The sequence below is a fragment of the Panthera tigris genome, chromosome B4 (genome assembly GCF_018350195.1).
Source record: "Panthera tigris isolate Pti1 chromosome B4, P.tigris_Pti1_mat1.1, whole genome shotgun sequence".
Classification (NCBI taxonomy): domain Eukaryota; kingdom Metazoa; phylum Chordata; class Mammalia; order Carnivora; family Felidae; genus Panthera; species Panthera tigris.
Genome location: NC_056666.1, coordinates 24,325,259 through 24,553,220, shown reverse-complemented (window position 1 = coordinate 24,553,220; position 227,962 = coordinate 24,325,259). Strand labels below are relative to the sequence as shown.

The following is a 227,962-nucleotide window of genomic DNA, read 5'->3' as shown; positions in this document are numbered from 1 at the left end:
TTTTTAAATTTATTTTTCATTTTATTTTATTAAAATTTTTTTTATTTTTTAATTTTTAAAATTTTTTATAAAGCAAATGATAACCAAGGAAATTTCAGTATTTCTTTTTTTTTTTTTTAATGTTTGTTTATTTTTGACAGAGAGAGAGAGAGAGGGAGAGAGCGCGCATGGGCAGGGGAGGGGCAGAGAGCGAGAGGGAGACACAGAAACAGACACAGGCTCCAGGCTCTGAGCTGTATGCACAGAGCCCGACGAGGGGCTGGAACTCACAGACTGTGAGATCACGACTTGAGCTGAAGTCGGGCGCTCAACCTACTGAGCCACCCAGGCGTCCCTGTTAAAATCTCTTCACCTTTGTAAGCTGAAATTTCCGTATTTGGGGGGTGCCTGTGTGGCTTAGTTGGTTAAGTGCCAGACTCTTGATTTAAGCTCAAGTCATGATCTCACTGATTGTGAGTTCGAGGTTCACATCGGGCCCTGCACTGACAGTGCCAGCCTGCTTGAGATTCTTTCTTTCTCTCTCTGCCCCTCTCCCCTTCAAAAATAAATAAGCATTAAAAAAAAGAATATATCACCTTTCAGTAGCTTGTATAAAATATCTGGATTAATGAAATTATTAAAGAAAGACTATTATGTCTATTCCAGATAATTATGGAGAGTAAGCCATTTATTGATTTATCGACCTGGGAATCTTCTATTGGGAATCTGGTGGCTGGGAGTAGTTCTCTCTTTCACGTAGGAGACTTAAGTTTTTCCTTTTACAGGTTGGACATTTTATGGCCCTTAGTAAAGATAATATTCAATAAATACCTATTGATGGGCCAATTTTTAAAAATTTAATGGAGTCATGTTATTATTCCTATAGTTGTTGTGATTGGGAATGACCTAGTGGAGAGCTGAAAATTGGAGTTTTGTATGATCTTTAAATTAGTTTCCTCTTTGGCCTTTGGACAACACTTTGGACACCTCGTTTAAATCAAAAGCATATTCTTGTTGAAATGAAAAGCTTGAAATACAGGGCCTTTTACACTATTACAAAGCAGTTGATAAAGATAACAAAATGATTTTACCCAACGTAGAAACGCTTCCATAACTTCAAAAATGTAGGGAGATACTTGCAATGAAGAGGCAGAGAAAAAGCGATTGGCACAGGATACCGTTGAAATTATGTGTATTTATTTATTTAAAAAAATTTTTCATGTTTATTTGTTTTTGACAGAGAGGGAGACAGACAGAGCATGAGCGGGGGAGGGGCAGAGAAAAGGAGACACGGAATCTGAAATAGGCTCCAGGCTCTGAGCTGCCAGCACAGCCCCCCCCCCCCCCCCCCGACGTGGGGCTCAGATTCACAGACCTCGAGATCATGACCTGAGCCGAAGTCGGACGCTCAACCGACTGAGTCACCCAGGCGCCCCACGTGTATTTATTTTTAAATTGTGAGTCTTTACGGTACGGAGTATACTTGTTTAACTCATACCCCCAATGTTTAGTACATTGCTTGGTGCAGCGCTGTCGATTAATAAATGTTTGCTAAATTTTGGAGGAAGGTTAGAAAGTAAAGCCAGAGTCGCCTTATATCTGAAAAATAAAAAAAAAATAAAAAAAAAAAAGGAAGTAAAGATTTGGCTTTCTTCATATTCTAACCCTTTTTAATCCTACATCAGAACTGGTATCTCTGGTTCACTAACATTTCTTAATCAACAAAATTCTGCCAACTTTCGCAGCTTTCTTGAGGAAAGGATTTTATTTTCTAGAATCACCCTGTGGCGCCCTCTGCCGGAGTTGTCAGGAAACTTCGCACTTAAGTCCCTTCCCTGGGTTTTCATTTACGTTCCTCCCCGTTCTTGTTTCGGAGGCTCCCCTACACGCATGCGCTTTTGATGAAGCGCTTAGGCTGTGACAGACTACAATTCCCAGAAGACCATGCCAAAGAAAAACAAATCTCGTGGTCGCGGGGAGGAGGAGGGAAAGACAGGAAGGCTCGCGAGAGAACGTGTTTGAGGCGGCTGCGCGAAGTGGGTGGAGCGGGGTGGAGAGAGTGAGGAGGAAGAGGAGGAGGTGCCGTCCCACAATACCAGGCGGGAGGGCGGTAGGCGGTTTGTATCCGGGCTGTGAGGTGCTCGGCGCCTCCGCGGACCTTGCTGCCTCTGTCTCTTTAACGCGAGAGGAAGCGATGCAGAGGGGTGGAAAATGGCAGAGCTGCAGATGTTACTAGAGGAGGAGATCCCGTCTGGCAAGAGGGCGCTGATAGAGAGTTACCAGAATCTGACCCGGGTGGCGGACTACTGTGAAAACAACTACATACAGGTGAGGAGCGCGGGCGGGCGGACGGGCGCTGGCCCGCCGGGCCGAGGATCCGCCGCCTGTCGCCCGAGTGACCAGCCCACTGGGCGGGGTGGGGAACTGCCCTAACCTCAGCGGCTGCCTCAGCCTCACCCTCAACCCCAACCCCAGCCCCAGCCCCCAGCCGGGGAGAGCCAGTGGCCAGGCTGTGGGAGTCGGGCTGAGATACAGGAAGTGGCTGTGGTGGTTGAAACCGATAGAAGGGGAGAGAGAAAATGGGCGAGGGAGCCCGGAGCTCGCCGCCGCCGCAGCCCGGCGTCCCCCTGCTGTCCGCCTCCTTTCGGGCTGGGCCCCCCGGGTCGCGCTGCCCCCCCCCCCCCCCCTTCGGCAGCCTTCTATTCGCCGGGCTTCTGTCCGGGAGAGCCAGCTGCCTCTCCGTCCGAGAGGGGTCTAGGACGGAGAGAGAGGAGAGGAAAGGGCAGGGACGAGGCGCGGGGAGGAGCAGCAGAAGGGGGAGGAAAAGCGGGGTGTGTGTCGGGGGAGGGCGGGGTGGGGGCGATTATGTCAGTTTAACCCAGAGGGTGTGTCTTTTATTTATTTATTTTTTAAAAAATTTGTCATGAGTCACATTACACAGACCTCCCCGAGGAGAGGAGGAAACGGGTGGGAAGTGAGGGAAGGCGTATAAGAGAAGTTAATCTCAAAATTCCTTTAATTGAAGGTTTGTGAATTTGCCTGGCTGTCCGTTTTCAAGTCGGGTTTTTCCACCCTCTCCTCATTTTCACTTCCATCCCACTATAAGGTATTCTAGAGGTTGTTATGATTGTCGTTATTATAAAACGTAAATTATTCTTAACTACTTGGAAAAATGTCTTACTCTCTCTTCCCCAAAAGTTCTTGAACTGTTGGCTTTATAAGTAACTTAAAATAGAATGGTGTAACCGCCGGTTGCGTTTTCTGAGGTTTCTCTTTTTCCGACCAAAGTAAATGCATAGAATATGAATCCAAGTAGATTGCCGAATATATTTAGTCTTAGAATCGTAATGTAAAGTGTTATTGTAAATTTATTAGGAGATTCTTGGGGTCTTATTTATGACAGATTGAAAGTGATTTATGTTGTAGTTTGGTTTGTAGATCTTTAAGTGGGTAAACCAACAGTTTGCTATAGAAGCAGATAACCAGCAGAGTCCTTTGTATCAATATAATGGCATCAGAAATTCGCTTGCTAGTTTAAGGCATAACCCAAACGTACTTTGAAAGATTAGGGTTATTGTAATTCAGAACCAAAGTATTTATAGAAATGCCTCCCATGTGATTATCATTTTTAAGAACCAACAGTTTCTGGGTTGGCAAATGCTTTTCTTTATTTTTAGAAGGAGATACTGTTTTCAGGATATTTTGAATAATTCTCAATTTCGGTATTAGTAACATTGTATCCTCAGCAGCACCAGTAGGAATTTGTCTCATAAACTTTTTCAAGCTTTTACTTTAGGAGTTGTAAATAAACTTGTTGAATGCCCACCATGTCTACTGTATTGCTTGCTTTTGTAAACTTTGTAGTTAGTCTTTTAAAAAAACTCTAAAATCAAAAGAAATGTGGATATAGTTTTGAAATAGAAAAGTTATAGTTTATCGATATTAAAATATACAACTTTTATTCAGCTTAACCCGAAAAGCCTAAAAATTGAGGTGAATCTCAGTTTGCTGAAGGTTCTAAAGATTTTGAAAGTCAAACGCAAAGCACAGGAAGTTAATTTGCCCCGAATCCAGAGAAGTCATTTCTTTGTAGAAGTCGGTAAATAAGTACTTCATAAAGGGGTGGCTACTTTTGTTTTGCGTGTTGGGAAATCTGACAAATATATGGTGTGGTAACTGCTATGTGTTGGCAAATACAAACGTGTTTTAACTTGTCTGTTGACTGCTGTTTTTTCAGGTAGTTGTGTGCCGTAGGCTTTTATTTTTTTGTTTATTTTTCCTCTGTGACCCCTTTCTTCTTCCCCTTCTGTCACCATCACGTAACTCTGAAGCACTTTTTAAACTTCGTTGGTAGTATTGCTAGTTAGATAAGTCATTATTTCTTCTGCAGTCTTTTTTAAACTTGCTAGTTCCATGCTGCCAAGAGCCACTGCTAGTGGCCCCAAGTTGTTTTTGGTGGTCCTAAACTTGATACCAGTGAGGTACCAGTGGGGCTGGGGGGGGGGAGGGGAAGAAATTCACACGTAGTCTTAGCAGCCTTGAAACTTTGGGCAGCATGTTGCAGGCTACTAGCTAGCTGCCTTCCTGAGATGCTCAGACAGGGTCAGGCTCGGACAGGCTGAGAAGATGGTGAAGACTGTGAAAGTTGATGTAGTAGCTGTCTTTGTGACATGCTGTGCTGCTAACTTTGGTGCTGTGAATAGGGTACAAATAGTGCTAGACATCCATTTAGGTGTCTTTGGAGATCTTTCCCTTTCTGTGACCCTGATTGGGTTATAACCAGCATCTTATGTAAACATACCACCTCCCAGGGAAAGTATACACGCTCACTTGTGTTTCGAGAATTTTTTTATACCCAAGGTGAGTTAATTGATTGCCTGAGTGTTTTTTATCCTGAGAGTTCAATTTTCATTTTGTTGTCCTGCAGTTCGGAAGTACAGTTCAGTTCAGGTGAGTGGTTTAGCTGACGAGTTCTTTTGGCTGTAGTGCAGTTGAGCCTAGAGTACTTTATTAGCTCTTTGGGTCCTGTTGACTTTAATTATTAAATTGTTTTATTAATAGCATAACTTCTCAAGAGAGTCCATTATTGTAAAAAGGATGGGCCTTTTGAAATTGCTGTTGGGAAATGATACTCAAAATAGAAAGTGGTTTTTATATAGGTATGAAGAAAACTCTTTGCGTTTTTCTGTCTTTGAATTTTTCTGGTGGGTTGTGTCAAGGACAGTCGCTCGTCAACTTGAACACACTTAATTCATCTGGCCATTTCCCTTTGCTCTATGTTAGGGTCCGTATTGCCTTTGTCATGGGCACTATTATGGGGAATAGGAAGGTAATAAGCTAAGTGAAAAGCAGTAGAAGCTGCTTAAGGTTTCTCGGCATGCAGATTGCTAGGTTGGGTAAGGCCGTAAAAGTCTTCCATACAACTTAATTTGTTAATTTAATTTTTCCGCCTGGAATTCCCCCAACAAGAGCTACATTTGGATTAACAAGTATATTCTAAAGTCTGTGAGTATGAAGGGGATATGATTAGTGAGCTACTTAGTTTTTACCTTGTTTTCCTTTCCACGTGATGTTAACTTATGCTCATTGCTCATGCACATTTGATCTTGGAAGGCAGGTAATTTTGAGCAGGAATACTTTGGAGTAGGTAAAAGCTAACATTTCTGATACTGCACACTGTATGCTAGTTTAAAAATAATGTCAGTTCCAATAATTCTATGATTCTTTCTTTCTCAAACAGATGATCAATCTGCAGTTCAGAATCAAATACCTAGCCTAAAGTTCTGTTCTTGTGTTACATAGTGTCTGGAATCAAACCCAGATTTTCTGATTCTGTATCCTAAGTTCCTTTTAATGAATACTGACTGAATGGGGTGCTTACCTCAGCAGAGAGGATAAAAAGCTGGTGTGAAGAGGGTAATATAATTGTTTCTATTTATTGAGTACTTATTGTGTCACAGCCTTTACTGGTTGATATAATCTTTTTAAAAAAATTTTTAAAATTTATTTTAAAAGTTTATTTATTTCGAGAGAGTGAGTACATGAGCGGGGCAGGGCAGAGAGAGAGAGAGAGAGAGAGAGAAAGAGAGAAAAAGAATCTCCAGCAGGTTCCTCACTGTCAGCATGGAGCCTGATGCGGAGCTCAAACTCACGAACCGTGAGATCATGACCTGAGTGGAAACCATGAGTCGGACGCTTAACCTACTGAACCACCCTGGTACCCTGATTTGTATTATCTTTAATCCTTATAAAAGCTCTCCATGATAGGCAGTATTCTCTTATAGACGAGGAAATTAGGAGTCAGGAAAGTTAAGTGAGTTTTGTTTGATCATACAGTTAGTAATTGGCTGTCAGGGTTTCTGCCTAACTCAGAGACTTCATAGGCTGGGTTCTTTCCATATCACACTGTCTCTAGACTTGAGTGAGTCTAGAACTCAGAGACTAATTCAGAAATGTCATGGGATAAATAGACTCTTGTTGGGCAAACTAGGAACCTAACAACTATTTTCCATTGTTCCTTTTGAGCTCCACGTTGCAAATATAAGACAGGTGGTGTGTTAATAATTTGGAGGCTTGATTTCATCACCAAAGGATGGTAGCTTTGACACCTGAAGTGTTGAATTATAGGAATCATAGGCTCGCTTTTCATTGAGCTTAGTGGATCCTTTTCCTTTCTATGCATCCTTGCCTGTTATTTAAATTCTGGTTCAGCTTTGCAATTGTGATAAGAAAATTTGTAGAATAATTAGTAGAAATTAACAAGTCTTGAAAGATTGTGGTTTTTAATGATTTACACACAAACTAGTTTCAGGAGATTGAGATTAGGATTGATTGGAAATGATGGAATTCTTAGAATTTCACTTCGCATTTTGAGTACAGCAGTGGCTAGCAACATTAGAGATACAGGTTGGAAATCTATATGAATTAAACAGGGTTTTAGTAATAACGTACAGTGTGGTGACTGTAGTTGATAATACAGTATTTTGCATTTGAAAGTTGCTGAGAGAATAGCTCTTAAAAATTCTCACCACAAGAAAAAAAATTACAGCTTGTGGTGATGGATGTTGCCTAGATTTATTGTGGTGATCATTTCGCAGTATATACAAATATTGAATGATGTACATGTGAAACTGATGTTAGGACATTTATATTTAAAGTAAAACAGAACAGGGCTTTTCATAATTTTATGCAAGATCCTCAGTTAATTGTTAGATTGATCTATATCATGCCACAACATGTTTATTTATTTATTAAAAAAATTTTTTTACCACATGTTTATTAATGCTGCTATGAAACAGACAGGATCTGACCTTCTGTATTAGGTCTTAAGAAAGTCCAGTCATAAAGATAGAATATTGTATCAGTTTTTAATTAATACTCTCAAGAATATGGACTATTTTTTATGGTTGTGTGATATTTAAAAGTTTGTATTAGTGGCGTCTGGGTGGCTTAGTCAGTTGAGTTTCTGACTCGATCTCAGTTCAGGTATTGTTCTTAGAGTCATGAGTTCAACCCCTGTGATGGGCTCTGTGCTGGGTGTGGAGCCTACTTTAAAAAAAAAAAAAAAAAAAAAAGGTTTGTATTAAAACAAGTGTCCCCTCTCCTTTTTCCTTTTGTAACTTTAATGCTAATAAGAACTTTACCTGTGGTGCTTTGATCTAGACCTGTTCTGTTTAGAATCCTGAGTTTTACCATGGTTATGTCTTTTGGACATGGTTTTTTAGAAAATTGTTAAAATAATCCCTTAGGATGAGGGTACTTCTCTAATTCCTCCTGTGTGCTTCTGCTTCCTCTGGTTGGTTCTGATAGCCAAAGAATGCTATTACTCCTTGTAGTAGAAGAAAGGTATTTGGGCATATGGGGGTCTGATCAGGGGTTGTCGTTGTTTAGATAAACCCTATTTATCTTGAGTGAAATTTGTCCTAGGAATTTTGTCCTACGACATTTGTGAGTTAACAGACAGGAAATATATTAGCCAGAAAGGAAGAGCACTAAAATTGGGAGAAGAGGTTGAATCAAACATTAGGAGTTTATGTAGATGTAATTCCATAAAAATTTCATGTTGGTATGAAAAGTAAGGTTAAAATAGTAGTTAAATGCTAATTTAAGGGCATTAAAAAAGTTTGAGGGGTGCAAGGCTGGCTCATTTGGAATAGCATGTGACTCATGATGTTAGTCTTCATCTCAGAGTTGTGGGTTTGAGCCCTACATTGAGTGTAGAGACTACTAAAAAAAAGTAAATTTAAAAAGTTTGAATTTGGGGGGAGCTGTATATTTTTTCTAATGTCTTTGTGTTGATCGTGATCTCTATTGAAATTATGGTTTGATTTTAGAAGAAATAGTAGTCAAACCCCAGAACCAGAAACTTTTTAGTTGTTAATGTTTAGTAAGACACTATACTACAAAATAAGGGATTTTGAAAAAATGACAGCATTGAGAAGATATTTGGAAAATAGCAATTATTGGGTTTTATTTCTATGTATTTATAGTTTATTTATCGGGGTGCTTGGGTGGCTCGGTTGAGTGTCCGACTCTTGATTTCAGCTCAGGTTGTGATCCCAGGGTCATGGGTTTGAGCCCTGAGTAGGGCTCTGCACTGAGCATGGAGCCTGCTTAAGATTCTCTCTCTTTCTCTTTCTGCCCGTCTCTCCTCCCTTATGTGCATGCTCTCTCGCTCTCTCAAAAGAAATATTTTTTTAAATTAAAATAATTAAAAGCCGTTAAAATTTGTTTGTTTATAGTCTCTACACCCAACGTGGGGCTCAAACTCATGACCATGAGATCAAGAGTAGCATGCTCTGTGGACTGAGCCAGGCAAGAGCCCCTGGATTTTATTTTATATTTTATTTATTTTAATTTTATTTTTTAAATTTACATCCAAATTAGTTAGCATATAGTGCAACAATGATTTCAGGAGTAGATTCCTTAATGCCCCTTACCCGTTTAGACCATCCCCCCTCCCCCCCTGGATTTTATTTTTAAAGGAAATAACTGATCTGATCATGTTAACAGTAAACATTAATTCCTTAGAAAGGAGACTTGAAGTTTTCTAGGGTCATTGCTCTGTGTCAACTGAAATAGATACGTTAACCTTGGATCTACTAATTTTCTTTATATACAAAATGAAATTTTCTTGGAAATGGTTTGTAGTGAACTGATGTTTGTGAAGAAAATCTGAAAGCAAAACAAAACATCCTAAGGAAGATAATGTGTATTTGTTATCAGATAGATTGTAATTTTTTGATATGTATCTATGTTTTAGCAACTTGAGCAAATGTTGGCAGAATTGTGATTTATGTTAAAGAATATTGGTAGGGCTATTTCAAATATAGCTTAAAGTGTAAATAAACTAATTTTAAGTCTTATTTTACTAATAACACAGTAATTAAAAATTCATTATGGAAAATTTCAAACATACTAAAAAAATGGAGAGAATAGTATTATAAATCCTCCTATGTTTATCACCCACCCTTAACAATTACTAACTCATGGCCAGTCTCCTTTCATCTGTGTTCCTCTTAAATTTCCCTACCATTATTTTAAAGCCTATCTTTTGCATATCATTTCATCCATAAATATTTTAGTATATGTACCCCTAGAAGATAAAGGCTTATTATTAAATCCATTGCATAACTTTTATATGTGGAGAACAAAGATAATGTCGGTTATTAAAATTTATTGGTGACAGAAAGGAGTAGAGGGTTTTAAGATAGCTAATTATACATATGTATACATATATATATATATATATATATAATTAAAAAAATTTTTTTTAATGTTTCTTTCTTTATTTTTGAAGGAGAGAGAGAGACAGACATGAGCTGGGGAGGAGCAGAGAGAGAGGGAGACACAGAATTTGAAGTAGGCTCCAGGCTCTAAGCTGTCAGCACAGAGCCTGATGCGGGGCTTGAACCCACAAACTGTGAGATCATGACCTTAGCCGAAGCCGGACGCTCAACCGACTGAGCCACCCAGGCACCCCAACATAGATATTTTTGTAGTTAATATATTTTTAATTTATAGCTAATTTTGTTAGTGATTCCTGCCGTAAGTTAATTAGATACAGCTATATTATTTGCTTCATGATGGATTTTTTTCTTTTTTGAGAATTTAATTGGCTTTATTAAGCAATTCATATATCAAGGATCATCCCACATAACAAGTAGAGGGGAGCTCCCAAGCAAGAATCTTTTTATTGAGGTATAATCCATATAATAGAAAACTAATCATTTTATTTATTTATTTAAAAAAATTTTTTTTAATGTTTATTTTCGAGAGAGAAAGAGAGAGTACGTGGGGGAGGGCAGAGAGAGAGAGGGAGACATTGAATCCAAAGCAGGCTCCAGGCTCTGAGCTGTCAACACAGAGCCAGATGCGGGGCTCAAACACACAAACTGAGATCATGAGCTGAAGTCAGATGCCTAGCCGACTGAGCCACCCAGGGGCCCCGAAAACCAATCATTTTAAAGTATACAGTTCAGTAGTGTTTAGTACATTCACAGTGTTGTGCATTCATTACCTTGATCTAGTTCCAAAACGTTTTCATCACCCCTCAAAGTAACCCTGTACTCATTAAACAGTTTGTCTCTATCCCTACCCACCTCATACCTGACATCCACCAATTTGCTTTCTGTGTCTTTGAATTTACCTAGTCTATATAGTTCATATAAGTGGAATTATGCAATATATGGTCTTTTGTTTCTGGCTTCATTCACTTATATTAAACATGATGTATATTTAAAATATTAAAAAAACTTTTAAAACATTTTATTAATTTTTAGAGAAAGAGAGAGACACAGAGTACAAGTTGGGGTGGGGCAGAGAGTGAGGGAGACACAGAATCCGAAGGAGGCTCCAGGCTCTGAGCTGTCAGCACAGAGCCTCATGCTGGGCTGCTCAAACCTGTGAACCACAAGATCATGACCTGAGCTGAATTCAGATGCTTAACCACCTGAGCCACCCACACCCCCCTATTCTTAAAATACTCACTTATTTTGAGAGAGCCTGCATGTGCTCACGGGAGCATGAGTAGGGGAGGAGCAGAGAGAGAAGGAAAGGGAGAATCCCAAGCCGACTCCACATTCAGCAAGGAGCCCAACGTGGGGATCGATCCCACAACCATGAGATCATGACCTGAGTGGAAATCAACAGATGCTTAAATGATTGACCCACCCAGGTGCCCCAAGCATCGTATTTTTGAGGTTCATTCATTTTACAGCATGTATTAGTACTTAATCCCATCCCTTTTTATGGCCAAGTAATATTCTGTATATACCACATTTTGTTTATCCATTCATCTATTGATGGACATTTGAGTTGTTTTTAACTTTTGGCTATTGTGAATGATATTGCTATGAATATTCATGTATGGTACTTGTTTGAGTGCCTCTCTTCAATTTTTGCATACACACACACACACACACACATATACTTAGTGGTTCATAATGTTTTTGTTGTGAAATATATAACTATATAAATTTGCACTGTAGTACCATTATATTGTGGTATAATGAGGCAATTCCAGGCATCAACATATACTGAGAATTTCAGTGTAAATTGATAGAAATTAAGGCTGAGAGCCTAATTTTTCACTTCTGTATCATCATAATTTCCCCCCTGATTACTAAAGTTATATTAAATATGGTAATTGTGCAATTTTAAACTTTTTAGAAACATATGGCTTAGACAGTTACAAGTTGGTGGAGCATATGACTCTTGATCTCAAGGTTGTGAGTTTGAACCCCATGTTGGGTATAGAGATTACTTAAAAATAAAATCTTAAAATCACTTCTGTGCACAGCCTTTAATTTTTTTTAATTTGCTTTATTTTTTAGAGAGTGTGTGTGTGGGGGGAGGTTGGGGCAGAGGGAGAGTGAGAGAGAGAATAGTAAACAGGCTCCATGACCAGTGCGGAGTCCAACATGGGGCTTGATTCCACGACCCTGAGATTATGACCAAAACTGAAATCAAGAGTCAGACGTCCAACCAACTGAGCCACCCATGCGCCCCTCTGTACAGCCTTTAAAAAAATGTATCTAAAGTTTATTCTGTGTAGTTGGTAAATTTATATTGTTTATTGCCAAGGCAGAAAATATTTCATTTTAAAAACAAAAATTCTGAAAGTTCTGTGAGATTATGTAATTATTAAATCAAACATCAATTCCTACTGAGCTTAAATGAAGCATAGTATGCAAGATGTGCGTCTGGATAGTCTCAGCTGCTTTTAATTAGAGCAAATATTTATTTTTTATCTCCTTGAAACTTAAAGGGAACAAAAATACCGTACTAATGAAAGTGTATATTATTATTTTTTAAATGTTTATTCATTTATTTCAGAGAGAGAGAGAGAGAGAGAAATGAATGTGCATGCATGCAAGTGGGGCAGAGGCATAGAGAGGAGAGAATCCTAAGCAGAGAACCCTGATGTGGGGCTCAATCTCATGAACTGTGAGATCATGATCTAAGCCGAAATCAAGAGTTGGACGTTCAACCGACTGAGCCACCCAGGCACCCCCAACAAATACTTATTTTTTTTTTTTAATTTTTTTTAACATTTATTTTTATTTATCTATTTATTTATTTATTTTAAACATTTTTGTTTTTTTAACGTTTATTTATTTTTGAGACAGAGAGAGACAGAGCATGAATGGGGGAGGGTCAGAGAGAGGGAGACACAGAATTGAAACAGGCTCCAGGCTCTGAGCTGTCAGCACAGAGCCTGACGCAGGGCTCGAACTCACGGACCGCGAGATCGTGACCTGAGCCGAAGTCGGCGCTCAACCGACTGAGCCACCCAGGCGCCCCAACATTTATTTATTTTTGAGACAGAGAGAGACAGAGCATGAATGGGGGAGGGGCAGAGAGAGAGGGAGACACAGAATCAGAAGCAAGACACAGAATCTGAGCCATCAGCCCAGAGCCCGACGCAGGGCTCGAACTCGCGGACCGTGTGATCGTGACCTGAGCTGAAGTCGGATGCTTAACCAACTGAGCCACCCAGGTGCCCCCCAACGAATACTTATTTTAAAAAGCAATGTGATGGAAAGGGATTATGAGTTCCATTTTAAAATTACGGATACTACTCAAAAGTGGGCCTTTAAAACCCAGCAATCTCCCTATATTTTTCACATCAGTATATTCTTCCACTCACTGTAAATGGTTTTAAATTTTCTCTTCCCTTTTAAAATCTCTTTCCTTTCTCATCTTTTATTCCATAGAGAAAGTAGTCCTCATTATAGAAAACATATCATTTCTTACCACTGTATCTCCAAGCCTACTAGCATCCTTATCCATCCTATTTCCTTCATACTGTAATGAAGGAGAGTTGTCCTGCTTTCTTGCTAAAGTCCATCCTTATCTTTGCTCTGAGTCCCATTCTCTCTTACTTTTTCAGAAAATTTACACTCTTCTATCTTTCCTTCTCTTTACTGAATTTGTGCAGTTGGAATCAAAACATCTTAAGTCTCTCCTGTATGAGAAAATTATACTTTGACTTCATAGATCCATGTAGTAATTGGTCTCATTTTATGTTGCTTAGAGTTTTATTAAACTGTTTTCTACACCTTCCTCCATTCCTCACTTTGCATTCACTCTTTAACATGTTTTGCTTTGTTGTCATCACTGCTCCACTGAAATTATGTTCAGCAACCTACATGCCGCAAAATTCATTGAACACTGGTTATTTCTCATTTTGCTTGTCTTCTCAGCATCATTTTATACAAGTGGCTATTTTTTATTTTGAAAAGCTAATCCTTTGGCTTTCTTTCCTACTTTTGATATTCTTTCCTACTTTTCCTGTTAGTCTCCGGCCCCTTGTTCTCCTTTAAGTATTTACTTAAATTAAATTTTAATATATTTTTTTAAGGTACTGGGTGTTCTTTTTTTTTTTTTTTAATTTTTTTTTAACGTTTACTTATTTTTGAGACAGAGAGAGACAGAGCATGAACGGGGGAGGGTCAGAGAGAGGGAGACACAGAATCCGAAACAGGCTCCAGGCTCCGAGCTGTCAGCACAGAGCCCGACGCGGGGCTGGAACTCACGGACCGCGAGATCGTGACCTGAGCCGAAGTCGGCCGCTCAACCGACTGAGCCACCCAGGCGCCCCTGTTCTTTTTTTTTTAATTGGAGTATAGTTGATACACAATGTTAAATTAGCTTCAGGTGTATGATGTAATGATTAGAAAGGAGTCTATACATTATGCTATGCTAAGTACAAGTATAGCTACCATCTGTCACCATATAATGCCATTACAATATCATTGACTATATTCCCTATGCTGTACCTTTTATTCCTGTGACATTCATTCCATAACTGGAAGCCTATAGCTCCTGCTCCTTTTCAACCATTTTGTCCAACTCCCCACCCAACCTTTAAGTATCATAGTGGCTTTGTGTGAGCTCCTTTATATACATACCACTTTAGGCTGTTTTATTTATTCCCATCTGAACGATCTATGTTCCGCTGAAGTTTAGATCCGTATATCTAATTGCCTAGTTGATATCTCTGCTTGTTTGAATCCCACGTGCTTCAGACTTAACGTGCTAGAAAATGAATTCATTACCTTTCCCCAATCTACTACTGTCTACTCACTCATTTATTAGAAACGTAGGCATCATTTATTTTATTTTAGTTTACTTTTATTTTTAGAGAGTGGCAGAGGGGGGGAGAGAAGAGAATCCTAAGCAGGCTTCATAGAGGGCCCCATCCCATGACTCTGGGATCATGACCTAAGCCAAAACCAAGAGTTGGATGCTCAGCTGCCACCCAGGCTCCCCTAGAACCTAGGCATCATTCTTGACTCCATTATTCCTCTTTGTCCCCTCCTCCCAATTCATCTGTAAGCGGTCCTGTTGATTCTTAAGTATCTCTTAAATTTGCCTATTCCATCTCTACCACCCCAGGGTAAAGCTTAGACAACTGCTGTGGCTTCTAATTGTCTTTATATTATTTTTTCCCCCTTTTTTCTTTTAGACAGCGTAAGCAGAGGAGAGGGGCACAGGGAAAGAGAGGACGTGGAACCTGTCACTCCCTGCTTAAAAATCTTTCACTGATTCCCTATAAGTATACAATCTCACAATAAGACCTAAGAGGCCCCTGTGTAATAGCATAGCTCCCATCTTTCTAGTCTTGCTGCATTCATCCCATTGCCCTCATCTTACCAGTCATATTTGGTTTTCAGGTTTTGAAATTTTATTCTTTTCTGCCTTTGCAAATGTCATTCTCTCTCTGTTTTCTTTTTTCTTAGTTTTCGAGAGAGAGCACAGGTGAGGGAGAGGCAGAGGGGGAGAGAGAGAGAATCTCAAGCAGGCTCCATGCTCAGCACAGGGCTCGATCCTACAATCCTTGGATCATGACCCGAGCCAAAATCAAGAGTTGATGCTCAACCAACTGAGCCACAGAGACACCCCTAATGTCATTCTCTTTGACTAGAAAACTAGTTCTTCTCAGTCTGAATACTATCATTTGTCAGGTCTTGTAGTTCAGAAAAAATTACTGTATTTATTCATTCATTCTTCACTTGATGAAAATCCTTTGCATACCTACTATGTGTCAGGTATATTCTTAGGTCCCAGAGATACTATAGTGAGTAAAGCAAGTTATCTACCCTTATGAAGTTTTCATTATAGAGATGAGACAGACAGTAAACACCAAAAAATAAGACTGTTTCAGATAACAAAGAGTGTTGTTTGGAAAATTAAATGGGAAAACAAACAAAGTGATGTAAAAAATTGGCAGAGGACCTGAATAGGTATTTTCCCAAAGAAGGCATAATGATAGATGGCCAGCAGACACATGAAAAGATGCTCAACGTTACTAATCATCAGGGAAATGCAAATCAAAACCGCAATGAGATAATCACCTTATACCCGTCAGAATGGTTTAAATCACAAAACACACACAAAAAATAACAAATGTTGATGAGGATATGGAGAAGAAGGAACCCTGTGCACTGTTGGTGGGAATGTAAATTGGTACAGCCACTGTGGAAAACAGTTATGGAGGTTCCTCAAAAAATTTAAAATATAAATACCACGTGATCCAATAATTTGACTACTGGGTAGCAAATTTGAAATGATATATGCACTCCTGTGTTTATTTTAGCATTATTTACAACAACCAAGATACAAAAGCAACTTAAGTGTTCATCAATAGACATGTGCATAAGGAAGATGTGGTATGTGTGTACAATGGAATATGACTCAGCCATGAAAGAGGGTGAGAATTTGCCATTTGTGGCAACGTGGATGGACCTAGAGGGTGTGATGCTAAGTGAAATAATTTGGACCAAAAAGGACAAATACCATAGGATTTAGCTCATATGTGGAATCTAAAAAACTAAAATGAATGAACAAAAAGTGACATCAGACTTAAAAACACATAGAACAAACTATGGTTGTCAGAGGGAAGAGGGGGTAGGCAAAATGGATGAAGGGGAGTGGGAGATACAGATTTCCAGTTATGGGATTAATAAGTCATGGGAATAAAAGGCACAGCATAGGAAATATAGTCAGTGAAACTGTAATAGCACTGTATGGTGACAGATGGTAGCTATACCTGTGGTGAACATAGCATGATGTATAGACTTGAATCACTGTGTTGTATACTTGAAACTAACACTGTATGTCAACTATATTAAAAAAAAAATTAAATGCAACAAAGCAAATAAACCCAATATTACTCTGACCTGGCTAGAAAAAGAAAAAAAAAAGACAAATGGGGTGACAAGATACAAAAAATTTGAATTGGGAAGAAGGACTTCTTTAAGGAAGTTAGAAGTGGTACTCTGTGAGGGTGATATTGGAGCTGAGACCTGGAGGGTAGATATGGCATCTTCCATGTGAAGATCTGAGGAAAAGGAAAAATCTTTCTAAGGGTAATGTGGCTAGGGGGTAGTTAGGGAGAGGGAAACTGGTAGGAGAAAGGTCAGAGAGATTGTCAGGATATAGGGTGTTGAAAGCCTTGAAAAGAGGTTTGATTTTATTCTAAGTGATGGGTTATCATTAGAGTACTTGATTTACTTTTTTTTTTTTATTTTAACATTTATTAAGTTTTGAGTAAGAGCTCTAGCAGGGAAGGGGCAGAGAGAGAGGGAGACAGAAGATCTGAAGCATCACACAGTCGATGCAGGGCTCTAACTCACAAACCATGAAGTCATGACCTGAGCCAAAGTTGGATGCTTAACCAACCAAGCCACCCAGGCGCCCCTTGATTTACTTTTTAAACGAATCAGACTACTGAGTGTAAAATGTACTGAAGGGAATGCAAGAGCAGAATCAGCCAGCAGGGATGGTATTGTCGTAGTCCAGGCAGGAAGTGAGAATTGCTTGTACTTTAGTGGTGGGGTGGGAATTGAGGGGAGAGCTTGGATATATTAAAAAAAAAAAAAAAGTTTATTTATTTTGAGAGAGCGAGAGAGAGCGTGTGCAAGCAGGGAAGGGGCAGAGAGAGAGTGAGAGAGAGAAAATCCCAAGCAGGAGCTTGATGCGGGCTGAGACTCACGAACCGTTGAGATCATGACCTGAGCTGAAATCAAGAGTCAGAAGCTTAACCGACTGAGCCATCCTGGCGCCCCAAACAGCTTGGATACTTTTAAGGCAGAGCCGAACAGGACTTACTGGTGGATTGGATGTGGGGTGTGAGGGAAAGAGAGGAATCTGGGGTGCCTGGGTGGCTCAGTCAGTTACGTGTCCAACTTTGGCTCAGGTCGTGATCTTACGGTTCGTGGGTTGGAGTCCCGCGTTGGGCTCTGTGCTGAACGCTTGCTCAGAGCCTGGAGGCTGCTTCGGATTCTGTGTCTCCCTCTCTCTGACCCTCCCCTGTTCATGCTCTGTCTCTCTCTGTCTCAAAAATAAATGTAATAAAAAAATTAAAAAAAAAAAGGAATCTAAGGATGACTCCTAGTTTAAATTTTTTTTCTAAGTATGCCAGTAGAAGATCATAGTACACGTGTGGGAGTATATCAAGAGTACTGGTTGTTAAGTATGAGACACTAATTAGACAACCAAATAGGCCAGATGGTCATTCTGGAGCTTAGGAAAGAGTCAGAGTTTGGAGATCAACGTTTAGGAGTCATCACAGAAGAGATTAGCACGATCTCACAGAAATACAATGTGAGGGACATACGTGATTTAAAAATTTTCTAATAGCCACATTAGAAAAACTATGAAGAAACAGTTTGAAATTGGTTTTGATAACCCAGTGCATCCAAAATATAATTATTATAATAAACAACCAGCATAGTTAATTAAAGGGATATTTTACCTTTTTTTTTTTTTTTGTACTAAGTCTTTGGAATCTGACATATTTTATACTTAACAGCATGTCTTAGTTGGGACATGGATAGTGAAAAATGCGCAAATTAATGGGTATGAAATCCTCTGGTGTGAAAGGAGGTTGAAATTGAGATCCTAGAGTAAGTAAACTGTAGAGATGTGTGTTTAGAATGTGGGATTTTTGAAATTGGTGTAATTACTAGTGATGACCATGGGAGTTTTTGACTGTGATGAAGAAAAAATGGAAGAAAAAATTGTTTCAGTTCAGGAGGTCAAGTGAGAGGCAAGGGTTTTTGGTGGATTATCTGAGTGTTATGTTGACATCACTAAGAATAAGAATAGGAATAGTGATGAATTAGTGAGCTAGGTGTTAAGAGTCCCTCCAGTGATGTGGATGTTGGTAGATGACAGTTATAAGGAGATTACTTCCTTAGAGACCTCTTCCCTGTCCCTCCAGGTCATTTTATACCCTGTTAGATGCTCCCATAGAATCCTATGTATTTCCTCTGTAACACTCATTACACCTGTTTGACACTTGATGCCAGTCTCCGAGACGGCAGGACTAGGTTTGTCTTGTTTATTTCTGTATTTCTAGAGCCTGCTCAATACCTGGCACATAAGTTCTTAGAAGTTTACATAAAGTGTAAAAGAGTCATTCCATCCTGAATTAGTTTTATCGTCACCAGCCTTTAACTCTCTTTTATCTTCTGTAAAAGGACCAGTTTGAAGTATGCAGTGTCCAGAGTGACAACTCTTAATTTTTACTTAAAATTTTTTTAAAGTTTTTATTTTAATTCTAGTTAATATACAGTGTTAAAGTAGTTTTAGGTGTACAATATAGTGATTCAGTAATTCCATGCATCACCTGGTGCCCATCATAAGTACACTCCTTAATCCCCAGATTGACAATTTTAATGGTTTTTAGTAAAATTTGTTCCTCTGTGTGTGATTTCTAGCCCTACAGTTCCGGTGCTTTTCATTAGTTTTTCTGAGTTCTTCAGTTTTCTCCAAAAAAAAAAAAACAACCAAAAAACAAAAAAACAAACAAACAAAAGATCTCTGATTTACTTACACCTGTTCCTTCCATTTCCTTGTTAGCAGATGTTTAAATGTTTACTTTGTTATAATTAAGCTGTCAAGAAACCTTAATACATAGGTTTTTCAGGAAATGATTCAATTCCAGTTGTTATGAACTATGATTCCCCTTAAACATTCTTAAAACCTTTTTGTTAAAATTAGTTTTTCCAAGTCTTATTGAGAGAGGAAATGTAGGTGAGGATATGTTAGAATCTTTATCTCTTGAGCAGTTTTCTGCTGATCCATAGTAGTGAAACGTATAGTCTCAGGACTCCTTTAACTCTTCAAGTATTGAAGACCTCAGAGAACTTTTTTTTTTTTGGTGGGTTATATCTTTCAATATTTACTGCATTAATAATTAGATAAAGTTTAAAGCATGTTATTAATTCTGTAAACATAACATGTAATGGATTTGTTGCTGCTAACGTAAATGATATATTTTTTGAAAAATGATAGTCTTCCAAAACAAAACAAAAAAACGTTTAATGGGAAGAATGGCACTGTTTTTACATTGTTGCAAATCTGTTTAGTGACTGGCTAATAGCTAAATTTTCATCTATTTCTGCATTCAACCTGTTATTTTATTTTGGTTGAAGTGTATGAGAAAATCTATCTTCATGCACTTGTGTAGTTGGAAGGAGGAGTTGGATTTGGGAGGAGTATTTTGATTATATAATTGTGGATAATTTTTCTTTGTACTTCAAGAAAACTCGTTGCATAATAGTTTCTTAAAGGTTGGTTGCAGTGTGGACTCTGAAACCATTATCAGTGAACATTTTATACTCCATTACATTAGAAATTGTTGCATAGGTCATTTGGAAAAGTAGTGAAAAGCTTTCAGGCTCAGGTTGATGGATACAGATTTTCAACAATTATAATTTTTGCTTGAGAGCTTGAATTTTGCATTGGCAACAGATATTAACAATTATTTTCCTTGAAGTGATAGGCTCATCTTAATCATAGTCTGTCAGTTGTTTTTTGAAGTAGCAGTGAGCTTGTTTTTAAAGTCGTTTTTTGAAGTTCCACTGAAAAGTGGCTTTTTTCAGCTTGAAGATAAATTCCATGAGTACTTTTTCCTAAAGGTAGCCATCATACTTAGAATGCAGTAGAAGTATTTTTTGTTTACTTCCATTTTGTCACATAAAAGTCATCTTAAGGATCAAGATTTAATAAAATTAGTGTTTTTTCCTATTTTTCAAGAACATTTTTAAATGAGGCCCCCCCCCCCCCCCTTAGCAGTATAGACCACAACAGCTGTTAGTAGAGTTGGTGAAACTGACGTGATTCATGCTAGGAGGCTCGTGGTTTCTCACCTTTGCTTTTTCACCATCATTGCAAATGTAAACACAGAAAAGAAGGCAAATAGCGTTAGTATCGTGAAAATAGTTTTGACATTGTGAACCTCCTGAAAGAGTTTTAGGTACTTTCAGAGGTCTGCAGACCACATTTCGAGAAACTTGGTATAGATGATTGGTTTAGTATAATAGACTTAATGTCTTCCTTCTGTGGTAATAATGGACATCTGAATTTTAGGTATGACTGTATAGCACTACATATATATTGGGCATCTCTGACTAAAGTAGCTTGGGTAATACCTCATAAAAAACTTAAAGTTCCTTATGTAGGAATTCTCTTAACATATACTATGTTAATTATTTGGATAGTTTTTATATTCTGGGTCTTATTTGTGTTTATTTTACCTCTCAGTGGCATTAATTTTGAAATACTTAAAGTTTCATATATCTGTTTTCTCCAAATTTCAACAATGCTAAAAATTTTGGAATATGTATGTAATAGGAACTTGTTCAAATTATATGATTTTTATGAAAGAGTATGAAATACTAATTTTAAAATGATAAAAAGATGCTCCCACCCAGCCTGGTGTATCAAAGAAATAATGTTAGAGTTGAGATCTAAAGAGTGAATGTATGTTAGCCAAAAAGTTTTGAGAGAAGGAAAAACAATGTGCTTACCAGAGGGAACAGAAATATAAATATATATATATATATATATATATATATATATATATATATACATACACACACACATACACACACACACATTTATATTTTTATATATGTGCCAAAAGGTGAGTGAGCACAGAGTGATTTTGAACGATACAGACCTGTGTTTGCTTTAGAGTATAGTGAGCAAAGAGTTGGTCTTTTTTATTTTTATTTTATTTTTTTAAACATTTTTTAATGTTTATTTATTATTGAGAGACAGAGAGAGACAGAGCACTAGAGGGGGAGGGGCAGAGAGAGAGGGAGACACAGAATCTGAAGCAGGCTCCAGGCTCTGAGCTGTCAGCACAGAGCCTGACACGGGGCTCGAACTCACAAACTGTGAGATCATGACCTGAGCTGAAGTCGGATGCTTAACCGACTGAGCCACCCAGGTGCCCCGAGTTGGTCTTTTTTATGAGGCTGATGAGAAGGTATTGAAAGTTTTAAGCAATGGGATGATGTTATCATTTTTACTTTTAAAAACGATTACTCATGTTAAGAGTGGAGAACAGATTGGAAGGAGGCTTGTGTATGGATTGGAAGGAGCCCAAGAAGAGACTGGGGGGAGGCTAGTTTAGAGTTGATGGTATTAAGTGGTAGTGAATTAATCTAAAATCTCTAGTGCCTAGAATCAGTGTGGTAGGCTTGACTACTTATTTTTCTTTTCTAGAAAAAGGAGTGTTTGAGGCTATAGGGATGTGCTAGAAGTAGTTCAACAAATAGTTATTTGATATTCAACAGATACTTACTGTCTTTATGAAAGGCTATGGTAAGTACTGTGATGTCATGTTGTGATGTCTATTATATGTGATATAGTTATGTAAAAATCATTGAGTAATAGAAGATTAAATAGATTAAACAGAAGCCTTAAATTTAGAGAGGATAAAATTGATCTTTAGTACTTAAATTTAAATGAGGAAATATTCTGTATGGAAGAAAATAATTGTTATTTTGGAAGAGTTTTCAATTTTAATTTTGGCAATCAATCAGAATTTTGCTTGTGGTTAGAAAAAATGTCAAGCAGTGTTTTTCTTTTTTAAGTATTGAATACGTTCTTATAAAAGATGCAAATAATACTGTTGTATTAAAGGCAAAACCTATAAATCCCCTTTCTTATTCTACCCATGTTCCTACTCATTCCTTCTCCAAACTGTTGTCAAGTTTGTTTTGTATCCTTCCAAAGGATGAGGTAGTTGAGGAAGATTCATCTGGCATTGATGCAGGATGGGTTAGTGAAGAGACAGACTGGATGCCACAAGACTAGTTAGAGGACTTGTATTTGTCTAGATGCAAAGAATATTTCTTGAATTGAGATAGCTGCAGTTGAGATTGAAAAGGAAGAAATAAATGCAAGCATCAGGAAGCCTTGATTAAGGAGAGATATGGGTAGATAGGGAAAGGGAGAACTCAAAGATGACTTATTTTTACCTGTAGCCATTCTCCTCCAGTATAAAGCGAATACGCCTACAGAAGGTAATTTGCAGACATAGAAGTGAATCTATAGACCTTCTCTTTTCAACCGTTAGTACACAGTTGGTTCAGACACTTCCCAAGTTTTACTCCTCCACAGCTAAATTGATTGACAGAGCAGTGGGTTGGAGAATAGGAATAAGGCTTGACTGTTAGCTGTCTGTGTGGGCAGAAGCTAGGAGAGGGAGGAAAGGGAGGAAAGAGAGGAAAGGGACTCCAAGGTCTCTGGCTGTATAGAATGATAGCAGGAGGTTGTGGTGCAGATTTTTCCTTCTGATGTTAATTTTGATGTTCTGTCATAATCTTCTGTATTATAGATGTTGACATTTTTAGACACTTAGAATCTTTTTATAAGCACTTTCAAAACATGTGTGGACTTACATGTTGATTGAGAATTGTCCCTTTAAAAAAGAAAATTTTGAGAGAGACTTCTGAGGAACAGTGCAGTGTTTAGGGGTTTTAGGGAAGACTTCTCATAAAGACTAAGTTTAACTGAGTCATGAGTTTAAAGAGTTAAGGGGCAGGGGAGGTTGGGAGGCAAGGGAGGTGTAGGTAGTAGGAACAGCGTGTGTACAAGGCATGTTTGAGAGAGCTACAAGTAGTTTGCAAAATTTTGATGGTGTCTGATGTGTAGGGGAGGGTAGTTGAGGAGATGAGATCTCAGTCAAAAAACAGCCAGACCACTGTCATTAAACTGTAGATAACCAGTTCAGTGTTTCCCACATTTGAAAACAGAGAAACTATGTTTTAAATTTAATACTGATAAGATGAAATTGTGCTTTTGCTATGTCCTGATATGTGTTCTGTTCCTTTGTGTAGACACCTTTGACATAGTCAACAGAAACCAATGAATAAGTAAGTAAATGCAGGAAAATTGATTGATAGGTCTAAATAAATCATTTTTGTATGAACTGCTTGCATTAGTGGATTTATTATGTTAGTGTTTATTAATATCTTGTGGAATATAGAGCCAGTTATCTCCAGTTCAGTTGTGCTTTTCTTCCACTTATCCTTGTTCCTCCCTCCCCCCTGCCCCCAACCACCCAAAGCAAACACACCAAAAAAGAAAAGGAAGAAAGGCAGCATGGTGCTATCTGTACCATGGTGAAAATCCTGGTACTCTCTGGGTTTTTGTTTTGTTTTGCTTGGTTTTATTTTTATTTTTATTTTTTAATGCTTATTTATTTTTGAGAGAGAGACAGAGTGTGAATGGGGGAGGGGCAGAGAGAGGGAGATAGAGAATCTGAAACAGGCTCCAGGCTCTGAGCTGTCAGCAGAGAGCCCAATGCAGGGCTTGAACTTGGCACTGGCAAGATCATGACCTGAGCTGAAGTTGGTTGCTTAACTGACTGAGCCACCCAGGTGGCCCTGCTTTGATTTTTAAAAAATGTTTATTTATTTTGAGAGAGAGCATGCAAGCAGGGGAGGGAAAGAGAGAGAGGGAGAGGGAGAGAGAGAGAGAGAGAGAAAATCCCAGGCAGGCTCTGTGCTGCCAGCGCAGAGCCTTTCATGGGCCTCAATCCCACGAAGTGAGATCACAACCTTAGCTGAAATCGAGTGGCACCCTCAACCAGCTGAGCCATCCAGGTGCCCCTGTTTTGCTTTGATTTTTTTTTTTTTAATTTTTTAACGTTTATTTATTTTTGAGACAGAGAGAGACAGAGCATGAACGGGGGAGGGTCAGAGAGAGGGAGACACAGAATCTGAAACAGGCTCCAGGCTCTGAGCTGTCAGCACAGAGCCCGACGTGGGGCTGGAACTCACGGACCGCGAGATCGTGACCTGAGCCGAAGTCGGCCGCTTAACCGACTGAGCCACCCAGGCGCCCCTGTTTTGCTTTGATTTTGAGTGAAGAGGTGAGATGACTTAAGGTGAGAGGAGGAGTAAATATTTACATCACTGAGAAGAATTGCAATAAAACATTACTTTTACAGTTAGAAGTCCTAGAAAAAATTTGCTTCCACCAAGATGTTTTGACTTCATGAACAGTATAAATCGTATAATGATCTTGTTTTTTTAATCTTTGTGGCTTCATGGTGATCAAAGCCAAACTATGGTTCCAATTTATTAATTAGTACTGTGTGGTCTCTGTGATCTGTGTATTAATGTCCTTCCTTTATATTAGTGGATATCCTGACTTTTTTCTGTGTATTTTGCTGTTTTATACACATTTTTTGTATTGATACAATAATAGCTAATGACTTTTCCCCAGACCAATGAAATTATAATCTTTTTTTTTTTTTTTTAGTTTAAATGCATTTTATTTTTAAACAACCTACATGAATGTTTTCTTAAAAAAATATGAAATGCTTCACGAATTTGTGTGTCATCCTTGTTCAGGGCCATGCTAATCTCTGTATCGTTCTGATTTTAGTATATGTGCTGCTGAAGCAAGCATGAAATTATAATCTTTTAAGGGGGGAAATGAGGATGATCAAGTTCAGGCCTCAGGATTAAAAAAAAACTCATCAGGAGGTGTTGCTATCCTCCTGGGGTTGAGAATCACTCATTCTAGAGCAGGATGTTTTCAGCAAAGGGCAGGATAGTAATTATTTTAGGCATTGCAGGCTGTATTATCTGTCATAACTATTCAACTTTGCCTTTGTAGTAAGAAAGCCATAGATATGTAAATTAATAGATATGACTGTGTTCTAATAAAACTTTGCAAAAACAGGAGCAAGTATCTATTTATTAAAAAAATTTTTTTAAAATTTATTTATTTTGAGAGAGAGAGTGAGCAGGGGAGGGACAGAAAGGGAGAGAGAGAATCCCAAGTAGGCTCCACACTGTCAGCACGTAGCCTGACGCGGAGCTCAAACTCACAAACTATGAGATCATGACCTGAGCCGAAACCAAAAGTTGGACACTTAATTGACTGAGCCACCCAGGCGCCCCCAGGAGCAAGTATTTAGCCTGAGGGTCATAGTTTATAGAGGTCTCTTCTACAGCCTGAACTTTAGTTGCTGTGCTATACTGCTGATGGACCAAAACTGTTTGAAGTAACATACTGACAGAAATGGATTTCTTTATTTCTTTTTTAAATAAACTTCTTTAGAGTAGTTTTAAGTTCACAGCAAAACTGAGTGGAAGGTACAGAGATTTCCCATATGCTTTCTACCCCTACACATGCATAACCTCCCGCATTATCAACATCCCTCACCAGGATGGTTTGTTTGTTACAGTTGATGAAACTGCATTGATTCATCATTATCACCCAGAGTCTGTAATTTACTAGTTTCCATAGTTTAGGGTTAACTCTTGGTGTTGTACTTTCTCTAGGTTTTGACAAATAACATGATGACAGCTGTCCACCATTATAGCATCATACACAGTAGTTCCATTGCCTTAAAAATCCTCTGTGCTTCACCTATTCATGCTCTATTCTAACCCCAGGCAGTCAGTGATCCTTTTTACTGTCACCATAGGTCTGCTTTTTCAAGAAGATCATATAGTGGTTAGAATCATACGGTATATAGCCTCTTCAGATTGGCTTCTTTCACACAGTAATATGCGTTTAAAGTGTCTCCATGTCCTTTCCTATCTTGATAGCTCATTTGTTTTTAGCTCTGAATAATATTGCGTTGTTTGAATGTACTGCTTTACTTATCCATTCACCCACTGAAGGACGTCTTGGTTGCTTCCAAGTTTTGGAAGTTATGAGTAAAAGTTGCTATAAACATTTTTGTGCAGGTTTTTATGTGTACATAAGTTTTCAGTTCGAAAGTGGCTGTACCATTTTGCATTCCCACCATTGATGAATGAAATTTCAAGTTGCTCCATATCTTTATCAGTATTCGATGTTGTCAGTGTTCTGGATTTTGGCCATTCTAATATTTAGTCATAGCTTGTTTTAATTTGCATTCCCCGTGAGATGTGATGTGGAACATATTTTCATAGGCTTATTTTCTGTGTGTCTTCTTTGATGATGGTGGTAAGGTCTTTAGCCCATTTTTAATTGGATTGTTTGTTTTCTTATTGTTGAATTTTAAGAGTTCTTTGTACTCTGTGGATAATAATTGTTATCAAGTATGTTTTGCAAGTATTTTCTTCCATTCTGTGTCTTGTCTTGACAGTGTCTTGTGGGCAGAAATATTTAATTTAATTTTTAAGAAATTTTTAATTTTAATGAAGTCTAGCTTGTTAATTCTTTTAGAGATTATGTCTTTAATGTTGTATCTAAAAAGTCATTGCTGTTGGACACCTGGGTGGCTCAGTCAGTTAAGCATCTGACTCTTGGTTTCAGCTCAGGTCATGATCTCATGGTTTGTGAGATCAGGCCCTGCTTGGGGCTTTGCACTCACAGCACAGCACGGAGCCTGCTTGGGATTTGTTCTTTGCCTCTCTCCCACTCCCCTCTCTTTTCTCAAAATAAATAAGTAAAACTTGAAAAAAAAAAAAGTCATTTCCAAACCCAGGGTCATTTAGATTTTCTTCTCTGTTATCTTCTAGGAATTTTTACAGTTTTGGATTTTACATTTAAGTAGGACTGTGATACATTTATTTTTAAGTTTATTAATTTTTGAGAGAGAGCACATGAGTGGGAGAGGGGTGGGGGGAGTTACAGAGAATCCAAAGTGGGCTCACGCTGTTAGCACAGAGTCCTGCGTGGGGCTTGAACCCACAAACTGTGAGATTGTGACCCAAGCTGAAGTCGGAGGCTTAACCTGCTGAACCACTCAGGCGATCCAGGAGTGTGATAAATTGTTGTGAAGGGTATCAGGTCTTTGTTTAGATTCATTTTTTTGTGCATGGATGTCCATCTGTTCCAGTACCATTTTTTGAAAAGATTTTCTTGCTTCGTTGTATTGTCTTTGCTCCCTTATCAAAGATCAATTGACTAATTATATGGGCCTATTTATGGACTCTGTTTTGTTCTTTTGATCTGTATTTTTGTTCTGCCAGTGTCATACTGTTTTGACTACTGTAGCTTTATAGTAAGTCTTGAAGTTGGATAGCATCAGTTCTTCAATTTTGTTCTCAAAATTATGTGTTGACTATTCTGAGTCTTTTGTCTCTCCATCTAAAATTTATTAAAAATTTTCCAGGTTCATTGAGATATAAGTGACATGCAACATTGTGTAAATTTGAGGTGTACAACATGGGGAGTTGATACAAGTATACATTACAAAGTGATTACCGTAATAGGGTTAGTTAACACCTCCATCATCTCACATATTTACTACTTTGTTTTGTGGTAAGAGCCTTTATGATCTACTCTCAGCAACTTTTCAGGTATATGGTACAGTATTGTTAAATCACTGTTGTTACCATGCTGTACCTTAGATTCCCAGGACTTACTCATCTCATAACTGGAAGTTTGTACCCTTCATCAGCATCTCCCCATTTCTCCCATCACCACCCTTGGCAACTGCCATAAACTCTCTGTTTCTTTGAGTTTGGCTTTTTTTGATTCTACTTTGTCACAAATGGCAGGATTTCCTATTTTTCATGGCTGAAAATATTTCTCTGTGGGTGTTTGTGTATGTGCTACATCTTTATTCATCTGTAGATGGACACTTTAGTTTGTTTCTATACCTTGGCTATTAGGAATAATACTGCAGTGAATATAGGAGTGCAAGTATCTCTTCAAGATCCTGGTTTCATTTCCTTTGGAAATGTATCTAAAAATGGGGTTTCTGGATCATATAGTAGTTCTGTTTTTATTTTTTTCAGGAAACTCCTTACTGTCTTCCATGTGACTGCACCAGTTTACATCCCACCCACTAAGCACAAGGTTTCCCTTTCCTCCACATCCTCACCAACACTTGTTATGTCTTTTCTTTTTGATGATAGCCATCCTGACAGATGTGAAGTGATATCTCATTATAGTTTTGATTTGCATTTTTATTTCTTAAGGTATTCCCTGCCTTTTTTGTTCTTTTTTTTTTTTTTAAAGAAAATTTTGTTTTAAGCAAGCTCTATGCCTGGTGTGGGACTTGAACTCATGACCAATAAAATGTCACAAACAGACTCTGAGATCAAGTCTCATGCTCTTCTGACTGAGGTAGCCAGGCACCCCTGACTTGCATTTTTCTGGTGATTAGTGATGTTGAGCATCTTTTCATGTACCTGTTGGCCATTTGTATGTCTTCTTTGGGAAGCTCTTCAGGTCCTCTCTGTTATTTATTCATTTATTTGCTTGCATGCTTGCTTGCTGTTGAGTTGTAGGAGTTCCATATATATATATATATATATATATATATATATATATGTATTAAAAATTTTTTTTAATGTTTATTTATTTTTGAGAGAGAGAGAGAGAGAGAGCGCGCGAACATAAGCAGGGGAGTGGTAAAACAGACAGAGAGACAGAATCCGAAGCAGGCTCCAGGCTCTGAGCTATCAGCACGGAGCCTGGTGAGGGTGGGGAGGAGGCTTGAAATCATGACCTGAGCTGAGGCCTGACGCTTAACCACCTGAGCCACCCAGGTGCCCCACAGGGCCGACTCTTGATTTTAGCTCAGTTCATGATCTCATGGTTTGTGAGTTCAACCCCCACATTTGGCTGTGTGCTGACAGTGCAGAGCCTGCTTGAAATTCTCTCTCCTGCCTCTCACTGCTCCTTTCCTACCTGCATGTGCTCTCTCTCTCAAAATAAATAAGTAAATTAAAAAAAAAAGATTAAAAAAAAGATTATCTCCTTCAGCCCCTCTCCTCTGCTCACACATGCTCTCTCTCAAAATTTAAAAAAAAAAAAAAAGTTTTCTGCTTTCCTAATTTAGGACATCTCTTCTTGTAGAACTACAGTAGTCACAAATTGTTTCTTTTTATGCTATCCTAGAGTTACATTGGCTTTTTCTCTGTTCTCCAGTGACTGGATTCCTGTTTTCTACTTCACAGATTCTTTCTTCTGATTGATCCATGTTTCTGTTGATTGTTTCCACTGCATTTTCTATTTTATTCATTGTATTCTTTAGCTTTGGAATTTCTGTTTCTTTGTTTTGATTTGTCTCCGCTAAACTTCTCATTTTGTTTGTATATTTTTGCTGATTTTGTTAAATTATCTTTGTTGTAGCTCATTGAACTTCCTGGAACAGCTATTTTGAATTCTTTTCTTTTTTTTTTTTTTAAAGTTTATTTCTTTACCTTGAGAGAGAAAGAGAGTGAGCATGAGTTGGGGGTGGTGCATTGAGGAAGGGAGAGAGAGAGAATCCCAAGCAGGCTCCTCACTATCAGTACAGAGCCCATCATGGGGCTCGAACCCACGAACTGCAAGATCATGATCTGAGCTGAACAGTCGGAAGCTTAACTGACTGAGTCACCCAGGTGTCCCTATTTTGAATTCTTTATCTGGTAAATCATAGAACTTAATATCTTGGGGGTTGTTTACTGGAAAATTATTGTGAGCCTTTGATGGTATCTTTTCCTTGAATTTTCATGTTCCTTGAATTCTTGTGTTGTCTTCACATTTCAAATAGCAGTCACCCCCTCTTGTTTTTACTGATTGACTTCAGGACAGAACTGTCTTCTGTCAGCTCTGCTAGGAATTCTGAGACCTTTACCAATCTGCTGTGGCTATGCCTGCTCTAAATTTGCCTCTCTTTGTGGCAGAATTCTTAAGCTTCTGTGTTCGTTTTTGATTCTACAAAGTGCCATGCTAGGTACTGAAGGCCTACTTGGCTTTCCCATAGGTGGTGCTTACATGCTCATGTTAATGATGTATTGCAGGCCTGGTGATTTGGGCTGACTTTCTGTGTGTGCTCACCAGCCTTCTGGAAAAGCTCACTTTCACCATTGTTAGGTATGCTGACAGAGAGCCAGTTATGAGGTGGGGGTGTGTGTGGGTCAGGCATGTGGGGCACCAGTGATGCCTGTGGGCTAGTTTGGCAGTGTGTCCCCAGCAGCTCAAGGTTGGGCCTTCTGTTCTGAGATCTGGCTGCTGGTCTGCTAGCTGCCCACTACCCCCCTAGTTATGCAGCTCATGGCTTAGTTTTCTGGGTGGGGCAAGAAAGAAATGGGCTTCTTTGGCAGTGTCACACATCTGGGGAAGTCAGGTACTCGCTTATACACTCTCAAGTTGACTTTAGAGGAGAAATCATTGCCTGAGAAGGGCTCTCTTGGCACTGAGCTGTGCTGGAACTGTCTTGGAGAAAGGGTAACATGGGTAAAGTCAAACTGTTCCTCTTCTCTCAGATTTTTTTTTTTTTTTTTTTCCCCAGTGGTGTACAGGATCTTTTCTAATGGACTCTTGGACTTCCACAAAGGTTCTCTCATCTGTGAGCGATTGTCTAAATTCGTGCTCTTCAAGGGCTCATAGACTGCAGTTCTGAGAAGCTGGAGCTGGCATCGGCCACTTTAGGGTCCACATCCAGGACCATTTGTCTGTATGTCTGTTACCTGATGCCTGGGTGGGTGAGGGTCCTTCCAGGTCTCTTGGCATATGGCGCTAGTGTCTGAACCAGAGCCAGATGGGGCTGTAACTAAGTCACTCCTCTGTTAAGGAGCTGCTTCTGAGTCTGTAGCCAAGACATTCAAGTCAGCTGCCTGGGTGCTGGCCTGTCTTCTTAGAACAGCTCTCCTCACTCTTGGACTGCACTAGGGTTTTACAGTCTCTTCTCTGGATCTCATAGCTCCCACAAAGGCACTTTTGTTTGTAGATGGATGCTAGATTGTTGTGACTGAAGGTGGATATGTTGGGGGATATCTTTTTTGGCTGTCTTGCTGATATCACCTTTCCATGTAAACTTTAGAATCTGTCAGTAGTCACAAAATAACTTGCTAAGATTTTGATTGGTATTGCATTGAATAGGTCAAGTTGGGAATAAATGACATCTTGGCAATACTGAGTCTCCTTCTTCGTGATCATGAAATATCTCCATTTTTTAGTTCTTTGATTTTTTACATCAGAGTTTTATAGTTTTCTCCATATTAGATCTTGAACATATTTTGTTACGTAGCTTTCCTTTTAATGCTATTGTATCCTCTTAATTGGCATTTAGAGTTCTAATTGGTTAAATTATTTGGTTTGGATTCAGCATGTGGTAATTTATTAATAAAGTATTTCTTCCTCTTTTGTCTTTTTCTATTTTATAATGGCCTTTTTCTATTTTATAATGTTGAATAGAACATCCCTCTGTTCATATCTCAGATTTTTTGGAATAGCTACATGAATGATTCTACATCTGTTTTTTTTTGGCATGGCTGTAACTTAGAAAATTTAGTTGATTTCAGTAAAGATTTATTAATTGATTCTTATACTTGTATAGATCTCATACTTTTATATTACAGATTAAGAAATCCCAGTAAATATAGGTTGTTAGATAGTGTCATACTGGTCCTGATTTTTGGTTTGGAAAATGTGGTTAATGAATCACTAGGATGGAGACGGGCAAGACTGATTCTGTGAGACTATTGTAAGCTGGTACAAGTGAGCAAATAGGCAGAGTCAATGGTAGGACAAGGTACTTTTGTTGGTATTTATAGAACCTTGTTTTTGTTTTTTTTTTTTTTTTTTTTAAAGCAGAAGTACTTTGTTAAGTACGAGTCAGTTAATTAAGGGTGGTACTGATTGTGACAGTATTAACTACCACCTTACCTAGTAGTTGGCAAAACGATGCATTATAGTCCTGAAGTAATTTCCTAACAGAGTCACATTTGAGTATGAATTGAAGATGTGAATTTGTTCCTTTAGCCCAGTGAGGAATAACTTAGAAAAGTGTAAAATGTTTAATTTTTGTTTCTCTCATTTATAGAACCTCTATACACAGCATTGTTTTGTAGATCAAAAACATTCTCAGCTACCCTAAGAAAGTCAACTTTCTCACTGTATTCTCTTTCAGTTAATTAGAATTCATTTGGTATATAAATTAGTTAATGATGACTTGGAGTGGTTTATCTTAGAGGAACTACGTTAGTAGTTTCACTCTGACACATTAGAATTGTATTTTATTCACTGTTAGAATTACAGAATTATAGACTGGGAGGCAGATGGTATAGTGGAAGACCATGACTTTTGGAGATATAGTGGTTCTGTTCCTTCCTAGCAGTGGTACTTTGGGCAGATTACTTAACATCACTAAGTTTCTTTTTCCTCATTGTAAGTTACTGTAAGTGGGATATTTAACATAAAAATTCCTTTCTTGCATGTGGTACAGAGTATTAATACAATAGAATTCCGGTCTCGATTCTTGTCTTCTCTTCATTTTCCCAATCTGCTTTATAAAACTGCAGCTGAAGTGCTCTTTCTAAAACCAAAAACTAGTTCATGCCTTTTCTTCTTGAAAATCCTTCAGTGGATCCCTTAGCCTCAGGATGAATTCCAAATTCCTCAAGGGCCTGTAGGTTTTTTCTAGTCTTGTGGTTTATTTCCCCATTGGGCCTGCATTATAGTCCTTAAGTAATTTCCTAACAGAGTCACATTTATTTGAGTATGAATACTGAAGCTTGCTCACTTCCAAGCTAATGTTCTTGTTGCTTGTTACATTCTGCTTTGAACTCTGTCTTTTGCTCTTTGCCCTTCTTTCTGACCCTCAAGCTGCTTCGCTTGTTCCGAACATTAGGCTAAATAAAATTTCAGTCCCTTAAGTACATATGAGAAGAGTGAGAGATGTGTAAAGACCATTGGACTAAGATGCAGACCTGGGTTCTAGTCCTAGCTCCTCCATTTACTAGTTAGAGGATCTTTGGACAAATTAATATCTCTGAGCTTTATATAGTGTCCTTGTCTTTGAAACCAGGGAGTCTGCTTAGTTGATTGTGTGAAAATGCTTTGGAGCATAAATATATAGCTGCTAATAGTATTATTATCAAGAGTATATGTTGGGAGCTCCTGGGGTGGCTCATTTGGTTAAGTGTCCAACTCATGATTTTGGCTCAGGTTATGATCTCACAGTTCATGGGTTTGTGCCCAGTGTCCGGCTCTGTGCTGATAGTGTGGAGCCTGCTTGGGATTCTCTCTCTCCCCCTTCTCTCTCTGCCTCTCTCCAGCTTTTGCACGTGCTCTCCCCTTCTTTCTCTCAAAATAAATAAACTTAAAAAAAGTCTATTTTGGGTATTTGTAAGTTAGCTCTGTTTTCTGATATTTGAGGAATTGGATTATGGGCCCTTACCCCAAATTTATATGTTGAAGCCCCAACCCTCACCCCGCTTGTGACTGTATTGGAGATAGGGCCTTCAAGGAGGTGATTAGGATTAAATGAGATCATAGGGTGTAGCTCTGATAGAACTGGGTTCCTTTTATTTTTATTTTTATTAAAAAAAAATTTTTTTTTAACGTTTATTTATTTTTGAGACAGAGACAGAGCATGAACGGGGGAGGGTCAGAGAGAGGGAGACACAGAATCTGAAGCAGGCTCCAGGCTCTGAGCTGTCAGCACAGAGCCTGACACGGGGCTCAAACTCACAAACCGTGAGATCATGACCTGAGCTGAAGTCGACCGCTTAACCGACTGAGCCACCCAGGCGCCCCTGAACTGGGTTCCTTTTAAAAGAGGAAGAGACACCAGAGATCAGTCTCTTTCCACCATGTGAGGACATAATGAAAAATTGGTCCTCTGTAAGCCAGGAAGAATGCTCTCACCAGAAACAGAAGGCTGATCTTGGATTTTCTAGCCTCTAGAGCTGTAAGAAAATAAATTTCTGTTGTTGAAGCCATTCAACATTTTGTTATGGCAGCCTGAGCAGACTGATACATATTAAAATATGATTGCCTTGTGGGAAGGGCAAGCTAGACTGATTTCTCAGATAACATTTAATGAGTAACACAATCAGCCATAAATTAGTGGACTAGTTTAGAAAATGGCTTTGGTAATTTGGGAGTTACCCTAATAGATTTTTTGTCTATATGACTAGGAGTATTAAAGTTGTTACTTTCAAGTTTAACCAAAACCTGTTTTGGGAACTTACTCTGCCCCTCTCCCATATAAAAATTTAATCTTTAAGGATGCATTTGGCTGTAGGTAATGAACAACTCAGGCTTAAACAATGTGGAATATTTATTATTTTATATCACAAGAAATTCCAAGGTAGGATTGTCCCAGGGTTGGTTAATTCTTTAACTTAGTAGTATCAAGGATTCAAGTTCTTTCTGTTCTCCTATTTGGTGGGGTGGTAGTGAGGTATTATTAGCATTAGTTTTAGTTTCCTGCTGTTTGCAAGCTGGTTGCAGTAAAAATGTTACATGGCTATTATAGAACATTTGGAAATTCCACAAAAGAATAAAGATGAAAGCACAAATCGTTTATAATCTAACTGTTAACATGATGATGTATCCCCTCTCAATATCTGGTGGGTTAGTTTGTATATTTAATTATACCAAACAAAATTAGGTCACACTATATACACAGATACATATTCTGGTTTTTTTCCCATTAAGATTATATAAGAAAAATTCTCTAAGTAAAAATAATAATTTCTTTCTGATTATTGAAGTAATGATCATTGAAAAAATTGGATACAGAAAAAAATACAAAGAATATTAAAAATCACCCATATCTCCTTACTGAAGGATAACTACTAACATATTGATATATTAATATATTGGTATATTGTTGAGTGTGTATAAATATACACATTTCTTTAAAAAAAAAAACAGGTACATAATTATTTGTTACTAGCTTTTTACCAAATATACACCTTTTCTTGTGGTTCATACCCCAGCATCTTTGCTTCTTCACTCTTAACCTGTACCTGTGGTCTCAGGAGGAGTTTCAGTTGATTGAAGAAGAAAAATCTTTTTTTTTTTTTTTTTTTGCAAAATAATAAATTTATTACATATGACTGGCAGATAGCTGTTGCTGATATATTATTCTCCCAATGTTCATGAAACATTTCAAAGTAAAATATAATTAAAAAAATTTTTTTTAACGTTTATTTATTATTGAGAGACAGAGAGAGACAGAGCATGAGCATGGAGGGACAGAGAGAGGGGAGAACAGGCTCCAGGCTCTGAACTATCAGCATGGAGCCCGACGTGGGGCTCGAACTCACAAACCGTGAGATCATGACCTGAGCCAAAGTTGGATGCTTAACTGACTGAGTCACCCAGGCGCCCCTCAAAGTAAAAAATAATTTTATACACCACACAATCACAGGGGTCCTTGAGGATCTCCAAACATTTTTTGAACTAGTTGACTTTCAATTGCGAGATCTGGTCCCAGCCGTGAAGCTTTAGGAGGTTAAGTGTGCCACCCAAGGTGGCTGGAATTTTCCCAGCTATAAGGACAAGATTCTACTTCAGAGATGAAGGGAGGGGAGTTCCCAAAAGGGACCAATAAAACCCCTGAAGCAGAAACAAGAGGAGACAAGGGTAGAGGGGGACTGCGGTTGAATCAGAGGACCTCTGGGGTGAAGGTGAAGAGCCCTCTCCAGGACCAGCATTCCTGGGTGCTCACCTGTGTCATCCCCCCTGCCCCAACAGGGGAAGGACTGCCCTACAACAGCAGTGGGTAGATCTGAAGGACTGCCCTACCAACAGCAGTAGGTAGATCTGATGCCCTACAACAGCAGTAGGTAGATCTGATGGTCGATCTAGTAGTTTGCAGAACCTGAAGAGGGGGCCCAGCAGGACCCTCAAATGGATTCTGGAGTATCCAGGATGTCAGGATGTACATGCCCTTGGTTAATGAGAAGTCCTTGCCAATAGTCCCAGGTCCTGGAAGGCATCAGTCAGGTTGTTGCAAGGATAGCCCTTGACTGAGACCAGTGGGCCTGCACAACCATACTGGAGTTGGTCACGTGAGCTCCATAGTGACCAGCCCAGAACTGCGTGTCCTGGCCCCAGTGTTCGAAGGACACAAAGTGGATGCCCATCTTGATGTTAGAGAACATGTGGGTGACCTGAAAGCAGACATTGTTGTTCCACTGCTGGATGGGAACAGTCATAGCAGAGAATTTATGTAGGACAGTCTGGTTGGCATTTAGAAGTTGGACACGGAGTCGGTACATACAGCCACTGTCGTGTCAGGCTCCCCACCTGAAGGAAGACGTGAAGCAGGTCTGTGAGGGAGTCCCAGGCACCGTTGACCTGTTTACCTCCACCACCCAGCTGTTCCCACTGTGCTGCACCATCCATTTCCAGAGGCCTTCTGTTCTGAAGAAGAAAAATCTTGAGCTGAATTTGCAGATGGTTTTACATCATATGCTGGTACCACCTGAAGATGGATATTTATGACACTGTAGCCACACTCAGGGGTGACCCAGAAGGGGAGTGGTGAAGGGAAATTCTCCTGATGAATGGAACTTTGAGCAATGCAATGGAACTTTTTGCTTGGAAAGAGATGGTTAGAGATGTAGATCCACTCTGACTCATGGCAGTAGCAGTTGTTGGGCTTATTCATTATGGACCTGGAAAGAACATAATTGGAAGTATGCGGAATAGGTATATAGATGTGCTTCTCAGTGGGTATCAGGTAATATTTGTGTTCATTGTGAATGCCCATCAAAGAGTAACCTCAACAGAGAAGGGTCTCTGTAATCAAGTGGACCAGGTGTAACCTCTGGATTCTAGTCTCTTTCCCCAGCCACCTTTATCCTTGCTCAGTGGGCTCATGAAAATGATGTCAGGGTGGCAGGCTGGAGGTTGTGTATATGCTTAGCAATATGGACTTCCATTCACCAGGACCAACCTGGCTGCCACTGCTGCTGAATGACTAGCTTGCCAGTTGGAGAGAGCTGACACTGAATCCCTGAGATAGCATCATTCCTCTGGTATTTCTTATCACTTACTTTTGACCAGTCAACTCATTTTATAGCAGGTGAAATGTGGCATTGGGCTCATGCTCATGGATTTATGATCTTACCATGTTCTCCACTACCTTGAAACAGCTGAATTGATACAACAGTGCAGTGTTCTTTGAAAACTCACTTCACCAGCTGGTGGCAGTTCTTTGCAGTTCTGGGGTAATGTTTTCTAAGATGTGGTTCCAGTCTCTGAATCAGCCACCAGTGTGTGGTGGTATTTCTTTGGTAGCCAGAGTTCATAGTTAGAGAATCAAGAGGTTGACAAAAAGTGAATGAAGTCCTTTCACTATTACATCCCTAGCAAAATTTTTGCTTCCTTTCTCAGAACTCTGGGGTATACTAGTTTAGAGTTCTTATTCCCAAAGAGAGGAATGCTTTTACTGGGAAAAGCAGTATTGGTCCTGTTGAACTAGAAGTTGAACACCTGGCCACTTCAGCTTTTTCATGCCAGTGAATTGATAGGCAAAGCAAAAGATTACTGGATTGGTTAGGGTGATTGAGCCTGACTCCCAAGTGGAAATTGAGTTGCTGCTACACAGTGAGGGTGAAGAGGACTATGTGAGGAATGCAGTAGATCATCTGGAGTGCCTTAGTACTTCCATGACCTATGATAAAAGTTAACAGAATATGAAAGCAATTGAATACAGGCAGGGCTGTTAATGGCAATGGTTTGAGTCACCAGCCAAGGAGCAACAACCAGATGAGATGATTGCTGAGGATAAATGGAATATGTAGTAGACAGTAGAAGAAAATTATAAATGCCAGCTATGACCTCATGATCAGTTATAGAATGAAAACTCTAGTATTTATGAATATTTGTTCTATCTATACCTTAATATTTGTGTATATATAGTCAATTCTTTTTCTCCTCTCTCCCCAGTTCTCCTGTATTTAACTTAAGGTGTGTTAGCCTAAGTTAATACTAGGTTATACTTACTTAATGCGAAGTTAAATACTAAGTTAATACTAGGTTCTTAGTTAATGCTAAGTTAAATACTAGGTTAAGTGGTTAACCTAGTATTTGAGTATTTAAGTTATAAGATATCAAAGGGGAAATACGACGAAGCCAGTTACAAAAGGAATCAACATTACTCAAAGAGAAAGTAGACTTTGTATTCTCTTTTAGGAAGATAGCATCTTTTTGGTTGTATGCGGATGGTTGTATTATGTTAGACTGAAGCATGTTTTTGCTATTGTCTTTATTTAGGATTTAAATACAGTGAAAGAGGTTGGTACACATACCATATTGATAGAGGGTACTGTGGTGGTTTGTGCTATGTCAGTTTACTTAAGCTGGTTCTATAGTATGATTCCTTCCCTGTATGGTTGTGGGTTAGAATTGGCCAGAAGAGAATTTATGTAAACAGCATTCATTAACTTCTAAAGGTTTCTCTGGTTAGATGTATTTAAGAGGCACAGAGGTGTTGGTGGGTTCCAGCTTGACCTTGGTCTCCTTTGTTCCGCATCTAGCTCTTTTTCCTGGTTACTGACAGTTTGGTCAACAGTGGCTTCAGGCCCCTCACCCGATACGAGACCTACAGAAGCATAGGTTCCCAGATCTCCCCAGGAGCATTTCTTTTGCAGTCCCATTTCTGCAGCTGGGTGTGGTTGGCTTCTCAAATTGATGACTCTCTGATCCTCCCACTTGCCTTGTGGACTATCTCAGCCTCCCCAACTATCCCTATAAATTGTATAACATAAAATTCTATAATTAATTTCTTTTTTTAAGTTTATTTATTTATTTTGAGAGAGAGAGAGAGCGAGCGAGCACGTGCGTGAGAGCGCACAAGCAGGGGAGGGGAAAAGAGAGAATCCCAAGCCAGCTCCATCCTGAACAGCATGAACTTGTGAGATCTTGACCCAAGCTGAAATCAAGAGTTGTATGCGTACCCAACTGAGCCACCCAAGGCACCCCTGTAATTAATTTCTTATTCTCTAAGTCTTAGTGGCCCTGCTTCCCAATTTGAATCCTGTCTTAATACACACTACTTGTTGGTAAGCATCTATCACATTTATTGACTACATGGCATTCTAGTATATGAATTTTTTTTTTATCACTTGTCATTGGGCATTTAGATTATTTCTATTTTTTCTTTTTTCACTGTTATAAACAAAGGTGGTGTGGACATCCTTGAACATATGGTTTTTTGTTTTGGCACTTGACCTTGTTTTAAATTTCTTTTATGTTTATTTTTGAGAGACAGAGCACGAGTGGGGGAAGGGCAGAGAGAGGGAGACAGGGGATCCAAAGTGGGCAGCAGAGACCTCAGTGTGGGGCCTGAACCCATGAACTGTGAGATCATGACCTGAGCTGAAGTCAAACAGTTCACTAAGCCACACAGGAGTCTCATTGGCACTTGACCTTTTATTTCTTTTGGGTAAATTTCTGGAAGTGAAGAATATATGCATTTTATTTATATTTTTATTTTATTTTTAAATTAGGCTTCACGCCCAGTGAGGACCCCAACGTAGGGCTTGAACTCACAACCCCGAGATTAAGGCCTGAGTTGAGATCAAGAGTCTTGAGCCACCTAGGCGCCCCAAGAATATATGCATTTTAGAGAAATGTTATACTTGTCTAATTGCACCCTCTAGCAGTATGTGAAAGTACTTGCCCAGCCTACACTCTTGATCATGATGGCTCTTTGAGTTTCTTTTTTTTTTAAGTTTTTATTTAAATGTAAATTTTATTTAAATTCCAGTTAGCAGTTGGATGGGATTTTGCTTGGGATTCTCTCTCTCCTCTCTCTCTGCCCCTCCCCCATGCACCCTTGCTGTCTCTCTCTCAAAATTAATAAACATTGAAAACAATTCCAGAGGTGCCTGAGTGGCTCAGTCAGTTAAGCATTCGACTTTGGCTCAGGTCGTGATCTCACGGTTTGTGAGTTAAAGCCTCGTGTTGGGCTCTTTGCTGACAGCTCGGGGCCTGGGGCCTGCTTCTGATTCTGTGTCTCTCTCTCTTCTCCTCCCCCACCTCCGCACTCTGTCTTTCTCTCAAAAAATAAACATTAAAAAAAAATCTGGTTGGTTAACGTACAATGTAATCTTAGTTTCAGGTGTACAAAATAGTGATTCAGCACTTCATACAACACCCGGTGCTCATCACAAATTCACTCCTTAATCTCCATCACCTATTTAACCCATCCCCCCCACTCACCTCCCCTCTGATTTCAGTTCTTTTAAGAAGAAAGAAGATCATGTGAGAAGATAATTAGTTAACATGGAAGGAGTTAGTGGAAGGAGGCTAGTGTCTCAGACTAAGTATGAAATATATTCTGTCAATAATACTTAAACTAATTATGTGTAACTAATTCTGTGTTTAAATGTAGTTGCTCTTTTAGGGGCGCCTGGGTGGCTCAGTCGGCTAAGTGTCCCAACTTCAGCTCAGGTCATGATCTCACGGCTTGTGAGTTAAGCCCCATGTTGGGTTCTGTGCTGACAGCAGAGAGCCTGGAGCCTGCTTCGGATTCTGTGTGTGTTTCTCTCTCTGTCCTTCCCTCGTTTGTGCTCTCTCTCTTGGTCTCTCAAAACTAAATAAATGTTAAAAAAAAGTTTTTTTTAAATGTAGTTGCTTTTTTGCAAGCTGGGTTTTTACAGGTTTTGCATTAAGTCTGTTTTTTACAATACAAGTTTTGTAGTATATATAGGAATTAGTCTGGGATAAATGTCACTGACTTAGGCTGTCATTACGGCAAAACTTAAAATTTCAGAGTCTGAATATTTAGTTATTGGAAATGCCCTGGGGATATAAATTAACTTGTGAAGGTTTAAAAACAATCTTTTTTTTTTTTTTCCTCTAAGTTTGTTTATTTTGAGAGAAGGAGAGGGAGATAGTGCACCAGTGCATGTGGGAGAGAGGCAGAGAGAGAGGGAGGATAGAGAATCTTAAGCAGGTTCTACGCTCAGTGGGGAGCCCCATGTCGGGCTCGATCTCACAAACTGTGAGATCATGACCTGAGCCAAAATCAGAAGTCAAACTCTCAAATGATTAAGCCACCCAAGCGCCCCTAAAAATATATTCTATATTATTAGGGTTGAATTTTGAATTTTATATAGAGTATACTAGCTGTTGATTGTATTACCTCTTCTATTAAAGATGAGTGTGCCACAACTTTCATTCCTTGACCATCAGAACTGTGTGATAGGCACAGAGACTTCCTCTAGATTTTGCTGGAAGCTCATAGGTCTCTTAGCAGTTGCTTCAGTGGGAGGTGGTAGGAGGATCTGTGCTAAGGCTTACAATAGCTAGATTTCAACCTGAATTGTTAGGCAAACAATTTGTTCTTTCTGCTGGATATTTGCCATAACCTGGTAGAGTTTGTTTTATGTAGTTTTCACTTTTGTTAGAATGGGAACTGTGTTGGAGAAAATTATATCCTTTCAACGCTAGCTGGGTATTGAATATATGCATACCTTAATCCCCATGACTCCATGCTTACGAGGTTTGTTTGTCAGTGGTGAACCAACATTTAGTCCATGTGCTCTTTTTCCCCCTCATCCTTTCCACAAAATGATTATAAAATTTACTGGAAAGTTTCTTAGGTCTCAAACCAATCAAACCTTAGGTTGGCCTTCAGCAAAATAGATGTTTTGTTTTGTGTACTTTGTGATATATAAAGCTCACGTCTTAAGTTTTTCCTATTAGTATTACCATACTTGTGTTTTTTTTTTTTTTTTGGAGGGCCCTTAGACCAAGAAGTGTTCCTTATATACTGTATTTGATCAATTCTAAGAAACTTCCTCCTCACCCCCACATTTTAACCTTTTCTGAAATTGGGATGCATTTTACAGTTAAAAAGCTGGTAGAGCACTAGTCATTGTCTGTACTTGTGTGAACTTGGTTGTTTTTGCTGGTGGTTTAACCAGTTTATTGAAACCTGTTAAATCATTAAGGACCATTTGAGGAAAGAGTCGAGTCCTGGGTTTTGCTTTAAGAAAGTTTTGGCAGGGGGGCAACAGCTTCTGGTAGGATTAAGATAGCACTAGTATCAAAATTTGCAGAATTAGTGTCAGCAGCTTGGAAGAAAATTCTGGAAATAATGGTAGAGCCTTATCTTAAAATATATTGTGTTACCCGCAGTGGGAAGTTCACAGCATCACCTATATAGTATTCTTGCCACTTTGCTTAATCAGAATATAGTTATAAGGAAATAATCAGACAAATCCAGTTTGTCGGACTTTCTTAAGACACCTGGTCTGGATTTTTTTGTTTTCAAGTTTGTTTGTTTGTTTATTTAGAGAGTGGGAGAGAGGGAATCCTGAGCAGGCTCTGCATTGTCAGCATGGAGCCGCATGCAGGGCTCAAACCTATGAGCTGTGAGATCACGACTTGAGCCAAAGTCAAGAGTTGGATGCTTAACCTATTGAGCCACCCAGGCACTCCTGGATTTTTAAAATATCTATGTCTTTAACATGAAAAACGATCAGGGTCGAAGGGTTAAGGTTGTTTGAGTTTTAAGGAAACTAAATAGACATGACAATAGTTGTAAAATCTGGTTAGATCTTGGATCATACAAAAGATAAGAGGTTTTTTTTGTTCTTGGGATTTGGATAACTTTGAACATGAATTTTCTAGCAGATTTTATTACTTTCTTTATGATTAAGAGAGACCATCTAAATAAATCTGAAAAAGCATTTTCTATAAATATAATTCTTCTAAAGAAAGCACTCTGACACAATTTAATTGGCATTTTTTTTCTCAGTCATTAGGTAAAAATGGTGCATCTAACACTATCTGGTTTGTTGGAATCATTGAAATAGAGTATTTTTTTATGTAGATTTAGGTTATTTTTTAATGGATTGTCATGAAATTGCTTCCATTAACTAATTGGGAAAAACCTTATTTAAACCATTTAAAATATTCTGTGGGGAAAAATACAGACTTTGGAAAAGTTTCTGGGAGGTTTGGATTAGAAGAGAGTTGGGGCACCTGGGTGGCTCAGTCGGTTGAGCGACCGACTTTGGCTCAGGTCATGATCTCACAGTTTGTGAGTTCAAGCCCCACGTCGGGCTCTTCGCTGACGGCTCAGAGCCTGGAGTCTGCTTCAGATTCTATGTCTCATTCTCTCTCTGCCCCTCCCCCACCTGTGCTGTGTCTCTCTCTGTCTCTTAAAAATAAATAAATGAAAAAAAATTAAAAAAAAAAGAAGAGAGTTAAAAGTTTTTAAAAGAAAAAAAGAAAAAGAAAAGTTATTAAAAGAAATGACGTGATTACATTTCTAGAAAGGGGGGAGAAAAGGTATAGACACAAAAGCAAGATGGCAGAAAACTTTTGATGCACATGAGACCTCCCCTGTTTGTTACCTAATAAGTAGGTCATTAAGCCACTTGCAGTTAGGGCAGAGAGAAATTATTGCTTTTCAGAGAAAGCAAATTATTTTCAAGTCCTCTTGGCAGACTTTCAGGAAGGTTTCAAAGTGAGAAAGGGAATGTTTTAATTCAAGTCATATTATTATTTTGAAATGTTATTTATAGCATTCTATAGCATATGTGCTTAGGTATATAGGCTCTGTTTTCCATATAAGATTTATTTTATTTAACATTTATTTATTATTATTTTTAATTTTTTTAATGTTTATTCATTTTTGAGAGAGACAATGTAAGCGGGGCAGGGGCAGTGATAGAGGGAGACACAGAATCTGAAGCAGGCTCCAGACTCTGAGCTGTCAGCACAGAGCCTGACATGGAGCTTAAACTCACAAACTGTGAGATCATGACCTGAGCTGAAGTGGGATGCTTAACTGACTGAGCCACCTAGGCACCCCCGTACAGTACATCTTTTAATGAAGTAGGGCCCTACCTCAGAATGGCACTTTTTTTTTTTTTTAAATGTTTATTTATTTTGAGAGCATGAGCCAGGGGAGGGGCAGAGAGAGGGAGAGAGAGAATGAATCCCAAGCAGGCTCACCTCCCAGGACAGAGCCTGACATGGGGCTCGAACTCACAAACTGTGAGATAATGACCAGAGCCAAAATCAAGAGTCTGATGCTTACCTGACTGAGGCACCCAGGTGCCCCTAGAATGGTACTTAAAAAAATTTTTTTTTACGTGTTTATTTAATTTGAGACAGAGAGAGAGGGAGAACAAACCAGCAGGAAAGGGGCAGAGAGAGAAGGTGAGAGAGAGAATCCCAAGCAGGTTCTGCACCATCATTGTAGAGCCCAATACAGGGCTCAAACCCACGAACCAGGAGATCATGACCTGAACCAAAGTTAAGAGATGCTTAACCAACTGAGTTGCCCAGGTGCCCCTAGAATGGCACTTTGAACGTTAGCTTACTGGTTTGTATTTGGAACTTAATTGTACAGCTAATATGTTACTATGAAGAGTTGGAAGAAAATGATTAGTTTTATTAAAATTGTAAAATAAATATGTAATTAATAAATGAGTGGTGCCTAGTGTGTGAAGTAAACAGATTTAAGGGCAGAGCTAGAACAAAATGACAGTATTGGTGTTTTGGTGCTTATTTCATATGATTAAAAATGTCTATTTAATAGATACTTAATTTTTAAGATACTTTCTTTAAATTTTGTTTTTTTAACGTTTATTTTTGAGAGAGAGGGAGAGAGAGACAGAGCGCAAGCAGGGGAGGGGCAGAGAGAGGGGGAGACACAGAATTCGAAGCAGGCTCCAGGCTCTGAGCTGTTAGCACATAGCTTGACGTGGGGCTTGAACCCGTGAACTGTGAGATCATGACCGAGCCTAAGTCAGACACCTGACTGAGCCACCCAGGCTCCCCAATTTTTAAGATTCTTTCTAAGAAAAGAGTTCTGAGTTCATTTAAAAAATAAGTAAACATTAATTTTTCATGTATTTCAGATATAAATTTTTGCGGGCATTATAAAACCATGTAAAATGTGAATTTATAAAACTAAATATGATACTGAAATTGAAGGGCAGGCATATGGGGTTATCATTGTTCTTTCTACTTGTATGTATATTAACTATTACTCGGGAGCAGTAGGAGGTATTCATAATTAACTGTACATGTTTTCCTCTGAATGCCTACAACTACTAAATGATGCTATCTCTTGTTTGATCATTTAGAAGAAATTGGATTCAAATTTGTTTTTTTCACAGGGCTCAATATGTTGATGCTCTGATTAAAATCAGCTTAATATTAGAGGATTTAAAATGAGGCAAGTAGGCAACAAACAGGCTACTGCCATAACCATGAAGCAGTTGCACATTTTTTTTTTTTTTTTGAAAAGATGCTCAGGAAGAATAGGCCATGGAGAAATGTCCACAGTACATCATTTAACGAAAAAGCAGGACTGAAGGGTATAATGTCAGATTTTACATTCTTGCATACAAACACATACTGAGAGACTTGGAAAAAAAATACACTAAAATGTTAACATGGTCTATTTGAATGATGGGACCATGATACAATTTTTCATTCATATTTTTCTCTCTTTTTTAGTATTTTTCTGATAAAAACAGGCAAAAATTCAAAAACTATACAGCATTTTTCATTTAGAGTGCACTTGTTTTAAGCATAGTCATGACAACGTTCTGTGCCTTTTAGGATTCAAGTATTTACTTGAGATAAAGAGAGGGAGAAAGATTTTTGTTGTGGTACTAGATGAAGGTTGAGAAAATGAGGGAGAGGAAATATGGTTAAAGGTAAACTTATGGATATGAGAGAGTTTGCTTATAGATGGTAATTTCCACTTTAGGGAGTGAAAAAAAGAAATTACTTTGCCTATGTGGTCACCTTGCGGGACTTACAGGTATAGATATCACTTGAAAATGTTCTTTGCTCCAACTAGCAGATCCTGACTCACTAAAGCTTGGTTTCCACAGGTAGACAAGGAAGGAAGAAGAGAGCTAGTTTTATGTATGGGCTGGTCATAAAATTCAGTTATCTAAGGAATTTCCTGTTTAGTTCTTAGCTACATTGTTTATTTTGAGTTTAGCTCTTTTAAGTAATTAACTTTTTCTTTTAAAGCTGAACATGTTTATTTCCATTTTAAGCAGACTTCATCAGTGGCATAAGACAGGGATGGCAAAATGGGTTTCATATCACATGTCAACTTCTAGAGTGATTAGTTAAGAGTTTTTAGATTTTGCAGAGAAGACAGCTATATATAATTAACAATGTCTGTTTTAGTTCTTTGGAGAAATTCTGGCTGTTTGTCTTCTAGTTTATAATCCATTTTGTTTTGATACTTGGAATGTACTAAAGCTGTTGGTAGTGATGCAGGTAAAGTATAATAAAAGAACAGCAGAGACCAGCTTATTGGATACTAAACTTACAAGCCTGAAATAAGCAACAACAACAAATCTGGTGCAGATATTGCTTTTAAATTCAGTGGTCTATAGAGGAAATTAACTAACTTGACCTGTGTCTTCAATGAAGTCGTGGCAACCCACATGTAGGTATTGAGCACTTTAAAGTGTGGCTAGTTGGAAAAAATGAATTTTTAAATTTCCCTTAATTTTAATTATTTTAAATTTATTTATTTATTTATTTTTAACGTTTATTTATTTTTGAGACAGAGAGAGACAGAGTGTGAACAGGGGAGGGGCAGAGAGAGAGGGAGACACAGAATCTGAAACAGGCTCCAGGCTCTGAGCTGTCAGCACAGAGCCCGATGCGGGGCTTGAACTCATAGACCGCGAGATCATGACCGGAGCCGGAGTCGGACGCTTAACCGACTGAGCCACCCAGGCGCCCCTAATTATTTTAAATTTAAAGATGGAAGCAGTATAAAATAGTTTCCATTAAACACAACTCTGTTGTTTTGATAGGGACTACATTTTACTTTTAACAGTTGCATTGGAACGTGCATGAGAGGTTTCTCTGTGTAGGCCTGGAAGAAACACCCATTTCTGTTACCACTGCATTGCAATATTTAGTTTTATGACTATGCAATTAGGGAAGCTGGGAAATGAAGTATAATTATGTGCTCTGGAGGAAGGGAGGATAGTGCAAAGCTAGTAGTCTCTTTGATGCTTGTGAAAGAAAAGTGTGCAGCTTGTATACTAAAAACAAAACAAAAGGCACATGAAACTCTAGAATTCAGTGGATAACTGAAAAGTATCATTCAAGATGAAATCTGCCTAGTTTTAAACATACTAAACTAAGAATTGAAAGTACTTCCTTAGATTCATAAAGGGCATATATCTTTATAAAGGTCAGTTGCCCCAAAAGCCAGTGCAATAGAGCAAAAAAAAAAAGAAGATATACAGATTGGGAAGTAAGAAGTAAAATCACCTTTTGTGATTGTCTATGTACAATAGCCTAAGAAATCTACAGAAAAGCAACCGCAGCAAATAAATGAATTTAGCAATGTTGCAGGATTACAATACAAGGTCAATATTAAAAAATCAATTGTATTTCCATAAGCTTGCAATGAATAATTGGCAATTGAAATGATAAAAACAGTATCATTCATGATAGCATCAAAAAGTATGAAATACATGGGGTGCCTCGGTGGCTCAGTTGGTTCGGTGTCTGACTCTTGATTTTGACTCAGGTCATAATCTCACAGTTTGTGGGTTTGAGCCCCATGTTGGGCTCCACAGTGTGTGTGGAGCTTGTTTGGGATTCTCTCTCCCTCTCTCTGTGCCCCTCCCCAGCTTTCTCTCTCAAAATAAATAAACATTAAAAAAAAAAGTATGAAGTACATAAGGATAAATTTAACAAAATGTTTGCAGTTAGTATACAAACACTTTAAATTCTCCCTGTGATGTTTTTTTTTTTTTAGAAGACCTATATAGTAGGGGAGGGTTATTGTGTTTACAGCTGGAAGATGCAGTGTTGTTAAGATGGCAGTTTTCTCCAAGTTGATTTCTAGATTCAGTATAATCCCTGTCAAATTTTTAGTGGACTCTTTTGTGGAAATTGATAAAGTGATTCTAAAATTGACATGAAAGTGCAAAAGACTTAGAAATATCCAAAACATGGGGTGCCTGGGTGGCTCAGTTGGTTAAGCATCCGACTTCGGCTCAGGTCATGATCTCCCCGTTTGTGAGTTCGAGGCCCGCGTCGGGCTCTGTGCTGATAGCTTGGAGCCTGGAGCCTGCTTTGGATTCTGTGTCTCCTTCTCTCTCTGCCCCTCTCTTGCTCATGCTCTGTCTCTCTCTGTCTCTCAATAATAAATAAATGTTAAAAAAATTTCCTAAAAAAAAGAAGTATCCACAACAGTCTTGAAAAAGGAAAACAGATGTGGGGGACTTTAGTACCTGTCTTCTAGAGTTATTAAAATTCTAGTAATCAATACAGTATAGTACTAGATGAGGATCAACAGGTATTACAGTGGAACCCAAAAGAGAGCCCAGAAGTAGACCCACATATATGTAGTAGTCAGTTGATTTTTGAGTAAGTGCCAAGACAATTCATTGAAGAAAAGGGTGATCTTTTCAACAAATGATGCTGGAGCAATTGGGATATCTATATATAAGAAAATGATTTTGATTATTACCCTAATTTACACCTCATGCAGAAAGTTAATATGAAATAGACCATAGCTCTATCAAATGTAAGGGCAAAAATTATAAAACTTCTTTCCTCCATTTCTGGAGGAAAATATGGGGAAAATCTCAGTGACCTTGGGGTTGGCAGAGATTTTTAAAAATAGGACATAAAAATCATGAAATATAAGAGAAAAAATTGGTAAATTAGGCTTCATCAAAAGAAAAACATTTTTTTTTCTTTGAAAGACTATTAAAATAATGAAAAGGCAGGCTACGTGTCTAGAAGAAATATTTGTAAAATATATCTGATAAAAGACTTGTATTCAGTATATATATATTGCCACACACACGCATATATCTATATACATATGCAACTCAGTAATAATAAAAAACCAGTTAAAAGTGGCAAAGATTTGAACACTTTATCAAAGAAATGGATAGTATACAAGTATTTGATAAGATGCTCATCATCATCACTTAATAGGGAAGTTGAAATTAAAACCCCTAGTAAAATTAAAAAAGACTGACCATACCAAGTGTTGTCAAGGATGTGGAGAAACTAGAACTCACATATATTGCTGGTGGGAATACGAAATAGTACTGCTACTTTGGAAAATAGCTTAGCAGTTTCTCATAATGTTAAACAGAAACTTCATTTACTGTGGACTTAGCAGTTCTACTCTTAGGTATTGCCTAGGTATTACCCAGGAGGAATGAAAACATGTCCACAACAAAGACTTGGACTCAAATATTAATAGCGGTTTTAGTCATAGTACCCCCAAACTAGAAACAAACCATCATCAGCTGATGTATAAACACATCAGCTGATGAGTAAACACATCATGGTAAATCTGTACAATGGAATACTGCTTAGCAGTACCAAGGATGCATTTCAAGAAGCCACACACAAAAGACTATATATACTTTTGATTCCATTTATATGAAACTCTAGAACAGGCAAACACTCTAGAACAGGCAAAAACTGTGTACACATTTGTCAAAACACACTGAAGTGTATACTTAAAAATTTATAAAGCTGACGCGTTCCTCCCCTCCTAGGATGGTCCCTAACATCCTCCCAAACTGGGCAATGACCTTTTTAAAAAAAATTTTTAGGGGCACCTGGCAGGCTCAATTTGTCCTTGAGGAACATGAGACTCTTGATCTGGGGTTGTGATTTCGAGCTCCATGTTAGACATAGAGATTACTTAAAAAAATTTAAAAATAAAAATTTTAATATTGTTAAAAACTCATATTTAAGCATTTCATGTGTTTCATTCCATCGAAGTTATTATCTTCATTGATGTTTACATTGTATCATCTGTGGCCTATGGCAGCTTATTCCACCTGATTCTTTTTTTTTTTTTTTCTCAATGTTTTTATTTATTTTTGAGACAGAGAGAGACAGAGCATGAGCAGGGGAGGGGCACAGAGAGAGGGAGACACAGAATCTGAAGCAGGCTCCAGGCTCTGAGCTGTCAGCACAGAGCCTGATGCAGGGCTTGAACTTACGGACTGTGAGATCATGACCTGAGCTGAAGTCGGATGCTTAACTGACTGAGCCACCGAGGCACCCCTATTCCACCTGATTTTTGAGTCCTTTTGTCATGACCCTAGAGCCTTGGTGGCTTTCACATGCCTTGCAATACACATAGTGCATCTTGTACATTTCATGTCCTAGACTTGTTGTTGGCTAAGAGTCTAGATTCCTTGCAGTGGGAACTGGTATTAGAGATCATAATCTGAGTAATAAGTAGTGTTCCATGGCTGTTAGACAGTTATTTTTAGGCCTTTTCTTATCCCCCCCCCACTTTTATTTAGGTATAATTGACATATAAAATTGTAATATATTTAAAGTGTATATCATGATAGTTTGATGTACATATGCATTGAGGAGGATTCTTCATATCTAATGAACATATCTGTCACCTAACATATTTGTCTTTGTGTGTGTGTGTGTATGTGTGTGTGTGTGTGTGAGAACATTTAAGTTCTACTTTCTTAGCAAATTTCAGTCATATAATACGGTGTTACCAACTATAGTCACCATGTTTTACAATTAGGCCATTTCTTTGGACAGAGGTAGGATATTGATATGTGATATGATAAAATACAAATTCAGTTTGGACTGATGGTTTCAATTTAAATCCAGAACCTTGTTTTTTTTTTTTTTTTTAATTTTTTTTCTTAAACCTTGTTCTTCTTACATCAAGAGTCTTGTGAACCATGCCAAAATCTCACTTCTCAATGACATAAACATGTAATGACTTGCTTCATCTCACACTACACAAATAACAGTCTCAGGTTAATAATTCCCACACTATCATCAGCAATAAAATGATTGAAAACAGTTTCAGGGTTTCTTTTCTCTTTCAGTTATTTTTGTCTTAAGGATAAATCTCATTTTAAGAATGATTGGGGCACTTGGGTGGCTCAGTCAGTTAAGCGTGTGACTCTTGATTTGAGCTTAGGTCATGATCTCACAGTTTGTGAGTTAGTCTTTTACTATTACAGATAGTGCCAATATGAATAACTGTATAATATATTTTTGCCAGTGATTCTTTGAGATGGATTCCTAAAATGAGTTTACTGGGGTAGAAAAAAGAAAATTGATACGTAATTTTGCTCTGTATCAGAATCTTTCTGCACAACTTTGCAGAGTACCTTGTCAGACCTTTGCATGTTCGACAGATGAGTAGGTGAGAAATAGTATATCACATTGGTTTGCATTTGCATTACTTTTTTATAGTGAATGCAGTTGAATGTCTTTTCAAATGGTTAAAAGTGGTTATATTGCCTTTTTGGTGAACTGTTAGATTTGTTTTTTAAATTGATTCTTGGCCTTTTTATAATATTTAGAGTATATATTAATGATATTTATGTTTTGTTTGTGATCTAAGTTGCTGCCCCCACCTTGCTACAAAGAGTTTATCATCACTTGTCTTTGAACTTAGCTCTGTGAACTTTGTCTCTGAACTTTTCTCACCACCAGACTCTGAGTTATGTACAGGAGTTTGGGAAGAACAGGTGGGTAAAGGATTGTGTTATAAGATTCACAGTGGTTTTTGTGGAGAGAAGAGACATGGTCATAATGGATAACAGGGAGGTTGGAATTCTGATGTTGGTTAATGGATTTAGTTTGTATCATTGTTGGTAGGTGTTTGGATTTTTTGTTAACATTTGTTTTTTTTTTTTTTTTTCAATATATGAAATTTGTTGTCAAATTGGTTTCCATACATCACCCATCCCAAAATGTTAACATTTGTTAAGTAGAGACCCTGGTTGGTGAGCTAAGGTTCAACAAAGGACTGCAAGGGAAAGTGAAATAGAGTAGTTTATTATTCACAAGTCCTGGGTGTACACAGTATGATGCCTCCAGGAGACACAGGGAGAAGTTCAGTGCAGGGTATATACAGCGAGTGAGCAGCAGGACTTGAGGCACATCCCGTTATTAGGGTCCTCGGCAGAATGCATTGGGGTTTCCAGGCTAAGTCTGGATTGGTTAATTAAAACCCAAAACAGCAGGATTTTGATAAGTTCCGAGGCGGTCTTATCGAAAGGCACAAAAGGGGAAGAAGTAGGAGACAGGAGAGATTGTTTATCCCAAGGTGGGTTTGGGGAATTATATCAGGAACTTAAATTCACTTTTGACCCTGAGGGCTGTTGTCTGGGGCATCCACTTGTGGAGGAGCTAGTGTCAATTCAAGGCCCCTGTAGGCCACTTTAGCCACACAAAATGGATGCTGAGGCAACAAGCATTATTCTAGTTTAGCCAAACTGTCAACAGTGAGTTGGGAGCTTGGGGCTGGCAGAAGGTTCTGAAGATGTAATGTGATAAATTGGTGGTTGAGGGGCTGTAATGTGTACCTCTGATGACAGTCACTTGGTGACTCCTTAAAAAAAATTTTTTTTTAATGTTTATTTTTGAGAGTGTGTGCACGTGAGTGGGGTTGAGGGCAGAGAGAGGGAGACAGAGGATCCCAAGCGGGCTCCATGCTGACAGCAGCGAGCCCAAAGTGCGGCTCAAATTTGGACCCTGCCTTGAGCCGAAGTTGGATGCTTAACCGACTGTGCCACCCAGGTGCCTCAGTGGATTGGCTGCTCAGGAGACAGTGGGTCCCACCTGACAGGGATTTCTGCCATGGCCTTGCCAGTGTTCTGCAACTATCATCAGACTGCTCTGATAAGTTTTTTGATTCAATTGAGCCTTTCTATTAAAAAATATAATTATAACTCTCTTTTTCTATAGCATATATGTTTAATGAATATAAACCTTAAATAAGTATCGATTGTTTTTGTTCTTATTTTCAGGCTGCAGATAAGAGAAAAGCTTTAGAAGAGACCAAAGCCTACACAACCCAATCCCTAGCTAGTGTTGCTTATCAAATAAATGCATTGGCCAACAATGTACTCCAGTTGCTGGATATCCAAGCCTCTCAGCTTCGGAGAATGGAGTCTTCCATCAATCATATCTCACAGGTAAGAACTTATAAAAGGCTTTAAATTCACATTTAATCAGCTGGCAGAATAGAAGCAGCATAGTCAAAGAAGTAGATAGCCTGGAAATACGAATTCCTTACTTATCTTACTAACTGTAGTTATTATCACTTCTGGCTTCAGCTTTGAATTCAGTAAACCCACTTTTTTTTTGTGATAACATATACATAATATAAAATTTACCATTTTGACCATTTTTTAGTGTAGAGTTCAGTGGCATTAAGTGTATTCACATTGTTGTGTGACCATTGCCAGTTAACCTACTGTAAAAGCCTTTTTTTTGAAGTAAAATAAATTGTACATAATTAAAGCATACAATTTTATAAATTTTCGTATACATATTACCCAAGAGACCATCAACACATTCAAGGTAATGAACACCTCCCACCCCCTTTTTTTCATACTTCTTTGTTATCCCACCTTTCTGTCCCCTGTCCTCAGGCTTTCTGTCACTGTGGATTAGTTTACATTTTCTAGAATTTTATATAAATGGAATTATATGATACATACTGTTTTTTTGTCTGGAGTCGTTCAGCATAATTATTTTGAGATTCATCCATGTTGTATGTAAAAATAGTTCACTTCTTTTTTTTTGCTGGGTACTGCTTCATTGTTTCACATTTTGTTTTATCCATTCACGTGTTGATTAATATCTGGATTGTTTTTGGGTTTGCCTATTACAAGTAAAACTTTTGTGAACATTTGTGTACAAGTCTTTATATGGCCATATATTTTTATTTCTTTTGAGTAAATTAAATATGTCTTGAGTGGAATGGCTAGGTAACATGGTAGTAGATGTTTAACTTTATAACCAAATTTATACCTGAATTGTTTCCAAAATTATTATACCATTTCATCTTTCTACCAACACTGTAGGTGAGTTTCAGTAGTTGCCTCATATCCTCACCAGCACTTGCTATGGTCAGTCTTTTTAGTTTTAGTTATTCTCATAGGTGTTTTAGCCATTCTAATACTGAGGTTTTAGTTTCCATTTCCCTAGTGATTATTAATGATGTTAAACATCTCTTTGTGTGGTTTCTGTAGACTTTAGTATTTTAAGCCTTGTTCATCTTTGGTCACATTTATTCCAAAGTGTATCATATTTTTATGCTATTGTAGGTGGTATTATTTTTATACTCTTAGCTTGATCATTTTTTCGCTCGTATGTACAGAAGTACATTTGACATTTGTATATTTACTTTGTATCCTTGTTAAAGTCACTTAATAGTTACAGTAGCGATTGTATAGATCCGTTATAGTTTCTTTACAGAGGATTATGTTATCTGTAAATACAGTTTTAGTTTTACGTCTTCCCTTTAATTTCTCCCATCCTCTCCTCTCCTCTCCTCTCCTCTCCTCTCCTCTCCTCTCCTCTCCTCTCCTCTCCTCCCCTCCCCTCCCCTCCCCTCCCCTCCCCTCCCCTCCCCAACCCTCCCCCCCCATTTTTTTTTTTTTTTTTTTTTTTTACCTTACTGCTCTAGTTTGAAGCTTCAAGAAAATGTTGGATAGGAGTAGTGAAAGTGGACACTGTTGTCTTGTTTTTATCTTAGTGGAAATCATTCATTTTTTTACTTTTATGATTATAGTCTGTAGCTATTCCAGAAATGTGCTTTATGAGATTGAAGAAGTTGCCTTCTCAAGGCACTTTGCTGAGAGTTCTTATTAGGAGTGGATGATGGATTTTGTCAAATGCTTTTTCTGTGTTGGTTGAAATGATCTTTTTTTTTTTTTTTTTTTTTTTTTTGAATGTTAAACTGGCCTGGCTTTCTCGAGATAAACTTCACTTGACCATGCTATATTCTCCATTACATAGATTGTTAGACTTCATTTACTAAAATTTTGTTAAGAACTTCTGCTTCCATACTCTTGAGAGTTATTGGTCCGTAGTTTTCTTGTAATGTCTTTGTCTAGTTTTGGTGTCAGTATGGTAGTCTTACAAATATATTGGACAGTGTTCCCTCCTCTTCACTTTTATGGAAAAGTGTATATAGGATTGATTCTTGCTCTCTTTTAAATGTTTGGTAGAATTTACCAGTGAAGCCATTGGACCTGGAGTTTTTCTTGGCAGGGAGCTTGTAACTATATATTTAATACCTTTAAAAAAATTAAAATAAAAAAAGTTTAATGTTTATTTTTGAGAGACAGAGAGCACAAGTCGGGGAGGGGCAGAAGGAGAGGGAGACACAGAATCGGAAGCAGGCTCCAGGCTCTGAGCTGTCAGCACAGAGCCTGACATGGGGCTCCAACTCACAAACTGCAAGATCATGACTTGAGCTGAAGTCGGATGCTTAACTGACTGAGCCACGCAGGCGCCCCTATTTAATATCTTTAGTAGATACAGGGCTGTTCTCTTTATCTGTTTCTTCTTCTTGAGTAAGCTTTGTCTTTTTCCAGGAATTTGGCCATTTCACCTAAGTTGTCATTCATTTGCATAAAGGTGTTAACAACATTCCCTTATCCTTTTAATATTTGTAGACCCTGTGGTGACGTCACATGTCTCATTCTTGATGTTCTTAATTGGTTTCTTTTCTCTTTTTAAACTGATTAGTATGGCTAGTTTATCAATTTTATTGATCTTCTAAAGTCCTCAGCGTTTGGTTTCATTAATATTCTGTACTGTTCTGGTTTCTGTTGTGTTTTTATTTTGTACTTGATTTTTTCTTCTCCTTTTCTATTCCTTGGAATTAATTTACTCTTATTTTATACTTTTTAGAAGTAAAAGCTGAGGTTATTGAGAGCCTTTTGTCTTTTCTAATATAGGTGTATAAGTTTCCCTTGAAATAGAGTGTTATCTGTATCTCATAAATGTAGATGCGTTGTGCCGTCATCATTTTCATTCAGTTCAAAATAATTTACAATTCTTGTTTTTTGTTTCTTTCTGGCCTGTGGCTATTTGGAAATATTTCAAGATTTTCAAAGGATCTTTCTGCTCTTGACTTCTAATTTAATTCTACAGTAGTAAGAAAATATAATATGATATGAATCTTTTCACATATATTAAGAATTGTTTCATAATCCAGAATATAGTCTCTCTTGGTAAATGTTTTATGTGCACTTGAGAAGAATATATATTTTGTTGTAGTTGGATGGAATGTTCTGTAAATCTCCTCAAGTTAGATTGGTTGATAATATTGTTCAATTCTCTATCCATGACTGACTTTTTGTCCACTTGTTTTATTGTTGAGGAAGGTAGTTGTAACCTCTGACTCTAATTTTTTGAGTATTCTATTTTTCTTTGAATTTTTACCATTTTTAAATGTATTTTGCAGCTATGTTGTTAACATAATAAGGTAAATGCTTAGGTTTGTAATGTGCTTTTGATGAACTTACATTATGAAAAGTTCTTTTTTTTTTGGTCATTGATAAACCTAGGTTTGACTAGGCAAATGCAGTGTGTATAGGCACTGGGGAGATGGGAGTGAGTTCCTGCAGTAGAGGTGCTAGCTGGATCAGTGCTCTGAGTTCTCACACTGTCTATTCTCAGGCTCCCTTAACATCTTCAATTATTGAGAATCCAAAAGGCTTTGGTTTATATGGGTACATCTTCTGTATTTATCCTATCAAAAATTAAAATTGATAAATATTCAAGTATTTACCAACTTATTTAACAATAAAGTAAATCCATTACACATTAATACAAATAACGTTTTAATGAAAAGCAACTGTTATCCAAAACAAAAACAATTTGTGAGAAGAGTGGCATTGTTTTTAAATTTCTGCAAATCCTTTTATTTACTTATTAAAAAATTAAAAAAATGTTTATTTATTTTTGGGAGAGAGAAAGAGACCGCATGAACCCGGGAGGGGCAGAGAGGGGGAGGTACAGAATCTGAAGCAGGCTCCAGGCCCTGAGCTGTCAGCACAGAGCCCGATGTGGGGCTTGAATCCATGAACCGCGAGATCATGACTGAGCCAAGGTCAGACTTTTAACCAACTGAGCCACCCAGGTGCCTCTCTGCAAATCCTTTTAATGTGTTTTTTTTTTTCTTTTTTTTTTTCTTAAGAGGGAGAGAGAGAGAGAGAGAATCCTGTGAGGGGCAGAGAGAGAGAGAGAGAGAGAGAGAGAGAGAGGGAGGGAGGGAGAAGCGGGGCTCACATTCACCAGAAGCAGGGCTCGTGCTCACTGATGTGGGAGTCGAAATCACAAACCGTGAGATCATGACGTGAGCTGAAGTCAGATGCTTAACTGACTGAGCCTCCAGACACCCTCATGTTTTGTTTAATAAATAGTAACCGGATACTCCTATCTTTTTACATTTAATCTGTTGTGATTTATTGTTTTGGTTAAGTATATGAAGAAAGTCTGGCTTCCTTCAGATACATAGTTAGAAAAGGCAGGAGGTTGGGGACCCTGGGAGTCTTTGGACCATAGTTGGAGAACCATTGCATTATGGGGTCATTACAGTTTAGTTTATGTATTCTCAGTATCCATATACTGGCCATCTGCTTCTGTTTAAAAAATATCTCCCAAATTTGTAATATAACTCCACCTATAGTTTTTCCTGGCTCTTTGTTGTACAAATCTTGGTTCATCCGTATTGACTTTGGTGATGTTTTTGGTGAATTTATCCATAATATTGTAGGATTTCTCCTAATCCCTAATGTCTTGTTGGTGTTTATTTTCAGTTTCTTTAACCAGTTTGAAATGAGTTTTAAGATTAAGCAGCTTCTTTTCTTTGGGGTGGATTGTGTTCCCCTGGAATTCTTATGTATGAAGTCCTAATTTCTAGTACCTTTGAATGTGACTGTATTTGGAGATAGGATCTTTAAAGAGGTAATTAAGTTAGAATGGGATCACTGGGTGGGCCCTAATCTGCTATGATGGGCATCCTTACAAGAGGAGAAGATTAGGACATAGACACACACAGAAGAAAGACCATGTGAAGACACAGAAGAGGGCCTTTTACCAGCCTTTTTATAAGCCAGAAAGAAAGTCTCTGAAAACCCTGTGGACATATTGATCTTGGGCTCCTAACCTGCAGAATCGAGAGAATTAATTTCTGTTGTTTAAACCTTCCAGTCTGTAGTCCTTTCTGGTGGTAGCCTGTTGTGACGTTCTTGGCTAGGAATGCTGTAGGCTTTTACCAGGCTTGTATTTATTCATAGCAAGCCTCATAGAGGTTCCCCAATTGCCACTGGGGCCATTGTTTTGGCTGGACCAGCTTTCATGGTCCTTTTTTTTTTTTTTTAAGTATTTTTTAATGTTTATTTATTTTTGAGAAAGAGAGAGGTGGTGTGAGTGGCAGAGGGGCAGAGACAGAGGGAGACACAGAATCGGAAGCAAGCTCCAGGCTCCAAGCTGTCAGCAAAGAGCCTGATGCGGGGCTTGAACTCACGAGCTGTGAGATCATGACCTGGGCCGAAGTTAGATGCTTAACCGACTGAGCCACCCAGGCTCCCCAGCTTTCATGGTTCTTGATGATTCAGAACCACCTCCTAAAACCAGTAGGGAACCTTGAAGGACAAGATTTATTACTTACAGGTCTTGAAGAATAAATGGCACTCCCCAGGGCCATGTGAAGACCAAACATTGAGGTTGCAGGTAGAGAGAGGGGGAGGGAACATGAGCCTGAGGTGGGGTCCGGGGGTGGGGTGTACTAGGATTTTGTGGATTGTCTTTACTGGTGAATTTAAAATGTAAGAACAGGAATTAGGGTGCAGAAGGAAAAAGTGGAGTCACTCAAGCAGTCAGGTACCTAGGTTACCCAAACTTTTTGGAAGGAGAACTTCATGGATAGGAGTAGCCTGGTTTCTTATCTAGTTGTTTTGCTAGTAGTATGTAATATTACTAGCTAGTAATTGGAGATGGATGTGTTTGGAATGGATGTCTCACCAATCAAAAGCTTAATGTTCTACACTTAACACTGTATGTAGTTCAAGCAAACTAGTCTAGCACTGGTTGTCATCTTCAGCACTATCACTTCTATACTTTTTGTTGGCTATTATGGATTATAAACTGTTCATCAGAATCTGAACTAATAGGCGGAAAGATATAATGCAGATTGTTGAGTGTCATTTAAAATGAGAAATCATGAAAATAAAAAAAATAAAAAATAAATGAAAAAGCATATGTTGAGTTAGTTCCCAATGGCTGGGAGCATTCAGTAGCACTCATTTGATTGGCTGATTTACCATGAGAAAAATATATTAACTGCCCTATTCAGTATTCTAATTGATTTATATATGCATCTGGTATTTCTAAGATGGGATGGAGTACCATATGGTACTAGGCTGAGTTATGGTCCCTGAAAGTATCCAAGTCTTAATTCCTGGAAATGTATTATTTTATATGACAGAAGGACTTTGAGGATGTAAATTAAAGATATTGAGGTGGGGAGATTATCCTGGACTATCCATGTATGCTGTAAATGTAATCACAGTGGTCCTTATAAGAGTGAGGCAGGGGTGTTTGGGTGGCTTGGTTGGTTAAGTGTCCAACTTCAGCTCAGGTCATGATCTCATGGTTCATGAGTTCAAGCCCCACATTGGGCTTTCTGCTGTCAGTGCAGAGCCTGCTTCGGCTCCTGGGTCCACCCCCCTCTCTGCCCCTACCCCCTCTCTGCCCCTACCCCACTCATGCTCTCTCTCTCAAAAATAAAATAAACATTAAAAAAAGGGGGGGGGGGGAGGCAAAAGAGAATTTGATGCAGAAGAGCAGAAATCAAAATGGTTATATGAGAACAGAGATTAGAATGCTATGGTGGCAAGCCCAGGAATGCCAGAAGCTGGAAGAAGCAAGGAAAAAGGTTTCCCTTGAGACCTTCCAAGGGAATGTGGTCCTTTTAACCTTGATTTAGTTCCATAAAATTCAGTTTGGATTTCTGGCCTGTAGAACTGTAATAGAATAAATTTCTGTTTTTCTAAGCTAAGTTTGTAGTAATTTGTTACAGCAGCATTAGGAAACTAATACACATGATAGAACAAATCAGTTCTTTTTTCTTTTTAATGTTTATTTATTTTTGAGAGAGAGAGAGAGAGAAACAGAGCATGAATGGGAGAAGGGCAGAGAGAGAGGGAGATGCAGAATCAGGCTCCAGGCTCTGAGGTGTCAGCACAGAGCCCAGTGTGGGGCTCAAACTCACAAACTGTCAGATCATTACCTGAGCTGAAGTTGGATGCTTAACTGACTGAGCCACCCAGGTGCCCCACAACAAATCAGTTCCACCTGTGGTATAACTTTGTATTTGTGTAAATCTTCAGTAGAGATTGGTTCTTGTCATCTTCATGATATGGATTAAAGTTGTATTTAAAATTAAAAAAAAAAATTGTTTATTTTGAGAGAGGGCACACACAAGCAGGGGAGGGGGCAGAGAGAAGGAACGACAGAATCCCAAGTAGGCTCCACACCCATCAGCGCAGAGCCTGATGAGGGGCTTGAACTCTCCCAAACTGGGAGATCATGACCTGATCTGAGATGAAGAGTCAGATGCTTAAGTGACTGTACTACCCAGGGGCTCTTTATTAAAGTTGTATTTTTTAGAGGATGTTATAAGATTGTATAATATCTTAAAATCATGAGTAAAACATAAAATTCCTCATGTTTCCTACCAAAGTTCTGTTATGATAGTATTTTTATTTTTCACCTTTGTTATGTTATGATTGACATGTAATCTAAACAGTTGCTAACTTTCCTTTATTTTTCCTGTACATATGAAGAGTCAACAATCAAATGATTTAGGATAAATTTCTTTACCTCCTTTTTGGACGGAGGACACCTTTCATTGAGATGAATGAATCATTCTTGCTTTAATTATAGTTATTAACAAGGCAGATTTATAGGGGAACAAGCTATAGTAAAGGTGTCCTAACATAGAATATAGATTCTTCTCTGAATATAAGTACATGGTGCAGAACATATAAATATTTATTTGTAGGAGTTGAGGGACTAAACCTTGTCTTGGCACTAAGCTTTATTTTACTGTTATGTAAGATAAAATACTTTTAATTACTGTATGAATAAACATTTGTTTCAAAATTAGGTATTCTGCCAGGGACTCTCATGGAGAGTACCAGTGCCTGGTACTTAATATGTGCTTTCATGCTACTTGAGGGAATTTTTGAATTTTAGTATATTTTAGATATTGTCTGAAAATTTTGAGGTTAAATAAAAGTACATACTTTAGAGTGTAACAGATTTCTGGTATAGCTTTGGTCTTCTCCTTCCCAGTATATTATTTCTCTCTATATATTTGATTTGTATCATATGATTTGTAACATCATTTGATTTGTAACATATGACTTATTAACACGCAAGAGTGTATGTATGTATTTTACTATAAATTGAGGTTTTGTTTTGTTTTTTAAGAAAATGTACTAGTCTTGTCTCTCGGGTTGTTAGTTGTTCGTTTAATACTAGAGCTTCATGCCATCAGATGACTTACACGAATTTGAATGTTTATTTGAATAAATAATTTAGTACAGGGATCATTAAACAGTGATCTATGTCTGGGAGATCCAGTCCTCTCCCCATTTTTGTAAAATAAAGCTTTATTGGAACATAGCAGTGTTTTTTTGTTTATATGTTGCTATGGCTGTTTTCACTATTATAATAACATAGTTGAGTAGCTATGACAGACACCATGTAGCCTGTAAAGCCTAAAATGTTTACTTTCTGGCTCTGTTCAGAATAAGTGTGCTAACCCTTTGTGTAGTGTTATACAAACTTCTGTTTCAAAAATTTTTTCTTGCGATTTGATACCACTCTCTCCCAACTACTTATGGTAATTTTTTTTTTTAAGATAATTTTTCTGGGGGCACCTGGGTGGCTTAGTCGGCTAAGCATCTGACTCTTAATGTTTGCTCGGGTCCTGATAACACTGTTGTGGGATTGAGCCCTGTGTTGGCTCCATGCTGAGCTTGGAGTCTGCTTGGGATTCTCTCTCTCCCTTTCTCTCTGTCCCTCCCTCACTCGCTGTCTCAAATAAACTTTAAAAAAAATAACCATAATTTTTCTGGAGGTTGATACGCTGAGCTAGAAATCGTAAGGAATGAGGCTTGCATGATGTGGATTGCATTAAAATTCTACAAGTTTATGGCTTTAGTCCTTCTGTATCCTCAGCATATAGAAGTTAGCTTGTATAAGAAATGATGGAAGAAGCTCCATTAGAGGTTTGGTATTCTGACATCACCTGGTATACTGCATTACTGTTATGACATTAACCACCCAGAGTCAAGACTGCTCCCATTTCAGATGGCCAGTGGCAAGTTGGATCCCCGTTCTACCCACACATTTGACCAGTTGTCCTAGATCTTAGAAGGGGAGGGTGTCTCACAAGCTCCCTCAGGTATGATAATTTATTAGTATGACTCAGAGAATTCAGGAAGAAACTATCCTTATGATTACAGTTTTTTTAAAGTATATGTATTTATTTTGAGAGAGAGAGAAAATCCTAAGCAGGTTCCATGATGTTAGCTTGAAGCCTCATGAAAGGATCGAAGATCAAACTCATGCACTGTAAGATCTTGCTTGAGCTGAAACTAAGAGTTGGACTCTTAACTGACTGAGCACCCTGATTACAGTTTTATTTAAAAAAAAAAAATTTAATGTTTATTCATTTTTGAGAGAGAGAGAGAGAGAGACAGAGTGTGAGCAGGGGACTGTCAGAGAGAGAGGGAGACACAGAATCTGAAGCAGGCTCCAGGCTGTGTGTTGTCAGCACAGCTCAGATCATGACCTGAGCCAAAGTTGGGCACTTAATTGACTGAGCCACCCAGGCGCCCTGACAGTTTTATTTTAAAGCAAACAGATCAGGGCCAGCCAAATGAAGAGAGACCCGTAGGGTGAAGTCTGGGATGGTCCTGAACATAGAACTTCTGTGGAAGTTCCTCTTTCTGTAGAATCAGGGTGCATCACCCTCCTGGCATATCCATGTGTTATTCATCAGTGAGGAAGCTCCACTGAGCTTTGGTGTCCAGAGTTTGTTTCACATGGAGGCACAATTGATTGAATCATTGGCCATGTGACTGAACTTTTATCTCCAGCCCTCCTTCCCTATTCAGAAGTTGGGCTGACTCAAAGCCTCAACACTCTAATCGCATGGTTGGTCTTTCTGGTGACCAACCCTCACCCTCAGCTATCTTGTTAGCATAAACAAAGACACCCCTATCACTGGGGAAATTCCAAGGATTATAAGCTCCTTCCCAGGAACAGGGACAAAGGCCAGTCAGATTTTTTTTTTTTTTTATTATATAGTAGATATCAAATTTGAGGGTTTAGGGCCTGAAATAAATTTATAAGAACCAAGGGTTAATAATATATTTGTTTCATGGTTGAGTCTGTGATTTAATTCTGTTCATATTGAAGTTTATACAAAACTCACGTTAGGAGGATTGCTTTGTCAATTTGTTTTATAAATGGTTTTTGCCAACATAGAACACTAGATCAAAGGTATAATTTGTAGAGAGTTTCTTAAAACTACTTTTCATATACTGATACTTAAAGTGTAGTGTATTTATAGAAGTAGATTACTCAAATTGGTAATTCTATAGAAGAATATTTAACATTTTAGATAACTGAAATTTCCTAGCATTTTAGATAACTGAAATTTCCTATTTTAATCATACTAGTAGAAATTTTTCTAATATATGTGCCTTCTTTTATATTTGCAGGTAAGCTATAGGCAATCCCACTCTTTCTTGCCCCCCATGACAGAATATGCAGGGTTTCTACACATAAAAGAATCTCTGGGAACTGTAGATTTGGGTGAATAATCTCAAAACATATTTCTTTTCTTTTCTTTTTTTTTTAATGTTTATTTATTTTTGAGAAAGAGAGCATGAGCCGGCAAGGGGCAGAGAGAGAGAGGGAGACACAGAATCCAAAGCAGGCTCTAGGCCCTGAACTGTCAGCACAGAGTCCGACGCGGGGCTTGCATCCGTGAACTGCGAGATCATGACCTGAGCCGAAGTTGGACACCCGACTGACTGAGCCACCCAGGCACCCCTCTTTTTTTTTTAAATAAGTTTTTAAAAGTTTATTTATTTTGAGAGAGACAGCACGAGCAGTGAAGGGACAGAGGGAGAGAGAGAAAGGGAATCCCAAGTAGGCTCTGCACAGAGCCCAATGTGGGGCTTAAATGAACAAAATTGTGACCTGAGTGCAAATGAGGAGTCAGATGCTTAACCAGCTGAGCCACCCAGGTGCCCCACAAAACTTGTTTTCTTCTCATGATTCTCACTTTCTAGGGCAGATCTGATTGGGGTTGGTAATAATTAGATTGGGAGAGATGAGGTATTAACTCTTTGAATTTTCTATATTCCCCTTTCCTTCCTTTCTGCATCTTCATGTAGCACTACAACTACCCCAGAATGGTCTTTCTTGTAGATTATTTGTTCCTAGATGCAATTTTGGGACTAGTACGGTTTTTTTTCACAGTTGTTTCTGGTTTGTGAAGGAAGAAAAGGAAGGTAGATCTAGTGTTCGTGTATATTCTAAGTTGGTGAAATGTCAAATAAGGTTTCTAAGATTAAAAAAAAATATTTTTAATGTTTATTTTTGAGAGAGGGAGAGAGCGAGCACAAGCAGGGAAGGGACAGAGAGCGAGAGGGAGACATAGAATTGAAGCAGGCTCCAGGATCTGAGCTGTCAGCACAGAGCATGACGTGGGGCTTGAACTCACAAACCGCAAGATCATGACCTGAGCTGAAGTTGCATGTTTAACTCACTGAGTCACCTAGGTGCCCCAGGTTTCTAAGATTTTTAAAAATTTTATATATGATAGTTGATGGTAGTAATTTTGTTTGTTGTTTTTAAAATGTTGTTCCTGGCTGATAAAATTGGTAACAGTACTTTTTCTTCTTCCCTTTCTCTTCCATTTTGTAAGTTTTTTGTCTCCTTTTTCCTTTCTTTTTAAAACAATTAACTGATCTATGAAATTCTCAGTTACACTAACCCAAGCATTCCATATTCTTGTCACCTTCTAACACATGCATATACACCAACCCACCATCCACTTCTGAATGAATGAAGATTGAAAGAGACTTGGATCATCAACCTTAGAGGACCAGAAAAATTAATATATATATTTTAGGCTAATGAGAATAGAGGCAAAGCTATGTATTTAGTTTCTATTCCAGAACTCCCAATTACCCATGTCGTAGGCTGACCCTAAAGTATGCATGTGTGGAACAAAATGCAAGCAGCCTAGCCAGTGCTGTCCATCTTAGAGGAGACACTTTGGAGTTTAAGTTCAGCTAAGTTTACTATCAGTACTTTTCAGGGAACTGTAACAGGATTTTGAGTTTCTAGAAGGTATCAGTTACTATGTACAGGATATCTGTCATTATGGACCTATGAAGAAATGGGAAACATGACCAGTACTCAAGATAAAAGGCAATCAGTAGAGGTCAACTTTTACATGGTATATGTCGTTGGACAAATAACTGTCTTAATTATTTGACCAATTCTGAATGCCAGGGACTTGAAACTTTTTATAGTTAAAGGGAATTTTAAGATACTGACTCTAGTTTCATTCTGCAGTATTTGTTCTCATGTGTTCTAAGGTCTGACCTACACTTAACAGTTTGCTAGTCTCTTGCCCTGTAAGATTAGGTCTCCATGAATGACTCCAAAAATTCTAAGAACTGACCTACTAGTGAAGCACCATCTCTGATTGTGCCATGGTAATTACTGACTTAAGAATTTTGGGGCACTTAGGTGGCTCAGTTAGTTGAGCGTCTGACTTCGGCTCAGGTCATGGTCTCATAGTTCATGGGTTTGAGCCCTGCATCAGGCCCTGTGCTGTCAGTGCGTAGCCTGTTTTTGATCCTCTGACCCCCTCTGTGTGCCCTTCCTCCACTTTTGCTCTCTCTCTGGAAAATAAAATAAACATTAAAAAACAAAAAAAAATTGATTCATGGGGATGCCTGGGTGGTTCAGTTGGTTAAGCATCCTGTGTTGGCTCAGATCATGATCTCATGGTTTGTGAGTTCAAGCCCTGCATCAGGCTCTGTGCTGACAGCTCAGAGCCTGGAGCCTGCTTCTCTTCTGTGTCTCCTCCCTTTCTGCCCTCCCCTGCTTACGCTCTGTCTCTCTCTCTCTCTCTCTCTCTCTCTCTCTCAAAAATAAATAAACATTAAAAATAAAATAAAATTAAAATAAAACCAGATCTTCCTGCGTGGAAAAAAAAAAAAAGAATTTGATTTCTGGATTCTAATCTCAAGCATTAGAAAGCTTTTGCTTTCTAATTTGTTGCTGCCTCAGCTACCTCTCAACACATAATTATGCAGCTGGTGACTGGGTATTGGAACTTGGGAGTCCAACTCTTACTCACTGCAGTTGCTTCTCAACATTTAAAGAATTAGAGAATGTGTACTGGAGCACCACTATGAAAAAAATCTCATTTTTCAACTTGCTTGCCAATAGAAAGTAATGTAAAGGGGTAGTAAGAGATAGCCACTTTTAATTTCCATATCCCACGAAAGTATATCATATTGACAGGTCTGAAATTATATCCAGAAGTCTAGCTCTGAGAATAATTGAACAGTGTTGGTTTTGGCTTTGTAGCTTCTGCAGAGCAAGAGGGTACTCTTGGGGTGGGGTGGAGAGGGTAGAATGAACATTGAGTATGCTAGTTTTATAGCATGCATTGATGTTATCTGTGCTCCCCAGGCACTTTAAACACGTATCAGTTGCCACACTGACTGTTGGCATTGTGTTTTCATTGTAGTTGGGGAGCTTTTGAAAGGTAGAAGATTGTATTACTCAGTTTTTAAAATTTTAGAACCTAGCACTAAACCTGTCATTGAGCATTTAGTGAATGTTTGTTTAAAAATTTCACTTGGGAGGAGTTGGTATGTATATTGTCTGTCTGTCTATCTATCTATTAGAGAGAGAGAGAGAGAGCATGCTCATGCACAAGCATGCATGAGCAAGGGAGGGACAGAGGGAGAGGGAGAGAGAGAGAGAATCTTAAGCAGGCTCCACGCCCATTGTGGAGCCAGACGCAGGGCTCTATCTCATGACTGTGAGATCATGATCTGAGCCCATATCAAGAGTTGGATGCTTGACTGAGCCACCCAGGATCTCTCCTAATAAACATTTTAATAAGTTAAAAAGTCCTGTGGGCATATTGTTTGGGTGGCATTGAGGGAGTGACCTTTAAGTTGGGCTTTGAAGATAGTCTGTGCATTTATCATGTTGGCACGGGGCGCAAGTGCACTCTAGCTTGAGGTAACAGCATTAGATAAAGACATGGATGACTTGCTCAGGGTGATCAGGATGAGCACTGGGATGTTTGGAGTGGGGGTGCACTTGGAGGTCAGCCCTGGAAAAATAAATCTGAAGTTCTAAATTATAATTCATTTCCCTTTGATATGGTTTCATTGAGGAGACTGAATAATGGCTTGTATTGTGTTAGGAGCATAGATAGTATCCTTTCGCTTCCTTTTGCTTCTCATATTTCTTGGTGCTGGAACTGTACAGCTCCTGAATTGAGCAACATGCTTAGTAGAAAAAGAGAGTCATCAGTCTTCCTGAACCATTGTCAGATGGCTGATTGATGTGATTAAGCCCCTGAAGCAAAAGGAAGACAGTGGTTTTTTGGAAATTGGAAACTCTTGTTCTTTGCTTTCAAGGTAAACAGCAGGCTATCTTGTTTGATATGCTTTTTGGCGAAAAGAATCATCGAAGCCCAACACTCTGTGGTGTTGAGGAAGCAAACCTCCAGTCCCCTCCCTATTGATCACACAGTTTGGGCTAAACCACTTTTTCGTTCTGTCCTAATGAATGATATAACAAGGGACTGTTCTCATCTCACTTAGAGTAAGAACTACTTTTTTCAAAAAGAGACTTTTTCTAAAAGAGAATGCTCCTTCTTCTAGCTTGATTATATATAGCTAGTTTGGGAGTTTCCTTCCAGATCTTACGTTCTTTGGTTGTCTGTAAGCCGTTTGTCAGGCTGCAGCTCGAACTTCCTAAATAGTTTCTGAGTCTTCACAGTAGACTAATCTTGTTTCAAAGCCTGGAAATGTTTTTTTACTTCCTGTAGTTTCAACTTTAGGTTCCTCAGCATGGCATAAAAGGCTCTTCAACCCCATTTCTTCTAGTCTTGGTGCATTCCTGCCATGCTCAACTTCTTAAAGTGTTCTAAACACAACATGTAAATTTGTGCCTCTTTGCTTTTCCATAATCTGTTTGTCTTGGAATTAACTTTGTCTTAACTTTGTTTCGTCTCTTCTGCTTAACAAGCACCATCTGAAGTCTTTATTGATTAGCTCTGGGTAGAGTTACCACCTCTTTCTTTGTGCTACATTATCTAACTCGTTCCTACTTTTGTCAATGATTTGAGAGGTATATATGTTTGTCTCCCCCTTTTCACTCTCTAAAGAGCATGTTTAAGTCATCTCTGTTCCTCATTATGTAGTAATTGACTATGGGGTGCTTGGCTGGCTCAGTCAGTAGAGCATGTGACTGTTGATCTTGGGGTCAAGAGTTCAAGCCCCACATTGGGTGTAGAGATTACTTTAAAAAAAAAAGTGATTTAAAAAGTATTTGTTGAGTGGATAAGGCCATGTGGTATCGTGTGCTTTGGAGTCATAAAGACCTGGGTTTGAATCCTAATTCTGCCACTGTGATGTTTTCAGATTACTTCTTTGACTTTAGTTTTCTCATTTTTCAAAATTGGGACAATCGTGCTGACCTTAGAGATTAAATAAAGAATTGCAAATAAAACATTTAGCCTTAACACTTGGATATATAATATATTGGTATTATTTGTCATCATATCTATGATCCATTCTTTCTCTTATATGCAACCACTCTTGCACTCCCCCTTCTAATCAACATGCAAGCATGTTTGTTTTTTCCCATCATAACAAAGTTTTCCTTACTGTATTCTCAAGATACTGTCTTTTCTCTTGACAGTTTCCAGCCCAAGATCCTGAATCTGTCATGGTGTCTTTTTCCTCTAAACATATATGTCTCAGTCCACTGTGATTTGATTTTGTCTCAACATCAAGCATGTTGCTTTTGCAAAAAGCAGCAATAATTGTTCTAAATCTAATGACCTATGTCTTTTCTTTTTAAAGTTTATTTATTTATTTTGAGAGAGAGCATGAGTGCGGGAGGGGGAGAGAGAGAATTCCAGGTAGGCTTCGAGTTCTTAGTGCAGAGCCCAACACCGGGCTCAAAGTCATGAACCATGAGATCATGACCTGAGCCAAAATTAAGAGTTGGATGCTTAACTGACTGAGCCACCCAGGTGCCACTAAATCTAATAGCATATTTCTTTTACACCTCATCCTTGTTGCTGTTATTTGTAGCATATAACAAGATTGTAATTATGTTTATTTGTATATTCACATACTAAATGCTGTCTCGTTCTATTACAGGTAAGTTAAATGATGACAGGAACCGTATCTGTTTTGTGCATCACTGTATCCCTAGTGTCTCCCATAGGGCTGGCAAGGAGTAGATCCTCAAATCTTTGTATTATCGCTGTTACACTTCTGAAAATGTATAGTCCTTTGCAAATAGGGTGGAGGTGTCAGTGTTGTTTTTAGAAAGTTCTCCATTTGAAAGCAACATGAATATGCCCTAGTGTAAATTTTGAATTACCAATTGTTTGGTTGAGAATCTTAAATTATGTAGTGTGGTCACTAACGATGTTTCTGTCTTCCTGTTCCCTGAAAAAGTCAAAGCGTGGAGAATTAAAAAAAAAAAAAGGCTGAAGTTATTTAGAACATGTAATTAGGGATTACTAGTGTTTGCATTCTTCTCCACGCTCCCACTCTGCCTTGCAGTTCTTGTGAAGTAACCAGGCAAGAGCTATTCAACTAAGAAATAAGAGAATTCACTTCCACCGTTTAAAAAAAAAATTATGTTTGTTACTTTTGTTAAAACCCATACCCACCTCTGTCAGATGATATCATGTCAATCCTTAAACTTTGCCTTCAGGATAAAGGCTAGTTTGTTAGCATGGTGTTGATGCAAGCATGATCTCGTCTCTCCTTGCCTCTCTAGCTTCACTCCTTTCCCTTGCCTCTTTGTGCTTCAGTCATCCTAATTGATTGACTCTTGTAGCAGCATACCTTTATAGTGGCTAGTCCCTTTGCTTGGAATGTCTGTCTCCCCTACTTCCTCTGGCTGTTAACTCCTGCTCATTCATTAAGCTTCAGCTTAATTGTTCCTGCTCAGGGAAACCTTTTTTTTTTTTTTTTTTTTTTTTTGGTTCCAGAATGCTAGGTTTGATCTTTCCTCATTCTTATGTGCATAGTTCTACATGACAGATAACTTCTGTTTGATCTTCCTGTTCACTTCTGTTTGATCTTCCTAATCTACTCTCTTCCCGCTGTGGTCTTTGCTCTGGGAGGTTTACCTGTATGGATTATGTCAATGGGCATCTGTGACTTCTGGCTTCAGAGTGGGTACAGCCATTGTGGAACACAGGAACATAGGAAGCTGTAAGGAAGGTAAGCTCAGAATATTTATTTCACTGGTTTCTTCCATGTGGGTTGGCCTTGTCCTAAGACAAATCATTACTTCCTTCAAGGTGGCTTTCTCTATGTGACTTTCTCTTCCAAATTCTGGTAATCTCTCCTGCCCCTTATCTTTTTGGATTTGGGGTACTGCTCCTGCTGCTACTAGGTCCTGTCTGTCCTGTCTGTACCTTCTGTTGTGTTCCCTTGTTCCTCATGATTCCTTGTGTTTAGTTCCTTTGTATATAAATGCTTTCTGAATTATTCTAATAGGGTTATTTCATCTGATTCTGACTGAAAAACTGTCTAATGCAGCATATATTATTTTGATACTGTTTTTTTTTCAGCAGTTGCTTGTTTCTGCCTTTGCCCTGAGGTAAATAGGCTCATTTGTATAGTTCTAAAGTACCTTATTTCTTCTTTAAAAAAAAATTTTTTTTTAATGTTTTTTATTTTTGAGACAGAGAAATGGAGCATGAGTAGGGGAAGGGCAGAGAGAGAGGGAGACAAAATCTGAAGCAGGATCCAGGCTCTGAGCTATCGCACAGAGCCCAACATGGGGCTTGAACTCACGAACTCCCAAGATCATGACATGAGCCAAAGTTGGACACTCAACTGACTGAGCCACCCAGGCGCCTTCTTTTTTTTTTTTTTTAAGAGAGAGAGTGTAAGCATGATCTCGAGTGAGTGAGCGTGTGGGGGAGGGGCAAAGGGAGAGGGAGAGAAAAATCACAAGCAGGCTCCATGCCCAGTACAAAGCCTGACATGGGGTTTGATCCCACGATTGTGAGATCATGACCTGAGTCAAAATCAAGAGTCGGACGCTTAACGGACAGACCCAGGTACCTTCCCTCTCCCCCCATTTCCTCTTTTAGATAAGACATTGCTACTCTTGGTATTATATACAGTATACATTAGGATTAAACAACAGAAAAGGTTTGACAGCCCGTGACTGCAGGGAAAAGATTCTTAAAATCTTTTTTTTTTAAATATTATTTTGAGAGAGTGCAAGCGGGGGGGGGGGGGGAGAGAGAGAGAGAGAATGAGAGAGAATGAGAATCCCAAGCAGGCTCTGCACGGTCAGCTCAGAGCCTGATGTGGGGCTTGAACTCATGAAATGTGAGATCATGACCTGAGCTGAAATCAAGAGTCAAATGCTTAACCAACTGAGCCACTCAGACACTCCGATTCTTAAAATCTTTGTAATGGTATTGAAGGATCTTTAAAGGCCTGGCACCTGCCTTTTTTTTCAGCCTCCTCCCTTACTACTAACCCTTCATGGACTTAAATTCCAGGCATACTAAATGCTCGCTGCCATGTCAGTGTCCCGGCATGCATTGTTACAGACGTATTTCACCTAGCTAACTCCCACTCATCCTTGAAGTCTTATTTTAAATTTTATTAAGGGGCAGTTTTTCCCTAGTGCTCCTTTCTGCCCTCTGCCCTCTAATAATATATGTGCCTCCACCTGCACATATATTATTAGAGTTCTTTGTTAATTTTTTGTATAGCATCCTATACTTTCCTTTCATAGCATTTATCATTAGGATTATATAGTTATTTGTCCTGTTAATATCTGTCTTCCATAGGGGTCTGTTGTAATCATTACTGTATTCTCAGTGCCTAGCATGTATGTATCCATTTATTAACAAATAAAAGGGAAGGAAATTAGAATGGAAGGTTATAGAATTAAAAAAAAATTTTTTTTAAAGCAATAACATTTATTATTTCACAGTTTCATTTCATCTCCAAAAACCAGCACAGGGCATAGAGTACGTGTTCAGCAAATTTTTTTGCTTTTTAAAAGTAGGTTCTACACCCAATGTGGGGCTCGAACTCATGACCCCCGAGATTAAGAGTCACATGCTCCACTGACTGAGCGAGCCAGGCACCCCTGGGTGAAAGTTTTGAACGAATTCTATAACATATTTCTGTTTGAATGGCAAGAATTCTTGTCTCCTCTGTATATTCTAGGCTCCTAGCTTAGGATCTAGTATAGAATTAAAACGTCTATAGATGTGTATAAACATTGGCTGAAATGGGCTGAGGACAAAGGGGCTTAGAGAACTGAGGGCGTCTGGCTCCCGCTTCCCCAGGGCTCTCGCTTGGGATCAAACCCCTTTAATTTTTTTTTTTTTTTTAATGTTTATTTATGAGAGACTGAGTGTGAGCAGGGGAGGGGCAAAGAGAGAGGGAGACACAGAATCTGAAGCAGGCTCCAGGCTCTGAGCAACATGTTACCACAGAGCCTGACACGGGGCTTGAACTCATGAACCATGAGATCATGACCTGAGCAGAAGTCAAATGCTCAACCAACTGAGCCACCCAGGTGCTCCAAGGTCATAGAATTTCTTTAGAGGAGTGTGATGAAGAAAATTTAGGGCCGTTAGAATTTGTCAGTTTTTTTTTTAATTTTTTTTAAAGTTTATTTATTTTTGAGACAGAGAGAGACAGAGCATGAACGGGGGAGGGGCAGAGAGAGAGGGAGACACAGAATTGGAAGCAGGCTCCAGGCTCTGAGCCATCAGCCCAGAGCCTGACCCGGGGCTCGAACTCACGGACTGCGAGATCGTGACGTGAGCGGAAGTCGGACGCTTAACTGACTGAGCCACCCAGGCGCCCCAGGATTTGTCAGTTTTGAATGGGGTCATCTGCTTTTAAGTTTAGTTGATGAAAAAAAAATCAGTATATCTTCTTTTTAGAGAAATCTTGTTTGCCTCTATTCCTTCATAGATTAATAGGACATTGATCACTAAATACCTCTGAATCAGTGAACTTAAAAAAAAAAATCGTATAACTAGCAATAAAGATGACTTAAAACATTTCTGTGGGGGTTCCCTGGCTGACGCAGTTGGTGGAGCATGCAACTCTTGATTTCAGGGTTGTGAGTTTGAGTCCCATGTTGGAGGTAGATTTTACTTAAACAAATTAAACAAAGATTTTGGGGGGAAGAATTTTCAACCTAATAGAGAAGTTGCAAGTACAGGACAAAGAACTTTTTGTTTTGAACTGTTTGAGAATAGCTTGCTGGTATGTTGGCCTGTCACCCCTGAATACCTTGGTATGTATTTTCTAGACACAGGTATATTCTGCGTAGTCACAACATAATCATCAAAATCAGATGATAAACATTGATACATGCTAACATCTAATCCTCGAATTCCATTTAAATTTTCCAATTGTTCCAATGGCTTTGTAAGAAAAAGATCCACTTCAGAAGCATTTATGTTATCATGTCTCCTTAGCCTTCTTTAATCTGGAATAGTTCCTCAGTCCTTCCTTACTTTCCCTGACCTTGGTATTTTTGGCAGTTATAGGCCAGTTAATTTGTAGAATGTATAATGTCAATTATGGAGAATGTATAATGTCAATTAGCGGCATGTTTAATATTTCCTGACAGATTCAGGTGATAAATTAGAGATGACTTTTTGGACTCAGTAGCTTCCTATTTAAAAACTACTCCCATTGTCTTAATTTTTTCAAGAAACTTTTGTTTACATTTTAAGTTGTTTAGGTTTTGGGGCTTGTTAATCCATAGTACTCTTCAAAGCTAGAAGAAACATACAAAGAAACTCACATATGCATCAAATATAACATCTCTAAAAATATTTTGTAAGAGACCAATAAAATTTATTGTCATAGGAATTTTTATTTCAGCTAGTCAGGAATAATATATTTTGCTGTATTTTGTCATTAAGATCATTTTGTATTTAAGAATTCCTTGGCTTCTGAATTGCTAGGGGTACTTGAGAACTTCTAAGACATAAATAAGTGTACTTAATTATGGCAGAACTTATTTCTGAAATAACCCTCTGGGTTAAAAACAAATTGTACATATTTTAGCTCTCTGTTTCATCTCTGAAATGATTTGAAAATCAAAATGAAAGCAGTTAGAATCACTGTTCTAAGCCTACTTTTAGATTTTTTTTCCTTTCAGTTGGTTTCCTTTCTAGCCACCTGCAGTATTATGTGCAGTTGCATGTGTTCATTTTTTCTAAAACTGTCCCCTCACCAGGGTTGGCATGTAAGCAACCTCTTTGATGCATTTGGTATATTCTTTTTGAAGAGCAAAGTGTAAATTATAAAACCTTCACTGAGTATTTCATTAAAATATTTTACATACAATATATCAGTATTATGGAATAAAGGGCTTTCTCTAGGAATCCGTTTTGATTATAGCTTATTTTGTCTTGATATTATTAATATAGTACATATTAATATATAGAATATATCTTTTCTGTTTGCTTTTTCCTTTTTCTAAAATTTTTTTTTAATGTTTATTTTTTTATTTTTGAGAGAGAGAGAGAGATGCAGAGTACAACTAGAGGAGGAGGGGCAGAGAGAGAAAGGGAGACACAGAATCCAAAGCAGGCTGCAGGTTCTGAGCTCTCAGCACAGAGCCTGATGTGGGGCTTGAACCCACGAGCTACAAGATTATGACCTGAGCCAAAGTTGGATGCTCAACTGACTGAGCCACCCAGGTGCCCCAAAGCATAACTGATTAAAAAAAATATGCTGTGATATTTCTTTTAAGTAGGGCATTTATTGCATTTACGCTTAATGTAGTTAGTGATATATTTGGATTCAAATGAATCACTGTTATTTTGTATTTTTTATTTATGTAATCTGTTCTATATTTTTTTTTTCCCTCTCTCTTTTCTTTTTCTGGATTAACATTCTCTTTGGATTAAAATTCTTAGGATGCCTTATTGTGTGTGCATGTGCCTGTATTTGCATTTTGTTTCTTGGTGATGGTGAATTATTTCCTTACGTGTTTTATAAATTTTGCTTGTGAGCACATCTTAAGATCTCATCTTTGAGATCTCTGTCTAGTCTAAGAGGAATAGACTGATAAGATAAACTGAAGATAATATTCCTGGTTTTATTGGGGGTAACAGGAGCCCACCTCAGAAATATCAGGTAATCTTTCTATCTCAAGACCTTTAACTTAATCATACCTGATAAGTCCATCAATCCAGGACTGTTTAAAATTTTGAACCTGAAGACTTCATAGGAACATGTTACACTCTATGGGACGACTGCCCTCTGTCCCCATTACCCACGTGTGTATTTTCTATAGCTGCTGTGACAAATTACCACAAACTTAGTGGTTTAAAACCACACAACTTTCTTATCTTTTTTTTTTTTTTAATGTTTATTTATTTTTGAGAGAGAAAGAGAGAGAGAGACAGACCTTGAGTGAGAGACGGGTAGAGAGAGAGGGAGACACAGAAACAGGCTCCAGGCTCCATGCCATCAGCACAGAGCCTGATGTTGGGCTCAAACCCAAGAACCGCGGGGTCATGACCTGAGCCAAAGTCAGACGCTTAACTGACTGAGCCACCCAGATGCCCCACAACTTTACTGTCTTATACTCACTAAGGTCAGAAGTCTGAAATGGGTTTCACTGATCCAAAATGGAGATGTGGGCCGGTGCTGTGTTCCTTCTGGACCTTCTATGAGAGAATCTGCTCTCATCTTTTTTTCAGCTTCTAGAGACCTGCATTTCTTGGCTGGTGGCCTCTTCCTCTATCTTCAAGCCAGAAATGGCCAGTTGAGTCATTTCACATGGCAGTCACTCTGATCAGCATTAACTCCTGCCTCCCTCTTTCCCTTGTAAAGACTCTTCTGATTATAGGCGACCACAGATAATCTTTCTGTCTTAAGACCCTGAACTTAATCTTATCTACTAAGTTCCTTTTGTCATGTCAGTTCTGCCTTCCCACCTTCAGCAAACTGAGGCCTTAGGTTTTGTTCCCATTGGGCACAAACATCTTACCTCCTTTTCTAATGGCTAGCAAGTCTCTGTAGAGTAGTTATTTCATGTTTCTGCTCTGGGTTTTAGTCCTACCTTCTTCTCCCTGGATTTCTTTACTGTCTTTAGCATTGGGCAATGAATTTTTAAAAGATGCTGTCACAGTCTGTTAAGGATGTTTAGATTGTTTGTAGTGGGACAGCCTTCAGGTTATCTAATCCCCCAGTTGGCATTCCTTATTTTAGCAAGGTATTAATGAGGTTTTTTTTTTTTCCTTTAAGTTTATTTATTTTGAGAGAGAGAGAGAGAGAGAGAGAAAGAGAGAACAAGCTGGGGAGGAACAGAGAGAGAGGGAGAGAGAGCGAATCCCAAGCAGGCTCTGCACTGTCAGTGCAGAACCTGAGTGGGGGCTCAGACTCACAAACTGTGAGATCATGACCCGAGCTGAAATCAAGAGTCAGATGCCCAACCAACTGAGAGCCACCCAGACACCTTGTTGAGTTTCAATTAGCTGTAAGTTCTGTCACTTTTATTTTCCTATTAGTTTTGAATTTAAGATGATTTTAATTTAGCCTCACTCAAAAAAAACCCAAAAACCAAAAAACAAAAACAGAAAAAACCCCTCAATGAATCTCATCATTGAAAAAGCTCGTCTGTTAAGTCTGATTAAAATCATGAACACACTGTCTTATTAATTTTAATCTGACCCACTCTGTCCTGGTATACTATGATTCTTTTAACTTACCCAGACCAAGAATCTCTCTCAACACATTCTGCCTCCCTTCTTGACTGCCTGTCTGATCAGGTGGTTCTCTTTCAACAAAAAGTTTTATTTTCTGTGTTTCTGTCTGTCTCATCTGAGCTAAAGGCATATTGATATTACTCTGTACCGAGCTTTTACCATTAGGCTTCATTTCACAGTTTCCTACCTCCCTTCAATAATATGTGAATGTGGTTAAAAACCATTTAGATATTATGTAAAGGATTATCATGATAAGCCAGACTCTGTCTGTATTACCCCTTTCTATACTCAGTCTTGCTCTTTAGAGCATTTACATAGTGAATATGTGTATCAGGCTTTTGATACCTGTGAACACCTACAAATGAATTCATCCCCACAAAAGTCGCATCTTACAGATGAAACTGATACACAGAGAGTTATGTGACTTATTCAGTATAATAAACTATTAAAGGGCGTTATTTGAACTAGGCAGTCTGGTTTTAGAATCTGCTTTTCACTGGGGCTCAGGGCTGGCTCACTCGGGAACATGGGACTCTCGATCTTGGGATTGTCAGTTCGAGGCCCACGTTGGGTGTAAAGATTATTTAAAAAAATAAAATCTGAAAAGAAAAAAAGGATCTGCTTATCACTATGCTGTACTGCTCTTAGTTTTAGACTGAAAATTATTTTCCCTCAGACGTTTAAAGGCGATAATCTATATCCTCTACTTTCCAGTATTTTCATTTTCATTGAACTGTCTGATGTGTCTCTGATTTTAGATCCTTTGTATGTAACTTGTCTTTTCCTCTCTGGAAACCTTTGGAATATTTATTGTTTTTAGCTGTGGTGTTTTGAAATTTCATAGGGATATAACTTAATATTGGGCTTTTAGGAGAACAGATGGTCCTTTATTTACAGTTGTTTGACTTAATATTTTTTGACTTTATGACTGCAAGAATGATATGCATTCAGTTGGAACTGTATTTTGAATTTTGATCATTTCCTGCACTAGTAATGTGCTGTACGATATTCTTTCATGGTGCTGGGCAGCGGCAGCGACCACAACCCTTAGCTCTGTCAGCCATGTGATCACAAAGGTGAACAACTGATGCACTTAACACCATTCTGCACCTGTACAGCCTTTCTGTTTTGTACTTTCAGTACAGTATTCAATAAACTACATGAGATATTTAACATTTTGTTAAAAAATGGCTTTGTTCCAAATGAAGGCTAATGTCAGTGTCCTGAGTATGTTTACGGTTGGCTAGGCGAAGCTAACCTTCAGTAGGTTAGGTGTATTAAATACATTTTTGGCTTTGCTCTGCTGTGGTGGTGTGTATGATTGACTGTTCCTTGCCATGTCTTCAGTATTCAGTGATTCCTGCCCCAGAAACAAAAGCAAAATCCTCCCATTCCCCAGTGGATTTGGATGAAAACTGATAATAAAATCAGGTACAGCTTTAAGGGGAGACATTGGAGAAGAACCAAACTGGGTCTATAAGGAGGCACACATGACATGGCACACATTTATCCTGTGTTGAAGTTACTTCCTCGTAACATACCACTCTGTAAACACTACTATCTGAGCAATAGGCATGTTTTATTGGGTAAAATTTTTTTTTTCCTGTTTCTATGCTTCTGCACTTGTAGGTTGGTTCAGTAATATATGAGACCTTTTGTTTGAAAAAAATGTACTTTTGACTTAAAATCAACTTTTAGGTTTAACAGGTTGTAACTCCCTTGTCAGTTGAGGAAGATCTGTATGTTGTGTTGGCACTTGGTGGGCCCTTTCAGTCTGAAGAGATGCTATTCTGTTTTTGGGATACTGTGTTATTTCTTTGCTAATTTTTTTTCCATTATATTCTCTGTTCTTTTTTCTAGATGTTCTATTCAGATATTAGACCTTTTGTATTAATATTTTAGTACTGTTTTTCTTTTTAGTTTCCATCTCTTTGGGAGACGTCCTCAACTATACATTCCAGTGTATTTATTTTAGTTTTTACTATTCTTTTTAATTTTAAGAGTTTTCTTATTCTTTCTTTTTCACAAACTAAATTTTTACTTATTAATGGATTATCTTTAATTTTTATGCATATAATCCTTGTTTTTAAGTATTGCTCTGGTCTCTGAAAAATCTTTTTTTTTTTTTTTTTTGGTTTTCCCCTCCCCCTCATGAACTATTGCCTTAGATACTCTAGTGATTCTTGGTTGTTTCTATTTAAGAATGGGGAACTAAAATGCTTAAGTAGAAACTATAACTTATGTGACAGATTGTTACTTGATGGGGTGATTGGTATTAGAGCAGGGACACACCAGATTTTCGATACATAGAAATCTGTTCTTGTGCTATTATATTTCTGTCGTGGAGAATTTTCTAATTTTTGTCATGTGTGTTACATTCACGAGGGAATGCTGGCATTCTGAGAACATGGTGAGTGGAAGAGCTGGGAGGGAACTCCACTACTTAGTATGTAGACACACAGTTATCCAACTTTGAGCTTTGTTCCTCACTTTTATAGAGTTTTGGGATATAATGCACATGCTGTGTAACTCACATACTTTAAATGTACAATTGAGTGGCTTTTGATATATTCAGTTATGCATCTGTCAACATAAGCTATTTTGGAACACTGTCATTACCCTATAAAGAAACCCTCTGTACTCCCTAGCTGCCACTCCCCAGTCCCTGTATCCTTTCTCCACCCAGCCCTGAACAACTAGTAATCTACTTGTTATCTCTATAGATTTGCCTGTTCTGAATATTTCATATAAATGGAGTCATGTAATATGTATTTCTTTGTGATGGTTTCTTTCATTTAGCATGATTGTTTTCAAGGTTCATTGATGTAGCATGTATTAGAACTTATTCCATGTTATTGCCAAATAATAGTCTATTCTATGGATCTGTCACATTTTATTTATCCATTTAGCAGTTAATGGATATTTGAATTGTTTCCTGTTTGGAAATTGTTTGGCTGTTATGATTAATGATGGGACCTGAACATTTATATACAGGTTTCTGTGTGGACATAGGTTTTTAGATATATTGGTTATATACCCAGGAGTGGGATTGTGGGATCATAAGGTAACTCTGTGTTTAACTATTCAAGGAACAGCCAGTTGTTTTCCACACTGGCTGCAGCGTTCTATGCTTTCACCAGCAGTATGTGAGAGTTTCAATTTCTCTACATCCTTGCAAACGCTGTTTTGTCTATATATTTTTTTATTATAGCCATCCTAGTGGATGTCAAGTGGTATCTCGTTGTAGTTTTGATTCTGTTTCTCACTTTTGTTGTCTGTGGAACCTGTCACTTCCAAATCCTGAGCCTGTCAAGGGTTATTCTTTTTTTCTTTTAGGATAACTTGTCTTGCTGTCTGCAGGCATTTTGGATTCTAACTTCTTCTGTCTGTTCTGATCAGTTACTTGGACTCCATTTGCTTTCTGATATCCAGAGATTTATTGGAAGTTCTTGTCCACTGATTTTTTCCCTTTTATTTACCCTTGTCCTTAAAGGGAGGAAAAACATTGTGTGTGTGTGTGTATGTGTGTGTATAGTGAATTACTTCTATATAAAATATTTATGTAGTTTTTAAAAACTTTTTAAATGTTTATTTTGAGAGAGAAAGAGACAGAGCATGAGTGGGGTAAGGGCAGAGAGAGAGGGAGACACAGAATCTGAAGCAGGCTCTAGGCTCTGAGCTGTCAGCACAGAGTCCCATGTGGGGCTTGGACTCACGGACTGTGAAATCATGACCTGAGCCAAAGTCGGATGCTTAACGACTGAGCCACCCAGGCGCCCCTAAAATGTTTATGTATTAGTTATTATATATAAATTTATTTTTTGGCAGTCATTTTTGTGAAGTCTCAGAAGAGCCATTAATGGGTAATCAGTGGGTCCTCTGAATTTAATATGAAGTACCAAATTGTACCTTTAAATATCTTCTCTGCAGATATCCCCAAATTTTGTTGTTACTTGTAAGAATTATTATATAGGACGAAAAATACTTTTATGATGAATATGAAAGAAATGAATAGGCTCAGAAAGAGCTACTATTGAGTATAATTCAAATGTTTTCAAAGTGCTGGATTTTCTTTTATTCTAGTAATACTGATTTGCACTGCTTATATGTTTAATGTAGCTGGGCATCTTAAATGAACTAAGTAACAATTTTTAATTTCTAAGATTGCTTATAAAGAGTTGTATTTGTTGGGGCACCTGGGTGGCTCAGGTTAAGTGTCCAACTCTTGAATTTGGCTCTAGTCACCATCTCACAGTTCATGAGTTCACTGTGTCTGGCTCTATGCTGATAGTGCAGATGATAACAGTATATATAGTGTATGTATGTATATGTGTGTGTATATATATATATGGTGTATATAATAACAGTATAATAATAATTATGATTAAAAGCTAATATTTATTTCATTCTTTCTGCATGCCAGACACTGCTGAAAATCCTTTATATAAATATTAACTCATTTAATCCTCACAATGACGGTGTTAGGTTGATATAGCTTTTTGTTTGTTTTTATATATCATCTGTATGGTAAGAAACTGAGGGCTGGAGAGATTAAGCCACTTGCCCAAGGCCACACAGCTAGTAAATGGTAGGGTCTACTTTTAAATCAGCGCAGTCTAGTTCTTGAGCTTGTGCTCTTAGTCATTAGACTATACTGCTTGACATTTCTACAGAATTTTATGTACATATATTTTTAACAGGGGAGAGACACTCATGAAATATTAAAACAAATGATACTTATTAGTAAGGAGTAATAGGTTGGGGAATAAGTACAAATTCATGACCTGGTATTTGTAAGATAAACTGTGATCTAAAGGTACTTTGTCTTTTTTTTTTTTTTTTTTTTTTAATTAATTTAATTGAGAGGAGTAGGGGCAGAGAGAGGGAGAGAGACGGGGAGAGAGTATCCCAGGCAGGCTCCACACTGTCAGTGCAGAGCCTGACTTGGGTCTCAATCTGAAGAACTGTGAAATCATGATCTGTGCTGAAATCAAGAGTCAGGCGCCTAACCAACTGAGCCACCCAGGTGCCCCTAATGTTCTCTTGAAAATTCATATTTGCTTTAGATCCTAGTTTGGATCAAAGATGGTTATTACTGAATTAAGCACAAAGCATTATTTTTATATTTATTTTATGTTTATTTATTTATTTTAAGTAATCTCTACATCCAATATGGGGTTTGAACTCACAACCCTGAAACCAAGAGTTGCATGCTCTTTTGACTGAGCCAGTCAGGTGACCCACAAAAAAATCTTTTTTGAGGTAGATGTATAATTACCATGTATAGTCTTCTTCATTGTGTCTTATATTCTTAAGCAGGAAAAGAGGAGACAGAAAATGTCATTGGATGGTACTAAAAAATTGGGTATGGGCCAAAGTGTCAGTGACAAATCCAGTTTTTCACTGTTTAAAATATTTCAGAACAATTCTGATCCAAGTGTTTTATATTATGCTTTTCCACCAGAGTCTTATTTTGCAGCTCATCTTTTCTAAATAGGTCTATTTTATAGTGTGTATATATAGGTCATTCTGAATCAAGTTAACTTTGCAGTTGATTGGGACCTTGTTTTAAGCTTATTGAACAAAGCTCTGTAACACAGAATTTTGGGCATAGGGCCATTTCCAGAGTCTGGTCCAAATAAACAGCAACAAACAAAGATTGTCTCTTTCTTGGCTGAAGGCTCTCTCTGTGTGGCTTGTCTCAGGACTCTCTTACACTTTTTCTACCCCTTTTATACTCCTCTCCTTTTTCTATTCAGGGCAAAAGTGTTTAGATTTTCATTCTGTAGTTATTCTTTCAGCAAACATTTATTGTGCTTTTACTTATATACAAGATTCTTTGCTTGAAACCTATAATGTCCTCCCTGTATTGGTGTAGTGGCAGTTGTGAGGATAGTAGGCCTTCCAACATGATATTGTAGAAAATATATGAAATACTGAGTAGTTTTGCAATGTCATACTTCCTTTCTGCTCTGCCTTTTTGTCTTTCGATAATTAGAAAGGATTTTGTTTTGGAGGATCTGTAAAAGAAGCATGTTTTCCTTCCCCTACCCCCAATTGGTAAGGGAAAGAAAAGAGAATATAATAAAAATAACATTTTTCAGTATAATAGTTTAAAATAATCATATCTTAAAAGGTAACTTAAAAATCTCATGTACTTAACAAAATTTGTCATTTCAACATTTGTCTTAAAAAATATTTCCCTTTCTAAATAGAATCACTTGTGAAATATTTTAATGAGAACCTTTACTTTCCACAAAATGTATTTTACCCATTAAATTCTTGATCTGCTTATATTATAAATGGCCTGCTTGACCCTTTAAAAAGAAATCATCAAATATGATTTTCTAATTTCCTTAGTCTTTGTTTAATATCTTTTAGTCAGAGCAGAGTTTAACTTATTTTTATTCATGCTGTTTAAAATTTTCTCTAACCTCTGAGCAGGTATTGTATTTTCATGTCTGTTCGCCTTTTGCTTATGCTATTCCCTCAACTTGGATTTTCCTCTGCTCCCCATCCTTTCTTCTTTTTGATCTGCTCAATATGGCTGGCTAAATGAGATTTCTTTTATGGATTTCTTGATGGTGCTTGAGGAATATTTTAATCATTTTATTCACACTGTACTTTGTGTGATTAAAGACTTTTGAAAAATTATACTTAATACATTCAACAGAATACATGTAAGGTATGTTACAACATTTGTAATAATAAAACAACCATCTGGGAATCCAGCACCAAAGTAGAAAAAGATCAATTCTGTTTCTTCTACTTTGGTGCTTCAGTCCATACTCCCAAGAAAATATTTATTTCCTTTCTCTTCAGAAAAGCTTATCACATAAATATGTATTCCTAAGTAATTGTTGTTTAATTGTGTTTGTATTTGGATTTAGTAAAAATAGATTCATGCTGCATATAGTCTAGTGTCACTTGCTTTTTTTTTTTTTTTAATTGAGCGTTATGTTTCTGAGATTTATCTATACTTCATGCATAGTTCATTCATAGTAATGTATAATATTTCAGATATAGCTATGCCCAACTTAATTTTACATTTAATGGATCTGGAATTGTTTTTTTCCCTGTAGTGTGAGGTAGGGATGCATTTTTAGTTTCTTTCTCTGTGGAAACTAGTTGCCCCATTTGAATAATGCATTCTTTCCTTTGTGTCATCACTGTGTAAGATTCAAGTTTCCTTGTAAGTGTGAGCTTGTTTTGAGTTCTCTCTTCTGTTGAATTTGTCTATACTCTTTTACTTAGTATGGCTTTATAATAAATCTTAATGTGCAGGTCCCTCCTCCCTACCTGAACTTTGAAAAAGTTTTATTTATTTAAGTAATCTCTACACTCGATGTAGGGCTCAAACTTAAGACCCTGAGATCAAGAATTATATGTATTCTCTTCTGACTGAACCAGCCAGACGCCCTCCCACTTCCCCCTTTCTAATTTTTTTAAAACCATATCTTGGTCATTCTTTCCCCTTTGCCCATCTATATATATTTTGAAACTATGAAAGACCCTGTTGGGGTTTTTATTGAGAGGCACATTGAAGTTGTAGATGAGTTTGGAAGGTTTGGCATCAGTACTTCATTGGCTGGGAGTGGGGGAATGAGAGAGATGTCTGGTTGTGAGTAAGTGGGTGTGGGTTATACCTGGCTTTGAAGGCCACATAAGTTTTGTTTTCAGGTTAATTTTTCAAACTCCCATTTCACTGTTTCCTTATTTCTTCCCTTATTTATATAACTGGTTAGGGAGAGAGTTTGTTGTAGTTTTATTCAGGATGTTCTGATCATTTCTATTGATTATCTTATTTGCCCCATTTTCATTATTCCCTCTCACAACTCTTGATCTTATTTGTGCTTGTCATATTGAGTCTGTCAAAAGAGTTTCCTATTTGTGTTATCTTAGCTCTAGATTTTGCCTTTTACATTACCAAATTCAGAGGCCTTGTTTGCTTTGTATTAGACTGTTGCAACTTATGTTTTTGTTACCAGCCCATTGCGGTACAAGTTCATTTTGTGTACTGGAAATGCAACATAAAATATTAACAAAATTCAAAAAGTTATTTTTAAAATGTGAAGACTTCCTTCAAATTAAAAACTTCTTCAGACCATTGCAGAAGTCCAAAACTGGACAAGGAATAAACTGTTTTATTGTCATTTGATATTTAGGCAGCAAACAGAATCACCGTACTATGTTTAACTTACTTCTCTGACTTTATTTGAGCTTTGAATTACGTGTAAGTTCTTCAGGAATGTACTCATGCCTTAAAAGGTGATCTTCTGAACATGTACATTCTGTCTTTTACTTCCAAATTTCTCATGTATATTGTTTCGACTTTATCACTTCATTAGGTGCTGAATCATCAAACATGACTTGATTTATTAGAACTTGTCTTTGGGTTTCTAGCTTTTCTCTAGTTTGTCCTGCTGATAGCCACATCTGTAACATGTGCTTTCTTCTTTTAAATGAATTGTAGTCTTTAGGGCTTGGAATCATTGAGTTTTAAGCGTCCAGAGTCTTAATGACCATTAGACTGGGTCTGAGGAGTCCTCTAAGATCCTAATATTGCTAATGGCAAAACTAGAGATTTGAACATAATTTGTGTTCATCATTTAGTTATTTTATTTAATTATTTTTTTATTATCTATTATCTATCTATCTATCTGTTAAAGTTTTATTTATTTAAGCAGTCTCTGCACCCAGCATGGGGCTTGAACTCATGACTTGGAAATGAAGAATCACATGCTCTTCCAACTGAGCCAGCCAGGTTCCCCTATTTTACTTTTTAAAATAAAAGTTGTATATATTTTAGGTGTACAACATACACATATACAGGGGGAAATGATTACTATAGTCAAGCTAATTAACATATCTTCTCACAAAGTTACTGTGTGTGTGTGTGTGTGTGTGTGTGTAAAGAGAACACCTGAAATTTACTCTTTGTAAATTTCTAGTATTCAGTATGGTATTATTAACTGTAGTCATCACGCTGTACATTACATTGCTAGACTTAACTCATTCTTTATAACTGCAGCTTTGTTTGTAGCCTTTGACCGATCTCTCTCCATTTCCCGCACTCCCAGAGTCTGGTAATCATCCTCTGTTCTGCTTTTTGTGCTTTCAGCTTTTTAGATTGTTCATTTCCTCCACCTCCCCACCCAATCTCCTTCTGTGTGTTTGACTTTTGTTAGAGTCTACATATAAGTGAGATGATGCAGCTTTTTTCTTTCTGTATTTGACTTAGTTCACTTAGCACTTAGTTCACTCCAGATTCAACACTCCTTATATTTCTAATACATAATGTGATATGTCCATGTTTTCACATTAATATTTTAGAAATACTTTACCTTAACTGCAAGGTTGTAGATTGGATAGTTCGATAAATAAGACTCAGATGTGTTTATTTTTTTTTAGTACTTTTTTGTATCAAGCAGTATTATTGTTATCCCCATTTAATATAAGCAAAATGGAATCTTAGCTAAAAAGCTTGTATAAGATGTCACAACTAGTACGTGAAGGAGCCAGTGTTCAAAACTAGATTCGTGTGTGTGTTTTCTTTAAACCAGTGGTTTTCATCTGTGCTTCTTAGGTCTAGGAATTGCTGCAAGGTGATCACGTGAGCAACCAGGGTAACTCATAAATTTGATCCCCAGTATATTAGAATTGAAAACTAATTTTCTTTATATCAAACTGCTATTTTGCTATCTAAAGATGAAAAAAGAGCGAAAGTAAGGAATTCAAGTATGAGTAGGAATTAGTCTCCCTGAAAAAGCTAACTTTGGCTCGGTGAGCATATGCATGCTGTTGTTATACAAATGTTCCAAGTCTGTTCCCCTCCTCCTACCTGCTGTATTCACTCACTGTGCCATATGGAGGGTTGTGCATTGCTGGAGGGGTTGTATTCCTACTGGGGAGATTGGGGAGAGAGTGGACTCAGAGAAAAAAACCTTCAAGTAATTTGAAATAGTGTCCTAAATACATCTGCAATGTGTAAGGGAAGTAGGATGGGTGAAAAAGACGATTTTAAGGCGAGTTGTGCACACGATGCTGTTTGAGAGGATAGAGGAAGAACTTGAGCCATTTTGAATTTCTTTTTCCCATGAAGACTGGGAATTGAGTGGGGTGTTCTTTAATAGGATTTAAGCAGGTGAGATGTCTTCAAAGTTTTTCATTTTGTTTCTCAAGTTGACTGTTTTTGTAAAGATCACATGGTTACACCATATATAAAGAACAGATTGGAAAGGGAATAGATTGGATGCAAGTGGACTAGTTAGAAGGCTGTTGCAATAACCAAGGTGAGAGATGGTACAGTAGATTGACTATGATTAAGGTGTTGGAAACAGAAGGAAACACATTAAAAAAATTTTTTTTAATGTCTTTTTATTTATATTTGAGAGAGAGACAGAGCGCAAGTGGGGAAGAGGCAGAGAGAGAGAGATGGAGACAGAATCTGAAGCGGGCTCCAGGCTCTGAGCTGTCAGCACAGGTCCCAGCACAGGGCTCAGACTCATGAACCGTGAGATCATGACCTGAGCTGAAGTTGGATGCTTAACTGACTGAGCCAACCAGGTGCCCCAAAGGAAACACGTTTCAAGTTTGTATATAAATTCAGGTGTAATTGACGTATTAGTTTCAGCTGTACAACATAATGATTCAATATTTGTATATGTTCCAAAGTGATCACCAGAGTAAGTCTAGTTAACATCTGTCCCTGTACATAGTTATAAAAATTATTTTCTTGTGATGAAGACTTTCAAGATTTACTCTTAGCTTTCAGATATGCAATATGGTATTATTAATGATAGCATGCTGCATATTACATCCCTATAACTTATTTATTTTGTAAGTTTATTTCATAAGATAAGTTTGTACCTTTTGACTCCCTTAACCCATTTTGCCCAGTCCGTGTCTCTGGCAACCACCAGTGTGTTCTCTGTATCCGTAGGCTTGTTTTTTGTTTGTTTTTTAGATTCCACATACAAGTGAGATCCTATGGTATATGTCTTTTTCTGTCTTAATTCACTTAGCATAATACATAATACCCTCAATGTCCTCCATTATGTTGCAAATGGAAATATTTCATACCTTTTTAAATGGCTGAATAGTACTCTATTGTATGGTATACCATTGTGGTAATATATATACCACAGCTTCTTTACCCATTCATCTATTGATCGGTACTTAGTTTTTTTTTCCCCCCTATTTCTTGGCAATTGTAAACAGTGCTGCAGTGAACATGGAAGTGCATATATCTTTTGGGGTTAGTGTTTTCATTTTCTTCAGATAAATACTCAGAGGTGGAATTGCTGCATCATGTGGTAGTTCTGTTTTTAATTTTTTGAGGAACCTCCATACCTTTTTACATAGTGGCTACACCCATTTGCATTCCCACTAATAGTGCACAGGAGTTCCCTTTTCTCCACATGCTCACTAGCACTTGTTAAAGGTAAATGTGACAAGATTTAGTGATATTGGATATTAAGTAAATGCTAGATACCTGACTTAAATAATTGCAGGCTCTGCCATCATTGCGGAGCCTGACGTGGGGCTTGATCTCATGAACCATGAGATCATGACCTGAGCTGAAATCTAGAGTCAGATATTTAACTGACTGAGCCACCCAGGTGTCCCTGACTTAAATAACTTGAGAGAGAACTGAAATAGGAATGTTGAAATAGAGTTGAGTAGACTGTGTTTGATTTTGGGCAGCTCCATTTTGAGGTGCAAGTGACGTTAACAGAGTAATGTCACACTTTTTTTTTTTTGTATAATTCAGCAGCCTTGAGGAGAGGTCTAGAATAAAGTTTATGTGTGTGTAAATGGCAGTTTTTATACCTGCATGTGGGTGAGTTTGCCAGGGAGAGATTATAAAGCCTAGAGAGCCTAGGACTGACCATGGAGGCATTGCATCTGTAAAGTGACTTTGCAAAGGACACAGAGATGAGTGTTCAGGGAGTTAGAACAAACCAGGTGAATGTTAGTCCATGTATTTTACTCTCCAAAATCTCCAAAATACCGAAGTCTCAGTATTTACTTTTCTATGGAATTATGAACCCCCAAACTTAACTTCGTGTCAGAATTTAGCTAAAATTTGTACTAAACTCGTGCTATTACAAAAGCAAGAGTTTAAAAGATAAGTAGAAGCATTAAACATGTAGCTCTTTACAATTTGTAACATCAATGACTAACTATATCAGATAATCTCCAAAATTGCTGAGGGGAAGGGAACTGAACTGGCCTGAGTTGTGAATTGTTTTACTATAAAAACTGGTTTGCTTTGTTTCAAGAACTGTGAAGGGTCTGAGTTTTTGCCATCTATGCAAGCTAGCAAGTTAGACTGCCACAGTTTCATAGATGCTGGTAGAAGATACAAGACTTCTGGGTTAGAGACATAGGACTTCTTCTTCATGACAATGGCAGGAGCCAGTGTTGGCATTTGTGCCAGTTTTCCAAGCCCAAGCTCCATAGAGAAATGTGAAGAGGGCTGAGTGATGCCTGTGGTTCTACCTTGCCTGTATTGCAGCCTAGTCTGTTTTATAGGAGAGGAACCTCCAGGTTAGGGAACCCATACTTTTACAATGGGAAGTAGCCTGTCCAGTGTTAATCCTAGAGGGAGATGACATCTTTGTTGTTTGAGACAGTAAGTGAACCTGCTCTTTGCTCCTGAGGGAGACATTTTTATCCTTCATGTTTATCATATGTTTATCCTTACAAACATATTTAACAAGATATTATGGAACAAAGAGAGGCAATGGCTGTACTCACAAGATACACAGAAATGTTATGGAACCATGGACAATTTACCTTCAACAATATTTGCCCCTAATTTCTTAAAAAAAATTTTTTTAATGTTTATTTATTTTTGAGAGAGAAAGAGAGACAGAGTGCAAGTGGGGGAGGGGCAGAGAGAGAGGGAGACAGTCCGAAGCAGACTCCAGGCTCTGAGCTGTCAGCACAGAGCCCAGTGTGGGGCTCGAAACCACAAACAGATCATGACCTGAGCTGGAGTCAGACGCCTAACCTAGTGAGCCACCCGAGTATTCCAATATTTGCCCCTAATTTCTATACATTTCTTGGATTCTGGTAAAATTTCTCATGACGATACTTTTTACTGGTCACTCATTAATTTGTCTGACAAAGGCTGGGACTAGAGCTATTCAGTTTATCTCATAAGACATTTAATTAAAGTTATTCATTGTCAGTAGGGTAGCAGGATGAGGTCAAACTGCAATATTGACCTCAACTGTGCTCCCTAGGGTCCTAGACCCAGGCATTTGAACAAGTGCCAAGGTCTGCCTTAGAGAGCCAAGTGGCTTTCTCTATAAGTTTCTTCACCGATTTTCTACTTGATCCAGGGCATTAATCTAAGAATTACAGGATGTATTAAGGAATGCACAGATTTGGCCTTGTCCTGCAAGGAGGAAGTCTAGGACAATTCTGTCATCCATCATAATCCTGGTCAGTGAATTGAGACTGACCTGAGTGGCCCCAGGACTGAGGTGATATCACTGATCACCTTAGCTGAAATCAGGGACAAGTTTCCAACCACATTTCGTTTGTTTCTTTTTCTTTCTTTTTTTTTTTTAAGTTTTATTTATTTATTTTGAGAGAGACAGAGGTGGTGTGAGTGGAAGGGGCAGAGAGACAGGAAGAGAGAGAATCCCAAGCAGGCTCCATGCTGCCTGCGCAGAGCCTGATGTAGGGTCCGAACTCACGAAACTATGAGATCATGACCTGAGCTGAAATCAAGAGATGGATGCTTAACCGACTGAACCACCCAGGCTCATTTTCCAATGGGATGACTCCCATTTTAGGGATAACTGCCTCAGACTGCATGTAATTAACAAGTTATCCTTCTGAGAGGTCCATCCACCCCCATCCCCCCACCAAATAATTAAGAATACCCTTACTTTGGAAAGGGCAAAGTTGATGTTTGCTGCACCAGTATTCCTGTGAAGAATGTGGTGTTTACAGTTGTTGTCCCCTTCTTCCCCAGATATGTCCTAAAGTCAAGGAGCACAGGCTGAGTTTCTGCAGTGTTGCCTCCTGGAGAGCTGCTAGGCTTTAGAGGTTCCAGAGAGTCTAATGCTAAAACAAGTTGAGAGTCTAATGCTAAAAAAGTAATGTTTTTGGAGGGATTACCTGAAGGCAGTCAGTCCAGTCTGTCCTATTTATGCCATCAGCCAGGTAGCATTCATCTGCCCTTTGGAATGACTAAATGATAGCTATAGGAAAGACACCTGGAGGTATTGACAGGTATTATATATGGGAAGTATAGGAACTGGGGCCCTCGGCTGCTTCCTGAAGACTTCTCTGTGACATTAAAGAGAATGGTGATCCAGTTGTGATCATAGCTGTTCAGCAGGGTATGGCAGACTTAGCAGTCTAATTTCAGGCACTTCCACTGTTTAGGAGAGCTGCACTAGGGAATTTTCCTTTGTGAGAAAGACTCCAGGGGTGATTTTGGAAGACCGAGAGTACTAAAGCCCCTCTTTCTTCCCTCTTGAGATCTAAAGTGTTTACTCCATGGGTGCCAGAGTTCTTCTAGTTCCACAAGATCGGTGTGTCCTGTACCAGTACAGAACTTCTCCCTTTCCCCCAGTCATCCCTGACTCTCACCCAAATCTTTTGTCTGGAAGGGTCAGATGCAAGAGGGACAAGGGCATTTTTATTAAATGTAATTACAGAGACCCTGCTGTGTCTTCTGTTTTGGTCCACATGATTCACTGTAAGGGGACTTCATGAGCAGTATACTTTCTTAACCAAATGGTCACTATCTGTATTGTCTAAGACCACAGAAATCCAACAAGAAAATTCAGGTGACTGAACCAGAATTATGTTAGAAATCCCAAGGCCCTCTTTTGTCTAGGCTGCTATCCAGAGGGTACAGATCAGGCCAGCTTGGGGTTTCCATTAGGGGAAAGAAAGAAGCATCACCTTTGGGAATGGTCAGGACAGATCTCAAGTGGCAAGGAGGAGATGGTCTCTTCCTGGGGTCATCCACATTCAGTAACCAAACTGCTGTACTGATATGTGTGAACCAGGAAGAATTAAGGGAGGTATAGTCAGAAATCTTTCTGAGTTGATTAAAAAAAACTTTTTAATTATGGTAAAATACACATGACATAAAATTTCCCATCTTAACCTTTTTTTTTTTTTAATTTTTATTTTTTAAGTAATCTCTACATCCAGCATGGGCCTCGAACTCAAAACCCCAAGATCAGGAGTCGCATGTTCTACTGACTGAGCCAGGCAGTCGGTACCTAACCATTTTAAGTGTTCGGTTCTTTAGTGTTAAGTATGTTCATAGTGTTGTGCAACCAATTTTCAGAACTCTCTTCATCTTACAGAACTGAAAGTCTGTATACATTAAATAACACCTCCCATTGCCCTCTCCCTTCAGACCCTAGCAACTGTAATCCTGTTTTGTCTCTATGAATCTGACTACTCTAGATACTTCATATCAGTAGAATCATATAATATTTTTCCTTTTGTGACTGGCTTATTTTAGTTGGCATAATGGCCTCAAAATTCATATTGTAGTATGTGTCAGAATTTCTTTACTGAAAAAAAATTTTTTTTCTTTAATGTTTATTTTTGAGAGAGAGACCACAAGTGGGGAAAGGGCAGAGAGAGGGAGAAATAGAATCGGAAGCAGGCTCCAGGCTCTGTGCTGACAGCTCAGCACAGATGTGGGGCTCGAACTCACCGAACCACGAAATCATGACCTGAGCTGATGTCGGACCCTCAACTGACTGAGCCACCCAGGTGCCCCAGAATTTCTTTACTTTTTAAGGCTGAGTAATATTTCACACTTTGTTTATTCATCCTTCCATTAATGACACTTGGGTTATTCTACCTTTTGCCTCTTGTAAATAAAGCCACTATGGACATGAGTGTACAAATATCTCCTGAAGACCCTACTTTCAGTTCTTTTGGGTATATACCCAGCAGTGGAATTGTTGAGTCCTATGATAATTTTATTTTTAATCTTTTGAGGGACCACTACACTGTTTTCCACAGAAGTTGTATCATTTTACATTCTCACCAGCAATGCCCAGGTGTTCCATATTCTCCAGGTCCTCCTCAACACTTGTTATTTTCTGTTTGTTCTTTGGGGATAGTAGCCATCCTGATGGGTATGTTATCTCATTGTGGTTTTGATTTGAATTTCCCTAGTGATTTAGTAATGTTGAGCATCTTTTCATGTACTTATTGGCCATTTGTATATCTTCTTATCTATCTATCTATCTATCTATCTATCTTTGGAGAAATATCTAATCAAGTCCTTTGTCCATTTTTGAATCCAGTTTGTTTTTTGTTTTTGAATGTTTTGAGTTGATTTTTGAGGAGGTTGTTCCAGCATCCAGCAATACAGGATGCCTGTGGATGGTAGGGAGTGTGGAAGGCCATCAAATGCCTTCACTAACAGCCCATTGTTAGTGACCTTTGGAATAAAAACATCATTATCAGACTGCATATGGTTTGGAAAGTGAAAAACATGACAGATTAGTGTCAAGGGTAACAGTAGTGTGTCTGGAGTCACCTGGAGTGGAATAGCAATAGCATAACCTGAAAAAGTGTCATCAATGGTAAGGCACCACTAATAGTGTGAAGGGTGGGGGGTAAGGTCTGATGTAGCCAATCTGTCCGTAGCAAGTGATGTGACCTCCTTCACCATGAGACAAATGGATCTTCTGGGAATTACACGTGTCGGATGCAGTGGCTGCCTCTGCATCAGGAACACAGAGTCCTTTACCATGATTCTATTCTGTGATTGTACATGTGTTGCTGTATGATGATAGAACCTGCAGCGGTAATGGCAATCTGGGCAGTACAGTCTTAATCAGCTTCATTCCATTTGATCTCTTCAGACACTGGCCCCTTACCGTGGGCATCTGTGGTTGTGACCTCGATGATCTGATCAGCCACTGCAATATGTCCCCACAGTTTATGACCAGTTTTTAATATGTCAGTCTGTAGTTTTCCAAGTGGTAGACCAAACAGGTAGGTCATTGGTAACAGACTCAGAGTCAGTAAAAATGTAACAAGGTTTATGAGGGGGAGTATTGGTCAGATCTATGAGAGCATTCTTGAATTCTGCCCACAGAGTAAAGCAACCACACCCATTTTCAGCTCTGTGTGGCTGGCCCTGAAATTGAACAGCACAGCAGCCCACCAGGCACTCTTGGGTTTCATTGTAGTTGAATCGTTGGTGAGCCAGGTGCAGATGTTCATGGGATCCTCTGTGAGTCAGGTGCTTCAATGAGCCAGCGACTTTGGTTCAGGTGGCAGAGTGAAGGATAAAATTTCCCCACAGGGATAATTGCCATTTTTTTCATATGAAACTGAAATACCATAGGGGCCAGGCTGGTTGCATTCTTGAATATCCCACTTCAGTGTGAGAAAAGAGGCTTGATAGGCTCTTCCCACCTTACTAGTCATTGAGTTTGTGTTAACCCATCCTAAATAGGAAACTCCAAAAGGAGTGTACCTGGTGGCCGTGTCAGGGAGGCATTGAATCCAAAAATTAAGGGATACCTTTGGTGGAGGCTGCTCCTCTTGCCAGAGGCTCCAGTCAGTAAACTCATCTGTGCATGGAGACTTGTACTGAAAGGGATCATAAGGATTGTGGAACGCCTAAGCTACCAGTGCTTTCTACATGGGCTCTTCCCAGTTGTCATAATCCCCTTCGGCACTTAGGAGCATTCACGGTGCAGATGTGTAAAATCAGTACCAGTTATACATTCAGTGATAGAAGCCACAACAGTAATACACTGAATTGGTCCAAAGATACCAGCTGTAAAGTATGAGTTAGTTACTCTTTCTCACTGTGAATCCTGTCCAAACCTCAATAGCTGAAAGCAAGTACCCTCTCCCTTCACAGAATGGCTATGAAGGTGACATGGGCTTCTGTATCTAACAGCCATGAAATTTTGGGTTCTTCCCCTCCTTCATGATCTGGCATACTTGGGTATGTTTGATCTTCAGTTCCCCTTAGGGACTAGGAAAACTCCACCCCCAATCATCTTTCTCTGTAAAGCAGCTGAGGCTGGGCTAGAGGGGAGGTGGGGAGAGAGCAGCTCTGCACCAGTAAACAAGGTGCATTTCCTTTCAGTTTTGAGCAGTGCTGTAGCTACAAGCTGATCAATCAAATAAATCTGTAGTGTAGTGTTTTTGATCCACCCAAGGTCCCATGGTCTGTGGCAGGGTCATCATTACTGACATTCAGCAACTACAGCCAGATAGCTTTCTGACAGAGAGATGAGCTTGTGCCCTTTGGATGACTTGTGACAGCATTATTTTTAAGAATCCCCCTACTGTAGGCTATGTGCTGCTCCATTGTTGTGATAACCTCTCTTAAATTCTTGCTTGATTTCAACATAAGAATTAGAGGAGTTTTCCAAGTTTGGAAGGTCTGAGAGTAGGAATTTATCTAGATTTCTTGGGCGAGTTTCTCATTCTCCAGTGATCCCCTTCATCATCATTTTAATCCTAAATCAGTACAGTAAGAACCTGAAGACTACTCAGTGCCTGTAGTAGTTTCTCTCAGTAAAATTTCAGGGGTGGGGGTGGAGTTGAGCAAACCTCCCTCATAGCAGACAGGACCTACTGCCAAAAAATGCTGAGGTCTTTTACTCATCTTGTATGGACTGAATGTTGACAGGATAGACTATAGAAGGGACTGAGCAGTAACATAGTCAGCTGTTGCCATGTGTACTAAGCATTATGTGGGGCGTCTGGGTGGCTCAGTTAAGCATCTGACTCTTCATTTTGGCTCAGATTATGACCTAGCAGTTCATGAGTTTGAGCCCTGCTTCGGGCTGTGCCCTGACAGCACAGAGCCTGCTTGGGATTCTCCCCCCAACCTCTGCCCCTGCTTTCTCACTCTCTGTCAAAATAAATAAGTAAAAGCTTAAAAAAATTTCTTAAAACATTATGTGCCCCGTCCCCATATCTTCTAAGCAAACTAGCTGAAGTTCTAAAGATTCTTCTGGTTCTCACCACAGTGGTTGCAGTTTTTCTCCTTTGGCACCCAGTGAAACATTGGGTGTAAAATTGTCTGAAAGGGAACAGAACTTTGTGTTCCCTGCTCCCTCTGCCAGGTAAATCTTAGTACCAGTTGTTTATAGGGCATACCTTCTGAAGCTGACTGTCAGGTTGATGGAAAGTTAACAGTAACTGGGGCATCATTCAGACTGCTATCTTTGAACCTACAAAATGGTCCTCACCCTGAAACTATCACCTCAGCTTAGCCTTATTAATAGGCAGTAGAGGACAGTTCATTGCTTGGTTGACCATCCCATTTGGTCAGCACGTTCGCTCACGATTCCCATGGACTTCTTTTGATTCCTGTTTGCTGGTCTTTCGTTCCATTTCTAGAAAACTCTGTCAGCATTCCATTCTCATTGCTGAAACTGTCAAAAATTCTGAAGAGTTTTAAGATTATTTTACATTTCCTGCAAGCTAAGAAGTTAGCCTGCCAGAATAGATACTGTTAAGAGACATGAGACTCTTGGGTCAGACCCAGGATGTCATTGCTCATGGCAATGGCAGTAGCCAATGTCAGTATTTGTGCTAGATAACTAGCCCCAATTTCCATAGGATCCTGCAAAGAGAGCCAAGTGATACTTGTACACACAGTTGGTTTCATTACAAGAAAGGAACTCCAGTTTATGGGACCAGATTTTTTACAACAGGCAAAAAGCCTTCCTGACCTTTGCCCCAGGGATGACATTATTTTTATTACACTGGGAAGAAACAACTCTGCCATCTGCTCTCCAAGAAGACACTATATGAAGGCTGTTTACTATATAAATATCCAGGACAGAGGGAGTAGTGCTTTTTCTTATAAAATGTGGAAAATTGCTAGACACTTAGGGTAGTTGTCTCCCTAATTTTGGAGTCGGGACAACATTTTTAATTACAGGTTCTTTCCCAATCAATTTTTTAAAATTTGGAAATAGAGGGGCACATGAGTGGCTTAGTCTGATCCTTGGTTTCAGCTCAGTTCATGATCTCATGATCATGGGATCAAGCCCCGCATGGGGCTCTGCACTGAACGTGGAGCCTGCTTGAAATATCTCTGTCTCTTTCTCTCTGCCTCTTCTTCTCCCTTTCTCCACTCCGCATGCGTGTTCTCTCTCTAAAGTAAATAAAATTTGGAAATAGAATCTTCAACAGGCATTAACATGAAACTTTTTCTTTCTTTCTTTTTTTTTTTTTTAAATGTTTATTTATTTTTGAGACAGAGCGAGACAGAGCATGAGCAAGGGAGAGGCAGAGAGAGAGGGAGACACAAAATCCGAAGCAGGTTCCAGGCTCTGAGCTGTCAGCACAGAGCCAGACGTGGGGCTCAAACTCGTCAATGGCGAGATCGTGACCTGAGCTGAAGTTGGATGCTCAACCGACTGAGCCACACAGGCGCCCCTTCTTGTTTTATTTTTCTGACAATACTCCCCTGCCCCTTGCTGCTTTTCTACCTAGACTATTGTAATTGCTTCCTACCTGGTCTCACTGCCAGTACTCTTGTTCTGTCTGTCCTCAACACTTCTACCAGAGGTATTTTTTAAAATGCAGATCTGATGATGTCACTCAGTTCAGATTTGTCATTGGTTCCTCACTACCATTAGGGCAAAGTTTAAATTGTCGAGTAGTTGTGTAATTATTTCTTATGTGCTGACTACTGTCCAATTTTAAATGTTGGCAACTAAACAACAGCAAATTTTTTTTTAAGCCATAAAGGCCAGAATTAGCTAGGCTTCATGTTGCCAATGTATAACCTCTGCTGTAACTTACCATCTTTTCTAATAATTGCCTTGAATAATTTCCCTATCTGCGTCTTCTTTTATTCATACTTAAAAACCTACATGCTGTATAGTCTTTAAGTGAGCCCTTCTGAACCTAGTTAGGTATCTTGGCTCTGACATTGTGCATGTGTCACTACAGCACTAACCTCATTGTGTTGTAGTTATTTTATTTTATTTTGTTTTTCCAGGTCTGCCTCCCCAGTAAATAAAGTGTAAGCTGCTCAGAGCAAGACCCCTCCACTTTCCATACACACTGAGTTTTTAGGAATGAAAATTGCTTTCCTGGAAATTGTTTTGGAATCAAATCCATTAAATCTGTTGGTGCTTTTAATCACCTTTAGATAGTACCTGTTTTGAGCCTCAAGGATGTTAATTTCCTTAATTTTGAAGGGAAAGATATAGTATTCACTGGAGATCAGACATGTAATTCAGTCCTGTGGTCCAACGTGTATGTAGTCTGGTATGATGGACATAATATAATTTACTGTGCCTAATAATATTTTTTTGCTTTTTTCACATTTAAAATACAGACTGTGGACATTCATAAAGAAAAAGTGGCTCGAAGAGAGATTGGCATTTTGACAACAAATAAGAATACATCAAGAACTCACAAAATAATAGCACCTGCAAATATGGAGCGCCCTGTAAGGTATATTCGGAAACCTATTGACTATACAGTTCTGGATGATGTGGGCCATGGTGTCAAGGTAAGCATTTTTATATTACATTAACTTGAAATAATTTATCCAGTAAATATTTTGAGTAGGAAATAGGAAGATAAAAATATTTTTCTTTTTAAAAAAATATTTATTTTGAGAGAGAGAGCCTGTGAGGGAGGGGTAGAAAGAGAGAGAATCCCAAGCAGTCTGCACACTGTTAGTTCAGAGCCCAAAGTGGGGCTTAATCCCATGAACTGTGAGATCATGACCTGAGCCCAAATCAAGAGTCACACACTCAACCAGGTGAGCCACCCAAGTGCTCCTAATTTTCTTAATTAATAGATTCTATTAGCTAGTAGCTAGCATTACAGTTTTCAAAGAACATTTAATATTAATTGTGTATTCTATATACTAAGCTTAAGGCAGAATTTTACCTGTGGAACAGGCTTTATTTAAGAAGATAATAAAACTTAAAATGGCTGTTCATCAGTTAAGCCATTTGAATCCTAAACTAATACTTCAAATTTGTGAGTACCATGAATGAATGGATATTTAAAAATAAAACTTGTAGGCTTTACAGTGTTGGTTTAGAAAATAATTTATAAGAACTTTCACCCTTTGATTTCTAAATATGTTTATATATTAGTGCATATGTGTAGATGTGGCTGTAATTCCAGCAACTTATGAAAAATAAAAGATTGTATGTAGTTTTGTTTTGTGCCCCACCCCCATCTCTTCCTCCTCACCCCTGCCCCTAGGGGCTTTTAGGAGAGATTATTTGTTGCCCATGTTTATTTCTTAGCACGGCAGAATTAACTCCTTTTGAAGGATACCTGTGACTTGTCAACTTCATAGGTGTTCGTGGGTCATTTTGTAAACATACTGAATGGCCTGAATTCTTCCGTCTTCTCTCTTCAGGATAAATGATTCCTCTCAAATTCAGTAGTCCTTTTCCTAGAGGACCTTTATTTTGATTTTGTATCTAGTTTTCAGAATTTTTATAATAGAATTTTAGGAGTCAGCTAGAATCTGGAAGCTTTCCCTAGCTGATCTGACAGATGCTATTGCTGGATCTGTTGCATTCTGAATTATTTGGGGTTCTTGATCAAGAGTGGGGAAATAGCTGACTGATAACACTGACCTTTATTCTTCTCTGAGATTATGGAATCTGCTCTTTACTGTGATGCTTGGAAGTTATATGTAAAATTTGAACACTTTGCACATGTAAAGGATGCTACTTGTTTGTTTCTTATATTTTTACCCAGAGGATGTGGCTAGGGCTGTGTAAGAGCTTAAATTCAATTTTAATTTAAGATATTTTAGACTAGATTGAACTTTAGGATTTGAATATTGAGAGTCTAGAAGAACTCTTTGTATGATTAACTGCCTTGGGATTAAAACTTACATATATACATATATACATATGCACGCATGTACACACACAAACCCACTCTCACTCACTTCTCCTTTTTATTTCTTTCAGAACAGTATACATGCATTAAGAAAGTTCTGTCACCAGCTTAGAAGTGAATATCCTATATTATCCCTCTACTAATAAATATATTTAATAGTTTAATACATAGTCCTTAGCAGATTAGAAGACGAAAGCAAATTTTACAAGGAAATTTTGGGTGAGAAAATGAAGCTGTTTCATCATAAATGTATAAATGGGAAGTGTAAATGCCACATTACATATATATATATACTGTATATATATATATATATGAAGTATATATATACATATATATATGAAGTATATATATATATGAAGTATATATATACATATATATATATGAAGTATATATATATATATGAAGTATATATATACATATATATATGAAGTATATATATATATATATGAAGTATGAAGATGTAAATTTAGGCAGTCTACTTTTTGTAATGGATGTTGACACTTTTTTTTTAGTATTGTGGCAAAATATAAAATTTACCATTTAACATTTTCAGTGTACAGCTTTGTGGCACTAAGTACATTTATATAGTTGTACAGGTTATTGTTTTGACTAGGGGTGGGAGGGTGGGTGGTCCATGAGAACATTATGTCTTAGAAGCTGCTATGTGGCATATTTGTCTATATTTTGTTTCTGTGACATACAAATATACACATAATTATTTTTTCCCCAGTTGTCTCATTGCCACTTTATTTCTCCTGTTTTCTGATTTTTCTGAGAGATCATTGCCAAATTAAATAAATACTTCTAGAGTATAGAGGTATAGGAAGCTTAGAAATTTGTAGTAGTTAATTTAACAAATGCTAGGGCCAATATTATGAGAAATAAAAGAGAGAAGCTGTACTTAGTTATAGATCTAGAATTACTTTATCTTTTGTCCCATTTACTGTTTAGAAATTTTTTTTCCTATTGATTGTTAAGGGTTCTTTTTTCTGTTAAGGAAATGAGCTCTTTATATATTGGCAAATATTTCTTCATACTGCTGTTTGACTTTTGCCTCTGTTGTTTTGGTATTTTAAAAAATATATACAGATTAAAAAAATTGCTTCCAAATATATTAATATTCTTACAGCTGCTAAGTTTTATGTTAAGGTTTCCATGCTCCAAAATTAATATTCCATCATATTTTATTTTGTGATATAAATTTAAGGGGTTTGGTATTTGTATTATTTAAATATTTACTGTGCTAAAGCGTTTTATGCTGTGAAGTAGATGGTTACACAGAAATTTGGTATGAATTAAAAATATGGACAAAATGGGGTGCCTGGGAAGCTCAGTCGGTTGAACATCCGACTCTTGATCTCAGCTCAGGTCTTGATCTCAGGGTAATGATTCAAGTCCCTCATTGGGCTCCATGCTGTTTGTGGGCCCTACTTTAAAAAAAAAAAAAAAAAAAAAAAATATATATATATATATATATATATATATATATATATATATATGGAAAAAAATGTATTTTTTTAACATTTTATTTTATTCTTGAGAGAGAGAGTATGAACGGGGAGGGACAGAGGGAAGGGAAGACACAGAACCTGAAGCAGGCTCCAGGCTCTGATCTGTCAGCACAGAGCCTGATGCGGGGCTTGAACCTGCAAACAGTGAGATCATGACCTGAGCTGAAGTTGGGTGCCCAACCGACTGAGCCGCCCAAGCACCCCGTATATATGGAAAAAATATCTTAAGATAAGTCTGGCTTGACTTTTGTAAACAGTATAAGATATGGATAAGAGAATCCTAGCACAGGGAAACTACTAGAATATATATACATAAAGGAGAACGCAAAGAAGATAAACCTTATAGGGAGCATAAGTTTTCAGGGTAAGTTAGACTAGACAAGACCTGAGTACTTAGTAGAGACATTTATTTTTAATAAACCATAATAATAATTAACAGCTTTATGGACTTGTTCCTAATTTACAAAGGACTTTCAATGTATGTGTTTGTTTTTAAGCCTTGAAAAGAACATGTGATCTAGGAGTTGTTACATTTTATTTGTGGAGACACTAAAGATTTAGGATAGGGGTAAATTTTTTTTTAAATTTTTAATGTTTATTTTTGAGAGAGAGAGAGACTGAGTACGAGTGGGGAAGGGGCAGAGAGAGAGAGGGAGACACAGAATTCGAAGCAGGCTCCCGAGCTGTCAGCACAGAGCCTGACAGGGGGCTCGAACCTACAAAGTCTGAGATCATGACCTGAGCCAAAGTCAGATGCTTAGCCGATGGAACCACCCAGGTGCCCCAGGAATGATGTTTTTTAAAGGTTGTATTAGACAAAGGAGTAAACTAATGAATCATATAAAAGAAAGGATTGGCTGGCCTTACAGAGTTTTAGCACCTATAGTACATAAAGCTTTACTTAGACCAAAAGATAGGGAGGAATCAGAAAGAATTCTATTGTTTTCAACTCAAGATTCCAGGGAAATGGTAAATGTAAATGTTAAAGAAATGAAGTGAGATCTTAAGAAAATAAAAGTCTAGTTTGGATGTGTTTTGGGGACATTTAAGTGGAAAATCTTGTAGGTTGCTAACAATTAGAGTATTTTAAGCAGTAAGATATAGAGATTATTTCCTTCTAACACTCTCAAACTCAAACACTTCTGTATATACTTGGTAGAGAGGGCTGGGCTCCATACAAGGTTAAAGGTTATACCATTGCACAGTAGCAGAGTTCAGCTAGAATTTTTATTCCCAAATTCTCCATTCATTCTTTCATTTGGGATCAGTTTATACTTGAACGCTAACTTTTTTTTCTTACTCACTTGAAACCACAAATGGGGGCAGATGTGTGGCTATATTTAGAATACTTCTGGGGCACCTGGGTGGCCCAGTCGGTTAAGCGTCTGACTTTGGCTCAGGTTCACGGTTTGTGAGTTTGAGCCCTGTGTCAGGCTCTGTGCTCATGGCTCAGAGCCTGGAACCTGCTTCAGATTCTGTGTCTGCTTCTCTCTGCCCCTTCCCCACTTTTGCTCTGTCTCTCTCAAAATAAATAAATGTAAAAAAAATTTTTTTAAGAATACTTCTAAGTTACCTTAGAATAGTATAATATTTAGTGTATTGTAATGCTGTCACATTAGTTTATCTTGTTATTCAAGTTTACAGTTTCTAAATCCTCCTGTGGTATTTAGCAGCTAGGTAGGATTCTAGACATTGATAAAAATGAGCAATATCATTCTAAACAAACATTAAATAACACCAAAATTCTGGCGTAATTTCTAGAAATGAGACTGAATCTAAAAAACAAAGTACATTCCTCTTTTGGATGACTTTTTTTTTTTTTAATGTTTATTTGTTTTTGAGAGAGAGAGAGGGCGCAGGTGTGCCCAAACGGGACGGGCAGAGAGAGACGGAGACATAGCATCTGAAGCAGGCTCCAGGCTCCAAGGTGTCAGCACAGAGCCCCGTGTGGGGCTTAAACTCATGAACTGTGAGATCATGACCTGAGCCGAAGTTGGATTCTTAACCAACTGAACCACCTAGGTGCCCCTGGATGACTTTCTTAATGTTGCCTTTATGGTCACCTGAAAAATGGTAGCTACATATTTAAAAGGGAACATGTTAAAGAAAGAACTTGAGACCCCAGAATATACAAACTTAGAGTCTACAACGTAAAGATACTTTTTCTTAAGTGGCATCGTACAAGTAGTGATGCTTTAGTACTATATCATTATTTCATGTTATTCATAAGCCATATTAGCTCATATATAGGCTAATCATCTTTCATAGAAGTAGCCTTTAGGACCAAAGCAATTTTTCTTCCAATTTTGAATTTTGGCTAAACTGGTTCAGAAGAAAACTTAGAACCAAAGCAACATGTAACTTCCTACTACTGTTGGCTTGCTCAGATTTAGATTCATAAGTTACAAATGAGGTTTCCGGACCCTGTTTGTGCCTTAGTTAGAATCTGACTAAGGAACTATTGTGCATAGTGATTTTTTTAAATTTAACTTTGTTATTTTTTAAAATAAATTAAAACAATAATTTTATTTATTTTTGAGAGTGTGTGTGCACATACGCTTGAGCAGGGGAAGGGCATAGAGAGAAGGGGACAGTGGATCTGAAGCAGGCTCTGACAGCAGATTGCCTGATGCAGGGCTCAAACTCACAAACTGTGAGATCATGACCTGAGCTGAAGTCAGGCACTTAACCCACACTGAGACATCCAGGCACCACTGGTTTTTTTTTTTTAAACATCAAGGTGCTAGGCCCTTTTCTGAATTTGGAAGCAACATGTGATTTTGAATGTTAACATTTATAATTTATCAATTTTTAAAATACTATATTACCATTCAAATAATGAATACTTGGGCATTGACTTTTTTAGGAAAGCCTGAGGCCTTGTACACTTCTGTGTTAAAGTGGACTTAGATTTAATGTGATAAGGTGTTTGTGTTTAAATCAGTGTTTATCACCTGTGATTCAGTTGAGTTAGTTTCATAGGATAAAATACTAACCTAAGACATTGGACCTGTATAAGATTGGCATAATTAAGTGGTGGTTTTCTTATGAATATATTCTTTTGAAAAATATTTGATACACACGAATATTTCCCTATTGCTTATGGATATTTTTTCTTTATAAAATATTTGAAATATGGCTGGGTAAAAGCTTATTAACATGAATTGAATAATTGTAAATATAAACGTGTCCTATCAGATATAATTTATTTCGAATTAATTTCTACTTTTTCCCCCCTTTTTTTGCCAACGTAAAGTGGCTAAAAGCCAAGGTAAGAGATACTACTTATCATTTGATCCACAGTATTCCCTCTATATTGATAGAGGCTGCAGAGCCACTAAAATTTGAAAACTCTTCCTATGTCTGTCTGCTTTTTTCCCCTAGGATTTATGTAGATTAAATATACTGAAACTCAGTTCAAATCAGCAACATTTAGCTTGGATGTGTTAATATATCAAAGATATATTGACATCTGCATTTATATAGGAACATTAATTTTGCTAACATTTATTGCTTTGCTCATTTTTTTGATAGTTGCCTTGCTTTTATTGACTTAACAATTTGGAGGTTTTCCAGACATATATGACTTTGTTACTGAATTGTTAAGATAACGATTTTTCAGATGTATGTTTTAGCAAGTTGACACTGAGATCTGTAGTTTTTATTCATGCACATATCTAAAAAAATTTGGAGAAATCCAGTATTTGAATGCAGATAAGTTTGATCTCAGTGAACATGTTTCACAACAATAAAATAATATATAAAATCCAATATTCACACCTGTATTTTGCCATAAATTAGTATGAATAACAGAAAGATAATAGGAAAAGCCAAGTGCAGGTGGTTTCTTGACTTATTAAAATGTGGTACCAAAGTCTGTTATTAAAATTGTCTGGGAATCCTTACTTCACATTCTGATATTAAAAAAATAATATATGGTGTCAAAACACCAACAGAACAATTTGATATAAAAATAAAAGCTTTTCTTTCCACATTTTAGCATGGAAATAACCAGCCTGCAAGAACTGGCACACTGTCGAGAACAAATCCTCCTACTCAGAAACCACCAAGCCCTCCCATGTCAGGCCGGGGAACACTGGGGTAAGAATTCAACTTCATTTTACAAGAAAATCCATAGGCTGAAGAAAAAGATATTTCTGTGACTTAAGTAAATGTATGGGTTCTTGCTGTGGGACCCTCTCAGTGTGAACTACCTTTTACAAATTTCATTTTGGCTCTTATTTCCTTCAACAGAATCCATGGTGAATCCGCTTGTTTTATAATATTCTCTATGGAAGTCTGTACTAGAAAACTTCTTTTGTATATATGTCAATAAACATCATTAATTTTTTTTCTAATTCATTTTTTTGGGGAAAAAAAAATTAGTGTAGCCTAAGTTTATGTCTAGTGAAATTACCAGAGGATTCCATATGGTGCTTTCACATGTGTTTATAGTATGCATATTGCAGGACTTTAAATAAGTGGTATATTTTATGTAGTTTGATTTCATAGCCTGCATCTCTTCTTGGCACCTGAAATTAGGGACTCTTTATCTTTAACTGTGCTTCTGCTGGTAATCTGAGGGCCCTTCATACTTGAGCTTTGGGGGAAGGCTAGTTGGAGAAATAGAAAAGGTAACAATTTGTGGCTTCTTCCTTCTCAGTTCTCAGTGCAATAAAAATATTGAATAATTGGTAAGATATTTCTGAAAGATTATTCACCTTAAAATAGGAAGTAATGTAGTAGAGTTCTTGGTTTTGGTAGAAAGGTGAGGAACCATTATTTTATAGTAACAAGGATTAACAATCAACAGTTTCATAGAATCTTAGTTCCCATTTTCGTTCTGTAAACCCCTGTCCCCTGAAAAAAAAAACATGAAATTATTAAATCGAAAAGTTAAAATCATTTATTAAGAAATGTGTGGCATTATATAGGATTGGAAATGTACTTGTTCATATTATTTCCACACTGAAGTACGAATAAAATGCAGAGGAGATAGTTTTCATACAATGTACAAGGACAGTGGCTTGTGGGTGACTGAGCTGGGAATAACGTATATTTCAAAGATTAATATTACTGAGCATTAAAAAAAATTAGAATCATTATTTTCAGAAATAAGGTTAGAACTTTTAAATTACCCTTTCCTAGGGTTTTTATAACAAAAAGTAACAAATTTTAGTTTTTGTGTAAAGTAACAAAGTTTATATACCCCAATTAAGAGTTTTATTTATTTTGTTTTATTTTATTTTATTTTATTTTATTTTATTTTATTTTATTTTATTTTATTTTATTTTATTTTATTTTATTTTATTTTAGAACACTTCTTTAAAAAATTTTTTTTGAAACTTTTATTTGTTTTTGAGAGAGAGAGAGACAGAGTGCAAGTGGGGGAGGGGCAGAGAAGGTGGGAGTCATAGAATCTGAAGCAGCCTCCAGGCTCCAAGCTGTCAGCACAGAGCCTGAGGTGGGGCTTAAGCCCATGAAACATGAGATCATGACCTGAGCTGAAGTTGGACGCTTAACTGACTGAGCCACCCAGGCACCCAAAGAATTTTTTTTTAAACAAAACTTTATTATTACAAGTTAAAGAAAAAAACTTGTACTTGGTTATCAAGAGACAATCACAGATTTGGGGGGGGGGGGACTACCACTTAATCTTTCTTATTCATTATTCCTTCTCTGTTATGCTTCTTTAGACGAAATACTCCTTACAAAACCCTGGAACCTGTTAAACCCCCAACAGTTCCTAATGACTACATGACAAGTCCTGCTAGGCTCGGAAGTCAACATAGTCCAGGCAGGACAGCTTCTTTAAACCAGAGACCGAGGACACACAGGTAAACCTTCAGTTGAGCCTTTGAATATCCATGAGTGGGGGTTATTGACTGGTGACAAACTCCTGTAAAGTTGCTGAAGAAAGGTAAAGTACTTCTCTAATCATAATATAGAATATAAAAGATGAGGTTAATAACATTGTAGATGTTTCTAGAAATTTGTATGGTAATTCCTCTGTTTTGGGGGGATTTTAAATATCTGTTCATACAATTGCAAATTGCTACTATGTTTTTTTTTTTTGATGGAGGTATAAATGCATATTTGGATCAGGGCCTAAAGAATGTTTTTTAAAACAGTTATTTAAAGATCAAGGCAACCACTCTTAAGTATTTTTGGATAAAAGGTGAAATATCAGAAATTATACAACATATAAACTTTATGAGGTTGGAAGTAAAAGGACACCTGAAATATGAGGAAGAATTTGTTAAGAGAGTTGGTATACTACAATATGTAAGTTGCTAAAAAAAAAAAAAGTTCTAGAAGTCACCTCCCCAGTGGATTTTTGAAAAACTGGGTTATGAAGCATGACGTACATTCAGAGAAGTATACAATGTGTAAAGTATACAACTTGATGGTTTAATACAAATTGAATACACCCACATAACCATCCCCAGATCAGAAAATGGAATATGACCAGCAGCCCTAAAGTCCTGCTTAGGCCCTTCCCCCGAAAAGTAGCAACACCATGTTTGGATATTTTTATACAGCCAGACAGATTTATTGTATGGTTTAATTTATTTTTTTCTTTAGTTTTATCAGTCACTTAAGAACTTGGGCAAGGAACCTCTCTATACCTTGACTTTTAGGTTGGTATATTAGAGAAATTTCGCAAAATCATTTTGAGGGGACTCGGGGAAGTCAAGCCTCTCAGGTGCTGTGTAATGGAAATTTATTGTTATTGTTACTGTTAGTAAAGAAATGATTATATTGATACCTGCAGTTACTATATCAGGTCAAGATCAGTGAGGACCAATTTTTTTTTTTTTGATATATTTTATCAAAAAAATATATTTGAATTTGAATTGAATTATATTTGAAAAAAATACATTTGAATAATAATTCAAAGCATGATTTTTCTTTATAATGGAATAATAGTTTAATCATATTCAACAACTAGTCACTAAAAGTTACTTCATTAGATACTAAGGATATACCAGGAAAATAAGTTTAATTTTCCAGAAGCTCATTTTGTTAGAACAAGCATCAACAAACTTTAAAAAAAAATTTTTTTTTTTTAAAGTTTATTTATTTTGAGAGAGAGAGTGTGTGCGCTCAGGCAAGCAAGCACAAGCAGAGAAGGGGCAGAGAGAGAGAATTCCCAGCAGGCTCTGTGCTGACAGTGCAGAGCCCGACCTCACAAACGGTGAGGTTGTGACTTGAGCCAAAATCAAAAGTTGGATGTTCAACCGACTAAGCCATCCAGGTGCCCCAAGAAACTTTTTAATGAAAGGCCAGATTGTTAATATTTTAGGGTTTGTGGGCCATATGGTCTCTGTTGAAGTTACTCAGCTCTGTCATTGCACATGAAAGCAGCCATGGACAACACCTAAATGAATGAGCATGTGGCCGTGTTCCAATAAAACTTTGTATGCAGAACTGAAATTTGAATTTCGTATAATTTTAATGTGTCATTAAATAATACTCCTCCTTCAATTTTTAAAAAAAACTTTTAAAAATGAAAAGAATGTTCTTAGCACACAGGTCATAAAAATGAACCATGGGCCAAATTTGGCCCATTGGCTGTAATTTTCCAACCCCTATGTGAGAAAAAAGACACATAAGCTAGTAATTGTAGAAGAGCATAATAAATACAAAAACTTCATATGATTGTGATGCAGTGGTGGCACAAAGCAGAATATTGATCACCTGGCTTGAGGGAGTAGGGAGGCCTTCACTTTGAAGCTATTTATTTTATATAAACAGCTTGCTCTTTTTTTCTTTTTCTTGCATTAACATATGATAATGTAATTATAGAATAATCACATTGGAGAAGAAAATCAATTTTATCTAAGCAGTGCTGTCTTGAGTTTCTGGGCCTATTGAGCCAGTGATGTTGATTTTAAACCATACTGTGGAGCCTAAGGTTACATGTGCACATATATACATTAGTATACATGTGCATGCACAGATTACTAAAAACAACTGGATAGTGTGAGGTCCTATGCCTAAAGACACAGTGAATCCATAGGAATTAGAATAGTAAGGGATTGTTTAGCGTTAACAGTATCAACTCTTCTAGAATGCGCCATGCTGAAACTTCACTACTGTTTGTTTTTTGTTTTGTTTGTTTTTGCCGGTTTGCTTGTTTTCCAAAAAATTTCCCTGTTTTATCACCATTCTTTGAGATAGATGGAGATTTTCATATTAATTCCAAAATAAAACTGGTTACACTTTTTATTAACTTACTAACTTTCATAACATCTTGTACATTTTCTTTTGTGGCATGCATCATGCTATTTTTTTTTTAATGTCTATTTAATTTTGATAGAGACAGAGTGTGAGTGGGAGAGAGGAGGGGACACACACACACACACACACACACACACACACACACACACAATCTGAAGCAGGCTCCAGGCTCTGAGCTGTTAGCACAAGGTCCTGACACGGAGCTTGAACTCATGAGCCGTGAGATTGTGACCTGAGCTGAAGTTGAACACTTAACTGACTGAGCCACCCAAGCTCCCACATTGTGCTGTTTTTTAATGTCTATTTTCCCATTCTCAACTGTGAGCTCCATGGCAGCCTAGTTCATGTCTGCTTTGGTACTGCTGTTCATAATAGGTGTTAAGTAAACTTTTTGGGGGGCATCAGTCAGTTAAGTGTCTCAGTCAGTTAAGCGTCTGACTGTTGGTGTCAGTTCAGGTCATGATTTCACGGTTCGTAGCATTGAGCCCTGCATCAGGTTCTGTGCTGGCAGCACAGAGCCTGCTTGGGATTCTTTCTCTCTCTGTCTCTCTCTCTCTCTCTGTCTCTCCCCCCCCCCCCCCCCCCCGTCTCTCTCGGCCCCTCCCTTGCTATCTCTCAAAATAAATAAACTTAAAAAAAAAAATCAACTTTTGATGACTCATTGTATAAGAATTTAATAGTGATTCATTTATCAATAGGATGACCTCTTCTGATAGTTCTTTGTACTGTGTTAGGACTGTACTGATTTCCAGTAGATTGAGAAGTAGTGCAAAACACAAAAACCGCCTTAACTATTAAGGTTAAAATTGTATTGAACAGTTTTAAAAATTTTGATGTACATACGTATACACATTATAAAAGGAGTAATTAGTGGCTTTGAATTGATTGTTTCATTGTTTTTGGGTAAATCTCTAGAGTGGCTTTTTTCACATTTTTTACTTTTCAGTGGAAGTAGTGGAGGGAGTGGAAGTCGAGAAAACAGTGGAAGCAGCAGTATTGGCATTCCCATTGCCGTGCCTACACCTTCACCACCCACTATTGGACCAGGTATTTTTTTATTAATCTGTTTTAATATGTGGTAGTATTTATGAGCTTTATTATAAAGTCTGAAATAGTTTAGTTATTTTAGATAAAATTGCTTATTAAATTTATGTGATTGTTGCTAGAAGAAATGCTAACATTTAAAAACATTTTTAGGGAGACCTTCATGGAAACTTTAGGGTTTTCCTAGCTGTTTCTTACATACAGAACTTATTAAATAGCTTTACTAAGTAGTGTTTTGGCCATTTTGCTTAGAAATAGTTGCCTTGGGCACTAGTCAAGAATGACATTTATTATTTCAAGAGCAGGAGTGTCTTTAATGTAAATTATATACCAGTGAGTTTTGATGTTACCTTGTAGGCTAGTGCCTCACCTCTCGTGTTCGCTTGTTTTATGACTACTACATTTATGTATAATATTCCATGCCATGAATAAAATGCCATGAATATAAAATAGGATTAAAATAAGAAAAGTCCTTTTGCTCTTTAGATTATAGAAAAAATTTAAGAAATCATCATAGAGCATTAAATTAATCCCTTGATTTTTTAGTAAATGAAAACTTCATAATGTTAAAAATATATATTTAAAAAGTAAGTATGATAATCAAAACTGTTAGGGAAAAATTCTTAGCTTCTCAAGGAGATTACTGAAAAAGGAGAAAAAGCTACTTATAAAAACAGGCATATTTTATAGTTAATGCAAGTATGATCTCTGTGTCCTCTTTACCTAGTAAAATTCATATTCATTTAGACATGCTTTACATGGGGGTGTCTCTTTGTTTTTTTTCCTTTCCACAACTTTGTGCTTTCTTGCTGTTTCAGAATGTTTAGTTCTCTTTCTTGTATTCTGACCTAAATTATAAACTATTTTATTAGAAAACATTTCTGTCCCTCCTCCTTCTGGAGCTCCACCAGTATCACCTCCTCCACCACTTCTCCCAGTGAACACTGTGATAGGTGAGATTGCGTAACCACTGTAGTGACGTACCTTACTTTGCACAATTCATAGTAAACTCCTCTGTTAGACTGCTAGCTTTCATATTTATTAGGTTGTAGGTGGTAACACAAAGGTTAAAGTGTTAAATCTAATTACACTAATTTCTTCTGGTGAAAGGCCTCTGAAGTTACACAGTTAAATGTAAAATCATGTCCTCTGAAATGTGCAATGTTTCTATGCTTAATTTTTAATGTGGTTTGTATTTCTTGCTTGTTTGGATTTTCTAAGGAAAATTATAGCAGTGATTGTTCAAAAAGATATTTTTAAATTAGTAATATAATATTTTTTAAAGTGAAACTTGATTTGGAACTCCCTGCTATACAGTCAAAGAATTGGGGTGAGAATGAGTGATAGGAGAAACAAAAAATGGAGAAGAAAACGATATATGGTTATGGGGTGCTCTGAGGCTTTCCTGTGGATCGTAGTGTGAAAAACTCTGATATAGTTCAGTACTTTTGGCATCTGGGATGCCAAGAAATACATATTTTTTAATCGAATACATTTACATTGTTCCTAAATTAGAGGTGACTGGATTGAGCATATAAGGAATTCCAAATATAGACACAGTATGAAGCCATTCAACTTAGAAATATACAGTAGCAATAATCTGAGTAGAAATGGGTAATGAAATGTTTCAAATGACAGTGGAGTTTCAGCTTGGGTAAAATGAAGCTGTCCTGCTACATCTTTTCAAAACCATGGTACTTGTACTCAAAAGGGACGAAAGGAGGCAATAAAAAGAAGACCCTAATAATAAAAATGATCGTTAGAAAGTCCATGTGAGAAAAAATGCCCTCAGTGTAGGCAATAATCAGGAAAATGAAAGATAAAATCACGATGAGATACTATTTTATATTCACTAGATAGGTGGAAATATAGAAGTCTACTAGTTCTAAATGTTGATGAGGATGTGTAGTAACAGGAAAGGACATTGCTGGTGGGAGTTTATTAGAGTTTATTAGTTGATACATGCACTTTGGGAAGTAATTTGCTGTTACCTGGTCAAGTTGAATGGGTTTCTACCTTAGATTTAATAATTTCATTTCTAGATATTTACCCTAGAGTACTGGTTCTTAGAATATGGCTACAGGACCCCTGGGGGCTGCTAAGATCCTTTTATGGAGTGTTTAAAAAAAAATTTTTTTTTTTAATATTTATTATTTTTGAGAGAGAGAGAGAGAGAGCAAGCGGGGAAGGGGCACAGAGAGAGGGAGACACAGAATCGGAAGCAGGCTCCAGGCTCTGAGCTGTCAGCACAGAGCCTGATGCGGGGCTCGAACTCATAGACTGCAAGATCATGACCTGAGCTGTAGTCGGCTGCCCAACTGACTGAGCCACCCAGGCGCCACTGGAGTTTTTGAGGTCAGAACTATATTCATAATAATACTAAGACCTATTTGCCTTTTTCATTTCTCATTCTGGTACCAGTATACAGTGGGAGTTTCCAGAGCCTCTGTGACTTATGATAAAATCATTGCTGTGACAGCTAACAGAATGGTTTTTTTGTATATTCATGTGTTGTTTTTTTTTTAATTTTTTTTAACGTTTATTCATTTTTTGAGAGGCAGAGAGAGAGCACAAGCAGGGGTGGGCCAGAGAGAGAGGGAGACACAGAATCCAAAGCCGGCTCCAGGCTCTTAGCTGCCAGCACAGAGCCTGATGCGGGGCTCGAACTCCCGAACTGTGAGATCATGTCCTGAGCCCAAGTCAGACCCCCCCAACTGACTGAACCACCCAGGTGCCCCAGTAATATTCATGTGTTTTAATTCAGTTTTAATTTCTATTATAGTAATTACTGTAATTACTCTAGTGCTGTCATCCACCTCTGCAAAAGCTTTTTGAGGTTCTCTAATTTTAAAGAGTGGACACTAAGATGATACAATTTACCACTGGCCTAGAACAGTGGCTTTCAGAGTGTGATCCCCAGACCAGCTGCATCATCACCACAGGGAAACTAGTTAGAAATGTAAATTCTCAGATCCCACTGTACACCTACTTACTCAGGAACTTTGAGGACTGGGCCCAGCAATCTGTATTATAAGAAGCCCTCAAGGTGAAATTCTCATCAGTGCTAAGTTTGAGAATCAGTGTTGTAGAGAAACTCAGGAAAAATATTTAGGCATGTTCATAGTAGTAGCATTAATATCAGCAAAAATCTGGATGCAACCCAAATGTTTAATAACAATAGAATGGATAAATATATTGTGCAATGTTCACATGCAAACAAAGCAACAAAAATGATACAATATTGATATACTTACCAACATGGACGAATCTTAAGAATATCAAAGGAAAAGAGAAAGCCAGCAGCATGCATAATTATTGCATTATGAAAGCTTATAAATTATGACTTCTCTGTATATATCTGTGCTTTAAAAAAAGAAACTGTAAAGAAAGAATGTTTAATACCTTTCGGTTTTGGGATCTAGAAGGCTCAAACAGGAAGCTTTGGTGATACTGGTAATATTCTGTTTCTTGGAGCTGAGTATCTTATTTTTCTTTAATTTACATATAAAAATATATTTATGTAAATTACAACCATTACATATAATTATATATATTAGTATACATATGTTATATTTTAATATATATTTTATTATGTATTATATATATTTAATGTATTATATTTTAATATATATTATATATTAGTATATATAATTATGTATAAGTCAGAGAAATATAAAAATCATTTTACAGAGGTCTCTATTAAAAAGTTAAAGATTTACTTCTTAGAGCTCTCTGGAAACCCTGGCTACCCAAAATTAGTTATTCATGAGATCTTTTGATTAGGGTATTATTTTTAAAATGTGTTTCTATTCAGAAGAGGACCATGTAGGTGATTCGAATATTTAGTTACTGCCTATGGCTTGGGAGCTCCAAAATGTTAAATATTACCACTTTTTAAAATGAACAACCTCTGCTGTATGGTTTTATGGTAATAACTTGTATGACTCTAGGAGAGGTTAATTACACAACTGAATGAAAATAAACTAGTTTTACTTACTTAGTCATGGTTAGATGTTTGGGTGGGGCAAAGAAGGCTGACATTAATCCTGAAGTTACCTTTGAAAAGTGTGGTTAACTTTAGAGGCTTTGAACTTTATTAACCTTTTAAATATTAAACTTTTGAAATGTTGGTAAAGATGACTTTGAATAAAATTAAGTATTGATAGTTTTTAGTCATTTTAGATATGTATGATAAAGAAGATTTGTTTTGGGTAAAGAATGGAAAAAGCCCTCCAAGTATGGAGAAAGGTAATGGATATTCTACATAAAACTGCTTTTGAAATTTTGAAATTGTAAAATGATTTTACAAAGTCTAAAATTATTTCCAGTTTCTCAGTGAAAGGGGAAGTATGTTATTCTTAAAACTTTGGAGATACATAAGAAATCTGATTCTAGATATGAGTACTTTGAAACTAGAAATTTTGCTTCCCATAAAAATTCTGTCATATGTTGTATTTGATAATAATTGCTAACACAATAAACATTCACTAAATATAGTACTAAAATATAGTAGCATAGGTAGAAAGTATGCTTACTTGTTTAAATTTTATAATTTAACCTGTGCTTCTGAAGATTTGGCAATGGAAAGGAAGAAGTTTACCAACTATTAATACATTCACATCTAAAAACCGATGCTTTTCATCTCAGATTATTTTCTGGTACTTATTTTGTTGGAGAGACATAGTTTACATATAAAAGCTATATATTCTAAACTGATACAGAAAAATTTATATATAATATTAGCAAACTACCATTTGGGATTCTGCCAAATTAAAAAGTTTAAGAATGTTACTTACTTACTTTTTCAGCTTTCCATACAGTATCTGTTTTTCCTTCTGTTTTTAACTTCAGAGGAGCTATTTGTGTTTTATCTTTACTTTTCTCTTAATTTTGTGCTGTGGGCTTTAAAAAGTAAATATTTCTTACTGTGAGTCCCCTTCCCTTTGTTCTGCCATTGGAGGTGACATACGTGCTCAAGTTCTTTGTTGGTTGCCTTTGACTAATGCTTTGCAGCAGCGCCGGGCTCAGCTCCTGGTTCCCAGTATGGCACAATGACCAGGCAGATTTCCCGACACAACTCGACCACCTCCTCGACATCTTCTGGTGGATACAGACGAGCTCCCTCTGTGACTGCTCAATTTTCTGCTCAGCCTCATGTTAATGGAGGTCCACTTTATTCTCAGAATTCAAGTAAGCTTGTGCTTTGCAGGCATACAACAGTGGAGTTCCTTTTGAACAAAAGTATTTGAAGCTGATTTTCTTGCCAGTGATAGACAACAATTGAAACCAGGCTATTTCATGTTTATTTTTGCTTTAGGAAGTTGGTCCTTGAATTGTGCTATTTTAAGAATAATTGCTTATCATTTTCTCTCAAAAAATTCAGACTTAGTATATTTATGTACTAAAATTTAACTAATGATTTTTATTACTATAAATAGAACTAGAAGAAAAAATACTGAAATTAGTTAAGCTGAATTTATTTTTATTGGCATGTTTGAGACCATTCAATAACACTGAAAGTAAGAACATTGAAAAATTGTTCTTTAATATAATGAAATTGCTGGCTATCACTTTTAAGCTTGTTAACCTGTACTGAAATGAGTTCTGAACCATTGAAAACATTTGTGATGCCTGCTTATTCTGTTTCTAATCACTGTAACAGTTGGGGTGGGGACTTTCTTCTGATTTCTTTCTCTTCACATCAAATTGCACATCTCAACACTAACTGCAATTTAAAGGCTTAAAGATATTTAAAGATTAGAAAATAGTTTTGGCATCTAAAGACAGGAAGTATGAATTGCTTAGGATAATCATTAATTTCAGTTTCATATTAAACTCATATTGAAAATCATTAATTTCGTTTCATATTAAAATGCTTAATTCAAAAAGAAAAAAAAATCTGAAATGAGCCTGTTGTCCAGTATTTATTATTGGCTTGAAGAGGTGAATACTGGGCATAGACTGGAACACACTTTCCCATGTGGCTTTTGTAACTGCTTTCTAGAGCTGCATGTTGTATTAGTAAAAAACACTGAATACTCCTTGTTTACCTAGGAAGGTGGTTTTAAGTTTATTTATAATGCATATTCTGAACATGTATTTTAAAGCAGAGCTAGAGGAAAGTTCTCTTATTTGTTCCCAGTGTAAATTTTAGAGTTAAAGATTGTGTTATAGCAAGAAACTTCTAAGAATTGAAAAACACTTTAGCAGAAATGTCAAAATTCACAGATAATCCTCAAGTTTATACAGTCCTTTTCCAGACTAAAATTTTCTTCCAGGCTACCAAGAAATTTTGCCAGCTAGAATTTTACCTCACATTTTCCTTGATTTCCGTTTGGTAATGAAAGGTAGTTAGAGTCTTAATATTCCCTGGATTATTGGATTATTATTAGCCTCAGTGGTTTCATGATCTTTTAATTTTTTTTTATAATATGTTGTGTTTTTAGATCCCATCTTTATGTTCTTTTTTTTCTTTTCCTCACTTAGACATTTAGTTCATTCTGCAAATAGAATTTTTGGTGACACTTCACCTAATATATGTTTGTGCAGTTTTATTTTAACAGTGCTTGGTGGGTTACTTATTCTTAAATAAGACATTTTCGTTACTGAATGACTATATCTTTTTGAAACTATAAAGGAAATTTGGACTCGAATTTAAAAAATAAATTATGTGTCAAAATAATTTTCCTTCAGTCTAGTTACTGTTGGTGTTGTAATAATTGCAGTAGTAGTAGCGGTTGTTATCGTATTTTTAGTACGTAAATGTTTTTAGTGTTTTGATGTGCATATTTCCCCTTCTGTCCCAAGTGTGGCGATAACGACTAGTATCTTCCTAACATAGCTTTTCTTTTTCTCTACATCCTAACCAGCATGTCTAGCTACTAAGGGTTGTTTCTAAACAATTTTTTTTAGGTTTGTGGGAGGGTTTTTGTTTTTTAAATCAGAACTGTAATATTTTACTTCTTAACAAGCCTTCTGTATACAAAGTATCAAAATCAATGAGGACCAATATCCTAGTGAATTGATGTCAATTTTAGCCATACAATGAATATTAATGAACTTACATTGCTTTGTTATTGTTGCTTTGAATACCTAACCTCTTTCAAATTTTTATGCTTACCAACAAAATTCTACGTTGTGTTAACTGAAACAACCCTTTGGTTACATGATCCTTGGGAATGAATAAATTGTTTTTCTCTGTCAATTTAGTGTCACATTTTGGTGACTGCCAGTAAATTGAATTTTGCAGTTCAGTCCTGTTGACTTTTCTGAGCAATCTTTGGCATTTACTGCCTAGTTAAAATGAGACAAAGTGGTAAACTTCTGAATGTTTACTTCTAGTTTGTTACAGTTTTTAATATATTTGCTGCCCACGTGAACATTTGATATCAATTTCCTACAAATTATGTCCTCTCCAGAAAACAGTTGGAATGATTACAACTACTCAGTGATTTGTTAGAAAGTACTTTAATGCAAATAATTGTATATTTTAACCTGTTGTGAGATCAGATTCCCTATATAGGCTCAGAACAGTGATAAAATGAAGAAGGCCACTTTGAAATACTTATCCTATGAAACTCAATGAACAGTTAACATGGTATGTAGAGCAGTGTTATTCCCTGGTAAATTTAGGAGTGATATCTTTGAAAATAAAATTGTCAACTTAGAAAATAATAATGACCTTGTTTTACAAATAAGGGTTTTTCCTGGAGAGCTATGTACAAATTTAGATACATAATAAGAACTGGTTTTTAAAGGAAACCTGTGATTAATGTATTTATTTACATATGGAAGAAACCGCTATTCCATAACGTACTTATTTGGGTTCTCATTTACAGCATTACCTTAAAGCTAGACATACATACCTGTTAGGTTACAGAGATAGGCAAAGACAGTATCCTGGAATTATTCCAGACAGTATCCTGGAAACCTCCATCTGTATTTTGCTGTTACTCATTTTTTTAAAGTCTTTCCTTAGAATTTGAAAATTCGTTGCATGAAAATGAATGTGATGGTAAATTTAAGTCCTTCCCCAAACAGTTTAATATTAGGATTAAATCAAATGTGTTTTTTTTTTTTTAAACATAAAATTAACCAGTGGGCTATAAACACAGTTCAGGTTTGCTGGTGGGAAGTGAACGTGAAGGTTCTGCAGGTTTTTGTTTTGTTTTTTGTTTGTTTTGTTTCATTTGCAAACTGTTCTTTGCATACTTATGTTTGTGGTCCTTGTAACTGACTTCTGCTTTTTGTTTGTTTCCTTTTCTTTCCTTTATCTGTTTTACTCCCCCATACTGTATTGTTGCTACCAGTTTCTGTTGCTCCACCCCCTCCCCCTATGCCTCAGTTGACTCCACAGATACCTCTCACAGGCTTCGTGGCCAGGGTGCAGGAAAACAGTAAGTTTGGAAAAACTGAGCTGTCAAAGAGTAGAGGCTGTCTCCTTATAGCATGCATGGCTGATGAGTCATCATTTCCTTTTATTGAGACGCTAATCTTACCTTGAAAATAGGTGCAGATACGTTTTTAAAACTGAAGAGCACGGTCTTCAGTTTTTTCTCTTGTATGCATGATTACTGACCCATATAAATTTCAAAACTTCAACTTTCTTATGTATTTACATGATCTAAAACTTGAAATCTGATCTTTGCAGATTCTTAAGGAAAGTGTAATCAAACAAAAATTCAAATTGTGTGGAAACTGCCAGCTTCCAATAGCTATTAGGGGAATTAGAAAACATTTTTTTATTCTGTTGCCAACAAATTCATATATAGATAATTATAGTATGAGATTAAATTTATTACGCATTTGGGGCAGTTCCCCCCCCCCCTTTAGTTACATAAAAATTTTAGAGAAAGCTTTGTATTATCAGATTTTTATACATAAATAATTTTGAATCTATATAGCAATTTGTTGTTAGCTTGAGAATGAATCTGCAAGAATAACTAATTTACATCCAAGTTATCCATCTAGGAGTGATAATCAGTGTTGAGCCCTCTTCATGATCTGGCCATATGCAGGCCCATGTCAATTTTTAGGTCTTTTCTCAGGAAGGTCAGGTTTACAATTTTTGGAAATTCTTTAGGATACATGAATTTAATTAGGATAGAGTAGTTTATATTGCTGCCTGATTACTTTGAGGTTCCAGAAGATATATAATCCTAACTACACGATCAGAGTGCATGTTGACAAAATGAAAAAAACCACTATTACTGAATTATACTATGCCGAAATAGCTGTTGAGATTAAGATGGTAAACTGGTCTAGTAGTGATTTACTTCATTTGGGAGCCATCACCATGCAAATAAATTTTAGAATGATTTGAACAAATATGTAGCCCACATGACCGATCACCTCATCTTCCAGGAAAATACATTGTGGCAAATGCCATTGTTCAGCCTTTGCTGACCCTGTTGTGTAATCTCCATATTTCCTCCCTTCCTCTAGTCAAATAATTGTTTACGCAGTGTTATGTGCTAGACTCTGGGAAGAGTTCAAATTTCGACCTTTAAGAAACATATAGGATTGAATGGGCTCTTCATAAAACATTGTGGTTCCAAAATGTTGAAATTTCTGAGTGTAAACCACCCTTATTCTTAGCAGTTGTTCGAAAACTTCCATATGTTTAAACTTAAGTGAATCTTATTTTTAAAAAGAAGGGAATGAGGATAAATTGCTGGTCCTTAATGCTATAAGAGTTTAAAAACTTGAGCTGCCTTACAGCCAAAATTAGGAGGAAATATTTTAAAATAGCCATAATAAACATCCATTTAATGGAGCCAAAGCATATTGACTAGCATTTTTGGTAATTCTTTTTTATAGAAATTCAGTATTAATGTACATAATTCTAGGTATGCATTTTTTTTCCTAAGGAGGACCATGGTACTTAACTACTATTTTATTTTAGTTCCTTTTCCCAAACTTATGAACTGGAGTCAGTATTTTCCTTGGGCTGCAGAATGCCCAACTTTGTTTGGCATCTGTTTTCTTTGAAAGCATGTAAGGAGAATTATGAACTTTGTGTCAATATCTTACATGTTTTATGGAGTACATATTTTCTGTGTTCTTTTAAATATGAAGTTTCCTGTGACACTAAAAATTGATGATGATAATGCATGTGGTAGTTAACCTGTTAAATGTGTTTCGGTTTAAGACATAAGCCCCTAAAAAAGTCAGCAGTGTCTTTACATCTGTATATGATTAACATCAGGAAGCATTTTTGAACTAATTATGCATGGTGCTAGACAAAGTATTATGCATAGAGAATTAGACTGACCAGACTTCTGCCCCTGTGTATATATAATTTGGAGATAAGCCAGTGTAGATTCACAGAGTTTGGATATGAAGACAATGGAGTGAAAACATTAAACTAGTAAGTTATATATAAGTCAAGAGTAAATGCAATTTAGGGACAGCAAATGTGTAATTTATGCAGTAAGCCAAATTAAGGATATGAGCTATGGCTCTGATGTTAGAAAATGGATTCATACCCATTTTCTTCTCCTCTCAATAATATTAGAAAGCTTTGTGTAGAAAGTAAGGGCAAAAATAAAACGGAATCAAGCATTTGGTGGAAAAATAAATTATAGACCTGTTAGATAGCTATCAGAATGAGCATCATTGCACAGGATGTGTTTTCTAGTAAGTCTTTCTTGTACCATCAGGATAAAATAAAAATCACAGAATTGAAGTGGTTATGGAAGTAGGGCTTTTATCCACAGATGTTTTAAATTTGGATTCCTTTGTTACATTCTCAGCACGTTATTCCAAATAGGGTAGAATAAACTTTAAAATCTGTATTAACAAGTAGATTATGACTGCTTTCTTTGATCACATAAATGGCCCCAGATATTGGCATTCGAGTTAGTATTTTAGTATTCTGTATTTCTCCTCTGCAGATATTATATAATTCTTATGTCAATTTGTGTCAAAGAATTTTTGTCTTTAGCTTTCAAAGAAATGTATGGATCAGAAATTTGAATTAAGAATTAGTTGTGTGTTTTGGCTTTGAACTCTTGGGAGCATTGTTACCTGGAATCATCATAGTTCAGAGAGCCTAGTTCTAGCCTGATACTTCCTCATCTCACTGTTGACACCCTTGATTATTTAAGTAACACACACATGTACCACACCCATCTACAGCTTGAGGTATGAGTCGTTTTTATTGTTTTGCACGATATAAGTTCATTTTTGTTTGTTTGTTTGTTTTTAATTATATCTTCCCGTAATACTTTATTAAAAAAATATTGTGGATGTATTCTGAGACAATTGGAACATTAGGATCTAGTCTTTCCCTCATCCCATGCTTAAGTTTTACCAGCAATAATGCAAGAATCTTAGCTCCTTTCTGCATTTAAAAAGTTGATTCTGAATACAAACAGTTTTGAAAATACTCAACACAATTTTGTATTAGTTTGGAATTATTTAATTTCTAATTTAATTTTCTCTTGTAAATAATAGAAAACCTACACATAGAAGCAGACCTGGTACCACAAACCTTTTTCTCGATTAAAACAGACAAAAATAAATATCCCACCCACTGGAGGCTTATTTCTGGGGAACTAAAAGATAACTGAAAGCCAAATCAGGGACCTGAATGTGCACAGTGAATGGTTATCAAACCATATATGAAATGGTATTCCTAACATTTACAGTAGCCCGAATGGGAAATGTGACATATGGCTTATTTACAAGGAGGTAGGCTAACTAAAGGGTAATGTTTGTTCCGATCTCAGTGTTGGAGTAAGGAAACTTTTTTACTCCTATAATTTTTATAAAAAGAGACATTGTTTCCTAACCTCCTGCATTCATTGATTTGTAGCACTTCCTAATACCTTTATTTTTAACTCATTTTATTATTGTTCATATTATTATTAAGAGTAGTAGAAGCTCTAACACACCAAGCTTTTATTTCTAATCACTGCATGTCTTACTATAGTGCATGCTGTATACAAATTAGAGCTTTCTTAAATTCTTCTTTTAACTTCAGAGTTTTCATTTACTCTAATTTCTGATTCAAATTAATTATCTGAATTCTTTCAGTTGCTGATAGTCCAACCCCACCACCGCCACCTCCCCCAGATGACATTCCTATGTTTGATGACTCTCCACCTCCGCCACCACCACCCCCAGTGGATTATGAGGATGAAGAGGCTGCAGTAGTTCAGTATAATGATCCATATGCAGATGGGGATCCTGCTTGGGCCCCCAAGAATTATATTGAGAAAGGTAAGGTACAGTCATCACTGAATTGAGGTGAAGGAAAATAACCTAATTATAGAATTTTTAGAGCTATAAAGAACATCTGATAGTCTGGTGTTTGCAGCCCTTTGAATAAGCATTTTTGAGAGAGAGAGAGAGAGAGAGAGAGAGAGAGAGAGAGAGAGAACGAACCCGGGGGAGGGGAGAGAGAGGAGGAGACAGCAGATACTAAAATTGGCTCCATGCTGACAGCAGAGAGCCTGACATGGGGCTCAAACCCACGAACCTGCAGATCATGACCTGAGCCAGAAGTCAGGCACTTAACCAGCTGAGCCACCCGGGCACCCCAACCCTTTGAATAGCCTTATCCAGCTAAGATAATTTAGTCAAACCTTATTTTCTATACATTTCCATTATAAAGGGATGGTCTTTATTTTTCAAATTAAAAGTGTATTATGTTAGATGTGCTTTTTCAAATGACGTAGGTTGGAGATGAACTTGCCCGTTTGCATTTTACAGATGAAACCAGTAAGGCACAAAATAGCAGTTAACTGACTTACTAAAGATACAGAATTAGTAAAGATTTAAAGCAAGATTTCTACTCTTACAATTAAAAGGGAAACCTTTAGAGTTCTGAAAAATGTTTACAATGTGGTTAATCAGTTTGATTGCCTTTGAAATATATTCCCTTCCATTGGCTTTCCTCGATTAAATGCCTTTAAGCAAGTAGCTCTATAGCTCTGGAGACCTGCAGCATTCTCTTGTGCCCAAGTTTTGAATACTAGGCTAAAAGGGAATTTGCTGTATTCCTTTTATATGTACGTGTGTGTATTTAAATTTTTTTAGTTGATACAAAGTTACATTAGTTTCAGGTTTACAGCACAGTGATTCAGCATCTCTGTAGGTTATACTATGCTCACTACAAGTGTAGCTTCCATCTGTCTCTGTGCTGTATTGTACCTTTCTAAATATTTTTAAACAGGTACTCTACACACTGTTCAGGAAATCTCAAATATTCTACTTTATGTTTAGATTCTCTTGTACCTTCAAATAGAGATATGTTATGGTTATTATGAAGGTGATAAACTTAAATAGTCTTGAATTGTGTACCGGTAGTTCCTGGGTTGGAAAAGCAAATTTAACTTTAAATTGGGACTACTATGGAACTAATAAAAAGTTGATAAATTTGAAATATTATGGTTAATATTAATAATAATAATATATTTGGCAATAGAGCAGAATTTAAAAAATGTCTTTGCAAATTAAAATAATGGTCTTATATTAGTGGTCATCACACATGTTCTATAAAACACCAGATAATAAATACATATTTTTAAAGTTTATGTATATATTTTGAAAGGGAGAGGGAGAATCCTAAGCAGGCTCCACACTGCCAGTGCAGAGCCTGATGCAGGGCTTGAACTCAAAAGCTATGAGGTCGTGACCTGACCTGAGCCAAAATCAAGAGTTGGATGCTGCTTAACTGAACCACCCAGGTGCCTCGAAAACATTTTTAACTTAAAAAAAAAAAAAACAAAAAACTGGAGGTATAATTACGCAACAGCATTCTGTTAGTTTCAGGTATACAATGTAATGATTTGATATTTGTCTTGCAAATGAAATATTTTTAAGTTTGCCAGCTCTACAGTCTGTTTTGTTACAACTAGTAAGCCCCACTGTTGTAGCACAAAAGCAGCCATAGATGCTACATAGTGAGTGGATATGTCTGTCCATGTTCCAATAAAACTTTATTTTTTATGTTTTATTTATTTTTGAGAGAGGGTGGTTGGGGAGAGGAAGAGTTGCGGGGTGGGGGGGAGTTGGGGGAAGGGGGGGGCAGAGGATCCGAGGTGGGCTCTGTGCTGACAGCAGTGAGCCCAGTGTGGGGCTCAAACTCTCGAACTGTGAGATCATGACCTGAGCCAAAGTCAGATGCTTAACTGACTGAGCCACTCAGGTGCCCCCAATAAAACTTTATTTACAGAAAAGGTAGTGGCTTGGATTTGGCCATGGGCCATTGTTTGCTGACCCATAGTCTAAATCAGAGAGTTGAGATTTAGTAGGATTGTATTTAAAGCCTTTTTTTTTTTTTTTTAACTTTATAATTTTGAGAGAGAGAGCACACACATGAGCAGAGAAGGGACAGAGAGAGAGGGAGAGAGAATCCTAAGCAGGCTTCATGCTGTCAGCATGGACCCCGATGTGGGGCTCAGTCCCATGAACCACGAGGTCATGACCTGAGCCAAAATCAAGAGTTGGGTGCTTAACCGACAGAGCCACCCAGGCACCCCTCTATTTAAAGTCTTTTTAGGGGCGCCTGGGTGGCTCAGTCGTTTAAGTGGCCGACTTCGGCTCAGGTCATGATCTCGCGGTCCGTGAGTTCGAGCCCCGTGTCGGGCTCTGTGCTGCTAGCTCAGAGCCTGGACCCTGTTTCAGATTCTGTGTCTCCCTCTCTCTGACCCTCCCCCATTCATGCTCTGTCTCTCTCTGTCTCAAAAATAAATAAACATTAAAAAAAATTAAAAAAAATAAAATAAAGTCTTTTTAAATACTTTTATAATCACAAGATGAATAAGGCCTGGTTTAATAGGATTTTAGTTGAATGTATTGATAGTATGTTATGACTGTTTAGAATCTAAAAGCCAAATTCTTAGGGTACATTAGCTGAACTTTAACCTACTGTGTGCCGTTCTTATCATATCCATTTATATTATACTAGCATTATGTTCAGTTTTGAGTATCACACTTTAAGATCCTGCAGACAGGAATGCCTTCAAGAGGAGAATATTCAGGAGGCAAAATATCTGGGAAGTGTACCTATAATGTGAAACAGTTGAAAGCAGTATTTCTAAGTTGAGGAAAGGGTGGCAGAGGAACTAGATAGCTGTCTTCAAATTTTTGTCATGTAGGATTAGAGTATTAGACTGAGTTTTAAAAAAATCTGACAGTACATACAGAAGAAGGGGGAGTTTAGCTATTTATATGAATCAGATTCTGGAGAGTGGAATGGACATTGAATTTTCATGATTAAATTCTTAGTAGTAAGCCTTATTATATGAGAGTATATGCATTGGAAGGAGGGGAGGTTGGCTGTGATCAGGATTGATTTACAAAAGGACTTGGAAAATAGAAACCATTAATTTGATTCAGTACTCTTATCAGCTGTTTGTCTAAGTGGAACTAAAAATTCTGAATAACTTTGAGGATATGAGGCTTTTGTCACGATCAGTTCAAAAATCATCTACACTACACAAACTAACCCATTTTTACTCTCAGTACAGAGAAATTAGTGTTACCAACGCTAATAAATAATAAATAATTGACACATTAGTAAGTATTACGTTGGCTATTTAAAATATTACAGTGTTTTCCTTACTAATGGTTTTCTAGTAATCACTCATTTTCTTGAGTGGTTATTTAGCCAAAAACAATACCAGGATAATAATTTATTCTGTATGTTGGATAGGTTGGTGAGCTTGTAATCACAGTACTGATCTGATGCAGGATTAAAATAGAGACAAATGGACTTGTTGAGTTTACTTAATACAGTTTTGTAAAGGGAAAAAAAAGGTTGCCTGTTTTAATTTAGTAAATGGTGCTATGGATCAGTGCTTCAGGTCTGTTCTTTATTATAATTCACTAATTCAGAATAATTATGAGGAGAAGCTATCTTTCTTAGGGGAAAAGTGAGTTCCAGAATATCTTAAGTATCTTAAGAACTGTTTTAAGAAAAAGATAACATGAGGTAATCAATGAAAATATGACCTACCATTTCACATACACTAGAAAATTGCATGTAACTTCAGAACTATCAGGCTATAAAGGCAGAATGAAGGAACAATAAAATTCATAAACCAGTTGTTTGGAAAACTTGTGATTTTTTTGGTGACTGTCCTTTCCATAGTACTGTTAAAAAGGAAATGAATATTTGAACTCAAAATAATCAAATACCACAGAATTGCAAACAGTTCTCAAAGTCTTTTTTTTTATTTTTTAACGTTTATTCATTTTTGAGAGAGTGCAAGTGGGGGAAGGGCAGAGAGAGAGGGAGACACAGAATCTGAAGCAGGCTCCAGGCTCTGGGCGTCAGCACAGAGCCCCATGTGGGACTCGAACCCATAGACCGCGAGATTGTGACCTGAGCTGAAGTCGGCCGCTTAACTGAGTGAGCCACCCACGCGCCCCTACCGTTCTCTAAGTCTTAATTAATGGGTCTTTTCTCACCTATTTACCACTTCAACAACAACAACAACAAAAAACTCATCCTGTTGGGGCACCTGGGTGGCTCAGTTGATTAAGCGTCTGACTTCGGCCCAAGTCATGATCTCGTGGTTTGTGGGTTTGAACCCCACGTTGGGCTCTGGTGACAGCTCAGAGCCTGGAGCCAGCTTCAGGTTCTGTCTCCCTCTCACTCTACCCCCGCTCATACTCAGTCTCTGAAAAATAAATGAACCTTAAAAAAAAAAAGTTAAAAATCCTGTTGACCTTTAAAATGTGTAAGTTTTTTTGTTTTTTGTTTTTTGTTTTTTTAAATCTAGGGCTAGTCCCGTAAATTACATGTATATTTTCTGTGGATGAGTAGGATGAGATTTACCTCCCAGGAGATGTGTATTTTCAAATTAGATAGCTTGGGTTGTTACCTGATTTACTGATTGACTCTGTAGCTTTGCCCAGTACTTTGGGGAAATGTTGCTTTGCGGTGGCTGCACTTAGTAGATATTTGTACAAATGAAACATCCAATACTAAAATAGGAAGATCTTTCCTGGATGGATTGGTTGAATACTATTGATTTCTAGCTAGTCAAATTGTCAGTTTTATCCTAAGACCAAGCCAGTGATTTAGGCACATTGTTTGGCCACTGACTTACCTGTATTTATTAATGTAAGAATTCACAATTTTCATACAAATGGTTTTTGCTATACTATAGATTTAATTGGCATTACATTTTAAAATTCAGTTAATGCTGGAAATGGTGCGCTTATACTTACATGGTATTTCAACTCTTTTTTCCATAGTTGTGGCAATATATGATTATACGAAAGACAAGGATGATGAGCTATCATTTATGGAGGGTGCAATCATTTATGTAATAAAGAAGAATGACGATGGCTGGTATGAAGGAGTCTGCAATCGAGTGACTGGTCTGTTCCCTGGGAACTATGTTGAATCAATCATGCACTATGCTGATTAAATTTTTTGCTTTTAAAGTAGGTTCTTATTATTCAGTCATACTGTGGGACTATTATGGTTAACAGAATTGTCTTAAAATGTTTTCAAACGTGCCCATATTTTCAGGACATGCTGTTTTATTGGTATAATTGAATGTCTACGTGTAAGCATAAGTCTTTGAGGCAGTTTGTGTATTGCTAAACAGCAATTAATACAGGAGGCTGTCCATACCTGATTATGCTTATGTACTTACTTACACAGTTAACTTTATGACCAGCCTAAGTATTCTGGGGGTGTGGGGTAGAATATTTAACAAATCATGATTCAGACTGTACCATTACATGTTTCCGTGCAGCATGGTTACTAACGCTATGTCAGACTAATATTAAAATCAGAAAACTTCAATCCTGGTGCTGGTCATACTTTTTGTTTAGACTTTCTCATTCTTGAAATATAATATTTGTTTAAAGCATGCATACAAATTTATGTATTGAAATATACTTAAAAAATCCAAGATGCTTCCAATTTGTGTAATATTTACTTGGAGTACTCGTACTTAGGTCTCTTGAAATGAATTGAGTCTCTAAGGTCTCCATGTGAAACAAAACAAAGGGTTATCTGTAATGTTGTAATTTGTACCTAAGTTTTTTAATGAGTGAATTTGCATTATAAATTTTTTCCATTCATAAATAAGTGAACCAAAGGTTTTTGTCCTTTCCTTCACTGGTTTGCTTTTAAAATGAATAAATAAATAAATAAAGTATACTGATTTATTGCAGAATTATGGTTCTATTTTCTCAATATAGTAACTGAAAAAAAAAAAAATACTAGCCTTATCTCAACCTGTCCCAACGGCAGTGATGGATTTTTGCAGATTTAAAATCTGAGATGGGTATTTACAAGTCAATCTGCTGAGTTCCTTTTCTAACGTAATTTTTTCAAAGCTAAGAAAATGTGTCTAAGTGTGCACATTCTGTTAAGTCAAATTCTTAGGGACTGCTGTTACGTCCTTCAGTTTTCCAGTGGGCTGTTGTATAGTGGTTCAATAAAAGGAAACTAAAAGTCTCTTTTACGTATTGTTTTTGTAGAAGTGGGTGCAATGGACTTTTCAATAGGCACTATTAATCCATTACCTGGCACTAGCAACATAAAACGGTTTTAAAAGGAAAATAATTCAAAAAATGGTGGATCATGTATTAATCAGTGAACAGGGATATATACCTGACCAACAGACTTATATTGTCTTTTGAAATAACTGAAATGCAACACATGCACTTTGTGTGTCTCCTCTTAATTTAAGGGAAGGTTGGCGGGATGTTTTTTCTTATCTTGTGTGTAATTCTGTATTGCCTAGGATATTAAAGTAGAGCACTCAAGTGTGGGTTTCTGTGTATTGAGGCTTTGTTTGGATTTCAAATTGCAGTTATGTACTGGGCGTTACAGACTTGTAACAGCATAGTAAATGGTAAGACTAGTGCAAAACATTTATTTCTGAAAATTAAAGGCCATTATTGCTACCAAATCAATGTGACTGTTGTATATGCATTTGCCTTTGTTAATTTTAAACATGATTTCAGTATCACTAGTGATCAGCTAGCTACCTTTTTCATTTTTTCAAGTGGAATGTTCTCTTAATTTTGTATATAACCTGTTGTCTAAATTTTATGTACAGTCTTTTATAATAAACCATTCTCCTATATGAACTTTGGATACTGTTAAAATCTTAATGTGGATTGAGATGTAGACTTCACAACTTTGTGACCTTGACTCCTATGGTGAAACAAGATAAACCATTTGAATTTTAACATTATTTATTTGTGTAATGGCTTTACATGTGGATCTTAACAGTGTAAACAATACCACATATAACCATCAAGATACCTCTATTAGGATTTACAGGACTAGAGTGACAGATTCAGGTGGCTTAATTACATTTAAAAAGTTTTCTGAAAAACTTTGCCAATAAAAAAATTGCCCATCAATAAGGTTGAAATGATTTTCTTTAAATGATTTTTGGTTATCTGCACGTGAAGCAAAGTATATTTCACAAAACTCCTTAGGCACAGTCTGGTAAAATAGCTGCCAGAAATAACAGAAAGAGTTGTCATTTATCCCTCGTGAGTACAATTTCTGAAAGCTGTATGAGGGCGTCTCTCTCAGGGGACGGTCGAAGTTTACTGATCTCTCTCACTGCTTCGTGGCAGTACTGCTGGGCGAGGTAGGTTGTCTGTTGCACACCGTCACTCTGCGGGGGCGGGTACAGAACAAGAGAACAGATGCATCACTCACTGGATCAGCTCCGAATTCCCTGCTATAGTAGAGATTAAGATGTACTTTTGAGATCAGGTTGATCAACACTAAACTATGTTTCAAGTGTCCTCCAACTCCTCGGTTCAGCTGCTTTAGGCATTTTTCTCAGAATGAGGCTAACAAAGCAGCGAACTCGTATCAAATAGCCATCGCCTTTCCCTGGTTTTTAAGTATTAGTTTTGAAAAAGTTCTACATGTATACAGTATCAGTTTTTAAGTGAAAAGAATCTAAAGTTAAAACACAATATATAACAAAAGTACAGAGCCCTTATGATGAAAATCAATACTTTCCTCCCTCCAAAGGCACAGTCATCTGTTGGTTTTGAGGTCTTAATTAGCAACTTTAGTTACTAGCTATTGCCTTCCTGCTGAGGAGGAGGATTTAGCCCACCCACCCTAGGCCTCTTATTTTGATAATTCTATTGCCATCTTTTCTTAATTACTTTTGTCATCATGTAGCATCAACTTTTCACTTTATCTCCAGGATATCCTATCCTACCAAGTGCTCCTATTCTTTATACTTTTACACTATAGAGATTTGCATTCTCCTCTCTAACCATGTTTTTATGTTGGTTCTAAAAGCTGAACACTAATAAAATACTATTTCCGTAATGTAAAAATACATTTACTGCAGAATCAAGTCATGTACTATAATTTCATCTCCCTCTCCATGGTTCCAAGCTCACAAGGCCCCTATTCAGAATAGAATATTAGTAACATTGGTCTGAAAGGTTCTGGTTTTCTGTACTTTACCAACTGACACAAAACAGGACACGTTTCAGTTTGCCCTGCCTTAGTGTACAGGAGCCCACTTATGAATGTAAATGCTTCCTTTTCTTCCTCTTTGGGAAAAAACTCCTGATCCCCAATCTTTCCACTGCCTTCATCATTCTGTTCACTGTTTAGACGGACTGCCTTAGCTCTAACAGACAGTTGTCTTCATCAAACTGTAGTTCATTCCACTGGTTTGAGTGCCTGCATCTTTCTCTTTCCTGATGTTTCCATGTTGTTCCTGAAATACATCCAGAGATAACTCAGAGAATGGGTACTGAAAGTCAACCTTATAGTTTTTTTAAGTTTATTTTGAAAAAGAAAGGAAATACACGAGTGAGGGAGGGTAAGAGAGAGAGAGAGAGAGAGAGAGAGAATCCCAAGCAGGTGCTGCGTGGACATCATGGAGCTGGATGCAGGGCTCAAACCCATGAACTGTGAGATCATGACCTGAGCCAAAGTCGGACGCTTACCCGAATGAGCTACCCAGGCGCCTCAACTTCATAGTTTTTGAGTGATGGCTTCCGCCTTCACATTTAATGGATGGTTTGGATATAAAACTCTTGTTTTGAAATGTTTCCTCATCAGGGTGCCTGAGTGGCTCAGTTGGTCAAGTGTCTGACTTAGTCTAGGTTCAGGTCATGATCTGTGGTTTGTGAGTTTGAGCCCCGCATTGGGCTTTGTGCTGCCAGTGCAGAGCCTGTTTGGGATTCCCTCTCTCCCTCTCCTGCTCATGCTTGCTCTCGCTCAAAAATAAAAATAACCTTAAAAAAAAAAGTTTGTCATTTTGAAGGCTTTGCTTTCTGCCTTCTATCATCTAGTGGTTTTGCAATACACTGAGCCAGTTTTGGTCTCTTCTCCTTTTGTAGGGGCCACTCTTTTCTTTGATTTTGTTTTTTTTCTCTTCCTGAATATATGTTACCTCATTGATCCTCTAAAAGCTCTCATTTTCTTCCCTTGCTGTTTACGTTTTTGAAGATCTGCTCAATTTCACGTTCTAACCCTTCTTTGGAGTTTTTCACAATCAAACTTTCTTAGAGCTTGTTCTTTTTTTTTTTTTTTTAATATCCTGTTCTTGTTTTATGGATACAGTATTTTTCAACCCCCCCCCCCCCCCCCCCCACTGATATTTTTCTCTGTTTCTGTCCATCTTGGTCTCAGCAAGCATTACTCAACTATTTAGTAATCCTACCAAGTAAGTCCTACTTGTCCATCTTTCATGAAGAAATAGGGACTAGGAGCTCGGGGTGAAAGGAGTTAGAGTTCAGAGGTCTTTGGAGAATTTGTTAAGTGAACATTCTTGTACTTTTCTAAATGCATTTCTGCCTGGGCTCGTTGGAACTTCATGGTTTTGCTAAGAGCAACAATTCATTTTCCCTCTTCAGTCCCACTTTTCACTTCAGTGGTTGGTGGTACTATTCTGACACCAGAACCTCTCCCAGGCACATCGACTTCTTTATTAGCTAAAACCCCTTCTCACACTCAGTTTTTTAGCAGTACTGCCAAACTACCCTCCACAAAGGTGGTAGCAAATTATGATGCTTAACAGTTTAGAGAGTTAAGAGAAATCTATCCTTAAGAGGGGCCTTGCTTTTTGGAAATCTTAAAAGTTATTATTTGGAAGTCTTTCAAGTACTGCACTAATCACAGATCTCAGACCACACACTGGCTCACTAAAAATTGCTTGCTCCGTCTCATTCATTGATCTGTTGGCCCCAAATGACTCTGGATTTGGAATTTGGAAACAGGTCATTCTCAAAAGACAGTTATCGAAACTATGTAAAAAGATCTGGCTTCTCCAGAAAAGTTGAGGATATGCGGCACTAGATGTGAAATAAGCTCAGACCCTGAAGGTTAAACAGTCTGCCTATGTAGGTTGTTTTTTTTTTTTTTTAAAGTTACCATTGATCACAGTTGTAAGAGGGAGGAGGAGAGACCATGCTGGGTAGGCAACTGCAAGAGCCTGACAACCTGGCTGTGGCCGAGACAAGAGCTTACACCAGGAGGCACAGCTGGGCAACAGGGAAAACAGCAGTGCTACCAGTGGATTTGGGGAAGGCTGGTTTCAAACTAGTGAAATCCTAATATCCAAGCCTTACCCAAGGCCAATTAGTCTTCAGAAAGACTTCTAGAAGGAAAAAGAATTATACAAGTTTCTCCCTCTGTTTTTGCCAAATCAACAACTGAACACACTTGGTTTTGCATCTAAAATTTGTTACATTATTTGGCTAAAGAACTTTGCCATGTTGTAAAATAATCTTACCTGTAATACGTATTGTTGAGCTCTGTCCACATCTCCTGGTAAACTGAACCGTCTCATTATCATAGCATTCATTTCTGGGAACTAATCATAAAGAAAGAAAATCTATTTACTGCTCTTGTGAGAATCAAATGTTCTACCACTTAAGTTTGTAACAATAGGAAAAAACAAAAAGGTGGTTACATGTTTAGATGATGTTGGATGGGGGGGCCAGTAAATTGTAGCAATTAAAGCAGCAGAGCTAAGAGAGAGACGCCCATTTCCAAGCCCAGGGACTGGCTGATGCTCAGAGGAGAGGCAGCTGTTGATGTTTGTTCATTCTGGGGTTCTTTCTATTCTATCCTTGGGTCCAACACGGAGTAAAAGAGAGTGAGGGAACAAAGTACATCCCTAAAATCTCCTTATTGGCTGCTCTTCTGGTCCTCAAACTTTAGATTGAACCATAATCATCAGAGGCCTGTTGGACCACTCCCTCAAAGTTTGCCACTCAATAGGGTTGGGACCCAGGCACGCATTTCTAACAGGTTCCAGATGATGTGGGTTTTGCTGGTCTCTGCTAACATTTTGAAAAACACTCGCTTAGGATGAGGCTGGGAATTAGGCATTCTACTTTTAGTGCTAAACTGAGTGACACTGAAAGCTGCTGCAGGATCTGAGCAGAGCCCTGCCTTAGCAGCTCGAGTGGAACAGAGCAACGGATGCTCGATGTTGACTGCGCCCTGGAGTCACGTGGGAAGTTTGTGGCTGCTTGGATCTGCTCCCAAAGACTGTGACTGTATTGGGTGGGGGTCTGTCCTGGGCATCAGGATTTGAAAAGTTCACCAGGTGTTTTTAATGTGCAGCCAAGGTTGAGAACCACTGAGTTACAGGAGACAGGTAGAGACAGGTTGCTGTAGTTGATTATAAAGAAGACCAAAGTTAAACTGTGGCACTAAGAGAAAAAAAGAAAATGCATACCTTGAAGATAAAAATCTATATTCTGTGTTACTTAGCAATAATTCAGGAGAATTACCACCATTAACAAAACCAGGAAGTTAGGGCTCTGAGTCACTGCATTTTCTAGATGGGAAGCTCTAGTTCTGGTGCCGACATAGCTGAGTGGGCTTCAACCTGTGTGTCCTGGCCTCCTCCTCAGTGTCCCGAGGGAGTTCAACTATGGGAGCTAAAATCCATTAGCTCTAACAGCTTCTGGTTCCATGAAATAAGAGGGAAGATATATTTAGTTTTGGACACATCAGTGCTTACAGCAGTTGCCAGTTTTTCCCTGGCAGTGAGCCTGAAGTTGTTGTCCTGTAACCACCACCACGGTATTAGTAATCCTAGAAGAAAAAATAGGGCACACATAGAAAAACCTCAACCGGATGATGACAGAGGAAGAATTAAGAATGTTCCTTTCAGAGTCAAGTATGTGTCAGAACAAAGTTCTAAACACGTAGAGGTTGCTCACATGCTTAGAAAATGTAAAGGCCAGCAACCAGTTAGCACTTAAATGAAAACCAGTAATTTGTTTTAGTTAGTGACCTTTTAAAAGAATAAATTTTACACGAAACAAAATCAGGAAAGCTCAAATCAGTCAATTTTAGTGGTAAAAAGCTAAATTAAATAGGCATTTGTCTTAATACCACACTCTAAAACTGATTTCTGGAAGGCTATGCCCCCAAAGCTGATAATGATATTGTCCTGGGCATCTGGTAAATTACCTTGTTTATGGTATATGAGCTTTTCCTGCAACACCAACAAATATGGTAAAATGTGCTGCTTGGGTGGCTTCTCTGATTCCTTTTACTATAAAAAACATCGAGAAAGCAAAGTTTGAAGCAAATATTTGCATGGAGTGTGACTACATCCTTTAAACAAGTAGTGTGTACAATTTTAATATGCAAATACCAAACTCTTCCCTAGGCACTGCCCTGTTCCCTTACTGTGTAGGTGGAGAAATGAGAAACCTAACAGGAACCACAGTTGCCTGCTCGCAGATTTAGTGAGCAATAAGAAAATTTTTGTTTGTCCAGGCTGTTTTACGGGGAAAACCTTTTAAGAGTATGACAACTCCTATTCCGTGAAATATGTCCATAAACCAAACTACGAAGGTGATCGATAAATGTAGTGAGCTTGCTCAGACGAAACCTGTCTAACTCTTAAGGGACCAGCTAGTCACAACACCAACAGAAGCCTGTGCAGCTGGTGCAGGGGCTGGGGATGGTGACGGCAGTTGGAAGTACAGCTACAGGCTGACATTTAGGTCTGGTGACTTATCAAATAAGGGAAACAGAAGAAAGGAAAAGAGCTTTATTTGAGAACTAATGTAATCTCTCTCTCTCTCTCTCTCTCTCTCTCTCTCACACACACACACACAAACCACCAAAAACCACTTCCATTTTGTTTCTGAAGATCTCAAAATCCAACTTCTATACTTTTTAAAGATTCAACATGATGTTTTTGTTCTTACAGAAAATACGTATACAGGTATACATGGAAGGACACTGTCATCATGGGGACCTCTGAGAAATGCCGAAACTTTCCTTAAATCCCCTGTACCAAGGTTATCAAGAAACCTTCAGGAGATGTCAAAAATAGTGAATTCCAGAGAGAGGGAGTTTCTACTAAGTTGCTGGGTCCAACAAATTCCAATTACAAGACAACCCACTGTGTGAAGTTAAAAAGGAAAAATGGCTTCCCAAGGTTGTTTGTCTTGGTGGAGCCTCAGTGTTCGCAAATGGGAAAATGCAAGGGCTAATTAATTGGCAAACAAAATTCCCCTACCTGTGGAAAAGATTACAAACATCTCACAACGAGTCCACTGAATGGGTTAGGTTAACGACAAATCATGGAAGCCGACACAGAAGCTCTTCGTTGAGCATCGCCAGTGCAGAGAATGCCAGTTACCTGCTCTGCGGGAAGCCCCACTGGGGATCGGACAAGCTCCGCAGGCGCCAGCTTGCATCAGCGTCAGCACTGGCACTGGTAATACATTGGGTAGTGATAGGAACACTGGTCTGAGAGGAGTTGGCGTCTAATTGTCTGCTGTGCCATTTACCAGATGTTTAATTTTGGCCAAGTTTGCACATCACTTTCTTACTTGTAGAATGGGCATAATACCTACCACAAAGAGGAGTTGTGAGATTAGAGGTAACGTATGAAAGAATCCTTTGCAGACCACAAAAACAATGCATTTTCATTAAATGAAGATACTGCACAGTCTTCTGTTATTTTGGAACTTGTTTTACCCTAAATCACTTTGAGCCCCATAAATATTTGACACATTTCTGGCCAAGAACCCCTTTTTTGCTGATATAATCTGTAGTGGAGACTAAACCTGATATTTTCTTTTAAAACGACAACGCTTTTTTGTACTAACTTTTGCCGATAAGCCACAGGACAGAAACAGCTGATCTACTTAGGAAGCAGGTTCTTTCCAGAATCACTTCCCTCTTGGCCTCACTCTGTGTTCCCCTTTCTAGGCGGCCATGTGCCTTTTAGCTCCCTTTTCCTACTGCCTTGTGGGCAGATGGGAACAGCACTGTCTGGTGAGGGTGAATGGGTACCTCGTGATGCTGCATTTCCCAGTGAGACACCCGTAGCACTGTGGTTAAGGACGCGGTAAGCTTCTGTGTGTTCCTTTTCCTTGCCCCCGCCCCCCTTTTTTAAACCAGTATTTTTAAATCTCTTATGTATTACTGACCACTTATAGGTTGGGGTGATACAGGAATGATCCATTTTTCCCCAACTTTGTCCCAGTGTATCTGAAAGGAGAACAATTCACAACTCCTTTGTGTAGAAGAAAGTTAATTAGTTTCTGTTGAAATAGGTTCATAGTGAAACAATCAGAAGAGGCATCCATTCTCCATCCATCATCTTAAAAGGTTCAGCGGAGTCAGCTGTTAGTGTCCTGGGGCTCATGACAATTATTTGTCATTGTTAAGATTCCTAGAAGTATGGCACACCAAGCTTTTTAGTAGACTACAAGCTTCTTTAGGAAAAGGCTTGTTCCTTAGTCATCTTGATAACCTCAGGGCCTCACTGAAAGAATCCTCACTGAGCTGGCAGTCTCCATTCCCTCCATTCCTCCTGTTCCTGACTCAACATTTACTAACCAGCGTCTGAATAGACTAACGTTTGGAGTCTGTACAGACAGCAGCCGGTGACTGATCTCTCTGGCCTCAGGCATGCCTTTACGTTTACATGGTTTATGACTCCTCCGTTTTGTGGGTTAATAGTAAAAAAGAAAATGTTCCTTGCTCATGCTTTAATGTATACAAGAGGATTTTATAAATTTTGTCGCAACTTAGCACATGTATTAATATTACTGAGTTTTGGGCTGGCAAGTTAGTCTCATGAGGAGAAAGAACCCATCTATAACACGTCGTTCTCTTCTCACCTCTGCCTCAAAATTCTGAGAGGACAGAGCCTGGTATTGAGGACTGCTATTTCCACAAAGGGCTTCAACATCTCCTTTTGGGTGGGTGAGTGGGTACTTCATTCCTCAGTTGACTGATGTCCACTAGCGTTGGCCAAGATCACCTGGTCCACCCCGCCCCTTCACCCCCGCCAGCTGCTAGATTCCCCTAAAGGAGAGTTACCCTGGTTATGGGTCTGCTAGACAGTGGATAAAAGATGATCTCTCCTTCCCTGGGTGGGAAATTGATCAAAAGCAAGGTCACTGGTTTCAATAATGTCAAAACAGAATCCCTGAGTTCTACGGAAGACATAGTTTATCTTTGTAAATTGTGAGAAAGAATACAGGCAAATCTCTCAAAAACTAAAAGTTACTAAAATTTTAGACCAAAGAGCTAATAATTCTTCATTTCATGGATTGGTGATGAACATCTTATTGCTTTGCTAAATACCGGATTAAATATGCTGCAAAGTTACAATCTATTAAAAAGATGTCCAAATGCCAGCCAATGTCCCACTCACTTCAAACCACACTTGGCCCAGCCACAGCCATGTGGCCGGCCTCCAGAGCAGGCTCTGGAAATAAATGTCTGCCTCGCCAGTCCCTGCAGCATCTCTGAAGCTTCCTAAGCTTTTTCATCCACGTGAAGGAGAACATAAAGGCAGCTTTTACTTACTTCCTTAATTGACAGTCCCTCAATCTGGAGAAAGAAAGAACTATGTGGTTCTAGTTGCCCTTGTAAATGTTCTTGACATTTTGAGGCAATGGCCAAGGCCCTCTGAGAGCAGCACACATTCCCATTAAACTTCTAGAACGGCAGAATTTCTTATGCTGGGAGGCCCTTCCAGTGCCTTTTTAAGGGGCTCTGAGGCACATCCCAAATCCAGTCCTATAATCAAGATGCGGAAACCATTCACCTTGTCAGTGCCTAAAATATATGGAAATAATCGTAATGCTACCTTAAATACATACAGCATTTAATTTACGAGGTACTTTCTCAGTTAATCCTCAGTACGACCCTGAGGGGAAAGTTGTAATCTCTTCCGTTTCAAGTTTTATTCACAGATAAAGCTTAGAAGTAAAATGGCTGGTCCCAACATCTCAGCCCCAGGGCCAGGATCAAATCTAGATCCAGGTCTCTTACCTGAATGCTTTCCCATATCTCCCCTATCAGCTTACCTAAATGCTTACCCCATACCTTCCCATCAGCTGTGCCTGGAACAGACAAAGCAGTGTGTCCAAGGGAGTTTGGAAAACCTACCTGTTGGCAAGCGAACAGGACAGGGCCGGTGGCTAACCCAAGCTTCAGATCTGCTGACGTTGGTTTGCCCATCCGGTCAGAACACGAGGTGAAGTCCAACACGTCGTCTATTAGCTGGTGGAAGGGAAAGAGGGGCATCTAGAGCACCACATCCCGCATCGCGGCTGCCCCTCCCGCTGTGCCAACAGGCCACGTTCTTAAAAAGCAGCAGACCGACCTGAAAGGCTATTCCCACGTTTTTCCCGTATTGATAGGCAATCTCATGCACCGCTGGATCAGGGCATCCGAGGACAGAGACCTGAAGCAGAGAGAGAATTCTGAAATAAGCTGCTGGCAGGCCCGAGCCAGGGAGCCCCAGTCTGTGTGCACAGATGCATCCATCCGGTCCCTCAAATGAGAGGCAGTGAGGCTGGTCCGAAGATACTGCAGCAGAGGGAGATCAAACATGCATACGCCACTGGTGCTTTTAATGAAAGGATGTCAGCCTCAGACGGCTTTTTCAAATTTTAAGGAAACCACCTTCCACCCCTTTCCCAGGAGAAGTCATCTTCCCCACTGCTTCCGGCACTCGGTGCTAAACCTGGCCTAAATGTTGGCTTTATTTTTATTTTTCTATTGATGTAGACCTTATTTTAGGGCTAGCTAGTCTGATCTAATCACACATGATGTTGCTATATATGTATTTCCTCATTTGTAGTTTCTTTTAATACTAAATTTTTGGTGATTTCACTTATTTCTCAAATGCAGCCATTTCCTCACGTGTGAAACAGCCTCAGACCTCGCGCTTCTGACATCCTGTTTTCTCATCCTCAAGGGTCTTCATGGTCCTACTGCTCCTGTATTTCTCTTGCAAGAAGTAATTAACTACATGGAAACTTTTTTTTTTCCTTTCTTTTTCAGTGGAGGAGAAGTAAGACTTCTAAGCACTTTTTAAAACTCAAAAAAAAAACTAGCTGGCTCCGGTCACTTGAGTGCCTTTCCCACTGCTCTGCTAAGCAGACCCTGACACACTTCAGAAAACAAAGACTGGGTAAAAACCGAAAGGAGGGAACAGGAATGAGGTCTACTCCACCGGAGAGGAAATGTCTATGCTGACTCCATGAGAAAGGCAGACAAGGTGCGGTCTCCTTCCTGAGGTGGGTCACTGATGATGAAGGATCCTGTCCTTCGTGACCCTCTGGTCGGCACCCTCTTTGCTCAGGCATCTGTGTAGCCCAGTGGTGCGGACTCTGCGGTTAGCCTGCCAGGGGCGTGTAAATACGCTACGTATTACCACGCGAACTTAGCGTATTACTTGGTATTTCTGGGCTTCAGTTTCCTCATCTGTAAAACGCAGGATCAAAAGCACTTAGCTCATAGGGCTGCTGTGAGGAATACACGCGATGCTGCTTTTAAACCTCAGCTGAGTGCTGGGCATCTGGCCATAACACTAGATGTTTGCTGTTGTTGTTAATTATCCTCCTCCTCCCCTTCTCCTAGGTGCAGGAACAGGAGCTGGGTAGTGTCCATGCTCTGTGGCTAATTCAAGCCAGCTCATACAATCTGGGCAACATTCTCTTAGCCCTGAGAATGTTTTTGATGACTTAATGAAGTCTGTGACCGCGTTAATGTTTGGCTGCAGGTCCTTGATACAAATTTGCCTGTCATGAAAGGTCAGGTGGCCACTTGAATGAATAACAAACTCACAACCGCTTTCAACGGCACAGACCTGACCACTGACAGGCACGGATCCACGTACAGGAAGAGATTCCTCTTTTCAACCATACTAAAGAATCTATGACACCAGCTGGGAGACGATTTAGAAATTTTGACAAGAGTCAAGAAAGCCATCAACTTGGCCAAAAGAATAAATGTGGTAAGATCTGGGCAGCTGAGGATGTGCTGAGCTCAGAACACAATGACACCCCCTTTCCAGGCAGAAATAACTCAGAGAGCGAGCCTGTTCATGCTGTTACTTCAACACAAAACAGCACAGAAATGCCAGCTTTCTTCCTGAAAAGTAAGAGATATTTAAAAACTCTCTTCTATTTCTAAACTCACTGGATTAAAATTTATGGAGTACATATGATGAGCACTTTACATTATCTTAGTTAAGCTGCACAGTGTCCCAGAAGCATTTCTTTTGTGGTTGATGATGATAAGAGCAAACAATTACCAAGCCCTCATCATATGCCAGGAGCTATTCTGAGATTTCTCGTGTATTAACTCACTTACGGGCCAGGCCTGGAGGCACAGAGAGCACCAGATGTTATAGGGCTGGGAAACGGTGGAATGAGAATTTGAACCCAAGAGTCGGACTCCAGAGACCATTCTCTTAATCACTTTATTACACTGCTTCCAAGGGGCGCAAAACAGAAGCCCAAAGAAGTCAAATCATGTGCCCGAGGAAGCAGAAAGCTGTGTGGTCTGGGCGCACCGCCCGCAGCTCACACGCTACCACAGAAACGAGTGACACTTAGTGGGCAGCTTCCGCTTCATAGGCGGGGAAGGGACGTTTCTGCCCAGATTTCCGCGCCTGGGGTGCAAAGACCGTTCCTCAGTGCCCAGAGAATCCCGCTCCCCCACGCCGGGTAAGGATCGCCTGGATCCGTCCCGTGCAGGTGGAGAAGTCACAAGCAGTGCAACACAAAAGGCACAGAGGACGTGTGCGGACAGGACACAAGCGCTTCTTGTGCTCAGCGCCAGGGGACAGGTGCCTCTTATCTTTCCAGATGTGGGTGGAGGATGAGGAATGACAGGGTAAAAGAAAGCGGAGCCCGGCTAACCTTTCTGTTGGAAGCAGGCCCACAGCAGGTCCTGCTGTACGCGTGTGGCTCTTCTGGGGGAAGAGGAGGAAGGTCTCAGAACGTTCTCATGAGCCTGGTCTCAGAAAGGCTGGGGAGCACAGGCTGCCTTGCAGGGACCAGCACTTGGTGTTCATCAAGCATCTCTGTGTCACCAAGGAAGTTAAGACATCTATCCTGAAGACACACAGATGCATCGTGTCTTCTTTATTAAAAAAATGGTGGAGATTATTGGAGCTCCATTCTTACATACAAAATATCGAAATGGGTGTTGTCAAAAACCAACTAAAAATACTGGGGGAGAATATATGCAACATAATATCATAGATAAAGTGCTGATATTCTTATTATATAAAGAGCTCTTTTTTGTTTTGTTTTAAAGTATATTTATTTTGAGAGAGAGAGACAGCGAGGGAGGGGCAGAGAGGGAGGAAGAGAGAGAGAATCCCAAGCAGGCTCTAGGCTGCTAGCGCAGAGATCATGACCTGAACGGAAATCAAGAGGTGGATGCTCAACGCACTGGGCTGCCCAGACGCCCCTGTAAAGAGCTCTTTAAAACTAGGGGCGTGGGGGGACCAAACACGTTAGAAGATGGGCAAAAGACACTGGCAAATAACAAAAACTGAAGATATAAAAATGGCCCTTAAGCACCTGAAATGTTCAAGTTCACTTAGAAGGGAGAAATGCAAATTAAAACCCCACTGCAATAACATTTTCTCATCTATCAAACTGGCAGAAACTGAAAAGCCTTACAACACATTCAGTGAGCGAGGCTGTGGGGAAACAGGCAGGAAGCTCACATACCCTGGTGGTGAGAACATCTCAGAGTACAGTCCTTATGGAGGGAAACGTGGTGGGGCAAGAACCACACACACGACTACCTTCAAATACACCCTGAAGGTACACTGCTAACAATTCAAAAACACACTGGAGCGCCTGAGTGGCTCAGTTGGTTAAGCGTCCAAATTCAGCTCAGGTCATGATCTCGCAGTTCACGAGTTGGAGCCCTGCATTGGGCTCTGTGCTGACAGCTTGGAGCCTGGAGCCTGCTTCAGATTCTGTGTCTCCCCCCACCTCTGCACCTCCCCCTAAAATATGCTCTTGGGCTTGCGCGGGCTCTCGCGCAATATGCCCTTGGGCTTGCGCGGGCTCTCGTCTCTCTCTCAAGAATAAAGAAACGTTAAAAAATAAAAATAAAAAACACACTTGCATAAGGTTAGGCACTATAGTATTATTTGTAACTGTAAACTAACTACTAGAAGCCTAAACACCCATATATAGGAGTGGCTGAGAAAACCACGGTATATCCACTCGATAGGATACGAAGCAGCTATTTAAAAAATGAGGAAGAGGGGCTCCTGGGTGGCTCAGCTGGTTGAGAGTCTAACTCTTGATTTTGGTTCAGGCCATGATCTTATGGTCATGAGATGGAGCCCGCCTCAGGCTCTGTGCCGCGTGTGCAGCCTGCTTAAAATTCTCTCTCCCTCTCTCTCTCTCAATACAATACAATACAATACAATACAATACAATACAATACAATACAGAGGAAGATTCTACAGAGCAGCATGGGATGATATCCCTGATACACTGTTAATTGAAGAAAACAAGGTGCAAAGGTCAGACACACACAGAAAAGGTAGCACAGCATCCTACTTTTCCTTGCAAGAAAGAAGGGGAAACAACATGCATGTGGGGCTGTTCATCTGTGTAAAAAGAAACACAGGAAGGAGGAAGCAGAAGCAAAGAGACTGGTCACTTACAGGGTGGGTGGAAAGGATGAGGAGGGGGACGGGACACATGGGAATGGTGGGCAAGTACCAGTCTGTATACACTTCTGACTTAAGGAGCTAGGTTAACATTTCATACACTCAAAACCACACCAACAGCCTCCAACCCCCGCAAAAACAAAATTGGTTAAGAATGGAAGGGGACCTCTAAAATGGAGTAAAAAATAACCTAGCTTATATTTCAAATAATAATATAACCACACTGAAAAGAGTAACTTCGAACACAGATTTTTGATTATATTATCCTCAGGCTAAAGACAAAAAGGAACTATAAACAAATACTGAACTACTAGGTTTTTGTTTTTTACAGAGATGGGAGTTACCAATTTTTAAACCCCTTTGGTATATTCTAGGGGACTGAGCAAGTAAATATATTGTGGAGAATGGGAGTCTAGCTTCTCATTCTTGGGGAAAGGAGCTACAAATACAGTCGACCTCTGAGCAACATGGGGGTGAGGGGTGCTGACACCCCTCCACCTCCTGTGCAGGTGACAATCTGCATATAATTTTTGACTCCCCCGAAACTTAACTATTAATAGCCCACTGTTGACCAGAAACCTCACTGATGACACATTTGATTAACACATACTCTGTATACGTATTATATACTACATTCTTACAATAAAGCTTACAAAAAATCATAAGGAGAAACTACTTTCATAGTACTATACTGTATTTATTAAAAAGAAAAAAGATAACCCGCATATAAGGATCTGTGCTGTTCTAACCTATGTTGTTCAAAGGTCAACTGTATGGAAGGACAGAATGCTAGATAAATCATGAATTCTGTGGAATGAGCCAACAATATGATACATCACTGTTTGGATACACATAGATGGGAAATAAAAAGATCAAGACATAAACATACCCATATATACACATTTGCAAACTTAGATACCGGTTATGCAATATATATATAAATTTCCTATTTCTGTCTACTATCATTGGAGGGCCCAATGATACCTAGTGGAGAGATCTTGGTTTCCAAATACCATTCTCCAACAAAAGAACAGGGCTCGTTGGAGAAATTATGAATCCTAGTGTTGGGAAGGGCAAGATGAACCTGGAACGTCTTCTGCCAGAAATTAATGAAGTGTTGGGGCACCTGGGTAACTCAGTCAGTTGAGCGTCTGACTCATGATTTTAGCTCAGGTCGCGATTGCAAGTTGTGGGCTCGAGCCCCGTGTCTGGCTCCACACTGAGAATGGAGCCTGCTTGGGATTCTCATTCATTCTCTCTCTCTCCCCACCTCCCCCACCCCCCCCCCCCACTTGCAATCTCTCTAAAAAATAAAGAAATTAAATAAGTGCTAAAAGAATGATGGGGGTAGATTAAAAGGACACAGAAGCCAGGTTAAAAGGCCTTCCCCACTGGCCAAATATGGGATAATTCAGCATTCAGATAAATAACAGTAAAGGGTTATAATCCATAGAATAAGAATCCAAGAGTTCACAGAGATAAGATCGTCCTTAAATCAAATACCCTTCTATCGTAGAAGCAAGATGTTGAAGGAATGACAGAATTCACAAAACAGTGACTTGGCAGCCATTGTGGTAATAAGTATCTGAAGAAAGAATCATAAATAGATGCGAAAACCAGAGAGAGTTTGATAAGCAGATTTACATAATCTCATAATCCCTCCCCGGATAGGGAAAAATAGTAACCTGAAAATGAAGTAACCTAGCAGTTACTACCGAAATCAAGTGATCAAAGTGAACATCACCAGTAACAGCACAAAAGGGTGTCACGTGGCCCCTGACGTGACGAACTGAGCAGGTGGCATCCTTTTTGTTGTTTTCCTGTGCAAAATGCATAACCGGTATCTAAGTTTGCAAAGCAGCAGACAGATCCAACTTGAAAGGCTCAATGACACATTAAAAAATCAAGGTAGGGGCGCCCGGGTGGCTCCGTCGGTTGAACATCCAACTTCCGCTCAGGTCACGATCTCACGGTTCGTGAGTTCGAGCCCCGTGTCGGGCTCTGGGCTGATGGCTCAGAGCCTGGAGCCTGCTTCCGATTCTGTGTCTCCCTCCCTCTCTGCCCCTCCCCCATTCATGCTCTGTCTCTCTCTCTCTCAAAAATAAATAAACATTAAAAAAAAAAAAATTAAAAAAAAATCAAGGTAATGGGGGCGTCTCGGTGGCTCAGTTAAGTGTCCAACTCTTGGTCTCAGCTTAGGTCATGATCTTGTGGTTTATGAGATTGAGCACTGTGTTGGCCTCTAGGCTGACACAGTGCAGCCTGCTTGAGATTCTCTCTCTCCCCCTCTCTGCCCCTCCCCTGCGTATGCTCACTTGAGCTATCTCTTTCTCTCTCTCCCTCTCAAAATACATAAATAAACTTAAAAAAAAAATCAAGGTAATATAAGAGCAAAGATGGACTGAGGAACTTGTTGCACACTGAGACATCGAAGACTTATGACAGTTAAATGCAACAAGAGATCCTGGACTGGATCCTGGACGAGAAAAAGTTTTCCCCTTTTCTTTTTAAAAAAAAATTTTTTTTTTTTTTTACATTTATTCATTTTTGAGAGACACAGACAGAGGGAGACACAGAATCTGAAGCAGGCTCCACTCTCAGCTGTCAGCACAGAGCCCGACACGGGGCTCAAACTCACGAACTGTGAGATCATGACCTGAGCCGAAGTCGGAGGCTTAACCGACTGAGCCACCCAGGCGCCCCTCCCCTTTCCTTATTACAATATTATGACAGCTGGTAAAATAGGAATAAGGTCTATGTGTAGATTAGATAAGAATTTTGTACCAAAAGACACTGTTCTGCAAATACAACCCACAAAACAAAATCCTGTGGTAGCATACTGTGGCTTTGGAAATAAAGTAACAGGAAGGCAGCCCATTGATTCCAGGCCTCATGCAGCACTGGAGAGTATACAAATTTGGAAAAAAAGAAAAGAAAAGAAAAACAAACGAATGCAGGATTATCATACCAGTTCTGGGTTCCAATCCCAGCTCAGCCATGTCTGACTGAGTAACACTGGATGGGCCACTGGACCTCTCAGATCTCATTCCTGTGAGATTTTTCTGGGGAAGAAATCATGGCCTCCACTGGTAAGCTCGAGTGTATTCTATATGACTAGGACACAAATAAGTAACCTTTCATTTAAACATATTACTTCCATTTTCCTATCAATCAGTGTCATAAAATAATCCTAGAGGGGGTCCTGGCTGGTTCAGTCGATGGAGCATGGGACTCTTGATCTAGGGGTCAAAGCCTAGATCATGACCCTTGATCATGAGTTCAAGCCCCACAATGAACGGAGAGTCTACAAGAAAGACAGACATAGAAAGACAGGACAGGACAAGAGAGGAAAGGAAGAAAGGAAAATACAATCCTTATTTAAAACAAAACAAAACACATCAATCTTAGACAACCCTCTCTTAGTTTTTATACTATTTCTACTAAAAAATAACAATGAGTGATTAAAGTTAACAGGATAAGTTATAAGCTGCTAAATTTCCTTCAAATTCCCATAACATCTTAGAATTCTATTAATTATTCCACAATAATTCTGATGTTTAAATTCTCTGTATTTCCTCTTTTTGGCACTTCTGGTTTGCTTTGCATGAACTTTTGGAGCCCAAATGTCTTTGCATTTTAAATACCAGGAGTACATAAAAATAGCCATTTTGAATATGCAACACCTCTGGAATATTTCTACCCATAGGCACTTAAATATAGAACCTTTTATTTAGAGCGCTCACACTATGATTTTGCCTTATTATTCTAACAGCTCTGGAGTATAGAAATAAATCATATAAAAAGTGAGTAGTTGTGGGATGATGCCGGAATGCCTCCTAGTGGACAGCACGAAGCATTTCATTTTAAAAAAGGGTCGAGCCATGTTAATACACATGTCCACTGTTTACTTGCTAATCTGTGAAGAACGAAGTGCAATTTATAAATGAGTATGTGTGCTATAACGTCTCTGGCTTCCTAAGCAGAGCATTGTGACCACACCACGATCAAAGCTTTCCTTGGTGCCTTGGGTCCATGTCCTTGGCCCTTCGTAGGGTTTGATCATCTGCAAGCTTCACTTAACGCCCTAGTGTGCCTTATGAAGTTGGCTCTCCATCTTCATGGAGATTTTGACCATCAAAGGTATGATGATCAATGAAGGGTTTATGTAGCAACTTTATGGCACCCTTTTAAAATGAGTGATTCTTTTATTTGGCATTCTAACGTCTGCCATATTTTCAGCCAACTCTCTTTTTATTTAAAAAAAAAAAAATTATTTATTCATTTGAGAAAGTGAGAGAGTGCATGAGCTGGGGAGGGTCAGAGAGAGAGAATCCTAAGCAGGCTCCATGCTGCCAGCGCAGAGCCTGATGCAGGACTCAAACTCACAAACTGTGAGATCATGACCTGAGCTGAAATCAAGAGCCAGATACTCAACCAACTGAGCCACCCAGATGCCCCAGCCATCTCTCTTTTTAAAAAACCACACAGGCAATTCTTTGCAAAAAAATATTGGCCCTTTTCACTAAAGACAAAAATGGCTGAAGTCATGGCCAGCATGTTCTACATAATTCACATTTCTTAGTGTTTCAATTTTGTGTTTTTAGGAAGAAAATGTCTGCATTCTTTTAGGATTCACAATTATCCATTTCTTGACGCTTTTCAGAATGGAGACACTATTGGCAAGGGGCCTTTTTCACTGAAGAGACCTGAGGAAAAGTGCTCTTTAACTGCAGGAATGCTGAGAGAGCATCATGGCAGCAATGTCCATCTGTCCCCTGAAGGTCTCCCTCTGTTGCTGCTTTGATCGCAACCTACTTGCCAGGTTTCATCTCTGCCACATTGATTATGCGGAGGTATGGTCAGATGAGTAATCCTATGGAGAGAACTGGCTCTCATTTAGGGGCTAGAACCAAATACCACATGTTGTATAAGGACAATACTGACTTTTTTTTTGAGAGAGTGTGAGCAGGGGAGGGACAGAGAGGGGGAGGACAGAGGATCCGAAGTGGGTTCTGCGCTGACAGCAGCAAGGCCCAATGCAGGGCTTGAACTCATGAACTGTGAGACCATGCCCTGAGTCGCACTTGGATGCTCAATCGCCTGAGCCACCCAGGTGCCCCAAGAATACTGGCTTTAAAAAAAAGAAGAGTGCTCTTCAGCAAATGGTGCTGGGAAAACTGGACAGCAACATGCAGAAGAATGAACCTGGACCACTTTCTTACACCATACACAAAAATAAACTCTAAATGGATGAAAGACCTAAATGTAAGTCAGGAAGCCATCAAAATCCTTGAGGAGAAAGCAGGCAAAAATCTCTTTGACCATACCCGCAGCAACTTCTTACTCAACATGGTCTCTGGAAGCAAGGGAAACAAAAGCAAAAACTAACTACTGGGACCTCATCAAAATAAAAAGCTTCTGCACAGAGAAGGAAACAATCAGCAAAACTAAAAGGCAATCAACAGAATAGGAGAAGATATTTGCAAATGACATATCAGATAAAGGGTTAGTATCCAAAATCTATAAAGAACTTGTCAAACTCAACACCCAAAAAACAAATAATCCAGTGAAGAAAAGGGTAAAAGATATGAATAGCTACTTCTCCAAAGAAGACATCCAGATGGAAAACAGACACATGAAAAAATGCCCAACATAACTCATCATCAGGGAAATGCAAATTAAAACCACAATGAGATACCACCTCACACCTGTCAGAATGGCTAAAAATAAATAACTCAGGCAACAAAAGATGTTGGCGAGGATGCAGAGAGGAGGAACCCTTTTACACTGCTGGTGGGAAGGCAAACTGGTGCAGCCACTCTGGAAAACAGTATGGAGGTTCCTCAAAAAATTAAAAATAGAACTACCCTACGACCCAGCAATTGCACTACTAGGCATTTACCCAAGGGATACAGGTGTGCTGATTCAAAGGGGCACATGCACCGTGATGTTTATAGCAGTGATATCGATCATAGCCAAAGTATGGAAAGAGCCCAAATGTCCACTGATAGATGAATGGATAAAGAAGATGTGACTGACATACATACATACATACATACATACATACATACATACAGTGGAATACTACTCAGCGATGAAAAAGAAATGAAATCTTGCCATTTGCAACTACGTGGATAGAACTGGAGGTATTCTGCTAAGCGAAATTAGTCAGAGAAAGACAAATATATGACTTTACTCACATGAGGAATTTAAGATGCAAAACAGATCAACATAAGGGAAGGGAAGCAAAACTAAAATAAAAACTGGGAGGGGGAAAAACATAAGAAACTTTTAAATACACAGAACAAACTCAGGGTTGCTGGAGGGATAGTGGGTGGGGGGGATGGGTTAAATGGGTAAGGTATTAAGGAAGACACTTGTTGGGGATGGATCACTGGAATCTACTCCTGAAATCATTATTGTTGTACATATGCTAACTTGGATGTAAATTAAAAAATAAAAATAAATAAAAATAAAAGTGGCAGTAAATCCAAGAAAATGAAAAGCTGGACCCATGCCTCTCAGAATGGGAAAAATAAAAAATAAAAACAAGAAGACCAGAGGGAAGGCCAGGGAGGGAAATCAAGGGAGAGAAAAGTTATGGTGCACACTCGATTTACAGCCCAAAGAAAAATGGCTTGTTTATAAATAAAGAACAAAGAAAACTAGGACAACCTAACAGGTATTTTTTCTTGGGCAGAAGTGCCCAATTCTTGATTTTGGCTCGGTCACAATTCCAGGGTCGTGAGACCGAACCCTGTGTCGGGCTTCGAGCTAGGAGCCTGCTTGAGATTCTCTCTCTCTTCCTCTGCACACCACGCTGCCCTCCCCCCCCCCCCCAAAAACACAGCACTTTGTAACTTTTTAACGCTAACATGTCAGAAATGGTATATGGGACAACAACCATGAAAGACATTATTCCACTAATCATGACAAGTTTTTCAAAATGTTAAACAGTCTGGAGAGTAAACTGGGTGCAGATAGCTTATTCTGATTCTGTTCTTGGGGGGGAAGGATGAAGAGTGAATGCATGCACAGCAAAAGAAGACCGTGAACATGAAACCCACAGCAGAAGATCCCACTGTTTGGGGATGTAATTCTCTCAATGACCTCTTGGGATTCTGGTTACTATTTTAAGGTTCTCCAGTGAAATGTTTCCCAGGAAATTAGCTCCCAAGAAAGAGCTATGAGGCATTTTTTTTTTTTTTTTTAACGTGAACAAAGACAGAACGTACATACTGCTTTACAACTGTTGGCTATCAGACTGGCAGTCTTCTTGAAGGTCTTTTCAAGGTAGTGTGCGAATCTCTCGTTCTCATTTTCTTTTGACCCTAGCTGAAGAAACTCGCCTATAAAGAAAGAAAGGGGTAATTTGCGATACGGTTTGATTGCCTGGATAACTCTACTGAGACTGAATTAAAAAAGCAGCAGCGTCAGAATTAACCTACCACGCACCAAATCTTCAATAACTTGGGTTAAAATAGATATGACAGTTGTATTTCCAATCCGTGCCAGAGCTATAGATGCTGCAGAAAGAATTAGATCACCAGCGAGAACAGCCTAGAAAAGAAAAAAGAAAACAACTCAGAGAAAAGGATCGGAGCAGTGGAGCCAACAATGAAGCTGGCTCCTCAGAAGATAAATACAGAAAGGGAGGGAGGGTTCATCTTGGCCGTGAGTCTTCCCCTACCTCTTCCTCAGTAGGACTCTGTAATCGTCAGTTACAGATTCGGCACATAGTGGGCATGGGATCAGTTCCCAGATCTCTCCAATCGGAGCTGAGGAAGTGGATGTGTGGAGATGGACAGGGTCAAACTCTCTCGCTTCATCCCTGGGCCCCACCAGGGTACAGCTGCCCTCAGACTGGCCGTGCTGGACACTTGCTCTTTGCTCACAGCGTGCTGTTGTGTCTGTGCACCTATCATTCTACTCGGAAAGTCCTTCCCCTTCTTCACTGAGCTGACTCCTCTGCACAATTAGCACAGAGGACACTTCTAGGAAGTCCACTTGGATCTGCATGAGAACAGCACCCCGTGCATACTGCAGTCTTCTCATTTTTCTTCAACTACTGATTCCCTATCTACCAACTCCTTGAGGGCACGGGCTGGGAATGATCTCAGCCAGCACTTGGCACACCCCAGCGCCTGGCATTTTTCTCAATGAAAACCAAACCAGGGAATCCTGGCTCCAAGTTCAAAGCTCTTTGCACTGTATTACACTGCTCCTCATTCTCAGATAAAATTTTTTGTAGTGAACACTAGATAATCAATATTTTTTCCAATCTTCTTTAGAGTGGGAGTAGATGCCCATACTGTATTTGTAGCTTATTAAAAATTATATATAAATGAATTACAGACTGTAATTAAACATACTCATTTTCATATTTAAAAATATGCCTACATTTTATGTTATAGTTATAAATGGTTGATCTCATAGACATTTTAATTCATAGAATTTTCAACATAACCACATTTTAAGTTTTTATTGTCTTTTCTCTGGTACCTAAAATTATGTTCAGTATGTTTACCTATTTATCATTTTATAGAACATACTGTACAAGTGATCTCAACATACACATATACATTAACAAAGTCATCGTATACATTATGACATATACGTGCACATATATGTCTATCCTTCAGCCACCCGTACATCATTTGCAGCTGGAGGGCTCAGGATCTCTAGGCTTTTACGTCTTTCCTCTCCTGGCCCTGGGGATCCCAGAGGCCAGAAGGTTCCAGCCTGTGAAAGTAAAGTCTCCAGACTGGGCACTGGGGAATGCTGGCTGAGGGGTTAAAGGAAAGAAGGGCTGGAACCCAGGCAGGGTACTGCGGGCTCCTGGAGCAGGTGCTGTGTGAATGGACTTTCAATGGACACACAGTACTTTTGGCTAAGAGGTGGTAAAGGGGAGGAGGCTTGCAGGCAGGCCTGTGTAAGGCAGACCAGTCACAGGCTGAAAGAGGCCCCCAACAGCAGAGATGATCACAGCGGGGACTAACTAGGCAGGGAGAAGGCCCGAATTTGTTGTTGGTGGTGGTTTTTTTTTTTTTTAATTTTTATGTTTATTTTTGAGAGAGAGAGACACTGAGTGCAAATGGGAGAAGGGGAGAGGAAGAGGGAGACATAGAATCTGAAGCAGGCTCCAGGCTCCGAGCTGTTAGCACAGAGCCCGACGTTGGGCTTGAACTCACAAGCCGTGAGATCATGACGTGAGCCAAAGTCAGCTGTGTAACCTACTGAACCACCCAGGTGCCCCCAGGATTTGTTCTCTTAACTAAGGCTTTAGGGACAGGCCCTGAGAACAGCTGACTCAGGGACATGTCATAAAGGTACCCATGACCTCTCCAGAATGAAACTGCACTCCCCCCCACCCTTTTTTTTAAAAACAACATTCTGATGTATGGAATTCCGCCCATAGGACACAAGACCTTTCAATTTAAAATTTGAAATAAAAGATTTATAAGTGAGATCTCAGGACTCGATTACACAGCAAAGTCATGTACAAGAAAGCAAAACCGGCACGTGAAGATAACAATTAATATATATTTCTTCTTTTTCATAGGGCAATTAGAAAATAGAAGGTAACCAGGTACTACAAATATGTGAGGGGAAGAAAAATAAATGTGTGAGGGAGGGGAAGGCGAGCCAAGGGAAACCTCGTTCACACTAATGTTTCATGTGTGCTTCAAACAGGCAGGGCGGCCACGGGAGGTGCGTGTGGAGGGAGCTGCCCGCATCACACGAAAGGCCTATATGTCTTCATATTCATTTGTGCAGCTTCATTCCCGTTCTTCAAACATGATTTAAATACCTTTAAGCAGAAGTCCCCATCTTATATACCCCTTCAAGAGATGCTGATAAAATACTATGGAAATATCCTTTAAAATATACATGTATGAACCAAACTCAATTATACAGCCTCTACAAAAGGTAGAATTTTCACAGTGTGTGTATATATCTTTCTGTGTACCTATATTTAAAACAATATAATATTCACACACATATATTTTAGCTTTACTTAGTTACTTGTCATGACACTCTTGTACATGGCAGTCAATAGATAAAGAATCAAACTGAATCTGGGTACTCTGAGCCCAGAAGTAAAATGTATGAGTCCTCATGAAACATGCTTTTTGGATAACAACAAAAATCTCTTTCTCAATAACCAAAAGGAATTCTATGTAAAACTATGAATAACCAGAAATACTAAGTTCAGCTTTCTATGGTTTTCTCTATTAGCAAATGTCCGTACGCAGACAAGACATGAATTCTATTTTGAAATTTGGAAGGCCGCATGTGAGGAAGCATACTTTACTTTTTAATGAGACAAATCTAAAAAATAAATGCAACCCAAAGAGTGTGTAGTTGGGTAAGAAGATTGAAAGGAAACTAAAACACCGTACCTTCTTTTCACCCCAGATCTTATTGACCGTGTGTTTTCCTCTCCGAGAACTTGCATCGTCGATGACATCGTCGTGTACCAGACTAGCAGTGTGGATCATTTCTGCAATTAAGGCTATGGAGCGCTGGTCTGCTTGCACGTCTCTAATTAACAGAAAGCAATGCTTTTTAACAGAGCCGCTGTCTATAACCTTCTCAGCAATCATCTTGTCAAAACTGGACATCCGATCTAGGATAAAGAACTTTATTTCTCTAAGAGAAACTGTATAAACACTTTGGCTTCCCTACAAAGCCATTTCTACCATTTGGAGAACATTTTAAAAATGTGTGAGCTACCCTGCCGAGGCTATATTTTGTAGACAGCACATTCAGAAGTAGAATTTGTATGATTAACAACAAAAAAGTTTAAACATCTCAGAAGTCTGGCCATGAGGCTGAAGAATCAGCTGTAGGCCCTAGAATCGTGGTCTTGGGCGTCTGGGGAAGCTCGTCAATTGTGATTAGGTTATAAGGAGATTTTGGGGCTTGGGGGGGAGGGGAGACAGGTTAAGAAGCACTCTGAAAAAGTATTCTAAAGAACCAACGATCAGTATGTTTAAAGCTTTTAATATTGTCTTAAATGAAATGTTTAGGAAGAAGACCTCAAGCACCCAGATAGAACTTTTGTTGCAACGGTCTTCCAATTCATACTTCACCCTGGCATTAGAAATGGAAACTTTTCTTTCCCAGCTTTAACACAATATACAGGATAAGCATTGTCAAGAAGGTACATGGCTATGAGTTTTAGAGTTCAAAGGGAATGTGCCCCTTTTTAATCATCATCATTATCACAATCATCATCTATGGGAATTTTTAAAAGCTGAATTTTGAGAAAATCAAATTGGGGAAATAACCAACTGAATTATCTGAAACCGAAAACATATGCCTGACTTAAACGCATGGTAACGAAATGTTTCACTTATTCAATAGCTTCTTACTTTTCAAAATATCATCACGTTATCTCTTCAGGGGGGAAAAGAGAGAAGGATGTTGAAACAGAACTTTTTCTTTAAAAAAAATAACCTAGGCTGAACATCTGCAAAAGATAGTGCCTATTCTAGAGCCTCACATTTAGCAGAAAGCTATGGAAAATGAGGCCCAAGTACATTAAAGATGCTGGTATTTAACTACAGACACTAAGTCAGCCTGAAGAGTACCTTCTGATCTTGCTTTAAATATAATTTTAAAATAGGGTGCTTTGCCGGCAACTCTTAGCTAAGATTTCAGAATTAAGCCTCAGACCCTTCCAACTGCTTAGCCCAGAAATCGATTGCCAAGTGCAGCGCATTATTTATTAACCTGTCACAATCATAACAGTTCTAAATACTTCCAGATCACACCATGGTCTTTCAAGGCGGGAGAAGTAAAGCAACACGGGGTGGAGACCAGTTCTAACAACAGGACCGTAAATAGGAAAACGAAGGTTCCAATGGCTTCAAAGAGCTTGTTGTGAGACCCTTGATGAGACACTGCTCACAGGCCCTACGGTAGGAGGCTTGGACCTTAAATATCTTTTAGGTGAATGTACTGGACCCTACCTTGAGTTCAAATGCACAGGAAAAGAGGTAGACATTCACAGGTGTTTTGTATAAAGGCCATCTTTCAGATATTTTCACCATGGCATTTTGGTCTAATACACACTTCCTACTAGTTGGTAGCAGAACTTACCTTGAAAAACAACTGTGAGGGCCTCTAGCCTTCCTTATGCTTTCCTAAGCTGGGCACCGCCTCCATTATCATAAACTCTGTCGGCAGACAGGTGTTCCTGCTGGGGAGTTGTGATGAAATGGCAGTGCTCACTGACACACTGGAGTTTTGTAATTTCAAGATATTAAAGACAAAGATGTCTTAAAATATTTTGAAATGTCAACGACTACACGTATACAGAAAGGCCATTTTACGTGGCTAAATTACTGACTGCAATCAGGATTCTTTGTTAGAATGTTGTCTGGTATTGTGACACAGCCCATATGCAGAATAGACATTTCAGATGTTTTAAAAAAAATGTTTATTTTTGAGACAGTGAGCTAGCAGGGGAGGGGCAGAGAGAGGGAGACAGAGAATCCCAAGCAGGCTCTGCACTCTGAGTGCAGAGCCTGAAGCTTGAAATCAAGAGTCAGACACATAAACAACAGCCACCCTCAGGTACCCCTGAGATGTTTTCTAATTGTATTTGATGTCCTTTTTCCTACACAACTAAGTTTTAATGTGTGCCAGCTTATATCCAGAAAATACTGCCACTGCTTGTCCATAGCACAGCATAATGGCTGGAACCAAAATTTACAGATTACAGAAAACTCTCACACTATCTTTAAGATGAAAGCTCCAAAGTGCCAAACTGAGTCATGCCTTCAGAAAGCTGGGCACCATTTTCACTTCCTACCGTGACAGCTGACACACTCTCCTGGCTTCTGGGAGAGGTGCTGAGAAAAGCCAGACTGGAAAGACAGCCTGAGAAAAGGAGCCCCTTGGTCTGAAAGTTGGCTGTGTCCCCCATACTTCACACATGGCGGAGTATGAGATGATTCAGCAAGCCCGTTGGGGTATTTGTTTTTTTCCCCTTCATTAGATTTAAAGCAACATTTTTTATAACGGAATAGTTCAAGTGCAGACAAAAATAGATGGAGTCATAAAATGACATGCCCCACCCCATGTACACTTGACTCAGTTTACAAGTGATTTAAATAAAATGGTTTTTTCCTATTCACACTAATACATAATGTGAAATCTTAAACAAATTATAAGTAAACCCTCAGTGTGGGAAAATTGTCTCTAAACAGAAATTCAAACGTTGCCAATTGATTACCTTGGTTCAGAATGAATGAGGGTAGCAAATTTAAATAGTAAATGTGATTCCACTTTAAAAGCAGATATACAGAAGTTTCTACTCCCAACTCTACAGAGGCTGTATCAAAACCAGAACTCTCAAGTGGTATTTTATACAGAAGGCTCTATTTCTATTATAAAATGTTCTTTTTGTCTAACAATTCTAAAAGTAAGTGTTTCCCTTTGCTTGTTAGAACTCTGCCAAGCTTAGTGTTTCTTAAATATATAACCCTTGTCCACCATGTCAGAATCCATACTCTTGAAAATGCAGACTGAGGAGTCAAAATCTGACAATGGGGCTCAGGAATCTGTATTTGGAAAAAGCATGTCAGGAGATTCTGATGCGCAAAGTTTGAAAAATGCTGTTCTATCAGGTATTCATTTGATTTACCACAAGCCACAAATGGAAGCTTTCCTAGAGAAAGGGTTTTGTTTTTCGTAAAAACTCTGCCTTTGCTGGCCCACTGCTGCACTGCCTCTGAAACAAGAGGCCACTCTCCTAAACATGACCTGGAACTTGGCAGGGGGGCAGGGGGACAGGGAGCAGCTAATGACTCCTCAAGTCCCTTCAGAGAGCAGAATGGCTCACCGGCTCACATGCAAAATCACGGAGGATGACCTCTCTTCCCTCTTATACTCTGCATCATTATGAATTTGAAAGGACATGACTGGATGCTTTTTTAGTTTGGTCTGAAAAAACTCACTACTTAAAATGCAAGCAGAGTCCTTTGCTATCAAATTCTTCAGGAGGCAAACTGCATTTCCTAGTTACCTGATGAAAACACACATATTCAAGTTTTCAGCATGCTGAACAATATATCCATATAGACTCAGGTAAGATTTTCTCTTTCTCTGTCACTGAACTGACTTGCTATAAGCTGGAGTCCTTTGCCTATGAAGACTGTGGGATGTGTCCTGCTTTACCTCTGGTCTGCTCGTGTCAGAACTGGTGGACACAGAAGAGGCACCTCCAGAAGGAGAGGGAAGCCCGTCTGGGCCCCTCCCTGCGCTGATGTGACGTGATGTAATGATGGGGCCTGTGTTAGTTTCCTGTGGCTGCTGTGACACATTACCACAAACTTGGGTGTGGTTTTTTTTTTAAGTTTATTTATTTTGAGAGAGAGCGTGCGCACGGGAGGGGCAGAGAGCGCGAGAGAGAATCCCAAGCAGGCTCTGCACTGCCAGCACAGAGCCTGATGCGGGGCTGGAACTCACGAACTGTGAAATCGTGACCTGAGCCGAAACCAAGAGTAGGACACTTAACCGAGTCAGCTAGGCACCCCCAAACTTGGTGGTTTAAATCAACAGAAACTCTCTCATAGTACTGGAGGCCAGAACACAGTTCCACGGAGCACCCTTCCAGCCCTTCCAGCCACGGGCAGCTGTCTGCAGACTTTGGCTTATGGCCCTGGGACTTCAATCTTCAAAATCTCTCTGCTCCACCTTCACACGGCCCTCCCTTCTGTGTGCATCGACCTCCCTCTGCTTTCCTCTTATAGGGAGACACGTGACTGCACGTAAGACTCATCAGATAATCCTGGATAATGTCCCCATTTCAAGATTCTTAACTAAATCCCTTCTGCAAAGACCCTTTCTTGCTACATGACGTAACACAGGCTCCAAGGATGAGGATGTGTATACCTTCGGTGCGGCCATTTTTCAGCCTAACAGTTTATTTTTTATTAAAAAAATTTTTTAATGTTTATTTTATTTTTGAGGGACAGACAGAGCACGAGCAGGAGAGGGGCAGAGAGAGAGGGAGACACAGAATCTGAAACAGGCTCCAGGCTCTGAGCTGTCAGCACAGAGCCCGTGACAGGGCTTGAACCCACAAATCGTGAAATCATGACCTGAGCAGAAGCCAGAAGCTTAACTAACTAGGCCACCCAGGCACCCCCAGCCTAACAGTTTCTTACTTTCACTAGCCTCTTTTGCTGGTGCTCAAACATTTCCTTGTCAGGGATCAAATTCTTCAAATTACCTTTCACTGCACCTGTCTAAAATCTCCTTTTGTCCTCCTAAGTGATACTACACTGAAGTGTCTCATCTTCCACAGAGACATTCAGGTAGAATGAGCAGGACCGCAGGGTTTCTGACCATCTCTCACTCTCTGCTTTTCATGCTTGGTGTCATCTTTCTGTTTCCTGGCCTCTGTCTCTGGCCTCTGCAATCTTGTTTCCTTTTCCTGTATTCCTTACAGGCATGTTGAGGATGCTATTGGCATGAACGCCAAAGGTACTTTCCATCTGAAGAACAGCAGAGTGCAGGAGGGATACCTGAATTAGGAGCTCACTGGCTATCCACCTTCATAAACCCAAACAAGCACACCAGACTCAGTGGAGTCTATTTCTCTTGGTTGAGAACACAGTTTTAAGCTTGATCAGGAGTCATGAAGTCAGTAGTTCTGACATCAAGAGAACAGAACTGACATCCAAGAGCAGCTGCTCCTGATATTTACCTCCAGAGAGAACAGATGCCTGCAAAGCTGCATCACAGGTGATGCAGGGTTCGTGCTGTTTATTTTCTTGCCACCGAAGAAGCACTGCAGAAGTTTCGGGATCTTTGGAGCAACCCACCATGATGATGTCTTAGACCAACCACTTATCTAGGCAACAGATTCTGGGTGCTACTGAATTAACTCAGCACTTGGTTTTTTTTTCAGACTGGGCACAGCGAATCCAAGCATAGTTGATTCCTTCAGTGATGAAATCATCCTGGTGTAGTAGGCGCCAGAAGAGGGTGCACATGTGTTTAAAAGCCCTATAGGCCTCTTGCTCTCACTAATGTTCTCCTTATACTTGAGCTTGACCTAACCAACGAAATGGATGACCGTCTGGTTATCAAAATCTTCTCCCTCTCAGTAGGTGTCCTTTATTAGAGACTCTACTTTCAGATCGTTTTCGTTTTATCTTTTTTTTTTTTTTTTAATTGTAGAGAGAGCGGGGAAGAGGGACAGAGGGAGAGAGAGAATCTTAAGCAGGCTTCACGCTCAGCAAGGAGCCTGATGCCGGGCTGAATCCCACGACCCTGGGATCATGATCTGAGCTGAAATCAAGAGTCAGATGCTCAACCGACTGAGCCACCCAGGGGCCCCTTAAGATCCTTTAAAAAAAAAAAAAAATGTGTAACGGACGCCTTGGTGCTTCAGTTGGTTGAGCATCTGACTTTGGCTCAGGTCATGATCTCATGGTTCGTTGAGTTCGAGCCCCACACCGGGTTTGCTGCTGTCAGCACAGAGCCCACTTGGGATCCTCTGTCCTCTTCTCTCTGCCCCTACCTCTTCCCCACTGGCACGTGCGCATGCTCTCTCTCTCTCTCAATAATAATAAACATTAAAAAAATTTCTGTTGCTTTTTATTAATTCTTGTTAACAGTCCATTTTATAACTGAACATTTTCTTTTATTTATTTATTTATTTATTTATTTAAAAAAAAATTTTTTTTTTAACGTTTTTTATTTATTTTTGGGACAGAGAGAGACAGAGCATGAACGGGGGAGGGGCAGAGAGAGAGGGAGACACAGAATCGGAAACAGGCTCCAGGCTCCGAGCCGTCAGCCCAGAGCCTGACGCGGGGCTCGAACTCAGGGACCGCGAGATTGTGACCTGGCTGAAGTCGGACGCTTAACCAACTGCGCCACCCAGGCGCCCCAATAACTGAACATTTTCAATACTTCTGAGCACCTCATGCGCTGCTGCTTCCATATATTTATCTTTTAAAGCAGTATTTTTAAATGTCAGAAATTCCCTACCATATATAATTGAAAGCTGGCTAGATGACACACACTACGGACACAAACCTTTAAACAGTTGGTATTTTTTTTTTTTAAGCTGAAGAGACAGTATTTTGCAAAGACTGTTTTGTAAAGACTAAATCGAACCCCGATTCGGAATCTGAACAACCAGCAAGTACAACTACAAATTTTTCACAATACGATGCCACAACTTGCAGTTATCTCCTTAAGCCAACAGACATCTACACGCTAATCAGTATCTTTAAAACCCTCATTAAAAATGAAAGTGAACTGGGGTGCCTGGATGACTCAGTTGTTTGAGTGCCCAATTTGCACAATCAAGACAGATACACACATGCCCAAGGCAGATACACACATGGCCAATATAATGTGGGCAGTCCTGTCACCCCAATCACTAGCAGCAATAGCCACTTCCAGTGCCGGAAGACTTCCACACAGGAACGGATGGTGCCAAGATCAATGACAAGAATAGATCCCTTCAATGAGGCAGCCGAGCAGAGGGTTTGGCTTGAGGAAGATGAGACACCACAGTTGTGCTGCAGCATTTAGCGAGTGGAGCGATTTTACAGAAATCATTTTTGATCTAATTTCTTTAATAAAGTAAGTCCTGACCTACAGTTAGTTTGCTGAGCTCTGTGGCAGGTTGGGTTCTCTGGGAAGCAGACTCTGAAGTTTAGAATACAGGATGCCTGTCTATCCAGGAGTGCCCTGGGTGTCAACAGCTGGGAGGGGGAGAGGAGGAAACAGGCCTGGGTAGAGCGAGAAGTTTCTGCAGTGCAGGCCCATCCATAGCGTGCTCTGGAGCCACAATGGCCCCTCACCTCCCTCAATCCCTGAATGTGGGCTGGCTTGAGAAGTTCATGGCCTCCAGCAAGAGGATTTTCTGCAGCTAACATATTCTTGAAGAGGCTGAGAATTGAATGTTCTCTGTCAAGGAGACCTGGTCAGCACGGAGTCCTTCACTGAAGCGAGAGTTCTTCAATAAGAAGGATCTAGGTGGCACATTTCAGAAGCAGCCCAGCTGTTTTCTGGACCTTTCAGTCTGAATCATCTGTTGTGTGCACTCCTACTTTACCAGCCCAGGTACTGTAGTTATTAGGATACAGGCAAGAAATGTAAAGATTGAGACTTAAGCTCTTCAGGACCGTATTACCTTTTGAGAATGTATTATAAGTTTCAGAGACCCTTCCCCCGAAAAATAGAAATACACAAAAAATTTTGTGTACAATTCTAAGGACTCACAGACCCCCATAACACCCACAGACCTCAGGTTAAGAAGTCTCAGTAATCTAGCAAAGAATATTTAATGGACAGCTGAAAAGCTTAATAAAGGAAAAAGAAAAATCAATTAAAATCCCCATTGCTATTTTTTTTTTATTATCTATTTTGAGAGACAGAGAGTGCATGTATGAGCAGGGGAGGGGCAGAGAGCGAGAGCGAGCGAGAGAGAATCCCAAGCAGGTTCTGCACTGTCAGTGCAGAGCCCAATTCGGGGCTCAATCCAACAAACCATATGATTAGGACCTGAGCAAAAATCAAGAGTTGGAGGCATAACAGACTGAGCCACCCAGGCATCCCTCCCCCTCGCTATTTCTTAGGTATCTGCTCTATTCGGTTTTCTAAAACCCTCACCAGGATTATTACTTACCTATGTAATACATATTTCACAGACAAGAAGATAACATCTGATAAGCCACAGAGAAGCCATTAAACTTGGGTTGTCAAACAACAAAGCAGGGATCTCTCAATTGAAGTACTGGAATGGGTTCTAGTGCTACTGGGGCTTGGGAACGTCTCTGGCAGTGCTGGCTGCAAACAAGCTCTGTGGCTCCTGCCCCTGAATCTACAGCTACCTTTTGTCAATGTTGTTCTAGGTCTTTCTCAGCAAGCAGAGCCAGAAATGGCCCAGGTCTCCAGAAGCTCCCCGACTCCCACACGTCTGTTTGCTGTAAGAGGCACAGCTGGATATTTAGCTAATGATGAGCCCGATTCAAAAGGGTTTTATGAAGCAAATATTCTCAAGATGCTGGATACTGTGGTATATGACTTGAATGCATGCCACCACTGTGACTCCCACTCCAATGCGGGACACTGCCTCTGCACTGTGTCTTTGGTGAGCCCTGCTCCAATCGCTTACAGGAGAATGAGGACCCAGCTAGAACACCCCAGAGAGGGCAGTGTTGAACTTACTTTTTATTTTACTTAAGTCAACACTACCCACAACGTGGTGCTCCAACTCACAGTCCTAAAATCAAGAGTCACCTGCTCCACCAACCGAGCCAGCCAGGTGCCCCTCAAACTTAACTTTTTTTTTTTTTTTTAAATTTTTTTTTTCAACGTTTTTTATTTATTTTTGGGACAGAGAGAGACAGAGCATGAACGGGGGAGGGGCAGAGAGAGAGGGAGACACAGAATCGGAAACAGGCTCCAGGCTCCGAGCCATCAGCCCAGAGCCTGACGCGGGGCTCGAACTCACGGACCGCGAGATCGTGACCTGGCTGAAGTCGGACGCTTAACCGACTGCACCACCCAGGCGCCCCGAACTTAACTTTTTAAACTAGCAATGCCTTTGTTGTGTTATATCCTCCCATGTTTTCTATAACTAATGGTTTATAGTTTCAGTAAGGGAAACTGAAAAAACTTGCAACCATGGGGAGAGCCGGAGAGGATTTGGAGTGATGCAGAATGTTTTCCTTCCCATGTCATCTCTGAGGGTAACAGACTGTATTACGCATAAATCTGAGAAATAAAAATATAAACACACACTCTCTCTAGTCCAGTGGTTCTCGACAGGGATGATTTTGCTCCCTGGGGACATGTGGCAATGTCTGGAGACATTTTTGGTGCTCATCAACTTGGCAGGGGGTGCAACTGGCATCTCAGGGGGGGAGGCAAGGGATGCTGCTAAACATCTATAATACACATGACAGCCCCCACACAAAGAATTATTTGGTCCAAAACATCAGTCACGTCAAGGCCAAGAAACCCTGCTCTAGGTCACATGAGATGTATTCAAATGTGGCTCATTTCTGCTGCTCTGCCTCCCCGGTGAAGTGGAAGCGGACCTGAGGACAGTGAAAGGCCCACTGCCAGAGAGCTCTGTCTGTTGAAGCTGCACTGTGAGCACTCAGTGAGTCTCCGAGGGTGGGTGGGAGGCACTCTGAGGTGGCGTACTGTGCTGGAGCTGGAGGCCCAGCAGCGGGGAACAAAAGGCCGACACAGGCTGAGGAGAGCAGCTGCTGAGAGGCAACACCTGACCCTCTTGAGGCATTCCTCAAAGTACCATCTACTGGGAGGAGGGGATATCACAGAGATGTCCAGCCCTAGGGAAATGGATGAGTACATTACGGTGTACTGGAATTTCCATTGGTACATCACACGATGTAAAAATAACAACCACGAAGACACTCCAGCATCGTGATAAACAGTGAAAACACAGTTGGGAGTAAACAAAGCAGAATGCAATCCTATATACACAGTATGACTGACTGGGTACAAGAGTAGAGGGGATGAGGGAACTGCAAAGATGGCTGGCTACAGTAAGAGGTCAATCCTTTTTCCTTTTAAGATTTCCTTTGATACCATGGTTTCAATGTTTAACGATTTTATGTATGTTCAAAACACAAAAGTTGAGGGCCAACAGTCAAAACGCCTTCTTTTAAGATTTTTCTTTGGCAGATTTCCAAAGGTCATGGGAAGGCAGGCTCTCGGGGGTGTGGTGCCCAGACTTGAAGCACAGTGGGCGTAGCTCATGACTTTTAATGATAACCTTTGGACTAACTGCTCTGTATTATGATTACATGTATGCATACACCCTGCTATTCTACACTTCGGAGTGAGAAAACCAAATCTGGCTTTTAAAATTCTTTTCGAAATGCTTATTTGCAGCTGAAGTTGTTCTTTGAGGACATTAAAGTGTGGAAAAGGAAGATGCCTATACCAGTGGACTCTGGTGACTCAAAGTCAGAAACTACTCACCACAAAGTGGATTCTTAGATAAATGCTACCTCTTCAACAGGGAACTAAGTGGCAAGCTTGGGGAGGAAGATTTGGCAAATATAAAAAAAAACGCCAGAGGAGTGAAAGTCAGTAACTCACCGGGAGTTATTATGATGGATATTACACGCCCGGGCCATTAGCACCACAATAATTGGTCGAAAGGCTTTTCCTTTACCATCGAAGTAGTATTCAGACATTTCCTTAAGTTCGGTTGTAGATATGACTAGTTCCTGGAATAAAGTTTCTCTGTGTCAATATGGCATCACAATGGCACAAAAGTCAACAGGATTTCTTTTACAAAACCCTGATTTGGTTTCAGTGGACTCAGTTGTATTCAGTGTACTCATTTCACTTGAGAGATTCAACACTCAGCTGGAAAAGGTGCTAACACTGTATTGTCACAAAACTGGCTGTCCTGCAGCTGGGCCACAAGCAATGCCTGGCCCGCCTGAGTGGCCTAAGGGCAAGGGTGAGCAGTGCCGCCTGCCCCTGTGACTCCAGCAGACTCCAGGGATGAGCAGGAAAGTACCAGGTGGCCCAGGGACTCTGGGCCAGTAACAGCTGGATACAGTGACAGCTGGATAGGGGCAGGTAGCAGCTTGGAAGATGGAGGGGAGAGGACAAAGACAGGGAGTGTGGGAGCCAATGAAGCAGGTGTTAAGGGAGTGTCTGGGGTGGGGAGGCAAAGCTGTGTATCAGGGGCAGGAAGACAAGGGGACAGCCAGGGAGAAGCAGGGATCAGTAAGCCTGACTCGGCCAGACAGGTGAAAGGTTCACAGAGGAAGTTTCAGACACAGTTTGCCAGACTGTGAGGAGCTTACAATTGAGTTGGGAAGATAAAATTTCTTAAAAATATAAAATGTTCAGAATGGTAACTTGGGCGATGACATAATTAAATTAAATGTAGTAAGGGGTGCCTGGGTAGCTCAGTCGATTAATCGTCCGACTTCGGCTCAAGTCATGAACTTGCAGTTTGTGAGTTCAAGCCCACATCAGGCTCTGTGCTGACAGCTCAGAGCCTGGAGCCTGCTTCAGATTCTGTATTTCTCTCTCTCTCTCTCTGCCCCTCCCCTGCTCACACTCTGACTCTGTCTTCTCTCTCTCTCTCTCTCAAAAGTGAGATTAAAAAAAATTAAAACAAATAAATGTAAATTAAATCAAATGCAGTAAAAGTTCAGAGAAGGGAAAAATCAGCATGGGCTAGAGAACCAACTATTTATAAGCTTTGATCTGGGATTAAAGAATAAGAAGGATTTTGATTCATGAAGAGAAGGGAGAGACTTCCAGCCGAAGGACATGTGTTTACTGTACCTGCCTCTCACGGACTTGCTATGATGAACCACAGCTTATGTACCCAAAGAAATGGGAGCTAAGAATGGACCCAGAGGACCATCAGCCAGGCTCAGGTGAACACAGTACAGTGGGACAGGTTAACTAAGATAGCGACTTTAGTACCAGACACAGTAATAAACGCAGAGATTGCAAAGTAAAATGAGTCCTATAAGGAGCTCAGTCTAGAGGGTGAGAGGTACAACAATAATACACAGTGTGATGGGTGCTGCTCTGAGATAAGCACAGCTCCTCTGGGAGCACAAAGGGGGCACTGCTGCCCCCTTTGGAGGGGGAGGCAGGAGAGCAACAGTGACAGGGCCACAGAAGCAGCAGTGGCCTGGCCTAGACTGTGGGGATGGAAGGCAAGAAACAGACAAGGAGGACATGAAAGGAGAAGAGGAACAATTCCAGGATCCTGCCTGGGGTTCTCAGGCGGCACCTTCAATGAACAGGAAAAACAAGAAAAAACAATTAGGAAGGGAAAGCAGAGTTTCAGATAGGTTACATTTGAGACAGTCATGGACATTCCATGGAGCTGACCAGGGAGTAGTTAGATGTGTGGTTTTAAGAGAGACAATTCAACCTGGAACAGACATATTATTTGGGAAGTGTTCCACATTGTTGGGAGTGGTCAACAGTGTCCAGTGTTCAATAAAGTCACAGGAGATAAAAACCAAGTGTCCAATGGATTTAGCGGAAGGTGCTATGGAAGCTATGGGCTGGCAAAGGCAGTTTTAGAGGGGAGCCTGGAAAGGAAGCTGCAGAGGGACGCTGGAGGAAACTTGAAAGGGCCAAAAGAAAGAGGCAGGGAATACCGTACTGGAAGGGAAGGGGGAACAAGGCTCAAGGGATGGCGCTTTAAAGGATGAACAAACGGGAACATCAACATTGGCTGTGAGAGAGGTGAAGAGGGAGAGCCTGCAGAGAAAGGAGAGGGAACAGGCAATGGCAGGACTAATTCCTAAGGCACTGAGGAGGCAAAGGGCACGGGACTAAGCTGGAGGCAAAGGGAGGCCTGGAAAGGCCTTTCCTCCTGGAAAGGGAGGGAACATTTACTTCACTGAGGTGGGAGGAAAGCATGCAGATGGGTACGTAAATGGTAACAAAGCAGGTGTCCAGAGAGTGACTCCTAAAGGCCTCCCCTCAGTCTATTAAATAGGAAGTGGCCGTTGCTATGAGAACAGGAGAGTAAGGTAAGGGTTTGAGGAGGAAAGTGGAGGACCCTGAAAGGGAAGGAAGCTGATGAGGGGCACATGAATATTTCTGGGCAGCATCTGAGAATCCACCAAAAGTTTTGTGGATAAAAGCATTTAATACATAAAGCCCCATTTGGGGGCAGTCTGGCACTGATCTTCAAGCACTTCAATATGCCTGGAGCAGGTGAAGGAATAAGGGAGGGTAAGTACCGGTTTTTTCAGTTCCCCAGCTCTGTGATAATGCCACTCTGGATGGGGACATGTACTGTACCCTCCAAACCGCCCCCCTATGTTGCCCAAGAAACATTTGAAACTTGACACTCGTGAATCAAGTTTGCAATGACAGTGTACACAATTCTAAGAAATCAACATTACTGACAGTACTATCAAAGCTCTCTTACCTTTCTAATGTCTTCATACAGATCTTTCAAGTCTCTCCAACCGAGTTTGAAAGGATCGGTGTATTTCTCACCACTCCGTGTTTTACTACAACAGCACGCTGCTGACGTTGTGTGATGGAACCTGGGACAAGCACGAAGCACACAACGTAAGACTGAGTGCCATTCTATTAAGTGAGATAATTTCATTTTTAAGTAAGAATTATATACACATATTCATATACATATACTTGCTGGAAATTAAGCATGAATGGTCATTACAATTTAGAACACACAGAATTCTGTTCTTGCTCAACAATACATAAATAGCTTATTTTTATAATCAGGAACTCGAGAACCCACAAAATCAAATACTAAACTAGTTTATTGTGTTCTGAGTTTAAATTTTATTATACTCCCATTTTTTTGAAAAGGCAGAGGTCACACAGAGCGATACCGTGGCACGTAGTGAGACAAAATATTCAATTTGTTGGAGTAGCCCCCCACAGTTTAGAACAGAAATTCACTGGCAATATGGCTAACAACTTTAGTGGTTGTAATACAGATTATAAACTTACCGTGACATACTATACCTATTTGAAAAAGCAGATGTTAAACTCTTCACAAGATTAGAGTAGGATATCTACAAAATAAAAGCATTAAGAAACCTATAAGAATATTCATGCAAAAATTGTTTATAATGCCAGATAAATAAAACCTCCATAGCTCATAATAAATACAGTCTTTAGTTGTCCCTTGTAGGTAGATTGCAAACTTCAGAAAAATGATAATAAAATTACCTTATTACAAAAGCAGTATTTGTCATTACGGAATATATAAGAAAAGAACACATCTATAATCTATCCCTTTCTCCAAAGAAAGCTAGTTTCTATATTCCTATCTATCCTTTCAGATTTGAAAAGTAGTTTTAAAACAATTTCCTTCCATTTAACTAAGATTGATCAGAGAATAGTAAAGATTTATATTCTTCAACCAGTTTAAAACAAAGAATAATCAAGCTCCCCCAAGCATCAGCCTGGATGGTGAAAGGGAAAAAGATTTCAATGTTGAGGAAGGAAATTTCCATTGCTAAACGAACACTGCCTATTTTATTTTATTATTATTTTTTAAAAATATGAAACGCTTCATGAATTTGCGTGTCACCCTTGTGCAGGGGCCGTGCTAGTGGTAATCTTCTCTGCATCCTTCCAATTTTAGTGTATGTGCTGCCGAAGTGAGCACGAACACTGGGAAACATGCTGGGAAATAGTACTGCCTGATCAGTAATGTTAAAAAACGAGTTCAGTGGCACATTTTGAAAATATTAACTTAGAGATCAAGAACAGAAGACTACAAAGAGATTTAGAGGTGGTGACAACAAATGTTAGTTCCAATGATTACTGAGCACTATTATGGGCCAGGAAATATGACAGGCATGGGGGACCCAAAGATACAAACTGACGACCTTAAAGAATTCAGGGACACAGTCATTTCAAAAATTACTAATATACTGGGGTACATGGCTGGCTCAGCCAATAGACCATGTGACTCTTGATCTCAGGATCCTGAGATCAAGAGTCCTGAGAGTGAGTTGGAGCCACACCTTGGGTGCGGAGTTTATTTAAAAAAAAAAAAAATTACTGATTTACCGATTTAATGTGGTAAGGGCTCTGTATTTAAAGTACCTATTTTGACAAAAAGGACAAATTTAGCGCAAAAAAAATAAAACTAATCCACTCTACTTGCAATAAAGTCTTACAAAGTGCTTTTACACTATGACCCTAATAAGTACTTGCTTTTATAGAGCTAGGGAATTTGAAGTTCAGAAAAGTCAAGCCTGAAAAACTGATATACAGATGTTAACAATATATCAAAAGGAAAAAGCATCTACAAAACCGTATGTATTATGTGATCGCAACAAAAATTTTTACATACGTGCACGCACAAATAAGATACACAATGGGGTTTAAAAGTGTATAAACCAGGGTATTAAACATAGTAATTTCTGAATAAATAGGATTGTGGGAGTTTTTTGTTTTATTCCTTTTTTGCTTTTATATTTTCTGACTTTTTCCTAGTGAACACATACTGCTTTACACATATTAAAATGACAATAAAGGCTGACTTTGCCAGGCAGGCAGTCGCCAAGGAAGACTGGCTGAGTTCTAGTCGTTCCACAATAACATTATACATTCATTAGACCAATAAGAACATTTATGATGTCCCAAGAAAGCGAGGTGATCTTTTGATTTTACCATTATATGACATTTAACCTACTTGTTTCAGCCTTTGTAATTAATTCATACAAATTCAGTATTTCATTATAATACTCAGTTTGAGACCTAATCTAACCTGGGGCGAAGAGTTAAAATTACACAGCTAATATGGAGTGCTCTGAACCACTAGGCAGCCTAATAGTTATTAAAACCATGGTCTTTGGAAGATGGATCTTGGTTCAAATCCCAACATTTCCGGGCCATGTTACCTTGTGACATCTTTCTGCTAATACCTACTCACAGAGAGATGCTGCAATTAATTCGGAGAAGTTGTGTAAAGGTCTTAGCTCAGAGCCTAACACACTGTACACATTTAATACAGTCTTTGCATATCTATAGTATCTGCAGTATTTAATGTCTACTCAGTCAAGGTATCTTCTGCTTTAAGATGGAGCCATGTTTTCCAAAGGAAAGCTTGTGCACTGTTGGTGGGAATTCAAACTGGTGCAGCCACCATGGAAGACAGCACAGAGGTCCCCCTAAAAATTACACAGAATTCCCATATGATCCAGTAATTCCATCACTGGGTATTTACCCAAAAAATATGGAAATAAATGCTAATTCGAAATGGTATATGCACCCCGGTGTTTATTGCAGTATTATTCACAATAGCCAAAATATGGAAGGACCTCAAGTGTTCATTGATGGATGAATGGATAAAAATGGTGTGGTACATATACAATGGAATATTATCCATTAAAAAGAATGAAATCTTGCCGTTTATAACAACATGGATGGAGCTAGAGAGGGTAATGCTGACTTTCTAACCAAAACAAGTCAGTCAAAGACAAATAGCAAAGGATTGCACGTGGAATTTAAGAAACAAAACAAATGAGGGGCGCCTGGGTGGCACAGTTGGTTAAGCGTCCGACTTCAGCCAGGTCACGATCTTGCGGTCCGTTGAGTTCGAGCCCCGTGTCAGGCTCTGGGCTGATGGCTTGGAGCCTGGAGCCTGTTTCCGATTCTGTGTCTCCCTCTCCTCTGCCCCTCCCCCGTTCATGCTCTGTCTCTCTCTGTCCCAAAAATAAATAAAAAACGTTGAAAAAAAAATTAAAAAAAAAAATAAATAAATAAAAAAAAAGAAACAAATGAACAAAGAAAAAAAAGAGACAAACCAAAAAACAGGCTCTTAACTACAGAGAACAAACTGCTGGTTACCAGAAGGCAGGCGGGTGGGGGAATGGGTGAGATAGGTGAAGGGTGATGATCAACAGTAACATTTCTCTTGATGAGCACTGAGTAATGTATAGAACAGTCAAATCACTACATTGCACATCTGAAACCAATATAACACTGTTAATTATACTAGAGTGTAAATAAATCAATAAAAAGGAGTGTCCAAGAAAACAAGTATCCAGTGCCATCAGATGGTGGGTGCCAACATCTCTCCCAATAATGCCTTCCTCTGTGACACTGTAAGTATTTGAAGTCTGGCTAGGACTGTACTGAAATGGGTCCCAGCAAAGCCCGGAGACTTTCATTTCCCATATTCTCTTTTTAATGTCGGTCTGCGGGCCCAGTTACTATTCTGTCCCCAAATGTCCATTCTGGATAAGTTGTGACATGTATCCACCTTGTTACAAAGCAGACATTTATAAATGCTACATATTTTATACAGGTACATGGTGTCTGAAGGGTACATGGGAATATGAAGTGTCCCAAAGCCAACCAAAACAGAAAAGTCCTAAATTCAATAAACTTTTTAAAAACGAGCCTTGTGGATGAAAGGAAAACATAATAATTACTGTGTGACTGGAGAAGTCTCTAAAAAGGACAGTGAGTAGATAGATTTTGCTCAGTTTCTCTAAACAATATGGGCCTACCCATGGCACGTGGAGAGTCAATCAGTGCAGGAAAGACTCATGAAGCCACAGAACATGTCAATTTACAGCGGCTAAACTGGCCGGAAAGGGAGAAAACTGACTGGGCCCAAGGGCTGCAGGGCGGAGAGTCAAGCAGTCATGGTTAGTGCTGAGATTCTTACTCTACTTCAAGAGGTCACATGAAATCAAAGTTCAACGTTTCTCTACTTGTGACATCCTCAGGCCTCTTCTCCTTGCTGTGACCTTCTACCCCGTCCAGGTAGGCTCTCCCCGGCCGGGGAAGCAACTACCGTAGGACTGAAATCCGGTCCACTCTGAGCATCAGCCCTACACGAAGCCTCTTCCGCCTATTCCGAGCCCACCTGGATCCGCTGGATCCCAGAGCGCTCAGAGCACCTTTTGCTCTTAAGTCCTAATTAACAGCGCTCCTCCAGAAGCCCTGGGTGTAAATCGAAAGGAAACAGCTGCATTCGGTCTCCAGGCTGCACTAGGTCCACAGGCCAGGAGACAACCTGGCTGCCCTCCCTCCACTTTCCCTGAGACCCGGCTCCTCATCCACCGCTATTTCCCCAAACCCCAAAGCGCCTGGGTCCCCAGGACCGCGCTTTGCAGACTCGCGCAGGGCGCCCCAACATCAGGCATACGCCCGGCGGGGCTCGGGCCCATCCCGGGGCCCATCCAGCCCCGGGTCCCATTGCAGCGCAGCCTCGCGGCCCCCTGCCCCGGCGCACTTGCCGCGCGTTCCCATTCATATTCATCCGTGCCGCCGTCACTGGCGCGGTGACCTCTGCGCCCCGCCGCCGCGCCCGCCTCAGGGCCTCCTCACCTGCACGCCGCCGTCGGCAGCGGCGGGCGGCCCGGGGGGCCCCGTGCGGCCCGGGGAGCCGGGCCCGGGGCTCCGGGCAGCCGGCCTCCAGGAGTAGCAGCGCCGCCAGGGCCACCGGCACGAAGCCATAGGGTTCGAGTCTGAAAGCCGCGGCGGAGCGCTGGCTCCGCCTGTGGCCGGGCGGTCTTCCCCGCGGGACCCGGAGCCGGAAACTTGGCACAGGAAGTGCTTCGACCTCGCCCCGGGCTGCGGTAGCTCGTTCCAGAGCGGGGCTAGCGCCACCGGCGCTTCCCCGGAAGGGCCTCGCGGAACCTTAGGCGCCACCGCTGCCCTAAACTTGCGGGGGTGGCCCCTTGCCGGTCCCCGTAACTAAGCGGGACATTTCACTTGGACGAGCAGTTTCTCCCGAACTCCTGCCCACCCTCCGGGAAGCTAGGAGCTCCCATCAGACATAGCCAAAAAAAAAAAAAAAAAAAAAAAAAAAAAAAGGATCTTTGGGGAACCGGCTGTTAACAATTGCCACCGTGCGCCAGACTCTTGTTCCGCGTATTTAGACAGAGCTATGACTCAAAGAATCAGATTCCCGTTTTGCTGTCTGATCCGGGGTCTCGCGTTTCCACGGCTGCTTCTCTTTGGCGTGACCTGCCCCAGCGTTGTCTGCTGCCTATTGCTACCTGACCTCAAGGGAAGTGCCCACCTCTTGCTTCTTTCCAGAAACAAGTCGAAACACGAGCTGGGCTATTGTGAGGCAGAAGCTAAGTTAGCCTTGTCTCTCGACTTTTGGACTCTGTCCTCTGAGAACCTTTTAGGTATATGGTGGCATAGTTTGGCGGTGTTGCTCATAACTGGGTAGGAGTCCCACCCGTGGGTGTACTGAGCTGTGTGAAATTGCTTAGTATTTGGTAATGCTGGATGTAACTTGCCAGTGTGGGAGATACCAGAGAATGTACAGGATTAGTACCTGATGTGAGTTAGAAAGACCTTTCCTTAATTCTATAGCCAGATCTACTTCTCTCATGATAATGAGAGAGCGCACTTACATCAAATCCGTGCTGCAGTCATTCAACATGACACAAATAGGGCCAATGAGAGAAAGTGTAGGCATTTTGGATACAGAATGAAAGAAACATCTGTCTTCAAAAAGTCACCGTTATGGGGAAACAGACCAGCAAAATAGGCAACTGCAATTCTCTGATTTTTTTTTCCTGTTCTTTTGAACCATGCGTTTTGCATTTAAAAAGTGAAAGTGCCCGTGGTATAGCTGAGCACATTATTTTTATATTTATATTCAAAGTGTTATTTTTTACTGAATAAAAGCATAAAATAAGGCTTATTTAAATAAGCCAATTTTATGATTTTCCCCCCAATCTTAAAAGTAGTATGTAAAAAATAATGTGAGGTGCTTTACAAATAAAGGTTGTTTATACACATCTATGGCTTATCTTGATATAGGTCTGTATATTAAATATTCAACAGGTACAATTTGCGGTGGTAAAGTGTAGCAATAAATTATTTACAACAATGCTACTACTTAGATACTATCATTTGCCCTTTTTCACACACAGGGAAACATGGCAGAGTTACATGTCTTGCCAAGCTCCCAGATACAGCACTACACCATTCTGTCCGGCCATTTTCATTTGGAGATTGTTTTCCAGGTTAAAACAAAACATCTGGCTCTTTAAAAAAGATATTTTATGGCTAAGTATATAGCCTTATGCAAGGCTAAGTTGGGGAAGCAGATGAAATTTGTGAAGGTTTCCAACATTATAGATAGCTAAACTTTTGATGAAGAATAACCCATCAATAGGACATGCAGAATACAAGTAGTTCTTTTGACCCAACTAGGCTAAACATGTGTATACGAAGTTAAAACCACCGAGCTGTGTAAGGAACTGCCAAAGAGCCGACTCTTGTGCACAGGCTAGGAACAACTTGGGTTGTTTTGACTGCACTTCTAGGAATGAAATAACCAGTACTGACTGATATAAATGGAGCAAGTATGTAATTGAAAGCATTTTTGAAGTTATTTTTTCAATGTTGGAAAGTTGACTATACTTTAAGACATTTTCTTTCCACAATGATGATACTGTTCAAAACATTATCTATGGTAGGACCAGGTGTTATACAGCCAAGGAGAGACTGTATACATAATACTATGTACATCTTAACTGTGTCTTGATTCATAATACTGCATGAAAACATCTCATCTTGATGTTATTAGATAAATGATCAATTATCAAGGTGACTGCGGTAAGAACATTTACTGAGAGAAGAGGTTCAAACATAGTTGCGCTGAAAGATTAGCAGTTTTTGTGGATTTCATATTCTTAGCTAAACTGAATTCTAAAGAATTTAATTTTGGAATTATTGAAATCTCTGAGATCTTTAGAGACTTAATATACATTTGGAATTTTCTCTTGGGTTTGTAGTGTATGACTGATTATTTGGGTAAAGTGGAGCAAAGGTAAGGAAGGGTTGGGTGCCTCTGAAGCAGCTGGCCTCTTTTTTTCCCTGACCAATGATCACATATGACTGACTAATCAAAATCATGAGTATTAATGAACAGTATATATAGCCTGTGCTCTATTAAAATGTTAGGGCATCATAACAAATGCATAAATTATAATTTAGTCTATTTCCACACAGTGGATCTCTTAAAAGAGACTCAAATACATTGTTGGATCTTCTACTTTTAATCATATTGTCAGGTTTTCTGTGGCAATGCTAAAATCATTTGTTTTTTGGTTGGCTACCCATTTGTTCCCCATGATGTGCCTTCTTTACCATGTATTTAGGGGAAAGTGTAAAGGTTAAATCTGGTCCACATTTGCCTCTTTTTATACTCCTATGGGAAAGATAGATAATCACTCTTATTTCTGTTACAACTTGCCATTTGGTTCACCTAGGCTTGAGTGGGACAAATAAAAGTTATGCCAAACAGTTGAACTGATTGTCCCAATGCCACCTTTCTCTACTGATTACAAATATCATTTTAATTATATAGAGCATTCTTAACATTACTTTGGACTGTTTCTGTGCTTTTCACTGAGTCCCTTTGGTCTTTGCATCTATCTTAACCTTTTAGTTATCATATTCTTTTTTTTTTCCTATTTATTTATTTATTTATTTATTTATTTATTTATTTATTTAGAGCAAGTGGGGGACAGGAGCAAAGGCAATCTTAAGCAGGTTCCACACTTAGAGCAGAGCTCGACCTGGGTCAATCCCCACGACCCTGGGATCATGACCTGAGCCAAAATCAAGAGTCGGATGCTTAACTGACTGAGCCACCCAGGTGCCCCAGCTAATTGTGTTCTTATAATTTATAATATGATAGGAAAACTCCCATTTCGCTCTAAAAAAATAATTTTTATTTTTCAAGATTTACACTTTAAGATGATCTGTTTCTTCAGAAAAACTCTACTGGGATTTTGGCTGGATATCCATATGTTTATTAAATAATTTGACTACACTGACATCTTGATAATATCTCTATCCAGAAACAAAATTTTGTGTCCCCTTGTTTTGTAATTTTAGTAGTACACCTACCGTCTTCTGTTTTTTTGTTTTAACTGGTTGGTTTTAGGAAAACATTAAGATTTTAAAAATTGAATGTAAAATAAAATATGTTGAGTATCTAAAGCATGTTCAAAGCTCTCTTTTTTTGTACAGCTTTTAAAATAAGGTAGATGTGCTTTACTACGTGTTTTATACATTTAGTAAAACATCTGTTGCCTGGTATTAGAATTTATGTGCATATCTGTTCCCTTCAGTAATTACGATTTTCTGAAGGACAGAAAGAATGTGATTAACTGCCTAATATTTTTTGGTTGGATTCCATTGAATTGGCTGGTACTATAATTGTAAAATTGTAATGCAGCTCACCTCCGCTTTATTTATACATTCTTATTTATAAATATGTTGTGCATCCTGTTGTTCTCCTATAAATGAAAATCCTTGAAGACAGGGTATGTGTCTTGGTTTAAACTTTTTCCATCTCCCATCTTCTTGGGTGGTTCCATCTACTGTATTAGATGAATATTGGATAGCTATGGTTGAAAATGATAGAATAGGCTTTAACCCAAGTGGGAAGAAAATAGCGGTATAAATTAATTTTCCTGAAGAACCGTAGCCCTTCTAAGGAATATTAATGCTATGTTTGCAATAAATGAGAACACTGAGTTTTTTTGTGTTTTTTTTTTTTAATCAGCTGTGTTGCCAGTTGATCCTGTTAAAGAAAATTATGTTCGTAAAGTGAAAAACTGTATTTTTTCAATTGCCGTCCCTACTCCTTTGAAATCAAGAGTACGTCTTGTAGCAGTTTCAAAGGTTAGGCTTGATTTTTTTTCACAACACAGATACTTAATTCACTGTAAATTTTGTCTAAAAAGATGTTCATACTTTTTAGAGTTGAATTGTTAATCAGGTGATAAATGCCTATCTTTGTGTTTAAAATTCACACACACTTGGAGTATGTCATTCTTAGAAATCACTTTTTGCTATTGATTCCTGGAGCTAGTACTCCATTTCATCTTAAAGTTATCTTACAGGAAAATACACTTTTTGGAAGAAGGGGGGTAAGTAAGTTAAATTCTTAAAAATGGGCTCTAATAATAGATTCTAAATTGTTCTCTCATGATACAATTGAATTGGGGAATAGAAATAAGACATTTTCTTTTTTTCTAGTTCCTTTAAAGAATATGAACTAGGAAAAATATTGTTTTACCATGCATCACAAGAAATACATAAAAAATTTTAAACTAAGAACTAATTTTCCTAAATAGCGTAAATAATCATATAAAGTACGATACATCTCTCATGAAAAAATATTAATGTACTTTTGGAAGAGCTTCTTTTAATTTTCTTTCTTCCATCAAGTCTCCTTTGTTAAAAGTTCTTAAAGGATTACTTAGGTTTGTAAGGCTTTTTTTGTTTGTTTTCTTGTTTTTTCCTGCCTCAGGAAGTTCTAGAAGATATTTTGGACCTTGATTTATCTGTCTCAGAAACAGATGATTTTATCCAGCTTGTGAGTGGTGAAAAGATAGTATCTGGATCCATTCCATTGGCTCACAGATATGGTGGCCACCAGGTAGGAGTAGCATCTGCATTACTTCCCTTATGTAAATATAAACAGTTGGTGGAAATGCTGTCCCATTAATGAAGTTACTTTGCATTGATTCCTTTGTTAGTGTATTGAGATGTCAACAAGGTGTTTCTAGAAGAATGTGTCATCCTAAGATGCTCATAATTAGCTGATGTGATTTCTTGCCGTGTTAAAAATAAAACCCAAGTTTCTTTGATGGAATTGAGAAAACCGGGGCAGCACCAATATAAAATTTCTGTGAATTATCGCTAGGTAACTCATTTGGTGAAGTTTTGGCAAGAGATTTAGGTAAAGTAGCACAAAAAGTCAATATAAAATCTCAGAAGGATAAAGAGATTATAGTTTTGCCAGGACAGCTGTACAACAAAGTTTTAGAACTGCTAGAAGCTGCTAGAATTTAATTAGGACTAATTGTGGGTATTATGTATGTTGAAGCAATTAAGAATGTGCCTTCTAGAAATAAGATATTGAAGCAAGTTCAGGGTGTGGTGGTATCTGACTAATTAAAAAAAAAAAGAGAGAGAAGGAACACAGGACTAATTGTTGAACTTGCTGTGACTTTCCTGTGAACCAGATAAGATTAATTTAACACTTAAATTAAGTGGGGGGGGGGGGCCTGGGTGGCTTAGCTGGTTAAGTGTCTGACTTCAGCTCAGGTCATGATCATGGGTTTGAGCCCTGCCTCGGGCTCTGTGCTGACAGCTCAGAGCCTGGAGCCTGCTTTAGATTCTGTGTCTCCCTCTCTCTCTGTCCCTCCCCTGCTTGCACCGACTCCTCTCTCAAAAATAAATAAACGTAAAATTTTTTTTTAATTTAACACTCTGATTGTCCCGAGGCTGGTTTACTCTGGAATAATTTTTAGGAACAGTAACAAAGTGTAATAGGGTGGGAGTAAGGATTAAGTTAGGAAACATGAAAAGTGCTTCCATGATACCTATTATAATAATGATAGTATCAGGCTCTGGTCTCTTGGGTGCAGGTAATTCCTTTCAGATTTTTGTTGCTTTCATTCCTCAGTGTCCTAAGAAGCAAAAGCATCATAGAAGCTAAGCTAACACAAGCTTGAGAAGCAAAGTGACATAGACCACTAATTAGAATTGAGAAAGACTTTCAGGGTCATCTGTGACAAACTTGAACCTCAGTGTGTTGATCTGTAATGTGCAAGGGTTGACCAATACCATTCCAGGAGTTGTGAGAAGTGCTGTGGCAAAGAAATCCACTTACTTTAACACTCCATTTTTCAAACATACTTGACTGCAGGGTTTTATTGTGTGCTGTTCTTAAGGAATAATTATTAACATTTTGCTCAACTATGTTTCTCAATTTAGAAACTTCTGGACTATATGATCCTTATGGTTTTGTGTTGTTTTGGTTTGGTTTGTTTTTTTTTAGCTCCCAAATATAGGGATCCCGTGGTTCAAAAAGTCATTCCCCATATAGGTTAAATTTATTAGCATTTTGTACCAGTACTCACGTGTACTGTTAAAGTATGAATGCAAACCTTAAGCCCTGCAGAGTTTTGTTAAGCTGTATTTTTTTGTAGGTTTGCTTTGTAATATAGTAAGTTAGATGAATCTTTTATCAATTTCACATTTCATCTCTTCTCTTTATAATTTGAAATTACAAATATTTATAAGGACGGCTTTGTCCTTTTGAACAATAAATGGTTTCTCTTTTATTAACAGAGAATTACCTTCTTATTTCCCCTGACTTCACTCCTGGCTCTGGATTCACCATTCTTTCTACTTCTTTTTCATGGTGTGGCATATACCTAATGTATTGTCAATTTTAGAAATTGCCGAAGCACCTCTCAGATTTGTGCTCTTAGAGGTATTATGTAGCTGAAATTAATGGTGATCTGTTCCTGGTTAAGATGAAAAAATACCAGGTAGATTTTTCTCAATTTCATGTTTTTCTCTCAAAACTATAAACATAGTTTAAATATTTCACAGCTGTTTATAGAACTCTGTTTATGTGCCAGGAGCTATAATGGTGAATGAGACCTGTCCCCTTTGTTCAGATTGTTAATACTCTAGGGGAGGGGACAGATAAAGAAACAAATTCTATAACATCCAATTATAGAACATCAACAAAACATGAAAGGGGTAAGTATAGGAGTTATGGGAATTCACAGAACCACCTTCCTAGTCCCAGAAAGTCAGAGACCACTTTCTGGTGGAAGTGACATGCATGTAGAAAATGGAGTCCTGTCCAAGTTAGCAAATCACTGTTAGCAGTAAAAATAATTGCCAACTTAGGAGCACTTGCATATAGTACAAAGCATTTCTTAGCATTCATTCTTACACCTGGCAAGGGTTATCTCATTTTACAGAAATGAAAGGTCAGCCTCAGTGGGATTAAGTAACTCAAATTTCCATAGGTAGTAAGTGGCATAACTGGGAGTTGGGCAACTGCAAACAGAAAAACTTGGAAACAGTCAATCATGCAAGTTCAAAAGCAATTTTTTGAGTTACAAGTATGTTCCTGATTTCACACTGCATGCATATAATATTGGCAAACCTTCTATGAATAAATTGTTCCTAGTTCATATTCTGGAATTAAATAGATCAATAGATCAGTTCTAAGTATTCTACACCCAACAAGCTTGAGCTCAGCTGTAAGATGATGAAGTTAATTATGTCTTAAATTTATATTCTTAAAATAAATTTCACTTATGTTTTATTGATTAAATTTCATCTTCACCTTTATTCAAGTTGTTATTATAATCCTAAAAATGCCATTCTCAATTTAAAAAATTCTCAATTAAAAATGTACCTAAAGTACCTAAAACCATCAGAACAATTAAAAAAATTTTAATGTTTATTTATTTTTGAGATAGAGCAAACAGGGGAGGGACAGAGAGAGAGGGAGACACAGAATCCAAAGCAGGCTCCAGTCTCTCAGCTGTCAGCACAGAGCCTGACACGGGGCTTGAACCCATGCACTGCAAGATCATGACCTGAGCCAAAGTTGGATGCTCAACCAACTGAGCCACTCAGACACCCCTCAATTTTTGTAATGTTTATGTTTGAGAGAGAGACAGAGACAGAGACAGAATGCAAGCGGTGGAGGGTCAAAGAGAGAGGGAAGATACAGAATCCGAAGCAGGCTCCAGTCTCTGAGCTGTCAGCACAGAGCCTGATGTGGGGCTCGAACTCATGAACCGCAAGATCATGACCTGAGCCAAAAGTCGGACACCTAAACGACTGAGCCACCCGGGCACCCCAACCCATTCTCAATTTTGACAAAAAAGCTTTGGCTGTAAAATTACTATGAAAGCTTTAAGGGCTAATAAGCATGAATAATTTCCCTTTTTCTCCTTTAGTTTGGGATCTGGGCAGGTCAGCTTGGGGATGGAAGAGCCCATCTTCTTGGAACTTACATGAACAGGTACCACATGATTTCTGGTGTAGTAGCTTTTCTGGTGAATATTAACATGAATCTTCTAATACTTAGATTTCTTTGTTGTTGAAGGCAGGGTGAAAAGTGGGAGCTCCAATTAAAAGGCTCAGGAAAGACCCCATATTCCCGGTACAGTTTGATATTTTTTTTAAGTCATCTAAATAAAAATTGGTCTTGTCTTAATTACAACTGAATATCTTTTTTGTCTTATTTTCCCTGAGAAATGGTGACGGCAGAGCTGTACTTCGTTCCTCAGTGAGAGAATTTTTATGCAGTGAGGCTATGCACTCTCTCAGAATTCCAACCAGCAGAGTTGCAAGGTAAATCCTTTTTCCTCAAAGCTAACTTTCAGGACTGCATCACGTTATCTCCCGACGTGTATCAGTAAAGTGAGCAGACAAATCTCTGGTAGCATGATTTCTCAGTGTTTCTGATGGTTTTAGGTACTTCTTGGTAGCTTGCCAGCAGCTAAGCGCTAACTTTAATTGTTGGATTCTCTTATGTTTCAGTCTGGTTGTAAGTGATGATGAAGTATGGAGAGATCAGTTCTACAATGGAAACATTGTGAAAGAACGAGGTAACAATGGTTTTTAGGATACTTACATACAATTAGCCTAAGTTCTTAAAGAGTAACCGATACTGGACAGCTCTGTGTCGCTCTGTGTAGGGTCTTCTTAAAAGATGGCCCGTGGTTCTTCAAGATGTAATTGCCGCTTTATGATGTTACCATAGAATATCCTTTCTCACATCCTTATGTGCGTAGCCCTTTGGTTTCAAAGAGCAAACATCTGGGAAGTGAACAAAAATGGTTATGGACAGCCAGCAAAGTGTTACAAAGCCGGGGCGCCAAAGTTCATACGCTCCCTTCTGAGGAGAGACCCTTAGACCTTTCCTCACAGCCTCATTGCTCCTACTTCATGCTCACTTCCAGTCGGTTCCACTAGCTTTTTCCTCAGCCTTTAGTAGGTCAGAAATAAAAAAAAAAATTAGGAAGAGGTGAGAAGTGTGGAAAGGGAAACAGTGAGAGAAACTTGACCCTGAATCTCTGGGCAGGGAGAATTGAAAATCAGTACGAAATACATTTTGTTTCTTTGTTGTTTGCTTATTTTTTAAGTAAGCTCGATGCCCCACGTGGAGCTTGACCTCACTACCCTGAGGTCAAGAGTCACATGCTGTACTGACTAAACCAGCCAGGTGCCCTAATAATAAACTCATTTAACAACTTAAACAACAGAGTTATTGAGAGCTGCTGACAGCCCTACATGCTCTCTCGGGTCCTGTGGACGTGACCATATAACAGAGCAGGATTTTTACTGATGTTCTCAATGATTCACTAAGTGCACGTTATATTCTTTATATTTCATGCCTGATATGTTTTGACAAGATTTTCATAAAAAAACAATCCCCCTAAAGTCTTCATGCTTAAAGGAACGAAGGATTATTTATCTTTGAGATTAGGAAGGACTTTAGTAGGGGGAGAAGGGGAGGGGCCCATGGAGTAGGGAAAGAGGGAGCAGCAGGTGTGGTATTGGATCCTGGCAGAGCAGGACGTTTAGTTGCCTGGGATAGACTTCATCTTGACATCTAAACACACATAAGTACAGCCTTCCTTGTGGGAAAAAAAAAAAAAACCCCGCAAATTCTATTTACTAGTTGTTTTACTACTATAGTCAGGACAGAAGGCTGTGAACACTAACACAAAAATGCATAGACTCACTTTATTTCTTTAGTGTATGCATAAGTTAGAACATACACAAACATTTATTTATTGAAGTTAATTTTCAATTAGTTACACCAATAGAAGGCACTTGCAGGACTATGCCACGGAAAGCATTCACGGATTCCCTATTTCAGGATAAGCTACAGGGAAAAGGTCACAACAGAGGAGACTGGAGTCCCATGTTTGGAGCCTGACTGAGCAGCCTTCGGTGAGGTTGGAGCCTTGGTATTTCTGAAAGTGTTGTGGCTACTGACACTCTGATTCAAGGCTTAAAGAAACAGAGAAAAACCCTTGATCCTTTCTAGGGTATAAATTAGTTTTTTTCTGATAAATTCAGTTACTGTATTATTTTTTATTAAAATAATTTAAATTTGGAGGCACCTGGTTGGCTCAGTTGTTTGAATGTTTGACTCTTGATTTCAGCTCAGGTCATGATCCGAGGGTCGTGGGATTGAACCCCATGTCAGACTCCACGCTGAGCGTGGAGTCTGCTTGAGTTTCTCTCCCTCTCCGTCTTTTTCTCTCTCATTCAAAAAAATAAATAAATAAAAATAAAGTAAATAAAATAATTTAAATTTTAAGAAAACCATATTATGCTATATTTGCATAGTTTAACTTATGCTGAAATGTTTGTTTTTCAGGTGCTGTAGTGCTGCGTGTTGCAAAATCATGGTTTAGAATTGGATCATTAGAAATTTTGGCTCATTATGGTGAACTGGATTTACTAAGGTTAGAAAATGAGGGGTTTTTTTTTTTTGTTAAATGACAGAAGACAATTAAAAAATGCTTATATACATGCTGTGAAGCTAAAATATCTTTGGTTTTCTTATAAGTAAAACCAAATATTTCAATAAATAATTATTTTTAACACTTGCTATGTGCCTAATATCACGTGGGTTTTCTAGGATGCTAAAAGAAGTGTGAGACACAGTAGACCCTTTCCCCAAGGAATTTTTAATCTCAAATGCAACTATCAACTGTGGGGGTCTGTGCCATTCAGAGACCTAGGTGGAAATGACTCAAACCCCCCACTTCTGCAGCCTGCAGAGCTCGAAAGATCTCCTTATAACTTCTGGGATTCCCACGGTTTTGACATGTGTGAGATGCCTGTTTTGCTCTGGGTTGACCCAGACTTGAAACTTAGCCCCTTCAATAGGACAAAAACAGGGGCGCTTAGGTGGTTTAGTTGGTTAAGCGTCTGACTTCGGCTCAGGTCATGATCTCACAGTTCATGAGTTCAAGCCCTGCGTCAGGCTCTGTACTGACAGCTTGGGGCCTGGATCCTGCCTCAGATTCTGTGTCTCCCTCTCTCTCTGCTCCTCTCCCACCTGCACTCTTTCTCTCTCAACAAATAAATAAACATTAAAAAAAATAGGACAGAATGAACCAAACAGGAGAATTTACACAAAGCATTTAAGAACAGGTGCATCTTAGTGAAGATTTTTCTGCAGGGGAGACAGAGGATTGCTTCAAAAGAGCAAAAGCAATTCTTCCCCTTGTATCATGCAGTACAGCTTCCAGCATTTTCTGATGTCTTGGTGCCTGTGATACCTGTGCTTACAAAATTTCATCTTCCTTCAGCAGACTTAGCAAGATGCGTTTTCAGAAAAAAATTTCTTCCTTTAAGAGGAATTCTGTTTCCTTTTGTTAAGATAACACAGTTTTAAAAACTCATAAAAATTCTCATAGGCAAACTGGAATCATTAGGAATGCGGGTCCTATATTGTAGTTATGAGCTTAATAAATCCAGATTCCGCCTGGTCCACCAAGAATATGGAGAGAAAAGACATTGAGGGAAATGAATAAGCAAAGCAGAGAAGTCATCACATTGGTCACGAGGGGTCTCTGTGTCTCTTACGTTAGCAAATGTTCACTGAGCTCGTGGTCATCCCTGCTTGTTGAGAGAGTTGTCTATACTCGCTGGGCATTATTTCTAACTTCCCATTTGTTTTTTCGTTCACTTCTGCTTGGATTCTGGGTCTGGGTCTTGTCAGGATTTGCATAGGGTGCAGCATACAGCAGGTGCAGGACATGTGCACTGGGTATGTACTGAACTAAGCTGACTCTGCAACACAATCAGATGGAATCTAATCCTATCTTAGAAACACATTCCCAGTTTTGACTGGTGTTGAGGAAAGATTTCTCTATGGCTGTTTTGGGAGTAAAATCTTATTTCAGTTTTTAAAAATTTAAGCTTGAATCTAATGGCTTCCCGAATGTCAAGGGTGGATTTAGATGGTTTGATGCAGAGGCATGCCGATACTCTCCCCTTCTTCTCTCCAGGACATTATTAGACTTCATCATACGGGAGCATTTCCCCTCAGTAGAGGTCGCAGAACCTAACAGATACGTGGTAAGTTTTTAAAGACAAAGGGTGGTATTTGGTCTTCTCTCATTGCTTGTCAACGTCAATGGTTACAACTTATAACTTAAAGAACTAAAGGTAGGAAAGGAAAAAGAGCACTCTGAACATTTTGTTAGAGGAAAAGAAGGTGAGCCACTTCAGAAACAAGACACAGATAAGAAAGTGGTTTTGTGGGACACCTGGGTGGCTCAGTCGGTTGAGTATCCAACTTTGGCTCAGGTCATGATCTCATGGTTCTTGGGTTTGGCCCCGTGTTGGGCTCTGTGCTGAAAGCTCAGAGCCTGGAGCCTTCTTCGGGTTCTGTGTCTCCCTCTCTCTCTGCTCCTCCCCCGCTTGCACTCTGTCTCTTTCTCTCAAAAATAAATAAACATTTAAAAAAAAAGCGGATTTGTTTGAAAGGATCTAAAGAACAGATACTACTGCATCCTGACTCTAAACATTATTTTTTGTGCAGCATTTGTAACTTGGTCCTATGTGTTCTTTTCTCACATGTGAGATATATGGATATTTCTATATTAGTCATTCTAAAATACACATAATCCATAACAAGAAAACATGTGATTTTCTTTTCTTTCTTTCTTTCTTTCTTTCTTTCTCTCTCTCTCTCTCTCTCTCTTTCTCTCTCTCTCTCTTTCTCTTTCTTTCTTTCTTTCTTTCTTTCTTTCTTTCTTTCTTTCTTTCTTTCTTTCTTTCTTTCTTTCTTTCTTTCTTTCTTTCCAGGTTTATTTATTTATTTTGAGAGACAACGTGAGCAGGGGAGAGCAGAGAGAAAGGGAGACACAGAATCCCAAGCGGGCTCCAGGCTCTGAGCTGTCAGTACGGAACATGACGTGGGGCTCAAACTCACGAACCATGAGACCGTGACTTGAGCCTCAACCGAGAGTCAGATGCTTAACCGACCGAGCCACCCAGGCACCCCTAATTTTCTGTTCTTGTGGAAATGTTTTGATTATTGTACCCTCTTTTACCCTCTTAGCAGTCACAGAGAATGGAATGGCATTATTTTTGTTGGCCATTCATTTCAAAGTTTAAGAACTCACTTTACTTTTAACTCCCTTGTGCTGAATTCTAATGCTTTCCCTGTTCTTACTGGACGTGGGGAAAGCCTGGCCATAATACTTTGAGCCATTAGAGATTATTTCTTGCTAATTCCCTACATTCTTCCATGTTTTTCTTACACCTACTAATTTCCATTTCTTTAGTTAGGTTTTGGCTCTCTGAATGTTTTCCATGTTCTCCTTGTGACTTACCAGAAGATCCTAAAAGAGTATGCATTCCTGAAAAATCTGACAAATTTCTGAATTTTATTTTAGGATTTCTTCTCTGTTGTGGTATCAGAGACAGCACAACTCATTGCCTTGTGGATGTCTGTTGGTTTTGCTCATGGTAAGTTATCTACTGATGTGTCATTTTTCTGCTGGGGAAGTAGAGTTAATTTGTTGAAGCAGAAGACTTCTTTTTTGTGTGCCTCAAAATATTCCTGCTGATGAGCTTCTTAACATTTATAGCCTATGATTTTTTTTTCAGCAACAGAGAAACAATTTTCTCGTGTTTGAAATGGTTTTGAGGGGAACAGTATACACAAAATAGAATAGGCATCCTCAATTTGATGAGGATGTTATTACTTGTAAAGCTTTTTAACCTCGTGGCTACATGTATTATATTTAGATCTCTTTAAAGCTGTTTTAAAAATCTTAAGTATAAAAGCACTACATGCTTAAGGTAAAGAATTTAAAATATACAGAAGTGAGGGGTGCCTGGATGGCTCAGTCAGTTAAGCGGCTGGCTTTGGCTCAGGTCATGATCTCGTGGTTCGTGGGTTCAAGCCCCATGTCAGGCTCTGTGTTGGCAGCCTGGAGCCTGGAGCCTGCTTCAGATTCTGTGTCTGCCTTTCTCTTGGCCTCTTTCCCATTCATGCTCTGTCTCTCAAAAATGAATAAACATTAAAAAAAATGCTTTAAAATATACAGAAGTGAGTGTGAATTCCATTTTCGAGGGCAATCATTGTTAACCATTTCCTATCAATTCTTTTGGACTGTTTTGGAGGATATTCATAATCTTTGAAAAAGGCAGGCCTGGCTTGTATGTATGAAGCCATCTTGTGTGTGAAATTGCATAGGGAGGAATATGTGCCTGAACTAAGAATAACTGAAAAACAAATCGTACACTTACTAATGTGTCTAGATAAATACCAAACGGAATTCCCACACTGCAAAACTTCTTGAAATCTGCTTAGCTTATCACAAATATACTCTGTGTATCTCTCTTGGGGTGGTTGGGGTAGGGAGAGTGGGCTCAGCATTTCAGAGTTTTTGCTATTATGAACTCTGCTGCAGTGACTACCATGCAACTGTATCTTTGTATTCTTGAAGGTGACTTTTTGAGGATAGACCCCTAAAGTGGAATGGCTGGGTTAGAGAGTCTGTATAGTTCACGTTTTGTAAACAGAGAAAGGCTGAAACTCTACATTGGACACCGTTGCCAAATATCCTGTATGTAACAGGCTGGTGTATTTATTCCCCGGCTTCTTCCTACCCCAGCCATAGCCTCCCCGGCCTGCGAGGCATACTCTCTCCCCACAGCTGGTGACTGTTACTGGAATGCATAGCCATGTTTTTCCCTTTTCCCATCCTTTGAATATGAATTAATCTTATTCCTTTATTAGCCTCAATTCCATTCCAAGCAACATATATTGTTTTAACAAATGCTAGAAATTGAGGATAAGTAAGAAGAATTTTTATTTCTTGGGGCTTTTGTTCCTGCAGTGTTTGAAATCTTTGCAGGGGGTAGGGTATAAAACAAAAGGGTAAATTTAATTTAAAAATATAGTTTTAATATATATTAAGCTATTTGGTATCACCAGTTAAACTTTCAATTGATAATCTAATTTTGCCGCATTTCCAAAACAAATGCATTTCCATTACCTTTCCTATTCTGGATAATTTTATGCATTTAAAAATGCTTTATTGTTTTATTACCGTGTTTTCAGAAACTTTTTGTTGTGGTTTCAGGTGTTTGTAATACTGATAACTTCAGTTTGTTATCCATTACAATTGACTATGGTCCATTTGGTTTTATGGAAGCCTATAATCCAGGTAAGAGTGATTTATATGTAAACATGTAAGATGTTTACACACATATATCTTATTTCACTAAAAAATTATCACAGGTTTATTTTAGATAAACTGTTATAGCTAATACAGTGGTGGGGTAGTAGAGAGAATTGGGTTCACTCATAAAACGTGGTACTTAATCTTCTGGGGCTATAAGGATTCAAAAATGAGTCCTTTGTGGTCTCTGCCCTTAAAGAATGACATATTAGAGAAGATGCCAGGGAGGGGAGTGGGGAACATGTGTGAGACCAATGCGGGTGTGACTTCGGGCATCTGACCCTTAGCGGCTCTGTGCCCTTGGACAAGTCACTTAACTTGGCACTTTACCAACCTATAAAATGGAGGTAACAGTAACACAATACTTACAAGGAGGGATCCAGGCGGGCTTCGTGGAGGGTGGAGGACATGACTTGAGGTAGAGTTTGAAGTATATGTGTGATCCCCTGATAATTCTTGCAGGTTAGAACTTGCCTCTTTTAGGCAAATATTCATATTCATATTTAAAAAGAATTTCATGTGTATGGGTAGTAAGTGTTTATGTTATGTTTGAATTAAATGTTTATAGACAAAGATTTAATAAATATAAATACATCTAATAAATATAAATTTATTAAGTGTAAATATAAACTTAGAGACAATTATCCCCACTACAAAATGCTAGTGTTTTTTGTTTTCAACAGATTTTGTCCCAAACACATCTGATGATGAAGGAAGATATAAAATAGGAAATCAGGCCAATATTGGGATATTTAATTTAAACAAGTTGTTGCAAGCTTTAAACCCAATACTGGATCCTAGGCAAAGGCAGCTGTGAGTAAATCCTAAATCCACTAATTAAATCTGTAAAAATATATTTGTATAATGATTTTTTAAAATTTGTTTTTAATGTTTATTTACTTTTGAGAGCGAGAGAGAGAGAGACAGAGCATGAGCAGGGGAGGGGCAGAGAGAGAGAAAGACACAGACTCGGAAGCAGGCTCCAGGCTCTGAGCTGTCAGCATAGAGCCTGACACGGGCCTTGAACTCACGAACTGTGAGATCATGACCTGAGCCAAAGTCAGAGGCTTAACTGATTGAGCCACCCAGGCACCCCAAATGATCATTTTTTTTGAAAAATAAGAAACATTAAAAGCTTTTTAATGTTTATTAAAAAATTATTTTAATTATTTTAAAATTTATTTACTCATTTCGAGAGTGACAGAACAAGCAGGGAGGGGCAGAGAGAGAGGGAAAGACAGAATCCCAAGCAGGCTCTGCACTGTCAGCATGGAGCCTGATGCGGGGCTCGAACCCATAAAACGCGGTATCATGACCTGAGCCAAAACCAAGAGTCAGACACTCAACAGACTGAGCCACCCAGGCATCCCTAATGTTTATTTTTGAGATAGAGAGACAGAGAGAGAGTGTGTGTGCGCATGAGCAGGGGAGGGGCAGAGAGAGAGGGACAGAGGATCCAAAGCAGGCTCTGCACTGTCAGCACAGAGCCCAATGCAGGGCTCGGGCTCACAAACTGAGATCATGATCTGAGCCAAAGTTGGATGCTTAACTGACCGGGCCTTCCAGGTGCCCCTCACATCCAATTTTCTGTCCTGTCTTCACTGCTGGCTTTTAGCCCCAAAACCAGACACAGAAGCAACAGTGTTATATATAATTCCTCACCAGCTCCCACAGTCATAGGTCAAATTCCAAAAATAAATCCCTTGTTCTATAGTACCAATAAGGGTTCTGCTTCTCCGGCTGTAACTATATACCCAGTGAGAGAAATCTCTGCTATTGTTTATGTATTGACTTTCTTCCATACATTTCTTTTTGTGCTTCTGGCACTCCATTATTTGTATGAATCCTCCATATATTCCCAATTCTTTTATTATTATTATTATTATTATTTTTACTTATGCTTTCCATTTCTTTGTATTTTTGTATGGTGTTTTGTGGTTATTTCTTCTAGTTGATTTTCTAGGCCACAAAATCGAGTCTCAGGAGTATCTGTCTTCTCTCTCAATTCATCTACTGAATTTTGTAGTCTGAAACAATATTTTATAGTTCTAGAATGCCTACTGAGGTATAGTTTGTTCTTAAGTATCTTATTATTATTATTATTATTATTTTCATATTGTTATCTGTCTCCAAGAGCAGTTCCATTTTACTAAGGGCCAACTGTTCTGTTGTTCCTTCGTTTTTCTTCTCTGCGGGTACGAGCCCACTTTGGTACTGTGTTACTTCCCTTTGCCTCTCTGTTGGGGTTCAGCTCCAGTTATGTGGTGATACACCCTTCATGTGCCAGCAGAGTACGCACAGGCAAGTTTTCAGCTTTCCACTGGGCCTCTGGTAGGCTGCCTCTCTGCTCCCAGCTCTCCTCAGCGCCAAGCTAGCATTCTCCCACCTTCTGGGGTAGACAGGTTTTAGCAGGTTTCCTGTAGGCTTGAAGAAGCCAGGGAGCCCACGAACTCTTTCCAGTAGCATATATACAGGTAGGACCTGCTCTGCTCAGCCATGCTGTACCTCACGAGTGAGGGCCTGCAGTCCTGCCCAGACACTCCAGGCCCCAAGACTCTGTAGCCAGGGGAGAGAGGCTGAATTAGAGCAGGGAGGGGCAGGCACCAAAAATTCATTTGAACTGCCATCTTCCTTTGACATCTATCTCTGGTTTAGTCTTTGGGCTTGAATACTCTTAAAAGTGGTTCATTGTGGTTGGGGGGGGTCTTCATTAGAGTACACAGTCCTTCTCTTTGTCCACTTACTCCTATTTGGGGAAGGAAGGGTTAATGATCCGTTTGATGAATATGGGAGAAGAAACTAAACTTGTGAGGCTCCTCCTATTAATACCTCTCTTTTTGGAAAGCTGTCAGTCCAGGGAAAGAGTACATTTTCTGCTTTTTTATATGAAAATTTTATAGGGGTGTGCCCAAGTGGGGGGGAGGTCCATCGTTGTGACTGCTGTTTTAGTAACTGAGTGAGTAAAACTTTCTAATTTAGGCACAATTTGTTAACATGCCTATTTATCCACAGACTTAAGCCATATTCTCCAGACTAGCTTTTGTCAGTGATAAAGCTGAACTTTTAATCACAATCTGACCATTGTGTGATCTCTCATTCTGAATTTAGGCTGAAGAAAAAGTGGTACATGGTTGCCTTTTTAAACAACAGAGTAAATAATAAATAGGTAACTTATTATAAATAAGTAATATTTATACTTAGTTACTCGAAATATCTCCTGTATGTATATCAATAAGCCTGAATAATAATCTAAGTATGTTAATAATTACATAGACTGTTAAAACATTTCTTGATATAACCAGTGGACATTCAACTCCTTGAGGGCAGGATCACATTTTAATCATTTGTGTGTCTTTAATGTATTTGCTAGGAGATAGAGTATATTTACCTTCTCTCTCTCCCCCGAACTCCCCTAAGTCTAAAACTTACCATTTCCAGTACAACAAGATCACAAATGGATGGCAAACCATATAGTGATTTCATTAATCCTGGGTTGCAAAAAAATTGCTACAATAGAAGTTTTATACGCCATCTTTGGTTTCCTTAATTAATATATTTTAAAAATGTATTGGTAATACATCACATAGTTCAAAATCAAAGCAATATAAGATGTTATTCATTGAACAGTCACTTTTGTCTCCATTAATTTTATATCCCCTTTGCCCTGCAGAGTCCATTTATTCATGAGACAAATACTTATTGAGGTGCCCGTCACCGTTCCAAGTGCTGGGGGGATAGCAGTAAATAAAACAGCACAATAATTGTGTCCTTGTGGTACTTCCTTCTGGTGGGAGAGACAGTCAAACAGAATAAATAGTTACATAGCCAATTAGAAAGGAGGTAAATACTATGGAGAAAAATAAAGCAGGGGATAGGGAAGGGTTTGCAGTTTTAAAAGGATAATCAGCATCTCATTGAGCAAAGGCTTGAAGGAGTCACGGGAGCAAGCCACACAGATGCTTGGGGAAGGGTGCTCTGGACAAGGGACTAGCCTATGCAGAGGCCATTAGTGGGTACGTGGGGTGTTTAAGGAACAACAAGAAGGCCTCTATGGCTGCTTCAGAATGAGCAAGGGGAAGACTTGTATGGGGTGAGGTCAGTAAGGTAAAGAGAGTGGAGCTGCAGGAAGAGTTGAGCTTTTGTATAATTTAAAATACATTTAAGAATATTAAGAAATAGAGGCACCTGGGTGGCTCAGTTGGTTAAGCGACTGACTTGGTTTCAGCCCGGGTCATGATCTCATGATTTATGAGTTCAGGCCCTACGTCCAGCTCCGCAGTGTGACAGTATGGAGTCTGCTTGGGATTCTCTCTTTCACTCTCTCTGCCGCCACCCCCCCCCCCCACCCTTGCACACTCACACGCTCTCTTTCATTCGAAATAAATAAACATTAAAAAAAAAAAAAGATAAGCCCCTCTTTGTGCTCTGCACTGACAGCACAGAGTCTGCTTGGGATTCTCTCTCTCTCCCTTTCTCTCTCTCTCTCTCTCTCTCTCTGCCCCTCCTCCCCTGGTTCATGCACATGCACTCTCTTTCATTGAAATAAATAAACATTAAAAAAAAAAAATAGAAACTAGGGGCACCTGGGTGGCTTAGTTAGTTTCGTGTCTGACTTCGGCTCAGGACATGATCTAGCAATTTGCAAGTTCGAGCCCCATATTGGGCTCTCCGCTGTCAGTGCAGAGTCTGCTTTGGATCCTCTGTCCCCCATTCTCTCTGCCCCTGCCCTGCTTGCCTACTCTCTCTCTCAAAAATAAACAAACATTAAAAAAGTTAAAAAAAAAAAAAGTAGAAACTTAATTTTTTTAAAGATTGAGTTTAAGGTGGGGGGATGCACCTGGGTGGCTCAGTCAGTTAAATGTCTGACTTGGGCTCAGGTCATGATTTCACAGTTTGTGAGTTTCAGCCCCACATTGGGCTCTGTGCTGACGGCTCAGAGCCTGGAGCCTGCTTTGGATTTGGATTCTGTGTCTCCCCTCCTCATCTGTCTCTCTGCCCCTCCCCCACTTGTGCATGCTCCCTCTTTCTCTCTCTCTCAAAAATAAACTAACATAAAAAAAAAGATGAGTTTAAGGTTAAGAATGCTTTAATCTTTATATTTTTATGAAATATGGGAATTGAGATTGGTAAATACAATAATTATATTTAATATATGAAAAGGTTCACTTTGTTCTGATAACTTAAGAATGTTAATTTTAAATAAAGATTTCATTGTCCTTTCTTTTTTCTTCCTGTAGAGCTGCTCAGATTCTTGAGGGGTATCCAGTTCTTTATTATACAAGGTTTGTCCTTTTGAATACAGATATTAAAGCCTCCTGGTTGGTTTGGGGACAATTCTTGAAATAGTGAGTTGAATTGAAATAACATTTCTCTTTCAGATTTAGAGAATTGTTCAAAGCCAAATTGGGATTACTTGGGGAAACAAAGGGTGATGATGATTTAATTGCATTTCTCTTACATGTGAGTTTGTCATTTTATATCTTTTTTTCCTTGTATTTGAATTACTATTCTTGAAGAATTGAGATTGATAAATATAATCATTTTCATTAGCTCATGGAAAAGACAGCAGCTGATTTTACCATGACATTTCGGCAGCTTAGCGAGATAACTCAAAGCCAGTTACAGGAGCTCAACATTCCCCAGGTAGTAATTTGCAACATTTGTTTTTCTCTTAATTCAGTATTCTTTTTTTTTTTTTTTTTGATTTTTTTTAACGTTTATTTATTTTTGAGACAGAGAGAGACAGAGCATGAACGGGGGAGGGTCAGAGAGAGGGAGACACAGAATCTGAAATAGGCTCCAGGCTCTGAGCTGTCAGCACAGAGCCCGACGCGGGGCTCGGACTCACGGACCGCAAGATCATGACCTGAGCCGAAGTCAGCCGCTCAACCGACTGAGCCACCCAGGTGCCCCTCTTAATTCAGTATTCTTTAACAGACTTATTGAGGTATAATTTGCATACCATGAAATTCCACTGGCCTGAAGCATATAATTCAATGATTTTTTAAAAATTTATAGATCTATGCAGTTATCACAATTCTAGAACAATTCCATCACCCTAAAAGAGATCCTTCCTGCCCATTTGTAGTTAATCCCTGTTTCCACTCCTAGCCCCCAACCACCTACTAATTAATTTTGTGTCTCACGGTTTTCATTTTCTAGACATTTCCTATAGGTGGACTCATACAGTGTGTAGTCTTTTGCTTCTCCATTAGCCTAGTTCTCAGGTTCAGCCATGGTGTTATCTGTATCGGTAATTCTTTCCTCCTTGTTGCTGAGCGGTACTCCGCTGTGTGGATATACCACCATTGGCTGATGCATTTACCAGTTGATGGACATTTGGGTTATTTCCACTTTTTGGTTACTGTGAGTAAATACTGATCTGAACATTCATGTACAAGTTTTGGTGTGAACATATGTTTTCATTTCTCTTGGATAGATCCTAGGAGTGGAATTGCTGGATTGTTTAGTAAAATGTACGTTTGATTCCTTAAGAAACTGCCAAACGGTCTCTAAAGTGGCAGGGGCTTAACTTAGTTTTAAAAGTATGTGTTGCCTTTTTATTTCAACACGAACACATTGCATTTATGAAATATTATGGGTACTACCAGAAGATTCTTACTTATAGATTTTTAGATACCTAGATCTATTTCTAAGGTCTATTAAAAAACAAAATTCAGCTGTATAAATTTGAAGATCCAATGGGTTTTATTCAACAATTCATGAATGGGGCAGCATCCCACCTAGCAAACAGAAAGGAGCTCTGAGGAGCTGTACAAAATGGGGGACTTTTATAGGCAGAAGGGGACAGGGACAAGGAAAGAGCAGATTACGTCATCTTTTGGGGGAAGGATGGTAGGGGTCTATCAGGTGGATTACCTCACTGCTGCTGACCCGGGAGTTCCAGCTGACCAGTTAAGATTACCTTCCTGGGGGAGGTTGAAACTGCAATTAGGTTAGGTATTAAGTTTTGGTTTGGTGATGTGGGCTTAGCACAAGTGACTCCATTTTGGGCCTGTTTCTTTTCTGAACAGGTTTAAGTATTTTATATTGTAATCACTGTTTATTATTGTTTTTGAGATTAAAATTCAGCCTTATTTTTTGAAATTTCAATCTCTTCATTATATTACATGATATTCTGTGCCTAGTTAATGTTATCTTTTTATAGCCTCACAATGCATTTATTTATTCAAGAAGCACTTATTGAGAACCCACTATTATTAAAAACTTACTCTGGGACAGGCATTATAGTAAATGCTTTACAAAGTAATGAAAAATTAATAATAATAACACTAATAGCTAACATGTATTGAGTGCTTATTATGTTTCAGGCACTATTCTAAGCATTTTATATGTATAATCTGTGCCACGACATATGGGCAGGTACCACTGTTATTTCTATTTTACTGGTAAAGAAACTGAGGCATGGAGAGGCTATGTAGTGCCAGCTCACACTATTAGTAAGTGGCTGGCTGGGTTCAAACACTGGCAGCTTTCTCCAGAGCCCCTGTTCTTAACCTCTGGATTATCTGCATCTTTTTCCCATGAGCCCTTCACCGTAAGTAGCTCAATATAGTAATAAAAGTAAATTATTGTTAGCTTTCAGTTTATTTTCTGTCGATAGGTAAATATCAGGATCTGATTCTCATGTTTACCCATGCCCGATGAGGCCCCTTCATGCTATGGAGCTCTTAGCCCGTGGTTGTAGGGCTAGAATTTCGTGTTAGAGAATGCTTGGAGTAGTGAGGAACCCCTCTTTGGGCCTCCTCAATTTGCCCCACAAATTAGCTTTTTAAAAGTAAATTACACATTATTTAAAGGAAAGCTTTTGGTAATATCAGTATTCATGTGTAATCTCTATAAGAACTTTGTTTTTTATGTATCTTAAATCATGCCATTATATGGCTTTCCATGAATTAGAACTTTAGAGTTGAATGTTATATAAAGAGAAGGAAGGGCCACCTGGGTGGCTCAGTTGGTTAAGTGTCTGACTCTTGATTTCTACTCAGGTCATGATCTCACGGTTTGTGAGTTCGAGCCCCACATCAGGTTCTGTGCTGATAGCATGGAGCCTGCTTGGGATTCTCTCTCCCTCTCTTTGTGCCCCTCCCCTGCTCACATGTATTTTCTCTTCCTCTAAAAATAAATAAACATTAAAAAACAAGAAAAAGAAAATATTATTCTTTTTTTAGTACTACTTCTACTTGAAATAGCATGTCTTAAAAAATCTGGATAAGTTATTATTAAGGAATATAATTTAAAGTAATATGAAGTTAAAATAAACTGAACCAATATTAATATACTAAGCAGCCTATTATTGTATTTTCATTTAGCAATTCTGGGCGCTGAATATGATTTCCAAGCACAAGCTCTTTCCAGCCTGGGTATCCCAGTACCTGCTGAGACTGAAGAGGTAAGGCAATCTAACCATTTCCGAAAAAGGATGCAATGTTGTATTACTTTAGCAGAGTCAAGCCATCAAGCCTTTCTTTCTTTAATTCTCCAACATTTCCTTCTACTGCTGAGTACTTTGCACCTGCCTAGGCGTCCACAGCAACACCTCACCCATGCAGAGAGCACCTGTCTGCTCACCCCAACTCTGATAACACTGTTCCCCAAGTTCCTTGGGAGCCCATGCCCTGAAGCTCTGGAGAAGAGCTTCTCAGGTTTCTTTCTATCCATGCCTGTTAGTTGTCACATCTTCTACACTTGTGATAAGTTACTTTGTTTCATAAATCACAGTGAATTACTTGGGAGTAAAGACATTGTAGGTAGTGGCCCCTGAACGGAGAGATGGGAAAACCACAGGAAGAAATAGCTTTTCCCAGTTTAATGGCCCCTGAAGGCTGTTTATAAAGACAACCATGATTAGTCAAGAAAAAGCTAAATTATTTTCAGAAAACCATGTTTAAGATAAGGAAAAGTATCAGAAAATTTAGATTTTTAGACAAAACTTTTTTAATTGGTAAAAATAAAAGACTTGGAATTAGCTAAAATAATTAAACAAGGTAGTATTTTGTATATTATTTAATCAAACTCAGTATTTTCTATCTTCCTTTCAGACACTGATGCAATGTGATTTTTAAATGTTTTTTTCCCAATATTTGTCTTGTGAAATAATTCCCACCCTTTTGAAAAAAGCTATGATATAAGGAGACAGTGGTTAATTTTGTCCTTTGTTTTATTCATTGTTAGTAACATGAACGATTCAGATTCTGAAAGAAGAAAAAGAATGACAAGTAAGTAAGCCTTTTGATTTTTCCAATTTTAAGGATTATCACATAAAAGCAACATTCTTTTGAAAGCTGGAAGTAACTACTTGAGGAACTGAGGGGTCTTTTTGATTTTGGTGTTGGTATTTTTGGCTTGTTGTTAACTAGGATAATTTTACTTGAGTGTATTTTAGTTGAGTTGAAGTGTCATCTATGAGCTTGCCTAATGACATTTCACACAGTATAATAGTTCTGCTTTTAATAAGTTTGCATACAGATGTTAAAATCATATAGTCCTTTTTAAAATTTTATTTGAGAGAGGCATATCACGCATGTGCTAGCGTGGGAAGGGCAGAGAGAGGGAGAGAGAGACACACACACAGACACAGACAGACAGAGATTCCCAAGCAGGCTCCATGCCCACAGTGCAGAGCCCAATGCAGAGCTCAGTCCCAAGACCATGAGACCATGACCTGAGTCAAAATCAAGAGTTGGACGCTCAACCGACTGGGCCACCCAAGCGTTCCTAAAATAATATAGTCTTTTTTTTTTTTTAAATGTTTATTTATTTATTTATTTTTTTGAGAGAAAGACAGAGTGTGAGCAGGGTGGGGGCAGAGAGAGAGGGAGTCACAGAATCTGAAGCAGGTTCTAGGATCTGAGCTGTCAGCACAGAGCCCAAAGCAAGACTTGAACTCACAGACCTAGAGATCATGACCTGAGCTGAAGTTGGACGCTTAAGTGACTGAGCCATCTAGGTGCCCCAATAAGATATAGTCTTAAAAGATGGGGAGAGACAAGGTAGTTTGGGTTATGATGAAAGAAGGTGAGTTTGGGGATCTGGCAGATGGGTCTCCTCTTGTGACTTTTTAGCTGTATGATCTGAAAGATACTTAACTCTCTGAGTTTAAAAGTCCTTAGTTGTTGTATAATGGGGATATTTTGCAGGGATGTAGTATTGGAGCGTAATAATATATGTAAGGTATCTAGTTACAGTGCCGGGGCCATAATACACATCCAGTAAATGCTAGCTCTGAAAATAAATCATCTCTAATACTGATTTCAGTTTACCATGTGACTTCACAGTTGGTTTGGTGAAGAAAACAATGGAAGTTAGTTCTTTTTGCAGTATGGAGTCTAAGATCAAAGAAGTTAGGCTGAGTGCCTGAGCACTCCTGCCTCACTTAGGACTTGTATAGAGAGCTAGTGTGTGTCATCAGGGTGGCCGATTCATGTGAATGAAATAATGATGATGCTCACATTCCATGTGAGGTTAGGGAATGAGATTGCTTCTTGAACTCAAGACCTTCTTGTAGAAATAAAACCAAGTTTAGTTTTTACAGAGAAGTGAGTGATCTATTTGAGGCCCAGCATGGATTTAGTTTCCACTTCTGTCCACTGCTGTGGTTGTACAGAATTTATAAGCCAGCTCAGAGTATGGACAGTCAGCAGTCAAGAGAAAGAAGAAATGGAAAGAATAACATGTGGTGGAAGTCTTTAGTATTTGGATTTGTTTGGTTATGACAGGATGGATGAGATGATAAAATGAAAGAAATTTCAGTGAAGTCAAGGCTGCAGCTTTGAGTTATGTTAGAGAAACAGTAAGTGCTGAACAGTGGGCTCTCAAGGGAAAAAGATAAATTTTCACAAAGAGCAAAGGCATGATAAAAGTTCATAATGATAGCTCAGTTACGTTTTTAAAGGCACACTTCCATATGTTATTATTATATGCTTAACTGATGTGAAAATGCAAATATATAAGAAATTGATTGCACAAATTCATGTAACAATGTGTATCAGGGATGTGGAATTGAAGAATTGTACAGATGTGAAGAAATAAAACATCTAAGAAGAGTGTCCTGTGTAGTGAAGTCCAATTCTTCATTTCCCTGAGGGAGTCTTCATTCCTATGTATGGTCTTGACCTGAGTTTATTTTCCTCAGAGAGATAGCATGGCATAGGCTCCAGAGGTGGGCCTGCTGTGCCCGAGCTCTGGTTTGGCCATTTATTTCCTACATGTTATTAAGCAAGTCATTTGATTCCTTCATCCCTCCTTTTCTCTTTCTGGTGTGTATATATACTTTTTAGGGGCCTTACTGAGGTATCATTTACATAAAATTCACTCATTTTAAGTGTACCGTGATTTTTTTAGACTGAATTTAAAAAATTGTGCAACTCTACCAGGTATTTATCCAAGGGATACAGGTATGCTGTTTCAAAGGGGCACATGCACCCCAATGTTTATAGCAGCACTATCGACAATAGCCAAAGTATGGAAAGAGCCCAAATGTCCATCAACAGATGAATGGATAAAGAAGATGTGGTATATATATGTACAATGGAGTATTACTTGGCAATCAAAAAGAGTGAAGTCTTGCCATTTGCCACAATGTGGATGGAACTAGAGGGTATTAAGCTAAGTGAAATTAGTCAGTTGGAGAAAGACAAATATCATGACTTCACTCATATGAGGACTTTAAGATACAAAACACATGAACATAAGGGAAGGGACGGAAAAATAATATAAAAACAGGGAGGGGGGACGGGACACCTGTGTGGCTGAGTCCGTTAAGCATCCGACTTGAGCTCAGGTCGTGATCTCACAATTTGTGGGTTCAAGCCCCACGTTAGGCTCTGTGCTGACAGCTCAGAGCCTGAAGCCTGCTTTGGATTCTAATGTCTCCCTCTCTCTGCCCCTCCCCTTCTCACACTCTGTATGTCTCTCTCTCAAAAATCGACATTAAAAAAAATTAAAAAGAAAACAGGCAGGGGGACAAAACATAAGAGACTCTTAAATATAAAGAACAAACAGAGGGCTGCTGGAGGGGTTGTGGGAAGGGGGATGGGCTAAATGGGTAAGGAGCATTAAGGAATCTACTCCTGAAATCATTGTTGCACCATATGCTAACTAACTTGGATGTAAGTTAAAAAATAAAAAAAATTATTAATTAAAAAAATTGTGCAACCGTGACCATCCAGTTTTAAAACATTTCTATCTAGTTGACCCCTCTTTTGTTTCCTCACCTATAAAGTGCATTTACATCATAGGCTGTTGCACAAATTCAGGGAGATAGTAGTTGGCACATAATAAGTACTCGATAAGCATCAGCTATAATACTAGTATAGAGTACATTAAGTATCTTCGTCACAGGGTTGTTGGGAAGACTGGGATGACTTAATGTTTTCTAGAAACCAAAAGACTAAAAATATATTGCTGTTATATATTGTTTCAAAACATTAAAAAAATTAACAGTAGATTAGGGGAAGGTTTGCTTTAAAATTTTTTTGTAGATGCTCCAAATTGCAAGCAGTGGGAACATCAAAGATGAGTGTTTTATTTATTTAAAAATTAAAAAAAATTTTTTTTAATATGTATTTTTGGGAGAGAGAGAGAGAGAGTGAGTGAGCAGGGGAGAGTTAGAGAGAAAGGGAGACACACAATCCGAAGCAAGCTCCAGGCTCTGAGCTGTCAGCATAGAGCCCGATGCAGGGCTTGAACTCATGAACCATGATATCATGACCTGAGCGGAAGTCGGACGCTTAACCAACTGAGCCACCCAGGCGTCCCTAAATAATAGTGTTTTAAAGGTCTTAGAATTTTTTTTAATTCTGCAAGATTTATTATTTTTAAACCTCCAAATAACTCTATGATCATAAGCCACCAGAGGACATTGATCTCTTCTCTTTTATGTCACACTGTGCCCACACAGCCCAGCTCATATTAAAACTTTAATAAATGCTTTTGATGACTGTCCTTACTATGCATCTAGGCAAGCCATTATAGCTCCAGCATTATACAAGTGGGTTTCTGCAATAAAACTAACTTGGTTGTAATTCTGAAAATGCATCAGTGTAATTTTGCTTTCTTTGTGCCTAGTAGTGAATTTGTGGCACAGGCTCAGAAGAATCTTTATTTGTCCTTAGAACACAGCTATTGTAGACCTCAAGGCCAACTATGTTGAAATCCTGGGTTTGAGCCTCATTATAAAATATAACTGTAGGCCTAGTCCACAGGTATAAATATAAATTGTGGCCTCAAGTAAATATTTTAGACCTGACCTTTTGTAGATACGAGGATAAAGAAAAAATTCCTTCTTCATTCTTCTTCCTGGACATTAAAAAAAAAAAACACAGATGGGGTGCCTGGGTGGCTCAGTCAGTTGAGCATCCAACTCTTGATTTTGGCTCAGCTCATGATCCTGGGGTTGTGGGACTGAGCCTTGGTCAGGGTCTGCACTGAGTGTGGAGCCTGCTTAAGATTCTCTCTCTCTATTTTTCTCTCTCTGCCCCTCTTCCCTGCATGCACATACTTTGTCTCTATCTCTCAAAAAAAGAAAGAACAATGGAAGATGCTATATTTGAAATAATTTGTCTCTTAAATTATGTTAATAACTAACAATTACGAGGATAAGATTTATTTTTATTTTTATTGAATTAGATAAATGATAAAGAGAGTTGCCATTTTCCCGTTTCATTGCCAGCCTGTTAGAGATTAGTTGAGCTTAATAATTTGAAGTGCTCAGTGTTTTATGGACGTTGAGTCTTTCTGATATACTGATCTTTTCCAATTGAGGGTAGCAATGGCATGCTTTCTTTGTATTATGATGTACTCAGTAAAACATAGCCTTAACTCTCTTGACAGCTAAATTTACCTTTTCAGAAAGATATACTAAGTCCCTCTTATATTCCCTTTTTTTGCACCATCTCATTGTTTAAAGATGAGACTTCAAACATGAATTTGAGTCCTGCCCTTACGTAGTCAACACTCTAGTGGATCAGGGATTATCACATTATATGTAACTCTGGCTGGGCTTGTGTGTGGACATAATCCTCATTAACGCACTGCTTAACATTTTATTGCCAAAAGAAAGAACCTACCAACAGAAAGTTCCCAACTAGATAAAAATGTAGAGAATTAGATAACTCCTCAAAGAATCTTATAAACATCTATAATTATCTGATTTTCAAGTAGTTTACATATTTGTAACTTGGTCCAAAGCACTCCTGCTTGTAGCTGAAATTCCCAGTATGTTTTAATAGTATTTTACTGTCAGGTTTCTATGACATGTGTGTCAAATTTGCCAAACTTAAAAATTTTTTTAATGTTTATTTATTTTTGAGAGACAGAGACAGAATGCGAGTGGGTTAGGGGCAGAGAGAGAGGGAGACACAGAATCCGAAGCAGGCTCCAGGGTCTGAGCTGTCGCACAGAGCCTGATGCGGGGCTTGAACTCTCGAGCTGTGAGATCATGATCTGAGCTGAAGTTGGACGCTCAACCGACTGAGCCACCCACGCACCCCAGATTTGTCAAGCTTTTAATTGGAAGCTTCCTCTCTCCCTCTGCCTAAGCTAAGCACTTCCACAACATCCCTTGCACATTAGTTTTCTTTTTGTTTAAAGATTGTACATATTTTTGTGTACACGTTTTTATTTTAAAGGAGTTCTGTATGAATTCTTTAAAATTGAAAAATACCTGGGTGGCTCAGTTGGTTAAGTGGCCGACATCGGTTCAGGTCATGATCTCATGGTTCGTGAGTCCGAGCCCTGTGTTGGGCTCTGTGCTGACAGCTCAGAGCCTGGAGCCTGCCTCAGATTCTGTGTCTCCCCCTCTCTGCCCTTCCCTCCCCCGTTCACTCTCTCTCTCTCTGTTGCTCGCAAAAATAAAACATTAAAATTGAGAAATGCAGAAAGACTAAAAAAAGATCCCCTGTATTTGTAAACATAGTTACTATTTACTTTTTGATGTATTTACTTCTTGTTTTTCTTTTTCATGTGTATTGATTAGGAGAAATATGTGATGGTAATCATACTATGGTATAATTTTAGATGTATATATATTTTTTTACCAAGAATAAATAAGGCATTTTTCCTTACTACTTCATTCTTTATAATGTAACATTTTTAATGGCTGGATAATATTTCTTAGGAAGGGTATACAGTGTTTTACTTAACTATTCCCCTAATATTAAGTATTTAAATTGTTCCTGGTTTTCTTTAATGTAAATAATAGTTTTTAAGTTCTAATTTGTTTTCATAGACTACGTTCCTAGAGAATTGCTGGGTCACAAGGCACTTATCTTATTAGATTATCCATCATATCATGGCAGATCTTTAAAACCAAGTTGAAAGGGAATTTGTGTTTCCACCATTCAAGTAGTTTGGAAAACTGTTGAGAATCACAAAATTGTGATTTCTGGAGTCTGCTCGGAATTTCTGTTGTGCCAGTGGGGATAAGCATCCTCCCTCTCCACTCAGTTGACAAATTGTTTTGGAAAAAGCGCATCTCCAATAAAGACATAGTTTCTGGAATTTTTTAAATGTGCCATTATACTACCTTTAATATGAAAAAATGTGTGGTTACTATCAAAAATGTAAATTTATAAGGAGTTTTGCCTTCCTGTAACCCTTCATGCTTGCTCTTGGCAGCATGAACATTAAGCAGTCCCACTAAGTCAGACCTTAATTCTGAGCTTGAGGATGTTAAAAGTAGCAACTTCTCTTCCCCCGCCTCCACTCAGGCTGTGGGGCCTAATTCAGATTCATTCACTACTTTCTCCAGCTTTAGAAAATGCTTAGTGAGGGGCGCCTAAATCGGTTAAGTCTGTGACTCTTGGTTTTGGCTCAGGTCATGTTCTCAGGGTTTGTAGGAAGGAGCCTGATCTTACAGAGCCTGATTGGGATGCTCTCTCTCTGTCCCTCCCCCACTCGCTCTCAAAATAAATAAACGTTAAAAAAAAAAAAAAAAAGAAAATACTCAGTGAACTGAATATGGTGCAAAAAACCCAAAGTAATGATGAACCACTGAAGAGAAAAACCAAACCCAGTACTGATCATAGCGCTCAAAAAAGTGTTCTCTGTACCATAAGGTATTAGACACTGTACATTGTTTATAAACAATCAGAGTTGACTGATGCTGATCTTTGCTTCTCATTTGTGCCTTCCAGCAAAGTTCTTAAAGCTTATCTAATTTTGGGGGTGATTTCATATTGCCTTTGTGGACTTAGTAATTTATTGTTCCAAAACACACTTTTCCCTCTGAAGCTGTTAATCCTAGGTATGTGCTGAGGAACTGGATGGCAGAGTCCGCAGTGCGAAAAGCAGAAAGGAATGATTTTTCAGAGGTACGGTGTGTGAGTCTCCTGGGTTTATATTTATTAATTTTAAGTGTCTCATATTTTAAGCACACTTACTTTGTTTGCAGACATGTGAAACTAGACCACTGCCAGTACCAGCTTTTCCTTCTTGTTGCCTGGTCTCTCTTTATCAGTAAATCATTGTTTCATTTTTTAAAAGAAAAAAATTTAAATTAAAAAAAAATCCATTCTTTAATGGATTTAAAATTTTAAAGATTCATTTATATCATATATCTATATTACTTAAACTTCTGAGGGTTTGATGCTGCTGCTTCTTGTTTATGTTTTGGAGTTCGGGATTTCAATCTGTGGAATCCAGTGAAGACTGATTTAAGGGTGCATCTCCCCAGAGGGAGTTACTTTTGCTTCGACCGGGTGTCCAACGCACTAGCAATGTGGGTCCACTTAAATTCATACTGACAACAGTAAAGATAAATGAACTGGGTCTACGTGCATCCGCATGGATGAATCCCACATGTAATGTTAAGCAAAACAAGCAAAGGGCAAAGGAATATATACCACATGCTTATTACCACTTAAATACAGTGTAAAACATGCAAAATTGTATGTCACTTAGGGATGCATGTGTGTATAACAAAAGTAACAAAATGAATAAAGATGATAAATATCATTTTTGGACTGTGGTTACTTGGAGGCAAGGAAGAAATTTGCATTAGGGAAGGAGACTCCTGTTGGGCTCCAGTCATATTGGAAGTATTTGATTTCTAAAGCTGAGTGGAGGATATACAAGTGTTCATTGTATTGTTCTGCATACTTTCTTGTATGCTTCAAATACTTCACAATCAGTTATTTAAAATGCCATGTACATAATTATTTTTTTTTAGAAGAGGAACAGACTTGGGGTGTGTGGGTGGTTCAGTCAGTTGAGCATCCGACTTCAGCTCAGGTTGTGATCTTGCAGTTCATGTGTTCGAACCCTGCATTGGGCTCTGTGTTGACAACTCAGAGCCTGGAGCCTGCTTTGGATTCTGTGTCTCCTTCTCTCTCTACCCCTCCCCTGCTTGCACTCTCTCTCTCTCTCTCTAAAAAATAAAATAAACATTTAAAAAAGTTAAAAAAAAAAGGGGGGGGGATGGCCTTGGTGTTCATGCTGTCACTCTGTACTGCACTGGAGTAGGTGTTATGGATGCTCCTGCCTTCTTTCCCTCAGAATCATTCTCTCCACAGAGTGTGCATGGTCACTACCAACTGATCAGGGCTGGCATGAGAAACTATTTTTGCTATTTCTAATTTGGAACTTGCATTAACTTTATATTTCAGTAGTTCAATTAGCTTGACAAATCTAGGTTTTCATTTTAGAAAATATTTTAAAATATCTTTTTTTCAATGTTTGTTTTTGAGAGAGAGAGAGAGTGCGAGCGGGGAAGGGGCAGAGAGAAAGGGAGACGCAGAATCTGAAGCAGGCTCCAGGCTCTGAGCCATCCGCACAGAGCCCCACGCAGCTCAGAAAGATGGACAGCAGGGGGCGCCTGGGTGGCTCAGTTGGTTGAGGGGCCAACTCTTGATTTCAGCTCAGGTTATGATCTCATGATTCATGAGATGGAGCCCCATGTGGGGCTCTGCGTTGACAGCATGGAGCCTGCTTGGGATTCTCTCTCTCTCTCTCTCTCTCTCTCTCTCTCTCTCTCTCTCTTTCTCCCCCTCCCCCACTCATGTGCACACTCTCTCTCTACCTGTCTCAATATAAATAAATAAACATTAAAGAAAAAAACTAAAAAAGAACTAACTAAAAAGATGACAGAAATGGCTTACCAGCAGGGCAGCATCAGCTCCTCATTTGCAGGAGTTCAGTCCATGCCAGTAGCCCGGCACGGCAGTGAAGCTCAGGTGTGCACAGACGAGGTCCACACTGGGAAGACGCAGGGATAGCCCTGGCTTAAAAGCTTCATGCTCCATAGAAACCAGTATCTCTTGTAACAACTGCATAGGCATAGTCTCCAGTGTCCCCATGAGTGGCCTGCCCTATACCAAGTCACCACACTAGAGAAAGCCCAAAACATGCTGTCAGGTATTTACAGTTCTCCCATCCAGATGCTAATCGTCAGTCATAAGCAATGTTATATGGTGACATAGTTGTCATACCACCTCATCAAGTCACCAGGGGAACAGAGCCAGACAGTTAATTCAGGGTTAAGTTCTCATGCAGGAAAGGAAAAAGATTTTGTTAAACCTTTATATGGGTAACCATTTACACACACAACTTGTGTTTACCTGTTTGCATCAAACACACTTCTTGAGAATCTACTCTATGCAAGGTGCAGTGAAGAAGTATAAAAATGTATTCAGGGAGATTTTTAGCCAGCAAGTGAGAGTAGAATGGGCATAAATAAGACTAACTTTGGTAAAAGTGTATGTATAGAAAGAACCCTGGGGGAAGTTGAGAGGGGCTCTAAAAGCACCATATTGATGATGATGCTGTCTTCCTATTAAATATTAGTAATACAGTAATACCCTCTATTTGATCTCTTGGTACTTTCTTAGTATAGACAATCATGCACCTTTTTCTATCAATAGATCTAAGTGTTCCTTTATTAACACCCAAGGAAATGATATGCACCAAAAATACCAAAGGAAATGCACCAAAAATATATTTTAACTGAAGTATGGTTGACATATAACATTATATTACTTTCAGGTGTACGACATGATGATTCAATATTTGTATATACTGTAAAATGATGACCACAGTAAGTCCAGTTAACATCCATCACCATACATAGTTACACATTTTTTTTTTCTTGTGCTGAAGTCTTTTCCAATCTACTCTCTTAGCAACTGCTATACTGTATTATTGTTAACTTTAGTCACCATGCTATACATTACATCCCCACGACTTATTTATTTCATAACTGGATGAAAAGAAACATTTAAATCCTAGAATTATTGTTGAAAGAGGTGTGTTTTTTGATGCCTCAGTTTATTACCATGGGTCAAAGTGCCAATGAGGAAGTGGCATGAGTTGGAATCCATGCCCTTGCTTTGGAAAGACTGCAAACCACTGACATTATTTTCTTTTTGTAAATATTTTAGAAAATTATAATTCTCTTAATTCTGTGAAAGAATTGCTGAATCATCAGGATATATGTATGTATGTGTATATGTGTGTGTGGATATGTATGTGTATATTTCTTTTTGTAAATATTTTAGAAAATTATAATTCTCTTAATTCTGTGAAAGAATTGCTGAATTATCAGGATATATGTATGTATATGTATGTATGTGTATATGTATGTGTGTATATGTGTGTATATATATATATAGTCTTTTTGAGAGGGTACATATTTGTTCTCCTGTTTTAACACAAAACTAGTACTTAAAGGAACTTTCTGTGGAATGACAGAAATTTTAAGTAACAAGCATAGTTGAAATTTTATTTATTTTTTTTTTTCAACTTTTTTTTTTTTTTTTTTTTTTTTTTTGGGACAGAGAGAGACAGAGCATGAACGGGGGAGGGGCAGAGAGAGAGGGAGACACAGAATCGGAAACAGGCTCCAGGCTCCGAGCCATCAGCCCAGAGCCCGACGCGGGGCTCGAACTCACGGACCGCGAGATCGTGACCTGGCTGAAGTCGGACGCTTAACCGACTGCGCCACCCAGGCGCCCCTGAAATTTTAATACAACATACAGTGTTTAAACATTTTTAAAGAAATTTCAATTTAACCTTGTCATTCTGGGAATTTAGAAAATTGATAGGTCCTGAGGAAGAAAATGTGCATCTATGTGCTTCAATTGTTTGCCAGGTCCATTTTCTCCAGCGTGTTCTTCGGCATCCTTTCCAGAAGCATTCTGCAGCTGAAAAAGCAGGTTACTCCTCACCTACTCCTTCTTGGGCCAAGGACCTCAAAGTTAGCTGCTCATCTTGATTTAGGTTAAAGAAATGAAGGGATACTTTTGTCATTGAACTCAACATAGAATCATCCATTTGATAAATTCTTTAATAAATTTTTTTAAACGTTTTTATTTATTTTTGAAGGAGAGAGAGAGAGAGAGAGCATGAGCAGGGGAGGAGCAGAGAGAGAGGGAGACAGAATTCGAAGCAGGCTCTAAGCTTTCAGCACACAGCCCGATGCAGGACTCGAACTCACAAACTGTGAGATCATGACCTGAGCTGAGGTGGGACGCTTAACCGACTGAGCCACCTGGGTGCCCCACCATTTGATAAATTTGACCATTTGATTAATGACCATCTACATTTTGATGACAGTCTCACATTTCATAAAAAGGATTACGTATGCAAATTTTTTTTTTTTTTTTTTTTTTACCAAATAAACTGGACCTATTCTTTGGAACATCTTTGTGATCATTTTTGTTCTAATCAATAACTTTAATGGAATAATAAAATATGGTAATCCATATGAGTTATGCTCAATAACTAAAAAATCTTATGGCAATCTTTTAATGATTTTATGAGTATTCATCTAAAACATACTATGTACCCAGCATTGTGGGGCACATCAGATAAGTAACATAGTTTAACTGCTCTCCTAGAGCTTTTTCATATATGATGGTAATTTTCAAACATTAACCAAAGTAAAGAGAATAGTTTAATGAATCTGATTTACCAACCAGCTTCTTAATTAGGCATCAATGCCTGATCAATGTTATTTCGTCTTCATCCCTACACACTTCCCCTCATCCTAGTTATTGCTTTTAATTGAGGTATAATTTTTATATCCCCATGTATTTTTATTTTTATTTATTTTTTATTTTTATTTTTTAACGTTTATTTATTTTTGAGACAGAGAGAGACAGACCATGAACAGGTGAGGAGCAGAGAGAGAGGGAGACACAGAATCTGAAACAGGCTCCAGGCTCTGAGCTGTCAGCACAGAGCCCGACGCGGGGCTCGAACTCACGGACTGTGAGATCATGACCTGAGCCGAATTTGGATGCTTAACCGACCAAGCCACCCAGGCGCCCCTCCCCATGTATTTTTAATAAGTTCCCAACTGTGTTTCATTTAATTTACAAATATTTCTGTATGCATCTCCAGATGTTAATGATTTAAAACGCATACAGTACCATTATCACCTTAACACAAATTGACAACTCCCTAATGCATCAAATCAAATAACTAGTTTTTGGATTTTTATAAGTTATTTTCACCACTATTATTATTTTATAGTTGTTTTTTTGAACTGGGATCTAAGTAAGGACTATACATTCAAATTAGATGACAAAATCTCTTGAGTTTCTTTTGATATCTTCAAGTACAGCCACCTACATATATTTTTTTCCCTTTCAGTTTTTTGTTTTGTTTTGAAGAAAGCAGATAATTTATTCTGTAGTGTGTCCCAGAGCCTGCATTTTGCTAACTGCATCTCTGAGGTATTGTTTAACTTGTTGCTCTGTCCCCCTATATTTCTATAAAGCTTCAATTTATTTGAAGAAATACTTGCTATCAGAAGACAAGTGTTGTACCCTTCCACCAAGAAGTACATATTGGCTGTCTCTTTTTGTGATATCAATAGCCACTGACAATCATCACTTAGACCCAATGACTCAGTAAGTTGCAAAACAATAATATAGTCATATCATTCATTTGTCAGCTGGAATCCTATAACAGAAAACTTTCTATCACTATTATTTACTTATCCTGAGGTTCAGAAAGCCAAAGAGTTGGTTCCCAAGCATGTTCCAAAGACAACCAGTGGGCTTGTTGTTTTAAGTTATCATTATGAATTCTTGAATTAAAGCATATTTTATGTTTTACACTATTGCAATTATTCTTACTGATGTATAAATTGTCCCATATATGGCCAATGAGGTTTTTATTCATAGTGTCTCTCTGTGTGCATGATCCTAGAAGTTTTTGATAGCTTCTTTGTTTTCTGGTGTGGTAAGTTCCATCCCGTTTGTGTGTTTCTTGCCTTACCCCCAGAACCAGTCATTTTTCTAAGGAGGCCCCATTCAGGGAAATGATATTTAGAGATTGCAGTTTGGAGGCTTAATGCTTTGTGAATATTTGAAACTCTTTACAAAGCTTGTTAAATTACAGCAAACATCTGAGTTGTAAACTTTCTTTTCTAAAATTAAATGACATGAACTAAGAACACAAAAAACCAAAAATAGCAAAAAGATACATTATTAAAACTAAAGAAAAGTCCGTGGGGTGCCTTGGTGGCTCAGTCGGTTACGTGGTCGACTTCAGCTCAGGTCATGATCTCACTGTTCGTGAGTTTGGACCCTGCGTCGGGCTCTGTGCTGGCAGCTCAGAGCCTGAAGCCTGCTTGGGATTCTGTGTCTCCCTCTCTTTCTGCCCCTCCCCTGCTCGCTCTCTGTCTCTCTCAAAAATGAACATTAAAAAATTAAAAAAATAAAACTAAAGAAAACCTCACAAAATTTTAAGGTGACTGTTATTATTTAATTGTCAAAGTAACACTTGCTCATGCCAAGTAATACATGCTCATGTAAAAAATTTAAATAAAGAAGTATATTGAATAAATGTGGAAGTCTTCCTTCATACTCAACTTCCTCCTCTTTCCTATACCCATTCTCTGTCCCAGATATAAATATGCTTTATGAGTCTTGTATCTTTCAGATTTCTGCCGTACATTTACATACCTATCTAAAAACATACATATATAAGTGCACAGGTTTATGTGACTAGGGGCACACTTGACATATTATTTTGTAAACTGGCTTTTATTTAGTTATACATATATTAATATTCAATATGAGTATGTGCTGATCTTCATTTGCTTTAATGGTTTAAAAATATTCCATGGTATAGATATACCATATTTTGTGATATCATTTACATATTTGATACCCAATTGTGTTTCCAGATTTTTTTCCATTGTAAGTATAGCATCCTTGTCTGTGTATCTTTGTAGAATTCTACAAATAGAATTAATTGGGTCAAAGGTATATGCATGAAAAATGCTTATATAAACTGCCACAAAAGGCTTTACCAGTTAATATCCCCAGTGATGTATCACAATACCAGTTTATTCACACTTCAGCATTGGATATTGTTGTTTTTTTAATTTTCATTTTTTTTATTTTTGAGAGAGATACAGAGTGCGAGCGGGGGAGGGGCAGAGAGAGAGGGAGACACGGAATCCGAAGCAGGCTCCAGGCTCTGAGCTGTCAGCACAGAGCTCGAAATGGGGCTCGAACTCACGAACCACAAGATCATGACCTGAGCCGAAGTTGGACACTTAACCGACTGAGCCACCCACGCGCCCCTGGATATTATTGTTTTATATATTTTTTCCCAATCTGATACATGAAAATTTGATTTATTATTTTATTATCAACTTTTATTATTCATGTAGCAGATAATTTTTGTTTTTCACATAGTAAATATTGTTTCTTTTTCTACTATCAGTGTTTTATTCTTTAATGGTATCTTTCTAAACAGGTTTTTAATTTTCATATATTTGAATTTGGCAATTTAAAAAGTTATTTTTGGATTTTGTGTCTTTAATTTTGCTTAAAATTTATAAAAAATATTTCCTCATATTTTCTTCTAGTATTTTTAGAATGTGTAGTTTTAATCCCTTTGAGATTTGATTGTTTTTTCTACATTGACAGATAAAGTCCCAATACTATTTGTCAAGTAGTTTATCCTTTTCACACGTTTGAACTACAACTTCTATCATTTATTAAATTCTCATATATTTGAGCTCATGCTAGACTTCATTCTATTCTTTTTTCTTTTCAACTCTTCTACCAATGCAACTCTTTTCATTATTTTGATTGTAGAGTATATTTCAACAGTTTGCTATCATTAATCTTTTAAAATGTTTTCTTGGCCATTTAATTATTTAAATGAATTTTTATGTGTGTCAACTTTCATAACAAGTCGTTGGGATTTTGATTGGGTTTATATTAAGTTTATAGGCTGACTTGGAAAGAATTGACATCTTTTGTGACACTGCATTTTCGCATCCAGAAACACCACAGGCATTCTTCACTTTGTGTGGTACTGCAGGATTGTACAAATGACCGTGCAAACTGAAACTCTGTAAAGTGATCTTAATAATCAATGGGAAAAATTGTGATTGTTTTGTGATCTTCAAGAATTTTCGGTCAAAACCTTAAAAACTTTCACCATTGGCTATAGATATACAGGGAAATAAAACAGTAAAACTAGTATTTACTGCTTTGTAACTTAAAACTTTAGAAACATTGAGAAAGTGTTTTTCTTTGTAAGAAACTTGTCAAGAGTAGCCTGAACAGTGCTTGCCTTCTTTTTTTGTCATATTACTCATAATACAGAGCAAGGATCTTCTCTATGCTTTGGTGAGTTGCCACTATTTTTTCTATACCTCCATTTATGTTCTATTTGAATTTTACGGTCAGCATTTTTTTTTTTCATTTATGTATTGCAGCTTCGTCCTTATTGGCCAATTTCCCTCTTTCAGTGATCGTTTTTATAAAATGCCATGTGGGTTTACCACTGGTAGACAAGGAGCCAATCCAACTACACCCTTTGCTGTGTGTGCATAAGCTGAATAACAAATATACAGTGATCAGTCACTAACAGACTTTGAAAGAAGTGATGTGGTTGGTCACTGATCATGACATTCATCTTTTTTTATATAGTAATTTGTGCACTGTAACGCTAACAGCAAAGTTTGTACTTTACCCAGTTGCTCACAGTTCTAATACCATGATAGCAAATGTTGGGGAACTAGTGTTACTTAACTAATTGTGGAACTTGTGCATATTGGAGGTATGCAAGACAAGGGCTGTCTTCACCTGTTACCTAACATTTTCTTTTATGTCCTATAATAAAGATGTATAGTTTTCTTCATATAGGCTTTAAAGATTTCTTGTATCCATTCTCAGACATAGTGTAATTTTTGTTGATATTCTGAATGAGATGACCTTTTGTACTACATTTTCTCAATGGGCATCATTGGTACACAGGACAGTTTTTGGTTTCTATAGTTTATCTTGGATCTAGCCATGTTGTTGAACTCCTATTTTTACAGCTTTCAGTGGATTGTTTTAGTCTTCTTTGTTTTTAACTAGACATTCACATCATCTGAGAACTGAAGATACTTTTTGTTCATCTGCAAATGACTGAAAGTTGACTAACATTGTCTTAACCACGCAGAGGTTTGTTTGAGTCACATAAAGGGAAGTGCACAACCCAAGCATTTAGGGCTGCTGCAGCAACTTAGCAATGCCCTGAGGGGCCCAGACTTTCCTTTCCATTCCCCCATCTCCTTAAGGCATTGAGTTGGTCCTCTGCTTGTTGCCTCACGGTCACTAAATAAGTGATGGCCTCCAAGCTGTGATCCTCAGTCCAGTCAGGATGGAGGAGGAAGGGAATGGGGAAGAAGGGAGGATGCCTGTAACAGGGAAACAAAAATCCTTCCTAGAAATCCCCAACAGTGTTTTACTTACATATCATTTCTATTTTTGTATTTCATTGGCAAAGACTGGGCCACAGGACCATTTCTGGCTGCAAAGGGAGTCTAGGAAACTATTTTTAGCCAGGTATGTTGCCATTCCAACTAGATCTTCTGGTAATTAAGAAGAAAGGGAAACTGGATACTAGGGCGATGAAAACAGTGTCTTTTCATTGCATTCTGTGATCATGAGACTACAGGTTTTCCATATCTTCTTGCATCTAATTTGGTAATAATTCATGTTTCTTTTAAAAAAATTTTTTTAACATGTTTATTTATTTTTGAGAGACAGAGAGAGACAGAGCATGAGCAGGGGAGGGACAGAGAGAGAGGGAGACACAGAACCCAAAGCAGGCTCAAGGCTCCGAGCTGTCAGCACAAAGCCTGATGCGGGGCTCAAACCCACAAACTGTGAGATCATGACTTGAGCTGAAGTTGGACGCTCAACTGACTGAGCCACCCAGGCGCCCCAATATTTCATGTTTCTTAGAAAAATTAATCTAATTCATCAAGATGCTTAATTTCATTGACATATGTACTATTTATTGCCTTATAATATTTAATTTCTTCCATATCTGTAATTTCATCCCTGTACTTTGTTTCTAAGCTTCTTAATGTATGTTCTCAATCTTTTATCTTTGATTAAATTTGCTGAACCTTAGTCTTTCATGTTGGTCTGAAATTTTCAGGTCATCTGTTACTTTTTTTTGGGCTTCTGTTTCATTAATTTTTATTTTTCTCTTTATAACTGACATATTTCTAATTTCTTTACATTTATTTTTTATTCTTTTGGCTTTCTTGGTTTAGAACTTCATTTATTTTTTACCTTGTTTTCTAATACATGAAATTAAGACTATAAAATTTCTGGTGAGTCTTGCATTGGCTATTCTCATGGTCATTAATTTCTAAGTAATCTGCAATTTTTGCAGATTTTATATTGATTTTATTTTTAATTTAAGGGGTCTATGGAGCCAAATGGATTGGCTTTTTTGTTTTTGTTTTGGCTATTCTTTTGTAGTTATTTGTTTTATTTTACTTTGTGCCCAGAGACTATGACATACATTATACCAATTTGGGAGAAATTTGATTTTTTTTCTATGTGTACTAATACATAGAAAAAATATAACTATTTCATGCATATTTGATAAGAATGGGTATTCTCTAAGTTAATGTAAATACTGTGTATTTTATTGGATCAAAATTTTCATTCGTGCTACTCATTCTTACTTTCAATCTAATTTACCTATTGGATTTCTGAGAAAGATGTGTTACAAGTCTGCAAGTTATTAGGAACCCCAAGAAAGTCCAGTCTTAGAGTCCAATCCCACACTTTTGTGAATTTTATTTCCAGGAGTTATACCAGGTTCTCACAGTGAAGATCTGAGAAAAATCCCCTCATGTTTCCAGCAGGGAAAGAGGGAAAGTACCCATTTTGAAATATGCCAGAGCATTCTATTCTTCTTAACAAGCCCAGCCCTCATGCAAAACTATTTTACCTGAGCCTAACCTACTGAGATTTTTATCACAAGCCTCACTAACCAGGAGAAAGGAAAATGCCCAACTCCAGCCTTCTTTAGCCTTCCATGCGGGGGAAGGGAAATACCCAATTTAACCCCCTCCAACCATCTTGTCCCACCTTAAGGGGGAAAAAACTGAGAAGCATTTGTGAAGTGCACAGCCCAGTGCCCAGTGTCACAGGCTAACTAAAAGACTGAGATCTAATCACAGGACTTTAGAATGCTTCCCCTTCCCCATACATGACCACCACATTAGTAAAGTCATATTAACTACTATGCCTTTTACCCAACATATCATGTCCAGCTTTCACATAAAAATCACAAGGCATACTAAAAGGCAAAAAGCAGTTTGAAGAGACAAAGCAAGCATCAGAGCCACAGTCAGATATGGCAGGAATGTTGGAATTCTCAGACCAGGATTTAAAAATAACCATGATTACTATGCTAAGGCCTCTAATGGAAAAAGTAGATAACATGCAAAAATAGATGGATAATGTAAATAGAAAGATGGAAAATCTAAGAGAGAGTAAAAAAGAAATGCTAGAGATGAAAACCATTGTAATATAAATGAGGAATGCCTTTGATGGGGTCATTGGTAGACTGGACACAGCTGAAGAAAGAATCCTGAGCTTGAGGATATGTCAATAGAAACTTCTAAAATTGAAAAGCAAAGAGGAAAAAGACTGAAAACAAAATAAAACAAAATGTCCAAGAACTATGGGACAACTACAAAAGGTATATTATACACACACTGGGAAGAAAGGAAGAGAAGTAATGACTGAGAATTTTCCCAAATTAATGTCAGACACCAAACCACAGATCCAGGAAGCTCAGAGAATACCAAGTAGGATAAACACCCCCAAAACAACACCATTAGCACCCAGGAATATCATATACAAACTCTAGAAAATCAAAGATAAAGAAGAAATCCCAGAAGTTGTCAGAAGAATAAAACATCTTATATGTGGGGGAACAATGATAAAATTATATCTGACTTTTCAGAAACCATGCAAGTAATAAGAAAATGGAGTGAAATATTTAAAGTGTTTACAGAAAAAAAACCCACCAACCTAGACAGAATTCTGTAGCCTACAAAATTATCCTAAGTTGGTTAAGCGTCCAACTTCGGCTCAGGTTATGATCTCACCATTTGTGAGTTCGAGCCCCATGTCAGGCTCTGTGCTGACAGCTCAGAGCCTGGAGCCTGCTTGGGATTCTGTGGGTGTCTCTCTCTCTCTGCCCCTCCCCTGCTCGCATGTGCTCTCTCTCTCTCTCAAAAATAAACGTTAAAATTTTTTTAATTTATTTTTTATTTATTTTATTTTTTTAATTTACATCCAAGTTAGTTAGCATATGGTACAACAATGATTTCAGGGGTATATTCCTTAATGCCCCTTACCCATTTAGCCCATCCCCCCTCCCATAACCCCTCCGGTAACCCTCTGTTTGAAAAAAAATTTTTTTTAAGTGAAGGAAAAATACTTTCTTAAAAAAGAGAAAAAGAAAAGAGAAATTTGTCACCAGCAGAACTGCCTTGCAAGAAATGCTTAAAGAAGTTCTTCAGAGGGATGGAAAATGATATGCTGGACACTCATATGTACATAAAGAAAGAACATTAGAGAAGGAATAAGTGAAGATGAAAGAAAGTTTTATTTTTCTTATTCTTAATTGATGTAATAGCAGTTTGTTAAAAACAACATTAGCAACAATGCATTAGATGATTATGGCTTATGTGTAAGTGAAATGAGTAATAGTAATGATAAAAAAAACAGGAGGGAGGAATAAAATATATTTTGTTATAAAGTACTTGCATTGCCCATGAAGCAGTGCAGTGTTATTTGAAAGTGGATTTGGGGGCACCTGGGTGGTTCAGTTGGTTAAGCATCTGACTCTTGGTTTTGATTCAGGTCATAATCTCAGTTTTGTGGGTTTGAGCCCCATGTTGGGCTCTGTGCTGACAGCATGGAGTCTGCTGAGAATTTTCTCTCCCTTTCTCTCTCTGCCCCTTCCCTGCTCACGCTGGCTGTGTCTCTCAAAAATAAATAAATAAACTTAAAAAAAAGAAAGTGGATTTGGATTACTTGTAAATGTATATTACAAACTCTAGAGCAACCACTAACAAAGGTAAAAAAAAAAGTATAATTGATGTACTAAAAAAGAGAAAATCAAAGGAAAGAAAATGGAATCATATAAATATCCCACTAAAATCGCAAAAGGCAGAAAAAGAGTGGAAGATAAAAAGAAAGAACAAGGGCAACTAGTAGAAAACAGTAACAAATATGGTAGATAATAATCCAACTATATGAATAATCACTTTAAACATCAATGGTCTAAATGGACCAATTAAAAGACAGAGATTACCAGAGTGGGTAAAAAATCAAGACCCAACTATATGCTGGTTACAAGAAACTCTATTTATTTATTTATTTATTTATATTTTTTTACTTTTTTTTTTTACACTTATTTATTTTTGAGAAACAGAGTGAGAGAGAGTGCGAGCAGGGGAGGAACAGACGAGAAGGAGACACAGAATCCAAAGCAGGCTACAGGCTCCAAGCAAGCATTGAGCACAAGCCTGAGGCTGCGCTCGAACCCATGAACCGTGAGATCATGACCGAGCTGAAGTTGGACGCTCAACTGATTGAGCCATTCAGGCACCCCAAAACCCACTTTAAGTACAATTACATATATAGATTAAAAGGATAGAAAAAGATACATCATGCTAACAAAAACAAAAGAAAGCTGGATTAGCTATATTAATTTCAGAGCAGACAACCAAGCAAGGAAAAGTATCAGGGATAAATAAGGGCATTACAGAATGATAAAAGGGCTTATTCTTCAAGAAGACATAACAATCTTTAATGTGTATGTGCCTAACAACAGAGAGTCAAAACACATGAGGCAAAAACTAATAGAAAAGAAAAATAGATGAATCCACTATTATAGTTGGAGACTTCACAACATGTATAATACCAGATAATAATGGACAGATCCAGCAGGCAGAAAATTAGTAAGGACACAGATGAACTGAGCATCATCAATCAACTGGATATAATTAATATCTATTGGCTATTGTATCTGATAACAGCAGAATACACATTCTTCTCAAGTTTACATGGAACATTCACCAAGACAGACCATATTTTGAGCCGTAAAACACACCTTAACAAATTTGAAAGAATATAAATCATACCATGTCTGCTCTCAGATTATGATGGAATTAAATATAAATCAATAACAGAAAAATACCTGGAAAATCTCCAAAAACTTGGATATTAAACAAAATACTTTATTTATTTAAAAAATTTTCCAGTGTTTATCCATTTTTGAGAGAGAGAGCGAGCAAGTGAGCGTGAGTGAGGGATAGGCAGAAAGAGACAGGGAGACAGAATCCAAAGCAGGCTTCAGGCTTTGAGCTGTCAGGACAGAGCCTGACATGGGGCTTGAATCCATGAACCACGAGATCATGACCTGAGCTGAGGTTGGATGCTCAACCAACTGAGCCACCCAGGCACCCCTAAACAACATACTTTTAAGTAACACATAAGTCAAAGAAGGAATCTCAAGAGGAATGAAAAAATATTTAATGGAAATGAAAATACAACTTATCAAAATGTGTGCGATGTAGTGCTTAAAGAAAGATTTATAGCATTGAATGCATACAGTAGAAAAGAATAATCTAAATCAATAATCTGATCTTCCTACTTGGAAGGTTAGAAAAAGAAGAGTAAATTAAGTCCAAAATAAGCAGAAGTAAAGAAATGAAAAAGCAGAAATCAATGAAACTGAAAACCAGAAATCAGTAGAGAAAATCAATAAAACCGAAACCACATGATATATCAACAGATGCAGAAACAAGCATTTGACAGAATTCAACAGCCATTCATGATAAACAATGTGAACAAACTAGGAGTAGAGGGGAATTTTCTCAACTTTCTAACGAACATCTACAAAAACCCTACAGCTAACACTTTAATGGTAAGAAACTAGAAGCTTTCCTACTAAGGTCAGGAACAAGGTAAGGATGTTGCCTCTCACCACTGATTTTAAACATCATACTGGAAGTCCTAGATAATTCAATAAGACAACAAAAGGAAATAGAAGGTATACAGACTGGGAAGGAAGAAAATACAGTCATGTTTCTATGTAGAAAATTAAAAAACAATTGATAAGAAAAAAAGATCCTAGAACTAATTAGCAATTATAGTAAGGTTGCCAGATTCAAGGTTATATGCAAAAGTCAAGTGCAATTGCATTCCTATAGACTAGCAATGAACAACTAAAATCCAAAATTAAAAATACCATTTCCATTAGCACCCCCAAAATGAAATACTTAGGTAAAAGTCTAACAAAATATGTATTAGATCTATGTGAGGAAAACTACAAAACCCTAATAAAAGAAAGCAAAGAAGAACTAAATAAATGGAGCAATATTCCACATTCCTGGGTAGGAAGACTCTATTGTCAAGATGCCAGTTCTTCACAACTTGATCTATAGATTCATAGCAATCCCCATCAAAATCCCAGTGAGCTATTTTATAGATATTGACAAACTGATTCTTAAGTTTATATGGAGAGGCAAAAGATCTAGAATAGCCAACACAATATTAAGGAACAAAACTGGGTGACTATCTGACTTCAAGACTTATTATAAAGCTATACTAATCAACACCTTGTGGTATTGGCAAAAGAACAAACAGATTAGGGAAACAGAATAGAGAGCCCAGAAATCAGACCACAGAAATACAGTTAACTGATCTTTGACAGAGGAGCAAAGGCAATACAATGGAGAAAAGACTGTCTTTTTACAAATGGTTGTAGAACAACTGGGTATCACATGTGAAAGCAAAATCTAGACACGAACCTTACATCTTTCACAAAAATTAAGTCAAAATGGATCACAGACCTAAAAATAAAATGCAAAACTACAAAATTCCTAGAATATGACATAGGAGAAAATTTAGGGGACCTTGGGTTTAGCAATGACTTTTTAGATACAACAATGGCATGATCCATGAAAGAACTGATAAGATAGACTTCATTAAAATTAAAAACTTCTGCTCTGTGAAAGATAGTGTCAAGAGAAGAAGACAAGTCAGAGATTGTGAGAAAATATTTGCACAAGACACATTTGATAAAGAACTGTATATAAACATAGATATAATTACATATAATTCTTTATATGTAACATATAAAGAATTCTTAAAACTGAACATAAAAAAATGAACCAGATTAAAAAATGGGCAACAGATCTGAACAGACACCACACCAAAGAAGATACACAGATGGCAAACGAGCATATGAAAATATGCTCAATATCATATGTCATTAGGGAATTGCATATTAAAACAATAATGAACTACTACTACACCCCTATTAGAATGGCCCAAATCCAGAACATGGATGACACCAAATGCTGGTGAGGATGTAGAGCACAAGAAATCTCATACATTGCTGGTGGGAATGCAAAATGGTACAGCCACCTTAGAAGACAATTTGGCAGTTTCTTGCAAAACTGAACAGACTTTTACCATGCAATTCATCACACAGTAGCTTGACTCATGATTGTCAAAACTTGGTAGCCACGAAGATGCCCTTCAGTTGGTGAATGTAAAAATAAACTGTGGTACATCCAGGCAATGGAATATTATTCAGCGCTAAAAAGAAATGGGCTATCAAGCCATGAAAAGACATGGAATTAAGTACATATTACTACATGAAATAAGCTAATTGAAAAGGCTATGCACTATGTGATTCCAACTTTACAACATTCTGGAAAAGGCAAAACAATGGAGACAGTAAAAAGATCAGTGGTGGCCAGGGGCTTTGGGGGAGAGGATGATAAATAGGAGGAGTATAGGGTATTTTCAGGACAGCGAAACTATTCTGTATGGTACTGTAAAGGTGGATACATGTCATCTGTGAAAACCCATAGATGGTGTTAACACTAAGAGTGAACCCTAAGGTAAACTGTGGACTCTGCGTGATAATGATGTGCCAATGAAATTCATCAATTGTAATACATGTAGCACTCTGTTGCAGAATGTTAAAAGTGCAGGAGGGCAGGGGCCATAAGGGAATTCCCTCTACTTTCTGCTCAACTTTGCTGTGAACCTAAAACTGCTCTAAAAATTTAAGTCATTGAAAAAATTTTAAAAACTCAATAGATAGCTTACACACAGATTAGATTGTGCTAAACAGAGAATTAGTGGGAATTAAGATCTGATTAGTTTATCTAGAATACATAAGGAAAGGGAAAACATATGAAATTAAGAGATACGAAGGATAGTTAGAAAGCCTGACATACTTTCACTAGAGTTCCATAATTGGATAAGGAGAGGCAATATTTGAAAACAAAATAGATGAGAATTTTCCAGATTAGTGAAATCCGCATATTTGTAAAATTAGGAGCCTTAATAGATTCCCAAGCATTCAAATAAAAAGAAACCCACACTTGGACCCAAAACAAAGAAAAGTCTTAAAATCATCCAGAAGGGAAGAAAAAGATGACCAAAATGAAAATATAACTTGACAGCCAACTTCTCAACAGCAACAGTGGAAGCTAGAAGATAGGGGGACAATCTTTTCAAAGAACTCACTGTTGTCTAGTATTTACTAAAGTATTTACCGCCAACAGGTTATTTTGTATCCAGTGAAGCCATCTTTCAAGAATGAGGGTGTAATAAAGATATTCTAGGGAAAAAAAACAAACCCTGAGATGGAACTCAAATATTGGACAATAATTGTGTGTGTCTGAAATTTAAGTGTTCTCAAGTCTTGTATTCTCCTGGTTAAAGTTGTTTAGACTTTATTGAGTATGATGCTGTCACTTATAGGTAGCCACTGTACAGCTTTCTAATAAGATTAAAAAACAGAGTAAGAGAAAAATCCTTAATTACATGAAAAGATAGAAAAAAAAACAGAAAAATCCAAATAGAAAGTACAAAATAAGATAAATAAGATATTAAAAACAATTGCAAATATATAATTACAATAAGAGTTAAAAAATACATTTTCCAGCTAAAAGACAATATTTGCTGGACTCCATACAAACACAAAATCCCCTTATATGCCATTTACAAGTGGCAAAGCTAGAACATAATGATGTCAAAAGTTTGGGAGTAAATGAACAGAAAGATTTTTTCAGGCAAGTAACTGAAAAGAGATGGTGTAGCTGTGTGAATATAACAAGCAGAAAACAATACATAGAGATATAGCATTCAATTCATAATTCACAAAATATACAAATAAATTTTGTTTACACTTAATAAAGTGTCAGAATATATAAGCAGAATTTACTGTAACAATTAAAAGCTATTGACAAATCCACCTTCGTCAAAAGGGATTTAAAACATTCTTCCAAGTAATTGATGTATCAAGCAGACTAGATATTAGGCTGTGGAAGACTTGAGCCACATGCTTAGCAAGCTTGTTCTAACCAACATGTACTTAAACATAGATGGGGTCATTTATAAAAACTGACAGTGTATTAAGTCGTAAAAAAAGTCTCACACTTCAAAGGTTCAGTTATCAGTGTGTGATAATTTCACTATCATACCAGCCATTGTTTCTATGACTAAATAAAATACCTAAAACACGTAGTAGAAGCTTAAATGTTCATTTCCCCTTTGAGACCTTCTGAAAGCAGGAGATTCTGTCTCCTGGCAGGTTAAATCTTGTTTCTTGTAAACCTGATCAAACCTGTGTTTTGTTTTATTTTGCTTTGCAGGTATTCTAGTCTTTGTCCTATTGGGAATATTATGCAAGAAATTCTGTAGCTATAAATTATGATAAAGAATTACTGTTTTGTTTTTGTTTTTGTTTTTTAGAGAGAGAAAGTGTGTGCATGCACACAAGTGGGGGAGGGGGAGGGGGAGAAGGAGAGAGAGAATCTCATGCAGGCTCCGCACCCAGCACAGAGCCTGACATGGGGCTGGATCCCATGACTGTGAGATCATGACCTGAGCCAATATCAAGAGTGGGACACTTACCGGGCGCCTTGGTGGCTCTGTAGGTTAAGCGTCCAACACTTGGTTTGGCTCTTGGTCATAATCCTTGCTTGGGACTCTCTCTCACTCTCTCTGCCCCTTCCCTGCTCATGCTCTCTAAAAAGAAATAAACTTAAAAAAAAAAAGAGTGGGACACTTCACTGACTGAGCCACCCAGGCACCCCTAGAATTACTGTCTTAATTCCATAGTTCTTCTCCTGCTGTCTCCACCCCAATGTTGGTACTTCCCTCACATCTAAATCTGTGGCTAAGCTTTTCATAAACAGGGAACAAATCTGGTGCATTTTTGAGGCTGACCTAGGTAGACTCATGTATAAGTAGTGTTTGTGAAGATTCTTCTGCAAGACACCAGAGATTCTGTTCCATTTGAGTGAAAACTGCACAGAGCTCCTGATTTGGTACCTGGGCCTCTTGAAAGCAAACTTCTACTCTGAGATGAGGCAAAAGAAGCCCTGATTTCTAAGATTCCTGACTGAAAAGACCTTAACACTGGATTCTTTTTTGGATACTCATACAGTGGAGATCAAAGTGGGCCCACCACACAGGCAAACAAGGAATGGAGCGACACAATGCATTGAGTAAAACTGTCAATATTTTGCCCACAAAATCAGTTAATTATCTTCAATAGCTTTCCTAAAATACATACATACATATGTGTATATATATATATGTATGTATTATCAGATGCTAAAACTCACAAACATTTTAATGTTTGAATTTTCATAGTTCTTCCCTGTAAAGGAAAGGTACGGTACGGATAGAAGTTAGGAGACCCAGGCTATGACTCAGCCCTGGGCTCTAGGTTAAGCATATTGTCAGGCCCGACTGTCTTCTGCCTTCAGAACTGAAAAGTGGAGTGACAACACAAAGAGAATGATGGTGTTTGTAAAGAGAGTGACAATAAGGCAAGCGTGTGGACAGGGGCAGAAATGAGCAGAAGGGTGAACTATGAGCTTCCAGGGACCAGTCCCAGGCCCTGCCTTACAGTCTATGTACACAGGGAGCCTTGGGTACTGGCATTCTGCTCTGAGTTCTGTAATCAAGTCCTACTTTCTGCTTAAGATTGCTCCAGTGGTTTTGTTATATACAGTCAGAATCCTGGTTAGTGTAGTGGGTCATTTCCAGGGTCCCTTCATCTTGGTGATTCTGTGGCTGTGAGATGGAGAGTCCTTGTTTCCTGCTCTAGACATGGTGGGGGAGGGATGCTATCAAGGTTTTTATACTCTGAAATAAAATCAGCAAGGGGTTATTATTTTTTTGATTGGAGAGGCACTGAATTCTAAATTATCCTCCTCAAATCCCAATGAATTTCTTCCTCTGCAAACTAGGCGGTAATTTTGATCAAGGTAAGTAAGATCCAGATCATTTTTTTTTTGATGTTTATTTTTGAGAAACAGAGTGCAACCAGGGGATGGACAGTGAGAGACAAAGACACAGAATCCGAAGCAGGCTCCAGGCTCTGAGCTGTCAGCACAGAGCCCGACGTGGGGCTCAAACTCATGAACCACAAGATCATGACCTGAGCTGAAGTCAGATGCCTAACTGACTGAGCCATCCAGGTGCCCCAGATCCAGATAATTCTAATGAAGGATCTTTTGTCCTGGACATCACAGGATTTGTTCATTAATCTATGTCAGGTTGAAGCAACTGGACAATTCTGTGTAGCCACAGACATTGTTTTACCTGTGAGCTCAGAATCATTTTCTAAGAAAATTATGCCATTAACACCTTTCTTGTATTGTCCCAGAGATCTGCATAATGACCAGGCTTTCCCCAGGTCATTTCCCCAGATGTTTTTGCAGCATCTGATATCAAAAGATCATCATAAAACAAAAACAAACAGAAAAGAGTACAGTGCATGAGGGTTTTTTTTTTATTTTTATTAAAAATTTTTTTTAAGTTTATTTATTTTTGAGAGACAGAACATGAGTAGGGGAGGAGCAGAGACAGAGGGAACCACAGAAGCTGAAGCAGGCCCCAGGCTCTGAGCTGACAGCACAGAGCCCCACGCGGGGCTCGAACTCAGGAACCATGAGATCATGACCTGAGCCAAAGTCGGATGCTTAACTGACTGAGCCACCCAGGCACCCCGAGGAGAGATTTAATGTAAATCATTTATCTTCAATTTTACGGACATGCTTAGGAAAAATGTAGAGCACTTTATCAGTTTTAATTATTAAATATTTTTGTTTTAAAATCTGAATTTGCATTTTTGTTTTAAATGTCAGTTTAGAGCTTACTTTTCTACCCAAATGCTAAAACACAAGATTAATCATCTTCCAGGGCACCTGGGTGGCTCAGTTGGTTAAGTGTCCAACTCTTGATTTTTGGCTCAGGTCTCTTGATCTCACAAGTTAGGTTCCACACTGAGAGTACAGAGCCTGCTTGGGATTCTCTCGCTCCTTCTCTGCCTCTCCTCCACACTCTCTCTCAAAAGAAATAAAAATAAAACTTAAAAAAAGATTAATCATCTTCCTTAAGTAGAAAGTAACATTATTATTTATTTTATACCCACTTTAAGAAGATTTTGAGGGGCGCCTGGGTGGCTCAGTCGGTTGAGCATCCGACTTTGGCTCAGGTAATGATCTCACAGTTCGTGGGTTCAAGCCCCGAATCAGGCTCTGTGCTGACCGCTTGCTCAGAGCCTGGAGCCTGCTTCAGATTCTGTGTCTCCTTCTCTCTCTGCCCTTCCCCAGCTCAAGCTTTGTCTTACTCTGTTTCTCAAAAATATATAAATGTAAAAAAAAAATTAAAAAAAAAGATTTTGAGATGTGGGGAAAAAGGAATCCTTGTGCACTGTTGGTGAGAAGGTAAACTGGTGCAGCCACTGTGGAAAACAGTATGGAGTTTCCTCAAACAAAAACAGAAACACCATATGATCCAGCAATTCCTTTAATGGCTATTTATAAAAGAAAAGAAAAGAAAACACTATTTCTAAAAGATATATTTATTGCAGTATTATTTACAATAGCTAAGATATGGAAGTAACTTAAGTGGCCACTGATAGATGAATGGATAAAGATGTGCTATATACACAAAATGGAATATGACTCAACTATAAAAAAAGAATGAGGGGGCACCTGGGTGGCTCAGTCAGTTGAGCATCCAACTTCAGCTCAGGTCATGATCTCATGGTTTATTTGAGCCCTCTGTCGGGCTCTCTGCTGTCAGCTTGTCAGTGCAGAGCCCGCTTCAGATCCTCCAACCCCCTCTCTCTGCCTACACCTGCTTGCATGCTCCCCCAAATCAATAAGTATTAAAAAAAAAGAATGAAATCTTGCCATTTGCAGCAACATGGATAGATCTAGAAGATATTATGCTAAGTGAATAAGTCAGAGAAAGACAAATACCATGTCATTTCACTCATGTGAAATCTAAAAAAGATGAATAAACAAATAAAAAGCAGAGACAGACCCTTAAATATGGAGGAAAAACGGATGGTTGTCAGAGGAGAAGAGGATGTGGGACTGGGCAAAATGGGTGAAGGGGAATGAATGGGAGATACAGGCTTCCAGCTATGGAATGAATAAGTCACAGGAATAAAAGGCACAATATAAGGAATATAATCAACAATACTGTAATAGCTTATGGTGAGCATAGCATAACATAGTTGTTGAATCACAGTGTTGTACACCTGAAACTAATGTAACGTTGTGTGTTAATTATACTTCAGTTAAAAAAAAAGATTTTGAGGTGTTCCACAGTTAAAAAGAAAAATAAAACAGAATATGGAAATAAAATGAAGAAAATCTAAAAGAACTCCCATAAAATGATTTGAAAGAGAAGAGATATAGGGTAACAGGAACTCAAGATAAATTGGCTATTAAAATTGAGCATTGGGACACCTGGGTGGCTCAGGAGGTTGAGCATCCGACTTCGACTCAGGTCATGATCTCGCAGCTTGTGAGTTCGAGCCCCGTGTCGGGCTCTGTGCTGACAGCTCAGAGCCTGGAACCTGCTTCAGATTCTGTCTCCCTCTCTCTCTGTCCCTCTCCTGCTCATGCTCTGTCTTTCTTTCAAAAGTAAATAAACATTAAAAAAAACTTAAAAAAAATTGAGCATCAGATTTACTGGGGAGAAAACATTCCAGGTTAAAGAATATAAATGATTGCCTTTTCCTGTCCCTAAATCTTAATCTATAGGATACTCATAGCAGTGTAATAACAGACAATCTCCAAACTCTAAATATGTATTTTTTTCATTACTATGTTATTTGACCATTGGAAAACCCTAACCCAAACAG

General features: G+C 38.6%; 3 protein-coding genes and 2 pseudogenes across 22 annotated transcripts; 2 read left to right on the top strand and 3 right to left on the bottom strand.

The window, feature by feature from the left end:
• Nucleotides 1-2,018: 2,018 nt before the first annotated feature.
• ABI1 (abl interactor 1) lies at nucleotides 2,019-128,397 on the top strand. Of its 8 annotated transcripts, XM_007081310.3 has the most exons (12): nucleotides 2,019-2,307; nucleotides 53,217-53,384; nucleotides 98,652-98,828; nucleotides 104,960-104,974; nucleotides 105,704-105,804; nucleotides 107,400-107,540; nucleotides 110,894-110,994; nucleotides 111,864-111,944; nucleotides 116,005-116,181; nucleotides 119,301-119,387; nucleotides 123,031-123,216; nucleotides 128,206-128,397. In XM_007081310.3, the coding sequence occupies exons 1-12, from the start codon at nucleotides 2,191-2,193 to the stop codon at nucleotides 128,379-128,381; spliced, it is 1,527 nt and encodes a 508-aa protein (XP_007081372.1). In that variant the 5' UTR covers nucleotides 2,019-2,190; the 3' UTR covers nucleotides 128,382-128,397. The 8 variants fall into 8 exon arrangements, with proteins under 8 accessions (XP_007081372.1, XP_007081377.1, XP_007081375.1 ...); XM_007081315.3 differs by lacking the exon at nucleotides 119,301-119,387 and having other exon boundaries at nucleotides 2,022-2,307; XM_007081313.3 differs by lacking the exon at nucleotides 111,864-111,944 and having other exon boundaries at nucleotides 2,023-2,307.
• LOC107179569 lies at nucleotides 25,101-25,199 on the bottom strand (annotated as a pseudogene).
• Nucleotides 128,398-129,980: 1,583 nt separating the features above from the next.
• On the bottom strand, nucleotides 129,981-172,929 carry PDSS1 (decaprenyl diphosphate synthase subunit 1). Of its 12 annotated transcripts, none has more exons than XR_006219695.1 (12): nucleotides 172,755-172,929; nucleotides 168,408-168,472; nucleotides 167,854-167,974; nucleotides 165,024-165,154; nucleotides 154,310-154,451; nucleotides 151,355-151,466; nucleotides 151,146-151,255; nucleotides 139,575-139,655; nucleotides 139,358-139,471; nucleotides 133,704-133,784; nucleotides 131,423-131,681; nucleotides 130,523-130,604 (listed from the first exon to the last, which is right to left on the bottom strand). XR_006219695.1 is itself a non-coding variant. In XM_042991267.1 (12 exons), coding segments are annotated over exons 1-12 (1,173 nt in total). In that variant the 5' UTR covers nucleotides 172,884-172,929; the 3' UTR covers nucleotides 130,525-130,602. The 12 variants fall into 12 exon arrangements, 6 of the variants coding, with proteins under 6 accessions (XP_042847199.1, XP_042847205.1, XP_042847200.1 ...); XM_042991267.1 differs by having other exon boundaries at nucleotides 130,525-130,604; nucleotides 131,597-131,681; XR_006219697.1 differs by lacking the exons at nucleotides 130,523-130,604; nucleotides 131,423-131,681 and adding exons at nucleotides 134,946-135,485; nucleotides 136,587-136,799 and having other exon boundaries at nucleotides 133,703-133,784.
• Nucleotides 168,959-169,071, bottom strand: LOC122240611 (annotated as a pseudogene).
• Nucleotides 172,930-172,995: 66 nt separating the features above from the next.
• LOC102956759 (protein adenylyltransferase SelO) lies at nucleotides 172,996-208,807 on the top strand. Of its 2 annotated transcripts, XM_007081309.3 has the most exons (19): nucleotides 172,996-173,563; nucleotides 176,968-177,086; nucleotides 177,718-177,846; nucleotides 181,187-181,251; nucleotides 181,336-181,392; nucleotides 181,485-181,583; nucleotides 181,773-181,840; nucleotides 183,625-183,712; nucleotides 185,267-185,336; nucleotides 186,662-186,734; nucleotides 188,360-188,443; nucleotides 189,142-189,271; nucleotides 193,696-193,740; nucleotides 193,837-193,918; nucleotides 194,009-194,101; nucleotides 196,792-196,871; nucleotides 197,654-197,697; nucleotides 204,713-204,792; nucleotides 208,566-208,807. In XM_007081309.3, the coding sequence occupies exons 1-19, from the start codon at nucleotides 173,317-173,319 to the stop codon at nucleotides 208,686-208,688; spliced, it is 1,776 nt and encodes a 591-aa protein (XP_007081371.1). In that variant the 5' UTR covers nucleotides 172,996-173,316; the 3' UTR covers nucleotides 208,689-208,807. The 2 variants fall into 2 exon arrangements, with proteins under 2 accessions (XP_007081371.1, XP_042847197.1); XM_042991263.1 differs by lacking the exon at nucleotides 194,009-194,101.
• Nucleotides 208,808-227,962: the final 19,155 nt, after the last annotated feature.

Coding starts and splice junctions, on each gene's coding strand:
- ABI1 (XM_007081310.3), top strand. CDS start 2,191: ATGGCAGAGCTGCAGATGTTACTAGAGGAGGAGATCCCGTCTGGCAAG. Junction 2,308..53,216: donor GTGAAAACAACTACATACAG/GTGAGGAGCGCG, acceptor TCTTATTTTCAG/GCTGCAGATAAGAGAAAAGC. Junction 53,385..98,651: donor CCATCAATCATATCTCACAG/GTAAGAACTTAT, acceptor TTTAAAATACAG/ACTGTGGACATTCATAAAGA.
- PDSS1 (XM_042991265.1), bottom strand. CDS start 172,883: ATGGCTTCGTGCCGGTGGCCCTGGCGGCGCTGCTACTCCTGGAGGCCG. Junction 167,975..168,407: donor AATAGGTATAGTATGTCACG/GTAAGTTTATAA, acceptor TGCTTGTCCCAG/GTTCCATCACACAACGTCAG. Junction 139,472..139,574: donor ACGTGGGAATAGCCTTTCAG/GTCGGTCTGCTG, acceptor CCCTTCCACCAG/CTAATAGACGACGTGTTGGA.
- LOC102956759 (XM_007081309.3), top strand. CDS start 173,317: ATGACTCAAAGAATCAGATTCCCGTTTTGCTGTCTGATCCGGGGTCTC. Junction 181,393..181,484: donor GGAAAGACCCCATATTCCCG/GTACAGTTTGAT, acceptor ATTTTCCCTGAG/AAATGGTGACGGCAGAGCTG. Junction 193,741..193,836: donor CCAGTTCTTTATTATACAAG/GTTTGTCCTTTT, acceptor TTTCTCTTTCAG/ATTTAGAGAATTGTTCAAAG.